The following is a 288,358-nucleotide window of genomic DNA, read 5'->3' as shown; positions in this document are numbered from 1 at the left end:
AGGAGCAACATAACAAAATGTGCAAAAAGTGAAAGGGTCTTAAGATTTTCCAAATGTACTGTACCCCATAAAGCTCTTGGGCATACAAATGCCAGGCTTTTCTATTTACCTCTCCGCCTCGATGTGACACGAGAATAAATTACAGTAATTTCTTCAGAAAATAAGTGTGACCAATAGATTACACCGCCACGTCGCTGACAGGCACAGGAGATGGGCGTTGATTGAGCTGCAGGTCTGAGCAGGTGGCTGGCTACGAATGTAATATAAAGAGACATTCAACTTGTGAGAGAGTGGGGACATTTGCTGAGAGGCCTGGCATCAGATATTATAAATCTGCATGAATAGACAAGGACAATGCAATATGTATTTATAGCCTATATATAGAAGGGAACATCGCCCAAGGGAAATCCAAATGTCCTCCTGATGTATCAGGTTACCAGACTGGATGCTCGATACTCACTGCGCCCCAGATTAGGGACGCGGGATTAACACCTGAAGGGGAAATCATCCTCCTCGGATTTCATGTTTATGTAACAAGGCTTATTTGCTTTTTGTCTCTTTTATTATGTAATCGGCCATTTCCAACTTGAGGTAATTGAAACGGATGTGGTGGCTTTAAAGGCGAAAACTGAAAAAAGTAGATGACATAAGGTTTAAAGGTAACCAAACACAACTAACCCTGGACCGTGCATTCATAAAACTATGGCAATAGGTGCAATGGCACCCACTGGAATAGCCCATGGACTCCCAATCCCACCAGAGTGCCGCTTCCATTGACTGACTTGGAAAGATCACTTGACCAACCTGTTTTACAACACTGGGGGACCATTACAGGGGGTGCTATTGTATCCACATGCATAGGATGGGGCTTAGCGACAGGTTGTCTTCAAGGTCTACTCTAATAGAAGTAAGGTTTAGGCTCTGTTCACATCTACTTTATGGCCGTGGCGCAGTGCCAGATCCATTGCATGATGGATCCAACTGGCTACCCTTGGACCCCCATGACTTCCATTGGGGTTATATCAAGGGTTTTAATGACACGCGACACTATTCTTGACATCTAAATTGACAAAACTGTCAAAAGATGCCCCAACAATCCCATTAAAAGTCAATGGGATCCAGGAGTTGCCATTTGGGACATGTTATGACAGATTCAGCAACATTTGTGGCTTCTTAGGCACTACCAGAGGTGGGATCATCTCCTTAATCATGTTCACCTTTGCTGTTCTATAACCTCACAAGCAGCACCCCTTCACTGATGAGCCTCCACAATTCAATGGATTGAAACTCATGAGAAAGAAAAAAATTGGGGGCTCTTTTTGTTAGGCATAAGCAGGAACAGTTTTGTAACGTTACGGCGTGTCTTCAGTGCAGTCCTCGTGATTTTGGGTTAGACCAAGAATATCAGTGCAGATTAAAGTGTTGTGATACTAGTTGTGGTTCCTGTTGACTTGTTGTGAAACACATGCAAGTTACAGTGGTGGAAGTCACACCCGGGTCATTCCTATAAATATGTGTGGTTGTTTACTGAATTGTTCCGATGACTATCTGAGGAAACTAGTGTGAGCCATCACAAGATAACAGACCATGCTACGTTTTTACTTTATTTGAGCAGAGACTGGTCTCTGTACCCAGTGGCGGATTACAATAGGGACGTTCGGGTCGGCAGCCCCGGGCCCAGCACCGCTGGGGGGCCCAATGCTGACCCGAACGCCCAGATACTGCAGCGGGGCACGGGAGCGCATAGCTCCCTGTCCTGTCCGCGATCACCGCCATAGGCTTCAGGCCTTAAAGGCCTGAGGCCTATGCGGTAGAGAAATCCCGGCGCAGGCGTGCGTGATGACGTCATCGCGCGCCTGTGCCGGGACGCAGCACTGTGAAGCGCCTGACTCTGCGAGCAAGCGCCTGGCCCTGGACATACAGTAGGTGAGTATTTATCTTTTCATTTTTTTGTTCATTTTTTATTTCTTTTATTTCAAGTGCCTACTTTGGGGGGGGGGGGGGCACACAGGAGGACATATTAGGGAAGTTAAATCGAGTACATTGGGGGGGAATGTAGGGGCTGTATGGGGCCAAATTATTATGGGAGGGAATACTATGTGGGGGCTAATTACTATGTGGGGGCAGTGTGGGGGAAAATTGCAATGTGAGGGCAGTGTGGGGGAAAATTGCAATGTGAGGGCAGTGTGGGGGCAAATTGCTATGTGGGGGCTGTGTGGGGGCTAATTACTATGTGGGGGCAGTGTGGGGGCAAATTGCAATGTGAGGGCAGTGTGGGGGCAAATTGCTATGTGGAGGCTGTGTGGGGGCAAATTGCTATGTGGGGGCAGTGTGGGGGCAAATTTCTATGTGGGGGCAGTGTGGGGGCAAATTGCTGTGTGGGGCAAATTGCTATGAGGGCAGTGTGGGGGCAAATTGCTATGTGAGGGCAGTGTGGGGGCAAATTGCTATGTGGGGGCTGTGTGGGGGCAAATTGCTATGTGGGGGCAGTGTGGGGGCAAATTGCTATGTGGGGGCGGTGTGGGGGCAAATTTCTATATGGGGCAGTGTGGGGGAAACTATTGTGTGTGGGGAAATTGCTATGTGGGGACAAATTACTATATGGGGCAGTGTGGGGGCAAATTACTATGTGGGGGCAGTGTGGGGACAAATTACTATATGGGGCAGTGTGGGGGAAAATTACTATGTGGGGGCAGTGTGGGGGAAATTGCCATGTGGGGACAGTGTGGGGTAATTTCTATGTGGGGGCAAATTACTATGAGGGGAAAACTATTGTGTGGGGGCAGTGTGGGCAAATTACTATGTGGGGGCAGTGTGGTGGAAATTACTATGTGGGGGCAGTGTAGAGCAAATTACTGTGTGGGGGGCAAACTACTATATGGGGGCAGTTTGGGGGAAATTACTGTGTGGGGGCAAGTTACTATGGGGGGATCACTATGTGGGGGCAGTGTGGTGGAAATTACTATATGGGGGTGTTGCTGTTGGGTAGGCACTGTAGGGGCAATTCTATTATTTCTGGGGACACTATACAGGGATTATTGCCTGGAGCACAATATAGGGTGGTATTATTACTCGGGGAACTCTAGATGACACTGTGGGGACACCAGGATGGGGAGGTTGATGGAAAAATTGAGAAATCTAACATGTCTGTGTTACAAACTGTAGAGACGAGATGTGGCTGAAAGAATTTGCCATGGTGGTCTGGATCAAACGGAAGAGAAGAGGAAAGAGAAGGTCTACATGACAGGAGATGTCACTGGATGTAAGAGGTATGTGGTGCTGTATTCTCCTCCATGTTTTTTTTTATTACAATTATATGTATTTTAAATTTGGTGACTAAATTTTTCAGTTTAGGACCCAATTTGGGGTATTTTTTTTTAGTCTGAAGATGTCATATGGCCTAAGAAGAGACTGTGGCGCCCATGAAGCACCGCAGCCTCTTCATACAAAAAAAAAATGGAGGAGGAGGGGGGGGGGGGGCCAAGTTTGGTAGACAGCCCCGGGTCTATCATGCACTTAATCCGCCCCTGTCTGTACCAGCTATGTGACCAGCCTTCTCTTCCCCTCTCTCAGTGGGAAATCCCAGCCTCATCTCCAGCAGCTAGATACCAAAACCCTTGTCTTTCCCTGTCCATGAAGCCAAAGAAATCCCTGAGGGCTCATCACTGTCTTCTCTACATATGGAGTCCAGTGGAACCGCAAACTGAATCTTTCTCCGGAAGTGAGGTGATGCCTACCTATGACCTGGCCCACTCCAGCAGAGGGGGAAATCCGTGCAAACAAAGACAGAGGTGACCAGGAGCTTCAACTAGAACATTGGACTGGCCACCAGATTTCTTTGGGACGTGTACATGTACTATAGAAGGAGGGTGGACACTAGGATCATCTCTGGTGGGGCCGAGGAGCTTGAGCAAATGTCCCAAATGTACAAAGGTTAGAAACGGATTTTGTTTTGTACAACATGTTACATCATACAACAAATGACAGCACCGCGTGTGAAGCACATTTCAGTGCTGCAGCTTCGCGCATGTGCAGTACAGTAGCAGAATGGCGCATGAACAGTAAACTCCAAGTTTTCACCTTGATTTAATCAGTGATGATGGACAACAAAGGAACCATCAATCAAGGCAGAGTGGGAGGCACAGGTCAGGTATTATGGCTGACAGCCTGAGCACTCGCCATGATGGGGACAGCCAACTGGGCACTTGTGGCCTCATTTGCTTATTGGTTAAACTTTAATTTATGCCTAATTAGACTACAATGCACTTCAATCAAGGAATGTCCTTCACACCCTTACCGGGCACTGTGTAATTAGCTGTATGGGGTACATGCCTCTGACAGTCTCCCTTTAAAGGGAACCTGTCACCATGAAAATACAGTGCAATCTGCAGGCAGCGTGTTATAGAGCGGGAGGAGCTGAGCAGATTGAGGTATAGTTTTATGGGAAAAGATTCATCAAAACTTGTATTTTATTCATTTAAGTTCCTGATCATTCTGGGCTTTGAAGTCCAGGAGGCGGTCCTATCAGTGATTGGCAGCTACCTCTGTATACACAGTCATAGGGGGGGAGGCTGTCAATCACAGATAGGACCGCCCCCTGGACTTCAAAGCCCAGAATGAGCAGAGATATAAATGAATAAAATACAAGTTTTAGTAAATCTTCTCCCACAAAACTATATCTCGATCTGCTCAGCTCCTCCTGCTCTATCACATGCCGATTTCATCTCAGACACCATGTTCAACGTGACAGGTTCCTTTTAAAGGGGTATTCCGATCTTCACATTTTCTGCCACATCCACAGCATATCAATATTAGTATGTCTCACTTCCCTGCGCTGGAGGTGGCTTGTGATGAAGAATCCAGTCTGTGGGGATGTCAATCATGCCCGGCCTTGGTCAATATTTGTAAGCCAGAAGAAGAAGTGAGTCAAGTGCATGTAAGTGGTGAGTACGATTATAGCGATACCAAATACATATAGTTTTTTTTCAAGTTTTACTACTTTTGCGCAATAAAAACCCTTTTAAAAAAAAAAAGAAAATGTTTTTGTATCATTGCATCCCAAGAGCCATAACTTTTTTATTTTCCTTTTTACGGAGCTGTGTGAGGGCTTGATTTTAGCAGGACGACTTGTACCTTTCATTGGTATCATTTGGGTTTTTTTTAAAACGTTATCATTGCTTTTTATTCAGATTTTTGGTGGCAAATAAGCAAAAAACAGCAATTCTGGTAATTTTTTTTTTTTTTTACAGCATTCCCCATGCAGGATACATGACATGATAATTGTATAGTGCAGGTCGTTACAGACATGGTGATAGCAAACGTGGAGGGGATTTTATTTTTGCAGGGTTTTTCAATTGCTTTTTTAACTTGGAGATTTATTTTTATTTAATAAAAGTTTATTTAACTTGTTTTTAACTACTTATTTGTCCCACAAGGGGACACTGATAGGTGATTTTCTAAACACTACTATAATACACTGTACTGCTCATGAAGTGTAGTGTATTAAACTGTCAATAAAATACTGACAGGCGCTATTAGGCAATCACTGAGGGCATGCCTCGGGGCCTTCATTAGGCCTCCAGCTGCTATTCTTGGGGACACTAATGAGTGCCAATACCTAAAATAGAGAGCTCCCTCCTTCTAAACCTCTTAGATGCCACGGTCGCTATTGACCACGGTATTCAAGGGATTAAATGTCCTGAATCGGAGCTTCAGGCTGTCAGGCTGGGAGAGTCTGGAGTCCAGGCTGTTTAGCTCACAGAGCATTGTCTACACTGGATACAACTGTGCTAGTTTGTTACAATGTATCAGTCTGGAGTCCGGGCTGTTTAGCTCACAGAGCATTGTCTAGACTGGATACAACTGTGCTAGTTTGTTACAGTGTATCAGTCTGGAGTCCGGGCTGTTTAGCTCACAGAGCATTGTCTAGACTGGATACAACTGTACTAGTTTGTTACAATGTATCAGTCTGGAGTCTGGGCTGTTTAGCTCACAGAGCATTGTCTAGACTGGATACAACACTGCTAGTTTGTTACAATGTATCAGTCTGGAGTCCGGGCTGTTTAGCTCACAGAGCATTGTCTAGACTGGATACAACTGTACTAGTTTGTTACAATGTATCAGTCTGGAGTCTGGGCTGTTTAGCTCACAGAGCATTGTCTAGACTGGATACAACACTGCTAGTTTGTTACAATGTATCAGTCTGGAGTCCGGGCTGTTTAGCTCACAGAGCATTGTCTAGACTGGATACAACTGTGCTAGTTTGTTACAATGTATCAGTCTGGAGTCCGGGCTGTTTAGCTCACAGAGCATTGTCTAGACTGGATACAACTGTGCTAGTTTGTTACAGTGTATCAGTCTGGAGTCCGGGCTGTTTAGCTCACAGAGCATTGTCTAGACTGGATACAACTGTACTAGTTTGTTACAATGTATCAGTCTGGAGTCTGGGCTGTTTAGCTCACAGAGCATTGTCTAGACTGGATACAACTGTGCTAGTTTGTTACAATGTATCAGTCCGGAGTCTGGGCTGTTTAGCTTACAGAGCATTGTCTAGACTGGATACAACTGTACTAGTTTGTTACAATGTATCAGTCTGGAGTCCAGGCTGTTTAGCTCACAGAGCATTGTCTAGACTGGATACAACTGTACTAGTTTGTTACAATGTATCAGTCTGGAGTCTGGGCTGTTTAGCTCACAGAGCATTGTCTAGACTGGATACAACTGTACTAGTTTGTTACAATGTATCAGTCTGGAGTCCAGGCTGTTTAGCTCACAGAGCATTGTCTAGACTGGATACAACTGTACTAGTTTGTTACAATGTATCAGTCCGGAGTCCAGGCTGTTTAGCTCACAGAGCATTGTCTAGACTGGATACAACTCTGCTAGTTTGTTACAATGTATCAGTCTGGAGTCCGGGCTGTTTAGCTCACAGAGCATTGTCTAGACTGGATACAACTGTGCTAGTTTGTTACAATGTATCAGTCTGGAGTCCGGGCTGTTTAGCTCACAGAGCATTGTCCAGACTGGATACAACTCTGCTAGTTTGTTACAATGTATCAGTCTGGAGTCCGGGCTGTTTAGCTCACAGAGCATTGTCTAGACAAGAGACAATTGTCTCCACTTCTCAGATGAGAGCAGGACCAGCTATGGACAGGATTACTGTCTCTGAATGGAAAAATTAGTGTTCCCACTTATCTTGGAAATGGGGAAGAACTTCTATTTTCGGATGTTTTTTTTTTTTTTTTCCTGATGACAAATGGGTAAAATGTCTGATGCATCTAAAACAAAACAAAACAAAAAAATAAATACAAATAAAGCAACTTTGCAAGCATTACAAATCTGCTAAAGTTTTCTGTCTACAGTTCCTATGCAGACCTGTGTGTCTCCATGGTAACAGACAACAAACAAACCTTGTGTAGTCTGATCTTGCAGTCCATCAGTCTTCTTGTTACTAATTTACCCTATGTATGTTATTATGAAGTAGGGGACAGATTGAAAAGAGCATGACTGCAAGATCAGACGACACAAGGTGTGTTTGTTGGGTGTTACGTGGAGAGACATAGGCCTGCTTAGGAGCTGTGGACACAAAATGGTAGAGGATTATTAATGAAGATAATTGGCAAAGTGGCTTCATTTTAGATGCACTGCAAACATGAAAATACTTCCGAAGGAGGACAGAGGACCGAAACAAGGAGTTCCTGTCTTCTTGGTATATTTCACGCGTATCCACGACTTTCATAGAGTATCATCGAGTTCACAGAGTAATATTTCATCCTAGAACACAGAGGCAGAACAGTGAATAGACTGTCGCTGCATTCATCACATGGCTGTGCCATGTCTCCCCTCCTACCCAAAAACTGCCATGTATTCTCCTCAGAGGGTCACATTTACCAGCATGGCTCGTAATGTGTGCGGTAAATTGTGTCAAAGCTGCTCCTACAGCAATGTTAACTACACTGCCATGTCCTTACTATGCCAACATACTGCTTCTAAAGGTCTCCTGTAGGGGGCGCCATGCAGCTTGTATGGTTATCAGGTCTGCAGTTCAACTCAGATCATGATCCCCTGGCAGAAAATTTTCTGCAAAGTGTCACCGGATGATTCACAAAAGAAAGATATTACATCTGCAGTAAAGTACCCGGCAGAATGAAATGATGGCCCTGCCGGCCTGATGGCGGTGCATGACCTAGGGACGTGTTGTGTGGTAGACTGCTAATACAGACCCCACAACAGAAGTACTGTATGCACAGTATGTAGTAATCTCCTGAGCTCCCTCTAGTGGTGGCTGTATATATCTGTATGCAGTAATCTCCTGAGCTCCCTCTAGTGGTGACTGTATATTTCTGTATGTAGTAATCTCCAGAGCTCCGTCTAGTGGTGTCTGTATATATCTGTATGTAGTAATCTCCTGAGCTCCCTCTAGTGGTGGCTGTATATATCTGTATGCAGTAATCTCCTGAGCTCCCTCCAGTGGTGGCTGTATATATCTGTATGCAGTAATCTCTTGAGCTCCTTCTAGTGGTGGCTGTATATATCTGTATGCAGTAATCTCCTGAGCTCCCCCTAGTGGTGGCTGTATATATCTGTATGCAGTTATCTCTTGAGCTCCCTCTAGTGGTGGCTGTATATATCTGTATGCAGTAATCTCCTGAGCTCCCCCAAGTGGTGGCTGTATATATCTGTATGCAGTAATCTCCTGAGCTCCCTCTAGTGGTGGCTGTATATATCTGTATGCAGTAATCTCCTGAGCTCCCTCTAGTGGTGGCTGTATATATCTGTATGTAGTAATCTCCTGAGCTCCCCCAAGTGGTGGCTGTATATATCTGTATGCAGTAATCTCCTGAGCTCCCCCTAGTGGTGGCTGTATATATCTGTATGCAGTTATCTCTTGAGCTCCCTCTAGTGGTGGCTGTATATATCTGTATGCAGTAATCTCCTGAGCTCCCCCAAGTGGTGGCTGTATATATCTGTATGTAGTGATCTCCTGAGCTCCCTCTAGTGGTGGCTGTATATATCTGTATGTAGTAATCTCCTGAGCTCCCTCTACTGGTGACTGTACATATCTGTATGCAGTAATCTCCTGAGCTCCCTCTAGTGGTGGCTGTATATATCTGTATGCAGTAATCTCCTGAGCTTCCTCTAGTGGTGACTGTATATATCTGTATGTTGTAATCTCCTGAGCTCCCTCTAGTGGTGGCTGTATATATCTGTATGCAGTTATCTCTTGAGCTCCCTCTAGTGGTGGCTGTATATATCTGTATGCAGTAATCTCCTGAGCTCCCCCAAGTGGTGGCTGTATATATCTGTATGCAGTAATCTCCTGAGCTCCCTCTAGTGGTGACTATATATCTGTATGCAGTAATCTCCTGAGCTCCGTCTAGTGGTGGCTGTATATATCTGTATGCAGTAATCTCCTGAGCTCCCTCTAGTGGTGGCTATATATATCTGTATGCAGTAATCCCTAGAGCTCCCTCTTGTAGTGGCTGTATATATCTGTATGTAAAATTGTAGGTTATAGTAGCTCACCCCACTTATCACTGTGGTAATGGTGCCCTGCTGTAAGTGATTCACCTCCTCTCTTAGTTTAAACAAATATAAATTAATCAGCAGGCACTCACCATCGGAATTTCACATATATAACACATTTATTGATTAGATAAAATTTGTTGATTTGATAAAATATACTATAATCAATACTATAAAATATACCTTAAAACTAATCTATACATATAACATCTAAAATTGTGACTATATAACCAATTACAAATGGATAAGAATATCAAGAATAGAATATTTTAAAATCGAATAAAAATCGAATATTTATCACATAAGATTATTTTGATGTGACTTTTTTCGGATGTAATTCGAACAAAATTTCAAACATCCATTAATCTTCCAAAGTATGTTCGTCTATATATCTTTGTTGAGGATTTTAAATAAGTCAATGTAAAGTTCCTTACAGAATATACACTCACCTAAAGAATTATTAGGACCACCATACTAATACGGTGTTGGACCCCCTTTTGCCTTCAGAACTGCCTTAATTCTACATGGCATTGATTCCACAAGGTGCTGATAGCATTCTTTAGAAATGTTGGCCCATATTGATAGGATAGCATCTTGCAGTTGATGGAGATTTGAGGGATGCACATCCAGGGCACGAAGCTCCCGTTCCACCACATCCCAAAGATGCTCTATTGGGTTGAGATCTGGTGACTGTGGGGCCATTTTAGTACAATGAACTCATTGTCATGTTCAAGAAACCAATTTGAAATGATTCGAGCTTTGTGACATGGTGCATTATCCTGCTGGAAGTAGCCATCAGAGGATGGGTACATGTTCTCATTCTGTTTACGCCAAATTCGGACTCTACCATTTGAATGTCTCAACAGAAATCGAGACTCATCAGACCAGGCAACATTTTTCCAGTCTTCAACAGTCCAATTTTGGTGAGCTTGTGCAAATTGTAGCCTCTTTTTCCTATTTGTAGTGGAGATGAGTGGTACCCGGTGGGGTCTTCTGCTGTTGTAGCCCATCCTCCTCAAGGTTGTGCGTGTTGTGGCTTCACAAATGCTTTGCTGCATACCTCGGTTGTAACGAGTGGTTATTTCAGTCAACGTTGCTCTTCTATCAGCTTGAATCAGTCGGCCCATTCTCCTCTGACCTCTAGCATCCACAAGGCATTTTTGCCCACAGGACTGCCGCATACTGGATGTTTTTCCCTTTTCAGACCATTCTTTGTAAACCCTAGTAATGGTTGTGCATGAAAATCCCAGTAACTGAGCAGATTGTGAAATACTCAGACCGGCCTGTCTGGCACCAACAACCATGCCACACTCAAAATTGCTTAAATCACCTTTCTTTCCCATTCTGACATTCAGTTTGGAGTTCAGGAGATTGTCTTGACCAGGACAACACCCCTAAATGCATTGAAGCAACTGCCATGTGATTGGTTGACTAGATAATTGCATTAATGGGAAATAGAACAGGTGTTCCTAATAATTCTTTAGGTGAGTGCATATAATTGCAATGAACAAAGATCGGATCAGTCTTTGATATCTTTAGTTATTGCACTGCAGTGTCTGGTGTTTTAAGTTGGGACACTAAGGCTGTGCAGTTGTAATTGATGAGTAACTTTCGAATTAATACGATTTATCTTGCATAATATAGTCAATTGTTCGTATAAAATTAGATTATGCTTACTGTAGAGGCGTCCCTCTCTCACAGTGCTGGTTACTCACCCAAACCCAGAACTGTTGTCTTTACTTTTCATATGGCGTAGTTATAGCGCTCAGCTGTCGGCGTTCCACGTGTTGGTGTGTAGAAACGTGGTATTCCTCTATGGGTATACAGCTTGAAGAAAAGACGAAGTTATAGGGTTTGTTTTAAATAATTCCAGCTTTTTCAAATATTTCTTGATCCTGCAGGATATATGAATTTAGTAGCTTGGTTCCTTTAGTCCGCCAGACGCGTTTCGAGGTGACCTCACCTCTTCCTCAGTGGCTTAGATGTTATATGTATAGATTAGTTTTAAGGTATATTTTATAGTATTAATTATAGTATATTTTATCAAATCAACTAATTTTATCTAATCAATAAATGTGTTATATATCTGAAACTGTATATATCTGTATGCAGTAATCTCCTGAGCTTCCTCTAGTGGTGACTGTATATATCTGTATGCAGTAATCTCCTGAGCTCCCACTAGTGGTGGCTGTATATATCTGTATGTAGTAATCTCCTGAGCTCCCTCTAGTGGTGGCTGTATATATCTGTATGTAATAATCTCCTGAGCTCCCACTAGTGGTGACTGTATATATCTGTATGCAGTAATCTCTTGAGCTCCCTCTAGTGGTGGCTGTATATATCTCTATTAGTAATCTCCTGAGCTCCCTCTAGTGGTGACTGTATATATCTGTATGCAGAAATCCCCTGAGCTACCTCTAGTGGTGGCTGTATATATCTGTATGTAGTAATCTCCTGAGCTCCCTCTAGTGGTAGCTGTATATATCTGTATTAGTAATCTCCTGAGCTCTCTCTAGTGGTGGTTATATATATCTGTATGTAGTAATCTCCTGAGCTCCCCTAGTTGTGGCTGTATATATCTGTACACAGAAATCTCCTGAGCTCCCTCTAGCGGTAGCTGTATAAATCTGTATTAGTAATCTCCTGAGCTCCCTCTAGTGGTGGCTGTATATATTTGTATGCAGTTATCTCTTGAGCTCCCTCTAGTGGTGGCTGTATATATCTGTATGCAGTAATCTCCTGAGCTCCCCCAAGTGGTGGCTGTATATATCTGTATGCAGTAATCTCCTGAGCTCCCTCTAGTGGTGGCTGTATATATCTGTATGCAGTAATCTCCTGAGCTCCTTCTAGTGGCGGCTGTATATATCTGTATGTACTAATCTCCTGAGCTCCCACTAGTGGTGGCTGTATATATCTGCATGCAGCAATCTCCTGAGATCCCCCTAATGGCGGCTGTATATATCTGTATGCAGTAATCTCCTGAGCTCCCTCTAATGGTGACTGTATATATCTGTATGCAGTAATCTCCTGAGCTCCCTCTAGTGGTGGCTGTATATATCTGTATGCAGTGATCTCCTGAGCTCCCTCTAGTGGTGGTTATATATAACTGCATGTAGTAATCTCCTAAACTCCCCTAGTGGTGGCTGTATATATCTGTACGCAGTAATCTCCTGTGCTCCCTCTACTGGTGGCTGTATATATATCTGCATGCAGTAATCTCCTGAGCTCCCTCTAGTGGTGGCTGTATATATCTGTATGCAATAATCTCCTGTGCTCCCTCTACTGGTGGCTGTGTATATCTGTATGCAGTAATCTCCTGAGCTCCCCCTAGTGGTGGCTGTATATATCTGTATGCAGTAATCTCCTGAGCTCACTCTAGTGTAGGCTGTATATATCTGTATGCAATAATCTCCTGAGCTCCCTTTAGTGGTGGCTGTATATATTTGCATGCAGTAATCTCCTGAGCTCCCTCTAGTGGTGGCTGTATATATCTGTATGCAGTAATCTCCTGAGCTCACTCTAGTGTAGGCTGTATATATCTGTATGCAATAATCTCCTGAGCTCCCTTTAGTGGTGGCTGTATATATTTGCATGCAGTAATCTCCTGAGCTCCCCTAGTGGTGGCTTTGTATATATCTGTATGTAGTAATCTCCTGAGCTCACTCTAGTGGTGGCTGTATATATCTGTATGCAATAATCTCCTGAGCTCCCTCTAGTAGTGTCTGTATATATCTGTATGCAGTAATCTCCTGAGCTCCCTCTAGTGGTGGCTATGTATATATCTGTATGTAGTAATCTCCTGAGCTCCCTCTAGTAGTGTCTGTATATATCTGTATGCAATAATCTCCTGAGCTCCCTCTAGTAGTGTCTGTATATATCTGTATGCAGTAATCTCCTGAGCTCCCTCTAGTGGTAGCTATGCATATATCTGTATGTAGTAATCTCCAGATCTCACTCTACCTGCTGGACATATCTGTATTCAGAAATCTCCTGAGCTCCCTCTAGTGGTGGCTGTATTTATCTGTATGCAGTACTCTCTACAGCTCCCTCTAGTGGTGACTGTGTATATATCTGTGTGCAATAAGTCCCTGAGCTCCCCCTAGTGGTGGCTGTATATATCTGTATGCAGTAATCTTCTGACCTCCCTCTAATCATGGCTGTATATATGTGTATGTAGTAATTTCTTGAGCTCCTTCTAGTAATGACGGTATATATCTGTATGCAGTAAGCTTTTGAGCTCCCTCTAGTGGTGGCTGTATATATCTGTATGCAGTAATCTCCTGAGCTCCCCTTAGTGGTGGCTGAATATATCTGTATGCAGTAATCTCCTCAGCGCCCCCTCTAGTGGTGGCTGTATATATCTGTATGTAGCAATCTCCTGAGCTCCTTCTAGGGATGGCTGTATATATCTGTATGTAGTAATATCCTGAGCTCCCTCTAGTGGTGACAGTATATATCTGTATGCAGTAAGCTTTTGAGCTCCCTCTAGTGGTGGCTTTATAAATCTGTACGCAGTAATCTCCTGTGCTCCCTCTACTGGTGGCTGTATATATATCTGTATGCAGTAATCTCCTGAGCTCCCTCTAGTGGAGGCTGTATATATCTGTATGCAATAATCTCCTGTGCTCCCTCTACTGGTGGCTGTATATATCTGTATGCAGTAATCTCCTGTGCTCCCTCTACTGGTGGCTGTATATATATATGTATGCAGTAATCTCATGTGCTCCCTCTACTGGTGGCTGTATATATATCTGTATGCAGTAATCTCATGAGCTCCCTCTAGTGGTGGCTGTATATATCTGTATGCAATAATCTCTTGAGCTTCCTCTAGTAGTGTCTGTATATATCTGTATGCAGTAATCTCCTGAGCTCCCTCTAGTGGTGGTTTTATATATATATATATATATATATACACACACTCACCTAAAGAATTATTAGGAACACCTGTTCTATTTCTCATTAATGCAATTATCTAGTCAACCAATCACATGGCAGTTGCTTCAATGCATTTAGGGGGGTGGTCCTGGTCAAGACAATCTCCTGAACTCCAAACTGAATGTCAGAATGGGAAAGAAAGGTGATTTAAGCAATTTTGAGCGTGGCATGGTTGTTGGTGCCAGACGGGGCCGGTCTGAGTATTTCACAATCTGCTCAGTTACTGGGATTTTCACGCACAACCATTTCTAGGGTTTACAAAGAATGGTGTGAAAAGGGAAAAACATCCAGTATGCGGCAGTCCTGTGGGCAAAAATGCCTTGTGGATGCTAGAGGTCAGAGGAGAATGGGCCGACTGATTCAAGCTGATAGAAGAGCAACGTTGACTGAAATAACCACTCGTTACAACCGAGGTATGCAGCAAAGCATTTGTGAAGCCACAACACGCACAACCTTGAGGCGGATGGGCTACAACAGCAGAAGACCCCACCGGGTACCACTCATCTCCACTACAAATATGAAAAAGAGGCTACAATTTGCACGAGCTCACCAAAATTGGATTGTTGAAGAATGGAAAAATCTTGCCTGGTCTGATGAGTCTCGATATCTGTTGAGACATTCAAATGGTAGAGTCCGAATTTGGCGTAAACAGAATGAGAACATGTACCCATCCTCTGATGGCTACTTCCAGTAGGATAATGCACCATGTCACAAAGCTCGAATCATTTCAAATTGGTTTCTTGAACAGGACAATGAGTTCACTGTACTAAAATGGCCCCACAGTCACCAGATCTCAACCCAATAGAGCATCTTTGGGATGTGGTGGAACGGGAGCTTCGTGCCCTGGATGTGCATCCCTCAAATCTCCATCAACTGCAAGATGCTATCCTATCAATATGGGCCAACATTTCTAAAGAATGCTATCAGCACCTTGTTGAATCAATGCCACGTAGAATTAAGGCAGTTCTGAAGGCATATTAGTATGGTGTTCCTAATAATTCTTTAGGTGAGTGTATATATATATATATATACAGTAATCTCCAGAGCTCACTCTACCTGCTGGACATATCTGTATTCAGTAATCTCCTGAGCTCCCTCTAGTGGTGGCTGTATTTATCTGTATGCAGTACTCTCTACAGCTCCCTCTAGTGGTGACTGTGTATATATCTGTGTGCAGTAACTCCCTGAGCTCCCCCTAGTGGTGGCTGTATATATATGTATGTATGCAGTAATCTTCTGACCTCCCTCTAATCATGGCTGTATATATGTGTATGTAGTAATTTCCTGAGCTCCCTCTAGTGGTGACAGTATATATCTGTATGCAGTAAGCTTTTGAGCTCCCTCTAGTGATGGCTGTATATATCTGTATGTAGTAATCTTCTGAGCTCCTTCTAGGGATGGCTGTATATATCTGTATGTAGTAATATCCTAAGCTCCCTCTAGTGGTGACAGTATATATCTGTTTGCAGTAAGCTTTTGAGCTCCCTCTAGTGGTGGCTGTATATATCTGTATGTAGTAATCTCCTGAGCTCCCCCTAGTGGTGGCTGTATATATCTGTATGCAGTAATCTCCTGAGCGCCCTCTAGTGGTGGCTGTATATATCTGTATGTAGTAATCTCATGAGCTCCTTCTAGGGATGGCTGTATATATCTGTATGTAGTAATATCCTAAGCTCCCTCTAGTGGTGACAGTATATATCTGTATGCAGTAAGCTTTTGAGCTCCCTATAGTGGTGGCTGTATATATCTGTATGCAGTAATCTCCTGAGCTCCCCTTAGTGGTGGCTGTATATATCTGTATGCAGTAATCTCCTGAGCTCCCTCTACTGGCTGTATATATCTGTATGCAGTAATCTCTTGAGCGCCCTGTAGTGGTGGCTGTATATATCTGTATGTAGTAATCTCCTGAGCTCCCTCTAGTGGTGGCTGTATATATCTGTATGCAGTAATCTCCTGAGCTCCCCTTAGTGGTGGCTGTATATACCTGTATGTAGTAATCTCCTGAGCTCCCTCTAGTAGTGTCTGTATATATCTGTATGCAGTAAGCTCCTGAGCTCCCTCTAGTGGTGGTTTTATATATATATATATATATATATATATATATATATATATATATATATAGTAATCTCCAGAGCTCCCTCTAGTGGTGGCTGTATATATCTGTATGCAGTAATCTCCCGAGCTCCCTCTAGCAGTGATTGCAGGTATCAGATGTTATTATATAACTATATCTGTGCAAATAAAGCTCCAATCGCTATAAAGATATAGTAATAGATGAATCAGCACAGAAATGTGGACTTTAAACTGACAGGAAGCTTCGCTTTATGTTTCCTCTATATAACCGCTGATGTAGGCATGCCAAGTGAGGGTGCCACATAAGCTTCACCCCACACTTTTCATATATCTTGCTTTTTTTGCACAAATCTAGATTCATAAAGGAAGGAAACATAGTTTCCTGCTGCACATCTGCATCTGCCCTTCATGCCAGACGTCCATGATGATAAACAAACATACTCCATAGATTGAACTACTACCACCAACATCAATCAAGCCTAATGACCAGAAACAGCGCCCACTCGTCTCCGTGGTTATTTCTGGTATTGCACCTCATTTTCATTGATGAATTCATCTGAGCCACCATACCTGACAACCCTGGAGGCTGAAATAACGGTCCTGCCAGTTGTCACCCAGCTTTTGCAGAGAAGGATAAAGCTAGAAACTGGTTGAATACATTTTTTTAAAAAGGTAAATTCAAGGATTTTCCTGGGCTTTTCAGATTTCCTGGAGGGAATATCCTGCCTCCTCATCTCATTAGGGATGTGATATGATATATCCTACCTCCGCTGCACACAGTATATAAACCCTGGAGCCTCCTAAAGCTAATCCCGTACATCCCAGTGATTTATGTCATGTCTACTGGTTTCCAACCCCGTGCGCTCTGACGGTGAACATGACACACACGGTGGCGTCACGTCGCTCTCGCCTGTGTCAACGGAGGCCGGCCTCAGGGAAGTCTATTAGTTTGGTGCCTATCAAACCCTAGAAATGACACCCCTGGGTGCCTCCGTCACACAATGCTTCAGCCCTACCCTTGGCAGATGAAACTTCCTGCTGATGCAGCAGTGCTGAGTTTGTCAATTTTGCAAGGACTGCAGATTTTTAGGGAACATGCAGTTTAATTCTTCGGGTATTTATGCCTTCTGCATTTCCTTAAAGGGGTTATATCATCGCTGACAACCCCTTTAATGCGAGAGCCGCTGGTTTTCAGGACCCCTGTCGTACAATGACTTTGCCAGGGGATGATTTCCTTAGGGCTCATTCAGACGGCCGTATATGCTGTCTGCAAAAATGCGGATGCGGACAGTTCAGCATGTACGCAAAAAAAAAACGGATTGCATTCCGTTCTTTTGCTGATCCATAGACTTCAATAGGGCCATGCTCTGATTTTCACTGACAAGTATAGGACATGTTTAATTTTTTGGCTGAGCCGTGCAATGGAAGAAAATGGTCCCACAGAAGTGAATAGGACAGCATCTAATCCGCAAAAAAACGGATCCGCATTTTTGCGGACAGCATACGGCCGTCTGAATGAGCCCTTACGGTATTGCATCCTTGTAATTAGGGATGAGCGAATCGACTTCGGATGAAACATCTCGCTCTGTACAGTATTGAAAGTAAGTTTTATGAGAATCGACTACTTAATACATGGACAACCTGGGTCCACCGGAGCAAGACGGTGCCGATACTATTCCATACAGGGCGGCCATATTGGTTGTCACTATTGCACGAGGCTTAGATGTTCTTCGTGTGTCACCTCCCACACACTAAGCTCACGAGGAGATAAGCTGGCTTTCTATGGCACTGGCTGCAGAGATAAGGTAATTAGATTGTGAGGCCCCAGGGGTACAGGGACCAATGTGCAAGCTATCTGCAGAATGGGTTAACCTGCAGCTTCCATCTGCCTGCATGCTGGGAGTTGTAGTCTTGCAACAGCTGGAACACTGTGCTAATTTGTAAGCGTTCATGCATAAAGCTGATAATACATTTCCTGTGCCGATGTAGCAGAGCCGAGTCTGTTTATGCTTTTTTTTGCGCAGTCTATAGATAGCACATGACACATTGGCCTCATGACAAACCCAGCTCTGCTACATCTGCATCTCAGTGTCATATATATCTGCTGCTCGGACAATGACACAATCACTTTCATCCCAGATTTGTGGTCAGATTTCTTCTGCTTTTTCTACTTCCCTGCACTTGTTCACACAAGAATCAGCAGAGTGGGTTATGTCACCCCCGGCCCCCGAACTAATGAGGGGTCACATGATTCCTGCCCGACCCCTAAATCAAAGAATCATCTGGTTCTGGAAAAGCTGGGTGACAACCCTTACAGAAGTGACCACCCAGCTTTCCTACATTCCTGATAACCCACAGTGAACTGGGAGAAACAACACATCTAAACTAGACAGATAGACCTTCCAGGAGCCTGGAAAAGCTGGGTGACAACCAAGACAGAGGTGACCACCCAGCTTTCCTAGACTCCTGACAACCCACAGTGAAATGAGAAAACAACACATCTAAATTAGACAGATAGACCTTCCAGGAGCCTGGAAAAGCTGGGTGACAACCCTTACAGAAGTGACCACCCAGCTTCACTTGATTTCTGATCATGGTGCACTGTTAGAAGCAACACAACTAGAAGAAACTCTCAGGAACCTGGAAGAGCTGGGTGATTGCACCCAGAGAATAGCAGAGCTCAGGTGGTCATGAGGAGACCCTGGTGACCACCAGATCATCACTGAAGGAGATAAAAGGGGAGAGGTCATGTCTGCAGCAGTTCACATTACAAGTGACAGCAGCAGCACCCGCCTGCTCCCAACTACTCCCCCCATCATCAGTGCTACCAATCAGACAAGGCAGGGGAGGAGAGCACAGACCTCACCCCTCTTGAGTAACTTCACCAGAGGAAACTTAGAGCAGAGGCTCAGAAGTGTGCGCTCCATGAGGAGAGAGCATGCCAGGCTGACACCCTGCTGGATACAATGCCACCCACCAGAGCTGGACTACCAGGCTGAGAAGCCACCCCCAGCACCTCACCCCCTGGCACTGACTTCTCCTTTACTCACAACTATTGCATTATTGGAATAAGACCCGCTGGCACCTGTCCTGTGCCCCCTGAAGACCCTTTGGAGCTGTCTTGATGATGCCCCTCTGCTGGATCTAACCTTACAAAGTGACACCATGTACACAGAGGAGAACATAACCATAGATGCTCCAAATGCCACTGTGCTGGGTACCTCGGGCAGCCCCACTGGCAGCATACCCCCCCACCATCCCAGCGGTCATGTTCATATTTGGGGTGGTGGGGAACCTGATTGCCATCATTGTCCTGTGCAAATCCCGCAAGGAGCAGAAGGAGACCACTTTCTATACCCTGGTCTGTGGACTGGCACTGACTGATCTGCTTGGCACCTGCTTGGTGAGCCCAGTGACCATTATTACCTATATACAGAACCGGTGGCCCGGCGGCGAAGCCCTGTGTGAGTATGGCTCCTTCATCCTGCTCTTCTTTGGACTATCAGGTCTCAGCATCATCTGTGCCATGTCCATTGAGAGGTATCTTGCCATCAACCATTGCCTACTTCTACAACCATTATGTGGACAAGAAGCTGGCGGGACTCACCCTGTGTGCCATCTATGTATCCAATGTCATCTCTGCGCCCTGCCCAGCATGGGACTGGGGGAAGTCCACCTTCCAGTACCCCAACACCTGGTGCTTCATAGACTGGAGGACCAACGTGGCCACCCATTGCTGCCTACTCGTGACATGTACGCCGGTTTCAGCTCCTTCTTGATCATGGTCACCGTGCTGTGCAATGTGCTGGTGTGCGTGGCGCTCATCCGCATGCACCGGCAGTTCGTGCGCAGGACTTCCCTGGGGACCGATAACCGGATCACAGATATCAGGAGACGGAGGAGCTTCAGGAGAATGGCCGGGGCTGAGATCCAGATGGTTATCATTCTCATAGGAACCTCAGTGGTGGTTCTCATCTGCTCCATCCCTCTTGTGGTGAGTGCCAGCCCCATGTGCCCCCAGCAGTAGTTACCTTCTACTTTATCCCTTATTCTGTATCATGGCGACACGCCGATTCTCTCACATTCTTCTGTTCTTCTTTCCTCACATTGTATCTGCAGGTCTTCTCCTCTTACTTTACATTGTGGGGGGGGATTATCATTGTAGGTGTGTTTGAGGCTATTATTTAGACTGGAGCTGCTTTGCGCACCTACGCCAAATTTCTGAGGATGGCGCTCGGTTTTATTAAATTTGGTGCAGGTGTGGTGTGGTTTCCCCGCTGTCACTGAAAGTCCGCCCTGGGGTTGCACATCATAAATAAGACATAAAAGTGTTGTAATCTGTAATCCCGACCAACAGTTCTCTCCAGTTTTGAAAGTGATGAAGTTCATCAAGAGTCGCAAAATTTCACAAAAATTTGCAAAACAAATCACAAAATGTCGCATGCGGGCATCACTTCCAACATTTTTGTGCCACAAAACTAGCGTAGCAGATTGATAAATGTCCCCTTCCCTTTTCTCTGCTTCTTCCCTCTCATTGTATCTTTCTTCTCTTCTTCTTCTCTTTCACTGTATTCTTCTCTTCTTCTTCTTCCCTCTCACTTTATCTTTCTCTTCTTCTTCTCTCTCACTGTATTCTTTTCTTCTTCTTCCCTCTCACTCTATCTTTCTCTTCTTCTTCTTCCCTCTCATTGTATCTTTCTCTTCTTCTTCTCTCTCACTGTATTCTTCTCTTCTTCCCTTTCATTCTATCTTTCTTCTCTTCTTCTTCCCTCTCACTGTATTCTTCTCTCTCATTGTATCTTTCTTCTCTTCTTCTTCCCTCTCACTGTATTCTTCTCTTCTTCTCTCTCATTGTATCTTTCTTCTCTTCTTCTTCTCTCTCACTCTATTCTTCTCTTCTTCCCTCTCATTCTGTCTCTTCTTCTTCTTCTCTCTCATTGTATCTTTCTCTTCTTCTTCTTCCCTCTCTCTCTTTCTCTTCTTCTTTCCTCTCACTGTATCCTTCTCTTCTTCTTCCCTCTCACTGTATCTTTCTCTTCTTCTTCCCTCTCTCTCTTTCTCTTCTTCTCCCCTCTCACTGTATCCTTCTCTTCTTCTTCTCTCTCATTGTATCTTTCTCTTCTTCTTCCCTCTCACTGTATCCTTCTCTCTCTCTTTGCATCGCCATGTGTTTCTGTCTCCGTCCCTCCTTTCTGCACCTGATGCATTCGCTGTTTTGCTCTCGCTCTTCCAGCGCAGCCTCTCAGACATGTCACCCCCGGCTCTTAGAAACATAGAATGTGTCGGCAGATAAGAACCATTTGGCCCATCTAGTCTGCCCAATATACTGAATACTATGGATAGCCCCTGGCCCTATCTTATATGAAGGATGGCCTTATGCCTATCCATGCATGCTTAAACTCCTTCACTGTATTTGCAGCTACCACTTCTGCAGGAAGGCTATTCCATGCATCCACTACTCTCTCAGTAAAGTAATACTTCCTGATATTACTTTTACACCTTTGCCCCTCTAATTTAAAACTGTGTCCTCTTGTGGTAGTTTTTCTTCTTTTAAATGTCTTGTCGCACACATTGCAGCCCCTGCGGTTTCCACAGGCTTCTATGGGGCAGCCTGATTCCTGCATACATGTTGCAGGGCTGTGCTCCTCTGTAGTGTCAGACATGTCTGATCATGTGGCCATACATTTGCACAGTGTACATTTGGATCCATCCCATCGGGGTGCAGATGTGGTGTCCACCCAGCCTTGGTGCCTACACCTTTTGAGGGATGATTTAACCCCTCCACTGCCGAGACCCTTTACATAAAATGTTGCCTACAGATCCCGAGGATCCAGCGTCAGGGACTCCTATTGTCCTCCTGGACTCTGCCACTGACCCATCATGATGTCCTGACATATATTGTGACCTGAGGCTGCAGAGAAGAAAACGCATAGTACTACAAGTTCCAGCATGCTCCAAGCATTACATAAGAAGGCAGATTTGCCAAAGCTGGGTGACAGTCCAGACTTTTGCTGCCGAACTCCTGTGGACTGCGGATATGTGAGGCTCGGAGATTCTGAGAACCGGACAAACTGCGTCGATTTTCACCTAGGCTCAAATTCACACCAAATCCCTACAAACGTCACAGGAAGTGTCAGCTCCGTGTCATCGTCACCCCGGAGAGATGAACGAGCCGCCAGCCAGGTCCGAGGAGCCTGCTGCATCGGACACTACTGGTGGTCAGACGATAGTGTGGTGAATCCTAAGGGGAGAAACAGCGCCCCCCTTGTCCATAGACCGTGTCTAGTAATGCAGCTCTGCCCCATCTAAGTGATCACCGAGATGTGGACAGAAATCGGAAGATAAATGTATTTAAGTGCAACCTCAGCTCTGCTACATCTGTGCGTAGTTGGCTAATTATAGCTAGCGATATCATAAAAATGCAGGGGTGGCGGTCACACTGTCACTGATGAACTGACGCTGATGGCGACTTATGAGAGCACGCCCAGGACTTAGACCGTGGGGGTCCATGTGTGGTCCTAGCATGAAGTGAGATTTATGGATGATGAGGGTTATCCAGGAGTAAAGTCATTCTGGCTGCTCCTGTTCTGAACCGATTTCCTCGTCCTGCCGGTTCACCAACCTTAACTTGTCGTTCCACCCCAGACAGGTGACAGGAGGGGGGCAGGGATTCTGGGATACGGCCAAGAGGAAGCAAAGGCAACTGTATGGGCATGATCCTCCATTACAGGTCTAGTAAAGTAACCCAAAATCTAAAGGGTGACTACCACTGGTGGCCACTTTGAGCTACCCCTACTTATTAGAAGGGACTCGTAACAAATAATAAGCTAATCAAAAACTGTCCCCCCTGCTGGGATCCGAAATAATCAGCTGGGATCTGTGAGGAAACCCAGCAGTAAGCATTAAATTTCCCTGCAGCGCCCCCACAGGAAAAATGAAGCATTACACAGTGTCCATTCACACCAATTGGTTTTCTGTGGAATGCAGGACAGGACCTCCCAAGATGCTCTTTGTAGCAGTTCTCCATCTGGTCAAGAGAAGACAATCCGGGACTGAGGACCCCCATCTATTGCCTAATGGGGTGTATAAAACTGGTCAATCCCTTTAGGTTGAATACGGCAAAACACCAGTGCTTCTGCTGAACTGAACTTAGACCAGCATAGGGTTCTAACAGTTTCCTCATAAAGAATTCCAAATCCCCTACAAAGATATAACTGAAAAAAATTATGTCTTCTTGCAGCAAACAGTAGGGGGAGATCAGAAGCTTTCTGTATACTGGTTTACTATAGAGTATAATGTATGCAGTAATCTCCTGAGCTCCCTCTAGTGGTGGCTGTATATATCTGTATGCAGTTATCTCTTGAGCTCCCTCTAGTGGTGGCTGTATATATCTGTATGCAGTAATATCCTGAGCTCTCTCTAGTGGTGGCTGTATATATCTGTATGCAGTAATCTCCTGAGCTCCCTCTAGTGGTGGCTGTATATATCTGTATGCAGTAATCTCCTGAGCTCCCTCTAGTGGTGGCTGTATATATCTGTATGTAGTAATCTCCTGAGCTCCCTCTAGTGGTGACTGTATATATCAGTATGCAGTAATCTCCTGAGCTCCCCCTAGTGGTGGCTGTATATATCTGTATGTAGTAATCTCCTGAGCTCCCTCTAGTGGTGGCTGTATATATCTGTATGCAGAAATCTCCTGAGCTCTCTCTAGTGGTGGCTGTATATATCTGTATGCAGTAATCTCCTGAGCTCCCTCTAGTGGTGGCTGTATATATCTGTATGCAGTAATCTCCTGAGCTCCCCCTAGTGGTGGCTGTATATATCTGTATGTAGTAATCTCCTGAGCTCCCTCTAGAGGTGGCTGTAAATATCTGTATGTAGTAATCTCCTGAGCGCCCTCTAGTGGTGGCTGTATATATCTGTATGCAGTAATCTCCTGAGCTCCCTCTAGTGGTGGCTATATATATCTGTATACAGTAATCTCCTGAGCTCCCTCTAGTGGTGACTGTATATATCTGTATACAGTAATCTCCTGAGCTCCCTCTAGTGGTGACTGTATATATCTGTATACAGTAATCTCCTGAGCTCCCTCTAGTGGTGGCTGTATATATCTGTATGTAGTAATCTCCTGAGCTCCCTCTAGTGGTGGCTGTATACATCTATATGCAGTAATCTCCTGAGCTCCCTCTAGTGGTGGCTGTATATAGCTGTATGTAGTAATCTCCTGAGCTCCCTCTAGTGGTGGCTGTATATATCTGTATGCTGTAATCTCCTCAGCTCCCTCTAGTGATGGCTGTAGATATCTGTATGTAGTAATCTCCTGAGCTCCCTCTAGTGGTGGCTGTATATATCTGTATGCAGTTATCTCCTGAGCTCCCTCTAATGGTGACTGTATATACCTGTATGCAGTAATCTAATGAGCTCTTTCTAGTGGTCGCTGTATATATCTGTATACAGTAATCTCCTGAGCTCCCTCTAGTGGTGGCTGTATATATCTGTATGCAGTAATCTCCTGAGCTCCCTCTAGTGGTGACTGTATATATCTGTATGCTGTAATCTCCTGAGATTCCTCTAGTGGTGGCTGTATACATCTGTATGCTGTAATCTCCTCTGCTCCCTCTAGTGGTGGCTGTATATATCTGTATGCAGTAATCTCCTGAGCTCCCCCTAGTGGTGTCTCTATGTATCTGTATGTAGTAATCTCCTGAGCTCAGACAAATGGAGCTCTGACCACTATAAAGATACATTAAGAAATAAAACAGATCTCAATATTGAAAGAAATATTATTCAAAAGTTACGTTAAAAAAAAAATTGAATCTTTCTACGGTGCACAGTAAGTAGTCACTTGATCCTCTCATTCTCTATTACTAATTTCTAGTGCAGATATTAATAGACCTGATTCTAAATGGCCATGAAAGGTGGGGGTGGGGGGGGGGGGAGCTGTAAACCTAAAAACTCTTCAAAAATTTCCTTAAGAATTTCAGTGTAATTTCATCCAGGCCGCACAGTGCTGTCATTCATTCTGCATACCGTGTGTATCCCATTGTTACCTCCTATACCTGGGACATTCTATGTGAAAATCTTTCTATTTCCCAGGACTGGTGCCAGGCCCGTCCCCATACAACACGCCTGGGATGTAGACCGGTGACGTCATTACAGTAGAGTGTGTGGGGAGAGGGGGGTCTGGTCCAAAAAACAGAAAGGTCAAGACTACAATAAAATTGGCATTGGGGGAACTAATTGGAAAAAGTCATTAGGCTTATTTAGCAGGGAGTATGGGCAGGACCCGAAGGTTGAGTCACATCAACATTTTTTGCTGTTGAGTCTTCACCAGTTGAGAAAATAAACCTGCAAAAATATTTAAGTACCATGACAACACTAGATGCAGAAATGTCCGCGCCCTGAGGATGTGCTCCTCAGCCCCCGGCATTACTGCCGCAATGGTCAATAATTAGCTCTAAAGCTATTAATTCCGACTCTGTTTTCAGGTGCGTGTGACAACCTGACACCAAATCTAGAGAGCGTCCACGTCCTTCTCCGATAGTGTGCAGGCACTGACCAGAGAGTCGGGTTTTATCACCTTGGGGTTGTCTCTATTAGGGCATATGGACATCCTAGAGATGGGGTCTCCTGCTCCGGCAGACCCAGCATGTCATATATGTGAATGGCCGTCATGTAGAAGAATGCCTGCCCAGAGGAGGACTACCCTGCCAAGGGATGGCAGGAGATGGGACCCAGGCGATCAGCCAGCTTCATGTCAAGGGCTTGAATTCGTGACTGAAATGTTGTGTTCTCCATAGGCAGCTCCCCCCAAGTAGATTTGTGGGTTCTCGGTACTGCATGAGGGGTGCACAGTATCCCCATAGGAAACACTGCATGCTCAGCTCAACCGAGTGGTGCATGTGTAGGGGGCGGTGAGGCCATCTCTAGAGTGTTCTCCCCGGGTCTATCAGACTGTCTTATGATTAATACAGATGCAGCCGAGCTAAACTTGATGGTTACTCTTGCGTTAAAGGGCCTGTCTCATCATAGACAATGGGGGCATATCCTAGCAATATGCCCCCATTGTCTTACAGGTGCGGGGACCCGCACCTATATCGAGAACGGAGCCCCGCATGTGAAGGAGGGCGCACTGCGCATGTGCAGCCACCCTCCATTCATTTTCTATGGGGCCGGCAAAAATTGCCGAGTGCTGGCTCGGCTATTTCCCTCGGCCCATAGAAATGAATGGGAGCGGGGGGCAGCGCATGCGCGGTACGCTCCCATTTACTTCTATGGGGAGCCGGCTTGGTGGTAGCCGGACCGGAGTCCTCCAGCCACCACCTTGCGGGGCTCCTATATGACAATTGGGGCATAGCCTAGCGATATGCCCCCATTGTCTATGATGAGACAGCCCCTTTAAGTAAAAAATGGCAAGAAAAAGATAACTAACTTTTCACTGGATTTCAACAGCTTCTGTCACAAGATAACCGAGATAACTGTGCCATGTGTTATCAGAGACAAGTTTAGCTCTGCTACATCTGTGTATGATCATTGTTTATGTAAATATTTGTAACGTTGTAAACAAATCTGATAAACATAAACACTGCCCCCCCTGATAAAGTGCACACAGAGGTCTTGCCCCCCCCCGTTATGTGTATACAGCAGCCCCCCCCCGCGTTATGTGTATACAGCAGCCCCCCCCCCCGCGTTATGTGTATACAGCAGTCTCCCCCCCCTCGTTATGTGTATACAGCAGTCTCCCCCCCCTCGTTATGTGTATACAGCAGTCGACCTCCCCCCCCCCCGTTATGTGTATACAGCAGTCTCCCCCCCCCCCTCGTTATGTGTATACAGCAGTCTCCCTCCCCCCCTCGTTATGTGTATACAGCAGTCTCCCCCCCCTCGTTATGTGTATACAGCAGTCTCCCCCCCCCCTCGTTATGTGTATACAGCAGTCCCCCCCCTCGTTATGTGTATACAGCAGTCTCCCCCCCCCTCGTTATGTGTATACAGCAGTCTCCCTCCCCCCCCCGTTATGTGTATACAGCAGTCTCCCCCCCTCGTTATGTGTATACAGCAGTCTCCCCCCCTCGTTATGTGTATACAGCAGTCTCCCTCCCCCCCCCGTTATGTGTATACAGCAGTCTCCCCCCCCCTCGTTATGTGTATACAGCAGTCTCTCCCTCCCCCCCCCGTTATGTGTATACAGCAGTGTCCCCCCCCCACGTTATGTGTATACAGCAGTCTCCCCCCCTCGTTATGTGTATACAGCAGTGTCCCCCCCCCACGTTATGTGTATACAGCGCACCCCCCCCCCGCGTTATGTGTATACAGCAGTCTCCCCCCCCCGCCAGTTGTCCCGTTCCCCCCCCCCCCGTTATGTGTATACAGCAGCTCCCCCCCCCCGTTATGTGTATAGACAGCAGTCTCCCCCCCCCGTTATGTGTATACCCGTCTCCCCCCGTTATGTGTATACAGCAGTCTCCCCCCCCCCCCTCGTTATGTGTATACAGCAGTCTCCCCCCTCGTTATGTGTATACAGCAGTCCCCCCCCCCCCCCGTTATGTGTATACAGCAGCCCCCCCCCCCCCCGCGTTATGTGTATACAGCAGTCTCCCCCCCCCCCCCGTTATGTGTATACAGCAGTCTCCCTCCCCCCCTCGTTATGTGTATACAGCAGTCTCCCCCCCTCGTTATGTGTATACAGCAGTCTCCCCCCCCTCGTTATGTGTATACAGCAGTCTCCCCCCCCTCGTTATGTGTATACAGCAGTCTCCCCCCCTCGTTATGTGTATACAGCAGTCTCCCCCCCTCGTTATGTGTATACAGCAGTGCTGAAACAATACCATCATACAGTGCAGAAATAATACCACTAAACTGTGTTTAATAACACCGCTATACAGTGCTGAACCAATACAATACAGTGCTCAATAATACTGCTGTACAATCCTGAAATAATACCACCATACAGTGCTAAAAATAAAAAAAAACTATACAATGTCTAACCAATACTGCTAAATAATTTATATTAATAGGTGTGGTGGTCCCAAGCCCCAGGTATTGGGGGCACCTTGCGCAGACCCAGGTGGTACACCGTAAGGCCGACCACTGTAGTGGGATCAGCTGTATTTTTCGGTTACTGACCCCAGCTCCTCTATGGAGACCCCCCCCCCCCGCCCACTTGCCATGACCACCCTGTCACAGCGGGGCGTGAGTTTATTATCTACCGCCACGTATGTTTTTGTACATTTTTACACGCCCCCTGCGCCCCCTCTGCCTACTATTTAAACTAAGAAGAAATCCCCCCGTAAAGAGTGACAAGTTCAGGGCAATTCACTCAGCAGACGCTGTTTGCACCGACCAATCAACGATTTCACTGCGCAGGCAAATATTAACTCAGGCCAGAGATAAGCGTGGCCTCCGGTGATAAGCGTCATGTTGTGGTGTGATCACTGGACGCAGCGCGGAGCAGCTGTGTCAATTTGGTTTTAAAATCGCTACATGTGATCTCGTTAGTGATACACTGTGCCACGTTCAGTGCAGAGGTTAAGGGGGCGGAGCATGACACAGGGATTCGCAGAACAGTAGAGACTTCCTGTGTCATCCCCCCCCCCCCATCAGTTTTGCACAGAGCAGGTCCTGGGGCCCCTCTACCATGTGCCGTCTATAATACAGACCCCGGGGCTCTGCTACCCCGTCCCCCCTTCCCGATAAGAGTGCTCCTTTAAATCATACACCCACTACATACACATAGTTTTATCAGTATGACATATGTTTGCGAAATCCATGTTTTCCTCTCCCCCTCCCCCGTCACATGTTCTACAAGGCGTGTGACCACCAGTTCCCTACATGTCACTATGTCTCCAGTGGTCACCGGCAATTCTATGTGCAGTAGAAGAGATTAGGACAGGGGGGCAGGCGGAGGACCCTGTAGGGGTGCAGGGGTTGTACCGCTGCTACTCTTGGGCCCCAGTATTATAAATGGCACATGGAAGTGGGGGCCTGGCTACAGATTTTGCATTGTGGCCCTTTGAAGTCACCTGAGATCCTAATGTTTACGTCTCCTCTGAGTCACACACACAGCGACGCGCAGTGACTTGCCCCGGACTGCAGGGGTATTATTACCAGGATTTACTGCGGGTCCCAGGATTGTGCCCCGGGGCCACACTGCTGGGGGCTGTAACAGAGAACAACAGCAACACACAGGGTTTGGGATGTCATTAGTTACAGGAGAAGGACATAGGTGACAACTTTACATGACCATTCAATTGTCGGTCAGATATAGCAGAGCTGAATGTGTCAGTGTCACAGGAAATAACGTATACTGTAAAGAATACACAGCAGGCTATAGATATAGCAGAGCTGAATGTGTCATAGTGTCAAGAAATGACATATACTGTGCAGGAATACGCAGCAGGCTATAGATATAGCAGAGCTGAATGTGTTATAGTGTCAGGAAATCACGTATACTGTGCAGGAATACACAGGAGGCTATAGATATAGCAGTGCTAAATATGTCATAGTGTCAAGAAATGACATATACTGTGCAGGAATACAAGCAGGCTGTAGATATAGCAGAGCTGAATGTGTTATAGTGTCAGGAAATCACGTATACTGTGCAGGAATATACAAAGGATTATGATATAGCAGAGCTGAATGTGTCACAGTGTCAGGAAATCACATATACTGTGCAGGAATATACAAAGGATTATGATATAGCAGAGCTGAATGTGTCATAGTGTCAAGAAATTACATATACTGTGCAGGAATATACAATGGACTATAGATATAGCAGAGCTGAATGTGTTATGGTGTCAGGAAATCACGTATACCGTGCAGGAATATACAATGGACTATAGATATAGCAGAGCTGAATGTGTCACAGTGTCAGGAAATCACATATACTGCAAAGAATACACAATGGACTATAGATATAGCAGAGCTAAATGTGTCATAGTGTCAAGAAATCACATATATTCCCGTGCAGGAATATACAGCGGACTATAGATACAGCAGAGCTCAATATGTCTTAAGAGTCAGAAAATCACATATACTTCACAGGAATACGCAGCGGACTATAGAAATAGCAGAGCTGAATGTCATAGTGTCACATATACTGTGCAGGAATACGCAGGAAATCATATACATCATATACCACAGGAATACAAATATAGCAGAGCTGAACATGTCATCTTGTTACAGCATATACTACAGATATAGCAGAACTAAATATGTCTAGTACTTTGTGGCAGCGGTTCTATGTAAACTCACATTGCAATATTACAATCAGAGGTGCCAAATGACAACCTCAACACTGCTACATCTGGTAAACCTGCCAGATATATATTAGCATGCAAGGGGGGGGGGGGGGTCTTGAGTGTATTTAATGACAGACAGAAAACCGGATTGGGATTCTGTGCTTCCTGCGTTTACAGTGGCTTCTGGAAATGAGCCCCAGGCATCTGGGGGGTAATTGGATTTGTGTGAGATGTGGCTGCCCCGTAACGTCTTTATCTCTTTTTTTTATATGTTTCACTAGAAGATACTTTGTATTGAAGGTTCATTGTCTGGTGACATGAGAATACGCGGAGCCGCAGGACGCCGAGCATTAATTATTTCTCAACCTTGCTCATCAATTGAACAGATGTAGCAGAGCTGAATGTCATTTTATCCACCGCGAGCATTTCCTAATGACCCTCAAGTTATTGTTTTAGGTTTAGCTGCAGCCGAAACTAATATTGCTAGAAGTTGTGCCGTATGACAAACTTATCTCACCTACACCTATACGTAAGAAATTCTTATTTTTGAATATTTTTGCTCGCTTTGTTTCTTATTTTGAGGATGTAGACTTCAGTCTGAGGGTCTTTCTCTCTCTCTGGGGACTCCAGGCCCTGGTTCTGCCATCCTTTTAGCAGGAAATGCCCATATCAGGGGTCTGCGGGGGTCAGCGGGGTCGTGAAGCCTTTTGATGTAAATTCTTGAACTGTGATCCACTGATTTTGCAGGAATTTCGGCGCTGTCTGCCCTTTCACACCTCCAGGAGCCTCCTGCTGCTGTATAGCTGCCAGGCACCGGCTGCACACAGGACGATGAGACTATCCCTTTAAGGGCTCATGCACACAAATGTATTTTTCTTCTGTTTCTGTTCCGTTTTTTTTTTGTTTTTTTATGGTCCATATATGGAACCATTCATTTCAATGGGGCTTGAAAAAAAAAAATACGGAAATGACTTTGTGTCCGTATGCCCCCATGTCTATTCCGCAGAAAAAATAAAACATGTCCTATTCTTGTCCATTTTGCGTTGTTACAATGGATCCGCAAAAAAAAAAAAAAAGAAAAACTGATGCAACACGGATGCGGACTGCAAAATACATACAGATGATATAATAATGCGGACTGCAAAGCTACAGGGCACAGATGATATAATAATCAAGGGCTGTGCCAGATTACAAACCCAGCTCTGCTTTATCGGCATTACTTGCAACAGCTATTTTCCAGCCTGCATCGGATGACATTACATAATACCGCTCTGCCTCCACATATACACTGCAGGTAATGGAGATTGCGGTGATATCAGTTACAATAATGAATTGGGCGTTGGACGATTAGACATTTCTGTTCTGTTTGTCAAAGGCATCAGATTGTGAGCGGCGTCACTTAGATTGTGAGCTCCAGTGGAGAGAGCGAGCGATGATAATGTCCGTAGACCTCTGCGCAATATGTCAGCGCTATATAAGTGAATTAAAATAAACCGCGCGGCCGGCTCAGACACTACACCCCCTGGAATATAATGACGCACATACTGTCCACTGCACAGCTGCCACCTGTTGGTCAATGTGGAGCATGACATCCATCGCTGCTGCACAACAGGCCTCGCTAACCTCCAACTGTTGTAAAAATACAACTCTCAGCATGGCCTGAGCTGCTTTCTCCACTCTCCCCATTGAAAGCACACACGGCTGAGCCAAAAGTGAGGGATCTGTCAGTATATCGAGTGTTTGTGCCGACACCTGCCTTTAGAGGCCGCCGAGGCGGTCCAGCGCTGCCGGTCAGTTCCTTGTCTTACCATGAGGGTCATTTATCCGGTACACAGAAGACAGAGAAGAGTCCGGCCAAACATTTCTGCCAGATCAAAGGGTGAACAAGCCTCTGAACTGCAGAGATGAAAGAGTTAATTTGGTCACCTACTAGAACTTTACGACCTGTAGGGCTGGATATAAGGAGGGCCACATGCCCTGGGGTTTCGCCACTGCTTCCATAACCCACCTTTCCTATAGGTCAGGCATGGCCAACCTGCGGCTCTCCAGCTGTTGCAAAACTACAACTCCCAACATGCCCAGACTGCCTACAGCTATTAGCCTACAGCAGGGCATGGTGGGAATTGTAGTTTTACAACAGCTGGAGAGCCACAGGTTGGCCATGCCTGCTATAGATGAATGTAGGAAGTTAGGTGGGGTCCGACTCCCACAGCTGAAGAGCCCCACCTAATTTTTTGCCCAGGGGCTTCCACCCATCTTCATTCAGCCCTGTCTGTAATGGCTGATAAAAGAGAGGATAGCTGCTAGGAATAAAGCATCTTGTAGGGGTATAGAATAGGAGTACAGTCCGGGGGACCCACACATCCATACATTAGATGGACAGTCCATTGAAGTCACTGAGAACTGTGCAATGCTTCACTTCACCACCGGTAGCGCTGCAGGGAAATGGAATACTTATTGCTGGGTTCCTCTACAGACTGCATCTGATCGCTGAAGATCAAGCTGTGGAACACCATGTGGTTAGTTGGCCCCTTCAAAGGGGTTCTCCAGGAATTTGACACTGATGGCCTATCCTCAGGGATAGATCAGCAGTATCATATTGGTGGAGGTCCGACTCCCAGGACCCCTGGCAATCAAAGAGGCCGTGAGCGGTTAGGCCTCTTCCTAGGCCGGTGACGTCACGTTCATCGGTCACGTGGCCTAGGCGCAGCTCAGTCCGGTAAGGGCAGCATCTTCAAACAGGCTCGCCCCCCACCGATCTGATATTGATGACCTATCCCCAATATCAAATTCCTGGAGAACCCCTTCAAGTTTCTAGACTCTTTGATACCTGGAATGGAATAAGATGGAATAATTCTGCTAATTTCTGGTGACCTCTGGGGTCATCCAGTGATTGGCAGCAGGATTAAATTCTAGACACAAGCTCTATGTGAACGGCTCTCTAGTGCAGCAGGTTCTCTGGTCCTCCTGATGTTGCAGGAGAAGCGTCTCAAGCATATATATATATATACTCATTGTTAGACCTCTCTTCAAAAGATAAATGTCCCCATAACCATTGTCTACCTTGTAGATTCAATGAATTTTTCACAAAACCTTGTTGGCCCATAACCTAAAGCAATTAGAGAAGAGTCTCATAAAACTGTTCACTGCTGATCACTATCGTCTCCTAAAATTCAAAGCAATGTAGATACTTGGCCCGAAGTCATTCACTAGTCCCCACCGTATCTTACTTAGCATAAAACCATCTTTGGTCCACAAAGGGACTTAATGATAGTTGAGTATCTCACCATGAGGTCCATCCGAATTCAACCAGGAGAAAGAAAAACCTAAGGGAACCCTAGTCAGCACATTGACTTTAGATGTGGATGATACTGCCCTGTTGGAACAGGTGTTAGTGTTGGTTCTTCCTAAATAGATGATACAATCAACTGATCTTGTGAAATGTAAATATAATAAAAGTGTTGTCAAGGTCAGTCAGCGGCTGATAAATAACAAGCACCTCCTAAATCAATATGAGCTTCTTACATGATCAATGAGACCCACTAATGTCCATGAGCTGTAACTAGTAGTGCAGTCCGGCCCATGCACTTCATTCATGATAACCTGCAATACCAGACATGACCAATGGAAAACAGTGGCGCAGTTTCTGGGGGGAAAAAAAAATCAGACCCTATTTTCCATTTTCGGATAACTGCTTAAAGTTCTTAGATCCTTGTGAAGTATTGAGTTCTCCTCAAGTGAGCCTTGAGAGGTACATAGTTCTACTTGACTTCTAGATCCCACCACAAATGTAATTTACAGGCTGATTGGTCTATAAATCTTTGTCTGGTATTTGTTAGCCTCCGGCCCATTCCATTCATCTGTACTTAGAATTCAGACATAATTTCCACTTGGTTAAGAAGGTGATATTGTTCCAGCTCCGACGACTCAATGGTATGTTTTGTCTATGGCAAATACGCTCAGCCAAGCAGATGGTCATGCATCGTGCCAGTCAATATTCTAGAAGAAGCCACATAAAATCGTCAGGCTGTAGACATGTTGTACGTTGAGACTTTGCGGTCTTACGTATGTGACGGTACAATTGTTGGTAATCTGAAGATACAGTGGTTTCATACCTCACGGGCAAATATAAAAGCATCTAACATGTTCCTTCAAATTCTGTTCCTTTTCCATATGATCTCAATAATCTAGTTCTGGAAACTTTCTACCTGGCTTTATTTTCAGCAGAAAAAACTAATTTTATGTCTTTCATCTACCTCATGCAGGTTCGGGTTTTCGTCAACCAGCTCTATCGACCTCCAGTAGAGACGGACATTGCAAGCAACCTAGATCTGAGGGCCATCAGAATTGCGTCAGTGAATCCCATCTTGGATCCATGGATTTATATCCTCCTCAGGAAGACTGTACTTAGCAAAGTCATTGAAAAGATCAAGTGTCTCTTCTGCAGGATCGGCAGTGGCAGGAGGCCACATTCTGCATCAAGCTTCAACTGCACCGAGGGCAGAAGAGCCTCCTCGGTTATGTCAAGTCATTCCCCTTCGTTTGTGTCGAGAGAGCTCAGAGAAGTTAGTTCTACGTCGCAGACTTTACTCTACCCTCTTGAACTGAGCGATGGGAGCTTCAGGAGTAGCACAGTTTTACCAGGGGCTATGACAGCTATAAATCTCCCAGGAGCTCCAGACAGGACGTTACGTGGTTCTGACCAGTCAGTTTCTTCTCAGGGTCCAGATTCTGAGCAAGTACTTCTAGTAAACGAGACTCAGCCACCACAAGTCACTCAGAATGGCAATTCATCCAAGGGAAACCCACTTCACGTCACTTTTCCAGATGATGCATTGAATGTATCCGAGAAATGTATATAGGAACTTCAGGTTGCCCGCCTTGCACATTTAGATCTAGATAACAGCGTTGAGGCCAAAACGCAATGGTCCAGTTATGTCTAAGACAGGGTTTCATCAGAAATCTGATAGTTCTTGAGAATGTGGCGGTCTTCACCAACGTTGTCGCGATGTGCTGGGTTGTCTGGCACCATTGACTTTTCCATTGGCACTTTTTGATGATCAGCTCCACCAGTGGTGGCTGCTTTAGAGGAGATAAGACGATCAATTGTAAGACTCCTGACACTTTCTCTGACAAATCAAATTTGTCTTCTAGATGATGAATGTCTATGTGTCTAGCAAAGCTTTAACAAATGTGAATTTTCATTGATGTATGTATATGGGATTTTAAATGTATTTATTGTCTTCTCCGTGAGAAGGTTTTTAGATTCAAACGTCTAGATAAAAGAATTAAAGGGCAATGTCCTCCTTTTTCAAGAATATTGCTCAAGAGCTTTTATTAACGTCCTAAAAAATAAAGTTTTGCACTAAATTGTGACACTTTTTTTGGCAACATTGATAACCTAGGCCAGTGGTGGACTTTGTGCACGTCCACCACCGTGTGGGAATGGACGTATGATCTTTCGAACATAATGCAGTCCATAGAACGGACGACTCAACTTGATAATTTTGTCAGATATTAGATGGGCTTGTAGCTAGTTGAGGCCCTTCTACCATGACTTCTGCTATCACTTCTCAGGTGGCCCCAAGCCGTAGTAGGGGCCTAGATTCAACCACTAAATATTTAGTTGGGGAGAACAATCATTTCTTGGTTTACTTAGATTATAACTTTCTCATTAAGATAAAGATAACCAGTTTGTAGAACGTTTTCCTGCCTTTAAAAAGGGTCCTTCTACCTTTACCCTCTTAGGGTACATTTATATAGGGGGGCATCCTCTTATCAGGACTGGTATCTACAGTTGAGACCACTAGAAGTTATGTCACTTAAGCTCTCTAAGACCATCAAAATCCATTGGAAACAATAGCAGACAGCCATTGATTTCAATGATTCCATGAGATACAATACTTCTCAGTAGTGTTGCCCTTCTGATCAGCTGGTGCCAAAGGAGCCAGGTAGAACATATTCCCATAAAAAATCCATATAACGATTTAGCACAGATGAATTTGTCAAGTCTGGTTAGAAATATCCAGTCCAATCTTTTTATTATCTATGAAAAAAAATCAGGGAAGGACATTCCACCAGTGACTTATGTTGTGCACAATGCATGTGAACATTGAGCCTGCGTACACAAAAATTTCTCGATGTGATACTGATGGGTATATTACTTATAATTATGTCATTGCAATGTTATGTGCAGTCTGGAGATGCTGTGTTCATGTCCAGAAGTGGTCACATCAGGTTCTATCTGCTATACATCAGGCTGCCTCTCCATGCTGCACAGACTTGTTTAGGTTCTTCACCCTTAGGCAACAGGACGCACAAGAATGAGAATCAATCATGTAAATCAAGAGGAAAATTTGCAGAAAGGAGAGAGAACCTTCATTAGCCGAGTCATGACCCCGTCGGCTGACCACAACCCTTCTTCAGAGAACATTCCACCATTTGCACAGTACATTCTCTGCGCTGTTCCGTCCATTCCATATAACCCTCTTTTATCCATTGACTATTGTGCATTTTGAGCCCCCAATGAATTTGTACAACCGTGCCTAATGCCAAGTCCGGCCCCAACCTTCATAGATTGTTCAACCAAATGGAGCACTTACCAAGTTAGGGTTGGTTTCTCCTTTTCTGAAGGAACATTATCATGGAGCATGTTCTGTTGCTTTCCGCGGCCATGTGAATTGTTTTATTGTAATTGCATTCTGAATCTGTATTCGTCAAACCGTTTGATTGACCAATAGTTTGTGTTTGGGGGGAATCACAATAAAATTATTATGTTGTTGAACTCATCACGTTTTGTGCAATGACTCATTTTTCCTGACAATAGGGCAGGTTATGACAATAAAGGAGTAAACGGGGTGCACCATCCATGAGGCGAGCTGAGAACTCCAACTTTCCTAACTGCAAAAGGTCACTGTGTCCCGGGCACTGAAAAAGTTAAATTTAGAAGCACACCTGGGTAGAAGATACAACCTATAGACTAGGAGTGGCTCAGAATTCAAAAAGTTGCAGTATGGAGATTGTAAAATTTCTAAAATTTCCACTTTCTATACAGGGGTGTAACTACCATAGCGGCAGACCATGCGACTGCTATGGGGCCCAGGGCAAGAGAGGGCCCAGACTTAGTTGGGATTATCTCCTCTTCTACTGGAGGTGAAAACCTGGTCAGGACTCTACCCTCTAAAGCAGGGATGGCCTACCTCCGGCTCTCCAGCTGTTGCAAAACTACAACTCCTAGCATGCCCAGACTGCCTACAGCTAGGCATGGTGGCAATTGTAGTTGGACAGCTAAAGAGCCGCAGGTCGGCCATCCCTGCTCTAAAGGAACAACTTTTAGCAAACAAAGCAGTGTAAAAATAGCCCAAGGGTCATTGAAAAGGGTTTAGGCAGAAACCCTTCTGTCCTGTATGGGGAGCCTGGTTTGATCCTTGCTATGGGGCCCTCACTTTTTTATGTACGCCACTAATTCTATATTAAAGAAAGTGAAAGTTGCAAGAGTGAAAACTTATAAAAGTCCCTTCATGTGACTCACATCACACATGGTTCTTGTGGCACGTGTCATCATGAGTAGATGTAGAGCCTTGAGCTAGAAGCAGTCGTGTTATGGTCACATTTCCGTGGACCCCTGGTAGTCAAGAAAACCAAGCTTAGATCGCTAGAGGGTTCTATACAGGCTGCATACCATCATCCGAAACCAGATGTAAAGATTATTTCCCCATAGCTTCTTAGGAAAAGAAGTAACTGGAAGTAAAAAGTGGAACAAAACTGTTCTCAGCAACTTTAGAGCATGTGATGTAATAGCCATGATTGTAAAAGTAAGAAGACGCAAACTGTTCAGGGGGTACAGAAGTAGCAGCTGCAACTTGGTCCTAGTACCTGATGGGGTTCAAAGGTCCTTCATGTACACGAAAGGCACCAGTATTGGTATGTAGAATAAATACCAGAAAGCTGAAATTCACTCCAGTTGACAAGTATATGACATTAAAGGGGTTAGATCCCCCAGCCACTCCCAAAAAGTACCCCTATACTAACCAGAAATAAAAGAAGTGGTCTACACAGGGGACTCATAGTAAAGATCACACTGGTGCCATTCATTATGCTGTGAAATACCGGCCTCCAAGACAGAAGAGCCTAGCGTTGAATTCTCCTTCCACCCCACTTCCATGATCAACTCTCCAGCCTCGTTTGGTAACAATACAACTCATCTGGAAAGGGGTATCTTGCACATTTTCTAGCCACCTAGGGGCAAGGACTAACCAAGACTGGACCCCTTCTCTCCAAGAACCCTGGATCAGTCGTATGGTCTTCTTCTAAGATGCATGTGCCTTCGAAAGATGGACACCAGTTGGCATTAATGGACACCATGCAATTCTTCATGAGATGATCAGCACAACCTGTGTGAACAGCTGAGGGCGTTCTCCACTCTGGATAACCCACATACTAGCTTTCTCACTTAGATTCTGTTCACACTAGCACCATGGCTTCCCTTTATAACAAAAGCTGTGACACTATGCCAGATCCAAATGACTTATAAATCCAAATTATTTACAATGGAGTCCATTGATGGTTCCATCAAGGTTTCTGGTATTTCCACGACAAGCATAGTTCTGCTTGCTGCTCCTTTCTGTCTATCGATATGGAGACTCCTGACGCCTATGTGAACGAGGCCTTAGGATCCCATACACTTGGCAGTACTCTGCGGTATGATGCTGCACAGCCTCTGTCTGCTGCTGTAGAGCCCCATCAAGTACTTATACCTCCTTCTTATACCTCCACATGCTCGGCATATGAACATTAAAGGGGTTAGACCTGCAAGGGGAGGCATACTTCAAACAGATCAAGCTCTTCGAGAAAAGGAACTGCTCACTGTGACCTATATGGATCTGCACACCATATACTTTCTGATATCAGTGGATATACAGTATTTGCGCCTTCATGCGACTTGCTCTAAGAGTAATTGATTTTTCTGTATCTTGTCCATCAAGGATTGGAGCTCCGATGGATACGAGGCATGGGTCTTGTATGTAAATGGTATGGCCCATGTAGTTCTTTACAAAGTGAATGACCTCTTTCCAGCAGATGGAAAAAAGCAGCTTGTTGCGGAGGATGGGTGCGATGGTTCCTCCGCGTCTGTCAATGGTCTGTCCATGGCAGATAAAAGAAACGTTCCGTGTACAAACACACACAAACTCCATGGCGACACGAGATCCCGTACAATAGTCCTTCCCGTCCTCTTGCCTTCATTAAGGTTATTTTTTCTGTCTGTTTGAGCTTTTGCTTAATAAATTAGATTGACATATAAAAGACTTGTTCAAATAACTAGCAGGGAGCATTGAACGGGCCATCTGCTTCTCCCTGACAGATTTTCAATGAGTTATGCTCATTGATCTGACATAACGCGTCTCATTTGTTTTCCATTTGTCTTGAAAACTCTTTACTGGAGCATTGGACAGAAGACATCTCAGCGCATGCAATATCACCATCACGTATGGGACTGTCTGGGAGATGTACAGATACCCACAATATAACTACTGTTCACACCATTCATGCCAAAGATTATTGGCAATGCCTGCCTGCAATTCACAAGAATGGTCGTTATAAATATATCCCATTATAAAGATAAAGTGGGCAGGTGCGGCCAACCCATTGGTCATCACCGGTGCACTGATTATTATAGGTAGGAGGAATGGAGAAGTTGCCACTAAAGTGTTAGTGATGGACATGCTTTTGTTCCCTAGTAACAACGGTTGTGAAATTACAAATCCATGGTTGCCTTCTTCCAGAAACAGCACCATTTTTAGTCCACGGACAAGAAAGGTCTTCTTTCTAGAAGAACTAGCAAAAACTCTTGTCCATTATCTACACGCCTGGTATTGCAGCTTCTCCTCATTCTCAGCCTGTTGGAACGTCAGCTGCTCGTCTGCCTATTTCTAACTCTGTACAAGCTGGAATGCACCAGGAACAGGATCTCCCCCAGCACAGAAATTACTCAACTTTCCCCACTCCAGTCTTTCTCTCCTTTCCATGTCTACAAGCCACATTGGGTCTCCTTGAAGGCCAACCTGGTCTGATAATGTCAGGTGAAGATAAGGTGCATTCTGAGCTAGTTTACCAGTGTTTCGATCCTGGCTACGACCTCGACCTTAGCCTTGCATCTGGATTTAGCCATCTTCTGGCTCCTTTGGATTTGCAGCCTGGTACATGTAGTTTATATACCTAGTTATGACCTTGGTTACATCTTTGTCTCTTTCTCTGGTCACTCGGATTGATCCCTGATAATGACTCAGAGATTTACTTTGATTTCGATTCTGCACCAGACATTTTGACAGTGCACCTAGAGTTGGTGACTACTCTGAGGATCCTGACCTGGAACGGGAAAGACTCTCCCTCCTTACAGGGTTTCTAGGGAAAAGAACAGTGACGTTATTGAGACTTCGTACTTTATTTTAGTTAAAGCCGGGTAAAAGGGTCTTTTCCGAGTATTTAATACTGATAACCTCTCCTCAGGATAGGTCATCAGTATCTAATCAGTGAGGGTCCAACATCCTTTGAGCACCGCTGCCTTCTCACAGCTTTTCCTAGGCCAGTGACGACACGTTCATCGGTCATGTGGCCTAGGCACAGCTCGGTCAAATTCAAGTGAATGGGGCTGAGCTGCAATACCAAGCACAGCCACCACAGAATGTACAGCGCTGTGCTTGGTGAGCACGGGGTAAGGCTGCGGCGCTCACAGAAGAAACAGTGCCTTCTCAAACAGCTGATTGGTTGGGGTCCTGGGTGTCGGACCCCCCGCAGATCAGATTCTGATGACCTATCCAGAGGAAAGGTCATCTGTATAAAAATCCTGGAAAAACCTTTTAAGGATCCGTCCTCCATTATACACGTTATTTGGCTCACTAGGTTTGAGAAGGGCGAAAGTGTTTCCAATAGGTGAATGAAGAGGGATAAAATTCCTGCAAGTCGTTAAATAGCCACTCATGCTGCAGTATGATTGGTCGATGTCAAGGACGTAGGAGGAGCCTGTGCCAGGAAAGGGAAAATACAGCGCTCCTCGGGGGTGGAGCATAACCACATACACCAGGAGAAGAGCTGGGAGAAAAGTTCAATACCACAGATCTGTCTTATCTTGGTCAACCCCAAAATAAGCAACTTGCTGGGTAGCGTCGTGAGCAGCTCCCATATGAAGTAGGATCCCTTTAAATGGACTAACAAAAGCTCCAGCTTCCATATCTATTGGCACAGTCATTCGTGTAATATTTATAGCTGTATCGATCTTAAGGGAGACAGGAGGAAATGCTGAGCAAGTCATTTGCGCAATTCTATCTCTTGAGCAAACATAATATGCCATTAAAGAAGATGGCGCTCCTCCCGTTTTCCCGGATCAATCTGGTGTCTATGAGAGAGGTAATCCAGAATGTCAATGTAAATATTAACCTTACAGAATTTCCTTGAGTCAGCAAGATATCTATGGAGTCACCTCCACAATGTATACACAAGAGGAGAGTGTTTGTCTTAGAACGCAATTATGTATGCCACAGAAGTAGCAGTGCTAAAGTGGTCTTTTAAAGAGATTCTCTAAAATTTTGATATTCATGGTCTAACCTTAAAATAGGACATCAATATTAGATCGGTGGAGGCATGACACTCCGCAATGACCAGCTGTTCAGAAGTAACTGCGGCACTGGAACTACACAGCATAATCCATTGTGTGGTGGACATGGACCGATCTGCTTACTGCAGGGAAGCTCCTTCTGAAGTGAATGTGGACAGCGCTGCATTAACCAATTCCATCCATTGCATAGTGGATGGAGCTGTGTAGTTCCGGCTCTTTTTCCAGAGCAGCTGAATGGCAAGGCCGTGGGATAATAGACCCTTGCCAATCCTGAGGATAGACTATCAATATAAAAATCCCAGACAACCCTTTTATGTTTGGGGCAGAATTGTTCCTGCGCCTTATGATGATGGTCACTATGAGCTGTGCAATAGACAAACTCATCTTTGTTACATCTGTACGACATAGGACTATGGCTTCATAAAAACAGGTTGTGGAAGGCACTAAACTCACCATTTGCCATTCCAGGAGGTCCCCACAAGGAGAGAACCTACAGTAGATCCAGTAGTCACAATATTACGGGTACTGGACTACCTGACAATAGAGAGAACCATGGGTGTGGTACACATATTGTGAGGAAGGTCACCATTGCACACCAGATATTTAAGCCCTAGACCGCCAAGTATTCTACAATTAAGTCTAGGACTACACAAGGCACTCAGGAAATTATGCACCCCATCACTGCCCTAGACCACAAGAGAGTCACTATTTTCCCCTCCACTGCCCTAGACCACAAGGGATTCACTATTTCCCCCTTCACTGCCCTAGACCACAAGGGATTCTCTATTTCCCCCTTCACTGCCCTAGACCACAAGGGATTCACTATTTCCCCCTTCACTGCCCTAGACCACAAGGGATTCTCTATTTCCCCCTTCACTGCCCTAGACCACAAGGGATTCACTATTTCCCCCTTCACTGCCCTAGACCACAAGGGATTCTCTATTTCCCCCTTCACTGCCCTAGACCACAAGGGATTCTCTATTTCCCCCTTCACTGCCCTAGACCACAAGGGATTCTCTTTTTCCCCCTTTACTGCCCTAGACCACAAGGGATTCTCTATTTTGCCCATCACTGCCCTACACCACAAGGGATTCACTATTTTCCCCTTCATTGCCCTAGACCAATGTTTCTCAAGGACCCTAATCCAAATTCCTCTATGCAAATTGCACCAAACTACCATGGTTTTGCACTGTTTATCCCCACAGCCTGTACAGATGGAGAACCCAGTTTTATTGGATCAGCCTCCCTTTTTTCTTGGCCACGTGGCACACTACTACAGTGTGTACAATTAAGCCCATGACTGAACCCCACAATGACCAAACGAATCCAACATGTCAGATCCAATCTTCTATAATGTTCTTTTGGTCGTAGTTTCTATCATGTCAGGAAGAAGCTTAGACAGTTGGCAGCAAATGAACTGCAACGCCCTTTGCAGCATTTCTAGTGTAGGTGAACCTGTACAAACTGCACCAAAAACAGGACAAATCGTCCTAGGCTAATTTCATTCACGACCATCTTTACACGATTTTGTTCTAGCCAAGTTCTCCACACTCCATTGTGAGATCTACTTTGTAGGTTTCTACTGTTTTTTTTGCATTTATCAAATGCCAAAAAGGAAGCCCTGGCGCATCAATGAGATCCCGATTCCGTCACTAGAAATATCCAAATTATAGTAATAGTGACTTTAAACGTTTACGATCGAGAACCATCAGTGTTTTATGTCAGTGAAGGTACTCTTCAAGAAGAAGCTGATGGCATCTCCTGACTATATGAACAGAAACAACAGAAGATTTATTGCAATTGCCTATAGCTATACGAGTCAGAGAGGTCCATGCAAGGAGAAGCTCAAGTGTTGTCACTGGGCTGGGAGGACTACAGTAACCACCGGATTTCAATATTAATGGACTATCTTCAGGATAAGCCTTCAACATCTGATCGTCAGGTGTCCGGCAACCTGCAGCCCTTTCGATCAGCTCTTTCAGAGTAGCTTTAATGCCATAACCACACAGCTTCTTCCATTGCGTAGTGGACGGAACCGTTTACCGCAACGCTGTTCCAATCTGGACCACAGTGCTTCGTTAACTGCATTATTAGGTGCCACGGTATGGGGGGGGGGGGGGGGGGGAAGAGGGGTCACACTCATCCTCCGGGAGTTAAAAAGACACAATGAACTATGAACAATGTCAAGACTCTAGAAATAGGAATTGTTCTTTTTGGCTTCTTCTCTAGTGTACTCCTGGGCGATACGGACAGGGAAATATGGAGCAACGGCTGCTTTCACATCCTCTTTAGTCTGAAAGTCACGCCGGTTCCTCTCTGCAGGGATATGAAGATTCATCACTTCTTTTTAGCTCTTTCAAGATTTAAAGAAATACGAGGTGACAGATCCACTAAGAGCTGAAGTGTTTATTGGATGAAAAAGCCATTTGTCTACTATTTTTCTGCTGCTGCTGCTGGAAACACTTTTATTGTTCCGGATGATCCCTAGCAGCTGGCGGGCTACAGGGAGTGGTTTTTTACTGTCACAGGGGGAATCCTCAATGTTCATCTGTCTGTGATTGTAAAATCCTCCCGGCCTGACACAGGCAGCTCTCCAGCTCTTGTGAAGGGACAGTCCCAGCAGCCACCAGCTGCCGAGCACCGGCATAGACCATTTGGTTTCCACACATTGAACACCCTATGAGCTGGAGCCTCCTGTAGTTCTAAGGCCTCTTTCAGACAAGCGTCCTGGGTGCACTGCGGGAAACCTGCGCGAGTGCGCACACAATTTCTGTCATTTTTTACTGCGATTGCGCTGTATTGTTCAGTTTTTTCCGATAAAAAACTGAATGTGGTACCCAGACCCAAACCCGGACTTCTTCACTGAAGTTCGGGTCTGGGTTCGGTGTTCTGTAGAATTTATTAGTTTCCTTTATAACATGGTTATAAGGGAAAATAATAGCATTCTTAATACAGAATGCTTAGTAAAATGTTGCTTGAGGGGTTAAAAAATAAAAAAAATTAACTCACCTCATCTACTAGATCGCGCAGCCGGCATCGTCTTCTCTCTTCTTCTTTCAGGACCTGCAAAAGGACCTTTGATGACGTAATCGCGCTCACCACGTGGTGACGTCGGCACAGGTCCTGCTGAAAGAAGACAGAAGATCCTTCGCTCACCACGTGGTGAGCGCGATTACGTCATAAAAGTTCCTTTTCCAGGTCCTGAAAGAAGACGATGCCGGCTGCGTGATCAAGTGTTTGAGGGGAGTTCATTTTTTTAACCCCTCCAGCCCTATTGTACTAAGCATTCTGTATTAAGAATGCCATTATTTTCCCTTATAACCATGTTATAAGAGAAAATAATACAGTGAATTTACTTTAATGGGGTCCGGGGTTGCTCGTCACTATCATCACTTAGCAACCATACGTGAAAATCGCACCGCATCCGCACTTGCTTGCGATTTTCACGCAGATCCATTCATTTCTATGGGGCCTGCGTTGCGTGAAAAACGCAGAATAAGGAACATGCTGCGATTTTCACGCAATGCACAAGTGATGCGTGAAAATCACCGCTCATCTGCACAGCCCTATTGAAGTGAATGGGTCCGGATTCAGTGCGGGTGCAATGTGTTCACCTCACACATTGCACCCGCCCGTGTGAAAGGTGTCTAAGAAGGCAAAAGGAGGGAAGCGATTAATAATATACGGCGTATTTACCCACCGAGCCTAATCAATGAAGTCACATGCAATACCGCATTCTTTCTTCTCCGTGTATTGTCAGACGTTTTCTCTTCAAGGAGCTCTTCGTCTTAATACTAAAATTCCCTGCAAAGGCTGCACTGGATATAATCATCTTTGAAGGAACCTTTAAAGGGGCTGTCAGAGATTTTTTTTATTTTCCTAAAGTGCCAGAGGTAAAATAATTTGAAAAAAAACTAAACTTCCCTTCCTGCACCTGCTCTGATCAAACGCCACTGCTCGGTCCTCTTTCTGAGCGGCAGTCGGTGACGTATTGTCTGGCTCCGTATACCGCAGCAGCCAATCACTGGCCTCAGCAGTGTACGGCGTGAGACTTCTAAGCACAGAGATTGGCTGCAGCAGTATGTAGGAAGGATGGATCGGAGCAGGCTTAGGCTTATATTGAGGCTTAGTGTGCCTGCGTACAACCTCCTTGCAAAAGTCTCTGCTATGTGCATGAGGTCTTACTATTTTTTGCTTGTCATTCAGAGGTGTATAGGATTCCCATGGGTGGGAATGTTGGGGTCGGGGCTCCGTTTGGTGTAGACATTGCTCCACTTTTGCACCAGTCTACTCAATGAAGTCAATGGTGGTTATGTGAGAACGTACATGGCTGGGACACCTTATTTCAGGACATGAGACAATCTTACCACCCAGTATCCCACCGATGTGACTGTCTAAAGTGTATGAATGACCAGTAAGAAAAAACCTTAAATGTGAAAAACCTTTGAAAAGGTATTATTATTATCATCCTGGGAAGACATCTTTACAACTACCCCCACCATAAACACAACAAAGGGCAAAGCTGACAGTTGCATACGGATCGATAAAATCTGGGTATAGATATATCTTTATAGTCCCTTTTCCTTCTACAGCCGCGTCCTGGAGGACACTCAGCGCCACAGATGAAAAAACTTCCAATCATCGAGCTTTGATAAACAACTTCTGGTCATCACCGGAGGTCGAGGCCTTGTCTCTCGTTGGCTCCTGATTCGCCACCTCTCCTGATGAAGAAACAAGAATAGTTTTGCCGCTGGCAGCCGCCACCTTCTCGGTCCGCGAGATGGCATCACAGGCCGCCACCACCTCGTCACCCTCAAAGTCATAGTCTGGGATTAAGGCCTGTTCAATACTGAAATCTGCCCGCTTCCTCTCCAGAGCTTCTGCGGCGTCCACTTGTCCCTTCTCTTGGAGAAGCTTGCAAGCCCAGTTCAGATCTTCCTCCCATAACTCCATGTTAGAAGGGCAGATGTGGATCCCAATCTGGAAGCTCCGAATGGCCTGTAGATGACATCAAACATACTTTTACTATCAAAGACTTTTCTTTTCAGTCATAAAAGGACTACATTTCTTTCAAAAACAGCGCCACAACTGTTTTCACAGGTTGTGTGTGGTATTGCAGCTTCATCCCATTCAGTTCAACCGAGCTGAGCCCCAATACCAGACACAGGCCATGGACAGGGGTGGTGCGGTTTCCAAAAGAATGCAGTCATGGGTTTCTAACCCTGGACAACCCCTTTAAAGTCTATGCATACTTGTTTAGCGCACTTTCCCTGCCATATTTAGGTCGGCAGGAGACAGAGAGACTGGAGTAACACATGCCTGAATGATCAGGATACCCATGGCAGAGAAAATGATGAATGATACGGGCCGTGCTTGCTCTCTAGACAGACCCAGCAGCAGTCTTCTAGTATCGGCATCCCAGCAGTCATGTGACCAGTCACATGACCAGTGGGACCAATAGAGACAATGGAAACCCCGCTATCTATATTCTATACACAGCGCTAATAGAGGAGAGAATATAGAAGACAGAAGCCGTGGAAATAGCTTCCGTCTTCTCTCCACAAACCCCAGCCCTCTCTCACAGCCGAGGACCTGGTCACTTAGAGTGGAAAGGAAACCCCTTTAATGCAATTCAGGTAGGTTTTAAAGGGGTTTTCTGGGAGAAGAATATTAATGACCTACCCTCAGGACAGTTCACCATTATGAGATCAGTGGGAGTCTGACTCTCGGGACCCCCATCAATCAGCTGTTTGAAAGGGACAAGTGCTGCGGACTCTTCACAGCGCCATACACTGTATAGTGGCTGTGCTTGGTATTGCAGCCCAGGCCCATTCACTTGAATGGGACTAAGCTGCACATAGGCCAAGTGACCAATAACCGTGATGTCCCTGGTCTAGGAAGAGGAAGTAGCACTCACAGGCTTCTTCAAACAACTGGTCGCCGGGAGTGCCGAGAGTCGGACCCCCACTGATCAGATATTGATGACCTATCCTAAGGATAGGTTGTCAATATTCTACTCCTGGAAAATCCCTTTAAAGGGGCTGTCCCATCTTGGAAATTGGGCACATATCTGATGCCTATCCTTGGAACGCAGCCAGCGGGTGCGACGCGCATGGCTCGGCTATTTCCATAACCCCCGTAGAAGTGAATGGAGCGGCGGCCGCGCTTGTGCGGTGTGCTTCCTATTCATTTCAATGGGACTGCTGAAAAAATAGCCGAGCGCACTGCTCTGCTATTTTAGAAATTAATGGAGGGCAGCCGTGCATGCACAGTGCCCCCTTCGTCACTTTGTGGGCTCCGTTCTAAGGCGCGGATCCCATCCTAGTAATATTCCCCTAAAGTCCAAGATGCGACAACCCCTTTAATATTAATATGAGCACTTTAGGAACAAAAGAAAACAAAACATGCCCCCAGCAAGCGGACATGTCAGCGTCTTTCTTTTGTCTGTCGATAAGAGCCGGTCTGTAAATCAATCACGACTCTGGCAGTGGCCTGCAGCAATGCTGGGCTTCTACAAGCCGGCAATAAAAGTGCCCATTATATTCCCAGCGAGGTGACATCTACAGAACAATGCTTGGCGGCAGGGCTTCACTGTCGACAAGGAGACATCTCGTATTTCTGACAAGTCCTAAAATGACTAAGTAAACACCTAATAAACCAGTGTTTGCCGTCAGCTCAGTGCACGCAGCATGTGGTTAACGCAGGTCAATCTGAATTAAGGGAGACATGCAAACATGACGGCCCGGAAATAGCCAAACAGCACCGGAGATAGCAGCGTCCTGCCCGGGATACAGGTTCTATAGGTGCACACGTGACAGGGGCAATTTCAAGATCAGTAATCTGGACGGGTGATAATTTGTAATATACACCCGCCCCAACTGCTGTACACGCTAACATCCTATGCTCCGGACTACGCAACGGAAACATAACATGAAGCCCCAAATATTATGTACTGTTTAGAACAACTGTTGCAAAACTACACCTCCCAGCATGCCCTACTAGTTGTAGGCTGTCCGAGCATGATGGAAGTTGTAGTTTTGCAACAGCTGGAGGGTCACGAATTTGACATCCCTGGCTGAGATTATTGGTGTCATATGTGGCAGATGGGCCCCTGAGGCACCAGGGTCTGGGTGCTACTACTTTCTCATACACACTTGCCGCACGTGGTAAAGAAGACCTGCAGTCCCATTTTCCTCAGCGTATGTTCAGCAGTTATCTGAGAATAACTAATTCATTGATAGGTATGGTTCTGGTGTTGAGCTCCTGCTTATATCTAGAAGCCAATCCAAAAAAACAGAGCTGCAGTGTAAATTACAGAGCAGCATTCTGAGCATGAGAAGACAGGAGGTGGAGATCAGACGACATCACAATCTCTGAAGACACTGTGAGACACATCACATCACAGCTTTGCCAGAATTGGAGCTCAGCGCAAAAGAAGACAAATGGACGGAACAGAAGAACGGAAAATAGTAGATAAGAATGAACCAGAGGGGTTGTCACATTACAAAGACATAGCCCCTATCCACAGGATAGGTTAAAAGTGTCTGATCGGCAGGGGTGCAGCAGCTGGGGCCCCGTCGATCATGAGAATGGGGCTCAGTGTTCCCCACCTGACTGGAGCAACGGTCACACATTCGCACTGCAATTCCATTCAACTATAAAGGCCTGCTGGAGACTGCAGAGTAGAAGCGTTCGGCCGGCACATAGAGTTGAGTGGAGCAGCAGCACGCATGTGTGATCGCCATCCACTCAAACATGGGAACACAAGTACCCTGTTCTTGTGGTCTGCGCGGGTCCCAGAGGTGAGACCCCCTGCTGATCAAACACGGAAAACCCTATCCTGTGCATAGGAGATACCATAAGTCTGTGTCATGGAACAAACCCTTTAGTGCAGGGGTGCACAACCTGCACCATTCTGTGCGGCCCCCAACCATCTGGTAACAGACATGTATGCCTATGTCTTGTGGCTGCTCACATGTATTTTTCATGTATTTCTCCCATTAGATGGAGTCCTGGAAGTGTAACTAGACATTAATGGTATATAATGTGTGTTCAATATGCCATAAGTACAATATTTCAGTTGTTAATACACCTTTAAATTTTTATTTCGGCCCTCGTCATTGGTTCAGTCTGGCAATGTGGCCCCCAACCAGGAAACGTTGTGCACAGCTCTTCCATATCCCTTTCCCTTTAGGATCAGTTCTTTCACCTTCCCACCCCCTTACTCAACCTCCATTAAAGGGGTTCTCCGGGAATTAAGAAAATTAAAATACGTAAATATTACTTGATTATAGATAGATTTCCAAATACCCTTTATTAGCTATCATGGCTCGTTTTGTCTAGGGAGCAATCATCAGGGGAAGCAAAATGGCCGCCGTCCTATTAGTACACAAAAAACCTGTCCTAATCACACAGGAGGATAAGTTACTTCACAACACTGAGGTAAAGAGCTGCCTCCTCCTCCTCTCTGCTCTGCTTGTCAGGGATTATGATCCTGAATACAGTTTATTATGATATTTAACTGAATCTCTGTAGGAATGGAGTCCATGAGGAGACACGAAGTACAGAGAGGACATACTGTGGTAATGGAGACTGCATACAAGAGCTGCTTTTTTAGCCACATCTGATAATGAATTGAATTCCAACAGAGATTCAGCTAAAAATCTTATCTGTATTCAGGATCATAATCCATGACAAGCAGAGCAGAGAGGAGGATGAGGCAGTTTTTTTACCTCAGTGTTGTGAAGTAACTTTTCCTGTTGTGTGATTAGGACAGGTTTTGTGTGTAATAATAGGACAGCGGCCATTTTGTTTCTCCTAATCATTGCTCCCCAGACAAAACGAGTCATTTTAACTAATAAAAGGTATTTGGAAATATATTTATAATGAAGTAATATATAAGTATTTTAATTTTAATTCCCAGAGAACCCCTTTAAGATCAATTTCATAAGCTTTTTCGCCTCACTTTCCGATAAGCTAAATTTTGTTGGCTTTTCCACTTCTCCTCTAGTAGGATCAATCTCATCACCTTCTCCATATTCAATACACCTCTGGTAGGGCTAGTTCCGTGAGCTTCTCCACACCCCCTTCCTCTCCAGTAGAATCAGTTCCATTAGCTGAAAGGAACAGTGCCTTCAGCTTCTCCATAAGGCCTCTTTCACAAAACCCACTTTTTCGCACGGGTGCAATGCGTGACGTGAACACATAGAACCCGCACTTAATCCTGACCCATTCATTTCAATGGGTCTGTGTAGATGAGCAAATTTTTTCACGGATCAGTTGTGCGTTACGTGAAAAACGCAGCATGTTCTAGAAGTGAATGGGGCTTGTGTGAAAAACGCATCAAAACGCATTGCACCCGCACGGAAAAGACTGAACGCAATCAGAGACAAAACTGACTGAACTTGCTTGCAAAATGGTGCGAGTTTCACTGAACGCATCCTGAACGCAACTTGAGCCAACCCGTCACGCTTGTGTGAAAGGGGCCTAACCCTTCCTCACCCTTTAGGGTCAGTTCCATCAGTCTCTCCACAGAACCCTTTCTCTCCAGTAGGATCAATACCATCACCACTTTTACACCCCCCTCCTACCCCATTAGGGTCAGTTCCATGAGCTTCTTCACATCCAGTTTTCCTCTGGTAGGAACAGTTTCATCAACTAATCCATGTCCCCTTCCCTGTGAAAGAGTCAGTTCTATCAGCTTCTCCACACAATTTTTCCTCTCTTGTAGGCCCAGTTTCTTCAGCTTCTACACACGCTCTTCCCCTAAAGTACAGTCAGCAGTTCCATCTTCTCCCTACCCCCTTCCCTTGTGGTTGGGACACTTCTATCAAGTTCTATATACATTGTTCACTCATGTAGGGATAGCTCCACCAACTTTTCCATAACATCTTTGCCTCCGATAGGATCACTTCCATGAGGTCCTCCATAACCCTTGCTCACACTCTCTTTCTGTTCAGCTTTTTCACAACCCCTTCTCCTCCACTGAGGTCAGTTCCATTCACACCCCTTCCCCTTCATTAGGGTTAGTTCCATCATCATCTTCACAACCCCTTCTCCTCCATTAGGGTTAGTTCCATCATCATCTTCACAACCCCTTCTCCTCCATTAGGGTCAGTTCCATCATCATCTTCACAACCCCTTCTCCTCCACTGAGGTCAGTTCCATTCACACCCCTTCCCCTCCATTAGGGTTAGTTCCATCATCATCTTCACAACCCCTTCTCCTCCATTAGGGTCAGTTCCATCATCTTCTGCACACCACCTTGCCCTCCTGGAGAATCAGTTCCATCTAAATAAAGAAGTATCATGAGGCTACATAACTCAACGAGTAGCTCATCATAAAAACCAGAAGCAAAAATGATTTGACAAAAGTAAGAATGACAGATGATTATACTTGGTGCCGAGCCAGAATCTCGACGGTGACATAACCTTGACCTGTACAACTGGTCAGAACAACAAACAGCTGCAAAAACAGTCCCGCCGAAAATGAAGGTTAGTCAAACAGGAAGACCTCCTACTGTAGGCTACGTTACAGTGTGCAAATAATCTCCGAAAAGGAAAACACACAGGGCCGGTAGCGCTAGGCAACTAAAAGCCACAAATGAGGATTCATGAACTTCTGAGCAGATGAATCATGTTCACGCTGTCATTAGAAAACCATCTACAGATCATCAGTATCAGAGAATGTATGTAGAACCGCTGCTCTCACTCCAGAGAACACGGCTCTGATGCTTCACAGTTTGATTAAGTCCTACGAATATGTCCGTAATAATTTCTTCCCTGAGCAGGACAGATAATCTCATGTTTTCTTGGAAGTGAAAGAATTACACATCTGCTCTTCTTACAAAGAATATCCTATGCTTATATCTGGGAAATGTAAGTGCATTATTTTACTGAAAATTTCAGGGAATATTGCGAAAATCATATCATGCAGTGTAAAGACTCACATTATTTATTTTTACCATCTGGATTTCTGGAATTCCACAGGTTCCACAAACTTAACATTTGTGCATTCTGATCATAAACTTCCGCTAACTGCTTATATCTTTATAGGGGGTCAAAGCTCCATTTTCCTCATACACAGCAACAAATCCCCTGCATTGACATAGAGTTCCATGATATACAGGGAGTGCAGAATTATTAGGCAAGTTGTATTTTTGAGGATTAATTTTATTATTGAACAACAACCATGTTCTCAATGAACCCAAAAAACTCATTAATATCAAAGCTGAATATTTTTGGAAGTAGTTTTTAGTTTGTTTTTAGTTTTAGCTATTTTAGGGGGATATCTGTGTGTGCAGGTGACTATTACTGTGCATAATTATTAGGCAACTTAACAAAAAACTAATATATACCCATTTCAATTATTTATTTTTACCAGTGAAACCAATATAACATCTCAACATTCACAAATATACATTTCTGACATTCAAAAACAAAACAAAAACAAATCAGTGACCAATATAGCCACCTTTCTTTGCAAGGACACTCAAAAGCCTGCCATCCATGGATTCTGTCAGTGTTTTGATCTGTTCACCATCAACATTGCGTGCAGCAGCAACCACAGCCTCCCAGACACTGTTCAGAGAGGTGTACTGTTTTCCCTCCTTGTAAATCTCACATTTGATGATGGACCACAGGTTCTCAATGGGGTTCAGATCAGGTGAACAAGGAGGCCATGTCATTAGATTTTCTTCTTTTATACCTTTTCTTGCCAGCCACGCTGTGGAGTACTTGGATGCGTGTGATGGAGCATTGTCCTGCATGAAAATCATGTTTTTCTTGAAGGATGCAGACTTCTTCCTGTACCACTGCTTGAAGAAGGTGTCTTCCAGAAACTGGCAGTAGGACTGGGAGTTGAGCTTGACTCCATCCTCAACCCGAAAAGGCCCCACAAGCTCATCTTTGATGATACCAGCCCAAACCAGTACTCCACCTCCACCTTGCTGGCGTCTGAGTCGGACTGGAGCTCTCTGCCCTTTACCAATCCAGCCACGGGCCCATCCATCTGGCCCATCAAGACTCACTCTCATTTCATCAGTCCATAAAACCTTAGAAAAATCAGTCTTGAGATATTTCTTGGCCCAGTCTTGACGTTTCAGCTTGTGTGTCTTGTTCAGTGGTGGTCGTCTTTCAGCCTTTCTTACCTTGGCCATGTCTCTGAGTATTGCACACCTTGTGCTTTTGGGCACTCCAGTGATGTTGCAGCTCTGAAATATGGCCAAACTGGTGGCAAGTGGCATCTTGGCAGCTGCACGCTTGACTTTTCTCAGTTCATGGGCAGTTATTTTGCGCCTTGGTTTTTCCACACGCTTCTTGCGACCCTGTTGACTATTTTGAATGAAACGCTTGATTGTTCGATGATCACGCTTCAGAAGCTTTGCAATTTTAAGAGTGCTGCATCCCTCTGCAAGATATCTCACTATTTTTGACTTTTCTGAGCCTGTCAAGTCCTTCTTTTGACCCATTTTGCCAAAGGAAAGGAAGTTGCCTAATAATTATGCACACCTAATATAGGGTGTTGATGTCATTAGACCACACCCCTTCTCATTACAGAGATGCACATCACCTAATATGCTTAATTGGTAGTAGGCTTTCGAGCCTATACAGCTTGGAGTAAGACAACATGCATAAAGAGGATGATGTGGTCAAAATACTCATTTGCCTAATAATTCTGCACGCAGTGTAATTCTGTCTACCTGCAGCCAACAGTAAAGGCAAATCAGAACCTTACTGTATAATTAGAGAGTATAATGTGAAAATGGGATGCAGCAAGCGGTAACTGCATATATCTGTATGCAGTAATCTCCTGAGCTCCCTCTAGTGGTGGCTGTATATATCTGTATGCAGTAATCTCCTGACCTCCCTCTAGTGGTGGCTGTATATATCTGTATGCAGTAATCTCCTGTTCTCCTCCTAGCGTTGGCTGTATATACCTATAATCAGTTACCTCCTGAGTTGCCTCTAGTGGTGGCTGTATATATCTATATGCAGTTATCTCCTGAGCTTCCTCTAGTTATGGCTGGATAAATCTGTATGCAGTAATCTCCTCCTAGTGTTAGCTGTATATATCTGTATGCAGTGATCTCCTGAGTTCCCACTAGTGGTGGCTGTATATATCTGTATGTAGTAATCTCCGGAGCTCCCTCTAGTGGTGGCTGTATATATCTGTATGCAGTAATCTCCTGAGCTCCCTCTAATAGGGGTTGTATATATCTGTATGTAGTAATCTCCGGCGCTCCCTCTAGTGGTGGCTGTATATATCTGTATGCAGTAATCTCCTGAGCTTCCTCTAGTTGTGTCTGTATATATCTGTATGTAGTAATCTCCTGAGCTCCCTCTAGTGGTGGCTGTATATATCTGTATGCAGTAATCTCCGGAGCTCCCTCTAGTGGTGGCTGTATATATCTGTATGCAGTAATCTCCTGAGCTTCCTCTAGTTGTGTCTGTATATACCTATATGCAGTGATCTCCTGAGTTCCCTTTAGAGTTGGCTGTATATATCTGCATGTAGCAATGTTAAAGATGCCCTTAATCTGGGCTAATCACGTTTGCGCTACTGCTCCAAATTAATAGTAACCCAAGGGTTTTACGTGCACCGAAGAAAATAACTGTGACACACACTGGGGTCAAAGCAAATTCTTGTTTATTACAGGAAGTACAGCAGTTTATATAGATATCAGAGAGGCATTCCCCCTTGAGGCTCGTGGCATTGTTACTTTGACTGAAATATGAAAATAAGAAAAGAGATAACACTTGGCATCTGCGCAGTGTGCATCGTTTTACTAACTCTGGTATGTGAACTATGTAAATATCTAACTATAGGGGCCATCTTGTAATGGAGTCTTCACTAACAGCAGAAAAGCATATAAGACATAGTAAGGAGGCGTGTCATCTTTGGTAGGATGAAACCTTCGTGCTTTGGAGAGGATAAGGTGTTGTCTGAGAGCTGAAGTATATGGGAGCTTTCTTTGCTGATTCAAAGAATGATGGCCACATCGCTATCAGTCCCCCCTTGGACCTCATTCTGTCCCTACTGAAAGCCTAGCACATCTGCCCCAGTGCTCCGACATCCTCTTGACCAGCCTCCATGACAACCTACCCTAGTGTACAGCCTCCTATGACACTGGACTTGAGCAAGGGGAAGTCAGATGTCTGTCCCTATGGTTGATGATCTCCAGGTGGTGTCGTAAGCAAGGGGGGGAGGGGGACCAACCGAACGAAGTGGACCTTGTCTCCCATCCTCACGGAGGTCTCCCATGAGCATCTCCGGGGTAGCCTCAGCTACAACTTTGAACAAAAACCTCCTAATGCAGGGGGTGACACAACAATCAATTAAAGCAAATAGCAGAATTAAAGATAAAATTCAGGAATAGGAAGTAAGCCCTTTTAGGGCATTCATGACCTGGTCATTGATTAGTGTGAACATAAGAACTATTAATACTGGGAGTCTTTGGGCTATACTATTAATAAGTCACTGGGCTAGAAGTATCGGACTGTAACAGCTTTGTTCTTCCTTTTGCACAACTCTTCCCCAGCTCAGAAACCTATTTTTACTATCTCAATAAGAATCCATATTCTGTTAGTCAGGATCAGCAGTCACACAAGGGGGAACAAGAAACATCCTTTCAAGTCTCCCGACTCAACACTTTCTTGAAATGACTCGAATTAGGCTTTCCTTCAAGCTTCACTGATGTGCTTGTGGTCAACAACACTTGGAATGGACCATCAAACCAGGATTTGAGGACAGGACTTTCCTAACATGTCTTTTTACCACCACCGAATCTCCAGACACAAGTTGGTTGGTTCCTGGTGCTTTATCAATATTTGGAAGTGAAGCAAAAACTCGAGAATGTATTTTAGTCAAATGCTTGTGCAAACTGATGACATAATCTGTCAGACAACCATGTTGCATCTGGAGCTGCTGTGGGAAATACAATCCTGTCCTAGGGCCTTACCCACAAAGGACCTTATAGTGACCAAGGCCTGTCTCACGGTTAGGGGTATACCTTACTGAAAAGACAGCTACCAGCAGGCACTCTGTTCATGGCTTACCAGTCTCTGCCATGGCTTTTTTAATCTTTACCTTTAGTGTCCCGTTCAGTTCCTTTTTTCCCTACTCTACCGCTGCTTTGTGGATGGTAGGAAGCATGTAAGGCCTGATCTATACCCAAAGCTTTCATTATCTCCTGCATCACTTCACCTGTGTCACTTTCAATGGTCTCAGGTATCCCATAACTGCATACAACTTTGGCCATAATATTCTTTGCTGTGGTCTTAGCTACCGGGTATGCTTCTGGCCATCCTGAAAACAAGTCATCGCACACCAATACATACTCATACATGACCACCTTGGGTAGTTGAAGGTAGTCTGCAAGCGTTGAAACAGATACAAAGGGCAAGACGTGTGTTTCTGGGGTACCTTAACCACCTTGTCTCACGTTGTTCTGGGCAAAAAATCCTACATCCTTGAGTATATCTAACTGCTACAGTGCTAAACCCTGGGGCGTACCATGCGCTACGTACTAAATCACACACAGCAGTTTCTGACTGGTGCGTCACCCCATGGGTGGTCTGTGCCATCGTGGATTAGAGGGACCTGGGAAGGCAGAGTTTCCCTTGGTACTGTGTTAGGCCTTCCTCATTTGTAGTCCCCCCTTTTCATCCACCAGTCCATTTCCTCCTTCCCCATGTGGTTCTGTAAGGTCTTAAGAACTTCCAGCGAGACAGGAGTTATTTCAGGGACCTGAGTTGTGTCCACTAAGGCAGGGGTCTGCCTAGGCAATTTGGCAGCCATTTTTGCCGCCTGAACTGCCTTGGCTTTTCCCTTTGCCTCCTCTGAGTCTGTTTTACAGTGACCTTTGTTTTATCACCGCCACTCACGTTGGCGACATGAGGGCTTCTATAAGAGACTTCATTGCTTCCCCATTTTGATGGGTTTACATGAAGCGGCCATGAAGTCTCTGGCTTTCCAAATGGACCCATAGTCATGGGCTGTACCTGGCATCAGCGTAAATGTTGTCTGCTTTTCCATCTGCATATCTGCAAGCCATCTCCAGAGCCCTCAGCTCTGCTTCTTGGGCAGACGTGTGTGGTGGTAAGGACTCTGCTTTTTAGTGTCATGTTTAATCACCACTGCCCAACCTGTGTAGTACCTGCCATCCTGGCCATACCTCGATCCATCCACAAATAGCACATGATCTGGATTATCTAATAGCTGATTTACCAAATCCTGCTGTCCCTTGTGAAATTTATCTGCAATTAGTCATGAGCCTCTTCTTCCGAATCTGGAAGTCTGGAAGCAAAGTTTAAGAGCCCTAACTCTTCCCTCCCCCCATGCTCCAGAGGCAACAGGGTGGCCAGATCAAAAATATTACATCTTTAGACATTTCAGGCGTCATATGAATACCGTTTGTCAAAGAAAACACATTACATTAATCAAATAAAGTGGATGATCAAACATCAACATAATAATATCCCTGATACAATATTTTGATGAATGGATTGATGGAAAAAGTTACAATAGCTGGAATTCTATAAACATAATATTATCTAGAATGGTCCCATATATTAGTAATTAGGACAAATAATCAACACGATGAATCCATGATGGTACATAAAACACTTGATCTCTAAGCTTCAGGAAATAAGTTTGTGATACGTCATGATCGTCTGTAACAGTGTCAATTGTGATAAGCCAAAAAAGGTAATACAATCTAGAATGAAAGTCCATGACATGATCCTATGTGTTAGTAGTAGGTTAAAAAACCTTCTGAGCTCCTCCTAGTGGTGGCTGTATATATCTGTATGCAGTAATCTCCTGAGCTCCCTCTAGTGGTGGCTGTATATATCAGTATGTAGTAATCTCCTGAGCTCCGTCTGGCGGTGACTGTATATATCTGTATTCAGTAATCTCCTGAGCTCCCTCTAGTGGTGACTGTATATATCTGTATGCAGTAATCTCCTGAGCTTCCACTAGTGGTGGCTGTATATATCTGTATGCAGTAATTTCCTGAGCTCCCTCTAGCGGTGGCTATATATCTGTATGTAGTAATCTCCTGAGCTCCCTCTAGTGGTGGCTGTATATATCTGTATGCAGTAATCTCCTGAGCACCCTCTAGTGGTGGCTGTATATATCTGTATGCAGTAATTTCCTGAGCTCCCTCTAGCGGTGGCTATATATCTGTATGTAGTAATCTCCTGAGCTCCCTCTAGTGGTGGCTGTATATATCTGTATGCAGTAATCTCCTGAGCACCCTCTAGTGGGGGCTGTATATATCTGTATGCAGTAATCTCCTGAGCTCCCTCTAGTGGTGGCTGTATATATCTGTATGTAATAATCTCCTGAGCTCCCTCTAGTGGAGGCTGTATATATCTGTATGCAGTAATCTCCTGAGCACCCTCTAGTGGGGGCTGTATATATCTGTATGCAGTAATCTCCTGAGCTCCCTCTAGTGGTGGCTGTATATTTATTGTATGCAGTAATCTCCTGAGCTCCCTCTAGTGGTGGCTGTATATATCTGTATGTAGTAATCTCCTGAGCTCCCTCTAGTGGTGGCTGTATATATCTGTATGCAGTAATCTCCTGAGCTCCCTCTAATGGTGGCTGTATATATCTGTATGCAGTAATCTCCTGAGCACCCTCTAGTGGTGGCTGTATATATCTGTATGCAGTAATCTCCCGAGCTCCCTCTAGTGGTGGCTGTATATATCTGTATGCAGTAATCTCCTGAGCGCCGTCTAGTGGTGGCTGTAAATATCTGTATGCAGTAAGCTCCTGAGCTCCCTCTAGTGGTGGCTGTATTGTAACAGAACTATGCCGCATGTCTGGACTGTTAATAGGACCGAACGCGGTTGGAATTTGTGACAGACCCATCCATATGGACTAAAAATGGTACCCAGATAGCTAATTTTATTGTATTTGTGTACTCTGAGCGGCAGTCACCTAATGATATGCACTCAGACTTGAGCTATCTGGGAATATGTTAAATGTCTGTGTTTGCTGTGAGGGTGTGACATTGTGTGTTTGGGTGGTGATTCCTGTCCTGTTGTTCCCACATGTGGATTGGTGATTTCCCTTTGTCCTGAGAGATAATTGAATTGCTCTTCAGGTGTCTCCAGGGCAGAGAGGAGGAAACCATGATGCATTGTGGGGATGTGTTGTGTCTGTGTATCCTAAGTGCTACGTATCTGTCCTGTGTCAGTCTTTCTTCTGGTCCCCTAGGGGCGTGTACACCAGATGGGGACCTGCATAAATACGGGCGTGTAGCCCTCAATAAAGTGTTCATGTTTTTCTAACCCTTCAAAACGGAGCCTCGTCTGAACCTGACTCTGCCTCTGGAACACGTGGATGGGGTTATACCAGCTTCCCTCGTACTCAGCAGCTTGCCAAGAAAAGGACGTCCCCAGCGGCTGATATCCTCTCACTATCTGGGTAGCCGTTACATGTATATATCTAAACACAGTAATCTAATGAGCTACTACTAGTGTTGGCTGTATATACCTGAGCTCCCTCTAGTGGTGGTTGTCTAGATCTGTATGCCGTGGCTCACATCAAGCCACATTAGAACGCCTACTCTCACACTAGAGAAGTGCGGCTTAGGCAGGGCTCTTCTGTTTCTACTGGTGCGCGTACCAGGCGCACAGAAACCCGTCGAGCTGTCCAGTACTAGTACTCCTTGCTAGCTGTGGCTGATAGTTGGCTGTATATGAGCCATATCAGCTGGTACATCTGGTAGCGGAGGTATAGCACCATTGTTTCATCCCCGGTGGATGGCATATCTCCTGGGTGACGCCTATATCCCAGTGGCGAGAGCGGTGCGGTTACCGTGCCCAGCACTGGGTTTCTTGCCTATATGTAGAGGCCGGAGGTCTTTATCCCTAGGGCGCAACAGTTATTGCACGTTATATGGCCCAAATTGATCCCTATATCATGTGGATAATAACCTCGTGACACAGAGGTTTTTTGTTTCAAAAAATATATCTATCCACATGTTGGGCAGGCACGTCTAATGTGACAACTAAAATACCACATAGTTCATTCAGCCCTGGTGAATTACACCGGAGAGGTGTGCCATTGTGGCATTACACACTAGATGCCACAGATCACCCTAGGGGCTCTTTTAATGCTATATCACGTTTAGAGGTTACACACCCCTTTGAATTTTTTAATACTGAATATCATTAAACTTTTTTTGTTTTTTGAGTTTCAACTTCCATGAATATTTATATTTGCTTGAATAATCAATCTGGACGTATACCTTTTTTCACCATATTAATTGTCTATAGTGTTTATTTATTGAGCAAAATTATCCAATATCACATGGCTGCGAATGGTAAAAGTATGTGAACCTTTGCTTCCCGTATCTGTTGAGACCGCCTGGAGGAATTTTAGCCAATTTCGCTGTACAAAACAGCTTCAACTCTGCTATGTTGATGGTTTCTTCCCGTGAACTGCTCACTTCAGGTCCTTCAACAACATTCCTAATGGATTATGGTCTGGACTTTGACTTGGCCACTCCAAAACCTTATCTTTATTCTTCTTTAACGAGTATTTGGTAAAAACGACTTGTGTGCTTAGGGTCATTGTCTTGTCCAGTGACTCATGTTTTCCTGAGATTCAGCTCACAGACAGATGTCCCGAAGTTTTTCTTTAAAATTTGCCGGTATAAAATCACAATTCACTGTTCATCGATGAAGAGAAGCCTTCCCGATGCAATAAAACAGGCCCAAACCATGATAGTACCACCACCGTGATTCACAGATACACTTTTTTTATGCTGGAATGCAGGGTTTTTATTTTCTCCATTCTCACTTACACCAAAAAGTTCTATTTTGGTCTCACCTATCCACAAAACATTGTCCTAGTAGCCTTCTGACTTGTCCAGTTGATCTTTAGCAAAATGCAGATGGGCAGCAATGTTTTTTTTGAAGAGCAGTGGCTTTCTCCTTGCAATCCTGCCATGCACACTATAGTTGTTCAGTGTCCTCCTGATGGTGGTCTAACAGACATTAATATTAGCTAATGAAAAAGGTCTCTAGTTGCTTAGAGGTTACCTTGGGTTCCTTTGTGGCCTCGCGGACTGTTACACGCCTTGTTCTTGGCGTGACCTTTGTTGGTCGACCACTCCTGGGGAAGGTAAGGATGTCCATGGAAAAAATATCCCTGTGCAAGGAACGAGCCAAGCAAATCTCTCAGATATAAGATAGGAAAAAACTGTTCCAGCACCAATGATGAAACTTCGCTGCACTTCATTTGTTCTTGTAGCAAATAACACACACAGACACAATCCTCCACCCCAGCACAGTTGACGCGTTTTGAACACAGGTGTGTTCTTCGTCGTAACCAAATGAGGCTTTAAATACATATCCCACCTCCAATCAAATTGGGGGTGGAAATACATAAAGCCAGCACTGGGAAAAACTCATTAACTTGCCACATAGAACACATAAAATCCACATATAAAATGCGTCTTTTCATGTTTTGAATTAGCAATCAATATATAGTCCAGACCTCAAATGAAGTCTACAAACATAAAAAAACGCAAAATGTGAACAGAATAAAAAAAAAAAAAAGAGGAAAAAAAAAGGAAAAACAACCATTCTGTTAATCTCCTGAAATCACATTGTAAGGACATTATCATAAATTATATCAATAACCTTTCGACAATATATAATGGAGCTTGTTGTTTGTGCATGGGAAATATAAGGAAGGAGAAAAAATATATATATTATTGATAATAAATATCAACAGAATTCAATATTCAATAATAATACATTAACTCCTTTCTCATATTTAGTCCCATGGGAGACCTGGTATTTAGCTGGAAGATCCAGAATGCCTCTCTTTGTAAAAAAAAATTTTTTAATATCTCCGCCTCTAGGGGGGACCACAACTTTTTCTATTGCAAAAGTTTGAAAACCTCTTCAACTGCGATCGTGAGAAGATATGAAGTGTTTTGCTGCATTTGAGGCAGGATGGATTTGTTTTATAATTGATATATTCTATCTATATTCTAGTCTTGATTCGAATCATAATTTGAGATTTCCAATAAAAAGTTACATTAACTGTAATACAGTTGGTATAGTGTATATTATACAGTGCACTGACTGCGGTTTGATGTACGTAGGCAGTTCTTCTAGAAAATTCAAGACTAGATCCTGAGTTACATCCTGTATTATACTCCAGAGCTGCACTCACTATTCTGCTGGTGCAGTCACTGTGTACATACATTACATTACTTATCCTGTACTGATCCTGAGTTACATCCTGTATTATACTCCAGAGCTGCACTCACTATTCTGCTGGAGGAGTCACTGTGTATAAACATTACATTACTTATCCTGTACTGATCCTGAGTTACATCCTGTATTATACTCCAGAGCTGCACTTACTATTCTGCTGGTGGAGTCACTGTGTTCAGTCGTGGCCAAAAGTTTTGAGAATGACACAAATATTAGTTTTCACAAAGTTTGCTGCTAAACTGCTTTTAGATCTTTGTTTCAGTTGTTTCTGTGATGTAGTGAAATATAATTACACGCACTTTATACGTTTCAAAGGCTTTTATCGACAATTACATGACATTTATGCAAAGAGTCAGTATTTTCAGTGTCGGCCCTTCTTTTTCAGGACCTCTGCAATTCGACTGGGCATGCTCTCAATCAACTTCTGGGCCAATTCCTGACTGATAGCAACCCATTCTTTCATAATCGCTTCTTGGAGTTTGTCAGAATTAGTGGGTTTTTGTTTGTCCACCCGCCTCTTGAGGATTGACCACAAGTTCTCAATGGGATTAAGATCTGGGGAGTTTCCAGGCCATGGACCCAAAATGTCAACGTTTTGGTCCCCGAGCCACTTAGTTATCACTTTTGCCTTATGGCACGGTGCTCCATCGTGCTGGAAAATGCATTGTTCTTCACCAAACTGTTGTTGGATTGTTGGAAGAAGTTGCTGTTGGAGGGTGTTTTGGTACCATTCTTTATTCATGGCTGTGTTTTTGGGCAAAATTGTGAGTGAGCCCACTCCCTTGGATGAGAAGCAACCCCACACATGAATGGTCTCAGGATGCTTTACTGTTAGCATGACACAGGACTGATGGTAGCGCTCACCTTTTCTTCTCCGGACAAGCCTTTTTCCAGATGCCCCAAACCATCGGAAAGAGGCTTCATCGGAGAATATGACTTTGCCCCAGTCCTCAGCAGTCCATTGACCATACTTTCTGCAGAAGATCAATCTGTCCCTGGTGTTTTTTTTGGAGAGAAGTGGCTTCTTTGCTGCCCTTCTTGACACCAGGCCATCTTCCAAAAGTCTTCGCCTCACTGTGCGTGCAGATGCGCTCACACCTGCCTGCTGCCATTCCTGAGCAAGCTCTGCACTGGTGGCACTCCGAGGAGACGATCCTGGCGCTTGCTGGACTTTCTTGGATGCCCTGAAGCCTTCTTAACAAGAATTGAACCTCTTTCCTTGAAGTTCTTGATGATCCTATAAATTGTTGATTGAGGTGCAATCTTAGTAGCCACAATATCCTTGCCTGTGAAGCCATTTTTATGCAACGCAATGATGGCTGCATGCGTTTCTTTGCAGGTCACCATGGTTAACAATGGAAGAACAATGATTTCAGCATCACCCTCCTTTTAACATGTGAAGTCTGCCATTTTAACCCAATCAGCCTGACATAATGATCTCCAGCCTTGTGCTCGTCAACATTCTCACCTGAGTTAACAAGACGATTACTGAAATGATCTCAGCAGGTCCTTTAATAACTGCAATGAAATGCAGTGGAAATTTTTTTGGGGGATTAAGTTAATTTTCATGGCAAAGAAGGACTATGCAATTCATCTGATCACTCTTCATAACATTCTGGAGTATATGCAAATTGCTATTATAAAAACTTAAGCAGCAACTTTTCCAATTTCCAATATTTATGTAATTCTCAAAACTTTTGGCCACGACTGTATATACATGACATTACTTATTCTGAGTTATGTCTTGTAGTATTCTCCCAGAGCTGCGCTCACTGTTCTGCAGGCCATCTCTTGTATAATACATTTATTATTATCCTCCTTTATATATAATTGATAGTAAATCTGCAGCATTTTCACTGTTAAATTTTGCATCTCTTCCCATTGTGGTCGCATCATTTCAAACTTCCTGGAAGAGCGAGCGACTGTTCAATGTAAGAAACCTCAAATGCTTCTGGGAAGCTAAAAGCCTGAAGATGGTGACTGCGCCATCCTGCTGAGTGCGAGACCATCTACACTAAGTGATCCCACCGGGAGAACCGCCAAAAGGCATTAACAGGTCAAACAATACAGTTTGTAAATGTACCAGGACTTGGCGTCTACGGCTTCTACTTTTGTTTCCGAAACAAAGCAAAATGTTCTCATATTAAATATAGATGAGATGATAAAAGAGCGCGGTAACCCTTTACACACCGGAGCAGGTCTTTACACACCGGAGCAGGGTACTTTCACACTTGCGGCAGAGTCATCCGGCAAGCAGTTCCGTCGCTGCCTGCTGGATCCGCCACAACGTAGGCCAACTGATGGTATTTGTAAGACTGATCAGGATCCTGTTCCGTCTTACAAATGCATTGAAATACCGGATCAATCTTTCCGGTGTCATCCGGAAAAAAGGATCTGGCATTTATTTTTTTAACATTTTTTTCGGTCTGAGCATGAAGGACGGATACGGCACTAATACATTCCGGCAAGTGTTCAATTTTTTGGGCCGGAGATAAAACCGTAGCATGCTGCGGTATTATCTCCGTCCTGAAAAGTCAGAAAGACTGAGCTGAAGACATCCTGATGCATCCTGAACGGATTACTCTCCATTCAGAATGCATGGGGATAATCCTGATCAGGATTCTTCCGGCATAGAGCCCCGACGACGGAACTCTATGCCGGAACAGAACAACGCTAGTGTGAAAGTATCCTAATATGTAACTTTCTCTAGAATGTCTACGAATGATGTGTAATTAGCCAAACAATACTCTGGGAGCTAAAACTATCAGCAGCAGATGCAGAAACCTCTATTTGTTACAATGTATCAGTCTGGAGTCCGGGCTGTTTAGCTCACAGAGCATTGTCTAGACTGGATACAACTGTGCTAGTTTGTTACAATGTATCAGTCTGGAGTCCAGGCTGTTTAGCTCACAGAGCATTGTCTAGACTGGATACAACTGTACTAGTTTGTTACAATGTATCAGTCTGGAGTCCGGGCTGTTTAGCTCACAGAGCATTGTCTAGACTGGATACAACTGTGCTAGTTTGTTACAATGTATCAGTCTGGAGTCCAGGCTGTTTAGCTCACAGAGCATTGTCTAGACTGGATACAACTGTGCTAGTTTGTTACAATGTATCAGTCTGGAGTCCGGGCTGTTTAGCTCACAGAGCATTGTCTAGACTGGATACAACTCTGCTAGTTTGTTACAATGTATCAGTCTGGAGTCCGGGCTGTTTAGCTCACAGAGCATTGTCTAGACTGGATACAACTGTGCTAGTTTGTTACAATGTATCAGTCTGGGGTCCGGGCTGTTTAGGCTCACAGAGCATTGTCTAGACTGGATGGATACAACTGTACTAGTTTGTTACAATGTATCAGTCTGGAGTCCGGGCTGTTTAGCTCACAGAGCATTGTCTAGGCTGGATACAACTCTGCTAGTTTGTTACAATGTATCAGTCTGGAGTCCGGGCTGTTTAGGTCACAGAGCATTGTCTAGACTGGATACAACTGTGCTAGTTTGTTACAATGTATCAGTCTGGGGTCCGGGCTGTTTAGGCTCACAGAGCATTGTCTAGACTGGATACAACTGTACTAGTTTGTTACAATGTATCAGTCTGGAGTCCGGGCTGTTTAGCTCACAGAACATTGTCTAGGCTGGATACAACTCTGCTAGTTTGTTACAATGTATCAGTCTGGAGTCCGGGCTGTTTAGCTCACAGAGCATTGTCTAGACTGGATACAACTGTGCTAGTTTGTTACAATGTATCAGTCTGGAGTCCGGGCTGTTTAGCTCACAGAGCATTGTCTAGACTGGATACAATTGTACTGGTTTGTTACAATGTATCAGTCTGGAGTCCGGGCTGTTTAGCTCACAGAGCATTGTCTAGACTGGATACAACTCTGCTAGTTTGTTACAATGTATCAGTCCTGAGTCCAGGCTGTTTAGCTCACAGAGCATTGTCTAGACTGGATACAACTCTGCTAGTTTGTTACAATGTATCAGTCCGGAGTCCAGGCTGTTTAGCTCACAGAGCATTGTCTAGACTGGATACAACTCTGCTAGTTTGTTACAATGTATCAGTCTGGAGTCCGGGCTGTTTAGCTCACAGAGCATTGTCTAGACTGGATACAACTGTGCTAGTTTGTTACAATGTATCAGTCTGGAGTCCGGGCTGTTTAGCTCACAGAGCATTGTCTAGACTGGATACAACTGTGCTAGTTTGTTACAATGTATCAGTCTGGAGTCCGGGCTGTTTAGCTCACAGAGCATTGTCTACACTGGATACAACTGTGCTAGTTTGTTACAATGTATCAGTCTGGAGTCCGGGCTGTTTAGCTTACAGAGCATTGTCTAGACTGGATACAATTGTACTAGTTTGTTACAATGTATCAGTCTGGAGTCCGGGCTGTTTAGCTTACAGAGCATTGTCTAGGCTGGATACAACTGTGCTAGTTTGTTACAATGTATCAGTCTGGAGTCCGGGCTGTTTAGCTCAAAGAGCATTGTCTAGACTGGATACAACTGTACTAGTTTGTTACAATGTATCAGTCTGGAGTCCGGGCTGTTTAGCTCACAGAGCATTGTCTAGACTGGATACAACTGTACTAGTTTGTTACAATGTATCAGTCTGGAGTCTGGGCTGTTTAGCTCACAGAGCATTGTCTAGACTGGATACAACTCTGCTGGTTTGTTACAATGTATCAGCCTGGTGTCCAGGCTGTTTAGCTCACAGAGCATTGTCTAGACTGGATACAACAGTACTAGTTTGTTACAATGTATCAGCCTGGTGTCCAGGCTGTTTAGCTCACAGAGCATTGTCTAGACTGGATACAACTGTGCTAGTTTGTTACAATGTATCAGTCTGGAGTCCGGGCTGTTTAGCTCACAGAGCATTGTCTAGACTGGATACAATTGTACTGGTTTGTTACAATGTATCAGTCTGGAGTCCGGGCTGTTTAGCTCACAGAGCATTGTCTAGACTGGATACAACTCTGCTAGTTTGTTACAATGTATCAGTCCTGAGTCCAGGCTGTTTAGCTCACAGAGCATTGTCTAGACTGGATACAACTCTGCTAGTTTGTTACAATGTATCAGTCCGGAGTCCAGGCTGTTTAGCTCACAGAGCATTGTCTAGACTGGATACAACTCTGCTAGTTTGTTACAATGTATCAGTCTGGAGTCCGGGCTGTTTAGCTCACAGAGCATTGTCTAGACTGGATACAACTGTGCTAGTTTGTTACAATGTATCAGTCTGGAGTCCGGGCTGTTTAGCTCACAGAGCATTGTCTACACTGGATACAACTGTGCTAGTTTGTTACAATGTATCAGTCTGGAGTCCGGGCTGTTTAGCTTACAGAGCATTGTCTAGACTGGATACAATTGTACTAGTTTGTTACAATGTATCAGTCTGGAGTCCGGGCTGTTTAGCTTACAGAGCATTGTCTAGGCTGGATACAACTGTGCTAGTTTGTTACAATGTATCAGTCTGGAGTCCGGGCTGTTTAGCTCAAAGAGCATTGTCTAGACTGGATACAACAGTACTAGTTTGTTACAATGTATCAGTCTGGAGTCCGGGCTGTTTAGCTCACAGAGCATTGTCTAGACTGGATACAACAGTACTAGTTTGTTACAATGTATCAGTCTGGAGTCCGGGCTGGTTAGCTCACAGAGCATTGTCTAGACTGGATACAACTGTACTAGTTTGTTACAATGTATCAGTCTGGAGTCCAGGCTGTTTAGCTCACAGAGCATTGTCCAGACTGGATACAACTGTGCTAGTTTGTTACAATGTATCAGTCTGGAGTCCGGGCTGTTTAGCTCACAGAGCATTGTCTAGACTGGATACAACTGTGCTAGTTTGTTACAATGTATCAGTCTGGAGTCCGGGCTGTTTAGCTCACAGAGCATTGTCCAGACTGGATACAACTGTGCTAGTTTGTTACAATGTATCAGTCTGGAGTCCGGGCTGTTTAGCTCACAGAGCATTGTCTAGACTGGATACAACTGTGCTAGTTTGTTACAATGTATCAGTCTGGAGTCCAGGCTGTTTAGCTCACAGAGCATTGTCTAGACTGGATACAACTGTACTAGTTTGTTACAATGTATCAGTCTGGAGTCCGGGCTGTTTGGCTCACAGAGCATTGTCCAGACTGTATGCACTTCTTAGTTGAGAGCAGGACTAGTTATGGACAGGATTACTGCCTCTGAATGGAAGTAACAGTGTCCACTGAAGGGAGGCAGAGATGCTGAAGATGGTGAAGAAGCGAAACAGAGGAAACAACGGGTAAAGTAGAGGTTGGCACTGGTATCGGGGAGCGAGCAAGAGGCAAAGTCACTGACAGATGCTTTTTCACTTTGCCTGATGATTAGAGCTGATGGGCGCTTGTTTAAGGACCTCCATATGGGCTGATAATTGCCCGAACAGCTGTATGAACAATCAGATCATTCGTGGGGCCCGTGGTCTATACAACTGCAGCACATCCCTGTTTACACGGGGAGCAGCTCTGCTGAGAAAAGACCATTTTTAAGTTGGCATAAGATCTGATCAGCCAACAAATGAGTGCACATTTTGGACCGATGTGGGGGAGGGGGCATTGACATGGAATGATAAAGGTGTTGTCCAGGATTTCAATATCAATGACCTATATTCTAGGGTCTGACACCCTGGACCGTTCCCGAGCAGCTCCAGTGCCGGATCTATACAGTTGTGTAGTGGACCGAGCTGGTTACCAGTCAATGGGAGTCAATGCCTAAATGGGAGCGGCGCTGCAGTATCCACCTCCGGAGCCAAGTGGTTCTGGAGCTACTCTGAAACAGCTGATGGACCTCCACCGATAAGATACTGATGGCCCTCCACCTGCTATCATGCCAATGTGGAGAACAGGGCAGAGCTGGGGGAGCTAGGTGACAGCACAGTGTTTGGCACACATTTACTAAGGCCCTTCTGCAGTCTGCAAGAGAACTCAGCCTTAGGGCTCGTGCACGCGACCGTTCTTGTTTTGCGGTACGTTTTTCACGGATCCGTTGTTCCGCATCCGAGTTTTTTTTCCCCCTATGATTTAAGTCCTCTTCCATTCCGTTATATATCCGTATGGTTTCCGTATTTGATCAGTTTTTTTGCTGGATCGGAAACGGAAACAGTAACCTAGTCACCAAACACATGAGCAATATGGGCTGGGCATAGCATTTAAAATACGGATGTGTTCTGTGTGCGTTCCGTATTTTTTGCGGATCCATTGACTTGAATGGGGCCTCGGACCGTGATTTGCGGACAATAATAGGACATGCGCTACTTTTTTGCGGGACGGCCATGCGGACAAACGGAAATGGAATGCACACGGAGTAACTTCCGTATTTTCTACAAGCCCCATTGAAGTGAATGGTTCCGCATACGGGCTGCACAAAAAAACGGAACGGAAAAGGAAAGAAAATAAGTTCGTGTGCATGAGCCCTTAGAGGAGAATTTACACACAACGGCCTACGCTTCTTTCTAAAAATCCCACAGGCTGTTTCGGCAGAGGAACAGCTTGCCAGAGGTCTTCAGATCTGGCCAAGACAGACAGTGTTGAGTGCCCACCGAACCCCATAGACTAGAATGGGATCCAGAAGGATCCAGTGGGATCTAGATTCCTCTGCCATCTGTGTGAAACTACAGGTCATTGAGTGCAGATATCCCTCTACGTCTCCGTTCTCCTGCAGACTCACCGGCAGCAGTTGTATGCGCTGTAATCTCAGAGTGGTCTTAGGCCTCTGGTGGTCTTCTGGCAAATAATCGCCATTCAACCTGGCTATTCCAGTGAAGATTTAGGGGCAGGAGAGAGGGGATGTGAATAATAAGAATATCAGATCTAAAGCAAACACAACGGGCTGGGAGTATTTTTTTTTTACAACCCCGTTACATGTCTGAACCATGAACCTCATTATTAACATGCATCCGGTGGTAGCCGATTTGTGGTTCGCAACGCTCGTGGTAGAAGTCCTGCTCTTCCTTCTTCTTGACTACTGTGCAAATAGTAATAGTTCTCAATTACAAATATTTGCTGCATGGACAGGCGCCAATCTGCAGGCTACGTCTCTTCAGGAGCAAATGAGGTCAGGAGGAATACACATGCCCGGTATTTGCCATCTTGTGGGACAGCAGGAGCATCACAGGTACTCTTCAGAGTCTTCACATTGGCATTTTTAGATTCTTCGATAGGTTCTGGTCAAAAGGCTGACAAACACCATTCAATGAGACTGGCCCCATCGGAATTTATAAGGGTGAAATGCTGACTTAGGCTGAGTTCACACGGGCGTTGCGGGAAAAGATGCGGGTGCGTTGCGGGAACATGCGCGATTTTTCCGCGCGAGTGCAAAACATTGTAATGCGTTTTGCACGCGTGTGAGAAAAATCGGCATGTTTGGTACCAGAAGTTCGGGCTTGGGATCGGTGTTCTGTAGATTGTATTATTTTCCCTTATAACATGGTTATAAGGGAAAATAATAGCATTCTGAATACAGAATGCATAGTACAATAGCGCTGGAGGGGTTAAAAAATAATAATATTTTTTTTAACTCGCCTTAATCCACTTGCTAGCGCAGCCTGGCTTCTCTTCTGTCTTCATCTTAGCTGTGTGCAGGAAAAGGACCTGTGGTGACGTCACTCTGGTCATCACATGGTCCGTCACATGATCTTTTACCATGGTGATGGATCATGTGATGGACCATGTGATGACCGGAGTGACATCACCACAGGTCCTTTTCCTGCACACAGCTAAGATGAAGACAGAAGAGAAGCCAGGCTGCGCTAGCAAGTGGATTAAGGGGAGTTAAAAATGTATTTTATTTTTTTAACCCCTCCAGCGCTATTGTACTATGCATTCTGTATTCAGAATGCTATTATTTTCCCTTATAACCATGTTATAAGGGAAAATAATAATGATCGGGTCTCCATCCCGATCGTCTCCTAGCAACCGTGCGTGAAAATCGCACCGCATCCGCACTTGCTTGCGGATGCTTGCGATTTTCACGCAGCCCCATTCACTTCTATGGGGCCTGTGTTGCATGGAAAACACACAATATATAGAGCATGCTGCGATTTTCACGCAACGCATAAGTGATGTGTGAAAATCACTGCTCATGTTCATGAATGGGTCCAGATTCAGTGCGGGTGCAATGCGTTCACCACCCGCGCGGAATACTCGCCCGTGTTAGCTACCTCCAGTAGGTGGCACTAAAGAGGTTAGGGAGCATTGCCTGGCCTATAAGCCTCCGTACGCCAACTGGTGGTCTCCACAAGACGAAACGCTACTCTGATAGACCCTTAGGATCCGACTGAAAGTTCAGTCTGTTCAAATGGCGCAATTATGCCGGGGAATACAGCTCATAAAGCCTGAGGCACCCAGCAATACTTTATAATGATGTACAAGTAAAGCTAACAGAGGACAAGGCTAGGAAATGGCTGAGAAGACTCTTGCACACGCATCCCTCAATTTTAGGTTATGAGACATATGTAAGACTGATTACAGAGACCCTCTGTAGACAACCATAGTTTCCCATATGAACTCTCACCCTGGACTGGAGTTTGATCACTGCCTGTGAAGTGCATGCTGCTGCTCAGGCGCAGTCTCAGGCCTCTCCTGTGCCTTTTCCTGAATCATAGACCTGCACCTCCAGCAGCCTGTTCCCTATTCGAAATAATGTATATTACTATCAAGTCTCAGAGATCCGTGGAAGCTGGTTTTTAATTTTTAGGTTCCGCAGCAGCGGACTCACCTCCCCCTCTTCCCACGAGGAAGAAGTTCAATGTTTTTTTTTCACCAAAGACACTCATGGTATATGCACACCTCGCATTAGTCAGTGTGAAGATTATTTTCTGCAGAAAGCGTAATGAAGCAAATAGTCATCTATCAATATAGAAAGCGAGAAGAGATCTAATCCCCAGGACGGCGTGCGCGAAGATGCATTCTGCTAATAGCCGGTGGTGGAAGCGCTTATTAATGTGAGATGAATAGACGCACGTTCCGCTCTTCGGCACTCAGTAATATTTAGCAGAGAGATAATGCGGTTACAAGTTTAGTAATGTACAGGTGCCTTATAGTACACGGTATGTTATAGTCCTGCACAATCAGACCCTCCATATGTAATGTAGATGAAATCATACAAAGCAGTGCACATCCATCAGAAACAATCTCTGAAAATGTGCTCATTTGGTACTTTTTTTTAAATTCAGCTCCATTTCCATGAACTGGAGTTTTTTTCCTACCTCGAGGCTTGAAGAGAGGTGGAGGGGTGCGACATCTATTGTCTGCCACTTACAATGCTGTTCTAACACCACTCCCGAGGTAGTTTAATCACACCTGATAGCTTCAGTCATGCAAATGCAATTAACATCTTATCTCAATGAGACCCTTGATTAAAATAAACATATTACGCTGACTGAAGCATGAGTCACCAGTATTTAATTAGACCTACAACACCCCACAATTGCAACACATCAATCCTCAGAAAAGAACAACATAAAGCAAACACCAAAAAAACGAGGATACGGTTTATATAAAAATGTATAATTTTATAAAATTACATCAGACAATAAATATCACTTGTAGTCAAAAGGGATGGGATATAGAGAAAGGGGCCTCTCAAAAAATGGGCTCAACAATGCGGAGAATCGCATCGGAGGAAAATCGCACCTTGATGCAGCCACGGTTCACAAAAGACTGAAGAGTCGGGTGACAATCAAGTTTATAATAGATGACGATAATGGCAAAATATCACATCAGACCCCTAACATGATTATCCAAAGAAATCCTTTCACCCTCCTCAATCTAGAAATCAAGTTGAATATCAGACTACGGCGTTATCTTATTATATAACTGGTGAACAAGGAGGTACGAAGCCTACGTGGCGAAACACGTGGCGAGGTTGAGGCATCTGGGGACCAATTGCCACCGCGAGCAGCAGCAATATGGGTATGTAATATGGAGACATAGTTGATGTCTAGACTGGCGGCTTTACCTAGTAGTTATCAAGATTACAGGCCTTGTTCACCAGTTATATAATAAGATAACGCCGTAGTCTGATATTCAACTTAATTTCTAGATTGAGGAGGGTGAAAGGATTTTTGGGATAATCATGTTAGGGGTCTGATGTGATATTTTGCCATTATCGTCATCTATTATAAACTTGATTGTCATACCGACTCTTCATCATTTTGTGAACCGCGGCTGCATCAAGGTGCGATTTTCCTCCGATGCGATTCTCCGCATTGTTGAGCCCATTTTTTGAGAGGCTCCTTTCTCTATATCCCATCCCTTTTGACTACAAGTGATATTTATTGTGTGATGTAATTTAATAAAAATTATAAATTTTTATATAAACAGTATCCTCGTTTTTTGGTGTTCACCAGTATTTAATGCCAGAGATTCCTTGAACAAGTAATTCCAATTGAGAAAGTCAGTCGGATGACTAGGCAAACGTTGCTCTGACATATTTCTACTGATATACCATGATGAATGAGAACCTTCACAACTACCTCGAGAGGTTGGAAACCTGCCCTGATCAAGCCCAACTGATATAAGTGCATGGCTTGTTACAGTGTGTCAGAGATCCGGTTTTGTTACAATTTGTCTTCAATTAGGAAACCCCCAGCACGGAAAACCAATGGCCGTTTTTGGGTGTTGGACAGCACACTAAGGGATATTCATCGAAAAATACAAGCCTCACCTAAATTCACAAGAGAAGCCAAGTTTTCGGTGCAGGAGGATTGTTATTCAATTGGGGCAAACCTCCATATTTCATAAAAGACGGTGGCTATTGTCTTTAAAAATGTCACAGATGGTGTTGCAGAAAACTAGAAGTCACAAATAAAGATCCAACTGACTTGATCCCAAACTAAGGAACAAATGGGTGAGCCCTAAAAAAGCCCTAGAGCTCTCTCTGACTGCTCAGCCCATGCAAAGATCTTAATGATAGAAACGTTGCATGCCCCCGTACCTAGACTGAGTAACACCTGAAAACCCTATAATAGTGAGGGGACACGACCACCGGCTCCCTGCACTCAATACGGAGGGAGTCAGGGTCACCTAGAATCAAGCCAACAGGAAAACACAAATAAAGGAATAGACTTATCTGAGGAACCAGCAGTTGCAACCTCTAGCAGTGAGCACAATCCAGGAAGTGGTATAAACCGCAAAGTGAAGCAGTATGGGAGGGGATATAAAGGGAGGCGATCACTGCTAATAGATGACAGCTGGGAGAGGGAGGAGAGATGACAAAACAAAACCAAAACAAAAGAACATCATGCAAGAGGTACTGAAGAACGTCTGTCAGAACTTCTCAGAGATCTGGCGGTGACAAAACTAGAGCAAATGCTCATTGGGACCAGTCTCCTTTTTACATTTTCAGGGAGTAACTGGAAAAATTACTTTTGTAATTTCTGCCCCAGTTTATGTCTGCATTCGTTTTGACCTATGGCTCTGCTATAGCCTCAAGGGTCTTTTGTAGATGGGCCCAGTAATATTGGGTGCAGCTGTCAAAGGCTGATTATACAACATCCGTACATGTTTAGAAGATGGTTCAGATGTCTTTTATTGGTCCCTGATGTTAACATCACAAATCTATAAAACGATGAATTCCCAAAAAAATTCAAAAATTGGCTGCAGAAAGTAACACAATGGGAATGAACCCAAAGAAGGAAATGTGTTTTCTGTTTTTGTGTGGTTTCTTCCAAAATGTACAACTATTGGCAGCGCCCTAGAATTGGGAAATATCTCTCCATCATTATATTTTATGTGAATATTTATTGTAATTTCGTGCATGTAGAAAACAATACTGAAAGACGCCCATGGACATTGGTTCTCTTGGCCTCCAGGAATTACTAACGCTTGACTTGAGCTGCATAACTAAGTGAAACCACTAAGTTATTCCAGTGGTGCAGCTATGGGGGGTTTAATTGGCTGCAGTTGCTATCAGGCCCTAACCTAGGGGGTCTTACAGTCCTCGTTGCCACAGCTATGCACTTTCAAAATTCAAGGCGATCATCTTCCTGCCGTACACTCCCAAGCTGTTAAGTGTTGTCTCCTTCCAGCAGTCTTTACAACCTTGTCCTGGACTGAGGAGGACGGGGGTCAACTTGTCTGGATAGGGGAAGGCTGTGAGAACTCAACAAGCTGCTGAACAAGCCCTCTGAGCACATCAAAGAGGTGTCGAGGAGGAAAAGGACAGACTTTGGGCACAGAGAAAGTCAACCATGGTATGCCAATTATCTAGTGTAATTTCAAGCAGAGGTTCCTTACATGGTGCCAAATACCACATCCTGTGTGTACCGATTGGTGTCCCTGCTGCTGCTTTTTTAATTGGGCTCCATTGGCAGTCACTGAATGGAAACATTTTTGTCTAACTCATGGAGAAACCAAGCTTGCATAGAGGTGGAGGGGTGAGACATCTATTGCTTGCCACTTACAATGCTGTTCTAACATCTCTCTCGAGGCAGGTTAATCGAACCTGACAGCTTCAGTCATGTAAATGCAATCAACATCCTACCTCAATGAGGTCCTTGACTTTGTGTTGATTATAATAAACAGATTATGCTGACTGAAGCATGAGTCACCAGTATTTAATGCCAGCGATTCCATGTACAAGTCTTTCTTATTAAGAGAATCAGTTGGATGACTCGCGAAAAGTCTTCAAGAAAAAAAAAAAAAATACAACAAGTCCAGTTGCTCTGACTTATCTCAACTCAATATACCATGACCTGGATGAATGAGAACCCTACCTCAACTGTGGGCACATGGAAAAGGTGTCTGCCAATTATCTAGTCAAATTTCAAGCAGAAATCGAACAAGGTGGAGATCCCTTACGTGGTGTGTATTACCGCATCCTGTGTGTACCTACATGTAGAGCTGGCACCAGTACAGTAGAATTTCAACTGGTACCAAACATGCTCTATTATATGGTCTACATACTCTAAGGAGGTCTATGGATATATGTTACTCATATAATAAGGAAAGTATACACTGGTATCTTAAAGATATATCTTCTCGGCTCAACTACAGGCACTGGGTAATGGTGGGCAACTTATGTGAATTCGTTAGTAGGTAAGATTTTAGGTTTAATGTAGGGGTGAGTGTTGTACTCTTGCACCAGGCTGCACTCTTGCTCTGTGTAGCCCTATGCACTACAGAATCTCATATAGACACATATATATTCACCCACACGTTATTTTCAATGGGAGGAACATGGCTGTTGGTTGGTGGGGGCATTTTTGCTGCTAATACGGTGCACGTCAACTAGTTGTATATGACTTTCATTCTAAGGCTACTTTCACACTGGCGTTTTGGCTTTCCGTTTGTGAGATCCGTTCAGGGCTCTCACAAGCGGTCTAAAACGGATCAGTTATGCATTCTGAATGGAAAAGGATCCGCTCAGTTTGCCTCCGTTCCGTCTCCATTCCGCTTTGGAGACGGACACCAAAACGCTGCTTGCAGCGTTTTGGTGGTCGTCTGAAAAAACTGAGCCAAACGGATCCGTCCTGACACACAATGTAAGTCAATGGGGACGGATCCGTTTTCTATGACACAATCTGGCACAATAGAAAACGGATCCGTCCCCCCATTGACTTTCAATGGTGTTCAAGACGGATCCGTCTTGGCTATGTTAAAGATAATACAAACGGATCCGTTCTTAATGGATGCAGACGGTTGTATTATCTGAACGGATCCGTCTGTGCAGATCCATGACGGATCCGCACCAAACGCGAGTGTGAAAGTAGCCTTACCAATAAAAATTCTACCAAAAAATAAAAATAATTTTGTAGAATTTTCCCCAGACGTAACTTCTATGGCGACATATCCCAGACTGCACCTGCTCACCGTGTAAGAAATGATGCAGTGCTGCTGTAGGGGCCCCAGAAATAAACACCCTCATTCCGGCCTTTTATCTCGGTGATGCTACGCAGAGGATCCGGACACATAAATCGTCAGTGGACCTGGATTTAGTCGAAGTAAAGGGGCCCCCGCGTCAGTGGTGTCTGGTGGGAATGTTGTTACCAGGCAGCCAAGCGTAAGCTTATCAACAAAGACATTACAGGTGTGATCCGATTATTTATGGTGGTGACTGAGAACGATATATATTCTCCCAGGAGAATTCATGGCCATACGTAGGACGTACACAGAGTCCGGCTGTTATTCCGGTAACCATAGTCATCTTACAAGGGAAGTGAAGAATTCTACATGAAGGTGCTCTTCAGAGGTCACAGGGGTGTCAGTGGTGAGGATGACCATATGGAACTGCACCATACCGATGATTTTAAATGGGTATTCTGGATATGTAAAGTTATCTCCTATACCAGAATGAGAACGGGGGGGCCCATATCCCGTTGAGCCCCCCAAAATGAACAGAGTGGCCAGTTGGACATGCTCCTTGATGTTCCATCCATTTCTATGGGAGTTGTGGAGATGGTATGAGTACACTGCTTGGCTATCTCTGGAATTCCCATAGAAAGAAATGGAGTGGCCCGACCGGCCGTTTTGTTATTTTTTTGGGGGCTCCATGGGACTTTATAGTAATCTGTCGGCTGGCGTCCTACTCCCTATATCCGCTCTCCTGCAGCATTGCACCACCTGGTCTGTGGGTGGTAGGCATGTCTTTGGCTTTTCACCTCTAAAGGTTTTGCCAATCAGCCCCCTAAGGAACCATCCACCCATCCTCTTGGTTCTTGCATTTGCAAAGATGAAGTTGTTCCTGTTTGATTTGATAATGACCACATTATCCCCAGACATTGGCCTATGGCTCCGAACTGTGCCTCTCATGTACCATCTGACACTGATTCCTGCCCGCTGCCTGGGTACTGCAACCTGCTGACTTCTGCTTAACTACGCACCAACCTTTGCAAGCAGAAACTATTCAGGTGGTAGTAGCCTGGGGATCTGAGGACAGACCATACTCCCTTGCATCTCTTAGACTCCTCTCCCTGGAGCTAAGCCAAATCCGCAGACGTACCGAGACATACGGACGTCCCTGCGATGTGAGTGGCAGGAGATCTGCGCGACTGGCAACACGTGGTTTGATCTGACAGGTTTTCCTTGTGGGTCAATAGGCATCTGTGTTGTTTCTGGTAATAGCCACACACCTTCCCTCCAGGTGTTGCTTATGTGGTCATTTAACCTTCCTTATTTATAGTTGCTTCTCCCACTATGCTGTGCGGTTTATAGCTTCTGTGCCCGTGGACTGTTTGTGGTTGGATCTCGGCGGAGTTCCTGGTGCTTCCATAGCCTCTTTGAAGTTAAGTCTTTCCTTTCCCTTTTGTATTTTGTTTGGGTTCTGTGTGTTGCATTTCCCTATTGTTTGTATTAGGCTTGAAGTAGACTCCTGTTCGTCGTTCCTTTTGGAGGAACAGGTAGTCTTGTCCCTGCCATTAGTGCCAGGGTCCTATAGGGCTAGATAGGACTCTAGGTATTCCTGCATTTGAACTCGCCTACCTTTGGGGTCTGTTCATACTGGTAGTCAGTCAGGATTTTGGTTAGGGTTTTCAATAGGAGGTGTCCATCTTCCCTAGTTCTCAGGCCTGATTCCCTGTTCCCCCCTTCCGTCCTATGCTCGGTGTGGTGTTTCCCTCCCACACTGAAGCGTGACAGCGTCCAAGTGGGTCCACATATCCTATCGGCCTTGTGGAATAGCAATCATACAGGGATTATCGGGAGGGAAGTGTTCCCTCCTGTCAATCGCCTGCTCGCTAGCGGAGGAGACCAGTGCTATTACATGCAGCGATTTCCTCCACAGCGATCGTTATGCCATCACTCGTCCCTATGCTGTCTAGTTGTTTGCCGGCAGCAGATCGTGTTTAAATCTTTAGCATGCTGTGTTTGCTCGTTCATAGGGTAATCTGCAACAGTATCACACTGCCAGATGATCGCTAATGAGCTTTACTACGAACGCTCATTGGCGATTATCTGGAAGAAAACCTGCCAGTGTAATACAGCCTTTAGATCAGGGGATGTGATAGGCTAACCTAAAAAGATGCGTTTTTAGGGAGAACCTAAAACTATGGATGTTCTGAATTAACCTAATGGCTTGGGGTAGGGCATTCCAGAGAACTGGTGCAGCTCAGGAGAAGTCTTGGAGACGGGTGTGAGAGGTTTGGATTAGGGTGGATGAAAGAAGAGCATGGGTAGGATGGTAGACAGAGATGAGGGAGGAGATGTAGGGGGTGCAGCACTGTGGAGATCTTTGTGGGTGAGAATGAGAACTTCAAATTGAATCCTGTACTGTATGGGCAACCAGTGCAATGACTGGCACAAGGCGGAGGCATCTGAGTAGTGATTGGCACGGGGTACAGTTATTGGAATAGTGACTGGCACAGGGCAGAGGCATGGGAGTAGCGGCTAGACAGATAGATGAGCCTGGCTGCCATGTTCCGGATAGATCGGAGAGGAAAGAGTCTGGTAAGTGGGAGGCCAATTAGTAATGAGTTACAGTAATCCAGACAGGAATGGATCAGGACAACAATCAGAGTTTTTGTTGTTTCCAAAGTAAGAAAGGGTCAGATTCTAAAGATGTTTTTGAGGTGCAGGTGGCATGAGTGGGCAAGAGATGGAAAAGGGGGAGGTAAAGGAAAGATCAGTGTCAAACAAAACACCGAGACAGCGGGCGTGCTACCTAGGCACCATGATAGTGCCACACACTGAAAAATGGGGTTTAGGTAGGTTAGTAGATGGAGAGAACACCAGTAGTTTTTGAGAGTTTCAGCTTCAGATACAGAGAGAACATGATGTCAGAGACAGCGGACAGACAGTCACTGGTGTTCTGTAGTACAGCAGGGGTGATATCACGGGACGAAGTATATAGTTGGGTGTCATCAGCATAGAGATGGTACTGGAAACCAAATCTGTCCGACAGGGGTTGTGTAGAGAAAAAAAGAGGAGAGGACCTAGGACTGAACCGTGAGGAACCCCAACAGCAAGATGGAGAGGAGAAGTGGAGGCAGCGAACGATACACTGAAGGAGTGGTCAGTCATCAGATAAGACGCTTGTGAGTGTCCGGCCTCTTCTGTAAAGAAATCTTGTCATTAAGGGACAGAATCTGTGCTGCAGATTTAATGGAGTAGAGCTATTGATCTTTACAGCCTTATGTTCTAGATTAGATAAAAAACGTACTCTTTACGTCTGGGTTATATCATGATAATAACCTGGACCTTCTGTCTTACAAATGCTATAAACTCGTGGGTTTCACAATGAGCGTTTTCCAACAGCATGACCTTATAGATCACATTTCACCATCCAGAGGTGAACTACATCTTCAGTTGAGTAACTTTTTGGAGTGTGACCATTGCTCTAGTGGCCAAAAATTCTAAAAAAGGTCCCACAAACGGCAACCTAGGGTTCACCGTTTTGGACATTCCCTACTTGTTAGAAGGTTCCCGTGACAATAAACTAATGACAAAGAGTCCTCATGCCTGGAACCCCAGTGATCAGCTTTAATATGTGGGGAACCTGGCAGTTAGTATTCAATTTTTCTGCAGCACCCTTACAGGAAAAATGCAGCATTGCAGTGTCTCCAGAAGCTCTAGGAGCAACAAAACAGCTTGTAACCTCTCGCTCTATGGAGCTATGAGAAGTATTCCAAGGAACAGCACGTGTTGCAATTTCATAATATACCATCCCATGTACCTCCAGATTGTCCAGACTAAAGCTAGGAGTTCCCACTGATTGGGGCAACTACCACGATCAAGTGACAGCAGCACTACGAAGGCTCCATGCTCCTTTGTTCCAGGAATTGGCAGGGGTTCGCATTTGGACCTTTGAAATCAGTTATTGTGGTGGTTTCCCAATTGTCTCTGCCATGTATGAGGACAGCGTGGCTATACAAGCCATATGAACTGTGAGTTATATTGCACCAGCGTCCAGGAGCTTCAAGTTACACTTCTGAGATGGACAATTTTGGATGACTTTGGGTTGGTACCCACAAACCATGAGACACGAGAATAAATTTTATAATGGGACACTCAAAGATTCTAATCACTTTTCTAGTGACAGCTTCCATGGCCTGGACCTAAATTGGTAGATGTTGCCTGGAACTTGGTCTGTCCACCTGATGACCAGCTATAGTCTAGTGACTACTTCCCGCACTACTTCCATGAACCCAAGTAGTCTAAGCCATACGGTCAGCTATATGTGGTTCCTGATCATTTTGGCCTGGCCTGCTGACAATCTTAAGTCTATGGGAAAAGCCCAAGATTTGGCGAACATCTTACCCTTAGCGTAGTAACCTAAACAACACTTCTGCTTTTAAGAGGCTAAATCAACAGCAGCTGTGGTTTTCTGAGATGATATGAGAGTTTAATCACACAGCTTTTACTTACTTCATTATTTCTTCTGTTCCCTGTAAAATGAATCCCGTCATCGATTGATGATTCCTCACACACAAGGAAGACGCTTATCTCCGAGGAGGAGGCCTATAGCACTGGGGCGTTTATCCATGGCAAGGAAAATGACTCCTTATGGACACTGAGCATGTAGCGTAGACGCTCTATGGGTGGATGGGCACTAGATGGGATGAGTGTGCTCCTCAGCGGCAGCTATGTGCATTTCATCAATCATTTGTGTTCTTGCTGATTTTTCAAGTAAAATGAGCACCAGATGCAACCTTGCGAGGCTAACGGGCTGTCGACTATTTGAGCCATGTATATTACGACTTTTCTAGGAGATGTGAATGTCGTGTGAAATCCTGAAGACCCATCTATGGAGAATCTTGGTGTCGTACAATGAAGCTTAAATGGGTTGTCTAGCTTGGCAACATTTTTAGTAAAGTGCTCAAAATGGTGTAAAGAAGGCTAAGAATCTATACTATATTCTCATTGATCTCCCACTGTTGCCGTTCCGATGCTCTAAACTTCACACTAGCATTAAAGTGTTCCAGCAGGCTGTTCAGGCAGAGGAACAGCCCTGCCATAGTTCACCGTATCCGGGATAGCTGGATACTACCATTTCCCACAGGAGCCCATTGATTATAATGGGCCTCGGCAGGGATTTGGCCTGTTTCTGATATTTGTGCCGGGATTCAACAGGAGAAAAAATGCTGCTTGTTGAACAGAATCTCGGCACTAAAGCCAGAAACAAGCTAGATCCGATTATGGTCAACGAGGATTGGCGGTGCTCCAGCAGTTTACAGCTACTGTATGCCAGATGCAATGAACTCTGGCAGGCTGTTCCTATGCTGAACAGCCTTCCGGAACATTTTGGTGCTAGTGGTTGTCCACAGAGGTCACTGGAAAGATGACTTACCTACTTCCCGGCTCCCTGCTCCTTCGCCTCCAAGCCTGGGATGCTCTGCTGGGCTTCCTCCACATCAACATATGGTTTGACATCACCAAAGCCAATCACTGGCCATGGCGGAGATCGGATCCCCTTGCTTCATGTGACAATTTGTGACAGTGATTGGCTGCAGCGATGTCAAACTGGATGTTGACATCGAGGGAGCCAAGTAGAGCACTGCGGGCAACGAGGAGAAGGAGCCAGCACCAGGAAGTAGGTAAGTATTTTTTTTTTAAAAACAGGTCTGAACAAGAGGGAGGGTTTGCCCCCCCCCAAAATAAACATTCTTTCACAACCCCGTTAAGCATGTGAGTTTCTCAACAGCTGATGTGCTGGAGTCTGCTGGAGTACTGGCACCAGGTATGACACAGCCTCCTGCATTGAATGGAGTGCAATGCTTACTTTCTAGAAATGTGTAACGCCGCATACATATACAAATGCCCCTCCACCACGAAGGAAAACCCCACGACATGGAAGGTGGGGGCTGTTACAGATTTTGCTTTGGGCCTAGAGAGTTACTCCTCTGGCAGGAGAAGAAATAGATGAAAGGCCATTACATATCTTGTAATAAATGAGAAAGTGATGACTTTTTATCAGGCAGAGGGTATTTTCCGAATTGTTCGGGGATCTCCATAGCGCTCAGTCAACAAACACAGGTCGACAGTGACCAGCTCCACTCATGTTCTGCACATATTTGCACGTAGGATATGAGCAGACCTCGATAGCGCTCGACATGAGTTCATGAACCCAAGTTAATCAATAGCTGAAGTCTATGGACGTCGTGGAGCAGATGTCAGGATCGGAGGACTATAAATACAAGGTGGAGCACAAGCAAATATAACCCCGCAGTTAATGCACTCGCTCGTCTGCTACCACAATAGGGCAAAAATAGAATATCACTTGTCTAAAGGGACGTTCACCTGAAAATAAAAAAACTCAACAGGAAGCAGAAGTCAGTCAAGGAAAACTCCAGTCACGATTCTGGACATGTTCCTTGCAGAGGCTTGGTGCTCAGAGCTTTGCCTGGTACCGTATGGTTCCTACATTGTAGCAAGTGGTGGCTGTTACCTTCAGGACATGTTTGTCCCACGTTTTCTAGGGAATGTGTCGGCGGTATGTTAGCTACCGTTCCCTATGGCAGCATATAAGATATGGTGGTTAGGCTATGCTCACACTTGTACTATACTGGATTGAGTTGGACCAAAAGGTACCCCTAATGCCCACCAGACTCCACTTCCTTACAATGGTGTCCATCGCTTTAATGGGAAGAATAATGAAGCAAAGCCTCCAATGTAAATGCGACCAGAGCGTACAAGGGGCATTTCCATCTTATAAAGCGGTGGTATATCGCTCACTTTATGGTCTGACCAATGATGCCCACTGAGGTGGTAGTGCTGGTCCCCACTAGACTCCACCACCATTTCAATCTCAGGATAGGGTTGGATCTCCACTGACCGAAAAGTGACAGCATTAACCTAATGTACTTGTTTCCATGGTCTACAAAGGACTACGACCTTGAGATCAGTGTATGGTGGTATCAAACAATACTTCACCAAAGTACCTGCTTAATTTAAGCCCTTTACTGTATTTTCATGAGCATGACCACAAATATGACTGACTGGTGGATCACCCCATGCTGCTAGTGCCTCCTACTCTGCCTCAGACCCTATAGCCTTGACACTATTTTAAAGGGATGAGGACTACATCCCTGGCTGACATCTGTATGGTAGCATGCCATTTTTATAAGATGGGAAACACCCCTTTAATTGTCTTCACTCTGAGGAACTTGCTGACAGAACTGCAGGTCCAGAGCAGAACGTCCCCCCGGCTGCCCGGCTCATCGCTATATAGGTATATGCCATGAAACATCCTGATGATACAAGCATCAGTTCAACTCACTGTTTGTGATTTTTTTTTTTTGGAGCCTGCACTAAACATATAATTTAAATATACTACTACACCCATCATCCACAGACTAAAAGCCAAAAGAAGAAACAAACCTCGCACACATGTCTCAGCTATTGGGGAAAACCCGGCTTGACTTCCTCTTTGCTTGTTCTCGAGTGACCACAGGGAAACTTCAGATATACAGCAAACCGCATGAAGTCCCGTATGTACAGGTAGCAGAATGGGGAACGGAAATTCACGCTATTAGTAAGGGGGAAATGATTCTGGGCCTTAAGAACAGGCTGATTGTACAGATAGCCCAGGGATGTCTCCGATGACATCATCAGAAAACTTTAATCCACTGATTAAAGGTTGGAGACCACTGCTAACCACAGTTCAGCTCCATCATTCTGTCGGACGTGGCTTGCCAAGGTTTGGAAATAGGCTGCAGGAGAATTTTTCTTTACATAAACCATGCCCCTTTATATAGGCCTGTGAACCTTTAGTAGAACACATGAACATGCCCCAGATCCCTCACAAAACCTGCCCAGACCCCAAACTCCCCAACAAACTTTGTGCAGACCCTAAATTCAAAACCTAAACACTGAAGAGAGCCCCATTAAGTTTTTTCAGACCCTTGACCCCCATAATGTTTCAGCCAGACCTGAGATCAGAACTACAGTGCCTGGCCGTACGTGACAGACCCTCCACCGCTAGAGAGAATGTCCCACCATGGAGGCTACTGTATGTAGTCTACTGCGGCATGAGTCTGAAGATGCAGCATCTAGAGAAGGTTTGTGAAGGGCTCCCTTCTGGGACATTTTGGCGGTACATGGGAGATTTCACAACCTTTCCAGAAGTCCGGGAGCCATCTGCTGTTTCCAGGAGCCTCACAGATGTTTGAAGAGATATGGAAACTATGGCTACCACCTAACAGTAGTGCTAAGCAGTGATGGCCAGTTCGCAGTGTTCGCCAGCGAACACATGCGGGCTGCCATCTTGACTCACAAGTCCGGTGATGCACAGGTAAGCCCTTACCTGTGCCGGGAGCCGGTGTGAAACAAATGCGGTCACCGGGAGCAGGCAGTTCCGAAAACAGCCCGATGAAGGCCCCCGGCGGCTGTTCTCGGAACTGCATGCTCCCGGTGAACGCATTTGATTTCAGACCGGCTCGCGGCACAGGCAAAGGTAAGGGCTCAGCTGTGCATCGCCGGACTTGTGAGTCAAGATGGCAGCCCGCATGTGTTTGCTGGCGAACAATGCGAACTGACCATCACTGGTGCTAAGTGTGTCCTCTGAGCTCCCGCAATACATTGCTCTCTGAAAACAGGAGTCCAGAAGAATTCTGAATTTACCTTTTAGTATGAAAAGCTAATAAAACATCATGTAATAAAAAAAGAGGAAGAAGAGAAACAAAGCAATTTACTAAATGACTCAACTTTTTTATGCAGAAACTAAAATATTGTAAAATGTCATTGAAGAGTGGAGTAATCATTTAAAGGGGTTGTGCCCCAAAAAATATTCAACTTTTTTGAAACTAGCCTCTGGATTTGAATACTTTTGTAACTGCATGTACCGTAATTAAAAATTCGGTATAGCCACTGATATATTCAACAAAATGTATCTGTATAGCGCCACCTGCTGTTTGCTCTTTTCCTTAGTTCTTGTCCACCTTACTAAGGTGGTCGCACATGCCCAGGTTAAATCTTCAACTGCCACCAGCCATATCTTCTGTTAGAAGCTGTGGCAGTTACAGGGAGAGAGCTGCAGCAGAAAGGACACACTCCCTGAGAAAGGACACACTCCCTGAGAAAGGACTCGCCCCCTGAGTTGGCAGCCTGAAATAAATCGAGCAGAACAATTGCAGCAATAAATGGGGAGATCTCTGGCTCCATGTCAGGTACAGGACTGGTTCTAGCTTTATTTGAAGGAGATTCTCATGTACTATATAATTTCCATTTTTCACAACATTCAGGGCATAACCCCTTTAAGGGGTTCTCCGCTTTGGAAAATCACTTTTTATTAGGAGGAATAACGATCACACTATGTCCCACTGCAGGGATCCCCAGTGATTAGCTGTGATTATGGGAAAACCAGGTAACAAGAGTTCAGTTTCCCTGCAGCGCCACCACAGGAGGTATGCAGCATTACACACGTTGTATATGTAATGCCCTAATATAGCAGGTCCTCCAGAGCAAGAGACGCTCTTTGTAGCCATAGGTTACTCTGCTCCTGAATAGAGGACTCTTAACTAAGAGCACATCATTACCCCCAGATTGCCCCTCCAGAGTGCCAGACACAGATGCCCACTGACAGTGTCACCCAGCCCCAGAACATGCACCTACTTTCTGCACTACATCTGATGCAATGACCAATCACCACACGTCATATGATGATGATGATGACGTCATCACCTACTAAGCTGTAGAGGGTCTTGTGCAGCTGCATTATATGCCCCATGGATACGGCAGACCTGATAGAGATGTTATACCTGCATGGGCTAGCTATGAAAGGGTTAAGGACTTGCTTCTGTCTTGCAGTCATGTTCTTCCACAAAACTTTCTACAAATTGCTAAATATACAAAGGTCGTGAAGACAATTACTTGCTTGGTGAAAGCTAATGCGAGATAGTCAACTTAGCAGAAGATGGGGCTGGCATTACGTATACATTAAGCTGTTCTACCGAGCCATTAAAGGCTTGGAAACCCGGCCAGGCTTTATTCTACAGCAGCATTACCATCTACAACAGCAGCAAATCCACCTTGCGATAAATGCATCATAAGACTCCGAGCTCTAGACATGGGTGCGGAGCGGCGCGGGTGCAGGATCTCACCCTAGCGGAGCAGAAGTGACCAGAAGTGGAGCGTCTACCACCTCCAGCCAGGTCCACTGATTTAGATGCAGCACACAACAACATCTATTAAATCATCCTCTCTTACTGAAGAGGAATATATGTAACAATCGTTTTATTGCAGGACATTACAGTCTACGGCATTGGACAAAGTCTTTCCATCTCTTCTCCATTAAGGGCACCTCCAGTGATTCACTTAAATACCTCTTAATACCTTAAAATATAGACAATGACAATGTCCTGTTCGGGTGTGGGAGGGAGGGAAACACCACACCAAACATAGGAGGGAAAGGGGTGAGGGAAGAAGGCTTGGAAACTAGGGAAAGGAGATGGACACCTCCTAGTAAAACCCTGTTCAAAGTCCTGACTAACTACCAGTATGAACAGACCCCAGAGGTTGGCAAGTTCATACAGTGGATACCTAGTGTCCTAACTCACCCTATAGGACCCTGGTACTAATGTCAGGACTGAGACAACCTGTTCCTCCAAAAGGAAGGACGAACAGGAGTCTACCTCAGGCCTTAATACAAATGACAGGGAAATGCAACACACAAAATAACCCAAACAAAATACAAAAGGGAAAGAAAACACTTAACTTCAAAAGGCTATGGCAGCACCAGGAACTCAGTTGAGATCCACACACCAGCTATCCACAACTCAAACTGAAGCTATAAACCGCATAGCATGGTGGGAGAAACAACAATAAATAGAAAAGGTTAAATGACCCAAATAGCCACACCTGGGGAAAGAAGGTGCGGCAAGCACCAGAAAGATGTCATTTGATCCAAACGGAAAACATGTCAGATCAAACACTATGTTGCCAGTCTCACCGATCTCCTGCCACCTGTTGCGGGAACGTCCGTGACAGACAAGCTGTGTGTGAGTGTACAGAGGGCCTCGCTAGATAACAAAGTCCTGTGATTACTGCAGCCTCTGCGCCGATTTCAGCAGGCAGTCTCTGTTCAATTTTCTCATTTTTTTATTTTTTTACTGTACTAGAGGAGCATGACCATATGAGTCTACTAAACAGAGGGGAAACTAACAGGCTAGTAGACAAAGTGTCCGGGACTGGGCTGCAGGAAAATCTCATTCTCTGGCAGTATTTATGTGTTAAACTTCCTAATAAACATATTATTTTAAAAGATCTAATTTTAAGTAGATGACAAGGCCCCCCCACAATCACATTAATAGGGGCCCTGTGCCCCCCCTTCCCTCCCATATCTCAGAAGTCATAGAAAAAGAGAGCAGATTGGACAGCTCCGGCAGATAGCACTCTCCATTAGAGTGTCCTCTACTTGGATGGGAGTAACAGTTGAGTGCACTCGCTCCACTGTCTCTATGAATCCCAGTACATGTTTATGATAAGTGTCTCTCTGCTTCTCCTTCCATTTTCCTAATGGTGGACACACGACTCCAATGGTGGACACACGACTCCAATGGTGAACACACGACTCCAGTTCTGGTGTTCTGACCAGTCGTCCACTAATAAGTCCAAACAAGTCAGTGCAACATGGAGAGAAAGTGTCTTGTACAGCAGAAAAAGCTCTCTGTGATCTATGGAGCTACATATACTGAATGGTAATCACCGAGAAACACAGACGCGTTCTGGAACATGAAGGACCACAGGCTGCAGAATACATTGAAAAGTCACAACAAGAGGAACATAGAGAGGCGATGTAATGTAAAGCAATGACATCTACACAGTTACCGCAGTGAATTTAGATAAAATAAATGTAACCGCCTCGTTGTTCATCTTTTCACTCACCATCGCTATTTCTCCTATACCCAGCTGTGCCCGTCCCAGAGTCTGCCAGCCTTCCACAAACTTTGGGTTCCTGCTGACTGCGGTTTCTGCTGCTTGTACGGCTGGAAACATCTCCTGAAGACACAGAAGAGACTGAAAAAGAAAATAGAAAAACAGATGTAAAAGGGGCCACAGTAATCACAAGTCCATCATATCTGTGCAGAACAAGACGGCCACTAGAGGGAGCAAACTGCAGATTTACTTCAACAGGAGTTGTACCTGTCGGCCTCCAGCTTGCTCCCCCTAGTGGTGGTCTTGTGCTGTGGAAATTCCTGCATTTACATCTGTTCACCTATAGCATAACGATGTGACATCTTTTTCGAGGTGAGAACCCTGCGGCATTTCTAAACTGATGCGTAGGAAGTGGATGATATGACATGGGACATTACAGTTGGCACACAAGTTACATTACTGATCATCTGGGAATTTCCTAGAACAGTAAATTACTCGAATCACGTGTGCTGGGCACACACTCTGCTTGCTGTGAACCATCCATTTATAACAGATTGCAGAATGATATTTGGTGAAGCTTACAAACAAGTGATTTAATGCGGGGAGGCTGAACAGTGATGTCAAAACCACAGAGAAGAACTTCAGAGGCCTGATAATAACTCTGGGAACCTGCCAGAAACAAACAGAAAACTTCCCTTTCCTCCCCTCTGCCTAAAATATCACTTAAAGGGGATTTCCAGTTTTATATAAATGGAGCTCAATCTTTGTATAAATGAAAAGCCTGGACTCCAGACTGATACATTGTAACAAACTAGCAGAGTTGTATCCAGTCTAGACAATGCTCTGTGAGCTAAACAGCCCGGACTCCAGACTGATACATTGTAACAAACCAGCAGAGTTGTATCCAGTCTAGACAATGCTCTGTGAGCTAAACAGCCCGGACTCCAGACTGATACATTGTAACAAACTAGCAGAGTTGTATCCAGTCTAGACAATGCTCTGTGAGCTAAACAGCCCGGACTCCAGACTGATACATTGTAACAAACCAGTACAGTTGTATCCAGTGTAGACAATGCTCTGTGAGCTAAACAGCCCGGACTCCAGACTGATACATTGTAACAAACTAGCACAGTTGTATCCAGTCTAGACAATGCTCTGTGAGCTAAACAGCCCGGACTCCAGACTGATACATTGTAACAAACTAGTACAGTTGTATCCAGTCTAGACAATGCTCTGTGAGCTAAACAGCCCGGACTACAGACTGATACATTGTAACAAACTAGTACAGTTGTATCCAGTCTAGACAATGCTCTGTGAGCTAAACAGCCCGGACTCCAGACTGATACATTGTAACAAACTAGTACAGTTGTATCCAGTCTAGACAATGCTCTGTGAGCTAAACAGCCCGGATTCCAGACTGATACATTGTAACAAACTAGCACAGTTGTATCCGGTCTAGACAATGCTCTGTGAGCTAACAGCCCGGACTCCAGACTGATACATTGTAACAAACTAGCAGAGTTGTATCCAGTCTAGACAATGCTCTGTGAGCTAAACAGCCCGGACTCCAGACTGATACATTGTAACAAACTAGCAGAGTTGTATCCAGTCTAGACAATGCTCTGTGAGCTAAACAGCCCGGACTCCAGACTGATACATTGTAACAAACTAGCAGAGTTGTATCCAGTAGTAGAGAACTACTGCAAAGAGCTTCAGATTTAAAATCCACTCTGCAGGTTAATGTACGGTGCAGCTTTTAAAATAAAAATAAAAATCTAAAAATCTAATCCCTTTTGCTGGCACTGTAAAACGCTGCAGATCTGCCGCATGCAAATCCACGGTCGCCAATCCACAGCATATCCGTCCCATGTTAAAGAACCCTTAGGGTATGTTCACACTGCTGTATTGGCCCACTTCAAAATTAGGAGCAGAATCTGCATCAAAATTCAGTAAAAAAAAACAACTAAAATTTAAAAAACTCTTCGTCCATTCGTCACACAAAAATAAAATGCAACAACACTATGAAGATAATTTGTATCGCCGCGTCCAAGAATGTCAGGTCTACTAAAAATAAAATTTTACTTATTTCACCCAAAACAACAACAACAGTGAAATTGCAATTTTGCTTTTTATTTCAACCCACTAATTATTTTACAGTTTTCCCAATACATTTTATATGGAGCATTAACTGGTGCCCTTAAAAATTACAACTCGACCATAAAAACAAGACCTCATATGGTTATGTCATCGGAAATATAACAGTTATGGCTTTTGGAAGGCAGGGGGAAAAAAAACAAATGTTTTTTTTAAAAAACCTATCGTTTTGGGTCTACAGCTCCTATGCAAACAGGCTGTATCCTGCTGTTACACTCCTTTCCACCTACTGCACTGAATGCATGTTAGCAAAACAAGTAAAGGTTAGACGGCAGAATCAGACTACACAGGGTTTGTTTGTAGTCTGTTACCATGGAGACACATAAATCATAGGATTATTTTTTACTAAGTCTATTTGCAAAGAGGCTTTACATTGTACTTTAGACACATAGGAGCATCCAGGTTCATCTCCTTGTTTGTCCCTATGGAAATACTGTTCCTAATTTTGTATTTTTTAAGCAAACACTACACAATCGAAATCGCAATTTTATTAAGGTCAAATATGGCTTATTAAGTATTACTGTCCTCATTAGTTCCACATTCCCAAACGTGCTAGCAATCAGCTACAATCCAGTCGCGTCTCTGCCCATATGGAAATGATCTGTTGTAGGGTCTTCCTCCCACACAAGTTCTCTGCTCATCCAGTTTACATAATGTCTCATTGATTGAGCCCACTCCGCGCCCGTCACTTCACACACAGCAGGATCCGGAGTCTTCAACATTCCTCTTAAATTTGATTTTTTAAAATTATGTTGGAATTAAATGCAGAACGTAAAAGAAACAAAAATTCACTAAGAGCGACAGAAAAAATGAGGCTGAAATAGGATGAGGCGCTGACATGTCTTATTATTTCACTGCCGGATGGGGAGGGGGAGGGGGATAATCCATTATACGGAACGTACTGCAGGGGCATCACAGACACAACATATGTGGATATGGGTAGAACTTAAAAGAACCCAGTGTTTAGTCTAGAAACTTAATGGGAATGCAAATTAAACATTAAACAAAACATTAAAATTAATTAATTGGTTTTACATTTTTCGAGTGGAGAAGTTATAAAAATATTTATATAACAAAACATATTAAATATTTATAAAATATGCAGAATCCCAGTTTTCACACTAAAAGCACACAATAGGCTGTCATTTCCTATATTCAACTTTGCAGTGTAGACTGAGGCAGAATGAGCAGAGTCATCTTATTAGCATTAGATGGTGGAGGGTAATGACAGCTCTATTGTACTGCTCGAGGCCTAGATAAGGCAGAATACCAACATAATGTGCTCCATGAAGTGCTCCGTCACTTCATGGAGACGGTAATGATCTATAATGCTTTTCTGCCTAAATAACTACAGTTGCCACAAACTCCACGCTCCCTGCTGCACTGTCTGTACAGAAAATACAAGAAGGAAGTGCTTGTCTCCAATATGACCACCTTAGGATTTAATTAAAAAATAATAATTATCTAGAACACCTTAAAAAAAAACAAAAAAAAAAAACATGGAGTAAAATTCTGCCTTCCCCTAGGGTGAGCTCAAGAGCTCACTACATACAGATATATACAGCCACCACTAGGGGGAGCACAGAAGCTTACTGCATACATATATATACAAACACCACTAGAGGGAGCTCAGGAGATTACTACATATGGATATATACAGCCACCACTAGAGGGAGCTCAGGAGAATTACTGCATACAGATATATACAGCCACCACTAGAGGGAGATTAGAGCTTACTCCATACAGATATATACAGTCACCACTAGAGGGAGCACAGGAGATTACTACATACAGATATATACTGTCACCACTAGAGGGAGCTCAGGAGATTACTACATACAGATATATACAGCCACCAATAGAGGGAGCTCAGGAGATTACTGCATACAGATATATACAGCCACCAGTATAGGGAGCACAGGAGATTACTACATACAGATATATACAGCCACCACTAGAGGGAGCTCAGGAGATTACTACATACAGATATATACAGCCACCGCTAGAAGGAGATTAGAGCTTACTGCATACAGATATATACAGCCACCACTAGAGGGAGATCAGGAGATTACTGCATACAGATATATACAGCCACCACTAGAGGGAGCTCAGGAGATTACTACATACAGATATATACAGTCACCACTAGGGGGAGCTCAGGAGATTACTACATACAGATATATACAGCCACCACTAGAGGGAGCTCAGGAGATTACTACATACAGATATATACAGCCACCACTAGAGGGAGCTCAGGAGATTACTACATATGGATATATACAGCCACCACTAGAGGGAGCTCAGGAGAATTACTGCATACAGATATATACAGCCACCACTAGAGGGAGATTAGAGCTTACTCCATACAGATATATACAGTCACCACTAGAGGGAGCACAGGAGATTACTACATACAGATATATACAGCCACCACTAGAGGGAGACCAGGAGATTACTACATACAGATAAATACAGCCAACACTAGAGGGAGCACAGGAGATTACTACATACAGATATATACTGTCACCACTAGAGGGAGCTCAGGAGATTACTACATACAGATATATACAGCCACCAATAGAGGGAGCTCAGGAGATTACTGCATACAGATATATACAGCCACCAGTATAGGGAGCACAGGAGATTACGGCATACAGATATATACAGCCACCGCTAGAAGGAGATTAGAGCTTACTGCATACAGATATATATAGCCACCACTAGAGGGAGCTCAGGAGATTACTGCATACAGATATATACAGCCACCACTAGAGGGAGCTCAGGAGATTACTACATACAGATGTATACAGCCACCACTAGAGAGAGCTCAGGAGATTACTACATACAGATATATACAACCACCACTAGAGGGAGCTCAGGAGATTACTACATACAGATATATACAGCTACCACTAGAGGGAGATCAGGAGATTACTGCATACAGATATATACAGTCACCACTAGGGGGAGCTCAGGAGATTACTGCATACAGATATATACAGCCACCACTAGAGGGAGCTCAGGAGATTACTGCATACAGATATATACAGCCACCACTAGAAGGAGATTAGAGCTTACTGCATACTATGCTATTATGGAGTTCAATGTGGTGGCTATTATGCCCATACTATTAGATCAGACAAGCTAATCCAGCACCATTGTAAGCAGCTGCCCGCATGTACCGAAACCCCATTATCCCTAAACTTTACGACTGCTGCAATTATATATTCTGAAATTTATGAGCACCGAATTTTGGACCTTTTGAGATTAAAAAAAATAATTACAACATAAAACCAAAATGGTGTTTAGAAGTCATTCACACTTGCACCCATGTGTCTAAACTGCAGAAAAATCTACATCATGACACAAAGTGATGACGGCGGTCCTGTACTTGGTGCACGCTGCCTGGTGGAATAAGCGCCACAGGTGATGAACGATACAACACAGGGCAGCACGAAGAACACGCTGATGACAAAAAATAAAAATAACTGCATTAAAGAAAAGTGATTTGGAACCAGAAGGCGACGAAGCCGAGAAAACAACAGCCGCATAAAACCAACATCCGCGCTGGATTATGAGATCTGTAAATTTGGAGAGGCGAGAGCGGTCATCTCCGCCATAACACGACAAATGGCATCCGCTAAAGTCTACGACTTAACAAAATAATAAATCAGATCATACGCCCTTATAACAGGTCGATGGGCGGCCTCCAAACACACATTAACAGCTGATGGCCGTGTACTTACTGCCGGGTAATGCAGAATGTGATTATATCCTTATAATGCTGAGGGGGGGGGGATATTGTCTCAATATTAGTGAGATGGGAGATGCCTTATATATCCTAAATTATTATTATTGCTGATGTGTCCCAGGATGTACAGGACATTGAAATTAATGTGTGCCCCTTTGGTGCCCTTAAAATTTCATAAACTGTCTCCTGAAAAGGTCTGACAACGGATACCATTTCCTAACCCGTGCCTGAGGAACCGCAGCTCTGGAGGAATGACAGCTGCTCAACAGAAAACAGGAAAAGTTCATCAGCCTATGATGAACTATTGTAACTATCCAAGTCTGGCCTTCATGCCATTATCCATCAATTAATCTAGACTTGTGAGGATCCAGAGAAAATCCAGAGTCTCGGGAAGCATCAGAGGCGGTCAGGTCAGACTGTCTGGAGGGGTTGAGGTTACACTCTGGGTTTCTACAAGTATTTTCTAATGTTTGGACACTACTGTCTCATTCTGTATATATTATGGACATTCCCTGTTCATAGGTCTCATGAGGCATAGAGGAGGGGGTCCCTACCTGGGGACAGTCCACTGATGGACATCATGTAGTACTTCAAGGCTATGGACATGTCCGGGGCAATTTTTTTTTTAATGCATTTTACTCTTTTTGGGCTGAAAAATCATATTTTTTTTTTCAATTAAAATGTTCAGCCATTTGCAAGTTACAAGGGTTAAAAATCAGTCTGCTTGCAAGGTGTCACAGTGTGTTTTCTTTGAACCCCGTCATCAGACATCTCATGTGTAGCTCTTATCTCATGACCTAAAAAAAAAGAAAAACACCCAAGATAGCGGAGTTCTTATCAAACTGATAAGAATATGGCTTAAATAAGTGTTTATCAAGTCAGGAAATCAGCGATAAGAGCTACACATGAGCGGTCAGATGACAGGATTCAAAGAAAATAGACTGCGACAGCTTGCAAACAGACTGATTTTTAACCCTTGTCACTCAGAAACGACTGAACATTTTTAAAACAGACCAATTAAAAACATACAGTAAGGTAATATGGGCTCCAGAACGGATCCTAAAAAGTAAACAGCGTGTGGGGGAGGTTTTCTGATGATTTAATGCCAGATGGAGAATTCATTGCTGAGGTCAAGGAGCGCCAGGACTTACAATTAAGCCATGGACAATATATCACATCCAGAGGTGAACAACAGACCACCGAATATTTCCTAGGAACAGTACAGGCACAAAATAACAGAAAACCCCTTTTCCACGCCCTATTAGTGAATTTTTTGTAAATAAAGGGGTTCCACCTTAGAGAAGTATCCCAGCTTTCTGATACTGATGAGGTATCTTTCAGTCAGGTCATCAACATCAGATCACCCAGCACCTTCACGATCAGGTCCTTTTTCGGACCTCCATCTGGGCGGCGACTAAATAGTGGATGGAGCCAGCAGCAGAAGGCCCTGTCCACTGTGTATGGGCTATGCCAGTGTACTGCAGCTCAGCTCCCATTCAAGGTCACTGACAGTGGATGGAGATTTCTGCTGCCAGCTCTGTCCACAGTTTCCGGCACCAGTGGCCGCCCAAAACAGCTGATCAACGGGGGTGCCTTGTGTCGAACCCTCACTATCCAGAAGATATGTCATCAATATCAAAACATTGGAATAACCCTTTTAAGGAGCATCATCTATTAAATTAAATTAATTCAATTAAAAGGGTGTCTCCTTTCTGGAGGACCCAGTGTGTCCAGGCATTATACAGTATTTCAATGGACACAGTGTAATACTTCATTTCTCCAGTGGGGACGCAGTACAGCTGACCTCCTAGAGGTCCCAGCAGGAGGACACCCTGTGATTAGCTTAACAACATGGGTTCTTCCAACAATCAGACATCCCCTTTAAAGTAACAAAGTGAAAATCCACCCTCAACCATCTCATTAAAAGAGAAGATAAATGTGTGCAGCACCCCCGCTGGAGAAATAAGGCATTGCACAAGGTCTATTCATATCGGTGGGCAGTCTGTGTAATGCAGTTACAGGACAGGTCATCCAGAACGAGAGACGCACTACGAAACCGATCACCGCTGGTGCCAAGAGATGAGACCTAATGGGGTTTATGAATTTTTTTAAAAAAAAATTTGTAAGGCTCTGTTCACATATCGTTTCTAAACTTCATTTGGCATCTCCACAGGGTCCCATTTCCCAGTATACAGGGTGTCCTCTAGCATCCTCCAGGCCGGTATACCTATAGACTACACTATTCCTATATACAGAAGCATACAGTAAAATCTAGCATAGCACGTGGCATATATTGTTCTTACAATGGAAGCCTATTTGCAAGGTCTACCGCTCTATACCTACCCGACAACATATGTGACAACCCCTTTAAGGAACTCCATTGCTCAGTCTACAAAGTCCAAGGAAGCTAAGCCTCTTCCCCTACAAATATCTCTAGGAAGGGGGACAAAAGGACATAGTCACCAGATTTCTGCAAGGCTTTTTGTTTCTTTTATGCATTTTACGCTTCTGTTTTGTTTTCTGATATCAGTGATATAAACCTGGTAAAACAGCAATTTCTGTGATCTGCTGAGTACAACCTCCTCCCCCTCCCTGCTGCTCTCTTTACCACTGAGAGAAGGGAGGGGGAGAGCAGAGAGCCATCAAACACAGGAGCAGGTGGCCGTAGGCTTTAAAGTTGATGTTGTTACAGTAACGTGCATCATATGTTCTTATCCTAAATATATGATGGAGCCGATATACTAAAATTCCTGCATATATTTATTTATATGTCCAAATGGCACCTGCTCAGAGGAAGATGTCCAAAGCTATAAAACAAAAAAAAAATACTCGCATGAGTGCAGATAACCTGAAAAACCGTCCACGTAAGACTGGCACTAGAAAAAACATGTGACATGGAAAAACAAAGATGTGTCTCATCCTGGCTGGGTCCTTAAAGTGTAACTGCCGTTCTATTTTTATTTGTGCAATGTGTAGGGGCAGTGATACCGACCATTTTTGTAATATACTTTAATTACTGAAATTGTACATTTTTATTAGAAAAATAGCTCTAAAGTGACCCATTTTGAGCCTTGGTGACGCCCCCTCTATCCTCTGTTTACATAACACAGTCAGTGTTAGCAAGTCTCCACTGTTATGTAAACAGAAGACAGAGGAGCGTCGCTAAGGCTCAAAATGGGCCACTTTAGAGCTATTTTTCTAATAGAAATGTACGATTTCAGTAATTAAAGTATATTTTAAAAATGGTCGGTATCACTGCCCCTACACATTACACAAATAAAAATAGAATGATAGTTACACTTTAAGGAGGTAATCTCTGAAGGGGTCGAGAAGCTGAGATATGTGGAGCTATCTGGCAAACAAGCGCAGTTAATGGATATTTTTTTAACCTGTTTAACATAGAAACTCAAAGAGAGATTTTTTATAGGGAAGGAAAAATCCTTGGTGACCATGTGGCCAGCAGCTGCAGCTCTCCCGTGCGTGAACCCCACCAAACACCCCATATATCTATATATTAGCCTAGGGGAGGTACTGGCTCTCTTTATGGAAAATCTATGAAAATGCTCCATGGCAAAGTAACATGCAAAGAGGTATCTTCTCCCAGGGAAAGAGAACCGTCTTGCTAGTGCCTCTATTTGGAAGTGGCTCGCTATGAGTCAAAGTCTGACAAGTCTTGGAATATGACAAGGGAAAAATAACTAAGCCAAATATCCATCTGCAGACAGCTGTTTTGGGGTGTGTGCCCCTGATCAGTAAGGTAAAGGACTCTGGCCAGTTCTTGAATGTAGCTTGCGGGGTACTGCCTCTTTTTAACCACTTCCCTACCGCCGTATGACTATATACGTTGGTCATTAAACATGGCGCCCGCTTCGGAGAAAAGTGGGCACCATAACCACCAGGTTTCTACTGTACGTTGGTCTTTAAACATGGCGCCCGCTTCGGAGACAAGTAGGCACCATAACCACCAGGTTTCTACTGTACGTTGGTCTTTAAACATGGCGCCCACTTCAGAGAAGAGTGGGCACCATAACCACCAGGTTTCTACTGTTTCACACAGCAGACATTCAGAGGAAATGTCTACGATAACGCCAAACCCAGACATTTAACCCCTCAGATGCCATGGTCAATTGAGACCAAGGCATCTGAAGCGGCTTCCCTGGAAGTGCTGAGCTCCGCGTGGAGATCAGGGGAGCCGTTTGTTCGCTGTGCTAGCCTCGGTTCCTCTAAAGAATGAGAGGCTATCACAGCAGTAGTTTCTATGGAGGCCTGCAGGTGGCAGGGGTCCACAGGAACATAGTGTTATTTAATTGCAGCCAATGGGACAAGCGATCTAATAATCGCTTGTTAAAGTCCCCTAAGGGGACTTAAAAAAGGTATAAAAAAAGGGAAATGCTTTTAGAAATATAAAAAAAATATAAAAATTTAAATCACTCTTTTCCCATATTAAAAATAAATAGAAATATAATGACCATAGGCACCGCCGCATCCCAAAATACCTATACTATTAAAAATATAAACATATTTATCCTGTATGATTAACGATGTAATGGGGGGGGGGGGAAATAGCTAATTCAGTATATTTTTGTTGCTTCACCCGCACGAAAAAAAATTCTATAAGAAGTAATACAAAATTCATACACACTCCAAAATGGAATCAAGAAAAACTACAGCTCAACCCACAAAAAATGACCCCCGCACAGCACCATAGATGGATGGACAAAAATTTCAATTTTATTTCATGTATTAAAACACAAGAACAAGTATATAAATGTGGTATTGCCGCACAGGGAATGCTGTGAAAACTAAACCTGTGGCAGAATAGCGTTTTTTTTTTTGTTTTTTTTATTCCACGCCATTTGGAATTTTCATCGTATGCAATACTAAATGGTGCCTTTACAAAATACAACTTATCCCTGAAAAAACAAGCCCTCATATGGCTATGTGAACCAAAACATTTTAAAAAGTTATGGCTTTGGGAAGGCGGGGAATGAAAAATGAAAATGCAAAAACTGAAGATCGCCCTGTAATGAAGGGGTTAAGGAGACCAGCTGTGAATGGAGACTTAGTGGTAGCGCGCCAGGGGAAAGTAATATGCAGAGGTATCTCCCAGAAAACAGATGTCTGCAGATGGAGATTGGCTCTTTTCCAACGTCGTGTTCAAACGCTTCTTACAGGCAACTCAAAACAGTAGCATTTCAGTCCACAAAAAAACTGACTTTCCGTTTTTTCGCAGGACCGAGGCGGCAATCGCATTTGGGAAACATCCCCATTTTGAGAGTGTAACAGTTTTGGATTGTCTCCATTTAAAGCTTCATTTCTGCTTTTGGAGTTAAAGGGCATCTGTCAGCAGTTTTGTACCTATGACACTGGCTGACCTGTTACATGTGCACTTGGCAGCTGAAGGTATCTGTGTTGGTCCCATGTTCACATGTGTCCCCATTACTGAGAAAAATCATGTTTAAATATATGCAAATGAGCCTCTAGGAGCAACGGGGGCGTTGCTGTTACACCTAGAGACTCTGCTCTCTCTGCAACTGCTGCGCCGAGAGCGGAGCGGGGAAATAAATGGAGGGCGCATTGCGCATGCGCAGCCGACCTCCATTCATTTCAATGGGGCCGCCGAAAATAGCTGAGTGCTGGCTCGGCTATTTCCGTCTGTCCCATAGACATGAATGGGAGCAGGGGCCCAGAGGTGGGACTCGCAGGGGCCCAGAGGTGGGACTCGCAGGGGCCCAGAGGTGGGACTCACACCTATCAGACAATGGGGGCATATCCTAGCCATATGTCCCCATTGTATGTGATGGGAATAACCCTTTAACGATATCCTGTGATTACAGCAGCCTCTGCAATGTTTTAAAGAGGACCTTTCAAACATTGTAAGATAACTATCAGGCTGTGTAGAGCGGCGCCCCGGGATCTCACTGCATTCCTTCTCCCTGGCTGTGAGCTCTGCGCTGCGATTAGACAGCGCTACAGCCTGGGAGAAGGAACGCCCAGGGAGAAACAGGGCGGACTCCTCCCAGTATAACCAAATCAGCGAAAATACCGGGGGACATAGCGGGACAATGGAACGGCGCCCCCGAATAATAGTAAGTGCAGTGAGATCCCGGGGCGCCGCTCTACACAGCCTGATAGTTATCTTACAATGTTTGGACCGATGAAAGGTCCTCTTTAAGCAGTGTGTGCCCTATGGGAGGGCTGAAGAGTGGAGCGGCAATATCAGCTATCAGGTCTGTAGAATAAGTGACTGAGACCAGGCCGCAGCTCCTCGGTATGTGCAACACGTCCAACAAATTTTAAAAATGTCAAAGCACTGAACTGAAAGGGTTCTTAAATGTGGTGTAGATGACGATCTAACAGCATTGAGGAGTTTATATTTTTTACTGGAGGTACAACTTAAATGCTCAAGCTCTAAACAGCAGTTAAAAGTAATATACAGAGTCAGGATAAAAAATGAAGGCTGCGATCACTGTGATATAACCTTCAGATGCTATTATTTACAGTCGCCCCAGTCATCCCCTTAGTCTGTGAAGCAATAAAGGTCAGAATCTGCTTTCTAAATCTTACCCATTGGTTTTAATAAGGTCACTTGGGTACATTCATAAATTTCCTGCAAGGCTGATGAGATGTAAACTCTCATTACCGCCTTCCAAGAGGCTCCTAATAATTTCACTCGATTTCCAGGTGTTCATATTAATTTGTAAGAAGTGAGACGCACTCAAAGGTCCTTTTCTCATCCTTGGGTCAAGCCAATCATTTACACTGTTTATGTAGGAAAAGCGACCAAGCTGTAATTAATGGAGAAGGGAAACGTATGCAAATAGTAACAGGAAGGCATGGCGACGCAATGAGAATGTAAAAGAGGAAATTATGATCTGCCATAAAAAGATTGTCAGTGTCAGGACATTAGGAGCTTCCAGGTCATGAATCAAATATGGAATAAAGACTCTAGACTTGTTTTCTTCATCAATGAATCATAAAAGTTAAAAGGAGACTATTGCCGGATCCTCGGGGGCGGGGTCTAACATTTATCTTTGGTGCAGTGTCATGCTCCTCCCACTCAGATTCTACACAAGACATAACACAATGGGAGACTACTGCCGGATCCTCAGGGGTCAGATCTGACATTTATCTTTACTGTTGTGTCATGCTCCTCCCACTCAAGCCTCTGCACTAGACATAACACAATGGCGCCGATTTACTAATACTGTCCAATAGTAATAGAGCGTGAATATAGATTAGACGGTCACGCCAGATTTTTTACAATGGGTTATAAAGAATAATAAATCTAGCGCACCATTACACAGTCTAGCTAATGATACACCACCTATTTGCTGGCTTAGTTTACTCCAAATATTGTGCAAAATGTTGGCGCATTTTTGGCAAACAGTGGCAACTTTAAGCCACACCCCTTTCCCATTAAGCCACAACCTTTATCCAGACAAGGCACAAAAAGTGTCTAAAATGGTTAATAAATAGGGTGCATGGCATGCACATAATTATTTTTGCCACAAATCAAGTCATAATCAATAGTAAATCTGCCCCAGTGCGCCAGTCTTTCCTTTCATTCCTCAGAAATGATGTGGTAGGACCTAAAGTAGGGTCTTCATGTAAGAAGACATCAGCATCCACAAGTGGAAGACGTTCTCTAAGGACAAAATTACATTAATACCATCAGTGTTTCTCCAAGTGTGTTCCAAGGAGCCTCAGATATGAGCATTTGGAGGAGGTCTCCATAAAGGGGAGCTCTGGTATAGAAATACCCTAGCTCTGATTTAAAGGGGTTGTCTAATGAAAAACATAACTCCTGTCTATATGCCCTTTTAAAATCAATGGACATCACAGAGCAGGAACCTGCATTCTTCACCTCCTCCATGAGCCAAAATGGAGAACTCTTCTGCAGGACTCAAGCTGTCCTTGTATTACATGGATGTCCATTCTTTTGAATGTAATATTACACTTCTCTACAGTGGCCATTACAAGGGTGGCAACCTCCACCAGTTTCCTTGGAGCGGGACCTAGGGAAATCAGTTGATCGCCACGACAGCTTCATTTTGTAAGGGTCTGTGTCTGATGAGACAACACTAATAATAGAGGGGGTGCAGCTTGTTCGGGACCTTCACTTATTAAAGGGGTTGTGGTCAATTTTTTAATTATCCCTTATCCGCAAGTATCTGATTGGTTGGGGTCTGACAATTCTGTGGATAGGGGGCAAGTTAAAATCTTGGCACAAACCTTTTAACCAGAGCAGCATTTGTTTCTCTGGAGGCCTGAGCACATCCACAGACACCATGTAATGCTTTCTTTCTCCTGCGGAGGTGCTGCAGGGGAAATGAACACTTTGTTTTTGGTGCTGTGACCTTTCTATCCAAAGAGATTGCCCAACCTCATGAAACCATGGCACGAGTTACAGTAAAACCTTGGTTGGTTCTGCACCATGACCTGAAGTTCCTATGTTTTATCATTTTTTTTACTGTTTTTTTAATTGTTTTATCTGTGCTAGAGTGGTTTTATGAAGACATGCAGATACTAGACACCAGCTGGAGAATAGAGAGAATGTTTTACGTGAAAAATATCTATAAACGCAGCACTCAGCGTTGTCACGTATCACCCTCATTCCACTCATTTTTCTATCTGTTTTATGTATAAAGTGTCTTGGTGACAAGGGTTTATAATAGGAGTCAAGGCAAGTGTGGCCCCGGAGCCTCGGGGAGACCTCCCTGTGTAAATTTATTGTACACTCATTAAACTAATGTCATAAACACTAATAATTTTATCACAGTAATTGCTGGTGTCTGACATTCGGAAGCAGATGGAGTTATGTAAAAGTCAGACCCTCGGCCTTGTCTTCCTTGATCTAGATCGTTAGTCAGACTGATTGTTGGTGGGGTGGCTTTGGTGTGTCAGGATATGTCCTTGTGGTGATTAGCGGTTCCTTTAAAAGGGTTTTCCGAGATTTTTATACTTTTCTTACTAAGCACAGAGCCGTACATTGTATAGCGGCTGCGCTTGGTATCGAGCTGTGTCTAGACCACGTGATCCATTAACATGTCGTCACTGGCCTAGGAAAAGCTGTGAGAAAGCTGCGGCACCCACAGCAGCATCAGTGCCTTCTCAAGCAGCTGATCGGCGGGGTGCCTGGGTGTAGGAACCGATCAGATACTGATGAACTTTCCAGAAGATAGATCATCAATATAAAAATCTCAGAAAACCCCTTTTTTTTAAATCACCCCATAAGACGCACTTTCCCCCCCCTCAAAATGTGAGGAAAATGTCAGTGCGTCTTATGGGGCGAATACTAATGAGCACTTCCATTATAGAAGCGCTCATTAATACCGAAGGATCGGGAAGCGGTGAATGTAGCACTCCCCGGGCTCTGTACTCACCGATTCATGGTCCTCGGCCGCTCGCTGTGCTGTGACTGCGCACAGTGCAAGGATGTTGGCGCTCTGTGACCTCACGCTGTGTGCGTCGGGTCACAGCAGGGCGAGCTGCAAGAAGAATAGAGCTGGATCCTAGGAACGGAAAAGGCAGCGTCCGGCGCAAGAGATATTATTATTATTATTTTTTTATTATTGATCTGAGCAAGGGGGTTTATACTGAGGTCTGGGGGTCATTCACATTGGGGGGGGTCTGATCTGAGCACTGAATGGGGCTGTTATCTGAGGTCATTCACATTGGGGGTCTGATCTGAGCTCTGAATGGGGCTGTTATCTGAGGTCATTCACATTTGGGGTCTGATCTGAGGTCTGAATATGGGGGCATCTTATTCATATTAGGCTCTGATCTGAGGTCTGGGGGGTCATTCACATTGGGGCTGTGATCTGAGGTCTGATTGAAGGTCATTCACATTGGGGCTGTGATCTGAGGTCTGATTGGGGGTTTGATCTGAAGTGTTATTGGGGTCTTATTAACATTGGGGTCTGAGTTGAGGTCTGTTTGAGGGTCTTATTAAAATTGGGGGTCAGATTGAGGCTCTAAGCTAAGGTCTAATAAAATTTTTTTTTTTTTTGTCTCCTCATCTAAAACCTAGATGCGTCTTATGGGCAGGTGCGTCTACTAGGGCCAACATACAATATTATTCTGCAATATATTGGACTACAGCACCTTATCAGGGCAAAAACAAATCAGTAAGAGACCGGAGGACCTTCTGCTACTCTGGTGGGCCTCCACAACCCTGGAGTTTTCAGTGTGGAGTCCTTAGGGTATATGAAAATGGGTTTTCTAAACAATTTTGGACCTTTAACAAAAGGAGTCCAAAACCGAGCCCTCTTTAACCTCCTAAGAACCCAGCGATTCTCGTTTTTGTTTTTCGTTTCTTACTCCCTGTCTGCCTGGAGCCATAACTTTTTTATTTTTATTTTTAAATAGCCATAGGAGGATAGGAAAAGTTGTACTTTATGGGTTTTGTTTTACAGAGTTCCTTATGCGGGAAAAAACTGACCTGTGCCCTTCATTCTCTGGTTCAGTACAATTACAGTCATACCACATTTTTATAAATTTTTCTTCTGTTTTAATACTTAAAAAAAAGAATAATAATATGTATGTATCCTTATATTCTGACCCCGATAACTTTTTTTATATTTGTATCTATGGAGCTCGGTAAGCGCTTATTTTTGTGAAGTGATTTGTAGTTTTTATTGTTACCATTCTGGAGTGTGTATGATTTAATGATCACTTTTTATTCATTTTTTTTGGTAGGTGAAGCGACCATAAAACAGCAAGCCTGACATTTCCCACCCCCCCATTACGCCATTCACTGTACGGGATAAATATTTTAATAGTTTGGGCATTTTGGGATGTAATGATGCTAATGATCTTTATTTTGTGTATTATTTATTTTCAACATGGGAAAAGAGGTTGATTTGAATTTTTAGGTTTTTATTTTTTTTTACTTTTTTTTTACACTTATTTTGAGTCCTCCAAGTCGCTTTAAAGTCCATCTGTCAGCAGTTTTGTCCCTCTGACACCGGCTGACCTGTTACATGTGCGCTTGGCAGCTGACATCTGTGTTGGTCCCATGTTCATATGTGCCCGCATTGCTGAGAATTTTATTTTTATATATGCAAATGAGCCTCTGGGAGCAAAGGGGGCGTTACCATTACACCTAGAGGCTCAGTTCTCTCTGCAATTGTTTTATTTAAAGTTTATTTCTATTTAGATTTTGGGGAAAAGGGTGGGATTTGAACTTTTTTTTATATTTTTAAAAACTTTTTTTTTTTTAAAGTTATCCTAGGTGACTATAACTATCAATCATTAGATTGTCAATTGTGTTCTGTGATGGGTATATATTTATCACAGAACACACCATTCATTGTATCCCAATACGTTGCTGCCACCTGCTGGCCTGTCTTGGAATATTCCAGTGATGGGTTACAGAGCCGGATTGAGGCTCCGAGCCATCACCGGAGTACTACAGCTTCCCCGATCTAGTAACATAGTAAATAAGGCCGAAAAAAGACATTTGTCCATCCGGTTTGGCCTGTCATCCTGCAAGTCCATCCAGTTCGGCCTGTCATCAGCCGGGGAATGCTGTTACGGGCGCCTGGGAGTGCTTGGTTCCCGCGCCTGCACAGCTCAGATGTGTTGTCACATTTAACCATGGCATCTGAGGGGTTGTGGGCAAACAGCCTTATGGCCGATTGCATACATTTGCCGGGGCATCTGCTGTTTGAAACAGCAGAAACCCGATGGCTACGGCGCCGGCTGCACACGTAGGGGGTCAACTACAAAACTCTCTGGGTACATTCCTCCTCCTCGTCCTTGCTGTTTTCTCGCTCAGTCTCTTGGGAGCGTTTCTATTTCTTAACCATGTTCGATGTTCTTCCCCATGTTGGAGTCTGCTGGCATCTGGCCCCTTCTACACGATTTCTCAAGGGTCTTTCAGTCAAAGCTTCAGCACTTTCCTCCATCAAACCTTTCATCACTCCTGATGGCTGAGCTGGTGCTGGGACACACTGCGCAGAATGTTTCCAGACATCTGTCACAATTTTCCCACATCCGGCCTTCTGTTCCTAACACTGTGCTTTGTGCGCGACAAAATATATGAGCGCATCACAAGTGCAACATCCGAAACAAAGAATCGAAATCTGCTCCAAATTCCTGATACAGAATATCTTAAAGGGAAGTTCCAAAAGTCATTGTAAAAAAGGGGTGCATGGCACGTCTCCAGCTTGGTGCTCTCTGGATCTATAAATGATCACAGAGCATTGCCTAGACTGGATACAACTGTGCTGGTTTGTTACAATGTATCAGTCTGGAGTCCGGGCTGTTTAGCTCACAGAGCATTGTCTAGACTGGATACAACTCTGCTAGTTTGTTACAATGTATCAGTCTGGAGTCCGGGCTGTTTAGCTCACAGAGCATTGTCTAGACTGGATACAACTATACTAGTTTGTTACAATGTATCAGTCTGGAGTCCAGGCTGTTTAGCTCACAGAGCATTGTCTAGACTGGATACAATTGTGCTAGTTTGTTAAAATGTATCAGTCTGTAGTCCGGGCTGTTTAGCTCACAGAGCATTGTCTAGACTGGATACAACTGTACTAGTTTGTTACAATGTATCAGTCTGGAGTCCAGGCTGTTTAGCTCACAGAGTATTGTCTAGACTGGATACAACTGTGCTAGTTTGTTACAATGTATCAGTCTGGAGTCCGGGCTGTTTAGCTCACAGAGCATTGTCTAGACTGGATACAACTCTGCTAGTTTGTTACAATGTATCAGTCTTGAGTCCGGGCTGTTTATCTCACAGAGCATTGTCTAGACTGGATACAACTGTACTAGTTTGTTACAATGTATCAGTCTGGAGTCCGGGCTGTTTAGCTCACAGAGCATTGTCTAGACTGGATACAACTGTACTAGTTTGTTACAATGTATCAGTCTGGAGTCCAGGCTGTTTAGCTCACAGAGTATTGTCTAGACTGGATACAACTGTGCTAGTTTGTTACAATGTATCAGTCTGGAGTCCGGGCTGTTTAGCTCACAGAGCATTGTCTAGACTGGATACAATTGTGCTAGTTTGTTAAAATGTATCAGTCTGTAGTCCGGGCTGTTTAGCTCACAGAGCATTGTCTAGACTGGATACAACTGTACTAGTTTGTTACAATGTATCAGTCTGGAGTCCAGGCTGTTTAGCTCACAGAGTATTGTCTAGACTGGATACAACTGTGCTAGTTTGTTACAATGTATCAGTCTGGAGTCCGGGCTGTTTAGCTCACAGAGCATTGTCTAGACTGGATACAACTCTGCTAGTTTGTTACAATGTATCAGTCTTGAGTCCGGGCTGTTTATCTCACAGAGCATTGTCTAGACTGGATACAACTGTACTAGTTTGTTACAATGTATCAGTCTGGAGTCCGGGCTGTTTAGCTCACAGAGCATTGTCTAGACTGGATACAACTGTACTAGTTTGTTACAATGTATCAGTCTGGAGTCCAGGCTGTTTAGCTCACAGAGTATTGTCTAGACTGGATACAACTGTGCTAGTTTGTTACAATGTATCAGTCTGGAGTCCGGGCTGTTTAGCTCACAGAGCATTGTCTAGACTGGATACAACTCTGCTAGTTTGTTACAATGTATCAGTCTTGAGTCCGGGCTGTTTATCTCACAGAGCATTGTCTAGACTGGCTACAACTGTGCTAGTTTGTTACAATGTATCAGTCTGGAGTCCGGGCTGTTTAGCTCACAGAGCATTGTCTAGACTGGATACAACTCTGCTAGTTTGTTACAATGTATCAGTCTGGAGTCCGGGCTGTTTAGCTCACAGAGCATTGTCTAGACTGGATACAACTCTGCTAGTTTGTTACAATGTATCAGTCTGGAGTCCGGGCTGTTTAGCTCACAGAGCATTGTCTAGACTGGATACAACTGTGCTAGTTTGTTACAGTGTATCAGTCTGTAGTCCAGGCTGTTTAGCTCACAGAGCATTGTCCAGACTGGATACAACTGTGCTAGTTTGTTACAATGTATCAGTCTGGAGTCCAGGCTGTTTAGCTCACAGAGCATTGTCTAGACTGGATACAACTCTGCTAGTTTGTTACAATGTATCAGTCTGGAGTCCGGGCTGTTTAGCTCACAGAGCATTGTCTAGACTGGATACAACTGTGCTAGTTTGTTACAATGTATCAGTCTGGAGTCCGGGCTGTTTAGCTCACAGAGCATTGTCTAGACTGGATACAACTGTACTAGTTTGTTACAATGTATCAGTCTGGAGTGCGGGCTGTTTAGCTCACAGAGCATTGTCTAGACTGGATACAACTGTACTAGTTTGTTACAATGTATCAGTATGGAGTCTGGGCTGTGTAGCTCACAGAGCATTGTCTAGACTGGATACAACTGTGCTAGTTTGTTACAATGTATCAGTCTGGAGTCCGGGCTGTTTAGCTCACAGAGCATTGTCTAGACTGGATACAACTGTACTAGTTTGTTACAATGTATCAGTCTGGAGTGCGGGCTGTTTAGCTCACAGAGCATTGTCTAGACTGGATACAACTGTACTAGTTTGTTACAATGTATCAGTCTGGAGTCTGGGCTGTTTAGCTTACAGAGCATTGTCTAGACTGGATACAACTGTGCTAGTTTGTTACAATGTATCAGTCTGGAGTCCGGGCTGTTTAGCTCACAGAGCATTGTCTAGACTGGATACAACTGTGCTAGTTTGTTACAATGTATCAGTCTGGAGTCCGGGCTGTTTAGCTCACAGAGCATTGTCTAGACTGGATACAACTGTCTCCACTTCTCAGCTGAGAGCAGGATGAGCTATGGACAGGGTTTACTGCCTCTGAATGGAAACAACAGCATTCTCATTCACTGACTGCAAGCAAATATCTTGAAAATGGTAAAGAATTGAATCACAAAGTCCATTAGAAAGTTGTAGATCTTTTCATGTATACAGAGATTAGGATTTTTTCATATAGATCCAGTAAGTAAACCCCTTTAATAGCCGTTGCTATGTCGTTAGGAACTTCTCTGCGCTCCTGAAGCTGCTGCGCTCCACCACCACTATGCTGATAACCATTGGCGACCCCAGCTGTCCAGTTACCATGGTAACTAGCATGTTCTGACCACATTTATGCGTATTTTACGTCCTGTCCTTGCCCTTTCAAATTCACAGAGGGTACCCTGCTGCTGTACCCCGTTTATTGACCTCAGTTCAGCTCTCTACTACTAATCCATGTCCTTCTGCTCAACCTCTTCCTGGAATTGACCACTGACTCTCCAGGCTTAGGCCTCATGCACACAAACGCGTTTTCTTTCCCTGTCCATTCCATTTTTTTTGTGGACCGTATACGGAACCATTCATTTCAATGGGTCTGCAAAAAAAGGGAAGGTACTCAGTGTGCATTCCATTTCCGTATGTCAGTATTTTCGTTCCGCAAATAAAATAGAACATGTCCTATTATTGTCTGCATTACGGACAAGGATAGGACTGTTCTATGAGGGGCCAGCTGTTCTGTTTCGCAAAATACGGAATGCAAACGGACGTCATCCGTATTTTTTGCGGATCTGTTTTTTGCACAAAATACAGTTGCAAGAAAAAGTATGTGAACCCTTTGGAATGATATGGATTTCTGCACAAATTGGTCATAAAATGTGATCTGATCTTCATCTAAGTCACAACAATAGTCAATCACAGTCTGCTTAAACTAATAACACACAAATAATTAAATGTCACCATGTTTTTATTGAACACACCATGTAAACATTCACAGTGCAGGCGGAAAAAGTATGTGAACCCCTAGACTAATGACATCTCCAAGAGCTAATTGGAGTGAGGTGTCAGCCAACTGGAGTCCAATCAATGAGATGAGATTGGAGGTGCTGGTTACAGCTGCCCTGCCCTATAAAAAACACACACCAGTTCTGGGTTTGCTTTTCACAAGAAGCATTGCCTGATGTGAATGATGCCTCGCACAAAAGAGCTCTCAGAAGACCTACGATTAAGAATTGTTGACTTGCATAAAGCTGGAAAGGGTTATAAAAGTATCTCTAAAAGCCTTGCTGTTCATCAGTCCACGGTAAGACAAATTGTCTATAAATGGAGAAAGTTCAGCACTGCTGCTAGTCTCCCTAGGAGTGGCCGTCCTCTGGAAAGATGACTGCAAGAGCACAGTGCAGACTGCTCAATGAGGTGAAGAAGAATCCTAGAGTGTCAGCTAAAGACTTACAAAAGTCTCTGGCATATGCTAACATCCCTGTTAGTGAATCTACGATACGTAAAACACTAAACAAGAATGGATTTCATGGGAGGATACCACAGAGGAAGCCACTGCTGTCCAAAAAAAACATTGCTGCACGTTTACAGTTTGCACAAGAGCACCTGGATGTTCCACAGCAGTACTGGCAAAATATTCTGTGGACAGATGAAACCAAAGTTGAGTTGTTTGGAAGAAACACACAACACTATGTGTGGAGAAAAAGAGGCCCAGCACACCAACATCAAAACCTCATCCCGACTGTGAAGTATGGTGGTGGGGGCATCATGGTTTGGGGCTGCTTTGCTGCGTCAGGGCCTGGACGGATTGCTATCATCGAAGGAAAAATTAATTCCCAAGTTTATCAAGACATTTTGCAGGAGAACTTAAGGCCATCTGTCCACCAGCTGAAGCTCAACAGAAGATGGGTGTTGCAACAGGACAACGACCCAAAGCATAGAAGTAAATCAACAACAGAATGGCTTAACCAGAAGAAAATACGGCTTCTGGAGTGGCCCAGTCAGAGTCCTGACCTCAACCCGATTGAAATGCTGTGGCATGACCTCAAGAAAGCGATTCACACCAGACATCCCAAGAATATTGCTGAACTGAAACAGGCTGATTTTTAATTAGCATGAGTACATAGTCTGCTCAGCATGCATGCTGGTATTTGTAGTTCCTGGATTCAATGAAGGCCATTTTGGTACCACACAGATATAAACCAAAAGGGGCCCAGCATGCATGTGGGACCTGCACTTCCTGGATTTCATGGTCGCTGTCATGGCACCCAACAGGTGAGCTTTAGTGTTAGGACCCGTCTTATAGAGATCGCCTTGGCGTGCGGCAGACGGGCTCAAATAATTTTGTACTCTATTTGGTTTGTAGAGTGCTGTTGCACTATGTGTTTTTCAGATATATATTTGCAGCCACAAGCAACGTGCACCTGCGCATTGGGATGTGCTGACCCCTCCCCCCCGTTTGTGTTTGCAATAAAAACATGGTAACATTTAATTCTTTGTGTGTTATTAGTGTAAGCAGACTGTGATTGTCTATTGTTGTGACTTAGATGAAGATCAGATCACATTTTATGATCAATTTGTACAGAAATCCACATCATTCCAAAGGGTTCACATACCTTTTCTTGCAACTGTACATACAGTCGTGTGCATGAAGCCTCAGGCTACTTTCACACTAGCGTTTTTGCTGGATCCGGCAGGGCTCAGCAAAAACGCTTCCGTTACTGATAATACAACCGTCTGCATCTGTTATGAACAGATCCGATTATATTATCTGTAACATAGGCAAGACGGATCCGTCATGAACTCCACTGAAAGTCAATGGGGGACGGATCCGTTTTCTATTGTGTCAGATTGTGTTAGAGAAATCCCAGGACGGAAAGCAAACCGCAGCATGCTGCTGCTCTCCGGTATGAGAACGGAACGGGATGGATTTTGGAGCATTCCGTTCTGTTCAGTTACGTTTTGTCCCCATTGACAATGAATGGGGACAAAACAGAAGCGTTTTCTTTCCGGTATTGAGACCCTATGACGGATCTCAATACCGGAAAATATTCACGCTGGTGTGAAAGTAGCCTTAGTCATCTGCACCCTACTTCACATCTCTGCTTGACATTTTTGGAGTGCACCTGCCGCCATGTGATGACTACTCGGGGGAGAAATGACTGGGTAACAACCAAGAAAGCCAACATCTCCTTGATGGGGCTCAGAGTGAAGATCAGAAGGTTCCTAAGACTTTGTGCCCTTGATGTATCACCACTACAGATGGGGCGTCCTGAGGCAAACGCACCCCATTCTAGTCGTGGCATAGACGTTCCTTGGTCCTGGTGAGTCCCATAACACATGCGGGTTGGCGACCGTCCCTGCGGTTGCTGAATCACCTGTGCTCTATCCTCACATGTACAAATAGTCATTTACATACATGGTGAAATACATATACGTCTACTGGGGTGAGGTGATATCACCCAGTTCATCCTATATGTGGATCCAGGCCGTAATAATATATACTACTATAGTCGCAGTGATCAGTAATGTTCATTCAGTTCTGTTACTTTCTCACTTATGTGCTCCTTACTGACCAGGGGTTACTTCCGGTAAGAAGAACACCGAGACCTCTGTGGTCTGCCATATTATGTATATACTTCTCACGGCTGATCTCTGCTCAGCTTCAGACGTCAGAAGAACAACTGAAAAACAACCTGTTTATGTGCAGAGGAGGCCTCTGGCTCTTTAGGTGAGGCCTACTACACAAAGGTCATCTCCTGCATCCAGCCGCACCGATCAAAGCCGTTCAAAGGCACGTTCACACCTGACATTAGCATTGTGCAGCACCAGGAAAGTAGATGAGATTTTGAGAAATCTTATCTACAGGCTGCAAAAAACAAACAAAAACAGCAGTATAAACTGACCTGCGGTACGGATTTGCGGTGCACCTTCCTGGCATCATGTTGACATAATATACTGCCTTCCTTCTCATACTCCGTGAGGGAGGAGATCCTGCTCGCGTTCTATCACAGCTTACAAAGGGTTAGAAACAGGCAGATTTGCGAGCTGACCTTCCACAGGTAGAGAAAAGCAGCTGCAGCTTCCATCATGGATCTGCCTGAAATTTGCGCACATTTTGCTGTGGGTTTCAGTCTGGAAATGCTGTGGACCTGCTGCACATTTTACCCTCTGCAATGCAGAAAGTGAAATCCGCAGCCGTTTCTGCAGCAAGATCATCCTGTGGTTCATACGGCTTCTGCTGCATTTTATGTCCTGTGTGGACATATCCTAAGGGCTGCTGATTTCGCACCAGGAGCCGCGGGAGTGTTTTCTGACAATATCCGCAGCATGCCACTTGATGCTGCAGATTTTACCCTTTGCAGCAAATCCACGGTAAAACCGACACAAAATCTGCACATTTCAGCCCGATACAAGTTGCCGCTTTTCTCTACCTGTGGAGGGTCAGCTCGCAAATCTGCTGTAGAAACTGTAACAGAACGTGAATAGGATCTCTTCACTTACGGGCTGTGCTGAGCTTTAGAAGGAAGATAATGTATTCTCTCTAGACATCGGAAAATCCCCAGGTGCAGATTTTTACAATAGTGCGGATTTTTATGCACGGATGAGGGATCATGAACACGACCGTGTGCTGGCCTGGCCCGTACTGCGGACCGCAAACTGCACGGGCACCGACTGTGGGGCTGCCGCATGCGGATCCAGAACCCATTCACTTGAATGGTGTCCGCACCGCAAAAAAGTAGTGCATGCACTACTTTTTTGCGGTGCGGAGGCAGGGACAGAAAACCCACGGAAACACTCCGTAGTGAATCCGTGAGCTTCCGATCCGTGCCTCCGTTCCGTACCGCATCTCCCGGAATGTGGACCCATTCAAGTGAATATGAATATGAAGTCTTGTGCAGACCTGTAAAGGGAAGCTTACTTACCTGCCTCCCGCTCCTTCTCATCCAGGCCTGCAACGCTCCTCCGGTCTCCCTGCCTAAAAACATCCTGTTTGACGCTAACTGCTGCCAACCACTGGCCGCAGCATGACAAATGGTCACATGACGCAAAGGGATCCGGTCTCCACCGCGACCAGTGATTGACTGCAGGTATGTCCCAGCGAGGGAGCCCAGCTGTGGGAGGTGAAGAAGCGGGGTGCAGGCGCCGGGAAGCAGGTGGGTAAGCTTCACTTTACAGGTCCGGCCAACATGTGGGGATGGGGGGGGTGCCAAAATCTCGCCCCATTCTTGCACAACCCCTTTAAAGACATTCAAGAACTGAGCACCGGCCGCCATTCTTTCTCACTCCCTTTGTACAAATGCATGCTCAGCTGGGCGCGCACTGGGTGAAGAGGAAGCTCCCTTCTATCCGGGGAGGTATAACTTGGCAACCGAAAAGGGTGGAAAATTTTAAACTTTGCTCCGGGATCCTCTCAATACACTACTGTTTATCCAGCATTCTTACTCATACGTCAGAGCAGTACGGTCTATAGTATACAGTATACGATAGTAGTAGCAGCCTGACACTTAGGATACTCCCACCATCATCTCTGGAAAATTACTACTACTTTCCTGTAATCCAGTGTCTTAGATAATTATCAGGTTCACTGCTGTCACTTGCTAATTACCTTCAACTCATCCTTTGTAAGCCCATGCTTTCATAAGTTTGCTTCTTTCTTCGTCATGACAATTATCTATTGTGATAAGTTGTTTGCAGCGGACATCTCTAGTACATATACCAGGCCCCGGTATGCGGTACATCGCTCTCCTGCGATATTCAGGATGTCACATGTTGCTCTCTGCTGAACGCTCTTTAGTGACCAGCACCGAGGCTGACATCTTCGTGGTTTACCCTACGAAGCTGTCTGTGGCTTGTAGTTGTCAGTGATTCCGCATCGTTATCACCTGCTGATCACTTGTCTCATTCTGTCATATATTCACTAAAGTGCCGGGATCATGGAGATTCTGGAGCGCGGCCATAGGACGGTATCGAGCAGTGACTCGGCCCGAGATGACGTGTACTGTGTGACATAGTGAGAAAACCTGCTGGATGTAGATGGGTCGACTGCGACCACAGAGCAGAGGGCAGCAGGACCCAACGCAACCTGCATTCATCAAAGGGAATGTGTCATGGCTGAAATATTAGTCGTTCATTATAATCACTTCTTTAATATTGTTTATAACGTGTTTATTCTTTTATTAAATGCTTTTAATGCTGTTTTATTCTTAAAATTTTCCCTGCAGACACACACTTCCTTCCTGTATTGTCTGTATAGGGGCGGCCATATTGGAGACACACACTTCCTTCCTGTATTGTCTGTATAGGGGCGGCCATATTGGAGACACTCACTTCCTTCCTGTATTGTCTGTATAGGGGCGGCCATATTGGAGACACACACTTCCTTCCTGTATTGTCTGTATAGGGGTGGCCATATTGGAGACACACACTTCCTTCCTGTATTGTCTGTATAGGAACGGCCATATTGGAGACACACACTTCCTTCCTGTATTGTCTGTATAGGAACGGCCATATTGGAGACACACACTTCCTTCCTGTATTGTCTGTATAGGGGCGGCCATATTGGAGACATAGACTTCTAAGTGGCACCCCTGGTCTTCACCCTTTAACATCTCTATACAGAGATCTGGACTCCGCTGCAGGGGAAACACCAGGCTGCTATATCTTGAAATAATCTCTGGGAAGTAAAATCTAACCCAGGCAGGTAAAGAGACTTCGGTTCATGGTACCAAGGGGACAGGTAGTATCGAGGTCAGTGGACAAGCCAAGGTTAAGGCAGGCAGCATACATTCAATCGATTTAAAAGTCCAAAGGTCGAGACCTGGAGAAAAGCGTCAAAATGAGGTCTAGGGACGGCAACAAGAAACACAGAGATATGGGAGAAAGACAAGTACGGTAAATCAGTGAAGGTGAACACATTAACAGGACTCTAGCAAGCTAGGGAACCTTGTTGCTCAGGCACCCTCCCACAGGGGAAGACACATCAAATAACCACAGAAGGTCATCTATAGGCTGGAGACAAATTAGAGTATGTGTTGGCCATTTAAAAGCTGAAGAACCCACATGCCCTAAGAAAGAGACTCCAGGCAGGATGTGAATAGGTCACAGAGGCCTAGCACAGAGGGGACAGAGAATCAGTACTCAGGCGGCCGTGCCTGCCAGGAAGTAGGAAAATGGTGACAGTGTGGGTCGCTGGAGCAGGCCCAGCACATGGGTGCCCCAGTCTAGTACAAAGCTGAAAGGTGAGCTTCAGAAAACGTCAGCCTACTGTTTTCCCTAGTGGCCAGTGTGAGAACTGCAATATTTCAAGATGTTTTTAAGTAGATGGTCACATAAAAACATTAACAAACAACTTACATACTACAGCAATAAATTCATTTCTCTTTCAATTATCTTTTACGTTCTGTGTCACAGGGTCATCCTGTCTAGATGGAGACTACGTGACTCAGGAGAAGATACTGATTATGTACGTGCACTTGCTGTCTTGTGTTGATCATGATTTCTGTAGAACACGTACATGCACACAACACGTGGGGCTGAGGACAACATTTACAGTCATGGCTGCTGTCACGATGGGGAGTGGGGGAAACCCCCCACCGTGCGGTGTCAAAGGGTAAAAAGGGGATCAGCCTGGCCAAAAGGAGTAATAAGGGAGCAGGTCATCTCCTACAGCGTCCCTAATCCTCTCACTGACTCCTCACCGTATGAGCGGACCCCGATGGTAGGACGACTCATACTCTGGATTCCTACAGACCCTAAGTCGCCCTGGTAATCCCTCACCAAGGAGCCGGGAAGAGACAGGCCGCGGGCAACAGCAAGTGTGGCAACAGTGTCACAGCGTACACTCTCACCCCTAAAAGTTTTTCCCAACAAAAAAAGGGGAACTAAACAGAAAACCCCAAAAAACAACAGGGGGGGGAAGTAGCAGGATCAGTGTCAGTGCAAGGAAGTCTCTAAAAGACTGCTGCCAGCCCCCGGAACCACCTAGAAACCAGGCAGCCAGCCACCATACAGCTCAGAGAGACCGCACAGAACACTGAGTCCACCTCAGACCCAGTTCACACAAGGTCGCTGCCAGCAAGCATTCCCAACCAGCACACAACAAGAATGCAGCCAGCACACAACACAAATGACAAAACCATTGAGACATGGACAAGGGGAAGTAAGAAGATTCAGCGTCAGAGCAAGGATGTCTCTCTAAGACTGCCGCCGGCCCCTGGAGCAACACACAGGAACCAGGGCACCAGCCACCAAACAGCCCAGAGAAATCGCACTGAGCGCTGCGTCCACCTCAGACACGGTTCACAGCAGGTCGCTGCCGGCATGCATCCCCAACCAGCACACAGCCAGTACACCAAGGAATGCATCCAGCACACAACACACGCACCTGAACCTCTGAGGAATGGACGAGGAGAAACGCAAACACCAGTGACGGTTTACACCAACTGTCACAGGGAACCGCACTGTTAACTGCGTCTCACCTTTCACCCTCTCTCCGGAGGATAAGCATGTGCGCCAGAAAATGGCAGGCGACACATGCTGGGCCCTCTTCCGAAGGCGCCAAGCAAGGGGCCTCTGTGGTCATACTGTCCTTGCAGCCTGGCCTCAGATAGAGACTCCTGTTCCTCCATGACTGGGATGAACAGGTCGTCTCTTCCCGGCTCCTTGGTGAGGGTTAGGGTTTCTAGGAATCCTGAGTCTGAGTCGTCCTACCATCGGGGTCCGCTCATTCGGTGAGGAGTCAGGGACGCTGTAGGAGGTGACCTGCTCCCTTATTTCTCCTTTTGGCCAGGCTGATCCGCTTTTACCCTTTGACACCGCACGGTGGGGGGGTTTCCCCCACTCCCCACCGTGACAGCTGCCTCCTCACCCTAAGGGCTCAGTTGGCTGTTTTACGTTCTGCAAATTGTGGATCTACAAAACACGGATACCGTGTGCATTCCGCATTTTGCAGAACGGAAATGCTAGCCCCTAAAATAACATAATGCAGACAAGAATAGGACATGTTCTATAATTTTGGGGACGGCATAGAATGTACGTGCGGATAGGACGCAGAGTGCTGTCCGCATCTTTTGCGGCCCTATTGAAGTGAAGGGGGCTGAGCTGCACAACCGCTATACAATGTACGGCACTATGCTTGGTAAGCTGAGAGAAGGCCGCAGTGCTCACAGGAGCGCCAGTGCCTTCTCAAAGAGCCGATTGGTGGAGGTCCCGGGTGTCTGACCCCCACCAAGCAGATAGGGGTGACCTATCCTAAGGATAGGTCATCAGTATCAAAATCTCAGAGAACTCCTTTAAGGCCCCATTACATGGGAAGGAAGCGTTCCATTCTGACACTCGACTGCTCGTCAGTGGAGAAGACTGATCCATACAGAATCATTGTTTGCCCGCAGCAGAGTGCCGCTCAGACCACCCAATCTGCTGGTGACTGATCTATTACCCGATCGAGCGTTTCGCCGGCACCTTTACACCGGCAGGTTACTGGTACCGAGAGTCCATACACTCGAACACTGGGCAATGTAAAGGGCTCTTTAATAACTCATCTCCCTCCTGCACCTTATATCAGTGATCAGCAACCTTCTGCACTCCAGCAGCCGTGAAACTACGACTCCCAGCATGCTGGATGTTCCTGTAACTCCCATGGAAGTGAAAGGAGGATTCTGGGAGTTGTAGTTTCAGAACAGCTGGAGTGCCGGAGGTTGCTGATCCCTGGTTTATATCCTGCAGCTGCACAGTATTATTTAGCTTCATAATGTTCTGAGTGAAAACCTGTTTATCATGTAGAGCAGGGCTGGCCAACCTGCGGCTCTCCAGCTGTTGTCAAACTACAACTCCCACCATTCCCTGCTGTAGGCTAATAGCTGTAGGCAGACTGGGCATGCTGGGAGTTGTAGTTTTGCAACAGCTGGAGAGCCGCAGGTTGGCCAGCCCTGATGTAGAGGGAGTCTCTTCTGCAACCACTCAGTACATGTAGCTGCATAAAGGTGGTCACCCAGACAGGAACCCAAATAGTTACTGGGAAACAGAAAGTACCACAACCTTCACAAGGTGCCACAGGAATGTTTATTTCAATGGGATGAAAGGAGAACAGTTGCAACACCTCTCTGTTCTCTTTAGACCCCTTTGTTCTCTCCAAAACTTTCTGTCCTTTTCTAGAACCCTCTGGCCCTTCCAGGCTCACTTTCCAGGCACCTTTGCCCCTGCTTTACACTTCTCTGTCTATCGGACTCCTCTATTCTGTCCAGACCCCTCTGTCCCTCTCCAGGCACCTCTGTGCCCCTCCAGACTTCCTCTGTCTCTCTCCGGGCACCTCGGCCCCCTCCAACCACCTCTGTGCCCATTCAGACTCCTCTTTCTCCTCTTTAAATCTCATCTGTCCACCTCCATACCCCTCTGTCCACCTCCATATCCCTCTGTCCACCTCCATATCCCTCTGTCCACCTCCATATCCCTCTGTCCACCTCCAGACCCCTCTGTCCACCTCCAGACCCCTCTGTCCACCTCCAGACCCCTCTGTCCACCTCCAGACCCCTCTGTCCACCTCCATATCCCTCTGTCCACCTCCATATCCCTCTGTCCACCTCCATATCCCTCTGTCCACCTCCAGACCCCTCTGTCCACCTCCAGACCCCTCTGTCCACCTCCAGACCCCTCTGTCCACCTCCAGACCCCTCTGTCCACCTCCAGACCCCTCTGTCCACCTCCAGACTTCCTCTGTCCTTCTCCGGGCCCTCAGCCCCCTTCAACTACCTCTGTGCCTATTCAGACTCCTCTTTCCCCACTTTAAATCCAATCTGTCCACCTCCAGACCCCTCTGTCCACCTCCATACCCCTCCAGACCTCTCTGTCCACCTCCAGACCCCCCTGTCCACCTCCAGACCCCCCTGTCCACCTCCAGACCCCTCTGTCCCTCTCAAGGCACCTCTGTGCTCCTCCAGACTTCTTCTGTCCCTCTCCGGGCCCTCAGCCCCTCCAACTACCTCTATGCCTATTCAGACTCCGCTTTCCCCTCTTTAAATCCCATCTGTCCACCTCCATACCCCTCTGTCCACCTCCATAACCCTCTGTCCACCTCCATAACCCTCTGTCCACCTCCATAACCCTCTGTCCACCTCCATAACCCTCTGTCCACCTCCATAACCCTCTGTCCACCTCCATAACCCTCTGTCCACCTCCATAACCCTCTGTCCACCTCCATAACCCTCTGTCCACCTCCATACCACTCTGTCCACCTCCATACCCCTCTGTCCATCTCCATAACCCTCTGTCCACCCCCAGACCCCTCTGTCCACCCCCAGACCCCTCTGTCCAACCCCAGACCCCTCTGTCCACCCCCAGACCCCTCTGTCCACCTCCATAACCCTCTGTCCACCTCCATAACCCTCTGTCCACCCCCAGACCCCTCTGTCCACCCCCAGACCCCTCTGTCCACCTCCATAACCCTCTGTCCACCTCCATAACCCTCTGTCCACCTCCATAACCCTCTGTCCACCTCCAGACCCCTCTGTCCACCTCCAGACCCCTCTGTGGCAGCTTACCGATTACAGGAACAAAGGATCTCGCTTGCTGAAATCCAGAGATCTGGGACTACAATACACATAGTAACATAGTAACATAGTTCATAAGGCCGAAAAAAGACATTTGTCCATCCAGTTCGGCCTGTTATCCTGCAAGTTGATCCAGAGGAAGGCAAAAAACCCTGTGAGGTAGAAGCCAATTTTCTCCACTTTAGGGGAATAAAAAATTTCTTCCCGACTCCAATCAGAATAACTCCCTGGATCAACGACCCCTCTCTAGTAGCTATAGCCTGTAATATTATTACGCTCTAGAAACACATCCAGGCCCCTCTTGAATTCCTTTATTGCACTCACCATCACCACCTCCTCAGGCAGAGAGCTCCATAGTCTCACTGCTCTTACCGTAAAGAATCCTCTTCTATGTTTGTGTACAAACCTTCTTTCCTCCAGACGCAGAGGATGTCCCCTCGTCACAGTCACAGTCCTGGGGATAAATAGATGATGGGATAGATCTCTGTACTGACCCCTGATATATTTATACATATTAATTAGATCTCCCCTCAGTCGTCTTTCTTCTAAAGTGAATAACCCTAATTTTGATAATCTTTCAGGGTACTGTAGTTGCCCCATTCCAGTTATTACTTTAGTTGCCCTCCTCTGAACCCTCTCTAGCTCTGCTATGTCTGCCTTGTTTACAGGAGCCCAGAACTGTACACAGTACTCCATGTGTGGTCTGACTAGCGATTTGTAAAGTGGTAGGACTATGTTCATATCACGGGAATCTATGCCCCTTTTGATGCAACCCATTATCTTATTGGCCTTGGCAGCCGCTGCCTGACACTGGTTTTTGCTGTTTAGTTTGCTGTTTATTAAAATTCCTAGATCCTTTTCCATGTCAGTGTTACCGAGTGTTTTACCATTTAGTATGTACGGGTGACTTGCATTTTTCCTTCCCATGTGCATAACCTTACATTTATCAGTGTTAAACCTCATCTGCCACTTATCTGCCCAAGCCTCCAATCTATCCAGATCCCTCTGTAGTAGTATACTGTCCTCTTCAGTGTAAATTACTTTACACAGTTTAGTGTCATCTGCGAAAATTGATACTTTACTATGCAAGCCTTCTACAAGATCATTAATAAATATATTGAAGAGAATAGGGCCCAATAGTCACAATCACCATAGGATTGTGACTAAAGCCTGGATTACACAGGCTCAATCAGAGCAAGCAATTGTCGGGAGGAAAGTGCTCTCTCTCGGCAATCACTGGCTATTACATGCAGCCATCTCCTCCGCAGCATGGGGAGGAATGATCGCTATGCTATTGCTCGTCCCCATGCTGTCTAGTGGTTAGCCGGCGGCAGATCGCTATTAAACAGCAGTATCTGTCGCCTGCAAACGATGATTTTTAAGCATGCTTAAAAATCACAATTACCTGGTGAACGTTCACCAGGCAATCGGTGGCAGTATTACACTGCCAGATGATCACTAACGAACGTTCACACGAACACTTGTTATCGATCATCTGCCGAAAAATTGGCAGGTGTGATACAGGCTTAATTCTCATAAATTGGTGGATTTACTCAAGTTCCACGTTTATGGCCCCTGTGTACAGAACAGTGACACCCTCCAGCTCATCCTCTGTATCTGCTGGAACCTGGGATAACGTAAACTGTTTTTATGTATACAGCGCACACACTGAAACATGATAACCTCCTCGGGCCGTAACCCGCCCAACACAGCTGGAGAAAATTCACAAGGTCTCTGCAGTCTTCTTGCTATCGATCTCCTGTCTCCCAAGACTCAACTTGGCACTAAGTGTACAGCGGTATTATGTAGACCTTGTACAGCGGGGACATTAGATGGATTTATGTACGGAGCTGTTACCTGGTGACTGTATGTTGGTATTATTCAAGCACTGTATGACGATAAAGATATTGCGCAACGTTTTTAATTAGGTATAGCAGTGGATGGTGGTGGTGTATAGCATCTTTTTTTTAGGTTATTTGAGTACTGCACTGTATGGCATGGTCAAATAGGCATTGTATGTTACGGCTATTTGTATGGCAGTGTACAATGTAAGGTCTTGTGAGTGCCTCCAAGATGACGGTCACCTCTGTGTGACCCTGCGCCCTTCTCCGTGCCGCCGTCAACATAATGAACCTTAATATGTTCCTCAGACTGAAGAAGAGAAATAAAGCTATGTCTTAAATACGAGCTGAATACAATTTACCCGATAGCCATACCTCACTCTTATGGAAATTCTAGAAGATTAGATCAAAATCTAGAATTAGGATCGATGCTCCTCGTCTCTCCGAATAGCGCGCCCCTTGCTACTCAGCTCACAATATCATGAATGCCTGCCAATACGGCTTACTCATAAGAGCCTTGTGTTCCTTCCCAAACCTCGAGCCTGCAACGGGGCAGAAGCCAAAAAAATATATGATTTTATGACCCTCTACCCAACCAGTCACGACCGCAAATTCTTACTGTGTGGTGTGGAATATTCCCAAGAGTTTCGGACTGCAATATCCGAAAAAGTTTTTGCAATGAATAAGTTCCTACCGTGGTCCGAACAGAAGACAATGGTAGTTGTCCCGGGTACGGACTTTCTGGCACAAGGGGGGGTATGAGCTACTCACCACTTACCGGAATTGACTCACGTTGTCATTTACTGTACCAGGCAGACATTATTATATGTTTTCAAAAATAATAGGGAAATTCTCGAAGGACGTCTCTCCTCCTTTGGGGGGGGATAATTGTTCTCAAAATATTATCGAAGGAATGCTTTTAACCGGCACATCGGGTGATGTACAGCAGCTCCGCTCTCTGTATACAAAGCCCTCTGCTGTCCACATGACGTGTAAATGAACTGCCATATATCACTCCAGACAATGAGGTATAACAGCCCCGCAGGTAATCATGGCAACCGCGGACAGTGTTTAGATCAGGAGGTAGAACGTGGCATCATCTACCGAACGCCCGGCCAATTAACCCCGACCAGAAGTTATCAATACATGAGGAAAAACGCTTAAGAAAGTATATACCGTATTCTCCGCTTTATAAGACCCAAAAAGTTGGAAGTGGAAGTGTTTACTAGTATGCAGGAGACGCATACTAACTGAGGTCTAAAATGAGGGTCTGATCTGAGGTCTGAAATGGGGGTCTGATCTAAGTTCTGACATGGGGGATCTGGTCTTATGTGGGGGCCTGATCTGAGGTTTGATATGGGGGTCTGCTCTGAGGTCTTAAATGGGGGTCTGCTCTGAGGTCTTAAATGGGGGTCTGATCAAAATCCCAAAAGTGGGAGAAAATGGTGGTGCGTCTTATGAAGTGAATACCAATGAGTGCTTCCTTTACAGAAGTGCTCATTAATTCACAGTAGGATCAGGGAGCAGCGAGCGTAGTGGACCTGGTGCTGGCTGTAGGCTCCACTCCCTGGTCTTCATCTGGGCACCTGCTGTGCTGTGTCCTGATTGCGTACAGCGTCAGGACGTAGTGGGACATAAGGTCACAGTGCAGCAAGGCATCGGTAGAAGACCAGGGAGCAATAAGTGCTGGAAGAGCACGTCGGATCTTATGAGTGGCAGCACAGTCTAGAGGAGAAGAGGTAAGTTCTTTTATTTATATTATGTCTCATCCGAGGTCTGATGAAAATTGGAGGTCTGGTGTGAGGTTTGAGGGTCTGATAAAGATTAGGGGTCTGATCTGATGCCTAATGAAGACTGGAGGTCTGATCTAAGGTCTGATGATGATTGGGGGTCTGACCTGAGGTCGGAGTGTCTAATAAAGATTGGGGGTCTGACCTGAGTTCTGAGGGTCTGATAAAGATTGGGGGTCTGATCTGAGGTCTGATGAAGATTTTTTTTTTATTATTCTTTTCCTCCTCCAAAACCTTGGTGTGTCTTATGGTTTGGTGCATCTTATAAAGTGAAAAATACAGTAATCACATAAGATTGCATCACATAAGATTCTTTTAGCCAGTGTACACAAATTATTATTATTTTTTTTTGTTTTCACATTTCTGTCTTTATATGTATGCAAATATCTGGCTTTTTTTAATGTTGTATTCACATGGATGTGATCTTATGTGATTATATTGCCTCACCCTGTTTTACAGCTGCTGGTAATTGTAATTACATGTGGTATTTAAAAGCATTGTCCAAGATTTTTTCAACTGATGACCTATCCTCACTACTGCGAGCGCTGGTGTCTTCTTAACCAGCTGATTGGCAGGGGGTCCTGGGTGTCAGAACCCCGACCCCCAGTCAGCTATTGATGACCTATCTAGAGTATAGGTCATCAGTAAAGAGATCTCGGAAAACCTCTTTAAATACGATGTGTATTATTATATGCCCACTGTGACATGACAGTATTATACGGCCATTGTGACAAGGCACTATTGTACAGTCACAGAGACACAATGGTGTTGGTTTCATCACCAGGTCCAGATGGAAAGGGTATTAACAGTTCCAGAGAAGACTGGTTGGTTGGCACTGTGGGCATGTGACTGGCACCACCAAACGGTCAAAGCTGAAGGTGGTTTTAGGCACTGTTCTGGATTACAGGTCCTTCTCAAAAAATTAGCATATTGTGATAAAGTTCATTATTTTCTGTAATGTACTGATAAACATTAGACTTTCATATATTTTAGATTCATTACACACAACTGAAGTAGTTCAAGCCTTTTCTTGTTTTAATATTGATGATTTTGGCATACAGCTCATGAAAACCCAAAATTCCTATCTCCAAAAATTAGCATATAGAAACATAGAAACATAGAATGTGTCGGCAGATAAGAACCATTTGGCCCATCTAGTCTGCCCAATATATCTGAATCCTATGAATAGTCCCTGGCCCTATCTTATATGAAGGATAGCCTTATGCCTATCCCATGCATGCTTAAACCCCTTCACTGTATTTGCAGCTACCACTTCTGCAGGAAGGCTATTCCATGCATCCACTACTCTCTCAGTAAAGTAATACTTCCTTATATTACTTTTAAACCTTTGCCCCTCTAATTTAAAACTGTGTCCTCTTGTGGTAGTTTTTCTTCTTATAAATATACTCTCCTCCTTTACCGAGTTGATTCCCTTTATGTATTTAAAAGTTTCTATCATATCCCCTCTGTCTCTTCTTTCTTCCAAGCTATACATATTAAGGTCCTTTAACCTTTCCTGGTAAGTTTTATCCTGCAATCCATGTACTAGTTTAGTAGCTCTTCTCTGAACTCTCTCTAGAGTATCTATATCCTTCTGGAGATATGGCCTCCAGTACTGAGCACAATACTCCAAGTGAGGTCTCACCAGTGTTCTGTACAGCGGCATAAGCACTTCACTCTTTCTACTGCTTATACCTCTCCCTATACATCCAAGCATTCTGCTGGCATTTCGTGCTGCTCTATTACATTGTCTTCCCACCTTTAAGTCTTCTGAAATAATTACTCCTAAATCCCTTTCTTTAGATACTGAGGTCAGGACTGTGTCAAATATTTTATATTCTGCCCTTGGGTTTTTACGCCCCAGGTGCATTATCTTGCACTTATCCACATTAAATTTCAGTTGCCAGAGTTCTGACCATTCTTCTAGTTTTCCTAAATCCTTTTCCATTTGGTGTTTCCCTCCAGGAACATCAACCCTGCTACCTATCTTTGTGTCATCAGCAAAAAGACAAACCTTACCATCGAGGCCTTTTGCAATATCACTTATGAAGATATTAAACATATCATGAAAAGGTTCTCTAAACGAGCTATTAACCTAATCATCTGAATCAACTAATTAACTCTAAACACCTGCAAAAGATTCCTGAGGCTTTTAAAAACTCCCAGCCTGGTTCATTACTCAAAACCACAATCATGAGTAAGACTGCCGACCTGACTGCTGTCCAGAAGGCCATCATTGACACCCTCAAGCAAGAGGGTAAGACACAGAAAGAAATTTCTGAACGAATAGGCTGTTCCCAGAGTGCTGTATCAAGGCACCTCAGTGGGAAGTCTGTGGGAAGGAAAAAGTGTGGCAGAAAACGCTGCACAACGAGAAGAGGTGACCGGACCCTGAGGAAGATTGTGGAGAAGGACCGATTCCAGACCTTGGGGGACCTGCGGAAGCAGTGGATTGAGTCTGGAGGAAGACTGGGGAGAGGGAAATGCCAAAATGCCTGAAGTCCAGTGTCAAGTACCCACAGTCAGTGATGGTCTGGGGTGCCATGTCAGCTGCTGGTGTTGGTCCACTGTGTTTTATCAAGGGCAGGGTCAATGCAGCTAGCTATCAGGAGATTTTGGAGCACTTCATGCTTCCATCTGCTAAAAAGCTTTATGGAGATGAAGATTTCATTTTTCAGCACGACCTGGCACCTGCTCACAGTGCCAAAACCACTGGTAAATGGTTTACTGACCATGGTATTACTGTGCTCAATTGGCCTGCCAACTCTCCTGACCTGAACCCCATAGAGAATCTGTGGATATTGGGAATTGAAAGTTGAGAGACGCAAGACCCAACACTCTGGATGAGCTGAAGGCCGCTATCGAAGCGTCCTGGGCCTCCATAACACCTCAGCAGTGCCACAGGCTGATTGCCTCCATGCCACGCCGCATTGAAGCAGTCATTTCTGCAAAAGGATTCCCGACCAAGTATTGAGTGCATAACTGAACTTAATTATTTGAAGGTTGACTTTTTTTGCATTAAAAACACTTTTTTTTTTATTGGTCGGATGAAATATGCTATTTTTTGGAGATAGGAATTTTGGGTTTTCATGAGCTGTATGCCAAAATCATCAATATTAAAACAAGAAAAGGCTTGAACTACTTCAGTTGTGTGTAATGAATCTAAAATATATGAAAGTCTAATGTTTATCAGTACATTACAGAAAATAATGAACTTTATCACAATATGCTAATTTTTTTAGAAGGACCTGTACTTATGGGACTAATGTATCCCTGGTACTGTGAGAACCGCACAGTAATTCTCATCACGGGAGAAGAGTTTCATGTAAATGTTGTTTTGAGAGGATTCCAGCTCTGGCAGCGGCGCGATCCTTCCAGGAAGGCTCTGGACTCGCAGAAATGAGGGAATTAGACTTAACGGGCTGACAATAAATCACCGACTTGTCCTTGAACGCGGCTGTAACATGATCCCACCGCTATAAGCCTCCAGAGATCTATGGATATCAGATGATCCCAGGATTCCACAATTAATAGGTCATGTTATTGGATCTGCTGATAGTGGATGATTCTATTAAAGGGGGAAGGAAGAGCGACATGGACGTCATCCTACAGAGGGTAGCAACGCTGAATTTGTCATTTTACCTTTAGCCCTATTCTAAACCACAAGTAATACATTCTGATGCCACAAAGGGCAAACTCCGCTCAGATATACCGTAGATCTGTAGGTTACAAAACCATAATTATTCACTTTTTTTTTTTTAAATGTCCCAATTTCAACAAATCAATGTTACTTTTTGGATAATGAAGTGATATAATGTTTCAATATAGGACCCTGTTGACACCTCTAACCTGGATACAAGATGAGATATGGCCTCCAGCCTGGATACAGGATGAGATACACCTCTAACCTGGATACAAGATGAGATACGGCCTCTAGCCTGGATACAGGATGAGATACAGCCTCCAGCCTGGATACAAGATGAGATACGGCTTCTAGCCTGGATACAAGATGAGATACGGCCTCTAGCCTGGATACAAGATGAGATACAGCCTCTAGTATGAATACAAGATGAGATACGGCCTCTAGTCGGGATACAAGATGAGATACGGCCTCTAGCATGAATACAAGATGAGATACGGCCTCTAGTATGAATACAAGATGAGATACGGCCTCTAGTCGGGATACAAGATGAGATACGGCCTCTAGCCTGGATACAAGATGAGATACAGCCTCTAGTCGGGATACAAGATGAGATACAGCCTCTAGCCTGGATACAAGATGAGATACGGCCTCTAGCCTGGATACAAGATGAGATACAGCCTCTAGTCGGGATACAAGATGAGATACAGCCTCTAGCCTGGATACAAGATGAGATACGGCCTCTAGCCTGGATACAAGATGAGATACAGCCTCTAGCCTGGATACAGCATGAGATACAGCCTCTGGCCTGGATACAAGATGAGATACGGCCTCCAGTCTGGCAGGATGTCCTGCACATATCACTGAGCTGTTAGTGTCCCTGGTATCACTACTAGGGGTGACCGATTGTCGTATGCGATGGCTCCGCAGATCATCACACCAGCAGTTGGGGCAGACCATCATGGGGCCCCGCATTCCTAGAACTCCAAGAGGAGTGCACACGTAGCAGCCACAACACATCCAAGGACGCCGCTGAAAACTGCACCAACCTGCGTTTTTTCTTGGAGCAGTTTTGCAGGTAAGCAGCATATTTACCCACAATACCGTGCACACTGACAGGGGAGGGACAGGACAGGACAGCCGCAGCCTGAAAAACTTAAAGCATTTACAATTGGCAGAAATTATAGCCCAAATCTACCCCGGCTCATAAGCTAGCATACATCTGATTATCCGGCGCAGGGATTGCCAGAAGATCAAATTTAGAAAGAAATGTGATCAGACTTAGGGTCCATTCACTTTCAATGGGGCTGGAACGGATGCAAATCCACATTTCCTGGATCTGCATCAGTTTTTTCGGGATCCACATCAGTTTTTTCGGGATCCGTTTTTTCGGGATCCACAATTTAGTTCCTGGAAAAAATAGAACATGTCCTATTCTTGTCCAGAAAAGGCATTTTCTATTATAGTGTCTGTGATGTGCGGATCCGCAAATTGCGGATCGCACATTGCAGGTGTCCGTGTTTTGCGGATCCGCAATTTGCGGATCCGCAAAACACTTACAGACGTGTGAATGGACCCTTAGGGTACTTTCACACTAGCGTTAGTGTGATCCAGGCAGGCAGTTCCGTCGTCGGAGCTGCCTGCTGGAAAAGGCGATCAGTGTGACAACTGACAGCATTTGTAGACGAATCCGGGTGCGGATCCGTCTACAAATGCATTGCAAGAACGGATCCGTCTCTCCGCTTGTCATGCGGATGGACGGATCCGTCTTGCAGTCTTTTTCATGCATGCGCAGACCGGAAGGACGTATCTGTCCTTCAGTTGTTTTGCAATGCCGGATCCGGCACTAATGAAAGTCAATGGGAATTAATGCCGGATCCGGCATTCCTGCAACTGATCAGGCATTTTGGATGGACATAATACCGCAACATTCTGCGGTATTATGTCCGGCCAAAACGCCTGACAGTGACTGAACGGAAGGCATACTGATGCAAACTGAACAGATTTCTATCCATTCAGAATGCATGGGGATATGCCTGATCAGATCTTTTCCGGCACAGAGCCCTTTTGACGGAACTCTATGCCGGAAAAGAATAACGCTAGTGTGAAAGTACCCTAAGACTAGAAACGTCCGTGTTAGTAAATCATCCATACTGGCCACCAAATAACTACAGTACATCTCACATCATCTGACCCCAAAATGTACTGTACCTGAGCCTTCATCTCATACAGAGCAGCGTCTTCTGGGGTTAAATTGATCCCCTCATCCCATTTCTTTATAGCCTCCCAGTGGCTAAAAAAAAGCAAAAACAGCAATCAATACAGGAAAAAAACACATAAAACAGATACAAGACCATAATAATACTAATGAGAGGACATGGGGGAGAACTCATCACCTGAGTCACTAGGGGAACTCATAGTAAAGGGGCGGGGGGGGGGGATCAGAGCAAAGTGCAAACCTAAAGCTTCATTCTGAATCCCCCTTAAATGTTATAATGTTATCCAAAAATATACATATAAATAATAGAAAAAATAATTGCTTAAAATATTTAATTTCTTACATACATGCCAACACTTACACCATGACCACCAGTCCCTCAAGGAGCATGAATCGGTCAGGGAAGCAGATGGGCTGCAGACACACCGAAGTCCCTAAAGTCTGACTACTCTATTACTGAACTGCCCCAATCAACATTAAGTCCGTTATAAATCAGTGATGTCTTTACCAGAAGTTTATCTGATGGGAGTTACCATCACTCCAGGTCCCCGTTAAGCATGCGGGGTTCTTCTTTGGAATAGACTGAGCCGATGTTTATACAGAGAACATGGAGAACATTCGAAGCTACATTCATCTCCACTATAAACATGGCTGACACACTCCACACACATTGCTGAGACGTGCAAACCTCCAGATCGTGAAGACTATGCCCTCCAGAACCTTCTAGAGTCTAGACTATTATCCTCCTCCAGACTCCTCTGTGCCCACCAGACTGATCTGTCCCAACCTGAATTCTGTCCCCTTAAGACCCGCTTTTTCCCCTCCAGAACGCTCTAGCCCATTATCCTAATCCAGACTCCTTTGTGCCAGACAGACGCCATGATCCTCCTCCAAACTCCTCTGTCCTCCTCCAGAATCCTCACTCCCCTCCAGACTTCTGTCTCCTTCAGACACTTCCACCATATTGTCATCCTTGAGACTTTTCTGTCCCCTCCTAACCCCTTGGTCCTCTACCAGAATCCTCTGTCCATCTAGAGTCATCAGTTCCCTCCAGCCCTCATGGTCCTCCAAAAAGCTGTTCTATCCCTCCAGAATCCTAATTCCCCTCCAGACCATTCAGTCATCAAACTCCTCTCCCCTTAAGACTTCTCTACAATATGGTCTGCCTCCAGAATCATCTGTCCTCTCCAAACCCCATGGTCCTCCACCAGACTCCTCCATCCCTCCAGAACCATCTGTCCCCTCCAAACCCCATGGTCCTCCACCAGACTCATCCATCCCTCCAGAATCATCTGCCCCCTCCAAATCCAATGGTCCACCACCAGACTCCTGTCACCTCCAATATCATCTGTCTCCTCCAGACCCCCATGTCTCCTCCTGACTTCTCTGTCCTCCAGACCCCTATGTCCTCTCACTGGGAAGGTTTCTACAACATCAAGATGCCTCCACAGTGGTCTGATTGCAATAGAGAGCAGAGAAGTAATTTCCTAGCTGAAGATGGAAGTGGCCAGGGGTGAGGGGACGCTTGGCAGAATCATTTATACGTTATGTTGATCCTGGGTAAGATCATGTGTATCAAACCATAGGAAGCACACTGTAATATGCTGATGAGTTGTGCAGAATGACAAAGTGAGCTCTGCTGCATCTGTAACTCTCAATGGTGAGAAACCTTCCTATAACTCCTTCCTTGAGGAGATATTATAGTGTCGGGGCCTCTCGCACAACCTTCTCATAGCTCATCACCGAGCACATGGTGGTCAAACCCACACACAAGACGCTCTACACTGAGGCCCAGCAAATGTCGGATGTGTCAGTCTCAAGCCCGCTCCCCTCAGTTCTACAAGAGTATAAGGTTTCTGGAGATGGACGCGTGGAGCTGAGTGTATTCCCTGGTGAGGCCGGCGCACATTCCACATCTATGCCATAATCTGTTTCCCAAGTCAGCTATTATCAGAGCTCACTGCCTCATCCACAGCACTACCAGATTACACATAGGAAAGAGTGCTATGGGAGCTACCAGAAGATCCCCAGACATCTGCCACCAAGAAAACAAGGCCCCCACAGGTTGGACTTTTACCTGCCCGATCCTTTGATTCCCTCATGACCCCACCTGGCCACCCAGGGTTGAAATATCAGCTTATGCCAATCTGCATGTTATGTTAATGGAGGGGTCAGATAGCTGTCAGCTGGGTGGTTGTTCAGTAAACCGTATCTCAATGGTCCTCCTACATACTGATCAGATCCTTACAGAGATTTACTCATATACTTTCTACGTCCCTGATTCTAAAAAATACTGACTTGACCATCGTGTAAACCCCCCAGGATCGGCACCACCGCCCGTCACCGCCAAAGTCAACATGCAATCACCAAACGCAGGAAGTCAGAAACCAAAATTGACTTTAATTTCTCCAAATGCAAAGTATTTTCCCCCGAGGACACAATTCCCGTTCTTGTTTTGTCTACTGAATGATTTTCGAGCATCCAAACATTACAAAAATTCCAGAAAATAATAACATTTGTGCAAAGTCTAAAAGTACATTGACTGGTGTAGAAAAGGAAAGGGGGGGTCCCCAATTTACGAATATCAGCCAGCTATGAAGATCTCTCTCTGGAGGACCCGATACATCTCAGAATCGCATGAAAAGCCCATTGGCCTCATTAAGAACTGTGTAATACCACAATTCTCCTGTGGTGGCGCTGCAGGGAAATGGAACAACTTTAGGACAAAATGAAGCAGCTGATCGCTGGAGGTCACAATTCCAATACATCATATGATCAAATTTAGATCTTCAGGGGTCCCTTCTAACAAAAAGCAATCGTTAAAAGGGGACACCCCATTAATAAATGTGTCCTGCCCCTAATATTAAAAATCATTTTCTTTTGTCAAATATTTGCTTAGATTTTTTTTTTTCTTGGTTCTGTTTCTGGATTGTCACCAAACATTCCCGGGCCCCTGAACATCAAACATGCTTTATCCCTTACATCGGTCATGGCTAATCTCCGTCACTCCAGCAGTGCTAAAACTACAACTCCCAAGATGTACACTTGCTTGGCTGTTCTCAGAACTCCATAGAAATGAATGGAGCATGCTGGGAGTTGTGGTTTCACCACAGCTGGAGTGTCGGAGGTTAGCCATCACTGCTCTAGACCCTTATGAATGCATTACTAGTAAATATTCCTTTCAGGGCTGTGGGAAAAGCTGGGTGACAACCAATGGGTGAGCAGTAGTCGAGGTCATATAAGGTTGTCATCTAGATTTTTATCGAAAAATATGACCATTTGCTATTTTAGAGGCAAAGTGAGAGCTGGAGTATATGGGAGACATCTTAGCTGATTAAGGCCTCTTTCACACGACTGTATGGCCTTTTCAGTGTTTTGCGGGCCGTTTTTACAGTATCCGTTTTTACGTTTTTTGTTTCCGTTGTGTTTCTGTTTCGATTCTGTTTTTCCGTATGCCATATAAAGTATACAGTAATTACATAGAAAAAATTGGGCTGGGCATAACATTTTCAATAGATGGTTCCGCAAAAAAACGGAACGGATACGGAAGACATACGGATGCATTTCCGTATGCGTTCCGTTTTTTTTGAGGACCCATTGACTTGAATGGAGCCACGGATCGTGATTTGCGGGCAATAATAGGACATGTTCTTTTAGGGTCCATTCACACGTACGTAAGTGTTTTGCGGATCCGCAAAACATGGACACTGGCAATGTGCATTCCGCAATTTGCGGACCGAACATCGCCGGCACTATAATAGAAAATGCCTAATCTTGTCCGCAACTGCGGACAAGAATAGGACATGTTCTATTTTTTTTTTTCGGAAACGGAAGCATGGATGCGGAAGTGCGGACCTGCAAATGCAGATGCGGACAGCACATTCCGGCCCCATTGAAAATGAATAAGTCTGCACCCGTTCCGCAAAATTGCGGAACGGATGCGGACCCATTTTGTGGACGTGTGAATGGACCCTTAACGGAACAGAAAAACGGAAATACGGAAACGAAATGCATACGGAGTACATTCATTTTTTTTTTTTTTTTCGGAACCATTGAAATGAATGGTTCCCTATACGGACCGTATACGGAACGCAAAAAAATGGCCCCTTATATGGAAAAAAAAAAACGGTCGAATGTGTGCGCCCCGTGGTCGTGCTGCAGCCCGCAAAATGCGGGCCGCAATGCAGGAACATCGCCCGTGGGGCAGCCGCAGCGGACCCATTCACTTTAATGGGTCCGTGATCCGGGCGTTCCGCAAAAAGATAGGACATGTTCTATTTTTTTGCGTAACGGAAGTACGGGACGAAACCCCACGGAAGCACTCCGTAGTGCTCCCGTGGGGTTCCGTTCCGCATCTTCGGATTTGCGGACCCATTGAAGTAAATGGATCCGCATCTGTGATGCGGAATGGCAACGGAACGACGCCCGTGTAATGCGGATCCGCAAATTCGGTCCGCAATACGGCGACATGAAGCACATGTTTGTGTGCAGGAGGCCTAAGAATGATATCCACATCTTCATCAATGGAAACCTGCGGTCCTCTTGAGATTGCAAATCAACAACTCTGAGTACGCTGGGAGTAGTAGTTCCGCAACAGCTTGAGAATCCCAGACTATACAAGAATACGGAGCGCCGGTTGATCACGTCCATAGCTCTCCGCAGCAGACACATACCACCATCATCTCCCGTAAATCTGGACATCACATGATATATCGCCATAGACGGTGACGGTTTCCTATGTCTGTATTTTACATACTCCGCCTGAGATGTTTTTAAGGAGAGGGGCTTAGTGTATATTTCAGGGTCATGCTTGACGTAAGTCGTGGGGGCTCAGAGACCCTCTGTCTGCATCGTTAATCAAACGGGGGCTACACTGAAGAGCTGAAACCCCCGGCCGGCCGGGAAAAATGCAAGTTTGTCTTTTGCAAATTTCATTCTCTTTATCATCCCATTTTCGAGAGTATCAATCACGGACAGGAGGGTCTGGGTAATGTATGTAGCCGTCTGTGGCGCTGTCAGGCGGTATGTAAGGTGCCCGAAATATTAATGAACATGCCAGTAGTGAATATAACTGTACAGGCTAAACCGAATACATAATATTCAAGTTACAGATGTAGGAAACGTTAACCTGACACTTACGGCGATAAGGAGAGACTGTTGAAGCAAACTGACACAACTAAAGCCATGAAAAAAGTCAATTTAAATTTTGCTGCAACTGTGCATTTAATGGGTTAAAGAGGTTGTCCCATGAAAAATGTTCTAGTTTTCAAACCAGCCCCTGGATCTGAACACTTTTGTAATTACATGTCATTAAAAATTTAGTATAGCCACTGAGTTATTCAATGAAATCTCTCTGTATAGCGCCACCTGCTGTTTGCTCTTTTTGTAATTTCTCTGTCCGTCTCACTGAGTTGGACGCACATGCCCAATTTCATCCTCTAACTGCCACCAGCTCCAGCAGACAGAGCAATCCCCCCTGAAAAAGGAGACATCCCCTGAGCTGACGGCTTAAAATACATCTAGCAGAGCAAATGGAGCCATGAATGGGGAGATCTCTGGATCCATGCGAGGTACAGGGCTGGTTCTAGCTTCGCTAGAAAGAAATTGTCATGTACTATATGTGTAACGTCAGGTAGGGAAGAGTGTAGCCCTGAGCTCAACCCACACCACTTTTCCTACCTATTGGGACAATCCACGCTAAATAGTGGCCCCCAACTGGGCGATAGTCCCTAGCCTGAAGCTAAAGGGAAGGGCAAGTCAGAAACAGAGGGTAAAGTCAGAACCAGGAGAGACAAACGCAGAGTTCAATTCCAAACAGAGTCAAATATCAAGCAGTGTCCAATACAAAATAGGGTCAGATACCAGGAGGTCACGTTGGAGGCAAAAATCGGAAGTCAAAGATAATGTCAGAAAACAAGCAGAGCGTTGACGATCGGGATAATACACAAAACTTAGCAAGTAAGGCAGTAATACCAGTCACGGGTGACTGTGACCTGCTGCCTAAATAACCCGCTGACAGGAAGCACGGGATGCCGATCGTTATTAGACTGGCGTCCCTGCTCTCTGGTAGGCTGACCGGCTCCACTGTCAGTATGGCTGTTCATCACAGCAATGGTAAGACGTCAGCGTGCAGCAGCAGAGAGGCCGGGAGCGCTGACACGTAAGTACATGACAATATGATGACCGATTTCCAGTTTTTACATTAATCATGGAATAACCCCTTTAAGAGTCAAGATAAAGGCTGCTACATCTGTACTGTAAAGAATATGCAGTAACTCTTTGGGCAGGAGCTAAGGTGCTATAAAAGGTGCAGGGCTCCATCTGCAGCAAAGACCAAGAAGCAAATACCCTACCCCCCACTTTTAAAGCTAATCACCTTTTATGGTTGGCATCTATGTGGAGAGACCCTTAAAGGGAATCTGTCAGCAGTTTTGTACCTATGACACTGGCTGACCTGTTGAATGTGTGCTTGGCGGCTAAAGACATCTGTGTTGGTCCCATGTTGATATGTGCCCGCGTGGCTGAGAAAAATGTTTTAATATATGCAAATGAGCCTTAACGGAGGCGTTGCCGTTACACCTAGAGGCTCTGCTCTCTCTGCACTATGATTGACAGGACCAGGGGTGATGTCTATATACGTAACAGGGCATATGGACGAGGGCTGTTGCAGCCTCGGTTTTAATTATTCATTAAGGAGATATTGTTTATGCACTTATATTACACGTGCGAGGTTATTTCTGTTGCTGTCTAGCAGATGGCCCTGAATGGAGAAGCTGACTGCGCTCATCTCCTTCCCATGATCGGCCATTATCTGCAGAGCAGTCGTGATCAATACAAGTCTAGTTCTAGAGTCACGGCCAGGAGTATCATCAGCTAATAAACTAGTACCTCTACCCACAGCGTGTATACACCCTGAAGACTCTGCACGTATGTACACACCCTGAAGACTCTGCACGTATGTACACACCCTGAAGACTCTGCACGTATGTACACACCCTGAAGACTCTGCACGTATGTATACACCCTGAAGACTCTGCACGTATGTACACACCCTGAAGACTCTGCACGTATGTACACACCCTGAAGACTCTGCACGTATGTACACACCCTGAAGACTCTGCACGTATGTATACACCCTGAAGACTCTGCGCGTATGTATACACCCTGAAGACTCTGCACGTATGTATACACCCTGAAGACTCTGCACGTATGTACACACCCTGAAGACTCTGCACGTATGTACACACCCTGAAGACTCTGCACGTATGTATACACCCTGAAGACTCTGCGCGTATGTATACACCCTGAAGACTCTGCACGTATGTACACACCCTGAAGACTCTGCACGTATGTACACACCCTGAAGACTCTGCGCGTATGTATACACCCTGAAGACTCTGCACGTATGTATACACCCTGAAGACTCTGCACGTATGTATACACCCTGAAGACTCTGCACGTATGTACACACCCTGAAGACTCTGCACGTATGTACACACCCTGAAGACTCTGCACGTATGTATACACCCTGAAGACTCTGCACGTATGTACACACCCTGAAGACTCTGCACGTATGTACACACCCTGAAGACTCTGCACGTATGTACACACCCTGAAGACTCTGCACGTATGTATACACCCTGAAGACTCTGCGCGTATGTATACACCCTGAAGACTCTGCACGTATGTACACACCCTGAAGACTCTGCACGTATGTACACACCCTGAAGACTCTGCACGTATGTACACACCCTGAAGACTCTGCGCGTATGTATACACCCTGAAGACTCTGCGCGTATGTATACACCCTGAAGACTCTGCACGTATGTACACACCCTGAAGACTCTGCACGTATGTACACACCCTGAAGACTCTGCGCGTATGTATACACCCTGAAGACTCTGCACGTATGTATACACCCTGAAGACTCTGCACGTATGTATACACCCTGAAGACTCTGCACGTATGTACACACCCTGAAGACTCTGCACGTATGTACACACCCTGAAGACTCTGCACGTATGTATACACCCTGAAGACTCTGCACGCATGTACACACCCTGAAGACTCTGCACGCATGTACACACCCTGAAGACTCTGCACGCATGTACACACCCTGAAGACTCTGCACGTATGTACACACCCTGAAGACTCTGCACGTATGTACACACCCTGAAGACTCTGCACGTATGTACACACCCTGAAGACTCTGCACGTATGTATACACCCTGAAGACTCTGCACGTATGTATACACCCTGAAGACTCTGCACGTATGTATACACCCTGAAGACTCTGCACGTATGTATACACCCTGAAGACTCTGCACGTATGTATACACCCTGAAGACTCTGCACGTAAGTATACACCCTGAAGACTCTACTGCCCTGGTTGTTACTCTCCATTCCTCGTAGGTCGCACCATTACGGACCCTCTCTCCTGATATTTACCTGTAATTAGGGATGAGCGAATCGACTTTGGATGAAACATCCGAAGTCGATTTGCATAAAACTTCGTTAGAATACTGGACAAAGCGAGCGCTCTCTCCGTACAGCATTCTAACGAAGTTTTATGCGAATCGACTTCGGATGTTTCATCCAAAGTCGATTCGCTCATCCCTACCTGTAATCTATTGTACAGCGACACGGGAAATGTTGGCGCTTTAAATAAAATGATTTTTTATTAGATTTTCACAATAACTCCTGCCCTGTCACCAGCTCCCACAGCAAACATCAGCAGACGTGACCGTGCTGCAGGACGCAGGGGCGTCATTTCCCTGCATTATACGTCCAGATGACTCGCTCTGCACATAAAACGCTCCATATGGAAGGATAAATAGGAAACCTCGCGGTGCTGTAAGTGCTTCACATCTGTTTGTGACAAGCACCGGACAATGACCACTAAGCGTAACCAAACATTAGCGCGGGCGCTTCCTGTCCTTAATGGAATGCTATCATCCAATGCACTGGTTGTCCCTCTGTGGGATGCACATGAGATGGAAGCGGGTGATAAGACCGACCTTGTAATACTGTAAACCTGATGAAAACAGGCCGGGGGCTCTATACTGACGCAAATCAGTGCCCTGACCAAGCGCCGACCGACCGCAGGGGCAGAGTCACTACACAACAAGTACTCACGCCTGGAATGCAAACACCGGTGGCGGACCACAGATGCTGGATAAGTCATGTTTTATAACACTATACCATACCGCTGCTAGGATTATCACTTTTATATTCTTGGAGTTTTTCTACTTTTATGTAATGAAAGGTTAATTACCCTAAAAATGAATAGTTTTATAAATTTCCAGTAGACTTTGTTTTTCATTCCTCATCAATTTCAAGATTTCTGCTTGTTGTAAGGAAATGGGAACACTCATTGGATTCAATTGTATCGGACTCTAGACAATGCTCTGTGAGCTAAACAGCCCGGACTCCGGACTGATACATTGTAACAAACTAGCACAGTTGTATCCAGTCTAGACAATGCTCTGTGAGCTAAACAGCCCGGACTCCGGACTGATACATTGTAACAAACTAGCACAGTTGTATCCAGTCTAGACAATGCTCTGTGAGCTAAACAGCCCGGACTCCGGACTGATACATTGTAACAAACTAGTACAGTTGTATCCAGTCTAGACAATGCTCTGTGAGCTAAACAGCCCGGACTCCGGACTGATACATTGTAACAAACTAGCACAGTTGTATCCAGTCTAGACAATGCTCTGTGAGCTAAACAGCCCGGACTCCGGACTGATACATTGTAACAAACTAGTACAGTTGTATCCAGTCTAGACAATGCTCTGTGAGCTAAACAGCCCGGACTCCGGACTGATACATTGTAACAAACTAGCACAGTTGTATCCAGTCTAGACAATGCTCTGTGAGCTAAACAGCCCGGACTCCAGACTGATACATTGTAACAAACTAGTACAGTTGTATCCAGTCTAGACAATGCTCTGTGAGCTAAACAGCCCGGACTCCAGACTGATACATTGTAACAAACTAGTACAGTTGTATCCAGTCTAGACAATGCTCTGTGAGCTAAACAGCCCGGACTCCAGACTGATACATTGTAACAAACTAGTACAGTTGTATCCAGTCTAGACAATGCTCTGTGAGCTAAACAGCCCGGACTCCAGACTGATACATTGTAACAAACTAGCACAGTTGTATCCAGTCTAGACAATGCTCTGTGAGCTAAACAGCCCGGACTCCAGACTGATACATTGTAACAAACTAGTACAGTTGTATCCAGTCTAGACAATGCTCGGTGAGCTAAACAGCCAGGACTCCAGACTGATACATTGTAACAAACTAGCACAGTTGTATCCAGTCTAGACAATGCTCTGTGAGCTAAACAGCCCGGACTCCAGACTGATACATTGTAACAAACCAGCACAGTTGTATCCAGTCTAGACAATGCTCTGTGAGCTAAACAGCCAGGACTCCAGACTGATACATTGTAACAAACTAGTACAGTTGTATCCAGTCTAGACAATGCTCTGTGAGCTAAACAGCCTGGACTCCAGACTGATACATTGTAACAAACTAGCACAGTTGTATCCAGTCTAGACAATGCTCTGTGAGCTAAACAGCCCGGACTCCAGACTGATACATTGTAACAAACTAGCACAGTTGTATCCAGTCTAGACAATGCTCTGTGAGCAAAACAGCCCGGACTCCAGACTGATACATTGTAACAAACTAGCACAGTTGTATCCAGTCTAGACAATGCTCTGTGAGCTAAACAGCCCGGACTCCAGACTGATACATTGTAACAAACTAGCACAGTTGTATCCAGACTAGACAATGCTCTGCTAGTTTGTTACAATGTATCAGTCTGGAGTCCGGGCTGTTTAGCTCACAGAGCATTGTCTAGACTGGATACAACTGTACTAGTTTGTTACAATGTATCAGTCTGGAGTCCGGGCGGTTTAACTTTGGACAGGACTACTGCCTCTGAAGGGAAACAACAGTGTTCTCATTCACTGACAACTAGCAGAATTGGAACACACAAGAACTGCTGCTCCATTAATCTCTATGGGAGATCTGAAAATAGCCGAGCGTTGTACTCTGCCGTTTCCAGAATTACCCTAGAGATAAATGCAGCACCAGGGGCCGCAGACTGTATCTGTGGATAGGGGAAAACGTCCAACAACTGGAATACCCTTTTAAGCTTAATTTACATGAAACTGAGAAAATCCCTTTATATCAAGCATAAAGGCTTTAAATAAAAACCCCATGCCAACGAAGAGGCTTCAAGGGAACCTGTCATCACCTTTGTGCTGCCCATACTAACGGCCGTATAAAGTAGAGACAGGTGAGTTGATTTCAGCGGTCTGTCATTTATAAGTTACAAGTAAGTGGTTGCCGAGAACCAACATCACAATCCTTGCAGACTGGGCCTGGAGAAGAGTCCCGGCCACCTGAGAAGAGTCCTGGTTATTCATGAATTCCTGCTCTCCTGCCCATCTTCTGATGGCTGACAGTCTTCTACCTAGTTTTCTCTCTTTCTCTCTAGGAGAGAACTGCAGATGGGTGACAGTGCAGGAGATTATGAATGACCAGGACTCTTCTCAGGTAGATGTGACTCTTTTCAAGGCCTGGGCTGCAATGATTATGATGCTGGTTCTCAGCAACCACATACTTTTAGCTCATGAGTGACATACCGCTGAGATCAGCATTTCTGTCACTATTTTATGCTGCCCTCAGTGAGACAGGTTCCCTTTAAAGTGGTTGTGCCATCTGGGCATATCCCTGAGGGGGTGACTCCCCCCACCCCACAACGCCGAGCTGCAAGATGCTGTAGAGTGGTGCCCACCAGGGATCATGGGATGGAGAAGCTGGACCTGAACACCCGCTGTATCAGTGGGTCCAGCTCAGCTTTGTCCACCATGGGGGTAGTGAACCTGTTCCAGTTCCTCTTCTCTGAAGGCATCTGGAGGTTTAGTCTTGGGTTGAATCTGATCATCCATGACACTTCCATTCCTCTAACATTCACTACAGGGTAGTCAGCTACATAAAAAATCTCCACGCAGGACACAGCTGTGAACATGGGAGGGAGCCAGACTGACATCTTTCCAGGCTTCTTCGAGGACCAGACCATGAAACATGATGGCATCCAACAGAAGAGCAAAACTGACGTCTGCTGAACGACGTCAATACAACTCCGGGTCGGTACTAATAAGAGAGAAGTGGTGTCTGGAGAAGCAGGATGACATCAACGGAAGAGATATCTATAGACAGCAGTTATCATACGCGGGGGCTCGGAGGACATCAGGCAGCAATCCAAGAAATGCCGACATTAACCTGCAGTCATAGGGAGAATACAGGAGCATGGCGCTGAATCACTGATACTCATCCTCTACTACCGGGCCAGAGTTCCTTCCTCGCCGAGGTGTCGTCATGACCCTAGGCCCATGAGAAGAAGACAATGGACATATATTTCCTCTTCATCCACCTCATCTGTTTCTGTAAGAATGGGCGATAAGGGCATATTCACACTGAGCTGAAAGTGCTATGTTGGTGTGCTGTGTAGCTTCAATGTATGTCACTCTTAAAGGGGTATTCCCATCCTAGCGATATATATGCCATCAATGCCAGAACATGTAAAAAACAAATAAAAGCGGCCAAACTAGAGACCGAGAGATTAATTGCCAAAGAGAGTAAAACCAACCCTAAAATGTTCTTCAATTATATAAATGTTAAAAAGTATAAAGCTGAAGGTGTCGGCCCTTTAAAGAGTAATGAGGGGGGATTCGCAGAGAGCGACGAGGAGAAAGCAAAGCTGTTAAATATTTTTTTCTCCAATGTATTCACTGAGGAAAATAAATTGTCAGATGACATGCAGAATGCAAAAATAAATTCCCCATTAAAAGTGTCCTGTCTGACCCAGGAAGAAGTACAACAGCGACTTAAAAAGATTAAAATAGACAAATCGCCAGGACCGGATGGCATACACCCCCGTATCCTAAAGGAATTAAGTAATGTCATAGCCAGACCCTTATTTCTGATATTTGCGGACTCTATACTGACAGGGAATGTCCCACAGGATTGGCGCGTGGCATATGTGGTGCCAATATTCAAAAAGGGTCCAAAAACAGAGCCTGGAAACTATAGGCCGGTAAGTTTAACATCTGTTGTGGGTAAACTGTTTGAAGGTTTTCTGAGAGATGCTATATTAGAGCATCTCAACGGAAATAAGCAAATAACGCCATATCAGCATGGCTTCGTGAGGAATCGGTCATGCCATACTAATTTAATCAGTTTCTATGAGGAGGTAAGTTCTAGACTTGACAGCGGCGAATCAATGGATGTCGTATATCTGGACTTCTCCAAAGCATTTGACACTGTACCGCATAAAAGGTTGGTATATAAAATGAGAATGCTCGGACTGGGAGAAAACATCTGTATGTGGGTAAGTAACTGGCTCAGTGATAGAAAACAGAGGGTGGTTATTAACGGTACACACTCAGATTGGGTCACTGTCACTAGTGGGGTACCTCAGGGGTCAGTATTGGGCCCTATTCTCTTCAATATATTTATTAATGATCTTGTAGAAGGCTTGCACAGTAAAGTATCAATTTTCGCAGATGACACTAAACTGTGTAAAGTAATTTACACTGAAGAGGACAGTATACTGCTACAGAGGGATCTGGATAGATTGGAGACTTGGGCAGATAAGTGGCAGATGAGGTTTAACACTGATAAATGTAAAGTTATGCACATGGGAAGGAAAAATGCAAGTCACCCGTACATACTAAATGGTAAAACACTCGGTAACACTGACATGGAAAAGGATCTAGGAATTTTAATAAACAGCAAACTAAACAGCAAAAACCAGTGTCAGGCAGCTGCTGCCAAGGCCAATAAGATAATGGGTTGCATCAAAAGGGGCATAGATGCCCGTGATATGAACATAGTCCTACCACTTTACAAATCACTGGTCAGACCACACATGGAGGACTGTGTACAGTTCTGGGCTCCTGTAAACAAGGCAGACATAGCAGAGCTAGAGAGGGTTCAGAGGAGGGCAACTAAAGTAATAACTGGAATGGGGCAACTACAGTACCCTGAAAGATTATCAAAATTAGGGTTATTCACGTTAGAAAAAAGACGACTGAGGGGAGATCTAATTACTATGTATAAATATATCAGGGGTCAGTACAGAGATCACTCCCATCATCTATTTATCCCCAGGACTGTGACTGTGACGAGGGGACATCCTCTGCGTCTGGAGGAAAGAAGGTTTGTACACAAACATAGAAAAGGATTCTTTACGGTAAGAGCAGTGAGACTATGGAGCTCTCTGCCTGAGGAGGTGGTGATGGTGAGAGTGTAATAATATTACAGGCTATAGCTACTAGAGAGGGGTCGTTGATCCAGGGAGTTATTCTGATTGGAGTCGGGAAGAAATTTTTTATTCCCCTAAAGTGGAGAAAATTGGCTTCTACCTCACAGGGTTTTTTGCCTTCCTCTGGATCAACTTGCAGGATAACAGGCCGAACTGGATGGACAAATGTCTTTTTTCGGCCTTATGTACTATGTTACTATGTTAATGTCAGATAGGTGCGGGTCCCACCTCTGGGACCTCTCCTATGTCCAGAACTGGACCCCGAATTGAGCAGAGAGCAGGTGCGCATGTGCAGCCGCCCTCCGTTCACAGCTATGGGAGTTCTGAAAATTATATTGCGCAGTGAGCTCTCCGTCCACCGCTTCCGAAAAGCGAAGTGCAAATGCTACTCCCATAGCAATGAACGGAGAGCATGCAGCGCAGTGCATGGCGTGTTCTTTAGAGAGGACCTGACATCGATGGTGGATCCTAGCGATAGGTCATCAATGCCCCAGATGGGCCAGCCTCTTTGACATGCCTCACCCACCGACCCATAAAGCTGTCCCGGCATATATGCAAATATACCCTCACAAGGAAGAGTTTCCATTCGGGAGTCTTGGAAAGCAGGCCACAATCCAAACTGGAGCTCTGATGGAAGCCATATTGGCTGACACCCAAGCATAACAAAAAAAATGAGCTGAACAGAACTTATACCAAGAAATACTTTTCTACGGTAAAATTCTTTAAAAGGGACTGTCCACTTCAGAAATCCCTTTAAGTTAACAGGATCATCCAACAATAAGATGTTGAGTTTCCCTGCAGCTCCCCCACAGGGGAAATGAAGCATTACACAGTATCCAGGAAACAGCCTTGGTGGTCGTTACTGTCCATTGGGACTTTTCTTCTCTTACACAACGACTGGAGGTCTTGAGGAATAAAGTTTCTCCTTGTGGTGAACAACAATTTGGTGTAGGGAGTCTTATAGGCTTTGCAATGCTCCCTGGGGGAAAAAAAAGGCATGCAACGTGGTTCCTCCAGAGGCAAGAAAACTAGCTCTCTGGTGCCACCTTTTGGGGGCAGCTGCCTTATAAGTCAGTGTCAGGCCCTTTATAATGTGCTTTTAACATGAGTTGGCATAAAAAACAAACCAGAATCTTCTCCATATGGAAGAGACTCATGGACAGACTCAGGTACTGGTTTGGTTGGGTATACGTTGGCTGGACAGGGAAAGCTCCTAGATGGTAGGCCCACCGAAGACGTGAAGTGAACCATAGACTGGACTGGGATTTACTGTGGACCCAGGAAAGAGATGTCTTATATTTGGAAGGTAGACCAGATATCAGCACTGTGCCCCTGATAAGGAAGGGAGGAGGCTCGTTATGACACATGTAGGTCTGAATCTATGGGATTGGCGGTCTCACAATGCATTGATTTTCTCAAAATCTTATTATGCTACATGGATCCCATTACCATGAGAATGGGGGCAACGTTCTGTATGAATGGAGCGGCAGTCGAGTATCAACCTACATGGGACTGCTGGAGATAGCCAAGTGCAGTCCCATAGAGAATGAGTGGAGCGGCCACACTTGTTTCTGTATGCCAGTAACCAGTCAGTGTGTGCAAATGATCTACGTGCTCTGTCTAAGTGGGGGAAAGGGCCGATCACATGATCGCAACAGTACAGCTCGTGTTCCGCTCACCTGACCATCGGCCAGAAGGGGGTCACAGCCAAATTGTGCACTTGGCAAGTTTCGTGTATAATGCAGACAAATGTATTACTTTATACTCTTAGGTTACTTTCACACCAGCGTTAATATTTTCCAGTATTGAGATTCGTCATAGGGTCTCAATAACGAAAAAAACGCTTGCATTTTGTCCCCGTTCATTGTCAATGGGGACAAAACGTAACTGAACAAAACGGAGCGCTCCAAAATGCATTCTGTTCCGTTCTCATACCGGAGAGCAGCAGCACGCTGCGGTTTGCTTTCCGTCCTGGGATGCGGAGCAAGACAGATCCGTCATGACCCACAATGCAAGTCAATGGGGACGGATCCGTCATGACCCACAATGCAAGTCAATGGGGACGGATCCGTCATGACCCACAATGCAAGTCAATGGGGACGGATCCGTTTTCTCTTACACAATAGAAAACTGATCCATCCCCTATTGACTTTCAATGGAGTTCATGACGGATCCGCCTTGGCAATGTTAAAGATAATACAACCGGATCCGTTCATAACGGATGCAGACGGTTGTATTATCAGTAACGGAAGCGTTTTTGCTGAACCCTGCCGGATCCAGCAGAAACGCTGGTGTGAAAGTAGCCTTAGCTGAGCAGACAGCCCCTTTAAGTTGCATGGTATGAGGGTCATGGAAGCAGAAAAGTAGCTTCAGGATCCTCCTGTCTTACTAATGGATTATGTCTCGTCTTGAAGGGTCCACTGCTCATGATTTGCATCCAAAGAAAACATGGAGGGGGCATAAATAAGAACGGGGAACATAATAATAAATTCTTGTTTCACAGATTCTCCCACGAGTCTGTAGATGAGTCTATATGGTCACTATAGGCTGATACGGAAAAATCGTGACAACCGCTCCAGCATGTACAGGATATTAGAAGGTATCTTCATTTCTACTTTCACATTCCCACTTAGTAAATTCTGTACACTAAAGAACATGTGATTGCCTAAAAATCACCTACCATATTCTTTGCCCTATAAAAAGCACCCCCCCCCCCCCCAAACCGGGAGGAAAATGTCAGTGCAGCATCTTATTGGGCGAGAACTGATAATACTTCTATCATGGAGGCGCTCATTATTACAGGAGGACCGGGGTATGGAGGCGCTCATTATTACAGGAGGACCAGGGTATGGAGGCGCTCATTATTACAGGAGGACCGGGGTATGGAGGCGCTCATTATTACAGGAGGACCGGGGTATGGAGGCGCTCATTACTACAGGAGGACCGGGGTATGGAGGCGCTCATTATTACAGGAGGACCGGGGTATGGAGGCGCTCATTATTACAGGAGGACCGGGGTATGGAGGCGCTCATTATTACAGGAGGACCGGGGTATGGAGGCGCTCATTATTACAGGAGGACCGGGGTATGGAGGCTCTCATTATTACAGGAGGACCGGGGTATGGAGGCGCTCATTATTACAGGAGGACCGGGGTATGGAGGCGCTCATTATTACAGGAGGACCGGGGTATGGAGGCGCTCATTATTACAGGAGGACCGGGGTATGGAGGCGCTCATTATTACAGGAGGACCGGGGTATGGAGGCGCTCATTATTACAGGAGGACCGGGGTATGGAGGCGCTCATTATTACAGGAGGACCGGGGTATGGAGGCGCTCATTATTACAGGAGGACCGGGGTATGGAGGCGCTCATTATTACAGGAGGACCGGGGTATGGAGGCGCTCATTATTACAGGAGGACCGGGGTATGGAGGCGCTCATTATTACAGGAGGACCAGGGTATAGGGGCGCTCATTATTACAGGAGGACCGGGGTATGGAGGCGCTCATTATTACAGGAGGACCAGGGTATGGAGGCGCTCATTATTACAGGAGGACCGGGGTATGGAGGCGCTCATTATTACAGGAGGACCAGGGTATAGGGGCGCTCATTATTACAGGAGGACCGGGGTATGGAGGCGCTCATTATTACAGGAGGACCGGGGTATGGAGGCGCTCATTATTACAGGAGGACCGGGGTATGGAGGCGCTCATTATTACAGGAGGACCGGGGTATGGAGGCGCTCATTATTACAGGAGGACCGGGGTATGGAGGCGCTCATTATTACAGGAGGACCGGGGTATGGAGGCGCTCATTATTACAGGAGGACCGGGGTATGGAGGCGCTCATTATTACAGGAGGACCGGGGTATGGAGGCGCTCATTATTACAGGAGGACCGGGGTATGGAGGCGCTCATTATTACAGGAGGACCGGGGAGCGGTGAATACAGCACTCCCTGGGCTCTGTACTCACCGCTTCCTCGCCTTCTCCTGCAGGCTCTATGACACCGGCGTGCTCTATAACCTCTTTCCGTGCAACGTCGGGTCACATCACAGCGTTCGTGGTCCGGGAACAGGAGAGGCGAGTTGATTATTTCTTTTTTTCTGATCTAAGGTTTGTGTAACATGGGGGTCTTACCAACGTTGGGGTCTGGTCTGAGGTCTGAATGAGGTCTTATTAACATTGGAGGTCTGATCTGAGGTCTGATTGGGGGTCTTATTAACACTGGGCGCCTGAGCCGAGGTCCAAATGGGGTTCTTATTAAAAGGGATTCTGTCACCAGATTTAACCCTATTAAGCTAGCTGACATTAGCGAGAAATCAAACTTTTAGCCAGAAATCTCGCGCCGTTCAGCATTCGGCGCAGGCGCGGTGACGGAAAGACGCTCGCAGGCTGCCAGCTTCCTCACCGCGCCTGCGCCGAATGGTGCGAGATATCACCAGAGCTAGGGCTGGCAGACGGTTGCGAGCGCTGCCTGGCCCCGTCAATCAGGACTTGGAGGGAGGAGACAAAAGGTGGGAGAACGGAGCCTCTAGGAGAAGGAACAACGCCCCTTATCGCTAATGTCAGCTAGCTTAATAGGGTTAAATCTGGTGACAGAAACCCTTTAACATTGAAGGTCTGATTTGAGGTCTGATTAACATGGGGGGGGGGGGGGGGGGGGGGTCCTGAGCTGAGGTCTCATGAAAAAACTATTTTTCTTATTTTATTTTCCACCTCTAAAACCTCCCATGGCAAAATCATGGGCAATGCCAGGAGTTGGACCTGTAGTAATTAGTCCATTGCCACAGCACCTATAATCTAAAAGTGGTCACCTACGAGAGCTACATCAATCAAACTGAGGGAAATTAGGAGGAAATGAAGATGGAGATTTGCATTAAGAGGCGCTGTCCCATTAAATAAAAGTCCACATTTTTAAACCAGTCCCTGCATCTGAATCCTTTTGTAATTGCATGTAATTAAAAATTTATCATAGCCACCGAGTTATTCAAAATATTTTGTAGCTGTATAGCGCCACCTGCTGTTTGTTCTTTTCCTTATTTCTCTGTCCCCCATGTTGAGGTAGATGCACAGTTCTGCCCTTCAACTGCCATCGACCAGACTGTTACAAGCTGTGACAGTCCAAGGGGGAGAGCAGCAGCAGAAAGGACACACCCTCTGAGCTGTGATAGGGAGAGTGCTGTAGCAGAAATGACACTTCTACTGAACGGTGATAGGGAGAGCTCTGCAGCAGGAAGGACACACACCCTGAGCTGTGATAGGGAGGGCTCTGCAGCAGGAAGGACACACACCCTGAGCTGTGATAGGGAGGGCTCTGCAGCAGGAAGGACACACACACCCTGAGCTGTGATAGGGAGAGCTCTGCAGCAGGAAGGACACATACCCTGAGCTGTGATAGGGAGGGCTCTGCAGCAGGAAGGACACACACCCTGAGCTGTGATAGGGAGGGCTCTGCAGCAGGAAGGACACACTCCCTGAGCTGTGATAGGGAGGGCTCTGCAGCAGGAAGGACACACACCCTGAGCTGTGATAGGGAGGGCTCTGCAGCAGGAAGGACACACACCCTGAGCTGTGATAGGGAGGGCTCTGCAGCAGGAAGGACACATACCCTGAGCTGTGATAGGGAGGGCTCTGCAGCAGGAAGGACACACACCCTGAGCTGTGATAGGGAGGGCTCTGCAGCAGGAAGGACACACTCCCTGAGCTGTGATAGGGAGGGCTCTGCAGCAGGAAGGACACACACCCTGAGCTGTGATAGGGAGGGCTCTGCAGCAGGAAGGACACACACCCTGAGCTGTGATAGGGAGGGCTCTGCAGCAGGAAGGACACACTCCCTGAGCTGTGATAGGGAGGGCTCTGCAGCAGGAAGGACACACACCCTGAGCTGTGATAGGGGGGGCTCTGCAGCAGGAAGGACACACACCCTGAGCTGTGATAGGGAGAGTGCTGCAGCAGGAAGGACACACACCCTGAGCTGTGATAGGGAGAGTGCTGCAGCAGGAAGGACACACACCCTGAGCTGTGATAGGGAGACAGCTACAGCAGAAAGGACATAACCACTGAGCTGTGAAAGGGAGAGGGATGAAGCAGAAAGGACACACTTACTGAGCTGTCATCATGAAATAAATCTAGCAGAGCAATGACATTGTCATGTAGTATGTGATGTCGGATTTTCATTTTGTCCACATTAATCATGGAATAACCCCTTTAATAAAGGGGCCTCCTATTATACAAAGTGACAGGTCAATGAGAGATTAATGACATTATGAAAAGTCAAGAACTGAAGCCTTAATCGAGGAAAATCCGTTACTGGCCGCCTGGAGGAAGAAGACTGAAGAAGGACTCTGCACATTATGCAAACATGACTTCTGAGAAAGTAGCGAGGGGTCAGGGGTCGGGTACATGTAAAGGGACACAGCGGGGAATATTTATTGGTGTTTTCTGCACAAAATGTGATGAACTGTAGAGGAGTATGTCAGGGAATACGGAAACGTGCGTCATATGTATCACCGGACCTCTCTCCCATAAACTATGACATTTACTGCTCCAGTACATGGTAATAAAAAATAAAGCTGCACTACCGTTTTGTGTTTGCAGCTCTCGTGCACACTTATGTGTCTCAGTGGATACAGAAAGCTCAACCTTCCTTCTGCCCCTTTTCCCACTGCCTGAAGGTGAGCAAGAGTCCACTTGTGATTGAATACTTTTTACGATTACGGAGGCGATCACCTTGTCTGAGTAGATGAAACAGGTCCAGAGATTTGTTTTTACAACAGGCTCCAGGACATCAAAAATGGCTTCTATGGGACAGTGGTGTGGGCATGCTCTGTGTCATGTGCAGGGAGGGGAAGGAAGAGCTATCCTCAGTGCCTTATTGGAAATACTGTGTCATCATGTAAGGGCTGCCGACGAGGATACCAAGGAAAGGGGATAGCTGAAGATGAGGATACTCATGAAAAAGCAAAGGGATAGCTGCACAGGAGGATACCCAGGAAAGAGCGAGGGGATGGATACACAGGAGGATACCCAGGAAAGGGCAAGGGGATGGATACACAGGAGGATACCCAGGAAAGAGCGAGGGGATGGAAACACAGGAGGATACCCAGGAAAGAGCGAGGGGATGGCTACACAGGAGGATACCCAGAAAAGGGCAAGGGCATGGATGCACAGGATACTCACTAAAGGGCAAGGGGACGGATGCACAGGAGGATACCCAGGAAAGAGCATGGGGATGGCTACACAGGAGGATACCAAGGAAAGGGCAAGGGGATGGCTGCACAGGAGGATACAGAGGAAAGGGCAAATGTATAGCAGATGTGGATAACCAGGAATGGGCAAAGGGTTAGCAGAAGCAGACGATAACAAGGATGGGGCAAGGAAATAGCAGGATAATGGGCAAAGGGATAGATGCACAGGAGGATACCCATGAAAGAGGAGAGGGGATGTGCCTGCAGAGATACCTAGGAAAGGGCAAATGGATAGCAGCAGATGAGGATACCCATGTAAGAGCAATGGATGGCTGCAGAGGAGGATATCCAGGAAAGGAACAAGGGGAAGGCTGCCGACACAGGACATGCAGAGTGTCTGTAACACAAATATTCTAAATCCATACAGATCTGTAGATGTGATCTACTACCAGGTACCAAATCTGGGAACGAGGCTGCAAAAAATACCTCAAGTGTACAAAATAACATCCTGGCCCGAAAAAAAACCCTTACAGGAATTATCAGCCCATTTGAGTAGACTGACTTCTCAGGTCCTACTAAATCCTCAGTCCCACAATATAAAGGTCCCTCCTCCGCTCAGTCCCATCTCTACACTTCTAATTGTAACTTGCTGGAGCCTTCAGCCATGATTCCTGCGTCCTCTTCATGTTTCCCGCAGTGGAGAACGTTGCAGGAGGCTGCTGCTTTACTAGAGAAATGTCCACATCAGTAGCTGAGGCAGATCAATCCCAGAAGTCAGCGTAACCAGCGTCAAGTGTTCAGACTGATGAATAAAAGGCGATCTGGACAACGATGATACATCGGGAACAAGACATAACGAGTTTACCATCTCTAAAAGAAAGCTCTTCTAGGGCCTTGAGGACTGCAAAGTGTCTCAGGAGCAGCTTAACCTAATCATCAGCCGATGTGCCAGACAAAAAAAATGGTATATGTTCAAAAGGAGACAAATACGAGAAGGAACATTCATCTTCATCTTATCTTCTATAGTAGGTGATGGCATTCTGCAATCCATGTGGGGCTGACGGAGAGGACCACCGCTCCCCACAATGCAGATGCACAAAATCAGGTAGCCGTTGCAACTCCTTTATGGCCTTCTTCTGGACAGCAGAGCACCTGGACCCCTGCTGGGCAAAGGTGGTTGACTGGGTACCTCACGATGAGGCCTAAACGTCATGGTGACCTCTGTTCCTCCATTCTCCGGGACAACGGGAATCCTAGATGTCCGTCCGCCACTGATAAGCCATAACATTAAATAACTTCAAAAGTAATTTGTCAGCCAGCTCCTGAAAATCATGGCTGACCAGTGTGGGTTATCTTCCCTTGAAAAATGCAGGAGGTGCTGTTCCAGTGCTTTTGCAACGTAACGGGGGTGACTGCTGCAAGCATGGAGATCCAGAGTTGTTGCCGGCTGGCCGCAGTTCTCCAGCAGTCACTGGCTACACAGCAAAGGGCCATTATGGAATTTAATTGGTTTCAAAATGAGCGTACCGTCACGTAGGGTGGATGACCCAAAACATGACCATACCTTTCCTGTGAAAATTCAGCCCTCCAATACCTATGCAAATAAAGTGCTTGGTGCACTGTAGGTGGCTTTCCATTTGGTGTCCCACAGACCCAGTAGTGATGACAAAGGTGAAGCCAAGTGCACTGAATGCAACAGCCCTGCCCAGGGTGCACCGAAAACCTTTTTTGCATAAGAATAAAAAGAAGCATTTCTCAGGATTAGAGGACTGGATATTCACAAGCGAGATACAGTGATGTTTCGGGGCACCTACCCTACATGGCAGCATGCATACTTGGAAACTGATTTTGGAGGTGACTCTAATGATGAACACTAATGAGAACCTATTTTTCTTTTTTCGCTGGAGTACCCCTTAAAGTAACTGTAGTATCCGTCATACCGCACAGTCTGCGCGCGGATCCCTGTTCAAGCCTTCAGCTTCATTTCCCTTTAACAAGCGTGTATACAGCGGGTTCCAGTAAATGTGTAATGCGGTCGCACTAACTCCTGCAGATCTTACAGCCACAATATTAAATATTCAGCACTAAACACATTTCTGTGTAATCTCACGCCAAGATGATGGGATTTTTATCCAGAAGATGGAAATGGAGAAGTCAAGAGGAGGCGATTATATCAGTGTTAGGAGCAGGACCGCACTGAGAGCTAACACCGGCCTGCAGGACATTAAAGACCACACTAAGGCCGGGTGTAAAGCACTAAGTGATGTGACCCACCAGGACGCCTGAACACTCCGATACCGCGAAACTCTGATCCTGAAAGGGCAGAGGCAGCAGGTGCACCCAGACCCTGGTGCCTGAGGAGATCACTCCCCCCTGCTACATAAGAAGACCCCAATATTATAAATGGCACAAGGTAGGTGGGGCCCAGGAAATTAGGTAGGTGGTAGGTGGGGCCCAGGTAGGTGGGGCCCAGGTTTTCCAGGATTACTATGGTTTCTCAGCAGATATGCTCATGTAGTCTCTTCCTTCATGTACATCTTCCCTATGCTTTTTCTTCTTCAGTTTGGACTCTTCTGACCCGTTTTCTCCATGTAAACCAATCCCTCTGGTTTGTTTCCATCTTGTTTGTAGCACTTCCTGTTTCTGTATCCAACCAAACCCATGATGCACTTCTCCTTCCTCTGCCACAGCTCCAGCACCGCCCCCAAACAACGGCCAACTAGTTTATAGCTCCTCCCACCCAGCTAGTTATATAGACACTCCCTATCACTGCTCCTAAAACCCAGCTATTGTATAGCTCTTCCCACCCAACTAATGACATAGGCACTCCCCTATTGTATAGCTCCTCCCACCCAACTAATGACATAGGCACTCCCCTATTGTATAGCTCCTCCCACCCAACTAATGACATAGGCACTCCCCTATTGTATAGCTCCTCAGGAAACCTTAGGCCTCTTTCACACGGGCGTTGCGGGAAAATGCGCGATTTTTCCGCGCGAGTGCAAAACATTGTAATGCGTTTTGCACGCGCGTGAGAAAAATCTGCATGTTTGGTACCCAAACCCGAACTTCTTCACAGAAGTTCAGGTTTGGGTTAGGTGTTCTGTAGACATGGTTATAAGGGAAAATAATAGCATTCTTAATACAGAATGCATAGTACAATAGGGCTGGAGGGGTTAAAAAAATAATAATAATTTAACTCACCTTAATCCACTTGATCGCGCAGCCCGGCTTCTCTTCTGTCTTCTTCTTTGCTGTGCACAGGAATAGGACCTTTGATGACGTCCCTGTGCTCATCACATGGTCCAATCACATGGTTCATCACCATGATGAGGGACCATGTGATTGGACCATGTGATGTGACGTCACCACAGGTCCTTAGCCGGCAGCTCAACATTACAGAAGAAGACAGAGATCCGCAACTACGCGATCAAGTGGACTCGGTGAGTTTTTTTTTGTTTTTTTTTAACCCCTCCATCACTATTTTTACTTTGCATTCGGTATTCAGAATGCTATTATTTTCCCCCCTCAGACCACGCACTAAGTATGAAACTCACTGCCTGGTGTTTTCCTTTAAATCTGAAAGAAGTTATGTTATCTGTCAAAGATGATTCAGTAAAAAAAAGTACACAGGTTTTCCAGAACTATAATACATACGGCCTATCCTTATCGGATCGGCAGGTTTCTAGTACCGCCCCTGATCAGTTGAAGAAGGGTCAGCAGGTCACCTCAAACAGTGCCAGACATTTCATAGTGGCTGTTCCTGGTACTGCAGCTCAGTCCTGTAATGCCAGACATGGCCACTACCCAGTGTATGGCGCTGTCCCAGGTAAATAAAGACAGGGACGTTGAGCCCCTTCGTTCACCCTATCGGTGGTGTTAAGAGTCCCCCCCCCCCCCCCCCTCCAAGGATCATATAAGGACAGGACATCAACATCATAGACCTGGAAAAGATAAAATGATCATGAAAATTGTGAATGAAGAACATCACAGGAGGTGTAAAGGAGCAGAGACGGGAACTCGTCCCGAAGTCACACCGATATGGTCCTACGACTATTACGCCGGCTCTATTTTCCCATTCGGAAGGAGTTTATAAGGATTTACATTGGTCACGCAATAAACAGCAGTGACTAAAACCAAATCCCCGCCTGGCGGGTCTTCTAATGGACTGCTGTTTACATGTCTATTGTGGAAAAGCTACTTACTTCTGTAAACTAAACCCCCCGAATATTGGAAGACCAGAGGGTAAGCAACAGATGCGGACTCTCCTGGGCGACAGCTCATTGCTTTAACTGGAAAGCGGTTCAAAGTGAGGTCAGCACATGGTGACCACCCCAGTGAAAGGTCTACTCACTCAATATGGTGTATACAGGCTGCCAAAAACCGCAACCGATTTTCACTCTTCTACGCAGGCAGAGGCATAGCATTAGGCTCCTGCACCACAGTAAAAAATCTATAACAGACCTCCACCAATCTTCAGGCACCAGGAACTGAATGCAACTGCTACCTACAGTATGTACGCCCTACAGCTATACCTCTGCATGCCGACTTACAGGACCCTAATAATTATCACAAATAGGGAATTCGTATCACGAATAATGCACTGTTAAGTGAAGACTAGTCTCTATTTGGTGGTATTTTTTACTTTCTTGTTACTGTCCACATGACCACACAATATACTGCAGTTTACTTGCTCAGCTTGGCTGTATAGACTGGGACAGAATGAGCAGAGTCATCTCATTACCATTGGAGAGTGGAGAAGTTTATAACAACTCCATTCTACTGCTGGAGGCCTGGATATGGTGGGACAGGATCGCTATACAAACAGATAAAGGTCTATATGCAGCCCCCTGTCACTCTTTGGCCTCTAGTGGAGGGGCTTCACTTCCAGGAGACTGTTAAAAATCTACAGAGACTTTTCTGTCTATTAATGAAATAGTCAGACTCATATGTGTTGGTGACACCAATATTATGACACGTGACCGATGGGCCATTGACTGGCTGCACTGGTCACGTGCTAGAAGCTTGTAAACAAGACCATGGAGGATCAATGGAGAGTCTGCGTTGGTTTAGCGGGTATAAAGCCAAGTACTTTTTTTGTTATTTTAAAGCATTCCTTTGTATTCATAAAGTTGGAAACCCCGTTAACAACGCTAAAATCACACACAAAAGACATTCCCTTTTAGTATAAATTTTTCAGGTTGTCAAGAAACTACCGATCTTTTAGCTTTGAAGACCACACTGCAGGTCTTTGCATCTTGAGGAGACGATAACATAGAGATACTGAGTGGTATTGGGTGGGGGAGAGTTTTGTCCTTAGATGACCATCTTCTGACAAAATTGCTCTTCTTACATTTGGATTATGCTCTCTATAGGGTTTGTGCGCTGGACTTACGGCAAAGATTTCACCTCATTAGCTAAAATTAGACTCGTAAAAAGATTAGCAGGCGATGAACACTGGGGATTAAGTAGCTGATGTAAAAGGTGACATGGACGGCCTAGATCTTCTCATTCCAGGAGCAATTATCAGTTTGTGCTTCTTGAGCAAATTGTGTAAAGGACCCTTAGGGCGTAAGACTAATCCAACATAATCCTTTATGTGTGACCTTTTTTGTAAAGAGAATGCGTCCACAATGGTGTTCACACAAATCTGGTTGCCCTAAATTATGATCTAATGACTCTTAGATGGACTTCATGTGGTATCCAAAACAAGGTTGCATCCAGTAACCGCTTCTTGTATTGTCCACCATTGTACAATGACCTTCACAGAATGCTCCTCATATGAGGGTCATAATGGAGAAGATACAGTATCTTAAAGTTATCACCACCAGTCAGCCAAGTATGGATTCCCTTATATGTTCTAACTCTGTGGTCTCCAACTTTAAAGCCACTGTTCAGAAACTGGATCATATAAAGGGTTGTAATATCAGAAAGGCAAAAGGGATAAATCTACATAGACATCCACACCCATGGAGCCTCCACCACACTGATCCTTCCAGCTCTTCCCAAACACGTTAGATTGTGTTGAATGATGATAATACTGGGATGGGACCCCACTATATTATTTGCCCAGTGGGCACCACCAACCCTGGGGGCTGCGTAGCTGTAAACCAGACATAGTGGCCATGCTGTCCACCACCAAAAGTGAGCACATGAGCATCAGAGCTGGACCATGGAGCAATGGAAGAAAGCAGCCTTTCTGATGAATCACGTTACATCATGTGAACGGCCAGGTACGTGTGAGACACTTACCTGGAGAAGGTATGGCATCAGGTGCACCTCATTGCTCTTGTGGAGCTCATGCCAGTGCTATAATGGTGGCACAAGGGGGAAACTACACAATATTAGACAGGTGGTTTTAATGTTATGGCTGCGGGGTGTAAATGTAAGCACATCATGGCTCAGTTTCCAAGTTCTCCAGGACTCCGGGATGAAGAGCTGTAACTTTATAGCTGGAATTAGAGACAAACTAAGTGATTAAGTGCCGGTTGTTACTGGAAATCACCAGGCTCCTCTCAGAATCGTCTCCATTACTCCCTCGGGATTTGGAGAGTGAACACAAGCCAACACAAGGTTTTATTTTTTTGGGGAGCCGCGAACCGCGAGTACGGAGCCGCGGACCAGAAATGCAGACAGCACAATGTGTGCTGTCCGCATCCTTTCTGTCCCCTTGAGAATGAATGGGTCCGCACCCCGCAGAATTGCGGAACGGATGCGGACCCATTCTACGGACGTGTGAATAGACCCTAACGGAGTGAAAAGCAGAAAATCACTGAAGACGAGTGAACAAGCCTCACTATTGAGATTAGTGCTGAGCAAAGCGAGCTTTGGATGCTTCATCCGAAGTAGCTTCGTTCAAAACTTCGGAAAAATACAGTACGGAGATTCGTCTCAGTACATTATTAGAATGTATGGGCTCCGATGAGCCGAAGTTAGTTATTCGCGAAGTCGCGCGTGACTTTTTGAATAATTTCGGTAGTTGATTTTTAAAAGGGGAAAACTTTATAACTTGAAACCGACTAGTACCTCTGAACCGAAGCAGTGAGGTATGTCCTATAATTCTGGTGCAGCCTACGGGGCGCAAGGTGTACTCTATTCACACATAGTATACATACATATATATATATTTCATGCAGCCTACAGGTCACTACAAAAAAAATAAAAATCTGCCGAACAGTTAACCCCTTAATGACTGCCAAAACATCTTTCAGTGGTCATTCACTCCGTTGTCAGAACCAATGAAAGTCTATGGGTCTATTCACATGGCTGTTTTTTTTAACGGCTAGTGAATGGTGGCCGTCAAAAAGTAGGATAAGTCCTATTTTTGCCCGTTTTCACAGCCAGACTCCATTAAGTGCACCCGTCTAACGGCCATTAGAAATGGCTACACTATGTGAAAAAAAAAATGGCCTCTACTTGCACGCAAAGAAACACTTGAGGTTGTGGAACCTGACAGTCCCAGCAGTTACATCACCACAAACAGCGGGAGGAGGGCCGGACCAGAGAATGATTTCAGTATTTGTAAGCCAAAACCAGGAGTGGAGCCTACCAAGAAAGGGTATAACAGAAATATTTGTGCCTCTTTTGTGTTTTGGGCCCACTCCTAGTTTTGGCTTACAAATATTGATTCAAAAATACTGACCATGTGAAAAAGGCCTAGGGATCGGTCACTAAAAGGGTTTTCCATCTTTAGCGCCACACCTCCCCATGGTTATTGCAGGTTGGTTCCATGGAACCGAATAGAGTCGAGCTGCAATACCACACACAACCAACCAGTGGACAGGTGTAGTGCTATTTCTAGAGGGGAAAAAAAGGAGCCTTTTTAAAAAAATCTTGGACCCATTAAAGAAGTTAAAGGGGTTGTCCAACCCCCTAAAAGTAGTGAGTGTGTAAAACAAAGACAAACACTCCCCTTATGAAAGCCCCTCTGTACCAGCGGACTCTCTGCTGCCTGTAGTCTCTGGAAGTGATGACTAGTGTTGAGAGAATTGAAGTATCTGAAGTGGACTTCGATCCGGATTTCAGGAAAAATCTGATTCGCCAAGAAGCCAAATTTTCTTGCGCTTCATGGTAACTAAATAAATTTCTCCTAAAATGGTGGCTGAAAATTTAAAAAAATTATACTCCCCTCATCCACTTGTTCGTGGAGAGGCCATCCGCTCCTGTCCTCATTGAAGAAAACCCGCCAAAGGACCTGCAGCGAGCATGAGGATATCTCAGGTGGGGACCTCATCACGCTCGTCACAGGTCCTTTGGTGGGTTTTCTTCAATGAAGACAGGAGCGGACGGCCTCTCCGCGAGCAAGTAGATGAGGCAAGTATAATTTTTTTTAAACGTTTTAACCCCTGAGCAGCTGAATGCGAGTTGCAGATGCCGCGATAAGCGTTGAATGCGGCATCTGCGGGGTTAAATGACAGTGGTTGGCGCAATTGCTGGACCCCATCATTGCTCTGTACAACAGAAAGCAATTTGTCATTAAATAATTTGAATTGACTCTCTTGTCAAAATTCGGCAAAGCTGCCGGATCAAATTTTTCAAAACTTGGCTCATCTCTAGTGATGACGTCACATTCACCGCATTCAGTGTTGTGTCCCCGAGCAGCACATGATGGCAGATCCGCTCGGGGATGTATCTGTCTGCATCAGTCACTGGGACCACGGACGGGACGTCATTCTTGAGTGGGCACAGGTAGGGCGAGTCAGTTTATTGCCCATGTCATCGATTTGCACAATAATTGGGTTTATATTTCGCAACCAAATACGACTTATCTAGAATCGGCGGAAACGGCTGTCAAGGTGAGTTATGTTTACAGCCCATCACTGTCCGTGTCATCAGGTATATGACCGGGGCACAGCGCGGCACTAACTAAACCTGAAGAGGCTCATTCACCCAGACTCTACGACACCTGCAGGGCCGATAAAGAACAAACTTCTTGGGGACTACTGTAAAAGTCTGTTCCATCAGGCATAAAAAAAAAAAAAGTCCCCTAAAAAACATGAAGCCCCCCCTTCCCCTACTAATTATTAAGGTATTCACATCGCTAAGTTGATACAAACTCTATCTGACAATTTCTGGGAGGGACAACCAGTATGGTCACTATTAGTTATGTGCTAGGTGCAGGTCCCGGCTAGTACCTCGGAACCGAAGCGGAGTTCGGTTTCAAGTTTTAAAAGTGGTTTTCCACTTTAAAAATCAACTACCGAAGTTAATTAACAAAGTCACGCGCAACTTACTTCAGCTCATCAGAGCCCATACATTCTAACACAGTACGGAGACGGATCTCGGTACAGTATTATCCCAAAGCTTTGAACGAAGCGACTTCGGATGAAGCATCTGAAGCTCGTATTGCTCAACACTAGTGGTCAGCCCTATTTAAATAAATAATAATAATTAAAAAGCGAACGGGCTGCTCTATACTCACTATACTCAGGTGGGACAAGGTTGGAGACAACTTTCTTGAGAGGGGAATGCCCATTTAATAGGGTTGAGCTGCGATCCCAGACACGAACCATGGACGGGTGTGGAGTCCTTTTGGAAGAAAGCGGCCATGTATTTCTTTCCTATACTAGACCTCTAAAATACAGTCCATACTCCACCTGCATCAAGAGGAACCTAGGACGAAGGTCCATCCAAACACCATCAAGGCCACCTCTTTGAACTACAAGCTCACCACTTCTTAGCAAGTGTATTTGTACTACGGGAGACAAGTGCTATTATTCCTGTAGGGTTTCCAGTAGACGTGGACCCAATGGTCCTATAAAGTCCCTACGACTGTTTGACTACAAGTTACTGCAAGTGTCTCTGTAGACCATAAAAGTTACCCAAGCCCATAAAACTTCAGCACACATCCATCTCCATCTTCTGCGACAATCATAAATAGCTGGACATAAATCAAGCTGCATTTTACTGTCTTCTGTGGTTCCCTGGGGAGAACTTGCCAAAAACATGAGCGATCTGTTTAATATCTGTCACGTTTCCCATAGACGGAATCACTCTTAATCCGCTGTAATTTGTGAGGCCACCGCAAACACAAACAGTCCACCAATTAGGAACAGAGAACTGATATTTCCAACGTGTGCAAATGGAGATCATTGGAAGCTGTCGCAGGCTTTCCAAGAGCAGTAAATTACAAGTGCAGCTCATGGGTTAAAAATCCACTTCTGACCTTTCCGAAGTATCATAAACGGTAAAATATATTGGTCTCATAAAGCATGGGAACCGGCGAGTACAGGACACACAACTTGATATTTAACATCAGTGCCGCCGAGCTCTCCGGGCTTTACAGCAACGTCATACCAAATGCCAAGACTTCGGAAGGCGGGTGCGGAATGAAATTACTGAATCATGGTTGTCCTTCTGTATCATTTTCGGATTCTACAAGTAAAGTTCTTTCAAATATTTGCCAAAAAGTCAACTGGTCAGTGATTTTCATCAGTGGTTACGAGACAAAACCAGGTGCGGCTCTAAACACAGGTGCCGTTCTTTCCCTTAGACCTCTGTGTAGCTTCCACTCCGTATTCTTTGCAGATCTTTATTTGGGGACCGCGAAATACATACAGTCGTGTGCATGAGCCCTTACTCTGTGTGCATTTCGTTTCCGTTTGTCCGTTCCGCCAAAAAAATAGAACATGTCCTATTATTGTTCGAATTACGGACAAGGATAGGACTGTTCTATTAGGGGCCAGCTGTTCCGTTACGCAAAATACAGAATGCACACAGACGACATCCGTATTTTTTGCGGATCCGTTTTTTTGTGGACCGCAAAATACATACGGTCGTGTGCATGAGGCCTAAGGGCACTGGCCGTGAGCACACCATATCACGGATGTGGAATACACAATCCGGAAGGAGCAGTGCAGAATGGTGGCACTGCGGAGTGCTTCTGCTGGGTTTCTCTCCGTGCCTTCGCAACACAAAAAGAATAGAACAAATTTTTTTGCAGTGTGGACGGATCATGGACCCATTCAAGTTGAATGGGTCTGCATCCGTCTGATGATCACCGTGCATTGGGAACCACAATTTTTAGCCCCCAATACACGGAATGGCCGACACACATTTGTGTGCATGAGCCCTAAAAGAGTAACTGAGTTCAATGTAAATTAGGAAACTAGGAGAGAATGGGAAATCAGTAAAATTTCATCTTTTTCACACACACCACTTTGAAATGCTTGAAAAAGACGCCAGGACTCCACAAGACCACTGAGGAGTCCTGTGGTATCAGATCCTGTAAGTCACTTGGTGCAACCTCCATAGATTGGACAATTGGATTGAGAGCTGGGAATTTGGGAATAAGACATCACCTTGATCTTTGTCAAGTTGCTCATTCCTTGGCAGTTTTTACAGTGAGCCCAGGGCATTATGTTGCTGAAAGAAGTAGGGAGTGCTACTGCCATGAAGGGGGTAGGTCTTTGTACAATGGTTAGGTAGGTGGTGGTACGTGTCACAGAACAATCTCCAGGGCATCACTCTGCCTCCACCAGTTTGTCCTCTTCCCATAGTGTACCTGGTGCCATCTCTTCCCACACATGATGTAACTTGATTCCTCAGACCAGGCCGCCTTCTTCCCATAGCGCATCTGGTGCCAGATCTCCCCCAGGTAAGTGACGCACACACTCGGCTGTACGCATGATGTAATGTTTGCTCCAGTTCTGATGCTCACGTGCCCATTGTAGACACTTTCTGTAGTGCACAGGCGCTCAGTCCCATACACAGCAAGATTTGAAGCCCTGCTTGACCTGACACCTTTCTATCATCGCCAGCAAGAAAGTTGTCAGTAATTTTCTCTACAGTAGCTCTTCTGTGACATCAGACCTGACGGGCTAGTCTTCACCCCCAACACACACATCAATGAACGTTCAGAGCCCACCATGAGTCTGTTGCCAGTTCATCAGTTGTCCTTCCTTGGACCACTTTTGGTAGGTACTAAGCACTGCATACCAGGAACATCCCACTAGACCACCCACGCTGGAGGTGCTCTGTCCCTGTGGTCTAGATATCACAATTTGGTCCTTAAAGTCATTGACCATTTTCCTGTTTCTAAGAACTGACTGGTCACTTGCTGCCTGATATATTTCCCTCCGACAGGAGTCATGGTCACCAGATAATCCGTTATCACTGCGACTGTCTGAAACAGACTACAGTGACTTATGGCTAGTTTTTGGCACTGAAGAGGCTGTCTCATGATGACCCCCGCACTCTATGAGACTGAGAGCTGATTTGTATAATAGGATGCAAAAATGAATCTAGCCACCAAAGGAAGCAATATGTACAATCACAATACATTAGTAAAAATGTGGGGAATGAGTCAGCACAACCTGTATGTAGGTGCACATCACTATGGCGAAATACATATACAAACGGAAAATACAAATGTGATAGCACACTACATCCAGCACTCTGCCCTGCCTCCATGCTGGATGAGACATTGGTGTACATTTTGGCCAAAGCGTAATAAGCCACTCACCACGTCAAGGTCGCCTCTATGAGTGGTCCCTAACACTAGTTCCTAGCTGTTTATGGGCCATGACAGCCACACAAAAGTCCAGGGAGCGCAGGTACAGCATGCACGCCAGGCACACTCTGCTTTTAACCCCGTCCGGTGCCATTACAGCTTTCATCGGATCCAGGGATGCAAGTACCAACATGCATGCTGAACCCACCATATACTTCTCCTGGAGCCAAATGGCTACTGGTAGGTTCTATATAAGCAGACTCAGTTTTATACTGACTTTAAAACCAGCCTCCAGGACAGATTGACTGGTCAGGTGTGCATGACTCCAAGGAGATCGCCACGCCTCCAATATATACTACAAAGAAAAAATGTGGGGGATTGAGTCCGCACAACCTGTATGTAGGTGCACATCACTATGGCGAAATACATATACAAACGGAAAATACAAATGTGATAGCACTCTGCATCCAGCATTCTGCCCTGCCTCCATGCTGGATGAGGCATTGGTGTACATTTTGGCCAAAGCATAATAAGCCACTCACCACGTCAAGGTCGCCTCTATTGAGTGGTCCCTAACACTAGTTCCTACCTGGAAGAAAAGGTTTACATTTTCGCGTCAGTATCAGAATTGGACCTCCGCTGATTGATAAAGGGTTGCCATCTCCGATGAGTCACATTTCTGCTTCATGGAACGATTGGACGTTGGCGTGTCAGGAGAGAAACATCAGAGAACAAACACCCTGCAACCATTGCTAGAAGAACACAAGCTGGTGGGGGCAGCGTTATGGTCTGGGGATGGTTTTCCTGGCATTCCCTGGGCCACTCTTCCATGTGGAAGGCACTCTCAACCGAACCAGGTATGAATCCATCCTTGCAGATCATGTACACTCCATGTGTGAGTGGTGAATAACTAGGCGCAGGGCTTAGAGAAAGCATGAGGCTTTCTCTTCTACTGCAGACCAATGTCTTACGTCCAGACACAGGACAGTGAGGAAGAGGAGGAGGGGGGGGGGGCATGGCTGATCTTACGAGATACACAGAGACTCTATCCATCCTTGCAGATCATGTACACTCCATGTGTGAGTGGTGAATAACTAGGCGCAGGGCTTAGAGAAAGCATGAGGCTTTCTCTTCTACTGCAGACCAATGTCTTACGTCCAGACACAGGACAGTGAGGAAAAGGAGGGGGGGGGGGGGCATGGCTGATCTTACGAGATACACAGAGACTCTATCCATCCTTGCAGATTATGTACACTCCATATGTGAGTGGTAAATAACTAGGCGCAGGGCTTAGAGAAGGCATGAGGCTTTCTCTTCTACTGCAGACCTATGTCTTACATCCAGACACAGGACAGTGAGGAGGAGGAGGAGGAGGGGGGGACATGGCTGATCTTACGAGATACATGAGCTCTGCTACATCCCTAGTTCAGAACAAGGGATGTAGCAGAGCTCATAGTGTTCTGACCCAGGGATGTAGTAGGGGTGATATTGTTCTGACCCAGGGATGTAGCAGAGCTCATAGTGTTCTGAACAAGGCATGTAGCTAATATTAAAGACCCACCAATGTCATTTGCTATGCGATTTATTACACGATCTGTAACATCTGAAATTGAAGAGAAAAATTAGCATAAATTCTTCAGCAACAATGTGTCCATATTACAGTGCATTGAAAAAGTATTCATATCCCTTGAACTTTTCCACTTTATTTTTAACCTTGCACCCGCAAACTTAGTGTAACTGCCAATCTATTATTTTATTTTGCAATGTGTAGGGGCAGTGATACTGATCATTTTTGTAATATACTTTAATTACTGAAATCGTACATTTCTATTAGAAAAATAGCTCTAAAAAGGCCCATTTTGTGCCCCTTCTGTCTTCTGTTTACATAACAGTGGAGACTTGCTAACACTGACTGTTATGTAAACAGAAGATAGAGGGGGGGGGGGGGGGTTTCCAAGGCTCAAAATGGGTCACTTTAGAGCTATTTTTCTCATAGAAATGTGCGATTTCAGTAATTAAAGTATATTCCAAAAATTATTGCTTTCACTGCCCCTACACATTACAAAAAAAAAAATATAGAATGACAGTTACACTTTAAATGTATTTTATTGGGATTTTATGTGAAGTGAGAAGACAATGATACATGGTTTTCAAGTTTTTTAATAAATAAAAATTGGCAAAGTGTGGTGTGCACTTGTATTCAGCCCCCGGAATCAATACTGTGTAGGACCACCTGTTGGCGTCTGTCTCCACCAGCTTTGCACATCTAGAGGATGAAATCTGCCCATTCGTCTCTGCAGAAGAGCTCGCGCTCAGTCAGAATGGATGGAGAGCGTCTGCAAACAGCAGTTCTCAGGTCTGGACTGTGACTGGGCCATTCTAACACAGGAATATGCTTTGGTCTAAACCAGGGATTCCCAACCTGTGGCCCTCCAGCTATTGCAAAACTACAACTCCCAGCATGCCCGGACAGCGTACAGCTATTAGGGTATACTGGGATTTGTTGGGAATCCCTGATCTAAACCTTTCTTTTGTAGCTCTGGCTGGATGTTGAGGGTCGTTGTCCTGCTGGAAGGTGAATCCCCTTCCCCAGTCTGAAGTCTTTTGCAGCCTCTACCAGGTTTTCCTCCAGGATTGCCCTGTATTTAACTCCATCCATCTTCCCATCAGCTCTGACCAGCTTCCCTGTCCCTGCTGAAGAGAAGCCTCCCCGCATCATGATGCTGCCACCTCCATGTGTCATGGTGGAATGGTGTGTTCAGGGTTAGTTTTCAGCCACACATAGGGGGGCATTGTCTAAATCTATGCCAGCTCCCTTGGCGTAGATTGAGACCCTTTTCTACACCTAAAACAGGCGTAAAAATCATAACTGTGTGACCGGCCCATTTTTTTTTCTCCGCCCATGCCCCGCCCCCTTTTTTTTAGACCTGGTGTGAGCGACAGGAAAGGGGAAAAAGTCTCCGATTGCGCTGCAATCTGTGACAGATATACGCCAAAAACTGTTCTATATCTCAGTGCTCCAGACTAAACAAAATACCTAGTAGCCATTGGCTCCTGAACTGAAAAATTTAGAGGCAAAATAAAAATTTTAGTCGCCAAATCGAAACCGAATCAAAATTTTGGTATCGTGACAACGCTACGCCGATCAGATCAAATTTTGATTCGCTTTCGTCACCATAAAAAAGTATTGCGATACTCAATACTATGCAAAAAAAAAAAAACACAAAAAAAAGCCGCGTGCATTCCGCATCTTATGAAACTTTCGGCCCATAATAGAACAGTCCTATCCTATTTTTTTTGGGGTGACAAGGTGACTAAAAAAAGGCGAATCGCATGGTATTAATTTATTACGGCGCTCACCGCATAGGGGAGATTTTTTATTAATTTGATAGTTTGGACTTTTCGGACGCAGCGCTATGTAATATGTTTATTTATTGTTTATATATTTTATATGTAAAATTAGGAAGGGGGGGATTTAAACTTAATATTTTAGTGTTTGTGTTTTGTTTTTTTTTTACTTACGATTAGCCCCCTTAGGGACTAGAACCCTTGTCCTATTCACCCTGATAGATCTCTATCAGGATGAATAGGACCTCACAGTGTCCCTGCTGCCCTGTGCTATCCTGTGCTCTGTGCACACGGCAGCAGGGAGCTTACTATAGCAGCAGGGGCTTCAGTAGCGTCCTGGCTGCCATGGTAACCGATCGGACCCCCGCGATTACACTGCTGGGGCTTCGATCGGAACTGGCCACTGAACCACCAATGACTTTAATGCTGAGGTGTTGGGGGGGGGGGGGTGTTTCCACTGCGCTGCTGAGAAGAACATCAGCAGCGGGGCAGAGAACTATCATCTCCTGTACCCCGCCGCTGTATTCAACGGCAGAGCTGCGGCGGCGGGTCTAATCGCAAATGGCCATTTGTAAATTCTAAGTCGCATTGGCGACTATTTTGGTCGCCATCTGGACCCTGTATCTGTTCTTAAATAACCCCCATAGCGTTTTGCATTTAAGTAAAAAAGCCAAAAAGTTCAGCTTTAGGCCTCATGCACACAACCGTATTTTTTCACAGTCCGCAAAACGGGGTTCCGTTGGTCCGTGACCGTTTTTTCGTCCGTGGGTCTGTCTGGATTTTTGGAGGATCCACGGAAATGAAAAAACAGTCGTTTTGGTGTCCGCCTGGCCGTGCGGAGCCAAACGGATCCGTCCTGAATTACAATGCAAGTCAATGGGGACGGATCCGTTTGACGTTGACACAATATGGTGCAATTTCAAACGGATCCGCCCCCCATTGACTTTCAATGTAAAGTCAGGAGTTAATATACCATAGGATCTGAGTTTTCTCCAATCCGATGGTATATTTTAACTTGAAGCGTCCCCATCACCATGGGAACGCCTCTATGTTAGAATATACCATCGGATTTGAGTTAGATCGTGAAACTCAGATCCGACAGTATATTCTAACACAGAGGCGTTCCCATGGTGATGGGGACGCTTCAAGTTAGAATATACTGAGAACTGTGTACATGACTGCCCCCTGCTGCCTGGCAGCACCCGATCTCTTACAGGGGGCTGTGATCCGCACAATTAACCCCTCAGGTGCTGCACCTGAAGGGGTTAATTGTGCATATCATAGCCCCCTATAAGAGATCAGGGGCAGACCCCCCTCCCTCCCCAGTTTTAATTTCATTGGTGGCCAGTGCGGCCCCCCCGCCCCCCCTCTATTGTATTATTTCCATTGGTGGCACAGTGTGCGGCCCCCCCGCCCCCCTCCCTCTATTGTATTATTTTCATTTGTGGCACAGTGTGCGGGCCCCCCCCCTCCCTCTATTGTATTATCATTGGTGGCCAGTGTGCGCCCCCCGGCCCCCCCTTAATTGTATTAATATCATTGGTGGGAGGTGTGCGGCCTCCCCTCTCTCCCCCCCCCCCGATCATTGGTGGCAGCGGAGAGTTAGAAGCATCATACTTACCTGCTGCGCTGTCTGTGTCCGGCCGGGAGCTCCTCCTACTGGTAAGTGACAGATCATTAAGCAATGCGCCGCACAGACCTGTCACTTACCAGTAGGTGGAGCTCCCGGCCGGTCACAGACAGCGCAGCAGGTAAGTATGATAATTCTAACTCTCCGCTGCCACCAATGATTGGGGGGAAGGGGGGGGGGGGGGGCCGCACACTGGCCACCAATGATATTAATACAATAGAGAAGGGGCCGGGGCGCACACTGGCCACCAATGATACCACAATAGAGGGAGGGAGGGGGGGGGCCGCACACTGTGCCACCAATGAAAATAATACAATAGAGGGAGGGGGGCGGGGGGGCCGCACACTGTGCCACCAATGAAAATAATACAATAGAGGGAAGGAGGGGGGGCGGGGGGGGCCACACTGGCCACCAATGAAATTAAAACTGGGGAAGGAGGGGGGTCTGCCCCCTCCTGCCTGGCAGCCCCTGATCTCTTATAGGGGGCTATGATATGCACAATTAACCCCTTCAGGTGCAGGTATTGTATTATTTTCATTGGTGGCACAGTGTGCGGCCCCCCCCTCCCTCCCTCTATTGTGGTATCATTGGTGGCCAGTGTGCGCCCCGGCCCCTTCTCTATTGTATTAATATCATTGGTGGCCAGTGTGCGGCCTCCCCCCCCCCCCCAATCATTGGTGGCAGCGGAGAGTTAGAATTATCATACTTACCTGCTGCGCTGTCTGTGACCGGCCGGGAGCTCCACCTACTGGTAAGTGACAGGTCTTTGCGGCGCATTGCTTAATGATCTGTCACTTACCAGTAGGAGGAGCTCCCGGCCGGTCACAGACAGCACAGCAGGTAAGTATGATGCTTCTAACTCTCCGCTGCCACCAATGATCGGGGGGGGGGAGAGAGGGGAGGCCGCACACTGGCCACCAATGATATTAATACAATTAAGGGGGGGCCCGGGGGCGCACACTGGCCACCAATGATAATACAATAGAGGGAGGGAGGGGGGGGCCCGCACACTGTGCCACAAATGAAAATAATACAATAGAGGGAGGGGGGGCGGGGGGGCCGCACACTGTGCCACCAATGGAAATAATACAATAGAGGGGGGGCGGGGGGGGCCGCACTGGCCACCAATGAAATTAAAACTGGGGAGGGAGGGGGGTCTGCCCCTGATCTCTTATAGGGGGCTATGATATGCACAATTAACCCCTTCAGGTGCAGCACCTGAGGGGTTAATTGTGCGGATCATAGCCCCCTGTAAGAGATCGGGTGCTGCCAGGCAGCAGGGGGCAGTCATGTACACAGTTCTCAGTATATTCTAACTAGATGCGTCCCCATCACTATGGGAACGCCTCTGTGTTAGAATATACTGTCGGATTTGAGTTTTCACGAAGTGAAAACTCAGCTCTGAAAAAGCTTTCATACAGACGGAGCTTCGAATCCGTCTGTATGAAAGTAACCTACGGCCACGGATCAAGGACGCGGATGCCAATCTTGTGTGCATCCGTGTTCTTTCACGGACCCATTGACTTGAATGGGTCTGTGAATCGTTGTCCGTCAAAAAAATAGGACAGGTCATATTTTTTTGACGGACAGGAAACACAGGTCACGGATGCGGCTGCAAAACGGTGCATTTTCCGATTTTTTCACGGACCCATTGAAAGTCAATGGGTCAGCAGAAAAAAAAACGGAAAACGGCACAACGGCCACGGATGCACACAACGGTCGTGTGCATGAGGCCTTAGTCTCATCTGACCAGAACACCTTCTTCCACATGTTTGCTGTGTCCCCTACATGGCTTGTAGAAAACCGCAGGCCGGATGATGGCTTTCTTCTTGCTGCTCTTCCATAAAGACCAGATTTGTGGAGTACAGGACTAATAGTTGTCCTGTGGACAGATTCTCCCACCTGAGCTGTGGATCTCTGCAGCTCCTCCAGAGTGACCATGGACCTCTTGGCTGCTTCTGTAATTAGTTTGGGTGGGCGGCCATGTCTTGGTAGCTTTGCAGTTGTGCCATACTGTGGCAAACATCGCCACTTACAGAATGTCTTTCTTGTCTGTACCTCTTCCCCTCCCCCTTTTCCTGTCCCATTGTTTCCCCAGCAGGGTGTTGTCTCAGGGACACTGGGAGACCAGCTTAAACCAGCTGCAGTGTCCCCCCTCAACCTCCCATCAGCCCTTGCTATTGTCTGACCCCACTTCTCCTTGTACCATAGTCATCTATGTATTGTATGTAAATGAGGCTGTTGGCGGTTTGAAACCAGGTGCGCCATGCCGAGTAAAGTCAGTTGACTCCCAAACTGTGTGTCGTCCAGTCACTGGGGAAATTGTCTCTTGGTTATTGACCTGCTTCTTCAGCTACAAGGGGATTTAAATGAAGATATTGAGGGTATACCGTGAAGCTCCGCAACAATTGGTGGCAGCGGCGGGATACAAGCCTTGCAGCACAGCAAAGCAGCAGTTTGTTGAAACAGCCATTCGGATATACCGGAGTTCGAGAATATGTGCAGTCATACGAACGAACGGCGAATGGAGACGAATTATGCAACATTGAAACGAACTACGTTAAAGGAATTATTGGAAGCAAGGGGAAGAAAAGCCAGCAACAAAACCAAAGCTACTCTTGTGGCCGAACTCATGGAGGGGGACAGAGCGACCACTGCGGCAACTCCACAGGAGACGGAGCCAACAGAATTTACAAGAGAGCTCAATAGCAGGTTAGCTTTTTACCCAAACACCCCCTCCGTGGAGACACTAGAAAGACTGATAGCAGATGTACACGAGTACATTGTAGCGAAGCAAAACACTATTCAGCGAGTCGGGGAAGGAGCCCCAGCGCCCACCAGCACTACCCAGGGAAAAGCTAAGATTCCCTACCAAGCTTTTAAAAATTACACAGAAGGAGAAAGTGATATTGACGAATACCTACAGGATTTCGAAAGGTTGTGCCAGCTACACGACATCAGCCCAGCCGACCAAGTACCCCTGCTGGCAGGTAGATTGTCAGGCCGTTCTCAGCAGCGCAGTGGAGGAGCCTCTCCCTCCCCCCTGTGCTGCCTCCGCCAATAAGAAGTGACGGGAGGAGGAGGGGAGGTGCTGCGGCCAATGTGCGACCAATAAAGAAAACTGACCTGTAATACAAATACAGGAGGCGGGTGCCGAAATCAGGGAGCTGCGATCAGCGGCAGTTGAGTTAACCCTTCAGGTGCGGTACCTGAGGGGTTAACTGCCGCTGATCGCAGCTCCCTGTCACAAAGGTCGGGTGTCGGCTATTTGATTTCGGCACCCGCCTCCTGTATTTGTATAAGAAACATTGGTGGCGCAGTGGGAAGTGCCAATGAGGGTTAAAAATAATTTAAAAAAATTAACTCACCTCCTCCAGTTGATTGCGGCTGCCGGTCTCCTGTTCTTTCTTCAGGACCTGTGGTGACGTCACTGAGCTCATCACATGGTCCATTACCATGGTGATGGATCATGTGATGTATCATGGGATGAGCACAGTGATGTCACCACAGGTCCTTTGACAGGTCCTGAAGAAAGAACAGGAGACAATCAATTGGAGGTGAGTTAATTATTTTTTTATTTTTTAACCCTCATTGGCACTGCCCACTGCGCCACCAATGTTTATTATATTGAGGGGGGGCGCACTGCGTCACCAATTTTTATTATACTGGGGTGTTGGGGGGGCGCACTGCACCACCAATGTTTATTATATTGAGGGGGGGCGCACTGCACCACCAATGTTTATTATATTGAGGGGGGGCGCACTGCACCACCAATGTTTATTATATTGAGGGGGGGGCGCACTGCGCCACCAATTTTTATTATACTGGGGTGTTGGGGGGGCGCACTGCACCACCAATGTTTATTATATTGAGGGGGGGCGCACTGCACCACCAATGTTTATTATATTGAGGGGGGGCGCACTGCACCACCAATGTTTATTATATTGAGGGGGGCGCACTGCGCCACTAATTTTTATTATACTGGGGTGCTGGGGGGGGGGGGGCACTGCGCCACCAATGTTTATTATATTGAGGGGGGCGCACTGCGCCACCAATGTTTATTATACTGGGGTGTTGGGGGGGCGCACTGCGCCACCAATGTTTATTATATTGACCTTCTACTATGCATTCTGTACTAAGAATGCTATTATTTTCCCTTATAACCATGTTATAAGGGAAAATAATACAGTGAATAGACTTTCATCCTAGCAACCATGCGTGAAAATCGCACCGCATCCGCACTTGCTTGCGATTTTCACGCAGCCCCATTAACTTCTATAGGCCTGCGTTGCGTGAAAAACGCACAACATACAGCATGCTGCGATTTTCACGCAACGCACAAGTGATGTGTGAAAATCACCGCTCATGTGCACAGCCCCATAGAAATGAATGGGTCAGGATTCAGTGCGGGTGCATTCCGGTATTCTGAATGCCGGATCCGGCACTAATACATTCCTATGGGGAAAAATGCTGGATCCGGCATTCAGGCAAATCTTCAGTTTTTTTCGCCAGAGATAAAACCGTAGCATGCTGCGGTTTTCTCTTTTGCCTGATCAGTCAAAATGACTGAACTAAAGACATCCTGATGCATCCTGAATGGATTACTCTCCATTCAGAATGCATGGGGATATACCTGATCAGTTCTTTTCCGGTATAGAGCCCCTGTGACGGAACTCTATGCCAGAAAAGAAAAACGCTAGTGTGAAAGTACCCTAAAATATTAAGTTTAAATCCCCCCCCTTTCCCAATTTTACATATAAAATATATAAACAATAAATAAATAAACATATTACACAGCGCTGTCCAAACTATTAAATTATTAAAAAATATCTCCTATGCGGTGAGCATTCGCCATTTTTTAGTCACCTTGTCACCCCAAAAAAATAGGATAGGACTGTTCTATTATGGCCCGAATGTTTCATAAAATGCGAAATGCACGCGGCTTTTTTTGGTGTTTTTTTTTTTTTGCGCGGTATTGAGTATCGCAATACTTTTTTATGGTGATGAAAGCGAATAAAAATTTTGGTTTCAAAACAACCCTACGCCGATCTGATCGGCGTAGCGTTGTCACGATACCAAAATTTTGATTCGGTTTCGATTTGGCGACTAAAAATTTGATTTGGCTCCTAAATTTTTCAGTTCAGGAGCCAATGGCTACTAGGTATTTTTTTTTTTGTCTGGAGCACTGCAGAGACTATTTATTTAAATATTTCTCAGTTTTAACTGTAAAATGAAATAGGAACAAAGAATCCTCCCTTACTGCAAAAATATACTAAGAGGTTTCTGTGGAATTAGATTATGAGCCCTAATGGGGACAGGGACCAATGTGAGTTTTGACAACCTCTGTACAGCGCTGCAGAGCATGTTGGAACTATAAATTAAGAAAATAATAATAGGGGAAGACGAAAGTGAAGGGAATCCGCAGGAGCTGGAAACGAAACTGACAGGGAGCGGTCGTGTGGATCCAGCCGCCCTCAGCCGGGCAGGTCAGGTGGCCGCCGTTACTGAGGCAGACCGGGGCCGTTACAGCATCACTGACCACCGCAAAAATGCTGGAGCCTGAGAAAGAGCTTGTTTCAAAGATGCTGCGGGCGGTGTTGCAGTCCAACAAAAATGGCGTAGCTCTGCATCGCGTGCAACATGAATACAAAGCACTTACTGGTGATTGGATTCCTTTCAAGGAAATGGGTTTTCACACACTTGATGCCTTCCTGAAAGCTATCCCAACAGTTGTAAGGATGGATATCTGCCGGACTGGTGAGGTAATAGGTCATGCTGTGGTCTGCAAAGAAACTGCCCAGATTGCAGAGCTTGTGGCTTGCCAAAGAAGCTCAAAGAAGAAATCTGGTGGTCAAGTAAACTGCCACATGAGATTGAAGTACTCCACCCCGATAACACATATTGGAAAACCTAAAGCAGTTCTTAGAAAACCAGGTTTTTCACCACAGCAAGACAGAATAAGAAAACCTGTACCTTTGGTTACAAGAGGAAAGGGTAATGTTTGGAGCAGCCGGCCATCAATAGACCCTACTCCTGTTCATGTAGCACCTGTTTATGCATGTGGACTTGTTCGGGAGGTTCAGATGCAGAGACCACCAACCATTACCAGCCGGCCTGAAAAGAGTTAATCTTCCACCCCGATTCCAGAAAGAAGTCAACCCATATACAGTACCTCACCCTGTCACAGACTCTAATGCAAATGAAACAACGCATTCTGGCAAAGCTCCTCTGCTGGGCAATTTCCATCCCAACCTGCCCATAATTCAAAGCAACCGGCGTGATCTGTTCAGCAAACACAGCAACGGTATTTTTTTTATCCAAGCTGCCATATGTATACAGGGAGACCTTCAACTATGATCTGGGTGATGAAGTCTTGAGACAAGTTGTGAATTGGAGCCACATATGCATGGCACAGACGCTCATAAGCAATGGCCATACTGAAGTCATTCTATGTTCCCCCACTAAAAAGCCACAGATGCCTCAAAAGACTACCCAGCAACGAAACAGCGATCAGGTTAAACCAAATCCTTCCCTTGGCCAGACGAAGCCTGCGTCACCCCAGAAACAAACTGCAAATCCTGTACCTCATTCTGAACTTAAGCAAAAGGTTTCTGAACTCTTGACCCACTACTGCAGTGGTCTCTGGTTACATGCACTCCCCAAAGTCTTTGAGGACACTTTCAAAATGAAATTTCCCTCTGGCGCTTTTGATATAAATGCACTTTCTGAAATATCAAGTGTGGATGTTATTTCGGAAGATCCATACAAAGCAACCCTGTACCCAAAGAGCACACAAAGCGAAGGGCAAAATCGGAACCTTGCGGTCACGAAAGGAAGACAGAAACGTGATGATGAACCATGTCCAATGGAACAGTCAGAAGAAGAAATTGATACAGATATGGCTCCTCCACCACTGGTTATACCATCAGAAGCCTCCCCCTCCGTTCTGGTTGTTGAATTAAATAACACAGAGGAGGTTGTAATACGGTATGTTGGCAAGGACTACTCTGCTGCACAAGAACACATGGAAGATGAGATGAAGGAGTTCTACAACACAAACGCGTCACCTGTCAGACCGAGCTCCTTAAAAGTGAGACAACTTGTGGCAGTTAAGGCAGATGAGGAGGCATGGCTGCGCGCTCAGATACTGTCTGTAGAACAAAACAAAATTAAGATTTTGTATGTGGACTATGGATTCAATTAAGTTGTGGATTGCACTAAAGTTTGTCGGCTGAGCAAACAATTTTACTCTCTCCCAATCCAGGCTGCAAAATGCAGACTAGCAGGTTTGGAAGCTTTCTGTGGTGACCTAGTTCTTGTGAAGGCCGTGGAGGTGAAAGCCTGTGGTAAAATTCTTGCTGTTGAGATTCTTCAGAAAGCAGAGAAGCCACTAGTGATACTCTATGACACATCGGGGATCACAATATAAACATAAATGCCACCTGTCTTCGGGAGCTGTCTGATCATTCTTTGAGTCTACAGTTGAAGGTGAATGCTTCCTACACAAATGTGAATGTGACCAACGTTTGTTCTGATGGGACGTTATTTTGTCAGGTCCCGTCAAAAGGTCTGACGAAACTTAGTGAGACACTGCATAAAGTTGAAGCTGAATTTAATTCAAAGACTGTTACTTCTGATTTATTTGTATCCCTTCCATTCTGTGGGAAAATATGCTTGTTCTACAGCAAGGGGAAATGGGCACGTGTGGAGATAACAAGTGTCCACAGCAGTCGAGCTCTAGATGTTCAGTTTCTAGAACAATTGCTTCGGTGAGGGTGTCCGAACTGCGAGAAATTCCATCTTCCTTTCTACGAGAGATAATCTCCATACCACCTCAGGCCACAAGATGCTGTCTTGCTGATCTTCCTCTTAACATTGGTATGTGGACACCAGATGCAGTTTTGTGGCTCCGAAACACTGTTTTAAATTGTTCCGAATGTAGCATCAAGGTAGTGAAAATAGACAAAGCAAAAAGCATGGTGTATGTTTATCTCTTCACATCGAGGCTTTCTCTTGATGCTGAACGCAGCATTAATCGGCAGATCACCAATGAAGAGTTGTGGAAGCAGCAGAAGAACGTATTGCCCAGTACTGTATCAACTTTGGCAAAAGGTGGAGGAGATGCTGGAACACAAGCTGTGGTGTCCCGGAAAGATCAAAGCAGCATAACAAAGAAACCTGCCGTAGAGCAAGTCACCACCGGCACTACCTTAAATTTGCCTCCACCTCTACCTCTGCCTAAGTCTGGTGAGCACATTGACATCTTTGTGTCCGTGGCTTGCCATCCTGGCCATTTCGTCTTCCAGCCTTGGAAGGAGCTGCACAAGTTAGAAGTACTTATGGAGGAAATGCTATTACACTACAGCACTACTGAAGAGAAGCGGATAGACATGGAGAAAAATAAATTGTATGCTGCAAAGGTGGATAACAAGTAAGTCTTTGTGAATGCATATAATAAAAATGAACAGCAGCCTTGTATAAAAAAAAAATAATAATAATAATAGAGTCTCAGTTTTTCATGTGACCCTCCCAAAAACCAAACCACAGAAGGTAAGTTCAATTAAAAGGGGAGTTTCTGGTCAGGTTCCCTGTGTTCCTCACCAGACCTGGGTGAGGGTATAATGTGTCATGATTTGGGACTGAGATGTTAGAGGTACATTTGGCAGCACGTTCATTCAAGCATCAAGAGGACAGGTCCTCTTTCTACAGAAAGGAAGAAGGTAAGAAGCCTTTAGGAATCTAAACTGGCAGATGTTCTTCAGAAATATGGCATAAACACATTGATAAATCTGCCCCACTGTCTACAGGAGGGACCTCGGGGGCAGAGTCTAACACAGGGATTGCCTGTGTTGTTTTCTCATGCTCCGCCCCCGCACTAAGTATAATGCAATGTATCAGCTTATCTTGGAATGTTTATTTAACTTTCTACACTTTCTGGAGCAGAATTTCTAGAGGGATCTTTATCACTTTGATGCCCAATCTTCAGGCGGTATGCAGCTTACATACTTCTCAGTTGCTCAAGTGACTGTTTATAACGAAAGGGTTTAAAATTTCCTGAAAGCTAGAAAAAGATTAAGATGGTGTGAACGGCAGACATGGCATAACAACTAACGAGACCTAAAATATGATGCATGAGAGGGGAGGAGAACACCCAGTGCTGGGAGACAAGAGAGAACGAACTGGACGCAATACGGTAAGAAGGTCTGGACTTTCCACTGGACATGCATGACTATGAAAGCACCACGTCCTTCTGCGTGTTACATCCATCATAGAACCGGACTGTCCGCTTCTTCCACACCCTTCTTTCTTGCAAAGTCATACTCTATGTCTTAGTTTTTGTTATGCATGTCTTCTTCGAGAGAGAGTGCCACACCCATCCACAGATTGTGCGTGGTACTGCAGCCCAGCTCCATTCACCTCAATGCGAAGATGCAATAGCAGGCACAACCCATAGGCTGGTGTGGTGCTGTTTTTGGAAGGAAGACGCCATACACCCACCTTGTCTAGACCTCGGGAGTGACCCCATGAGGCCAAATTGTTCTGCACACATACTAAGGGTCCGGACAGTTAGCCCCATCCCTTTAACTTCTAGGTAGCAAGAAGCTGTATTGGAAGTGAGTGGGAGCTGAGCTGCAGTGACTTATCATGGCCACTATGCCGTGTATGGCGCTGTAGGCTTCTGGTTCCTGCTAGCAGTTGATCGAAAGGGGGTGCCAAAAGTAAGACACCCACCTATCTGATATTATTAACCTATCCTAAGGATAGGTCACCAATATCGAAATCCTAGAAAAGTCCTTTAAGGGAATTCTCTTAAAAGGGGCCGATTGTGGCATATTGTGGTGTGTCTAATATGTTTGGAGGGGGGGCAGTGACTGTCTCTATAACGTCGCTTCTTCTACAGTGCATGGTGCTTTTAGTAGGTGCCGCTGTGTCCTCCATGATAGAGATATTGGAGTCTCAGAAGATTACACAAAAAAGGATCATTCAGACTCCAGGCAACATTTAAAGGGATTCTACACAAACATTTTTCAGACATGTCAATTAGCTCCCCATAACCAATCGTTACCATCGCAAACACTGGTATCAGCCATTTATCAGCAAAGATTAGAGGCTTCTGAGTCTTCTCACCGTAAGCCTTAATAAATTATGTTTTCTGTCTTTTAGGTATATTGCAGCAAGGGATGTAATGCACATAACCACCATAGTACCACATGTAAAAGCTGTGACCGCTGCTGGATGCCCTTTGCTGCATTTTTCCACACTGAAGGGTGCACGCTTTGGAAAAACTGCCCCTCAACCAAATCAAAAAGTATAGATTAACACGGGGCCTGTTTCTCCTCTATGGTCATGGAGTGAGGTCTGACAATTTTGACTACATGAACAAAGGCGTACCTGGCCCCTTACAGCCTCCGATGGAGCAGGACAGGACTTTTTGTGCACAGAATTAGACTGAATAAACTCTGTACACTGCTGAATGAACTGTGAGGCGAAACGAGGAGCAGTAGAGGGCTCAAGGGTGCTTTTAAGTTTCCAAAATGGAGACAAAATACAGCCATGTAACACCAAATAAATCTTGCAGCGGTGCCCACACGTAGCCTCCCTCAGTGGTAGGAGGGGACAGAGGGGTCTGGCGGGAACTGGAGAGGACAGTAGGGAGCAGAGGGGACCAGAGAGGACAGAGGGGAGCAGAGGGGACCAGAGAGGACAGTCGGGAGCAGAGAGAAGCAGAGAGGACAGTCGGGAGCAGAGAGGACAGTCGGGAGCAGAGGGGACAAGAGAGGACAGTAGGGAGCAGAGGGGACCAGAGGGGACAAGAGAGGACAGTAGGGAGCAGAGGGGACCAGAGAGGACAGAGGGGAGCAGAGGGGACAGTCAGGAGCAGAGAGGACAGTCGGGAGCAGAGAGGACAGTAGGGAGCAGAGGGGACAGTAGGGAGCAGAGAGGACCAGAGAGGACAGTAGGGAGCAGAAGGGACAAGAGAGGACAGTATGGAGCATAAGTGACAAGAGAGGACAGTAGGGAGCAGAGGGGACAAGAGAGGACAGTAGGGAGCAAAGGGGACAGTCGGGAGCAGAGAGGACAGTCGGGAGCAGAGAGGACAGTAGGGAGCAGAGAGGACAGTAGGGAGCAGAGAGGACAGTAGGGAGCAGAGAGGACAGTAGGGAGCAGAGAGGACAGTAGAGAGCAGAGAAGACAGTAGGGAGCAGAGGGGAACAGAGGGGACCACAGAGAACAGAGGGAAGCAGAGGGGACCAGAGAGGACAGTAAGGAGCAGAGGGGACCAGAGAGGACAGTAAGGAGCAGAGGGGACCAGAGAGGACAGTAGGGAGCAGAGAGGACAGCAGGGAGCAGAGAGGACAGTAGGGAGCAGAGAGGACAGAGGGGACCAGAGAGGACAGTAGGGAGTAGAGGGGACAAGAGAGGACAGTAGGGAGCAGAGGGGAGCTGCCATATGTATACAAGGAGACCTTCAAGCATGATCTGGGTGATGAAGTCTTGAGACAAGTTGTGAATTGGAGCCACATATGCATGGCACAGACGCTCATAAGCAATGGCCATACTGAAGTCATTCTATGTTCCCCCACTAAAAAGCCACAGATGCCTCAAAAGACTACCCAGCAACGAAACAGCGATCAGGTTAAACCAAATCCTACCCTTGGCCAGACTAAGCCTGCGTCACCCCAGAAACAAACTGCAAATCCTGTCCAATGGAACAGTCAGAAGAAGAAATTGATACAGATATGGCTCCTCCACTGGTTATACCGTCAGAAGCCTCCCCCTCCAGTCTGGTTGTTGAATTAAATAACACAGAGGAGGTTGTAATACGGTATGTTGGCAAGGACTACTCTGCTGCACAAGAACACATGGAAGATGAGATGAAGGAGTTCTACAACACAAACGCGTCACCTGTCAGACCGAGCTCCTTAAAAGTGGGACAACTTGTGGCAGTTAAGGCAGATGAGGAGGCATGGCTGCGCGCTCAGATACTGTCTGTAGAACAAAACAAAATTAAGATTTTGTATGTGGACTATGGATTCAATGAAGTTGTGGATTGCACTAAAGTTTGTCGGCTGAGCAAACAATTTTACTCTCTCCCATTCCAGGCTGCAAAATGCAGACTAGCAGGTTTGGAAGCTTTCTGTGGTGACCTAGTTCTTGTGAAGGCCGTGGAGGTGAAAGCCTGTGGTAAAATTCTTGCTGTTGAGATTCTTCAGAAAGCAGAGAAGCCACTAGTGATACTCTACGACACATCGGGGGATGACGATATAAACATAAATGCCATCTGTCTTCGGGAGCTGTCTGATCATTCTTTGAGTCTACAGTTGAAGGTGAATGCTTCCTACACAAATGTGAATGTGACCAACGTTTGTTCTGATGGGACATTGTTTTGTCAGGTCCCGTCAAAAGGTCTGACGAAACTTAGCGAGACACTGCATAAAGTTGAAGCTGAATTTAATTCAAAGACTGTTACTTCTGATTTATTTGTATCCCTTCCATTCTGTGGGAAAATATGTTTGTTCTACAGCAAGGGGAAATGGGCACGTGTGGAGATAACAAGTGTCCACAGGAGTCGAGCTCTAGATGTTCAGTTTCTAGATTCTAGAACAATTGCTTCGGTGAAGGTGTCCGAACTGCGAGAAATTCCATCTTCCTTTCTACGAGAGATAATCTCCATACCACCTCAGGCCACAAGATGCTGTCTTGCTGATCTTCCTCTTAACATTGGTATGTGAACACCAGATGCAGTTTTGTGGCTCCGAAACACTGTTTTAAATTGTTCCGAATGTAGCATCAAGGTAGTGAAAATAGACGAAGCAAAAAGCATGGTGTATGTTTATCTCTTCACATCGAGGCTTTCTCTTGATGCTGAACGCAGCATTAAATCGGCAGATCACCAATGAAGAGTTGTGGAAGTTTGTCGGCTGAGCAAACAATTTTACTCTCTCCCATTCCAGGCTGCAAAATGCAGACCAGCAGGTTTGGAAGCTTTCTGTGGTGACCTAGTTCTTGTGAAGGCCGTGGAGGTGAAAGCCTGTGGTAAAATTCTTGCTGTTGAGATTCTTCAGAAAGCAGAGAAGCCACTAGTGATACTCTATGACACATCGGGGGATGACGATATATACATAAATGCCACCTGTCTTCGGGAGCTGTCTGATCATTCTTTGAGTCTACAGTTGAAGGTGAATGCTTCCTACACAAATGTGAATGTGACCAACGTTTGTTCTGATGGGACGTTGTTTTGTCAGGTCCCGTCAAAAGGTCTGACGAAACTTAGGCTACTTTCACACTTGCGTTCGGGGTTCCGCTTGTGAGCTCCGTTTGAAGGGTCTCACAAGCGGACCCGAACGCATCCGTACGGCCCCAATGCATTCTGAGTGGATGCGGATCCGCTCAGAATGTATCAGTCTGGCAGCGTTCAGCCTCCGCTCCGCAGGCGGACACCCGAACGCATCTTGCAGCGTTTTCGTGTCCGCCTGGCCGTGCGGAGCCAAACGGATCCGTCCAGACTTACAATGAAAGTCAATGGGGACGGATCGGTTTGTCTTGGCTCCGCTTTGACACGGATCCGTTAGAAACCGTTCACGTCTCTGCGCATGCCCAGTAACTTCCTGTCCCTCCCCTCATCGTCGGCCATTTTGGATTGTCGACTTGGTGAGACTGGCAAGTGAAGTTTTGTCTGTTTGTCTATCTATCTATCTATTTCTAGGAGGGGGGGCTGCTGGCACTTGGGAAGGGGTGTGTGTGTCTGGAACAGTGGGGGCTGCTGGCACTGGTGGTGGGGGCTGCCTTTATGGGGGGCTTCTGGCACTGGGGGGGCTGATGGCACTGGGGGGGGGGTGGCTGGAACTGGGGGGGTCTGCTGGCACTGCGATTATGTTTGTGGCTGGAACTGTGCGGTGCTTCTGGCACTGGCGGGGTTTATGTGGCTGGAACTGTGGTTGCTGCTGGCACTGCGGGGGTGTGTGTGGCTGGAATTGGGGGGGTCTGCTGGCACTGCAGGGGTGTTTGTGTCAGGAACTGTGCATGCAGTGCTTCTGGCACTGCAGGGGTGTTTGTGGCTGGAACTGTGCGGTGCTTCCGGCACTGGCGAGGTTTATGTGGCTGGAACTGTGCGGTGCGTCTGTCACTGGCGGGGTTTATGTGGCTGGAACTGTGGTTGCTGCTGACATTGCGGGGGTGTGTGTGGCTGGAATTGGGGGGTCTGCTGGCACTGCAGGGGTGTTTGTGGCTGGAACTGTGCGGTGCTTCCGGCACTGGCGGGGGTATGTGTAGCTGGAACTGTGGGGGCTGCTGGCATTGGGGGGCTGAGGGCACTGTGGGAAGGTTGTTTGGAACTGGGGGGCTGATGTCACTGTGGGAGGGCTGCTGGCACTATGGGGGGGGCTGCTGGCACTATTATGGCTCCTGTTGGATTAATTTTTTAAATCATTTTATTATTAGGGTCGTTCCAAAAAAAAAATTTCATTGGAAATAAGAGTTCTGCAGTGGGCAAGCACTAAACTATATTTTAAAAAGTAAGTATTATAAAAAAATTAAAAATAAATGTTGATATATGTGGAAATAGTGCTCTAAACAAGTTCCTTTAACGTTATCTGCATTTTGTCTGGTATTCTGTTGCGTACAGATGTCATCAAAGAAGTCAAAAATTAATTGGAAAAACCCACCCAGAAGGCACCGGTGTATTGAGTGGCCGGTAAGTATAAAATCAACGCTTGGAGTTTGTACTGTTTGATTCGTTGCATTAATCAGTATGTGCTCTTATTATAGATTTCTTCATCATCATCTGTGGCCGGCTCACCTGCTGCAGCTGCATCACCAGCGTCCAGGGGAGGTGGACCAAGCCCGGACCGGGGCTGTCAAGAAGTAAGTATATACACTGCTCAAAAAAATAAAGGGAACACAAAAATAACACATCCTAGATCTGAATTAATTAAATATTCTTTTGAAATACTTTGTTCTTTACATAGTTGAATGTGCTGACAACAAAATCACACAAAAATTAAAAAATGGAAATCAAATTTTTCAACCCATGGAGGTCTGGATTTGGAGTCACACTCAAAATTAAAGTGAAAAAACACACTACAGGCTGATCCAACTTTGATGTAATGTCCTTAAAACAAGACAAAATGAGGCTCAGTAGTGTGTGTGGCCTCCACGTGCCTGTATGACCTCCCTACAACGCCTGTGCATGCTCCTGATGAGGTGGCGGACGGTCTCCTGAGGGATCTCCTCCCAGACCTGGACTAAAGCATCTGCCAACTCCTGGACAGTCTGTGGTGCAACGTGACGTTGGTGGATAGAGCGAGACATGATGTCCCAGATGTGCTCAATTGGATTCAGGTCTGGGGAACGGGCGGGCCAGTCCATAGCATCAATGCCTTCGTCTTGCAGGAACTGCTGACACACTCCAGCCACATGAGGTCTAGCATTGTCTTGCATTAGGAGGAACCCAGGGCCAACCGCACCAGCATATGGTCTCACAAGGGGTCTGAGGATCTCATCTCGGTACCTAATGGCAGTCAGGCTACCTCTGGCGAGCACATGGAGGGCTGTGCGGCCCTCCAAAGAAATGCCACCCCACACCATTACTGACCCAATGCCAAACCGGTCATGCTGGAGGATGTTGCAGGCAGCAGAACGTTCTCCACGGCGTCTCAAGACTCTGTCACATGTGCTCAGTGTGAACCTGCTTTCATCTGTGAAGAGCACAGGGCGCCAGTGGCGAATTTGCCAATCTTGGTGTTCTCTGGCAAATGCCAAACGTCCTGCATGGTGTTGGGCTGTAAGCACAACCCCCACCTGTGGACGTCGGGCCCTCATATCACCCTCATGGAGTCTGTTTCTGACCGTTTGAGCAGACACATGCACATTTGTGGCCTGCTGGAGGTCATTTTGCAGGGCTCTGGCAGTGCTCCTCCTGTTCCTCCTTGCACAAAGGCGGAGGTAGCGGTCCTGCTGCTGGGTTGTTGCCCTCCTACGGCCTCCTCCACGTCTCCTGATGTACTGGCCTGTCTCCTGGTAGCGCCTCCATGCTCTGGACACTACGCTGACAGACACAGCAAACCTTCTTGACACAGCTTCTATTGATGTGCCATCCTGGATAAGCTGCACTACCTGAGCCACTTGTGTGGGTTGTAGACTCAGTCTCATGCTACCACTAGAGTGAAAGCACCGCCAGCATTCAAAAGTGACCAAAACATCAGCCAGGAAGCATAGGAACTGAGAAGTGGTCTGTTGTCACCACCTGCAGAACCACTCCTTTATTGGGGGTATCTTGCTAATTGCCTATAATTTCCAACTGTTGTCTATCCAATTTGCACAACAGCAGTGAAATTGATTGTCACTCAGTGTTGCTTCCTAAGTGGACAGTTTGATTTCACAGAAGTGTGATTGACTTGGAGTTACATTGTGTTGTTTAAGTGTTCCCTTAATTTTTTTGAGCAGTGTATATATATATAATTTTTTTTTTTAGTTAGTTAAAAATATTTCATTAAATAAAAAATAATTTTAGTTTGTTTCATCAATCTGCACCTAGAGCCGCCAGCGAGGATCCCCCAGTCGCCTCCAGAGTCCGCGGGAATGAGCGAGGCAGTCTTGAATTAAGTAGTTTTAATTTGCATTTTGTATTAGGATTTACATTTAATTTTGTATTTCCTTTTTTTCAGGGTTCTGTAGGCTCCACCAGGGAAGATGAGGAGTTCGGGGTTCCGACCATAGATAACCTGCTCCTCATCCAACTGGTGGAGGCGCGTCCAGCATTATGGGACCACTCCGACCGCCACCACGCTGATCATCATCATACCCAGCGGCTCTGGAGGGACATCTGTGCGGACGTTTTTGAGACCTGGGGGGGATCTAAATGCGGCGGCTCAGGAAAAATATGGTAAGTAAAGCAATATGTATTTTAATACATTAATATTGTTCTTTTCCTTTCATCATGCTGATTTAATTTTTTATGTTTTTTTTCTATAGTCAAACCCGGATAGATGGCCAACGCGGCCATCTATCCGGGAACGCTTCAGGAGGGATTATAACAAGGAGGTTCAGGCCCCGGGTGTCTCCGGAGGAACCTCAGGGACCCCATACATCCATACGGCGGCCCTGGGGTTCCTATAAAGGGCGATGGCACCAAGAAGGTAAATATTTTTAACAACTGTTAAACATTTTTTTGTAAAGGGGCAGTCTGAGACAGCGGAGTGTTTGGCTTCCCTGTTTTGGCCAGCCCCCTACAGTCAGAGGGACAACTGTTCTCTCCATCTGAGTGTAAGGGGCTGTCTGAGACAGCGGAGCGTTTGGCTCCCCTGTTTTGGCCAGTCCCCTATGGTATACGGTAGACATAGCATAGAACATGGATGTTTTATTTAAAGAACAATTCCTAACTTTCCTTATTTTTTTCCTACAGAACTGCCACCGTCACTCGGGAGCCTGAACAACCTCCTGAGGCGGAACCGGAACAGATCGCCAGCGCCAGCCCTCCTGTCCCTCATGTATCGGCTCAGGATAATCCGGGTCCCCTACCGAATCCCTCCGCTCATCAGAGGCTCTTAGGCTTTCGCCAAAATTTGAGAGCCCTGGTGAGCGGGCAGAGATCCGGTAGGCCAAATCGAGCTGATTATGCAAACCTTGTAGAGGTCGTTTCCGACGCTCTAGAAGGTTTTGCCCAACATCAGATGGAGTTTGGTGCTGACTTGATTCGCCGCTGGGAGGGGGCGGAGTCGGCGTTTCAACGCAGCCCAAACTACCATTATGGGCTAAGCATGATCAGTTTGATGGACTCAATGATGCCCGAGCAGTTACATAAGTTCAAGATCATGCTAGAGAACGGGTCATGGGAAATTATGCACCGCCCCCAAGCCCCACCCCCACCCCACACCTACCCCCCATCCCACTCCAGTGGCCAGTACCGCCAACCTTTCCCTTTTCCCTTCCCACCCCCCCCCGAGCATGTGTTACCTTCTCTTTCTTACTCTTCTCCTGCTCAGTATTTTCCTCCTACTTCTTTTCAAACTCCCTCCACCTCTACACATGCTCGGGTCCCCTCCTCCTCAGACCCTTCCTTTCTCCACACCCCACAATTACGCCCTGCATCCTTTCCTGTGGCCCGTAGTTTCAACTCAGTAGATCGCCAGGACAGGGGGGCTACCATCGCCAGCCCCAGACCATCAAGTCCACGACAGTCCACCTCCCGTCACCATTTTCAACAATTATAGATTTTTTGTTTATATTTATTTTAGATTTTTATTGTTAAAAAAATAAAACTTTATTTATACTTTACTATACAAACTGTGTCTGTCTTTTTATTGTCGTGTACAGGGTAACCTTGGCACTACAGCTGTGTTGAAATAAAAACTACCCTAGTCTCACTACTGTCCGTTTATTATAACACCCTTGGTAGTTTTTATATCAAAACAGCTTTAGTGCCGATGTTGTAATTAACATGACCATCAATATTGAGCTATCTTTTGGCTCTTTATTGATCGTAGACACTATGATTGGCACATGAACAAGCAAATGCTTGTTCATTGTTCAATCTTGTGCCCTTTCATATGAGCCCTTGTGGGAGTCACGGTCCATCAGCATCATCAGGAATTCATTAATAAATTGTAATTTTACTGTTTAATGATTTCCCGATGATGCTCTAATATAACTAGTGTGATTACCACAAGGGACACACAGTTTTTAAAAGGGGTATTCACATAGACAATAAGAGGATTTCGCTTGAATATGCCCCCATTGTCTGATAGGTGTGGGTAACATTGGTAGGACCCGCACCTATATCGAGAACGGAGCGGGGAGTACTGTGGCTGGACGACAACAAATTTCCTGTGGTACGTACACCACCAAGCGCTAATCCCCGCCTCTCCCATAGAAATGAATGGAGGGCGGCGGCGCAGTGCGACCTCATCCACTTTCTTGGTTCCGTTCTCAATATATGTGAGCGTACCAGCAGTGGAACCCGCACCTATAAGACAATGTAGGCATATTTTAGTGGTATGCCCCCATTGTATGAGATCAGAAAACCCCTTTAAAGCCTCTTGCACACGACTGTATGCCCCAAGAGACATACGGTCCCTGAGCGGGCCATATGTCCCGTAGTAGCATTGATCGTGCGCACAAGAGTACACAGCATCATAGTGTACAATGATTCTGTGCAAGTCGAGCTGCCCGCGGGGATATTGTCTTGCACTAATAGATCATATGAGTGCGGGACAATAGCCCAGTTTGCGGCACAACATGATCAGCATCATGATGCTCGGTACTCCCGTACGCACGATCAAGGACGATCAGGGACGATCAGGGACATATTGCCCACTAACGAACACTATACATCTTTAAGGTCATGTAGTCGTGTACAAGAGTCCGAAAGGTGTGGTCCATTATCAAAGCCGGACCAACTTTGAATTTCAACAAGATAGCCCTGGAGAAATATAGGAGTATGTCAACCCTGGGGTTCTGAATACATGAAGATGGAACCTAGAAATGCTACTTATTCCAAAACAGATCCGCTAAACGGATGGCAAAACGGAAACGAACGTGACAAACGGATCCGCAAAACAGACGGATCCGTTTGAACGGATCCGTCTGAATGGCTTCCGTTTGTCTCCGTTTAGTCAGTTTATTGACGGATCCGTTTGAAATGCATTTCAAACGGATCCGTGAAACGCTAGTGTGAAAGTAGCCTTAGCGAGACACTGCATAAAGTTGAAGCTGAATTTAATTCAAAGACTGTTACTTCTGATTTATTTGTATCCTTTCCATTCTGTGGGAAAATATGCTTGTTCTACAGCAAGGGGAAATGGGCACGTGTGGAGATAACAAGTGTCCACAGCAGTCGAGCTCTAGATGTTCAGTTTCTAGATTCTAGAACAATTGCTTCGGTGAAGGTGTCCGAACTGCGAGAAATTCCATCTTCCTTTCTACGAGAGATAATCTCCATACCACCTCAGGCCACAAGATGCTGTCTTGCTGATCTTCCTCTTAACATTGGTATGTGGACACCACATGCAGTTTTGTGGCTCCGAAACACTGTTTTAAATTGTTTTCCGAATGTAGCATCAAGGTAGTGAAAATAGACAAAGCAAAAAGCATGGTGTACGTTTATCTCTTCACATCGAGGCTTTCTCTTGATGCTGAACGCAGCATTAAATCGGCAGATCACCAATGAAGAGTTGTGGAAGCAGCAGAAGAACGTATTGCCCAGTACTGTATCAACTTTGGCAAAAGGTGGAGGAGATGCTGGAACACAAGCTGTGGTGTCCCGGAAAGAACAAAGCAGCATAACAAAGAAACCTGCCGTAGAGAAAGTCACCACCGGCACTACCTTAAATTTGCCTCCACCTCTACCTCTGCCTAAATCTGGTGAGCACATTGACATCTTTGTGTCCGTGGCTTGCCATCCTGGCCATTTCGTCTTCCAGCCTTGGAAGGAGCTGCACAAGTTAGAAGTACTTATGGAGGAAATGCTATTACACTACAGCACTACTGAAGAGAAGCGGATAGACATGGAGAAAAATAAATTGTATGCTGCAAAGGTGGATAACAAGTAAGGCTACTTTCACACTTGCGTTTTTCTTTTCCGGCATAGAGTTCCGTCACAGGGGCTCAATACCGGAAAATAACTGATCAGGCATATCCCCATGCACTCTGAATGGAGAGTAATCCGTTCAGTTTGCATCAGGATGTCTTCAGTTCAGTCGTTTTGACTGATCAGGCAAAAGAGAAAACCGTAGCATGCTACGGTTTTATCTCCGGCGAAAAAAACTGAAGACTTGCCTGAATGCCGGATCCGGCATTTTTTTCCATAGGAATGTATTAGTGCCGGATCCGGCATTCAAAATACCGGAATGCCGGATCCGTCCTTCCGGTCTGCGCATGCGCAGACCTTTAAAAATGAAAAAAAACAAAAAAACGGATCCGTTTTGCCTGATGACACCGGAAAAACGGATCCGGTATTGCAATGCATTTTTCTGACTGATCAGGCATTTTTCTGACTGATCAGGATCCTGATCAGTCTGAAAAATGCCTGATCAGTCAGAAAAAATGACATCCGTTTGCATACAGTTTGCCTGATCAGGCAGTCAGTTCAGGCAACGGAACTGCCTGCCGGAATCAAACAACGCAAGTGTGAAAGTACCCTAAGTCTTTGTGAATGCATATAATAAAAATTAACAGCAGCCTTATATAAAAAAATAAAAATAATAATAATAATAATAATAATAATAATAATAATAATAGAGTCTCAGTTTTTCATGTGACCTTCCCAAGAACCAAACCACAGAAGGTAAGTTCAATTAAAAGGGGAGTTTCTGGTCAGGTTCCCTGTGTTCCTCACCAGACCTGGGTGAGGGTATAATGTGTCATGATTTGGGACTGAGATGTTAGAGGTACATTTGGCAGCACGTTCATTCAAGCATCAAGAGGACAGGTCCTCTTTCTACAGAAAGGAAGAAGGTAAGAAGCCTTTAGGAATCTAAACTGGCAGATGTTCTTCATAAATATGGCATAAACACATTGATAAATCTGCCCCACTGTCTACAGGAGGGACCTCGGGGGCAGAGTCTAACACAGGGATTGCCCGTGTTGTTTTCTCATGCTCCGCCCCCGCACTAAGTATAATAATGTATCAGCTTATCTTGGAATGTTTCTTTAACTTTCTACACTTTCTGGAGCAGAATTTCTAGAGGGATCTTTATCACTTTGATGCCCAATCTTCAGGCGGCATGCAGCTTACATACTTCTCAGTTGCTCAAGTGACTGTTTATAACGAAAGGGTTTAAAATTTCCTGAAAGCTAGAAAAAGATTAAGAAGGTGTGATTGGCAGACATGGCATAACAACTAACGAGACCTAAAATATGAAGCATGAGAGGGGAGGAGAACACCCAGTGCTGGGAGACAAGAGAGAACGAACTGGACGCAATACGGTAAGAAGGTCTGGACTTTCCACTGGACATGCATGACTATGAAAGCACCACGTCCTTCTGCGTGTTACATCCATCATAGAACCGGACTGTCCGCTTCTTCCACACCCTTCTTTCTTGCAAAGTCATACTCTATGTCTTAGTTTTTGTTATGTATGTCTTCTTCGAGAGAGTGTGCCACACCCATCCACAGATTGTGCGTGGTACTGCAGCCAAGCTCCATTCACCTCAATGCGAAGATGCAATAGCAGACACAACCCATAGGCTGGTGTGGTGCTGTTTTTGGAAGGAAGACTCCATACACCCACCTTGTCTAGACCTCGGGAGTGACCCTATGAGGCCAAATTGTTCTGCCCACATACTAAGGGTCCGGACAGTTAGCCCCATCCCTTTCTCTCCTAGGTGGCAAGAAGCTGTATTGGAAGTGAGTGGGAGCTGAGCTGCAGTGACTTATCATGGCCACTATGCCGTGTATGGCGCTGTAGGCTTCTGGTTCCTGCTAGCAGTTGATCGAAAGGGGGTGCCAAAAGTAAGACAACCACCTATCTGATATTATTAACCTATCCTAAGGATAGGTCACCAATATCGAAATCCTAGAAAAGCCCTTTAAGGGAATTCTCTTAAAAGGGGCCGATTGTGGCATATTGTGGTGTGTCTAATATGTTTGGGGGGGGGGGGGGGGCAGTGACTGTCTCTATAACGTCGCTTCTTCTACAGTGCATGGTGCTTTTAGTAGGTGCCGCTGTGTCCTCCATGATAGAGATAATGGAGTCTCAGAAGATTACACAAAAAGGATCATTCAGACTCCAGGCAACATTTAAAGGGATTCTACACAAACATTTTTCAGACATGTCAATTAGCTCCCCATAACCCATCGTTACCATTGCAAACACTGGTATCAGCCATTTATCAGCAAAGATTACAGGCTTCTGAGTCTTCTCACCGTAAGCCATAATAAATAATGTTTTCTGTCTTTTAGGTATATGGCAGCAAGGGGTGTAACGCGCATAATAACCATAGTACCACATGTAAAAGCTGTGACCGCTGCTGGATGCCCTTTGCTGCTTTGAGATCAGAGAAGACAGTAGGGAGCAGAGGGAAACAGAGGGGACCACAGAGAACAGAGGGAAGCAGAGGGGACCAGAGAGGACAGTAAGGAGCAGAGGGGACCAGAGAGGACAGTAAGGGGCAGAGGGGACCAGAGAGGACAGTAGGGAGCAGAGAGGACAGTCGGGAGCAGAGAGGACAGTCGGGAGCAGAGAGGACAGCAGGGAGCAGAGAGGACAGCAGGGAGCAGAGAGGACAGCAGGGAGCAGAGAGGACAGTAGGGAGCAGAGGGGAACAGAGGGAACCACAGAGAACAGAGGGAAGCAGAGGGGACCAGAGAGAACAGTAAGGAGCAGAGGGGACCAGAGAGGACAGTCGGGAGCAGAGAGGACAGTCGGGAGCAGAGAGGACAGTCGGGAGCAGAGAGGACAGAGGGGACCAGAGAGGACAGTAGGGAGTAGAGGGGACCAGAGAGGACAGTAGGGAGCAGAGGGGACCAGAGAGGACAGTAGGGAGCAGAGGGGACCACAGAGAACAGAGGGGAGCAGAGAGGACAGTAAGGAGCAGAGGGGACCAGAGAGGACAGTAGGGAGCAGAGGGGACCAGAGAGGACCACAGAGGACAGAGGGATTGGAGGGGACAGTGGGGTCTGGAAAGCACAGAGGGGAGTGGAGGCGACAGTGGGGTCTGGAGAGCACAGAGGGCAACTGAGGGGAAAGACAGGAATGGAGGGGGCTGGGGGAGATAGAGGGGACCAGAGTGGACAGATGGGACACAGAGGGGACTGGATGGGACACAGTGGACTGGATTGGACACAGGGGACCAGAAGAAACAGAGAGCAGTGGAGGAGATAGAGGAGGCCCAGGGGACAGAGGAGTCCGGAGGTACTATTAATGCCTGTACAGTTTCGCAGGTTACTAATTTGATCCTGCTGCAGCATGTAAAGCTGCACAGTACTCGCCTGTTCATTGGGTAATTGGGTCTTTCATGCAGTCACCTAAATGATCATTTGCCAGCAGGAGATCGTGTCGTCTAAACAGCACTCTGCTGCTGGCAAACAATCATTCTGTGTGGGGACAGGTGAAAAAAAGAAATGGGAATGTTGAAATCCAACATGCTCAGTCTTCTTTTCCCCCATGTGCCACCGAAGGATAATCGCAAGAACCCCCTTCAGAATAGTCAACCGGCGTATTTGGCCGACATTCGCCTATTGTGCTGGGGCAGCAGAGTTCTGGAGAGAGAAGAGGCGGTCGGTGCGCAGCCGCATGGTGCTTCCATTTAGCACAGTATGATGCACGTAGTATTGATTAAAGTGATTTCCAACTAAGCAGTGAAAACAGTACACGTTCTGTAAAATAATGTCAGGCCACAAATCGGCCTACATGTAAGACTTCCCACAGAGGGCTAGAAATAGATTATATCTAGCACTTGCCAGATTATTGATCGGATTACCAGAGTCCCAAGAGATTTCTCTAGTAGATCAATTAGCAGGTATATGGAATAGACTGCATGTGAAGAATATGAGGAATAACACCCGAGCTGCAGTGATTTCCTCCACCGTCCACCACCCTGGTCTGAGGTCCAAGAAGGCTTCTGAAAGTCGGGGTGATATCGCCCCTGAGGCTATGGTGCACCGTTATTTAACATCAACTGATCACTTTATATTTTTTATTTTCTATTCTTGACTAAAAGAACATGAAAAGGAGATGAGCTCAGTTTTAGCTTCTAGTGATGATTCTTGCACTGATGACTTTCCCAGCGGGACACCGAGGATTTTCAGCAGGTGTCAGTGAGCTAAAGAATCCCGACACAATGAAATCCGGTGGGTGATGAAATATCCCGCCATCCCAGCTCACAAATGTCTCTCTTTTCAATCCATATATGACTTTTTCGTACAATGGCATTTCTTCACATTGTGTTACAAAATGAGTTTGCCTCGTCATTGTCTCACATCTAATTAACAATGAACGTCACTGAGAAGTTTTAGGTTTATAGCCGCAATTTTTGCTCTTTTTAAAGCTTTGTCTGAGCGAGGAAATCAGCCAGAACAAATTACAGAACTACAATTGTGTAATGAGGAGATGACAAGAAAGAGCTGAGAACATATAATGATGAGCATGAAGAGGAGCTGAAGAGAAAGTATGATGGTTAGGAAGCTTTCCAGGCCAAGAGAGTATACAATTACCACATTGGAGAATACATAATAATTAGAAAACAAAAAAAGCAAGGATAACACTTGCTGAGAGAGTAAAGTGAACACATAATGGATAGGCGCAAAAGCTGGATTTAGACAGGCCGACTGTCGATCTGCTGCCCCGAAGCCATGATCGATGGTGCCTGCATGAACGACAGGATCACCTGAAGAACAAGTGTTTCGCTCGTTCATCGGGTGGATCGCCGGCACAATTACGTGGCCCGATTGTCGGGAATGAGCGTTTACAGGAATGGTCGTTCCAGATAATCTGCCTGATTCTCGGGCCGTGTAAATGCACCGCAAGAGAGTAAAGTGATTAGAAAATGGTTAGAACGGTAAGAATTCTGTGAAACTGGTATTGTAAAGCTGTAGTATTAGAAAGGAGTTAAGCTGTTTATAGGAAGGTTCGGGTAAACGGCTGTTGGCAAAATGAGAGCGAAGGGCTTAATGCTTCTATTGACACTTTACAATCTTAGTATAAATCAACATAAAGTACACACAGAACGAGAAACATGAGGCCAAGCTAAAGTGAAGCTAATATGGTTAGAGTAATGAGCATATAAAGAGACGAGGGACTAATATCATCGAGACGAGAATGTGAACAGTTAAACATAGTGGTCGTAATGCTGAGAAAGTACTGGTCAGATCGTCTATGCATTTGGACCAATTATTTTGGATTGATACAATATTACATCAGGTGAAGGATATCCCCCCCCCTTCCCCTCGAGACTTTCAGTATCTTAAAATGATTGTCCGAGTTATGTAAAAAAAATTAAATAAGTACTGTAAATCTGATGGTCTGCAATATATACATAAGATAAGCAGGTTTTAGGCAAAGAAAAAAAATAGATTTACTAATTTTCCTAATTCTGTTCTGGCCCCTTTGTTGACATGCAGTTGCAGAGCTGTGGGGGGCATCTGAGGTTTTTCTTATGAATATTTGTGGATGTCAACAAAGACTGCTGCAAAGGGAGTGAATAAAAGTGCTGCCCCGTCTGCAGTCTGACTTCTGGGATACTCAAGTTGTATCTGAAGAATTACAAGTACTAGCTGTGCAGTACAATGACAATGCTAATACACACAGGATCTTCCTCCTACCTGTTCTTGTGCAATGCTCTGCAGACACTTCTTCACAGCCAGCAGAAGAGTACAGAGGAGAGAACTCCTCCAGCTCTGTATCTGCACGGAGGGAGGATCCTGCGAACAGCATTTGTCTCTTCACTGCCTGGAGAAGAGGAAACCCTGCAGCTGCTCAGTACCTGCGACAGAGCCTCCAGCCCTGAGTCTGTGCTGCTTCTGGCAGAAGGGGTTAAACTTTGCTGAAGAATCCAGTGGGAGGGGAGACACAGGGCAGACAGCCAGCAGATCGAGCAGTCCAGGGAGCGTTGCCAGCAGATCAGGCAGTGCAGGGGGCGTGGCTTATCACTCCTACCAGCACAGCCTTCAAGTGACGTTTTGTGCACAGTCAGACCTGCTCCCACATGCTTCCTCAGCTTGTGCACAGAATGTCAGAGCAGGGAAAGAGGACATCGCAGGTCATGTGACGCTCAGCTAACTAGGAGAATGGGGCCACAGGGAGAACCCCTTAGATTTGCTTAGTTAGAAACATACAAAGAATAAAAAAAAAACTTGGACAACCCCTTTAATCAAAATGGCTGCTCATATACAGTACAGACCAAAAGTTTGGACACACCTTCTCATTCAAAGAGTTTTCTTTATTTTCATGACTATGAAGGCATCAAAACTATGAATTAACACATGTGGAATTATATACATAACAAACAAGTGTGAAACAACTGAAACTATGTCATATTCTAGGTTCTTCAAAGTAGCCACCTTTTGCTTTGATTACTGCTTTGCACACTCTTGGCATTCTCTTGATGAGCTTCAAGAGGTAGTCCCCTGAAATGGTTTTCACTTCACAGGTGTGCCCTGTCAGGTTTAATAAGTGGGATTTCTTGCCTTATAAATGGGGTTGGGACCATCAGTGGCGTTGAGGAGAAGTCAGGTGGATACACAGCTGATAGTCCTACTGAATAGACTGTTAGAATTTGTATTATGGCAAGAAAAAGGTTAAGTAAAGAAAAACGAGTGGCCATCATTACTTTAAGAAATGAAGGTCAGTCAGTCAGCCAAAAAAATGGGAAAACTTTGAAAGTAAGGGCTATTTGACCATGAAGGAGAGTGATGGGGTGCTGTGCCAGATGACCTGGCCTCCACAGTCACCGGACCTGAACCCAATCAAGATGGTTTGGGGTGAGCTGGACCGCAGAGTGAAGGCAAAAGGGCCAACAAGTGCTAAGCATCTCTGGGAACTCCTTCAAGACTGTTGGAAGACCATTTCAGGGGACTACCTCTTGAAGCTCATCAAGAGAATGCCAAGAGTGTGCAAAGCAGTAATCAAAGCAAAAGGTGGCTACTTTGAAGAACCTAGAATATGACATATTTTCAGTTGTTTCACACTTGTTTGTTATGTATATAATGCCACATGTGTTAATTCATAGTTTTGATGCCTTCATAGTCATGAAAATAAAGAAAACTCTTTGAATGAGAAGGTGTGTCCAAACTTTTGGTCTGTACTGTATATTTATTTGCGTCTCATCTCCTGACCAGCCTATTTAGAATACATCGTTTAGCAGCTTTCTCTACATACTGGCAGCTGATTGGCCTTCCATACATTGCTAACCAGCTGTTCAAGCCCTTGTGGAATCATTTCGAAAAAATGTTTCAAAAAGCGTAAGGACACAAAAAAATTTTGAAAGGTGAGAATGTGCAACACAGTACTAAATAATGGACGTCCACCTGGTACTGGGAATATACCATGGTTAGTATTCGGATGCTACTGATTCCGATCAGTAAGTGACATGTGGAGAGCATAACAACTACGGTGAAGAGCTTACATTTCTGAGGGACAGTGAATGACAAATGATTATTAGCAGAATACGGTAATTGGGACAATGACAAGAACAAACAATGGTGACAGTGTCCGGGCAATAAAGAGAGATACGGGACATTCAGTACATTAGATAGAGAGCTTCACCGATAACAGAAATACCATCCAGACAGGACACAATGACTACATGATGATAAGAGGCTGAGGTAGGGTCCTCTTCCGCGCCAGATGGCGGGTAGTAAAGGAGCGCCAATCTACCATATACAGGTCGATCAACATTCATTTAAAGGGCCTTTCATACGGCCCGATGCAAAATGAAAGGGGATGAATGATCGTTAGTATAAATTGTTCATCCCCCCCATTCACTGTCAGTAGCTCTGTTTACACAGAGCCATGTCCTGCCGACACGTAACGATTATGGGTGCCACATCAAAGGAGAAGGAGGCCTGGTCTGATGAATCATGTTACATCATGTGGACGGCCAGGCGAGTGTGTGTCACATACCAGGGGTAGAGATGGCACCAGGTGCACTAAGGGAAGAAGACGGCCTAGTCTGGTGAATCAGGTTACATCATGTGGACAGCCGGGTAAGTCTGCATCACTTACCTGGGGTACAGATGGCACCAGGTACACTATGGAATGAAGAAGGCCTGGTCTGATGAATCAGGTTACATCAGGTGGACAGCAGGGTGTGTCACTAGGGAAGAGATGGCACAGAGTGCACTATGGAAGGAGGCCCGGTCCGATAAATCAGGTTGCATCATGAACAGCCGGGTAAGTCCACATCACTCACGTGGGGTAGAGATGGCACCAGGTACACTATGGCATTAAGAAGGCCTGGTCTGATGAATCAGGTTACATCAGGTGGACAGCAGGGTGTGTCACTAGGGAAGAGAAGAGATGGCACAGAGTGCACTATGGAAGGGGGCCTGGTCAGATGAATCAGGTTACATCATGTGGACAGCCTGGTAAGTCCGCATCACTTACCTGGGGTACAGATGGCACCAGGTACACTATGAAAAAAAGACAAGGTGGTGGAGGCAGAATGATGCTCCCGACAATGGTGAAAAACTTGGGTCCTGGCATCATGTGGATGTGACACGTACCACCTACCTAATCACTGTACAGAAAAGTACCCCCCTTCATGGCAGTTGTGCCCCCTAACGTCACTTCCCTCTGTCAGCAGGGTAATGCCCCGTTCACACTGCAAAACCTGTTCCAGGACTGAAGAATATGACAAAGATATCAAGGTGATGATTTCCACTCCTTGCTCTAATGGGAGATAAACCGCCAGCTTCCCTACTGAAAACACATGCACACTTGGCTGAGCTGAGCATGCAAGGGTTCGGATGGGGGGCAGGAGAAAGCTGTCGACCAAATGAGCATTCAGGTGACATTTATTTGATGTGTATGACCAGACTAAGACAAGTCAGATGGTTTTTATACATTTCTAAATTACCCTCTAACACAGCTAATTCTATAATATGGATGATATCTGGGATATACGGTATAATTAGGATTATTTGTGCTGACAGCAGGCGGGGGTATCAGCACTACCCAGCCTGGACTGGCCCAATTGTCACCCCTGGGTAAACAGTAATCCTATTTAACCTGTGAGTGAATGGTTTCTGGGACGTATCATTCGGGTCTATGAATATGCTTGCTGTCAGTGTATGACTCATAGACTGTGTTTACTACACAATTATGTGTGAATCCATTATGTTCTATACACGGGAGAGATGTTCTATCCACCTCTGCATCATATTCATTGAAACTGACACCATCATCCAAGATCTGGATGAAGAAACAAATTTGCAAATTCCCAACTGAGGTCCTATCCGAAATTGTACTGTATATGGCAGAAACAGAAACACATGAGAGAGGGAAGAAAAATCATAGGACAACTACTTAAAGGGGTTTTCCAACACTGACCTGTTTTTTAAATACCTCCCCCACCTCACGGGACCTTTGAAGGGAAGTATTCCCAACTGCATCCCGGCTCCGTGGGTCCACCACTGTCTTCACTGCTCTTCGGTCCCCGCATGTAAACTTCTTCCTTGGATGTGGTCAGGTGCGTTGCTGCAGCCAATGACTGGCCCCAGCAGTGACGTGTCCAAAACCAGCACGTGACCTTACAGTGGCATGCTGCTTGGGTAAACGTCACCGATGAGGCCACTACTGACGTGACCACATCCAAGACAGAAGTTTACATTCAAGTAGAAAGCACAGTGAGGACTACGGTGGACTCAAGGAGCCAGAACTGGGTGGTGGGAAGCAGGTTAGTCGGATGGGGTGGTATTTAAAAAAAAATGGACTATGACTTTGTGTCACGGCAAGTGGGGATAAGAGGAACACCATGTAAACAAACAACAACAGGTAAACAGACTAGGCCCCAAAGCTAGGGAGGAGGGAATGGTAACCTCCTAACAATCCCTGAGCCTCTCCCTGACTGCTGACAGTATGAGCAAGTCCTGATGGTGAACAAACTCATACGCTGGAACCTAAGCCCTGCTGACACTGAAGCAAACCCTAACTTAGCGGAGGGGGGAATGAGACAGCCGGTACCTTCCACCGTGAAAGGAACAGTGTCTCCCTGAGTCCTAGAAGCAACACAAGCAACACAAGCACAAAGGGGAGAACAGGAGGACTTCGCTTGAGACGAGCGGGAAGTAGAGGATCCACAAACAACCTGGATAGAACTCCAGAAGGAAAATATCAACCGCAAAGTCAGCAGTAAGAGGCAGACTTAAATAGAGCCTCTTAAACAGCTAACGAGCAGAACCTGTGGAGAGGTGGGATCCAGCCCACAACAATAAACAGAAGAGAAACACAGAAAGACCTGTCAGATAGACTCATGTGCTGCAAGTCTATCCGATCTTCTCAGATCTCTCACAGGGCAGGCAGTGACACTTTGAAAGGATCGTCTCATCAATAACTCCTTTCAAAAATTGACCACCAAGGTAATGAGCTGAATGCTCCAAGTCCCCCACTGATATGGGACAAACCCTTTTACAGCACTCCTTCCTTCCCTCACTGTTCTCTTCCTCTACTAGGGGGACACGGATTAAAATAATGAGTGTAGTCCATGTTGTGCAACCTAATGAGCAGTAATTATCCATATGGTACATCCACCCCTCGGACACTCCAAATATATGCTAGATTGCACTGAGAGTTTCCACAACAGAGTGACCCCTGAGAAAATCTTCAAAAATCCACTATTGCCGTGAGGGAAAGTACTGACCCTGCCCCCGAGGTTCACTCTCCGCCCACAAGAGCCCAAGTTATAGTTTATTTCCTGCAATAAATGCAACTCTTTCAGACTCTGTACAGAACCTGTAGACCCTCATGAATCCCTGGAATGCAGGAGAGCATCAAGGAAGTATTCAGCTTAGGGCCTGACCTTTGGCTATAGTAGAACTTTCGACAGCGTCACAATAAACCAAGAGAAATCGATGCATAACATTTTTTAATTTTGGAACAAATAAGCTTCCCCTCCACCTGCCCAAAAGCGTGGAGGACAAGGTGTGTCATGGAGATCAAAACCACGAGTTGCCACAATGTAGAAACCATACTGTAACACCAAATAAAGGCAGGAAAGAAGCCTGCCAAAATGAAGACTCCAGTTTTGGAGGACTCCGTGGGATCATGTTTTGCATGGCTGCCTATTCACAGTATAGACAGCCAATTTAATTGAGCGGTGGCATCACATCTCCAGGGGGTTTCAGCTGCCAGACCCTAGTGATCAGGTGATTGTCAGCAGATCATTATTCTGAATAGGTCCAGTCCATTTTTGACAACCCCTTTAAGATATCGGAGTGACTTTGGCGCCGTCTCTGTCTCCTACGAAGGCAATTACGGGAGATCTGCTCCTTCATGACCTCAATAAAAACTCAAACAGAAACAGATGGAGACTCTTCAGTATTTCAATATTTCCCCAAATATTCTTTTGATGCGGGAAAAAAAAAAAAAAAGAATAATATTTTGGAAAAAAAAAAATTTGAGGACTGGATATTCAATTAAAAAAGGTGAATGAACATCTGGATTTATGGTAAACGGGAGGCAGAAGGCCAACTGGACCACAAATTGAACAATTGCTTCACACACAGAGTGATTTCACTTTCCAGTAAAACAGGACGGCGGCACAATTAAAAGGTTAGAGGAACGCATCAGAATTTCCTTTTACCAGTATTATGAACAGTAGCAGATGAGGGATTCGGAAAAGTCCTCCTTATTTAAAGTCATAGGCATATATAATCTGATGAACAGAAAGAGATATCACAGAACCTTCTGCATGGAGCACTCTTGTAGAGCTCCAGTGCATCGGCTCCTGAAGGAGACCTCCATGGAAATGGTCATTGTATGTATCCTGAGGGCTGCGGTTCTGAGCTGTATGATGAGAGGAGTGATCGGCCATCAGTGATTGCTCCTCCTTCGAGCCATCAGTGTGATCTCAGCCATAAACATTGTAAAAATTGACCGAAGTATGGATTTGGATAAACGGGATCTTCATAATGGCAGACCCTAGTCTACCAAAAGAAATTACATGTATATTGCACAAAACTGTCCAAGTGGGGGTATCCTAATCGATGGGATATGCCATAAATGTCCGATAGGCGCAGGTCCCACCTCTGTGACCTGCTCTTATCTCAAGAATGGAGCCATCTACTCCACTGCTAAAGAACCTGTGAAAATAGCCAAGCGAATGGTGGCTGGGCTATTACTGGGAGTGCCATAGCGGTGAATGGCGGGGGTGACTGCGCAGGCGCAGCATGCTTTTTGTTCATGGCAGTGCTGCATTCTTGAAATAGGAGAAGGTAACAGAGTTGGGACATGCATCTACCAAACTTATATGGAAATCCTTTCAATATGCTATAAGTGTCCAGACGGGGCAACCCATTTAACTGTAAAGAGGCTGTCATACCAATTTGTAATATCTTATTAGGAAATTTGGAGTTAATAAAGATGGGTCCTCTATTGAAGATCCATATCTATCAGCCAGAATCTACAAACCGGATTCCAAAAAAGTTGGGACACTATACAAATCGTGAATAAAAACTGAATGCAATGATGTGGAGGTGCCAACTTCTAATATTTTATTCAGAATAGAACATAAATCACAGAACAAAAGTTTAAACTGAGAAAATGTACCATTTTAAGGGGAAAATATGTTGAATCAGAATTTCATGGTGTCAACAAATCCCCAAAAAGTTGGGACAAGGCCATTTTCACCACTGTGTGGCATCTCCCCTTCTTCTTACAACACTCAACAGACGTCTGGGGACCGAGGAGACCAGTTTCTCAAGTTTAGAAATAAGAATGCTCTCCCATTCTTGTCTAATACAGGCCTCTAACTGTTCAATCGTCTTGGGCCTTCTTTGTTGCACCTTCCTCTTTATGATGCGCCAAATGTTCTCTATAGGTGAAAGATCTGGACTGCAGACTGGCCATTTCAGTACCCGGATCCTTCTCCTACGCAGCCATGATGTTGTGATTGATGCAGAATGTGGTCTGGCATTATCTTGTTGAAAAATGCAGGGTCTTCCCTGAAAGAGATGACGTCTGGATGGGAGCATATGTTGTTCTAGAACCTGAATATATTTTTCTGCATTGATGGTGCCTTTCCAGACATGCAAGCTGCCCATGCCACACGCACTCATGCAACCCCATACCATCAGAGATGCAGGCTTCTGAACTGAGCGTTGATAACAACTTGGGTTGTCCTTGTCCTCTTTGGTCCGGATGACATGGCGTCCCAGATTTCCAAAAAGAACTTCGAATCGTGACTCGTCTGACCACAGAACAGTCTTCCATTTTGCCACACTCCATTTTAAATGATCCCTGGCCCAGTGAAAACGCCTGAGCTTGTGGATCTTGCTTAGAAATGGCTTCTTCTTTGCACTGTAGAGTTTCAGCTGGCAACGGCGGATGGCACGGTGGATTGTGTTCACCGACAATGGTTTCTGGAAGTATTCCTGAGCCCATTCTGTGATTTCCTTTACAGTAGCATTCCTGTTTGTGGTGCAGTGTCGTTTAAGGGCCCGGAGATCACGGGCATCCAGTATGGTTTTACGGCCTTGACCCTTACGCACAGAGATTGTTCCAGATACTCTGAATCTTCGGATGATGTTATGCACAGTTGATGATGATAGATGCAAAGTCTTTGCAATTTTTCGCTGGGTAACACCTTTCTGATATTGCTCCACTATCTTTCTGTGCAACATTGTGGGAATTGGTGATCCTCTACCCATCTTGGCTTCTGAGAGACACTGCCACTCTGAGAAGCTCTTTTTTTACCCAATCATGTTGCCAATTGACCTAATTAGTGTTAATTGGTCTTCCAGCTCTTCGTTATGCTCATATTTACTTTTTCCAGCCTCTTATTGCTACTTGTCCCAACTTTTTTGGGATTTGTTGACACCGTGAACATTGGAATCAACGTATTTTTCCTTTAAAATGATACATTTACTCGGATTAAACGTTTGATCTGTCATCTACGTTCTATTACAAATAAAATATTGACATTTGCCATCTCCACATCATTGCATTCAGTTTTTATTCACAATTTGTTTAGTGTCCCAACTTTTTTTGAATCCGGTTTGAACAAAGAGGGTCTCGCTCTCTGGTGGACCCAACACATCTGTACAGATAGACCACAGAGTTCAATATTAACAGTGTAATGCTTAAGTTCGCCTCTGGGGGTGCTGCAGGGAATCTGAATCAGTTGATCTCTAGAAAGCCAGCAGTGGGTGACCAGGTGGTCAGGTCATCATCAAGGGACCAGTCTAACAAAAAGGTACTGAGTAAAGTGGACAACTCTTTTTGTAAATGCAGACCCGCTGCTATATCTGGGGGAAGCTACACATTTGATCTATAGTGGCCACTGCAGGAGAAATGTGGTATTACATGGCATCAATGAAAATAAAAGGGCAACCATATAATACATAATCTCATTACTCTTTGCAGCAGCTGTTTGCTCTTGCTAATAACTTATATGCCATATATCATATTTCCTATGTGATTATTCTGATGGGGCCACCCCTTTAAGTCATAAATCACAAATCATTCAGGAGAAGTAAAGGTTAAATGGGGATAATGTACTCATGTATAATCTGAGACTTCTAAATGTGCTGACAAGGTATCAGCTGAATGCAAAAAAAATATATGCATATTGTAAATGGTCGCTGTACTGTCAAGAAACTGAACAAATGAATAGCACAGGCGAGTATAAGAAACTTTGTAATATATCTTATCAGAGAAAAATCTCTCTTTCTCCCTCTAGCAGCTCACTCCTTCCTCCCTTCTGCCCACTTCTATAAGAAGAATGAAATCTGATCCACCAGTGAGCTGATTAAAGTAAGAAATTCCATTTCTGGGCAGATGTACAAAGCTTTACAGTCCTCAAATTGTATTTACCAAATGCAATTTGGGAGATTTTCCTGACCTTTTTCTAGGCTGGGCTTCTATTTATGTACAGCCAATCTGAAGAGGCCAAGCTGCATCGGGAGCAAGAACGCCTGAGCCAATCATGAGAGAGGGGTGTGTCTCAGACAACCTCAGACTTCCTGTAGGCACTGAAACCAAACTGCAGTCACAGATTACAGTCTGATGGACCCGAGCTAAAATGCAGCAAGTACCAAGTCAATGAAGCAGCAAATAAGTATCACCTACAGGCCCTGACTTACCTACATGAGCTGGTTATCTGTTTTAAGTTTATAAAGGAGTCTAGTTAGTGAAATCGGTAAACCTCTCTGACTTTGAGGTGACAATCTTGTCTTCTCTAGCATCCTTTGGCCATTAGTAGGACAATACTCAGCCATATCTACTGTCCAGCAGCTATGACATCACCGTTTACTGCCCCCCCCCCCCCCCCGTAAGTAACCCCGACCCCATTGTAAAAACTATAAATCATTCATTAAAAAAATATCCTGAAAAGATAAGGCCGAAACCCCAGATTGTAAAGAACGAGTTCCCAGTCCACTGACTGAAGTCAGAACATCACAAAAGCGAAGTGCTGCTCTGAAGCTGGTGAATGCGCCATGCAATGATCCACTCCAACATTGTTTCTTATGTCTCTATTCGGAAAAATTCAACATTATACTCAATTTTACTGTAAAAATCCACGTCCCTGTTGGGGCAGGTGGACATCATCCATCCATGTGTATTATAGGACGCGATTGCGATAAATCAGTACCTGCCGTCAGTTAAATAGTGAGTGATTATGCCCAATCCCCTCAGAGTGGAGATCTAGAGGGGTCATCTGCTGCCACCAGTTAGTAAATAGCACAACCATGACTTGCAGCAATCTTCTACAAGGAGGTCTGAAGGACTTGCACAGTGCTCCACAAGAAATGGACCTGGACCTGAATATGGACTTTGGGACTTCTGCTCAATCAGGTTGGGGACTTCTGGTCTATGATCTGCAAGATCGTAACGCAACTCTACTGGTAGTGGATATCAGGTTTATGAATTTCAGGCTGGTGGGGCACTATAGGGCGATCCAAAAATAACGTGCCATGTCATTGGCACCACTCCAAGTGGTCATGGCTGAGGATTTACCATGCCAACGTCCAGGATCCTGGGAAATGTATTCCTATAGACTAATGGGAAGTTACACCAGACGTTACATGTGATGTAGTAAATATCTAAGTCACATTTCATCGTAATCTAGGAGAGATGACAAGAGGCAGCGGTTTTAATGCTAAACAGACTATTTCTGAAGGATCCCATGTTCTCTCTGCCAGGAATTCTCCCCGGTACCCACAATGCCATGCAGACATCATTCCAGCCAAATAGTCCTGACACTATCCAAAACTTCAGCAAGAATAAAATCCTGGGGGAATCAATTAAAATTTACCAAAAAGTCAGCATTAGGCTACATGCACACGACCGTATGTGTTTTGCGGTCCACAAATTGCAGATCTGCAAAAAAAATCCATATGCCATCCGTTTTTTTTTTTTTTACGGATTCATTGTAACAATGCCTAAAACGGACAAGAATCAAGAATAGGACCTGTTCTACTTTTGTTGCGGGGCTACAGAACGGACATACTGATGCATTGAAATGAATGGGTCTGCATCCTATCCGCAAAAAAAAATGAACGGACACGGAAACGGAAATACGTTCTCGAGCATGTAGCCTTAAGGTCAGCTTTCCAGTTTTGTTTTGTTTTATTCCTTCCTTCCCAGAGCCATAACTTCTATTCACAAAGCAGCATGAGGGCTTGTTTTTTGTGGGAAAGAGTTGTACTTTCTAACGGCACCATTTTATGTGATGTAATGGGAAGATGGATAAAAAATTCTAAATGGGGTGGAATTGAAAAAAAATAATAATAATATTCCGTCAGTTTTATAGGTTTTGTTTTTACAGCATTCCCTATGGGGTTAAGCTGACCTGTTGCCTTCATTCTCCGGGTCAGTACGATTACAGCGATGCCTTGTTTATACAGTTTTTCTTGTGTTTTAAATAAAAAAAATTATTTGCATCTTTAGATTTTGACCATCATGACATGTTTATGACATTCTGACATCTGTCTACAGAGCTGTGTCAGGGCTCATTTTCAGCAGAACGATCTGTAGGGTTTTTTTTTTTTTGGGGGGGGGGGGGGGAGGTAAAAAAAAAAACTGCGTATCAGCCATATTTATGTATTCAAAAGCTCTGGCTTCCTAGCTGGCTTAAATTTAGACCATTTTCTATGCCTAAAACAGGCGTAGAAAATGATAAAGGAGACGGGCCTACCGGCCCACGCCATGCCTTCTTTTTTAGACCTCTCGTGAGCAGGGAAAAGTAGCAGATTGCAGTGCAAATAACCTTTGAACCGCAATCTGTGACAGATTTGTGCCAGAAAACTGGTGTATATCTAATAGTAAATGACCCCCTAAATGCCCATGATCGGTATTATCGCCAATCACTGACAATGCATCCAGGTGTCAGCTGTGTAAAACAACAGCCACCTGGTGGCTAAGGCACCCTTATGGGCTGGCGCCAAGTTTAAAGACCAGACTTCCGCCGGACATTTACAGGGGAGGTCCAGAAGGAGTTAAAAGGGTTTCTGGGACTTGGATATTGATAGTCTATCCACAAGAAAGGTCATCAATATCAGACTGGTTGAGGTCTGACACCCTGTACACCCACCGATCAGCTGTTTTGGCAGCCAGCGCTACTGGAAACTATACAGTAGAGAGAGTTGAAAGCACAAGGTTCCATCCACGGTGTAGTGGCCGTGTCGGGAGCTTCCAAAATAGCTGATCATTGGTGGTGTCGGGTGTCCGAGCTCTACCAAACCTGAGGATAACAATTGTGCTTGAGGTTCTCCTCGCAGTCTCTGAAAACCAAGACATAAGCCATCATAAGTCAGTGGGTTCAGTCAGGCTCTGTTGACGGATCACCATCTTGTCTTCCGTTATGAACAGAGCTTTATGTTGACCTTGGTTTTTTATCACTGTGACCTCATGGGCCATACAACGTATCTTCAGTACGGCACGTACAATGAGTAGATCAGATATGCAAATCCTGCTTCCAGCGTCCCATATAAGACAAGTTCACGCATTCTTAATCTCTTCCTTGGCGCACCAAATAGACTTTGAGTTCAGTGGACTTCTCCCATAGAGTTTCCATATGATAACACCTATCATTTTCCAGTTATATGCACTACATAAAAGAGGATGATGGGAAGGTGCGAGGTTATACATTTTGAGACAAAAAATAAACATGCCACCTATACCCCGAACGGATCAGGATTAGGAGAGTCTACATGAAAAAGGATTGGGGTGAAATTGTTGATAATAAACTAAATTATAGCACTCAATGCCAATCTGCTGCATCGAAAGCCAACAAAATATTGTCCTTTATTAGGAAAGGAATGGCTTATAGAGAGGAGAGTAGTATTTTAAACCTTTATCATCAAGCACGGGTACGACCACATACAGTCCATTTTGGGCACCAATCCATAAAAAACATAATCAGAGTGCAAACAAGGGCCACCAAATTAATATGGAGCATAAGACACCTCAGTTGTAATGAAAGATTACCAAAAATGTATTTAGAGAAGAAAAGGCCATATACAGTGCCATGCAAAAGTATTCCCCCCCTTGACTTTTTTCGTATTTTGTTACATTACAGTCTTAAAGTCAATGTTTTGTTAATCTGAATTTTATGTGATGGATCAGAACCCAATGGTCTAAGTTGGTGAAGTGAAATGAGAAAAATATATAAATAAAACTATTGTTTAGAAATAGAAAACAGAAAATTGTCATGTGCGTATTCACCCCTTTGGTAGGAAGCCCATAAAAAGCTCTGGTGCAGCCAATTACCTTCAGAAGTCACATAATTAGTGACATGATGTCCACCTGTGTGCAATCTAGGTGTCACATGATCTGTCATTATATATACACACCTTTTTTGAAAGGCCTCAGAGGCTGCAACACCTAAGCAAGAGGCATCACTAACCAAACACTGCCATGGAGACCAAGGAACTCTCCAAACAAGTAAGGGACAATGTTGTTGAGAAGTACAAGTCAGGGTTAAGTTATAAAAAAGTATCCAAATCCTTGATGTTCGCCAGGAGCACCATCAAATCTATCATAACCAAATGGCAAGAACATGGCACAACAGCAAACCTGCCAAGAGACGGCCGCCCACCAAAACTCACGGAACGGGCAAGGAGGGCATTAATCCTAGAGGCAGCACAGAGACCTAAGGTAACCGTGGAGGAGCTGCAGAGTTCCGCAGCAGAGACTGGAGGATCTGTACATAGGACGACAATAAGCCGTACGCTCCATAGAGTTGGGCTTTATGGCAGAGTGGCCAGAAGAAAGCCATTACTTTCAGCTAAAAACAATAAGGCACGTTGTGAGTTTGCAAAAAGGCCTGTGGGAGACTCCCAAAATGTATGGAGGAAGGTGCACTGGTCTGATGAGACTAAAATTGAACTTTTCGGCCAAAGAAAACGCTATGTTTGGCGCAAACCCAACACATCACATCACTCAAAGAACACCATCCTCACAGTGAGACATGGTGGTGGCAACATCATACTGGGGGGATGGGACTGGGAAACTGGTCAGAGTGGAGGGAAAGATGGATGGTGCTAAATACAGGGATATTCTTGAGCAAAACCTGTCCCACTCTGTGCGTGATCTGAGGCTCGGACGGAGGTTCACCTTCCAGCAGGACAATGACCCCAAACACACGGCTAAAGCAACACTTGAGCGGTTTAAGGGGAAACATGTAAATGTGTTGGAATGGCCGAGTCACAGCCCAGATCTCAATCCAATAGAACATCTGTGGTCAGACTTAAAGATTGCTGTTCACAAGCGCAAACATCCAACCTGAAGGATCTGGAGCAGTTTTGCAAGGAGGAATGGGCAAAAATCCCAGTGGTAAGATGTGGCAACTGCTCATAGAGACTTATCCAAAGCGACTTGGAGGTGGCTCTACAAAGTATTGACTTTAGGGGGGTGACTTTTCCTGTTATTTTGTCCCATTTGTTGTTTTCTTCACAATAAAAAAAACAAAAACATCTTCAAAGTTGTGGGCATGTTCTGTAAATTACATGATGCAAATCCTTAACCCCTTCAAGACCAAGCTAGTTTTGACCAGAAGGACCAAGCAACATTTTGCAAATCTGACATGTTTCACTTTATGTGGTAATAACTTTGGAACGCTTTTACTTATATAAGCGATCCTGAGACTGTTTTCTAGTGACATATTGTACTTCATGTTAGTGGTAAACATGAGTCAATATGCTTGACCTTTATTTATAAAAAATTACAAAATTTACAGAAAATTTGGAAAAATTCGCAATTTTCTAAATTTGAATTTCTCTGGTTCTCTGACAGACAGTGGTAACTTACAAAATAGTTATTACTTTACTTTTACCATATGTCTACTTCATGTTTGCATCATTTTGTAAATGTTATTTTATTTTTTTGGGACGTTAGAAGGCTTAGAAGTTTAGAAGCAAAATTTAAAAATTTTCAGAACATTTCCAAAACCCACTTTTTAAGGACCAGTTCATGTCTGAAGTAGCTTTGTGAGGCTTATATAATAGAAACCACCCAAAAATGACCCCATTTTAGAAACTACACCCCTCAAGGTATTCAAAACTAATTTTACAAACGTTGTTAACCCTTTAAGTGTTCCACCAGAATTAATGGAAAATGGAGGTGAATTTTTAATATTTCACTTTTTTTGCAGATTTTTCCATTTAGATCCATTTCTCCGTCAATTCAGCATGGGGCACAGTGGGGCTCAGAATGGGAGGAACACTGTGTGGCTTTTGGAAGGCAGATTTTGCTGGAATAATTTTCAAGCACCATGTCGCATTTGAAGACACCCTGAGGCACCCCAACAGTGAAAAAAAAACAAAAGTGACCCCATTATGGAAAATACACCCCCCAAGGAATTTTTAAAGGGGTGCACTGAGCACTTTGGCCCAATAGCCGTTTCATGGAATTTAGAAAGACTTGGCAGTGAAAATGAAAAATTTCATATTTTACAAGAATATCTCGCTTTAGGCCCAAATTTGTCATTTTAACAAGGGGTATCAGGAGAAAATGCACCCCATAATCTGTTACCCATTTTCTCCTGAATACGCCAACACCCCATATGTGGTTGTAAAGTGCTGTATGAGCACACAGCGGGGCTCAGAATGGGAGGAACACCGTGTGGCTTTAGGAAGGCAGATTTTGCTGGAATAATTTTCAGGCACCATGTCGCATTTGAAGACACCCTGACGCACCCCAACAATGAAAGAACCCCCAAAGTGACCCCATGTCGCATTTGAAGGCACTCACCCCAACAGTGAAAACCGCAAAATCGAGGCTCTAGGGGTGCCAGAACATAAAAGGAAATTGAAGAATTGCCTCATTTAATAAAATGACACCTTTCAATGTATTCATCTAGGGGTATAATGGGAATTTTTAAGTTTTTTTTATTTTATTTTTTTTTTATTATTTTTTATTTTTTGGGGGGAGCTATTATTGGATTGCCAAATGGAAAAATGCTCAACTGAAAATGTCTTGCCATGGATTAATTAAGAAATTAGTGAAATGGACTTAATAGATATCAGTTGAGGTTTGATAAACTTGAAAGCACTCTCCAATGCAAAGGCCCGGTTTAGAGGGGCAGGTCTGATAGTAGTGAGTGGTGTCTTTCCTAATCCCTTTAACCGAGCAAACTCGATACCTTTTTTGGGGTCGCCTTTTTTTTTTCTGTGGGGGGGGGGGGGAAGTACTCCAGGGAAATGCTGCCCACGTATTATTCTTGATACCCCAGAAGCACTGCTGGATGAAAAACTGCCCGCTCCTTCCTGAACGCCAAAAATCAATTTTTTTATAATTTTTTCCTGAAATTCCAAGAAGGTCCCCCCATGACCAGCTGTTCTGTGGATGACAAAGGCATTATATAGTGACACTTGGGTTAGGTACACAGCTAATTTTTTGTACCACACCTTAGATTTTCTTAAGGCACTGTAGGGCTGTAGTACCTGGTCTGAAAGATCTACTCCACCCATGAACTTGTTGTAATCCTGGATACACACAGGCTTGATGTTCTGCTCTGTGGTTCCTCGGACTGGGACTGGGGTGGACTGATCTGCATGGAGGGTAGTCAGCACAAGAACATCCCGTTTGTCCTTGTTTTTTAGCAGCATCAAATTTTCTGAGCAAAGAGCCCTGCTTTCCCCATGACGCACTGTCTGATCTATAAAGGATTTAGGGAGCCCTTTTTGATTTCTTCTAATTGTGCCACATGTGCCTATGCCTCTGGCAGCAAGGCACTTACGGAGAGGGACACTTTTGTAAAAGTTGTCCAAATACAGATGGCATCCGTGGTCCAGCAGGGGGTGGACTAAATCCCATACTATCTTCCCACTTATACCCAGAACCGGGGGACAATCGGGTGGCTCAATTTTGGAATCTTTTCCCTCGTAAATACGAAAGCGCAGTGTATACCCGGATACACTTTCACAGGCCTTATACAACTTCACACCATACCTAGCCCTTTTATTGGGCAGGTACTGGCGGAAATGTAATCGGCCTTTGAAGTGGACCAATGAGACATTTTTGGGGGGTATATACTTGACCAAATTTGGAATTGTAGTGGTCAACCACTGGCCTAATTTTAAAGAGTCTGTCATAACTGGGGTCGCTTGGGGGTGGGCATTCATTATTATTGCTGAAGTGTAGGAATCTTAGAAGAGCTTCGAAACGGGCCCGGGGCATGGCAAGACAGTGAAGAGGGGTGCGATATAAAATATCTTTGTTCCAATACAAACGTATTGTTTTTTTTTTTATAATGCCCATGCTTAGGAGAAGTCCCCAAAACCTTTGCATTTCAGTCGTGTTAGTAGGGGTCCATTTGCGGGGCCTTGAGAGATAACTGTCTGGATGGGAGGCAATAAATTGCTCTGCATATATATTTGTTTGTTCCACAATCAAGTTAATTAGGTCATCAGTGAAGAATAATTGGAAAAAATTAATTTCACTGAAACCTGTTGTATCTACATTGATGCCTGGAGTGGCTGTAAATTCAGGCACCTGGGGCACATAGGATCCATGAAGAGTCCCTTGTACGGGGCTGCGACTGCGCACTAACCCTAGGACGCCTACGAGGGGGTTCATCATTAGATGAATCATCTGAGGAAGATGAAACTAAAAATGTCACTTCATCTCCGCCGTTGGTGTCAGTGTCCTCAAAAAGTACGGCATATGCCTCTTCGGCAGTGAAAAGCCGTTTAGTCATTTTAAACTGTAAACTAACGTAGATTTTTTTTGTCTTTTTATATATATATAAAAAATAAAAAAATATAGAACAGCAGACTAAAATACTGTATATCCTTTAGGATAGGATAAAAACTCCCTGAGTCACTTGGAAATTATTGACAGGTGTCACAGGTAGCACAGATGGCTGGCGATGAGCCAGGGGTCTAGTATGGGGCACAGAGTAGTGCCAATATCCTTACTGGGGCAGAAAAGGGGTTAATTAATGTATTATTTTACAGTATTAGGTGGCACAAAGCCACATGGGGCATAAGAGACTTATATTTTACAGAATGGTGCCACTCAAGCACAGGACACAAGTATATACACACAGGAGGATGGCACACCTATTGACGGTTATTTTTTTTTTTTAATTTATGTAACTTCGGAGTGTGTGACAGGTGACTTGACGGACAGACAGGCTAGTGTGACAGGTGTCTTTATTGAACGGACAAACTGGAGTCACAGGTGTCTTGATGGACGGACAGACTGGACTTGATGGGCGGACAGGCTGGAGTGACAGGTGTCTTTATTGAACGGACAGACTGGACTGACAGGTGTCTTGATGGACGGACAAACTTTAGTGACAGGTGTCTTGATTGATGGACAAACTGGAGTCACAGGTGTCTTGACGGGCAGACCGTTATCTTAAAGGACGGACAGGCTGGAGTGACAGGTGTCTTGACGGGCAGACAGGCTGGAGTGACAGGTGTCTTGACGGTGAGACAGTTATCTTAACGGACGAACAGGCTGGAGTGACAGGTGTCATGACGGGCAGACAGTTGTCTTAACGGACAGACAGGCTGGAGTGACAGGTGTCATGACGGGCAGACAGTTGTCTTAACGGACGGACAGTAGTGACAGGTGTCTGGATGAGGTGATGAGAGGACTGGACATGACTAATCTCACTGACTGGGGCAAATCAGGCACAGAAGAGAGGTAAATCGGTACTGAAGGGGTTAATTAGGGGTTAATTATGTACTAAGCAGGGGATGAGGCACAAAACTGACTACAGATGACAGATGACAGGCTGTTGATGAGGCACAGAACTGATCTGTGTCACTGACTGGGGCACAGAAGCAGCTTTTCGGCACAAAAGGGGTTAATTCGATCTGGTAGGTATCTATAGCAGCTTTTCACACTCTCTCCTTCTCTGACAGTAATTGGGACGATCAGAGAAGGAGAAGCACATAGTCCCTCCCTAACCCCCACCCTTACCTGCCCCGATGCGCTGCGATTGGTCCCTCTGCAGTATTGGACCAATCACAGCGATCGCTGGCGGGTCAGAGCTCCGATGCAGTTCCCGCCAGAGTCTCTGGTTGCCTAGCAACCCCAGCACGCCGGCTTCACTGAACCTTCAGCGCTTCTTTCCCTGCACTGACAGAGAAAGCCGATCACGTACATGCACGTGGGGATGCGGTGAGGCACCACATTCCCCCACGTACATGTACGTGATGTTGCGTGAAGGGGTTAAACAATCCATGCTAATTCCAGGTTGTGCGACACCAAAATACGAAAAAAGTCAATTATTTTACACAGTTTAGGCTACTTTCACACTTGCGGCAGAGTGATCCGGCAAGCAGTTCGGTCGCCGGAACTGCCTGCCGGATACGGCAAAATGTATGCCAACTGATGGCATTTGTAAGACTGATCAGGATCCTGCTCAGTCTTAAAAATGCCTGAACAGTCACAAAAATGAATTGAAATGCCGGATCAGTCTTTCTGGTGTTATCCGGCAAAACGGAGTCGGCATTTATTTTTTTCACCGGCATTCCGGTATTTTGAATGCCGGATCCGGCACCAATACATTGCTATGGGGGGAAAAATGCCGGATCCGGCATTCAAGCAAGTCTTCAGTTTTTTTGGCCGGCGATAAAACCGTAGCATGCTGCGGTTTTATCTTTTGCCTGATAGTCAGAAAGACTGAACTGACAGACATCCTGAACGGATAGAATGCATGGAGATAAAACTAATCAGTTCTTTTAAGGTATAGAGCCCCTAGGACGGAACTCTATGCCGGAAAAGAAAAACGCAAGTGTGAAAGTAGCCTTAGTGTCATCTGCAAAAATGTATACTTTACTGTGCAATCCTTCTACAAGATCATTAATAAATATATTGAAGAGAATAGGGCCCAATACTGACCCCTGAGGTACTCCACTAGTGACAGTGACCCAATCTGAGTGTGTACCATTAATAACCACCCTCTGTTTTCTATCCCTCAAACAGTTACTTACCCACATACAGATGTTTTCTCCCAGTCCGAGCATTCTCATTTTATATACCAACCTTTCATGCGGTACAGTGTCAAATGCTTTGGAGAAGTCCAGATATACGACATCCATTGATTCGCCGCTGTCAAGTCTAGTACTTACCTCCTCATAGAAACTGATTAAATTAGTTTGACATGACCGATCCCTCATGAAGCCATGCTGATATGGCGTTATTTGCTTATTTTCATTGAGGTACTCCAAGATAGCATCTCTTAGAAAACCTTCAAACAGTTTACCCGCTACAGATGTTAAACTTACCGGCCTATAGTTTACGGGCTTTGTTTTTGGACCCTTTTTGAATATTGGCACCACATTTGCTATGCGCCAGTCCTGTGGAACATTCCCTGTCAGTATAGAGTCCTTAAATATCAAAAATAAGGGTCTGGCTATGACATTACTTAATTCCCTTAGGATACGGGGGTGAATGCCATCTGGTCCTGGCGATTTGTCTATTTTAATCTTTTTAAGACGCTGCTGTACTTCTTCCTGGGTCAGACAGGACACTTTTAAATGGGGAATTTACTTTTACATTCTGCATTTCATCTGACAGTTTATTTTCCTCAGTGAATACAGTGGAGATAAAAAATATTTAATATCTTTGCTTTCTCCTCATCGCTCTCTCTAACTCCTCCCTTATTACTCTGTAGAGGGCCGACACCTTCAGATTTATACTTTTTACCATTTATATAATTAAAGAACATTTTAGGGTTAGTTTTGCTCTTTGGCAATTCATCTCTCGGTCACTAGTTTGGCCGCTTTTATTTGTTTTTTACATATTCAATTTTTTTACTTATAGTTTTTCAGTACTTCCTCACTACCCTCCTGTTTTAGTGATTGAAATGCTTTCTTTGTCATTTATTGCTTTCTTTACAGTTCTATTTATCCACATAGTTTTTATTTCTTGTTCCTTAACCTTTTATTCCCATAAAAGGTATGTACCTCTCACAATTAGATTTTGGGATGCTTTTTAAAAAATACAATTTTGTGGCTGTATTTCTATTTTTGAAGACTTTGCCCAGTTAGTTAGACCTATGGCCTCTCTTAGTTGGCTAAATTTTCCTTTTATGAAGTTTGGTATTTTTGTTCCTCCCTAAAGAAAGTTATTTCTTTATGGTCACTATTTCCCAGGTGTCCCCCGACCTGCACGTCTGTTGTTCTGTCAGGTCTATTGGTTAATACTAAGTCCAGTATGGCTGTCTTTCTAGTCGGTCCTGAACCAGTTGGGAAAGGTAATTGTTTTTGGTTATTGCCAAGAACCTGTTTCCTTTATGAGATATACAAGTTTTAGTTTCCCAGTCTATATCTGGGCAGTTGAAGTCCCCCATAATAACCACCTCATTATGATCTGCCGCCTCCCCTATCTCGTTTAGTAGCAGATTTTCTGTGGACTCTGGTATATTAGGTGGTTCATAATAAACTACTATTAGTATTTTATTATTGTTTTTGCCTCCATGTATTTCTACCCACAGTGACTCCACATGTTCATGTCCCTCACTTATATCTTGTCGGACTGTGGGCTTTAGACAGGACTTTATATAAAGGCAGACCCCCCCTCCGGTTTTCACTATCCTTTCTAAACAGACTGTAACCCTGTACATTAACTGCCCAGTCGTAGCTATCATCCAGCCATGTCTCAGTTATTCCCACTATGTCATAGTCCTCCTCACACATCACTAATTCCAGTTTTTACCCTACACCTTTCCTTCTGAACTGTTCTAGTCCCTCCTTCCATTCCTCCCCCAGTCCCATTACCTTGCCCCCGGTCTCTATCTGCACTATCTTCCTATCCTATAACGCAAGTACCCTCCCACCAGTCCCTAGTTTAAACACTCCTCCAACCTTCTAGCCATCTTCTCCCCCAAAACAGCTGCCCCTTCCCCATTGAGGTGCAGCCCATCCCTACGATAGAGCCTGTAGCCAACAGAGAAGTCGGCCCAGTTCTCCAGGAACCCAAAGCCCTTCTTCCTACACCAGTTCTTGAGCCACTTGTTAACCTCCCTAATCTCCCGCTGCCTTTCTTGTGTGGCTCGTGGTACAGGTAGTATTTCGGAAAACACTACCTTTGGAGGTCCTTGCCCTAAGCTTGTGACCTAAATCCCAAAAATCATTTTTAAGGAAGCTCCACCTACCTCTTACTTTGTCATTGGTTCCGATATGGACCATGACTGCTGGATCTTCTCCAGCCCCTCACAGTAATCTGTCAACCCGATCTGCGATGTGCCGAACTTGAGCGCCAAGAAGACAACACACCGTTACCATTTGTCACATGACACAAGATGAGCAGGTCACTGCTTTGGCCAGCAACTGTCTGCAGTAGTGTCAAATAGAAAGTATACATCCAGGGAGTCCAGCAGATGTTATGGACCAAAGGAGACAGAAAGCCGAAAAGTATGCTTCTCTTCGAAGGTCTTGACAACCCCCTTCCCACACAGGTGCCCAACCCCTTTAAGAAGGGGTTATATTGTAAGACAAAACAATATATACAGAGTTCCTAGTATTGATAGAGAATGTGGATCCAGGGATCTGTCCTATTGCCAGAAGAGGTTAGGAAGGATTTTTTTTTCCACTTCATGACAAATTGGGTCTCTGCCATTTAGAGTGTTTTGTTTTATTTTCTCTGGCTCAACTAGCACTTAAGTATTAAACAGCTAAACTTGACGCACTTAGGTCTTTATTCAAGCAACTTTGTAACTACATAAATGGCCTGTACTTACTGAGGTGCTCACCAGGAAATAGAGGGAACATGAATTAATGAGGTATAATTGGGAAACATCTAAGATATTAAAAGTTTTTCTGAGCAAAAACAAAAAATGGTTCATCTTTGGGAAAGTCCATCATTTTTGGATTTGTAAAGGTCTTTCCTTTGTATTGTCTATCAGTGTTATATTAGTAAAAGTCTACCAGTGTTGGATTGGTGGAAGTCTATCCTTGGGATTGTCTATCAACGTTAGACTAGTAAATGCCTATCCTTGGGATTGTCCATCAATGTTGGATTAGTGAAGGTCTATCCTTGGTATAGTCCATCAATCTTGGATTAGTGGGAGTCTATCCTTGGGATACTTTATCAATGTTGGATTGGTGGAAGTCTTCCCTTAGGAAAATCAATAATGTTGGAATGGTGGAGGTCCATCCTTGGGATAGTCCATCAATGTTTGACTGGTGGAGGTCTATTCTTAGGATACTCCATCAATGTTGGAATGGCAGAGGTTTTTCCTTGGGATAGTCCATAAATGTTGAATTGGTGGAGGCCTTTCCTTGGGATAGTCAATTGATCCTAAGGACAGTCCATCAATGTGTGAATAGTTAAGGTACGACTCCTTGGAGCCGCTACAATAATCAATATGTAGGTGCCTGAATATCCAAGTACAGCACTTGCATTTACAATTGTGCCCCACATTCTAGAAAGACTCTTCATGATCATATATTACAATATTGGCCATTCATTTGGATGGGCGACATGTAGTACCACAGTTCTCCTGCAGAGGATGCTGCAGCAGAGATGTGTGAACACCTATATCCCTCCTCCAACAATAACAGCAGATCACAGAGGCTTTTGGCTTCTTTAAAGGATATTTCCAGCCTCTTGATAACCTAACCTCCAGATAGGTCATCAATATCAGATCAGTGGGGGTCCAACACCCAGCATCCTCACTGATCAGCTGTTGTCAGCAGTCCTATTTTTAGGAGAGGCACGGAAGGAAGGTAACACTATCTCATGGGAACGGTGATACTTGTAGGAGACCTTTGGTAAAAAAAAAATATATATATATCAGGAGTAATCACCACCTGATCCTCCAAGATTACCAAGTGGGAGGGTCAACGAAGGGCGCAGCCATCTCACTCACCCTCCTAGCAGAGGTAATGGCCAGAAGGAACGCAATTTTAAGGGAGAGCATTTTTGAGGAGATCTTATCAATAGGCTCAAAAGGATCAGAAGTGAGAGTTGAGAGGACCACATTTAAATGCCAGGGAGGAACCCTACTTTTACAGACCGGGGACAACTTGGACACTGCTGTCACAAACCAGTTAACCCAAGGATGTTCGGCTAACTTAAACTCAAATAAAGCGCTTAATGCTGAAATCTGAACCTTTAAAAGTACTAGGCCTAAGCTTTTTCTTCCATCCCTCTTGCAAAAAAATCGAATACAAGTGGGATGTTAGGAACATCTAGAACATTCACAGGTGTATTGGCGAATCTGTAAAAGGCCTTCCAAACTCTCAGATAGATATCAGAAGTGACCTTCTTACGACTGGCCAACAGTGTTAACCACATCCTCAGAGACCCCTTTTGTTTAAAATCTCCCTTTCAACAACCAGGCAGTCAGGTGCAGATTCTTCACCTCTGGGTGAAAGATAGGACTCTGAGACAGAAGCTCCTAAAACTCTGTAAGCACCCAGGAGGTTGCTATCGACATCCTGCGGAGTCAGAAAAAGCAAGCCCTTCTCGGCCAAAAAGGAGCTATAACTATCACTGTGGCTCTCTCCTCTCTGATCTTCCTGAGAACCCTTGGTAACAACTTTAAGGGGGGGGGAGGCATAAAGAAGGCCCTGATCCCATGATGGTAGGGCCAATGCGTCCACTGCTTTCAGATGTTCTGCTGGAGACAGGGGAAAAAAAGACCTGTACCTTTTTGTTTGACCTGGTGGCAAAAAGATCTCTCTGGAATCTCTCATAATGCTGTAATTTGATTGAATAAACCCTGGTCTAGGGACCACTCTCCCTGGTTTAGATGATGGCTGAGGAAGTTTGCTTTTACATTGTCTGTACCTCTTAGATGTACTGCAGAAAGAGATAATAGAGAAGCTCCTGCTAGACTGAAAATCTGATGAGTGAGAGACATGAGGCCCTGAGCCCTTGTACCGCCCTGCCGATTGATATAGGCCACTGCTGTAGTGTTGTCCGAGTAGACTCTCACATTCCTGCCTTTGATAACCGGGAGACTCTGTACTAAGGCTATCCTGATTGCATTCAATTCCTTGAAATTGTGCGACTGGGACAGAGAATCGCTGTCCCAGCTCCCTTGCAACAGAAGAGACCCCACTTTGGGCTCCCCATCCATATGGGCTGGCATCCGTGGTGAAGGGGATAACCGCCTCCCTGAGCCAAGGAACCCCTCTCTGTAGATTCCGCGGATCCATCCACCACCCCAAGAAAATCAGAGTCTGGGGTGATAGATAGATCCCCGCGTCCAGAGAGAGAAGGCCTCTGTCTTAATCTTGCAGAATCTGAAGCTGGAGAAGCCTTGAATGATACTGGGCCCAATCTACTCCTGGAATAGCGGCTGTCATGAAACCCAACACAGACATGGCCTCCCTCAAGGTGACTAACCGATGCGAGCGCAGGAGCTGAACCATTGATTTTATAAGGATAGCTATTTGAAGGGGTAACAGGCACCTCCGGGCACTGGAGTCCAGGATCATTCCTAAGAAGCTGCATGTCTGGCTTGGGCATAAACTGGACTTCTCTAGGTTTATCTCTCATCCCATTTTCTCCAGAACCTCTCTCAACCAGGCAATCTGTCCCTGAAGAATCTGACCTGACCGGGCAACTAGAAGAAAATCGTCCAGGTAGGGTACAATGACGATCTCCTTCTCCCTCACGTGGGCCATCATCTCTGATATAATCTTTATGAAGACCCTCGGAGCTTGAGAGAGCCCAAAGTGTAAGGCCTGGAACTGAAGATGCAGAATTTCCCCTTCTAGCTGGACTGCTACCCTCAGAAACCTCTGGTGGCTGGGATGGATAGGGACACGATAGTATGCATCCCTCAGGTCTATTGTGGCCATAAAGCAGTCTGGGAAGAGATTGTTCACAGCCAACCTGATGGATTCCATTTGAAATCTCTCGTACAGCAGATACCGGTTCAAACACTTTAAATTTATTATAGTTCGAAACGAGCAGTTAGGTTTTCTGACAAGAAAAAGGGTCGAGTAGAACTCCTTTGTCACTTTCCGCTCTGGAACCTTTACCAACACCTTTTTCTCGAATAGGGAAAAAACCTCTGAAATGATGGCCGACTGCTTTGTGGGATCTGAACGGTAATCTGTCATCACAAATCTCTCTCCTGGAATACATTGAACCCTCCCTTATCACAGAATTTAACCAAGGGCTGTTGGAGATCTTCTGCCACTGATGAGAAGAGAGAGACAGGCGACCTCCAACTGGGGGCCTGGTGTCACTGGGACTGCTTTTTTGAGGCATCGGACCCAGAAAAAGAAACCCCTTAGACTTCCTAGCAGCTCCTGTAAACTGCCTTGCTCTCTCCTTCTCTTTAAAGCTCTCTCTATTAAATCTGGGACGGAAAGACCCCCTAGGGCAGTGATGGCGAACCTTTTAAAGGCCGAGTGCCCAAACTGGAACCCAAAACCCACTTATTTATTGCAAAGTGCCAACAAAGCAATTTAACCTGAATACTATAGTCCAATATAGTATATCCTCTATGTACTTTATTATTTAGCTATAATAGCCAGCCTACATTCAGTGCGCTGCCTGTGCTGTTCATAGTGCGCCCTGCGCTGATGAATGGCAGGAAAAGTCTAAGGCATATTGTACACCATAGACTTTTTCCAGAGTGCGGGTGCCCACAGAGAGGGCTCCGAGTGCCGCCTCTGGCACTCGTGCCATAGGTTCGCCATCACTGCCCTAGGGGGCTGACTAACGGAGGCAAAGCATTTTTTCTTGTCTGAGGATTGGTCTAGTAAATCGTCAAGGACCGGCCCAAATAAAAAATCACCTTGACAAGGAATAGCACAAAGCTTTGCCTTGGAACTAGTATCCCCATTCCAGCCCTTTAACCAAATTGCCCTACGGGCAGAGTTAGATATGGCGGAAGCCCTAGCGGAAAACCTTAAAGAGTCCGCAGAAGCTTCGGCTAAAATATCTAAAGCATTATTTGCAGTAGGGAAAGAAGAAAGTAACTGCTCCCTAGGTGTACCCCCCTTAATGTGAGCCTCTAACTCCCCCATCCACACTTTTAGGGACCTAGCAACAGAAGTAGCGGGAATAGCGGGTTTAAAAGCCGCCGTAGAGGCTTCCCAATTCTTTTTTAAATAAATCTCTGCTCTTTTGTCCATCGGATCCTTAAGCGAACCCATATCTTCAAAAGGAAGTGCTGTCTTTCTGGACATCTTTGCCACAGGAGCATCAAGCTTTGGGGCCCTATCCCAAGGAGCGGAGATCTCTTCATCAAAAGGATATTTCCGCTTCACAGAAGAAGGAACAATAAGCTTCCTATCAGGTTTCTTCCACTCTCTGGCAACAACCGCTTAAATGTTTTTATGCACGTCAAACACCTTTCTTTCTTCTGGGACCTAAACCTTCAAACAGAGTCCTAGACTGACTGCGGTGGCTTCTGATCATCCAACCCCATGATAGCTCTAACCGCCTTGACTAGGGAGCTAGTGTTCTCAACATGAAACAGTGGCTTCCCTGAGGAATCTTCTTTCAAACCAGAAAGTATATCACTGCCACTGGAGGGGGAATCTTTAGCTGCAGCCGCTGAAGTATTGGGGTGGCTTTTAATTAAACCGCTAACCGACTCTCTGACTTCTTCAGGGATCATCTGTTTAATTCTTTCCATCAGGGACGGGGCTTCCTCCTCCATTAATTTGCTTATACACAGTTGGCATAGGGGTTTTGCCCAGGCAGAAGGTAGCTTCTTTTTACACACCGCACATCCCATTTCTTTTGCTCTGGAGGTCTTCCTAGAAGACTCCTTAGACACCTAAGCGCAAAACATGAGCCTATGAGTATATACTATAAAAATATGCAGGGTTACAACCCCTCTTACCCCACCGTGGTACCGGTGTATCATTGGTGGTTTCAGCGCGCTGAGCCTGCTCCATGTTCCTAAAGCCAAACCAGCCAGAATGGAGGAACTGCCAACTTCTCCCACTCGGCATGGCAGTGAGCTGGCTGGGCTTTTCTCCTCGGCGTGAACATGCCGGCTCCCCCACCTTTCCGGTCTGCAGCGTCGGCTTCCTCCCAGCGCCGCAACCCAGAAGTCAAGGATTCCAGAACGCGGGCTGGCTGCCGAACATGCGAACACGGCCGCAAAGGTTCGCAGAAGACCAGGAAGGCCGAAACCCCCCAAGGCCCCGGGAAGGAGAACGGAAAGGGGTAGGAGAGAGAAGGGAGCTCAGTCTTCCGCAGCAGCTCCTAAAGGAGTCCTTTGCTGCACGGGGAAACCTATTACATAGCCGGGGCCCCCGCAGCTCCATGTTACTTTTAACCAGCGGATCCGATTCCCACCTGTCCCTTAGGACAGGAAACAAAACTGGATGTAAAGTGGATGGTCCTTCCTTTAAAAGGCGGTCCTGATTCTGGTTTCCTGTCCTGAAGAGGTGGAGGCGGTTTCTCCAGGGGTGCCTTCATAGGAGAAAGGGAAAACCACCTTTAAAGGGGTTCTGCACTTTGTTTTAACCGATCTATCCTCTGGATAGATTATCAGCATCGGATCGGCGGGGTCCGAAGCCCGGCCCAGGCAAGTTGATACTAGTCGTGACGTCCCTGGGTCGGCGGTAAAAAGTAAGAAGGCCGCGCCGCTCCTGGAGCGCCGCTGCCTTCTCAAACAGCTGATCCCGGGTGTCGGACCCCCGTCGATCAGATGCTGATGATCTATCCAGAGGATAGATCATCAGTTGAAATAAATTATTTCAATTGATAAATTTTCTAATGTTGTAACCCTTTAACTGAGCCCATATAGGTAGCATTTTTTTATCACGTGTCTAGCATTTTTCCGCATGGAAAAAAGTTCACAATATAAAGCAGCTGGTGTTGCCCCACGGTGCCTACTGAATGAGTTTGACTCGTTGCTACTCTTGAGGGTATTGTCAAGGTGACATCAGGTTTTCCCCCTTACATCCCCGTAGAGGATCTGGACTTTGCTGACGGCACCACCAGGCTGCTACCTCATGGAGTAGACTCCGTTCAGAAACTGCTGACCCAAATGTATGAAGACACATTGGTGATTGGCACCAAAGGGACAGGCAAGAGAGTAGTCAGTGCACAAGCTGAGGTCAGGACAGGCAGAGTTCTTACAGTACAGTAGTTAGGCAATAGGTCAGGACAAGCAGCACAGGGTCAATCCACTAAACAGGCAGAGGTCAGGACAAGCAGCACATTGCAACTGGCAGGTACCTGTTATCCTAACTGCCGGGCCTGAAGCCGATAACAGTAGTTTTCAAGGAATATGTTGTTCTCGCTAGTTGCTTTACCTCACAAGGCGCTTCCTTCCACCGACTGCTCACATGGGAACTGGCCCCACCATAGTTTTAATTAAGAAAATGATGGCTGTTTTATGAATATTATTGCACTATTGAGATGTGATTGCCTCAGATTCAGCAGCCTCGCTCATGGTCCTGTTTACTTCCACTCTGGTTTTCCATTCTTTGATTCCATTTTAAAGCCCAGTGTATAAAGTGAGATTAAGGAGAAATGGAAACGGGTATATGAGTAACGTCGTGATCTGACGCACTTGAACTTCATTTACTGCTGTTATCCAGAGTTAAGAAGCGGCCTTGGAAATTGATTTTCTCATAAACAGTACTTTAGCCCGCTGTCACTATCAGTACACTGCGAGGAGAGGACACGTTACTTAAAGGGAAAATCTCTGCTAGATTATAAAGTTATTTGAATTGTAAAAGGATAAAATGATAAACATTGCAGATCATCTGCTTTACTTTGAATTTTTATATTACCTTACTTACCTTATATTGATCCTGAGTTAAAATCCTCTATTAAACTCCAGAGCTGCACTCACTATTCTGCTGGTGCAGTCACTGTGTACATATATTACTTATCCTGTACTGATCCTGAGTTACATCCTGTATTATACTCCAGAGCTGCACTCACTATTCTGCTGGTGCAGTCACTGTGTACATATATTACTTATCCTACTGATCCGGAGTTACATCCTGTATTATACTCCAGAGCTGAACTCACTATTCTGCTGGTGGAGTTACTGTGTACATACATTACTTATCCTGTACTGATCTTGATTACATCCTGCATTATACTCCAGAGCTGCACTCACTATGCTGCTGGTGGAGTCACTGTGTACATATATTACTTATCCTACTGATCCGGAGTTACATCCTGTATTATACTCCAGAGCTGAACTCACTATTCTGCTGGTGGAGTTACTGTGTACATACATTACTTATCCTGTACTGATCTTGATTACATCCTGCATTATACTCCAGAGCTGCACTCACTATTCTGCTGGTGGAGTCACTGTGTACATACATTACTTATCCTGTACTGATCTTGATTACATCCTGCATTATACTCCAGAGCTGCACTCACTATTCTGCTGGTGCAGTCACTGTGTACATACATTACTTATCCTGTACTGATCTTGATTACATCCTGCATTATACTCCAGAGCTGCACTCACTATTCTGCTGGTGGAGTCACTGTGTACATACATTACTTATCCTGTACTGATCTTGATTACATCCTGTATTATACTCCAGAGCTGCACTCACTATTCTGCTGGTGAAGTGTGTTTGTGGTGCAGGTTCCCAAGTAATTTTTCTGCCTCTTCACAGGGGCCGGTAATAGCCGTCTCTTACTGATTGGTTTACTTGGCGCCTTCTCACTTTAAACACCCTTGTCTCGCTCATTTCACTTTGTTTAGAGATCTCATCTTGTCACACTGATGGATTAGTCTGAACCACTCCGTCCTAACATTGTGATGTGGGCACAGAGAGAGCCTGGGGCAGCCAGCTTCCAAAGTAAACAGCTCTGCAAAGGGCACCGAGCACCGTCTCGAGAAGAAGACTCCAGCATCTCTGCCGCCTATCCTCAAGAATCTGAAAGTCGCCAGCTTCATAAGACCATTTCCTATATGTCACTGCAGGATGCGTGTACTTTTTTGTCTGCACTCCCCTTTAATGCGATCATACACATTCAATAGCTGCTGACCAAACATTTGGCCGACAGCTATCTCTCCCATACGCACACATTTACTGTTTGGTTGAAGGTGTATGTGTATTCCATGAGGAGAGGGAAGAAAGATGCTGCCAGGCTACTCAGACGGCAACATATCTCCCAGGACAACAAAAGTTTTGGGCAAAAAAAAATCACTTCTCCCGATCCTTCTCTTGGTGCAGGGTTGGATTTTTTTGCTACTCTGGTGTCGTGGCAACTTTCCAGTTGAGCTGCGACCGCATTCATTTCTATGGCTGCACTGCAACACAGAGATCCTTGGTAGCACGACTACTTTTGGGTCAAGATCACCATGTAGCCCCAGCATAATTAGGCCTTAAAGAGCATCTGTCAGCATGATCAACCCTATTAAACCAGGCATATTGCCAGGTAGGGCTGTTCATGCTGGTTAAAACTATACCTTAGTTATGTTTGTAGCTTGCAGCGTTCCCAAGATATCAGAATTTGTATTATTATGCAAATTAGCTCTTGCGAGTACCAAGGGGCAGGCAGAAAGCTTGGAGCACCACTGTTGTAACGCCCATCAATGATGTGCACTCCCCCCTCCCCTGTGATTGACAAGGCCAGAGATCTTGTCCTCATCAGCCCCTCAGTAAAAAAAAATTATAATAAAAAAAAAGATGCAGCCATATGTCCAGAAAACACTTGCTCACGTTGGTGACAGAGTGGTCACACTATAATGTAATATACAGTCATTGGTGGTCCAGCGGTGTGGAACCACTAATAATGCCTGCGCTGTGAAAAATCATCAAAAAGCAGGTTCTGAGAGAGGAGACCGGGAGACCAGACTGCAGCCCTGTGGAAAATCATGCAGGATCTATGAAAGGAGACAAGTCAGCAGTCCTAGGAGAAATCATGCATGTTCTGAGAGAGGAGACCCGGAGACCAGACTGCAGCCCTGTGGAAAATCATGCAGGATCTATGAAAGGAGACAAGTCAGCAGTCCTAGGAGAAATCATGTATGTTCTGAGAGAGGAGACCGGGAGACCAGACTGCAGTCCTAGGAGAAATCATGCAGGTTCTAAGAGAGGAGACCGGGAGACCAGACTGCAACCCTGTGGGAAATCATGTATGTTCTGGGAGAGGAGACCAGGAGATCAGACTGCAGTCCTATGAGAAATCATGTATGTTCTGGGAGAGGAGACCGGGAGACCAGACTGCAGTCCTAGGAGAAATCATGTATGTTCTGAGAGAGGAGACCGGGAGACCAAACTGCAGTCCTATGAGAAATCATGTATGTTCTGGGAGAGGAGACCGGGAGACCAAACTGCAGTCCTAGGAGAAATCATGTATGTTCTGAGAGAGGAGACCGGGAGACCAAACTGCAGTCCTATGGGAAATCATGTATGTTCTGGGAGAGGAGACCGGGAAATCAGACTGCAGTCCTAGGAGAAATCATGTATGTTCTGAGAGAGGAGACCGGGAGATCAGACTGCAGTCCTATGGGAAATCATGTATGTTCTGGGAGAGGAGACCGGGAGACCAGACTGCAGTCCTATGGGAAATCATGTATGTTCTGGGAGAGGAGACCGGGAGACCAGACTGCAGTCCTAGGAGAAATCATGCAGGTTCTGGGAGAGGAGACCGGGAGACCAGACTGCAGTCCTAGGAGAAATCATGTATGTTCTGGGGAAGGAGACCGGGAGATCAGACTGCAGTCCTAGGAGAAATCATGTATGTTCTGAGAGAGGAGACCGGGAGACCAAACTGCAGTCCTATGAGAAATCATGTATGTTCTGGGAGAGGAGACCGGGAGACCAGACTGCAGTCCTATGGGAAATCATGTATGTTCTGAGAGAGGAGACCGGGAGATCAGACTGCAGTCCTATGGGAAATCATGTATGTTCTGAGAGAGGAGACCGGGAGATCAGACTGCAGTCCTATGAGAAATCATGTATGTTCTGGGAGAGGAGACCGGGAGACCAGACTGCAGTCCTATGGGAAATCATGTATGTTCTGGGAGAGGAGACCGGGAGACCAGACTGCAGTCCTATGAGAAATCATGTATGTTCTGAGAGAGGTGACGGGGAGATCAGACTGCAGCCCTATGGGAAATCATGCAGGTTCTAAGAGAGGAGACCGGGAGACTAGACTGCAGTCCTATGAGAAATCATGCATGTTCTGAGGGAGGAGACCGGGAGACTAGACTGCAGTCCTAGGAGAAATCATGTATGTTCTGGGAGAGGAGACCGGGAGACCAGACTGCAGTCCTATGGGAAATCATGTATGTTCTGAGAGAGGAGACCGGGAGACCAAACTGCAGTCCTATGAGAAATCATGTATGTTCTGGGAGAGGAGACCGGGAGACCAGACTGCAGTCCTATGAGAAATCATGTATGTTCTGAGAGAGGTGACGGGGAGATCAGACTGCAGTCCTATGAGAAATCATGCAGGTTCTAAGAGAGGAGACCGGGAGACCAGACTGCAGTCCTATGAGAAATCATGCATGTTCTGAGGGAGGAGACCGGGAGACTAGACTGCAGTCCTAGGAGAAATCATGTATGTTCTGGGAGAGGAGACAAGTCAGCAGCCCAATGAGAAATCATGTATGTTCTAAGAGAGGAGACCGAGAGATCAGAATGGAGTCCTAGGAGAAATCATGTATGTTCTGGGAGAGGAGACCAGGAGATCAGACTGCAGTCCTAGGAGAGGAGACCGGGAGATCAGACTGCAGTCCTATGAGAAATCATGTATGTTCTGGGAGAGGAGACCGGGAGATCAGACTGCAGTCCTAGGAGAAATCATGCAGGTTCTAAGAGAGGAGACCGGGAGATCAGACTGCAACCCTAGGAGAAATCATGTATGTTCTAAGAGAGGAGACCGGGAGATCAGACTGCAACCCTAGAAGAAATAATGTATGTTCTGAGAGAGGAGACAAGTCAGCAGCCCTGGGATAAATCAAGCAGGTTCTGAGAGGTGACCGGGAGACCAAAGTCTAGCTCTATGAGAAATCATGCAGGAGACCAGACTGCAGCCCTACGAGAAAACACGTATGTTCTTAGGGAGGAGACCAGAGTGCAGCCCTATGGGAAACCATGCAGGTTCTGGGAGAGGAGACCGGGAGACCAGACCGTAGCCCCAGGAGAAATCCAAGTGTGACACCCACTTCCTGCTGATGAATAGCTACCCAGAGACCCACATGCCCATAGACAAGAGCGCAGCTGGAGGAAAGCCGCCATGTTTTTCCCCAATCTCGTACAACCCCTTTAAGCTTCTTTTCTATTAAAGCTAAACTTCCCTTTCGGCCCCGATCTCTCCATCCTCGGACGCAGCAGCTGCCTACAGTAATTAATGATTGGTAATATCTCACACAGACGGCTGTGGCCGGGTCGGGAAATTAAAGTCTAATGCAATCACAGCGGTCGTGCGCAGGAGAGCGAGAATTGCTCCAAAAGAGCACGAGGGGCTTTAATTCGCTGAATGTAATTGTTTTAGCAATTACATTCAGCGAATTAAAGCCCCGGTTATTTTTCATGGAGCCGTAGATCAGACATCTTTCTGGGGATCGCTGGGAGACGAGGCAGATCATAAGTGATCGTTCACACAGGTCCTCATTATGTTACCGGACTTGGTTTTCCAAAACAACAAAAATGCGTCAGCTTGCGCTGCAGCTTACTGACATATATTGCCCTTAACCGTCACTATCTAGGCGCTGCTCTCTGTTGAGCCTTCAGTGCTGTGTGCGGCCCAGCGCTGGTTTTAGGGGGTGGCAAACTTGGCAGGGCCCCCATTTTTTGGGAGGGGGCGACCTAAGAGCGGAGCAGGAAAAAAACAACAACAACCAATCCAAATCCCATGTTCCCTTCACTGTCCTAGACCACCAGAGACTTTATCAACATCCCCATCACTATTTAACATGGTATGGCGGTATTATTTGGATATGAATGGCAGTTTTATTTCCACATGCAGTGTTATACAGGCACTCCGGGGCAATATTCCTTGGATACTGTGTGGAGGAATTATTTAAGCGCTGTATGGCGGTATTATTTAAACGCGAAGGATGTAAGGAAAAACTGTAAGGCTCCTCACTAACGGGCACAGAAATGACATTTTCAGAATTCACGTTGCAAAGCTAATTACACTGCCCGCATCGTCACCACATGTGGGCAATGAATGGTTAAGATGTAGCAGAGCCAAAGAGACATCACGAAAAACGAAATCATCTAAGTTTATTTTTTTTTCCTGACCCCGCTTGGGAGCGTCCAAAATCTTCGCCGAGGGACGATGAGCGACGCAGAAAAAACAGGTTTCCCAACACAAGATGTGGTTCGAGCCATTAACTCTATAGTTGCTGTGAAACTACAACACCCAGCATGCCGACTGCTAGGGGTGGACAGGGCATGCCGAGATATTCGGTCCCACATCACACGCATAGATACATTTAAATCGCCGTGATTGCCAATCTCACTCCTGGGTTGAAATCTGTGTGCTGTTCCTCTGTTACTCCTCTGAAAATTTAGGAATACATTCCCAGCTGGGTGTCCCTCCACAGTGTAAAAGGGTGAATGGAGGAGACCTGTACTGGGAGAATGGCGGCATCCGATTGCCAAGTAAATGACAACATGTTCAGGAGGAATAACAGAGGAAAGGCACAAAGGTATGTTCTCCTTATAGCAAGATGTCCAACCAATTGTTACGCTGTTCCTCTGTTGTTCCTCCTGGATATTTAGGGCTGAATTGGTAACTGGGTGCTGCCACTCTTCTTCCTGATACTTAATGGAGGGATTGTGTGGGCGCTATAGTAAAGTATGGTGCTATTGTAATACGGTATTCGGGCATGATATCTTCATTCTGTATTTACGATATCTAATATCTATCTATTATCTATCGCTTATATTTATGTAATATCTATTGTGACACAGTGAGAGGTTTTGTCTGGGAAACAGGTATTTTCCTCCCAACATGTGCTGCTGGGCTGATTTACAGCTAGGTGAGGTCAAATATCGGACTTTAAGTGCCGATCCGGGTTTTGGCAGCACCTGGCTGTCCTTAAATAGGCAGCTGGGCTCAGAGGCCGTGTCTCTTTGTTGGGATCTGGGAGCCTTGTGTCTGGATGAAGGCTTGCTACCTGTTTGGTGTGACAACAGGTTGGTGCTGCTATCAGCAAGGACTCATTGAGGAAGAATTGCCGCATGGTGTGAATTACCACAGACTTTTAGTTTTTATTATGACCGCTTGTTTCGTCACTTGCCTAAAGTGTGAATAAAACACTGAACCGTTTGATCCAAAGAACTTGTTGTTGCCTCTATACTGCGTCCGCTAATCCTGTCTACCAGAGCGAGTCCCCGCACTATCTGTCTAATAGAAAACTGTGTGAGCAGCGCAGCGCTCCAACAGTGACGGTGTGCCTGCGGCTGTAGAAGCGATCCACCATCCGAAAAGATAAACAATGAAAAAATTCCACTTCGCTCCCAGAAAAAGTAAAAAAAAAAAAAAGTAAATGAAAAGCAGTGTTCTCCGATCACCAGACAGCGACGTTGAGAACAGTCCCAGCGAGAGGACTGATCGGAGAACGCTACTGTTAATTTACTTTTTTTGGGAGTGAAGTGGAATTTTTTCAATGTTTATCTATTGAATTCATCATAAAACACGTCCTCGCCGTCTGCAATACCGGCCCTACCGCATCGCTATTTTTGCTGCTGAACGGAACGCGGCTGGAGCCATTAGGTGACCAATAGGATCTGTTAGGACGAATCCTCCGAGCCCTGACCGCAGGTGAAGCTTCTTCACAGGATTCGCCACGTAGCGCACTGCGAAGAAGCATCACCTGCGGTTCTTCATCGTGTTCCTGGCGTTTCTGGATCCGCTTCAGGGCTCTCACAAACGGAACAGTTCAGCCCCAATGCAGTCTGAATGGATAAGGATCAGTTTGGCTCCGTTCCGCTCTGGAGGCGGACGCCAAAACGCTGCAGAGCCAAAACGGATCCGTCCTGACTTACAATGAGCCCGTCCCACTGGAAAAACCTGAGCTGAACTCAATATGGCGGATTTCAAAATGGCGGCCAAAAACTTGTGCTCCACCACATAACGCAGCAGACTGTCACATACGGAGTCACCAGCTATAAGGGGGCGTCCGGACCTCTGCCTCGTAATGTACGAAGAAATTACTTTTAACCAGTTTTTGATAATCCAGCGGATTAGGAAATTCAGTCCCATATATCCGATAATCTGGCGTCTCTTCGGTTCCACTATAGCCGGACTATAGAAAGTCCTGTGAGCGGTAAGACGCGGCGACCTCTCCACGTACAATGTAAACAGCGCTATTCAAATACACGCCAATAACTACTACTCATATCATTACGAGTCTGAGCAGGACAACTCCCATCTATGAAACAGCTGGACCTCCCGCTACATACGACCTGCGCCATAAATCCTACAATCTAAGGTATGGGGCCATAAAAACTGTGATAAACAGGGAGCGGCGCTAAGAAAATGATTATGGAGCGTAACGCTGTGCATACGGAAAAGCAGTTGTATATAATATTACTCAGGTGCGTGACAACCGCTGATAATTCCCTGATATAGTCAGAGGCCTCAAAAATACAGATACCGGAAATGACAAATGTGCAGCTGACTGTCCATCGCTCCAACGCATCAGAACTGAGGCGACCGCGCAATTCATCTTTACTAGAAATCTCCACATCCATAGTGCGGGGTGCACGCTGTTTGCAGGCCGCAATATGGGCCGGACAGCAGCCCTGTGCGTGAGCCCTTACTAAGGACTATTAACTTGGCGGTCGATATGTCTCACTTTCTCATCTCTGCTTGTCGTCAGTGAATGAGACCACTCTAGTTTCTATTCAGAGGCAGTAATTCTGTCCATAGCTCTCAACGGAGAATTGTATCCAGTCTAGACAATGCTCTGTGAGCTAAACAGCCCGGACTCCAGACTGATACATTGTAACAAACTAGCACAGCTGTATCCAGTCTAGACAATGCTCTGTGAGCTGAACAGCCCGGACTCCAGACTGATACATTGTAACAAACTAGCACAGCTGTATCCAGTCTAGACAATGCTCTGTGAGCTGAACAGCCCGGACTCCAGACTGATACATTGTAACAAACTAGCACAGCTGTATCCAGTCTAGACAATGCTCTGTGAGCTGAACAGCCCGGACTCCAGACTGATACATTGTAACAAACTAGCACAGCTGTATCCAGTCTAGACAATGCTCTGTGAGCTAAACAGCCTGGACTCCAGACTGATACATTGTAACAAACTAGTACAGTTGTATCCAGTCTAGACAATGCTCTGTGAGCTGAAGAGCCCGGACTCCAGACTGATACATTGTAACAAACTAGTACAGTTGTATCCAGTCTAGACAATGCTCTGTGAGCTAAACAGCCCGGACTCCAGACTGATACATTGTAACAAACTAGTACAGTTGTATTCAGTCTAGACAATGCTCTGTGAGCTAAACAGCCTGGACTCCAGACTGATACATTGTAACAAACTAGTACAGTTGTATCCAGTCTAGACAATGCTCTGTGAGCTGAAGAGCCCGGACTCCAGACTGATACATTGTAACAAACTAGTACAGTTGTATCCAGTCTAGACAATGCTCTGTGAGCTAAACAGCCCGGACTCCAGACTGATACATTGTAACAAACTAGTACAGTTGTATTCAGTCTAGACAATGCTCTGTGAGCTAAACAGCCCGGACTCCAGACTGATACATTGTAACAAACTAGTACAGTTGTATCCAGTCTAGACCATGCTCTGTGAGCTGAAGAGCCAGGACTCCAGACTGATACATTGTAACAAACTAGCACAGCTGTATCCAGTCTAGACAATGCTCTGTGAGCTAAACAGCCCGGACTCCAGACTGATACATTGTAACAAACTAGTACAGTTGTATCCAGTCCAGACAATGCTCTGTGAGCTAAACAGCCTGGACTCCAGACTGATACATTGTAACAAACTAGCAGAGTTGTATCCAGTCTAGACAATGCTCTGTGAGCTAAACAGCCCGGACTCCAGACTGATACATTGTAACAAACTAGTACAGTTGTATCCAGTCTAGACAATGCTCTGTGAGCTAAACAGCCTGGACTCCAGACTGATACATTGTAACAAACTAGCAGAGTTGTATCCAGTCTAGACAATGCTCTGTGAGATAAACAGCCCGCACAGGGCACAATGTGACACCAGTACAGCCCAGTAGAGGCAGTCACCCAGCTTTCCCAGACCCCTAATACAGTACAGGAGGGAATATTGGATTGCGTGATGTTGTGTTCCAGATGAAGCAATCTGTAGTTTACCTTGTGTGTCCTTTCATCGTGATTCACACAGATAAGGCAGAGTGACCTCACAGGTGACAAGACTCGGCTCTGCTATATCTGATGTGATTTCCTGTTGGATGAGTCCTGATAAAAAGGAGAAGTCCACTAATATACTCCAGAGCAGCGCTCACACATCCCGAGTTCATTTCGTTCCGTTGAGTATTCGGTAATTTCACCAATTAGCACCCTGGGCCGTGACGTGGAGGATGTGTGGAAAAACTGCAAAGCGCCTGATTTACAGGGAGGCGCAAAGAAGGCACAGACATGACAGACTGAGATTTCACGTTGGCAAAGCTAATTACTCTGCCCGCATCGGTACCACATCTGGGCGATGAATCATCGCAAGAGGGACGAAATAATATGGGCACGATGTAGCAGAGCCAAAGACCTAAGTTATTTTTTACTGACCCCGGTCGTGAGCATCCAAAATCTGCACCGAGGGACGACGAGTGACACAGAAAAACGTTTCCCAACACGTGACACTGTCCAAGCCACTGACTCCCCAGCTACTGTGGAACTACAACTCCCAGCCTGCCGACTGCTAGAGGGTATGCTGCTGGGATTTGTAGCTTCACATAGATCCATTTGTTGCCGCGTTTGCTCCTTTCTCTCCTTGGTTGAAATCTGTGTGCTGTTCCTCTGTTACTCCTCCAGTAAACGTCTTAATAAATTCAGAGCCATTCCCCGTGTTAAAGGGGCGCGTCCCTCCACAGCCTGACACTACCCAATCAGGACGTGTACAGACACCCCTACTGACGAGGAGAATGGTAACATCCAATGCTCAAGTTATTCATACGTTTTCAGGAGGAATAACAGAAGAAAGGCAAAATGTTAGATCGCTACGTTTTCAAAAATAATTGGATTTGTCACAGAGACATAGCAAAAGTTCAGCTCGGTGGCTGAGACCCCCACTGATCTGTAGAACGAGAGGAGGACAGAACTGCGCGAGTGTCAGGCGCTCTCTCCTCGCTGCGTGAGACGGCTCCATAGTAATCTATGGGCCCATCTGCAGCGAGGAGAGAGGGGGCAATACGCGGCAGGAGATCGGCGGGGGTCTCAGCGTTCAGACCCCCACCGATCTCGCTCTATGACACATCAAATGTTTTTTTGGAAAGTTCCTGACCCTTGAAAAAAAAAGATCTCCACCCAACTGTTTTGTCGTTCCTCTGTTGCTCCTCCTGGATATTTAGGACTAAAACTGACAACTAGGTGCAGCTCAGCCCTATGGACTTGAAAGGGGCTGAGCTGCAACTATTCCATGTCACCGATGTACGGAGACGTCGCGGCGCTCGCCTCTCCTGACAGCTGATCGATGGGGGTGCCGAGAGTTGGAACCCCGCCGATCAATGTTAATTCCCAGATAACCCCTGTAATCCCCCTTTAGCACGGATGTCCAAAACTACAGCTCCCAGCATGCTCTGAAGGCACACAGCTGTATAGGCATTATGGGAGTTGTAGATTCACATCATCTGGCGACGCCTGCCCTATGGCTGGGCTACGGAAGCAGGATCCAACCCCTATAGAGTGTGTATGCAGGGGCTCCTTTATAGCGAATTGGGTGGGGGGGATCCGGCGATATTGCAGTCAAACCCCCTTTACGTAGCATTTGGCCTCCCAAAATGGAGAGATACGTGCCATGTCCTTTAAAGGGATATTCCAAAAGGTAGAGGTCACAGATGACGGTCCCACCTATGTGAAGAATGGGGGTCCCCAACCCGCCTAGTGAGGCACATAGAGGCAGAGAATGAAGCCGCGCTCTGCGTTTTCCGTAAATCCCACACAAGTGAATGGACAGAGCCGGACGCTCGCCCTGGCAGCCCCTGCAGGATGTGGCAGCCCCCCGTCCTCCATACTGGTGCATTGATCCTGTGTCCGAGTCAGGAACATCCCTTTAATCATGTCTGTCACTAGGAAAGCTGGGTGATCACCTATAAGGCCTCTTTCACACAAGCGTGACGGATTGGCTCCGGATGCGTTCAGTGAAACTCGCACCATTTTGCAAGCAAGTTCAGTCAGTTTTGTCTGCGATTGCGTTCAGTCTTTTCCGCGCGGGTGCAACGCGTTTTGATGCGTTTTTCACGCGCGTGATAAAAAAAACGGAAGGTTTACAAACAACATCTCCTAGCAACCATCAGTGAAAAACGCATCGCATCCGCACTTGCTTGCGGACGCAATGAGATTTTCACTGAAGCCCCATTCACTTCTATGGGGCCAGAGCTGCGCAAAAAAACGCAGAATATAGAACGTGCTGCACAAGTGATGCGTGTAAAAAAAAAAACACAGCCCTATTGAAATGAATGGGTCAGGATTCAGTGCGGGTGCTATGCGTTCACGTCACGCATTGCACTCGCTCGTGTGGAAGGGGCCCGAGGCTGCCCCTACAGCCCTGACACCTGCCCGTCCACATTCCCAAATTGCTAATCTGCAGCGATGAAAGCCTGCTTCAGTTCTGCACTGAACTAGGGAGATTAGCCGTTCAGGAATCTGGGACAGCCGGGTGACAACCTGCACGGCAGATACAAAGGTGGCCATACAGGTTGTCGCCACAACGACACTCAGACTCCTATTCATTGGGGATTATGGGGTGAAAAGCTCAGTAAATGCCTCCGGATTGCCCTCATTATAAACATAGATTTACCGACTGCCACCAGCAGCACCAAGGAGCAGCAGTGACACCTTCAGGTCATGAGGAGAACTGCACCAGTGGAGCTGACTGTGCCCTCACATCCAGAGTATGTGCAATTACTGATCATATATTGAAAAGCACTGCTCTATGACAGTGGTCTCCAACCTGTGGCCCTCCATCTGTTGTACAACTACAACTCCTAGCAGGCATAGTATGCATAGGAGCTGCAGACACAATGAGAGCACATTTTAAATTAAGAGCTATAAAAAAAAAGTTGCTTCATTTTTCATTTCAGATTTACTCGGGAAAGTAAAAGAATCGGCTATGAGTGTGAACAAAGCCTTTACATATTATTGTGGCTACTAGACTGTGGGCAGCGTACATGGCATACTATCCTCCGCAAATATATAAAAAAAACAGAGGTAGATAAAAGGAACTGAAACGGTCTTCCAATTCATGTCTTAACGTGACTTTAAAGCGGTACAGTGTCAGTTTCCTAATACACAGCTCCAAATCCCCTGCTGTTGTGCCTTTTCATAGGTATATAACATTTATAGCAAAATATCCTAATTACAGTGGACTTGATATATAATAGGCTACGTTGTGTTATGTTCACCATTGTGTATGTATTTTAAAGAAGGCCGAAAGAGGTTCATGGAAAGGACACAGTTCATATAATGTTTTCTGTAGATGTACAAGTCTGAGAAGAGTCATTCTTGTCTCCTTGTGGATTTATGACTGAGATAAGGATATTTTCTAGATGCATTTGGTGCTAATTATCCCTATGGTTTAATGTCTATTGATGAAGCAGATAATCTGTGATGTATATGTGTGTGTGTATATATATATATATATATATATATATATATATATATATATAATGAACATCAAGTTTTTAGTACAAAATAATCAAGAGGACATATGTATCGTTTTATATTGTTGAAGGACATCAATGCGTCTATTATCTTATATATGTCTCACTAGGAACGCATACACTCCTAAAGCGTGGAGGAGAAGAATTTAAAGTGTAGACTGTGTTAATGAGTCCTGGTTCAGGAGGGAGGGACAGAGGAGACACACATATCTGTGAGAGTACAAGGTCCATTGTATTATTATCGGTACCATAAATTTGGTATCTTGGGAAAGTGTCTCGAATGGTACCCAAACGTCTGTGTTTTAATTGGTTTTTGTGTCAAAATTAATCCCTTAGCTCTGATTTAGGATTCCATATATTATGTATATAGAATGTAAAAAATAAAATAAAATCAGACCTGGATAGTTAACCCTTAATAGTGATGATGCTAGTAGCTTATGCAATAGTGCCACTTAGGAATGAACAGGTAACATTGCACCAACAGCTGAAATGCATTCTGGGTGACATAGTGACATCACAGTCATTATCATATGTACACGCCTGACCGACAATGATTGGAAAATTCCAAGTTAGGAAGGTGTGTCTAACCGATAAAGTTTGTGATCATAAACCACACACACATGAAGGGAAAGGAACAACAACAGGAAGCAACACAGAGAAACAAGGAAAGAAATTAGAGACCCCAGGAGAAAAATCCCAATGATCAGAACGTACTTCAGAGCTGACTTCCCTTAGACTCTGCATATCAACTGCACTCTCGGGTAACGTATAACTTTATTATGTTTAGTATTGATTGAGTTAATTGCCTTGATATTTAGGAAAATCCCCGCTTTATTGCAGCTGTGTAATGTTAGATGTACTACATCAATATTATCGCTATTCAGTAAAGATGCATATTACTGAATAAAAGATCTAATATTGATATCAGAGGGAATCTCTGATTGGAATATTCATTTCATAGTCATATCAGGCTTGGTAATTTATAACTTATGTAGCAATACTACCCAATATCCGAGATTGGTCATAGTTTGAGCAGAGCAAGGGTTCGTATCTGTTCTTAACCATATAGATACTTTTTTCAAAATTTACTTTGTTATGGCCAGCTTTCTGTCTGGAACTCTCTTTACAGAGGCTCTAATCAAAGAGGCAAAAGATATTTTTTCCGATAGGGAGATTCCAGGTCTGACTTCATCTGCGTCATGCAAAGTAGCATTCAGAGATCTCTACACTGCTTATAAAGAAAATATAAAATCATGGTGGGAGACGAGATCTCTGGAGAGCTACATTGAATATAAAATTGTGCCTAAAGGTTTAAGGAATCCAATTAGACCTGCAGCCCGCATTCAATCTTCCCAACTTCAAACAAAGTGGGAACAAGAACTTACACAGAGTTCACTAAATTTGATGTGATTACTGCTAGAGGAGGAAAAAAAAGAGTGTTTGAGCAGACCTCTGTCAAGCTCAGAGAGACAATAGACAGTGTTCTCAAACTAAAATCTGATCCTGAGTTTGACAGAAGAGAGTCCTCATTACAGACCTCGGTTGAGCGACTACAGAACCTTCTCAAAGAGAGAAAACATAGGCAGTTCATCAGAGACCTTACAGATTTCAGGGACAACAAAGTATACACTCTGGAAAGAAAAACAGTTGTTCCCTCTGACTCTGAGGTATCTTCCTCTGAGCCGGAATTATCAGAGTCAGAGCATTCCCAGAAATGGGGAAGACAACGAGGGGGTGCGGTTCGAGGAGGTGGGGGGGCCTTCATCCTTTCCCCCCTCCCGCCACTTCCTCCTCCTCGTCTTATCCTCCACTACCATACCAACTTTATCGGAAAACCCCAGCCTTACCATTTGAGAGATCGAACAAAGGGTGGCGACAACCAACATTAAATGATAACCTCCAAATCATCAATCTGTCTAATCGTGTATTGACAGATAAGGAACTGAGTGTATTACAGAGAGGTCTATCATTCATACCTACCACCAAGTTTGATACTTTCAAATGGGTTAAGGACCTAAACCTTTTCTGTAGAATATTAAATTGGCACAAATTCTACCAGAACACAAATAAATAAAAACTGTAGTGATCTAGGAATCAATCCTGAAGACTTTCCGGATCTTCAGACTCTGATGGACCTGTGGGATGAAGGGTCAAAAATACTTGGTGAGGGTCCATTCACTAACCTTCGCCCGGTTAGCTCAAAATTGCCACCTCCAGTAAACGCTGAACATCTTCCTACGGTTAGTAATCTCGGATCTTGAACAACTTGACTCAAGCCAACAATTTTACTATAATCTGTCAGGATGTGAGTTTCGAGCACTTCGAGATCTGGAGACAGATAGGAAGATTGTCCTAAAGCCGTCTGACAAAGGGGGCAATCTGGTGATACTCGACCATTTAAAATATCCAAAAATGTGTCTAGACTTACTAAATGACAAAAAAAAAGCTACAGGGTTTTACCAGGTGACCCTTCACCAATATTTTTCTCACAAGTAAAATCCCTTCTCCAACAGGGTCTTGAGCAAAAGGAAATCAGTAAATCTGAATATTCAGTTTTACTCCCAAATACCCCTCAATTGGAGACCTTTTATGGACTACCAAAAGGTCCACAAGGGACTAAATCCCCTAAAAGGCCGTCCAATTGTCTCCGGAATAGGCTTCCTTACTCACCATTGTGGAGTATACCTGGACAAGCTATTACGGGACTTTGTGTCGTGTTTACCTTCGTTCACCAGAGACACAATGGATTTTTTGCGCAAAATCGAGACCATTCCGATTGATCAGGATGTCTTATTGGCAACTATCGACGTAGAATCGTATTCTACACGTCGATACCACATGACAAGGGACTGGCAGCAACCATGCATTTTCTCTCATCCAGGGGAATACAATTTCAAAATCATAACCAATTCATCATAGGTTTACTGGAGTTTACACTAACACACAACTTCTTTTTATCACCAGCTCAGGGGGACAGCGATGGGGAGCCCCTGTGCCCCGACATATGCAAATCTCCTCCTGGGCTGGTGGGAAGATACGTTTGTCTTCCCGGACCATGAGATGTGGTGGAACAACAATATCGTGTTTTGGACCAGATATATTGACAATATATTCCTGATATGGAACGGCAGTAGAGAGGAGTTCAGTAAGTTCATTGACATTCTCAACCACAATGATGTGGGGCTTGGGTTTACCTATGACCTACAATCAGTTTCCACTACATTTCTAGATTTGGAAGTGAAAAAGCAAGGTGGAAATCTTACCACAACGGTCTTTAGAAAACCTACGGCAACAAACAATATCCTCCACTGGAAGAGCCATCACCTCCCGGCCGTAAAAAGAGGGATCCCAAAGGGTCAATACCTGCGCATGCGCAGGAATTGCTCTAATAACGAGTCATTCCATCACGAATCCAAAAAGCTCCAGAATAGGCTCCTACAAAGGGGCTATCCCTCAACCTATCTTGAGAGACGCTTTTAAAGTAGCTGCACAGAGAGACAGAAGCGAATTTCTGGTACCCAGACAAAAAGAGTCAAATGACAACCTTATCCGGATCATTTCGACCTATGATGCCGCAAACAAAGATGTTAGGGCTATTCTTAAGACTCATTGGCCTATCCTTACGATGGATACTGATCTTTCCAAGGCGATATCTCCCTATCCACTTATTACATATAGGAGAGGGAGAAGCCTTAAGGATAGACTAGTACATAGCCACTACACCGGGCCTTCAAAAGAAGCCACTTGGCTCGAAAGAAAAACGATGGGTGTTTACCGGTAAAGTGCAGTACCTGTAAGGCCTGTAACTATATCCGTACCACCAAGAAGGTGACCTGCTCCGCAACCAAACATATCCACACAGTAAAGGATTTTATCAATTGTAAAACCAAAAGGTGTAATCCAGTGTTTCCCAACCAGTGTGCCTCCAGCTGTTGCAAAACTACAACTCCCAGCATGCCCGCACAGCCAAAGGCTGTCCGGGCATGCTGGGAGTTGTAGTTTTGCAACAGCTGGAGGCACACCGGTTGGGAAACACTGGTGTGATCTATATAGGACAATGTTCTTGTCCGAAGGATTACATTGGTAAAAACTTTAGAGAAATGAGACGGCGCGTCTGTGAACACATTAACGATATAGCAAAGCACAAGGACACACCCATCGCTAACCAAATTAATGAGCATCATAACGGCGACGCAAAGTCCATCGTTTTCTCTGCACTTGACACTGTTCCTCTACCTTTGAGGAAAGGCGACTGGGACCGAAAAATCTTGCAAAAAGAAACGGAATGGATATATATCGTTTTCGGTCCCAGTCGCCAATGGGTCTCAATGAGAGACTAACCTACACCTGTTTTCTATGACCTGTTCTTTCTCCCTACGGTTTTTATTCCCGCCTCTACCTCTAGTATTAATCTGAGCTCTAAGCTGTGAGGACTGGCACGTGAAGTGCCGCCTTTCCTGCAATGACATACATCTAGTCATCATGTATCGCTCTCTTTGTTGGGATCCGATCTGGTCAATCACTATAATGTGGGTGACCCGTTCCTCTCCCACTGTCACTGTTTATATATAACAGCATTTATTGTTTTTCTTCCATCTATTTACACAAAAACATACAAAAAAATATATATTTGGCTGTTATTTATTATATCCTAAACGATGGCTGCGCCCCAGTAACAAATGTATAAATCATTCTAGATCTACATAGATAATGTATAGACCTGTAGTTACCAGTACTCGCATATAGCGACATATGCGTTTCAAATGAAGGACGTGACGTCACTATGCGTCCCAAATCACCGGAAGTGACTTTATTCCCGTGCGTCTCAAGTCCCGGATGGGACGTCCTTCTGTGCGTTCCAAACTCCGGATGTGGCGTCTATCTGACTGTCACAGGACCGGAAATGACATTTAAGGCGCCAGGCTTTAAATGATCAGCGCACCCATACAATATTAAGCCGTGTTAGCTCCTCTATCGGACGGCGTAAGCTCGGTCAGAGTCCCCATCAGTAAGTGATCACATGTATATGATCGATATATTTAATCTTGATAAGTATACTATGAGTAATCCCCATTTCATACTGTGACCTTTCAGGCATACATCACTCTGATGTGGACACTTGCAACTGACCATAACCTCATGGGAGCTAAGTATCGTTTTTCTTTTTTTCTTATCTTCATCTATGATCTATACTACACATCTTGATCATTACCCCCTGATGAGCCGTTGTTGCGGCAGAAACGCGTTGGGATGTGTGTATTTTTTATACATTTATTCAGTATCCTGTATAGGTATATTTTGAGACTAACAACAAATAGTCCAGCCCACAATATGGGATATAGGGTCGTTCTAGGGTGGATAATAGGTCTAGGCACGAGGACAGGGCACCCCCACCATAAGGAGGCGTCCCTGGGCTGAGTTAGCCATAGGGTTGTAATTAGGGACATAGTCATCCCTTTGACATCAGTAACCCACATACTTGTACCAGTGTTACCTATACCTTCTCCCTTGTAATCCGACCTGTGATAAAGAAGAAAATAAATAAATAAAAATCTCATTTTTTGTTTTTGTTTTTTTCTGAGAATTGACACGGTATTAGTCTGTGTAAACAAGTTTCACCAGGGCCACTTTAGGCTACTAGCCATTTATTAAAGGTATTTTTAGCAGAGCACGTCAAACTTTGATAATCAAATAGAGTACACGTAAGGCTACTTTCACACTGGCGTTCGGGGCTCCGCTTGTGAGTTCCGTTTGAAGGCTCTCACAAGCGGCCCCGAACGGATCCGTCCAGTTCTAATGCATTCTGAGTGGATGCGGATCCGCTCAGAATGCATCAGTCTGGCAGCGTTTGTCCTCCGCTCCGCTCAGCAGGCGGACACCTGAACGCAGCTTGCAGCGTTCGGGTGTCCGCCTGGCCGTGCGGAGGCAAACGGATCCGTCCAGACTTACAATGTAAGTCAATGGGGACGGATCCGTTTGAAGTTGACACAGTATGGCTCTATTTTCAAACGGATCCGTCCCCCATTGACTTTCAATGTAAAGTCAAAACGAATCCGTTTGCATTATCATGAACAAAAAAAAAAAACTATTAAAGTCCTGGTTGCCATAGTAGGAGCGGGGAGCGGGGGAGCGGTATACTTACAGTCCGTGCGGCTCCCCGGGCGCTCCAGAATGACGTCAGAGCGCCCCATGCGCATGGATGACGTGTCCAATGCGATCACAAGATCCATGCGCTTGGGGCGCCCTGACGTCACTCTGGAGCGCCCCGGGAGCCGCACGGACGGTAAGTATACTGCTCCCCCGCTCCCCACTACACTTTACCATGGCTGCCAGGACTTTAGCGTCCTGGCAGCCATGGTAACCATTCTGAAAAAGCTAAATGTCGGCTCCGGCAATGCGCAGAAACGACGTTTAGCTTAAGGCCGGATCCGGATCAATGCCTTTCAATGGGCATTAATTCCGGATCCGGCCTTGCGGCAAGTGTTCCGGATTTTTGGCCGGAGCAAAAAGCGCAGCATGCTGTGGTATTTTCTCCGGCCAAAAAACGTTCCGTTCCGGAACTGAAGACATCCTGATGCATCCTGAACGGATTTCTCTCCATTCAGAATGCATGGGGATAATCCTGATCAGGATTCTTCCGGCATAGAGCCCCGACGACGGAACTCTATGCCGGAAGAAAAGAACGCAAGTGTGAAAGAGCCCTTACGCAGGTGTGAAAGTAGCCTAAGTAATTGAGTATCATATGATATAATTTTTGATACTTTTTTCTTATCACTATTGATTGTATATCTCATAACTGTCGTCGGGACGCTTGTATTACATTTTTATGTTTGAGAGGTGATATGGAACACTGGTAGTCGTATTAGTGGAGAATTTTGGGTACTGCATAATCACTGTGTGTCATTGCATATTATTGAGTTTCACATTCATTAAGCTTTGATTGCATTTTAAATAATTGTATAATAAATAATTTATATTTTTGCATAGACGCTTGTACCTTATTTTACTGATTGCACAACATAATTAAATTAACAACAATCTCTTTTTGAGGTGTTTTATATGTCCACCTCTAGGCTCAACTCCCTTTGAAATTTTTCCTTTGATCCTATCTTTTATATAAAGCATTTGCTTTATACCCCCGACACTGCATATACATAGAGATATGAAAAAAATCTGCTAAATGCAGTCACCACTAGGGGGAGCTCAGGAGGTTACTGCATACTGATATACACAGCCACCACTAGAAGGAGCTCAGGAGATTACTGCATACAGATATATACAGCCACCACTAGAGGGAGCTCAGGAGATTACTGCATACAGATATATACAGCCACCACTAGAGGGAGCTCAGGAGATTACTGCACACAGATATATGGAAGCCACCACTAGAGGGAGCTCAGGAGATTACTACATACAGGTATATACAGCCACCACTAGGGGGAGCTCAGGAGATTACTACATACTGATATGTACAGCCACCACTAGAGGGAGCTCAGGAGATTACTGCACACAGATATATACAGCCACCACTAGAGGGAGCTCAGGAGATTACAGCATACAGATATATACAGCCACCACTAGAGGGAGCTCAGGGGATTACTGCATACAGATATATACAGCCACCACTAGAGGGAACTCAGGAGATTACTGCATACAGCTATATACAGCCACCACTAGAGGGAGCTCAGGAGATTACTGCATACAGATATATAGTCACCACTAGAGGGAGCTCAGGAGATTACTGCATACAGATATATAGTCACCACTAGAGGGAGCTCAGGAGATTACTGCATACAGATATATACAGCCACCGCTAGAGGGAGCTCAGGAGATTACTGCATACAGATATATATACAGCCACCACTAGGGGGAGCTCAGGAGATTATTGCATACAGATATATACAGCCACCACTAGGGGGAGCTCAGGAGATTACTGCATACAGATATATACAGCCACCACTAGGGGGAGCACAGGAGATTACTACATACAGATATATACAGCCACCACTAGAGGGAGATCAGGAGATTACTGCATACAGATATATACAGCCACCACTAGAAGGAGCTCAGGAGATTACTGCATACAGATATATATACAGCCACCACTAGAGGGAGCTCAGGAGATTACTGCATACAGATATATACAGCCACCACTAGAGGGAGCTCAGGAGATTACTGCATACAGATATATACAGCCACCACTAGGGGGAGCACAGGAGATTACTACATACAGCCACCACTAGAGGGAGCTCAGGAGATTACTGTATACAGATATATACAGCCACCACTAGAGGGAGCTCAGGAGATTACTACATACAGATATATACAGCTACCACTAGAGGGAGCTCAGGAGATTACTGTATACAGATATATACAGTCACCACTAGAGGGATCTCAATAGATTACTGCATACAGATATATACAGCCACCACTAGAGGGAGCTCAGGGGATTACTACATACAGATATATACAGCCACCACTAGAGGGAGCTCAGGAGATTACTGCATACAGATAAATACAGCCACCACTAGAGGGAACTCAGGAGATTACTGCATACACCTATATACAGCTACCACTAGAGGGAGCTCAGGAGATTACAGCATACAGATATATACAGCCACCACTAGAGGGAGTTCAGGAGATTACTACATACAGATATATACAGCCACCACTAGAGGGAGCTCAGGAGATTACTACATACAGATATATACAGCCACCACTAGAGGGAGCTCAGGAGATTACTACATACAGATATATACAGCCACCACTAGAGGGAGCTCAGGAGATTACTGTATACAGATATATACAGCCACCACTAGAGGGAGCTCAGGAGATTACTACATACAGATATATACAGCTACCACTAGAGGGAGCTCAGGAGATTACTGCATACAGATATATACAGCCACCACTAGAGGGAGTTCAGGAGATTACTGCATACTTTGTTGTTATCTCTAAGTTCTATGTGTAAACAGTCTGCTTCATAAAAACAGTGCTCTAACTAATATAAAAATATGGGAAATTCAGTGATCAATCTACCGTATCGTGGGGCCCCATACATGACACTTGACACCTTTAAAGTGCCATACACCCTATTCCCCAAGGGTCAAGACAAGGTAAGTGAAGAAGCACATAATCGCGCCCTTCTCTGTACGATGACCTTCCCAACCCGGAAAAAAAACATCTGACGAAGCCATGAGAATGTAATGAGCAGAGCATAAACTGGACGGCGACGCTGAGAACCGACGATGGGAGCCAGGAGGACTCAGGATTGTAAACCGCAGCACAAATGCTTCTTCAGAGTTTTAAGGGTCCTGGAAATCTCTTTGGCAGAAAATAACTTGAGAGTTGTCCCAGAACGCTTCCTACACGGTGGAGCGGCCAGCAGCAGTGATTTATGAGCTGCAGATCTCACACCGCCGACTCAAGAGTTCCTACGGACCCGTGGCACTCGAGAGATGCTCATTCTCATTGAGAATACTGATGAGCTCCAGGAGAAGAGTCAGCGAGGACCCAGTTATCGGGGCCAATGGGGTTGGGGGGGGGGGGGGGGTGAATCCTAAATATCATCAATTCCAAAAGTTACCCACCAGAATGTCGCAGTTGCTATTGAGCGCAGCTTCTAAGGGGTTTGACGTCAGAATGAGAGGATTCGCAGCGGTCACTCACCGCCATCCGACCACACTGATCACATAGGCACAGCATGGTATCAATAAACCTCCTTCCATGGTCACAATAAAAAAGGTCCAATTCCTTGGCACAAGGTGTACCACTCTCACAAGCATTAGTAATCAGATTTTTTTTCTTTTCTTTTTTATGTGTCAGTTTACAAGTTTATTAACTGAGGATTTTGTGGTTTGTACGATGACGAAGCAAATCTTCTCTGAGAGTAGGAAAACTCTTTGTATCCGAGAAGCCAGGACAAAAAACGAAACGTTTTGCCAGATGAATACCGGAGTGGCCGCTGACACTCCCTTTAATATTCATGTACTATCCTTAAAGGGGTATTCCCATCACATACAATGGGGGCATATCGCAAGGATATGCCCCCATTGTCTGATAGGTGCGGGTCCCACCGCTGGGACCTACAACGAGAACGAAGCGGGGAGCGCTGTGGCTTGGGGACCCCGGATTTCCCGGGGTCCGTCCACCACCAAGCGCTGCTCCCATAGAAGTGAATGTGAGCGCACCGCGCATGCGCATGCTCCCATTCATTTCTATGGAGCAGACGGCAATAGTCGAGCCAGCGTACGGCTATTTTCAGCGGATCCATAGAAATGAATGGGGGGGGGCTGCGCATGCGCAGTGCGCCCTCCGTTCGTTTCCCGGCTCCGTCCCAGCGGTGGGACCCGCACCTATCAGACAATGGGGGCATATCCTAGAGATATGCCCCCATTGTCTGAGATGGGAAAACCCCTTTAAAGGGGATTTCCTATTTCTCTATACTGATGACCTATCCTCTGAATAAGTCATCAGTCTCTGATCAGTCTGACACCCGGGGCCCCCGCCAATCATCTGTTGAAGGCCACGGCGCTCTTGCTTCTTGCAGCTTACCCTCGGCCATGTGATGTCACGTTCATCGATCACGTGACCAAGGCACAGCCCAGCACCATTAACTTGAGCTGCGATACCAAGCACAGCCACTATACAACCAAAGCGCATTGGTCTCCTCAAACAGCTGATCAGTGGGGGTCCCAGGTCTCGGACCCCTACTAATCAGAGACTGAGGACCTATCCAGGGGACAGACCACCAGTATAAAAAAATCAAAGAACCCTCTAAAATAGGTCATCCATATTCCATAAGCGGGGGGTTAACCCCTGCCGATCAGCAGAATGAAGGGGCAGCTTCCCCTTCATAGTTTATTAGGCGCGCTGGCGTTGTGTCCCCTTTATTCTGCCGATCAGTGAGTTCGTAGGTTTTGAACCCCCCACTGATAAAATAATGATGGCGTGTACTTAGTAAAACCCAGAAAACTACATGAACCGTCTTGCTCCAGAAACTTTCTTTCTGGTTCCTACCTGAATATCAGACCCCGACCCGACGCGCACTTTATTCCATCATTTGGTGCAATTTGCGCCCTAAAAATGTCTTAAAAATATAATTTGTGGATAAATATTCAGATTAAAAACGATTCTGGCGACTGGCGTACAGATGGATCACACAACGGACCATAAGTGTCTTTTCAAAAAGTCGGATGAGATGCAGGTGTCTGTTATCACATGTCACGGACATGCAGGTCTATGAGACTCCCCCGTCCCGCTGAGAGTGCGACCACAACTGACAAAGGAATGACTTTCACCAACTTTCTAAAAACCAAGCAGGAAATTCCTATAGAAAACAGAACAGCTTCCATTCCACCTCCCAAAAATCCCATCTCGAAGGCTTCCACTGCCCCCATGTGGCCAAATAAGTAAACAACATCCTCCTGGTGAACGGCCCATAGACAGGTATTGTGGAGTCCACTTACCCCAACTCGTGGTCTCCTCCAAGGTTTTCTAAAAATGTCATATAGCTATGGACATCAAAAAGCGTGGTCATCACGAATACTAACGCCGCTAAGTGACCGTAACGCGGACGTTTTTAGAACCAAAGTCTATGGGGTTACTCACATGGCAGTTTTTTTTAACCGCCCGTGAACAGCAGCCGTCAAAAGATATCCTTTCACGACCAGACGGACCTCAATGAAATCAATGGGCCTGTTTTTAAAGGGGTCGTCCAAGAATATGCATTCAGCCTTTGGATGAAAACAATGTTCACATTCACTGACCGCAAGCAGAAATTGAAAATGGGCAAGGCGTTAATTCTCAAAAGCATGGTAAAAGGTAGCATTTATATTGATGACCTATAGTCAGGATAAGTCATCAATATCAGATCGGCTGTTTGACGAGAAGGCGCGCGCCGTGCCAGCGCGCGCCGTGCCAGCGCTGCCTCCTCTTTATTGTTTACCTGCTCGCCGTCACATCCGCAGGTGAGCAGTGTAGTTACACCTAAGCCATTCACTTCTATGGGGCGGCTCTTTCCTATTCACAGCAAGCAGGTACACGGCGCGTCTTCTCATCACACCGCTGATGGGTGGGGGTGCCGGGTATCGGACCCCCGCCGATCTGATATTGATGACCTATCCTGAGGACTTGTCATCAATAGTAATAACTTAGACAACCCCTTTAACAGCCGTATAGACAGGAGTGCACCCATCTAACGGACATTAAGTGTAAAGTCTCTTTCAGGGCCTTATATACACTGGGGCTACTATGGGGGTCATTATAGACACTGGGGGCACTACAGAAGGGTCAATATAGATAATGGGGGCACTACAGAAGGGTCAATATAGACACTGGGGGCACTACAGAAGGGTCAATATAGATAATGGGGGTACTACAGAAGGGTCAATACAGAAGGGTCATTATAGATAATGGGGGCACTACAGAAGGGTCATTATAGATAATGGGGGCACTACAGAAGGGTCATTATAGATAATGGGGGCACTACAGAAGGGTCATTATAGATAATGGGGCACTACAGAAGGGTCAATATAGATAATGGGGGCACTACAGAAGGGTCATTATAGATAATGGGGGCACTACAGAAGGGTCAATATAGATAATGGGGGCACTACAGAAGGGTCAATATAGATAATGGGGGTACTACAGAAGGGTCAATATAGATAATGGGGGCACTACAGAAGGGTCAATATAGATAATGGGGGCACTACAGAAGGGTCAATATAGATAATGGGGGCACTACAGAAGGGTCAATATAGATAATGGGGGGCACTACAGAAGGGTCAATATAGATAATGGGGGCACTACAGAAGGGTCATTATAGATAATGGGGGGCACTACAGAAGGGTCATTATAGATAATGGGGGCACTACAGAAGGGTCATTATAGACACTGGGGGCACTACAGAAGGGTCAATATAGATAATGGGGGCACTACAGAAGGGTCATTATAGATAATAGGGGCACTACAGAAGGGTCAATATAGATAATGGGGGCACTACAGAAGGGTCATTATAGATAATGGGGGCACTACAGAAGGGTCATTATAGACACTGGGGGCACTACAGAAGGGTCATTATAGATAATGGGGGCACTACAGAAGGGTCATTATAGACACTGGGGGCACTACAGAAGGGTCATTATAGACACTGGGGGCACTACAGAAGGGTCATTATAGATAATGGGGGCACTACAGAAGGGTCATTATAGATAATGGGGGCACTACAGAAGGGTCATTATAGACACTGGGGGCACTACAGAAGGGTCAATATATATAATGGGGGCACTACAGAAGGGTCAATATAGATAATGGGGGCACTACAGAAGGGTCAATATAGATAATGGGGGCACTACAGAAGGGTCAATATAGATAATGGGGGCACTACAGAAGGGTCAATATAGATAATGGGGGCACTACAGAAGGGTCAATATAGATAATGGGGGGCACTACAGAAGGGTCATTATAGATAATGGGGGCACTACAGAAGGGTCAATATAGATAATGGGGGCACTACAGAAGGGTCATTATAGATAATGGGGGCACTACAGAAGGGTCATTATAGATAATGGGGGCACTACAGAAGGGTCATTATAGACACTGGGGGCACTACAGAAGGGTCATTATAGATAATGGGGGCACTACAGAAGGGTCATTATAGACACTGGGGGCACTACAGAAGGGTCATTATAGACACTGGGGGCACTACAGAAGGGTCATTATAGATAATGGGGGCACTACAGAAGGGTCATTATAGATAATGGGGGCACTACAGAAGGGTCATTATAGATAATGGGGGTACTACAGAAGGGTCAATATAGATAATGGGGGTACTACAGAAGGGTCAATATAGACACTGGGGGCACTACAGAAGGGTCATTATAGATAATGGGGGCACTACAGAAGGGTCAATATATATAATGGGGGCACTACAGAAGGGTCAATATATATAATGGGGGCACTACAGAAGGGTCATTATAGATAATGGGGGCACTACAGAAGGGTCAATATATATAATGGGGGCACTACAGAAGGGTCAATATAGATAATGGGGGCACTACAGAAGGGTCATTATAGATAATGGGGGCACTACAGAAGGGTCATTATAGATAATGGGGGCACTACAGAAGGGTCATTATAGATAATGGGGGCACTACAGAAGGGTCAATATAGATAATGGGGGCACTACAGAAGGGTCATTATAGATAATGGGGGCACTAGAGGAGGGTCATTATAGATAATGGGGGCACTACAGAAGGGTCAATATAGACACTGGGGGCACTACAGAAGGGTCATTATAGATAATGGGGGCACTACAGAAGGGTCATTATAGATAATGGGGGCACTACAGAAGGGTCATTATAGATAATGGGGGCACTACAGAAGGGTCATTAAAGATAATGGGGGCACTACAGAAGGGTCAATATAGATAATGGGGGCACTACAGAAGGGTCATTATAGATAATGGGGGCACTACAGAAGGGTCATTATAGATAATGGGGACACTACAGAAGGGTCATTATAGATAATGGGGGCACTACAGAAGGGTCATTATAGATAATGGGGGCACTACAGAAGGGTCATTATAGATAATGGGGGCACTAGAGGAGGGTCATTATAGATAAAGGGGGCACTACAGAAGGGTCATTATAGATAATGGGGGCACTACAGAAGGGTCATTATAGATAATGGGGGCACTACAGAAGGGTCATTATAGATAATGGGGGCACTACAGAAGGGTCATTATAGATAATGGGGGCACTACAGAAGGGTCATTATAGATAATGGGGGCACTACAGAAGGGTCATTATAGATAATGGGGGCACTACAGAAGGGTCATTATAGATAATGGGGGCACTACAGAAGGGTCATTATAGATAATGGGGGCACTACAGAAGGGTCAATATAGATAACGGGGGCACTACAGAAGGGTCATTATAGATAACGGGGGCACTACAGAAGGGTCATTATAGATAATGGGGGCACTACAGAAGGGTCATTATAGACACTGGGGGCACTACAGAAGGGTCATTATAGACACTGGGGGCACTACAGAAGGGTCATTATAGATAATGGGGGCACTACAGAAGGGTGATTATAGATAACGAGGACACTCCTAAACAGAGATGTGAAGCTAGCCTCAGGTACCGGGCTGCAGCAGGAGCCTCTCCCCTCTGTTCTAACTCCGCCCAATAACCAAGCTCCACCCCTTCTACCATCTCCCCTTCTGTAGTACAAAGCAAATATTAAGAAGAACATTTCTCCCGTTCCCTTATTTCAAGGCTTCATCTCCCTTTGAAGAGGCTCTGGCACCTGGATCAACCCTATCGGGGTCTGTCGATGGTATCATTGCAGAGAAAAATGCAGTTTGAGCACCGCCCCAGGTGCCCCATAATGACACCCCTCTGCTTTTCATCACGGCCCCCCTGCATTTAGATTGACAGATCTATAGACCGCACTCCAGAACAGCGCGTTCTGGACACGAGTGAGGTCTAGCCTTGTCAATCTAAAAGCGGGGGGGCGTGATTATGGAGCACCAGGGGCGTGACTGCTGCGGTGCTCCAGCCACATAAGCCCGCCTCCTGGTACGCGAACGGTTAGTTTGCATAATTGTACCACCCACAGACATAAGACGGGTATCGTTTTAATCAGCATCATCAACCCCACCAGGCGGCTATATGCCTGGTAGGGTAGGGTTGATCCGGGTGACAGAGCCGCTTTAAGTCACAAGCCGGGGTCTTCATCTAATATGTAATTCATTCCATCCATTCCTGAGGACACAAGACAAGGGATAAGTGTGACGGTCATTGCTCGTACCTTCCGTCGAGGGCCAGTAAGGCTCCTTCGTCCTTCAGCCGTTTACTTTTAGCGATATTGTCCTCCAGAAGAATTCCCTTCTTGCGCTTAATGGAGTGCAGCCAGTCCACGTCATCGCTCTCCGCGTCAGCGGACTCATCGGCGGACTCCTTTTCAAAGTTCTGAGAAGTCACCTTAGATACTCGCTCACCAATCTTCCTCTTCCATCCAAAGGAGGCCATGGCGGACTGTAAGAGACAGCAGACAAGGCCAATCAAACCTACCGTCAATCCAGGTCGGATGCATCTGGTGTGTTTTATGTACATGACAGTTTCCTCTCTGCTAGCGCCCCCTGCTGGTTCTCCTTCTCCTACATTCCGTAGCTTCCCCGCTCCCCTCAGCGCTCGCACACCTTTCACTCATTCATCCGCACTTTTAAATTCGTAGATGTATATAGATCTCTCTCTCTCTAGGCTGTGGAGGAGGACATTGTGGGGGCACTACATCCTATAAGCATCTCTGGGGCTCTAGACTATGCATGGGAGGAAGGCATTAATAATGCAGATACTTAAAGGGCTTCTACCATCAGAATTACTGTGATGTAGCTGACTGATATAGCGATGCGCTAATGTCCGCACTACATAACAGTTTGTTACATTTCTCCCTGCAGCACTTTTGTAATAGGCTAATGAGCCTCTAGGTGCTATGTGGGCGTAGAATCAGCACCTAGAGGCTCCGTCCACTCACCCTTTATCCCGCCCAGGTCCTCCGTTCTGCCCGCCCCGCTCCTCTTGATTGCTGCGAACCGTGGCATCATCGCTTACGAAATCCCGCGCCTGCGCCGTTCATTTCTGTATTCGGCGCAGGGAGTGAATGATGCGCTCCTGGTGCCGGATTCCTCACTGCGTCTGTGCCGACTACGTCACAGTGAGGTAGCCGGCATCAGGAGAGCGGCCTTCACTCACTGCGCCTGCGCCCAATACTGAACGCAGGAGATTTCCCCAGCGCACAGGGCTGGCAGTTGGAGGTGAAGGCTGCCTGGCCCTGTCAATATAGTGTAGAAGGGCGTGGCAAGGAGGTGGGAGAATGGAGCCTCTAGGAGCAGGGGCAACGCCCCCCCCCCCCCTGCACCTAGAGGTTAATTAGCATATTATAAAAGTTATATTTCTGGAGTAACGGGGGCATAGATAAAAGTAGGAATAGGCTAGTTAGGTTCAGCAGACATTAGCACATCGCTAATTAATGTCAGCTAGTTTAATAGGGTTAATTCTGGTGACAGAAACCCTTTAAAGGGAATCTGTCAGCAGTTTTGACCATGCACTAGGTAGGCTGGAGAGAGCAAGACAAGCATACCTTTTGTGAGTTGTTTTTTAATTTTTTATCAGGAGTAGTGTGAATATGAAGTTCAATTATACCAGGTTCTGCTCCTGCAAATGCCCAGGAGGCGGGGCTTCACTGTGTGCTGAGAGGCAGCTCAATGCAAAGAGCACTTCACAATTTAGCTCCTCCTCCTGGGCACTTGAAGGGGCAGTACCTGGCAGACTAAAACCTCATATCCACACTGCTCCTGATGATGAATGCAGGAGTCAGATTGCAGCAAAACTGGCACAGCTCTGTAGACTGGTTAGTGGCTGTAAAATGTACTGCAAGTTCATTCAAATGGAAATGAGCTGTAATTCCCGGCACAGCCACTAGGAAATGTATGGCGCTGCGCCTGGTAAACAATGATTATTATTATTTATTTGAAAGCGCCATTAATCCATTAAGGACCCTGCCATTTTTCAGGATATGTAGCGTGGCACCCAGGGATCTCAATGCACTTACTATTATTACTGGGTGCCGCTCCGTTCGCCTGCTGTGACCCCCGGCGTCACAGCCAGGGAGAAGGTGAGGGTTTTTTTCTCCCTGGATGTGACGCTCTGCGCTTTGACTGGACAGCGCTACAGCCAGGGAGAAGGAACGCCCATTGAGAAAAAGGGCAGTCTCCTCCCCATTGCTCCGATGCTAGCAATTAGCATACAGAGCGGGAGAATATACCGGGGGCCACAGCGGGCGAACGGAGCGGCGCCCAGCAATAATAGTAAGTGCAGTGAGATCCCTGGGCGCTGCGCTACATATCTTGATAGTTAGTTTACAATGTTTGGACCCATGAAAGGTCCTCTTTAAGGACCAGGCCATTTTTTTTAGCAAATCTGACCAGTGTCACTTTATGTGGTAATAACTTTAAAACGCTTTTACTTATCCAGGCCATTCTGAGAATGTTTTCTCGTCACATATTCCTTCATGACATTGATAAAATTGAGTCAAAATATTTAATTTTTATTTATAATAAAAAAAATACCAAATTTAGCAAAAATTTTGAAAAATTAGCTAATTTCCAAATTTCAATTTCTCTACTTTTATAATAGATAGTAGTAATACCTCCAAAAATAGTTATTACTTTACATTCCCCATATGTCTACTTCATGTTTGGATCATTTTGAAAATGACATTTTATTTTTTGGGGACGTTAGAAGGCTTAGAAGTTTAGAAGCAAATCTTAAAATTTTAAAGAAAAATTTCCAAAACCCAATTTTTTCCGGACCAGTTCAGTTATGAAGTCACTTTCTGGGGCTTACATATTAGAAGTCACACATAAATCACCCCATTTAAGAAACTACACCTCTTAAGCTATTCAAAACTGATTTTACAAATGTTGTTAACCCTTTAGGTGCCCCACGAGAATTAAAAGGAAAATGGGAATTTCACTTTTCTTTTTAGCAGATTTTAAATTTTAATCAATTTTTTCTGCAACACATCAAGGGTTAACAGCCGAACAAAACTCAAAATCTATTACCCCGAATCTGGAGTTTACAGAAACAGCCCAGGTGTGCTAAAAAACTGATGTATGGGCGCACAGCAGGCTTCAGAGAGGAAGGAGCACCATGTGGGTTTTGGAGAGCGGATTTAGTTGGAATGGTAATTGGGAGCTATGTCGCATGTCAAGACACCCTGAGGTGGCCCTAGAGTGAAAACCCCCAAAAAGTGACCCCATTCCTCAAGGAATATTTCAAGGTGTGTAGTGAGCACTTTGACCCATCAGGCAAATAACAGAATTAGGAAACGCTTGGCTGTGAAAAGGACAAATTACATTTTTTTCCAGAAAAAGTTGCTTTACACCTACATTTTTCACTTTCACAAGGGGTAATAGGACAAAATACACCCCACATTTTGTTAACCATTTCCCCCGAATACGGCAACACCCCATATGTGCTCAAAAAATTATGTATGGGTGCATGGCAGGGCTCTAGAGGCAAAATGCAAAATATGGTTTTTGCTGACCTGAATTGGCAGACATGGATTTTAGGTGTCATATCGCATTTAAAAGATTCCTGAGGTCCCCAGAAATTAAAAACCCACAAGGCTTTACTCTGGGGGGCTGCCTCCGCTGCTACCCTGGGGCGCCTTCTAGAGGGTCCCTCATCAGCAGATGGTGAGGGGGTAGAGGAAAGTGGCATCCTATTCTCCCTCACTGGCACTCAGTATCGGAGGCAAGCATGGCGTATGCCTCTTCAGCTGAGTATAGTCGTTGGGATGGACGGGCCATTTGTATTTTATTGGGGAGTGAAGTGTGAAATGTGGAAACCTTTAATTATTGAGAGGGGTGTATGTAGTGTTTTCACACGTGAAGGGGCTTGTAATACATTTGTAATTAAATTTAGCAGAAAAATTTTGTAAAAAATAAAAAAAAACTCGAAAAAAAACGCGATCAGTAATGGACACTAATGATTGGTGATCAGTGGTTGCAAAATACACGTACGCAGATGGTGCGTTTGTGCAAAATTCTAAACTGACACTTTCTGAAATTATATATATATATATATATATATATATATTTATTTATATTATATTTAAAACTACCACTAACTGCAGATGTTGGTTCACAAAAAAAAATGTAAAAAAATTAAATAAAAAAATTATGTGGAGATGCAAATGAGCACACTACTGATTGGTGCTCTGCAGCACGCACGCACACAGATCGTGCATGCATGCAAAAACTGTGGTATAAAAATTCATTACAGTGTTAAAAAAGTGAACACTGACAAAAAATTTAACTTCTATCTATATACACTCAGCTAAAGAATTATTAGGAACACCTGTTCTATTTCTCATTAATGCAATTATCTAGTCAACCAATCACATGGCAGTTGCTTCAATGCATTTAGGGGGGTGGTCCTGGTCAAGACAATCTCCTGAACTCCAAACTGAATGTCAGAATGGGAAAGAAAGGTGATTTAAGCAATTTTGAGCGTGGCATGGTTGTTGGTGCCAGACGGGCCGGTCTGAGTATTTCACAATCTGCTCAGTTACTGGCATTTTCACGCACAACCATTTCTAGGGTTTACAAAGAATGGTGTGAAAAGGGAAAAACATCCAGTATGCGGCAGTCCTGTGGGCAAAAATGCCTTGTGGATGCTAGAGGTCAGAGGAGAATGGGCCGACTGATTCAAGCTGATAGAAGAGCAACGTTGACTGAAATAACCACTCGTTACAACCGAGGTATGCAGCAAAGCATTTGTGAAGCCACAACACGCACAACCTTGAGGAGGATGGGCTACAACAGCAGAAGACCCCACCGGGTACCACTCATCTCCACTACAAATAGGAAAAAGAGGCTACAATTTGCACAAGCTCACCAAAATTGGACTGTTGAAGACTGGAAAAATGTTGCCTGGTCTGATGAGTCTCGATTTCTGTTGAGACATTCAAATGGTAGAATCCGAATTTGGCGTAAACAGAATGAGAACATGTATACATCCTCTGATGGCTACTTCCAGCAGGATAATGCACCATGTCACAAAGCTCGAATCATTTCAAATTGGTTTCTTGAACATGCAATGAGTTCACTGTACTAAAATGGCCCCACAGTCACCAGATCTCAACCCAATAGAGCATCTTTGGGATGTGGTGGAACGGGAGCTTTGTGCCCTGGATGTGCATCCCTCAAATCTCCATCAACTGCAAGATGCTATCCTATCAATATGGGCCAACATTTCTAAAGAATGCTATCAGCACCTTGTGGAATCAATGCCACGTAGAATTAAGGCAGTCCTGTGGGCAAAAATGCCTTGTGGATGCTAGAGGTCAGAGGAGAATGGGCCGACTGATTCAAGCTGATAGAAGAGCAACGTTGACTGAAATAACCACTCGTTACAACCGAGGTATGTAGCAAAGCATTTGTGAAGCCACAACACGCACAACCTTGAGGCGGATGGGCTACAACAGCAGAAGACCCCACCGGGTACCACTCATCTCCACTACAAATAGGAAAAAGAGGCTACAATTTGCACGAGCTCACCAAAATTGGACTGTTGAAGACTGGAAAAATGTTGCCTGGTCTGATGAGTCTCGATTTCTGTTGAGACATTCAAATGGTAGAGTCCGAATTTGGCGTAAACAGAATGAGAACATGTATCCATCCTCTGATGGCTACTTCCAGCAGGATAATGCACCATGTCACAAAGCTCGAATCATTTCAAATTGGTTTCTTGAACATGACAATGAGTTCACTGTACTAAAATGGCCCCCACAGTCCCCAGATCTCAACCCTATAGAGCATCTTTGGGATGTGGTGGAACGGGAGCTTCGTGCCCTGGATGTGCATCCCTCAAATCTCCATCAACTGCAAGATGCTATCCTATCAAGATGGGCCAACATTTCTAAAGAATGCTATCAGCACCTTGTGGAATCAATGCCACGTAGAATTAAGGCAGTTCTGAAGGCAAAAGGGGATCCAACACCGTATTAGTATGGGGGCACTAATAATTCTTTAGGTGAGTGTATATATACTGCTCAAAAAAATAAAGGGAACACTTAAACAACACAATGTAACCCCAAGTCAATCACACTTCTGTGAAATCAAACTGTCCACTTAGGAAGCAACACTGAGTGACAATCAATTTCACATGCTGTTGTGCAAATGGGATAAACAACAGGTGGAAATTATAGGCAATTAGCAAGACACCCCCAATAAAGGAGTGGTTCTGCAGGTGGTGACCACAGACCACTTCTCAGTTCCTATGCTTCCTGGCTGATGTTTTGGTCACTTTTGAATGCTGGCGGTGCTTTCACTCTAGTGGTAGCATGAGACGGAGTCTACAACCCACACAAGTGGCTCAGGTAGTGCAGCTTATCCAGGATGGCACATCAATACGAGCTGTGGCAAGAAGGTTTGCTGTGTCTGTCAGCGTAGTGTCCAGAGCATGGAGGCGCTACCAGGAGACAGGCCAGTACATCAGGAGACGTGGAGGAGGCCGTAGGAGGGCAACAACCCAGCAGCAGGACCGCTACCTCCGCCTTTGTGCAAGGAGGAACAGGAGGAGCACTGCCAGAGCCCTGCAAAATGACCTCCAGCAGGCCACAAATGTGCATGTGTCTGCTCAAATGGTCAGAAACAGACTCCATGAGGGTGATATGAGGGCCCGACGTCCACAGGTGGGGGTTGTGCTTACAGCCCAACACCGTGCAGGACGTTTGGCATTTGCCAGAGAACACCAAGATTGGCAAATTCGCCACTGGTGCCCTGTGCTCTTCACAGATGAAAGCAGGTTCACACTGAGCACATGTTACAGACGTGACAGAGTCTGGAGACGCCGTGGAGAACGTTCTGCTGCCTGCAACATCCTCCAGCATGACCGGTTTGACATTGGGTCAGTAATGGTGTGGGGTGGCATTTCTTTGGAGGGCCGCACAGCCCTCCATGTGCTCGCCAGAGGTAGCCTGACTGCCATTAGGTACCGAGATGAGATGCTTAGACCCCTTGTGAGACCATATGCTGGTGCGGTTGGCCCTGGGTTCCTCCTAATGCAAGACAATGCTAGACCTCATGTGGCTGGAGTGTGTCAGCAGTTCCTGCAAGACGAAGGCATTGATGCTATGGACCGGCCCGCCCGTTCCCCAGACCTGAATCCAATTGAGCACATCTGGGACATCATGTCTCGCTCTATCCACCACAGACTGTCCAGGAGTTGGCAGATGCTTTAGTCCAGGTCTGGGAGGAGATCCCTCAGGAGACCGTCCGCCACCTCATCAGGAGAATGCACAGGCATTGTAGGGAGGTCATACAGGCACGTGGAGGCCACACACACTACTGAGCCTCATTGTTTTAACCACCTCCGGACCGCTGTACGCACAGACGCGTCCTGGAGGTGGTTGTTTCATTCCGAGTGGACGCGCCGGCGCGTCCTCTCGCGAGACGCGAGATTTCGGTCACAGCCGGCCCGCGCATGCGCATCGCGGGCCGGCAAAAGTTCGAGGACAATTGCATCAGCAACCTGCCAGCCAATGATCGTCGCTGGCAGGTTGCTGATTTTTAAAAAAATCGAATCACAAGCCATATAACAGATCATATTAGTAAATATGATCTGTTATATGGCTTCTCTGCTCCTCTGCTGGTCCTTTTCGTCGGTTGGATCCAGCAGAGGAGCAGACTGAACTGTGAGTACACCAAACACTACACCTTAGCCCCAGATCACCCCCCTGCACCCCAATTAACCCTTTGATCACCCCTGTCAATCACTAGTGAAAGACAAAAAGTGATCAGTGTAAACTGTCACTTTTTTTTTTTCACTAGTATTGACTGTTAGGTTTTAGGGATAGTCTAGGCCCCTTGGTTAGGTAGTTAGCGTCAGTTAGCGCCCACCCCACCGCAGTCACTTTTATTCGCTGATTAGCGTATCGCTAATCAGCATTTGTACTTTTAGGGTATCTGTAAGTGATCAAAACTGATCACGGTCAGATCTATAATTGTATTAGTGTCACCTTAGCTCGCCCTCCACCCAAAACGCAGTGTTTGCCCGATCAGGCCTGATCGGTCGCCCACACGTGCGTTCACCCACGCCCGCCCCACCGCAGTGACAAAAAATTATTATTTTTTGATCACTGCACATTCACTTTACACGCACTGCGGCGATAAAAAAATCAGTTTTGATATTTTTTATCAACCGCAGCGGCCTCCGGTACTTCGCTAGCCTCCCCTTTGTAAGACAGGTTTGCTTTTTTTCTTGGGTAGTCTCAGGGAATACCCCTAAATTTAGTAGTCCAAAATGTCAAACAGGGGGTATTCTTCTGAAGAGGCCTACAGGATTCTGACCCAGTCGGATGAGGAATGGGAACCCTCATCTGACGAATCTAGCGGGTCAGAATATGAACCTGTGGAAAGCAGTGGCGGTCTGACCCAAAGTTCGGACGAGGAGGTCCCTGGCAGCACCAGGCGTACCCGGCCCCATGTCGCTAGACCACAGGTTACGCAGGATCCGCTTCAAGAGCAGCAGAGTGGGGCTGGCGCTGTCGGATTACGCGGTGAGGCATACACCAGCAGCGCAGCCCTTCCTGGACCTAGTACCAGCACTGCAGTACAACATGGTGAAGTAGCGAGCACCAGAAGGGCAGTTGAAGCTGGTACGGTGGCACGTGCAGTAGTTACCCCGTCGCAGCCACCGCGCAGACAGGCCCGTAGAGCCCCTAGAATCCCTGAGGTGCTGGCAAACCCTGATTGGCAGTCACCAACTTCAGCCGCACCTGTAGTTCCCCCTTTCACCGCCCAGTCTGGAGTTCGGGTTGAGACGGCTCAAATCGGTTCGGCCCTGGGATTTTTTGAGCTGTTCTTGACTGCGGAGCTCTTGGACTTAGTCGTGGCAGAGACAAACCGGTATGCCACACAATTTATAACCGCAAACCCGGGAAGCTATTATGCCCAGCCTTTCCGGTGGAAACCAGTCCAAGTTTCCGAACTTAAAATTTTTATGGGCCTTCTCCTCAACATGGGCCTGACAAAAAAGCATGAATTGCGGTCATATTGGTCCACGAACCCAATTCATCACATGCCCATGTTCTCTGCTGCTATGTCCAGGACACGATTTGAGGCCATCCTGCGTTTTCTGCATTTTAGCGACAACACCACCTCCCGTCCCCGAGGCCACCCAGCTTTTGACCGGCTCCACCAAATTCGGCCCCTCATAGACCATTTCAACCAGAAATTTGCAGATTTGTATACTCCTGAGCAAAACATCTGCGTAGACGAGTCCCTAATACATTTTACCGGGCGCCTTGGCTTCAAACAATACATCCCAAGCAAGGGTGCCCGGTATGGGGTCAAATTGTATAAGCTCTGTGAAAGGGCCACAGGCTATACCCACAAATTTCGGATCTATGAGGGAAAAGATCAGACCCTGGAGCCGGTCGGTTGCCCTGACTACCTGGGGAGCAGTGGGAAGACAGTCTGGGACTTGGTGTCACCCTTATTCGGCAAGGGGTACCATCTTTATGTGGACAATTTTTACACAAGTGTGGCCCTCTTTAGGCATTTGTTTCTAGAACGGATTTGCGCCTGTGGCACCGCGCGAACTAGTCGCGTGGGCTTCCCCCAACGGCTTGTAACCACCCGTCTTGCAAGGGGGGAGAGGGCTGCCTTGTGTAATGAAGAACTGCTCGCGGTGAAATGGAGAGACAAGCGTGACGTTTACATGCTCTCCTCCATTCACGCAGACACGACAATCCAAATTGAAAGGGCAACCTGTGTCATTGAAAAGCCCCTCTCAGTCCACGACTATAATGCGCTCATGGGAGGGGTGGACTTCAATGACCAGATGTTGGCTCCGTATTTAGTTTCCCGCAGAACCAGACGCTGGTATAAGAAGGTGTCTGTATATTTAATTCAATTGGCGCTGTATAATAGTTTTGTTCTCTACAGTAAGGCTGGGAGAACACGATCCTTCCTCAAATTTCAGGAAGAGATCATCGAGAACCTCCTGTATCCAGAAGGTTCCGTGGCCCCATCCACCAGTGTAGTTAGCCGTCTACACGAGCGACATTTCCCCAGTGTCGTTGCTGGTACCTCAACCCAACCGCCACCCCGAAAAAAATGTTGTGTCTGTAGCAGGAGTGGAATAAGGCGTGACACCCGCTATTTCTGTCCTGACTGCCCTGACCTATGCTTAGGAGAGTGTTTCCGGAAGTACCACAGACAGGTACACCTAGCATAGGGATTGCATCTCACAGGACAGGCACACAGGCCTTTAGGGCCCTTTTACTCACAGCTGCTGCAAACCTCTCCTTTCACCTGGGATAAAGTGCATAACGTACTTCGCCACATCTTTGGGCGATTTACGCTTTGCACATTGTCCCATGGGGAAGGAGAGGTTTGTTCTATAAAGGTAAAAAAAACGAAACAAAAAAAAAATTACCGGTAAGTAAAAAAGTTAAAAAAAAGTTAATATGTTCTGTTCTGAAGTTAATAAATTTATTGCGTTGCGGCCTGGTTTTTTCTTTTTTGTTTTGTTTTTTTTACCTTCCAGGTGGACCAACCGATCGACCAGCTGCAGCACTGATGTGCATTCGGACAGAAGCATTGCGCTGCTGTCAGATTACACGCAAGTCGGTGTATGCGGCGCTGCAAGACGAGATTTCTCCTCTGCAGTAAAAGATACGTTTGCCGAGGCATATGAGCTGAGGAGGCGGCGGTGTTCATATACTTTGGCAAACACTTTGTATATATATAAAAAAAAAAATCCCGGCAATGATTTATTCATCCACATCGATTGATGTGAATGGAGAAATCTGGTTTGCCAGGGCATACGAGCTAAGTGGGTATGGATGTTGGGCGGAGCTCCTATGTCCTGGCAGACGCCTTTCCCCTCCTTTTTCTTTTTTTGGCAGAGATTTTTTCATCCACATTGATCGATGCGAATGAAGAAATCTGTGCCGTTCATTTTTTTCTTTCAGCCCAGAGGCTGAACGGAAAAAAAAAATCTTATTACCCGTATGCTCAATATAAGGAGAATAGCAGAAACTCCTAATGCTGGGCATACATGTAATGATTGCGGAGACCCTCAAATGCCAGGGCAGTACAAACACCCCACAAATAACACCATTTTGGAAAGAAGACACCCCAAGGTATTCGCTGAGGGGCATATTGAGTCCTTGAAAGATTGAAATTTTTGTCCCAAGTTAGCGGAAAGGGAGACTTTGAGAAAAATAAATAAAAAATCAATTTCCGCTAACTTGTGCCAAAAATTTTTTTTTTTCTATGAACTCGCCATGCCCCTCATTGAATACCTTGGGGTGTCTTCTTTCCAAAATGGGGTCACTTGTGGGGTATTTATACTGCCCTGGCATTTTAGGGGCCCCAAAGCGTGAGAAGAAGTCTGGTATCCAAATGTCTAAAAATGCCCTCCTAAAAGGAATTTGGGCCCCTTTGCCCACCTAGGCTGCAAAAAAATGTCACACATGTGGTATCTCCGTATTCAGGAGAAGTTGGGGAATGTGTTTTGGGGTGTCATTTTACATATACCAATGCTGGGCGAGATAAATATCTTGGTCAAATGCCAACTTTGTATAAAAAAAAAAAATGGGAAAAGTTGTCTTTTGCCAAGATATTTCTCTCACCCAGCATGGGTATATGTAAAATGACACCCCAAAACACATTCCCCAACTTTTCCTGAATACGGAGATACCAGATGTGTGACACTTTTTTGCAGCCTAGGTGGGCAAAGGGGCCCACATTCCAAAGAGCACCTTTTCGGATTTCACTGGTTATTTTTTTTTTACAGAATTTGATTTCAAACTCCTTACCACACATTTGGGCCCCTAGAATGCCAGGGCAGTATAACTACCCCACAAGTGACCCCATTTTGGAAAGAAGACACCCCAAGGTATTCGCTGATGGGCATAGTGAGTTCATGGAAGTTTTTATTTTTTGTCACAAGTTAGTGGAATATGAGACTTTGTAAGAAAAAAAAAAAAATCATCATTTTCCACTAACTTGTGACAAAAAATAAAAAGTTCTATGAACTCACTATGCCCATCAGCGAATACCTTAGGGTGTGTACTTTCCGAAATGGGGTCATTTGTGGGGTGTTTGTACTGTCTGGGCATTGTAGAACCTCAGGAAACATGACAGGTGCTCAGAAAGTCAGAGCTGCTTCAAAAAGCGGAAATTCACATTTTTGTACCATAGTTTGTAAACGCTATAACTTTTACCCAAACCATTTTTTTTTTTACCCAAACATTTTTTTTTTTATCAAAGACATGTAGAACAATAAATTTAGAGCAAAATTTATATATGGATCTCGTTTTTTTTGCAAAATTTTACAACTGAAAGTGAAAAATGTCATTTTTTTGCAAAAAAATCGTTAAATTTCGATTAATAACAAAAAAAGTAAAAATGTCAGCAGCAATGAAATACCACCAAATGAAAGCTCTATTAGTGAGAAGAAAAGGAGGTAAAATTCATTTGGGTGGTAAGTTGCATGACCGAGCAATAAACGGTGAAAGTAGTGTAGGTCAGAAGTGTAAAAAGTGGCCTGGTCTTTCAGGGTGTTTAAGCTAGGGGGGCTGAGGTGGTTAAGGACATTACATCAAAGTTGGATCAGCCTGTAGTGTGTTTTTCCACTTTGTTTTTGAGTGTGACTCCAAATCCAGACCTCCATGGGTTAAAAAATTTGATTTCCATTTTTTTATTTTTGTGTGATTTTGTTGTCAGCACATTCAACTATGTAAAGTATTTCAGACAAGTATTTAATTAATTCAGATCTAGGATGTGTTATTTTTGTGTTCCCTTTATTTTTTTGAGCAGTGTATATATCTCTGTATGGTATATTTAGTTTACAACATTTTTTAACCAATAATCCGTATGTGTTATCTATGTGTAACAATGTATCAATTTATATATATATGTTATACTATGTATATATCATTTAGAATATATTGAAGAAGGTACAGAAACATTGAAGTAAGTTTATGTTAATTGGATTTCTGAGAAGAGTAAATGTTATTTCAAAACAATAGTTATTCATGGATGTAGATAAGTGAAATGTACAAGTTCCGATGCCAAGCATCAAAGCTGTTATATAAATTTTTTATCAAGTTAACACATATTTCAAAAAGATAGAAGACAGCCAACTCCAACAAGTCCAGGATATAGGTAATCAAAAGTGTCAGGAAAAGACCTTCTTCAATGATGTATATTAAAAAGGTCAAGAAGGTCATGTGAACGTATTATTAGATATTTAGTGTTAAATGCTTAGAAGTTGTGATGTTCATCTGCAGCACCACAGTGCCATCTGGAGGCAAATGGACAATATTATATTATTTAATTATTTGTTCTATGCCATATTAGGAGTTAATATGACATCATGATGTTATTAGCATGCGAATACACCCACCTTACCTGATTGGAAATCCCTAATCTAAAGGAGATGGATTCTTAGATAAGGGGGGGGGGAATAATTACTCGTGTGCGGAGCAGCAAGGGAGATCCATAGATCCATTGATCCATCCAATCAAGACAAAAAGAAAACTTCATCAGAAGAAACTTGGATTCTTTTTTGGATTACTAGGAAAGTTCTTGAGAACTGGTCCCATCTGAACCCTACCTTTGACCTGGTAACGTATATTTGGGTTTACTGCTCATGATATTAATAAGATATTTCTCTCGGTATATAGCCAAAAGTCCCCATGCTGTGGGAATATATACTGTTAGGCGCCTCCATAATGCTGAATATTCTCTTAATGTTATTGTTAATGGAAGATCTGACATTATTTGAAAAGAGGACTAAACCCTTGGAAAGTTATTTTCCATAGTCTGATTGCCGAGCTGAATATTTTATCATATTAATATCATATATTTTTGATTGGTCATAGGAAAACAGAGTCAAGGGATAACATTTATTTTCCTGTATAATCCGTGTTTTATTATTATAGCCTGTTTGATAAAGAGAAGATCCTAAGTTTCCCTTGGTATACGAGTCTGTTTGTTAAAAGTATGACACTGGTTGTCATAAATCACTTAGTCACACTGTGCTGATCAGATAGGGGTGTGTTAGCACCACCGTGTGGTACATTTTGGGTATTATTTTGTAACTTCATCATTTGTTTTGCAATTGTATTGATTTTATATTCTTTGTTTTATAATAAACTATATATATATATTTTTGCATATACAATTGTCCCTTTGTTTCACTGCTTGCAAAAATCAAATTAATATACTTGATAAAAAGAACTTAGAGGCGATTATGTCCGCCTGAAGGATAATATGATTTTTATGTTTTTTTTTATCCTCTCTTTTATATGAAGATTCTTTTCATATAGAAGATACATGACAGTGCGGGTAATCTGCTGCGTGAAAGAGAGCCAAGCCCCGCTCTGGACAGCAGAGACACGGAGCAGTAACATAATTGATGATGCTCTTTGCCTCTCTGTGACCTTTTTACTACAAAATCACGGTGACAACTTTATCTCACTGTGATTTTGTAGTAAAAAGGTCACAGAGAGGCACGGAGCATCATCAATCATGGTACTGCTCCGTGTCTCTGCTGTCCGGAACGGGGCTTGGCTCTCTTTCACCCATTGGATTACCCGCACGGCATCCGCTCGTGTGAAACAGCCCTAAAGTTTATACAAAATATCCCAGGCTCTGAACATCTCACGGAGCAATGTTCAATCCCTCATCCGAAAAGAGGAGGAGTATGTGTTGCGGAGATTCGAGGTATACCCTCAATATCTTCATTTAAATCCCCTTTAGTAGCTGAAGAAGCAGGTCAATACCCAAGAGACAATTTCCCCAGTGACTGGACGACACACAGTTTGGGAGTCAACTGACTTTACTCGGCATGTGCACCTGGTTTCAAACCGCCAACAGCCTCATTTACATACAATACATAGATGACTATGGTACAAGGAGAAGTGGGGTCAGACAATAGCAAGGGCTGATGGGAGGTCGAGGGAGGACACTGCAGCTGGTTTAAACTGGTCTCCCAGTGTCCCTGAGACAACACCCTGCTGGGGAAACAATGGGACAGGAAAAGGGGGGAGGGGAAGAGGTACAGACAAGAAAGACATTCTATAAGTGGCGATGTTTGCCACAATGCTCCCCCAGATCCAAGCCGGCATACACAGTCTGATCCCAACGGATCGGCTTGGGGATGTCCGGAGGAGCGCTCACAGATCACTTTTCAAGTTCAGTTTGTCTGGATAACCCGTCGGCGTTGCCATTTTGCTTCCCAGGGCGGTAATGGATGGTAAAGTCAAAAGGCTGCAGCGCCAAACTCCAGCGCAGCAGCCGGGCATTGTCTCCTGACACCCTGTTCAGCCACACCAACGGGTTGTGATCCGTGAGTAAGGAAAAGGGTTGTCCATACAAATAGGGCTGCAGCTTTTTAAGGGCCCACACCACGGCCAGGCATTCTTTTTCTATGGCGGCATAGCTTACTTCCCGGGGTAAAAAGTGTTCTGCTTAAGTAAGCCACTGGATGCTCGCCGCCATCTTCTCCGACTTGGCTCAGTACTGCCCCCAATCCAAACATAGAAGCGTCTGTGTGGACGAGAAAGTGTTTAGTTGGATCAGGGGCGGCAAGTACAGGGGAATTCACAAGAGCCGTTTTTAGTTGCTGGAATGCCTGCTCACACTCTGAGGTCCAGACTACTATCTTAGGAAAATTCTTGCGGGTCAAATCGGTGAGGGGTTTGGCCAGGGTACTGTAGTTGGGTACAAATTTACGGTAGTATCCTGCGGTCCCTAGGAATGCCAGTACTTGAGTTTTGGTACGAGGGGTTGGCCATTTGGCTACAGCCTCTACCTTAGCCGGTTCGGGTTTTTGTTTGCCGCTCCCTACCCAGTGTCCTAGGTATGTGGGTCAGGTGTTCAGTCCAGGAGTGGCTGAAGATCGCTATATCATCTAGATAGGCGCAAGCGTACTCCTGGAACCCATCCAATAGCCGATCCACCATCCTCTGAAAAGTAGCCGGAGCGTTTTTCATCCCGAATGGCATGACCTTAAACTGGTACAGGCCAAACGGGGTGACAAACGCCTACTTAGGGATGGCGTGTTCGGCTAGGGGAATCTGCCAATACCCCTTACAAAGATCTATTGTGGTGAGGTATTGGCCCCTGGCCATTTTGTCCAGGAGCTCGTCTATCCGGGGCATAGGGTAAGCATCGGATACGGTCTTATCATTAGGCCTCCGGTAGTCTACGCAGAAGTGGGTAGTCCCATCCCGTTTCGGCACCAGAACTACTGGGGAGGCCCAAGGGCTTTCAGAGTGCTCTATGACTCCTAGTTGTAGCATTTCTTCAATTTCCTTGCGCATATTATCCTTTACGGATTCAGGTATGCGGTAAGGAGGTTGGCGGAGAGGGGTCTGCCCTGGTGTTTCTACTCTGTGGGTGGCTAACGGGGTGTACCCGGGGAGATTATAAAAAGTGGTTCCTTTTTCCCTTATTAAACTATGAGCCTGCGCCCTTTCCTGGGGACTCAGCCGTTCACATAACTGAACCTCTTCCAGGTCCTCTTTCTGGCCCTCTTTCTCTAGGAGGTCTGGGAGAGGTAAATTGTCAAAGTCCTCTGCGGCAGAGGCGCAAATAGCGGTCACCTCTTCTATGCGCTCATAGTAGGGCTTCAGCATGTTCACATGGAGCATGCGTCTGCCCCCTGCTCCAGCGCACGGGCCGATCACATAGATGGTATCGCAGATTTGCTCCACCACCTTGTATGGGCCCTGCCAGGAGGCCTGCAGCTTGTCATTAGGGACTGGCCGTAGGATTAACACCTTCTGCCCGACCTGAAAGCTGCGGTCCCTGGCCCCCTTATCGTACCATCTGCGCTGTCGTTGTTGGGCCGCTTGGAGGTTAGTACGTACCGTCTGGGTCAGAGCCTCCAAGCGTTCCCTAAACTCTAGCACGTATGGGACAATAGGGGTACCATTCGAAGTTACCCCTCCCTCCCAGTGTTCTCTGATAAGGTCTAAGGGACCCCTCACTCTCCTCCCGAACAATAATTCAAAAGGGGAGAATCCCTGCATAATTCCCACCTCCATGTTTCCATGTCCTGCCCCCCAATTCAAATGCACCTTGGCAGTGGGAACTTTGTAAATTGCTCCCCCTGCCACCCGTACAGCTACACAGTCTCCGGTGAGGGTGTGCTTAGGCACCAAATGATTTCGGACCAGGGTTAACGTGGCCCCAGAGTCACGTAACCCTTGTATACTCTTCCCCTCCATGTGTACCACCTGGCGGTGCCCCTGGCGGTTGTCTGAGGCGGCTTGTATGGGGTTTACCTCGTGTAGGATCCCCAGAGGCTCTTCTATTGAGGTGACTGTGGATGTTGGGAGCACAGATTCTCTTTGGCAGCAGTGTACTGCAGCCCGATTGGGGGGAGGAGGACACTGGTGGTTCCAGTTCTGGCGAGGTCGGTTACGTGGGCAGTCTCTCTGGATGTGCCCCTGTTAGTTGCAGGTGTGGCAGCGGATCGGTGGTCGGGTATTGTACCTAGCAGGGTACTGGTTGTGGCTCGCGGCTGGTCGTGGGTGAGCCAAGGTAGTCACTGCTGGCAGAGGGGTGGTAGATCCATACGTGGTCCGGTGTGGTGTGCGTTGATCTCGCCTAGTGTCTTGGAACTCGTCAGCTAGCTTGGCTGCCTCTGGTAGGGTACGGGGTTTGCGATCTCGTACCCAATTTTGCAGTTCTGTGGTTAGTCCATTAAAAAACTGCTCCATTACTATTACCTGGAACATCTCTTCCATAGTGGTGAACCGTGTCGCTTCCATCCACCCCTTAGCGGCTCGTTGTAGTCGGTGTGCCCATTCAGTGTGTGAGTCTTTTGTTTGTTTCTTGATGTCCCGGAATTTGAGTCGGTATGCCTCCGAGGTAATGGCATACCGTGCTAGGATGGCTTGTTTGACTTTGGGATAATTCCTGATGTCTTCGTCTGGGACGGTTCGGTATGCCTCTGCGGCGCGGCCTGACAATCTACCTGCCAGCAGGGGTACTTGGTCGGCTGGGCTGATGTCGTGTAGCTGGCACAACCTTTCGAAATCCTGTAGGTATTCGTCAATATCACTTTCTCCTTCTGTGTAATTTTTAAAAGCTTGGTAGGGAATCTTAGCTTTTCCCTGGGTAGTGCTGGTGGGCGCTGGGGCTCCTTCCCCGACTCGCTGAATAGCGTTTTGCTTCGCTACAATGTACTCGTGTACATCTGCTATCAGTCTTTCCAGTGTCTCCACGGAGGGGGTGTTTGGGTAAAAAGCTAACCTGCTATTGAACTCTCTTGTAAATTCTGTTGGCTCCGTCTCCTGTGGAGTTGCCGCAGTGGTCGCTCTGTCCCCCTCCATGAGTTCGGCCACAAGAGTAGCTTTGGTTATGTTGCTGGCTTTTCTTCCCCTTGCTTCCAATAATTCCTTTAACGTAGTTCGTTTCAATGTTGCATAATTAGTCTCCATTCGCCGTTCGTTCGTATGACTGCACATATTCTCTTACTCCAGTATATCCGAATGGCTGTTTCAACAAACTGCTGCTTTGCTGTGCTGCAAGGCTTGTATCCCGCCGCTGCCACCAATTGTTGCGGAGATTCAAGGTATACCCTCAATATCTTCACTTAAATCCCCTTGTAGCTGAAGAAGCAGGTCAATATCCAAGAGACCATTTCCCCAGTGACTGGACGACACACAGTTTGGGAGTCAACTGACTTTACTCGGCATGCGCACCTGGTTTCAAACCGCCAACAGCCTCATTTACATACAATACATAGATGACTATGGTACAAGGAGAAGTGGGATCAGACAATAGCAAGGGCTGATGGGAGGTCGAGGGAGGACACTGCAGCTGGTTTAAACTGGTCTCCCAGTGTCCCTGAGACAACACCCTGCTGGGGAAACAATGGGACAGGAAAAGGGGGGAGGGGAAGAGGTACAGACAAGAAAGACATTCTGTAAGTGGCGATGTTTGCCACAGTATGGCACAACTGCAAAGCTAACAAGACCCGGCCGCCCACCCAAACTAATTACAGAAGCAGCCAAGAGGTCCATGGTCACTCTGGAGGAGCTGCAGAGATCCACAGCTCAGGTGGGAGAATCTGTCCACAGGACAACTATTAGTCCTGTACTCCACAAATCTGGTCTTTATGGAAGAGCAGCAAGAAGAAAGCCATCATCCGGTCTGCGGTTTTCTACAAGCCATGTAGGGGACACAGCAAACATGTGGAAGAAGGTGTTCTGGTCAGATGAGACTAAGGCCTCATGCACACGACCGTTGTGTGCATCCGTGACCGTTGTGCCGTTTTTTTTCGCTGACCCATTGACTTTCAATGGGTCCGTGGAAAAATCGGAAAATGCACCGTTTTGCAGCCGCATCTGTGATCCGTGTTTCCTGTGGCCGTCAAAAAAAAAAATAGACCTATCCTATTTTCATGACCTGTCCTATTTTTTTGACGGACAACGGTTCACAGACCCATTCAAGTCAATGGGTCCGTGAAAGAACACGGATGCACACAAGATTGGCATCCGCGTCCTTGATCCGTGGCCGTAGGTTACTTTCATACAGACAGATCCGAAGATCCGTCTGTATGAAAGCTTTTTCAGAGCTGAGTTTTCACTTCGTGAAAACTCAAATCCGACAGTATATTCTAACACAGAGGCGTTCCCATAGTGATGGGGACGCTTCTAGTTAGAATATACTGAGAACTGTGTACATGACTGCCCCCTGCTGCCTGGCAGCACCCGATCTCTTACAGGGGTGCTGCACCTGAAGGGGTTAATTGTGCATATCATAGCCCCCTATAAGAGATCAGGGGCAGACCCCCCTCCCTCCCCAGTTTTAATTTCATTGGTGGCCAGTGCGGCCCCCTCCCCTCTATTGTATTATTTTCATTGGTGGCTGTCTGTGACCGGCCGGGAGCTCCTCCTACTGGTAAGTGACAGATCATTAAGCAATGCGCCGCACAGACCTGTCACTTACCAGTAGGTGGAGCTCCCGGCTGGTCACAGACAGCGCAGCAGGTAAGTATGATGCTTCTAAAGGCTCTTTCACACTTGCGTTCTTGTCTTCCGGCATAGAGTTCCGTCGTCTGGGCTCTATGCCGGAAGAATCCTGATCAGGATTATCCCTATGCATTCTGAATTGAGAGAAATCCTTTCAGGATGCATCAGGATGTCTTCAGTTCCGGAACGGAACGTTTTTTGGCCGGAGAGAATACTGCAGCATGCTGCGCTTTTTGCTGCGGCCAAAAATCCTGAACACTTGCTGCAAGGCCGGATCCAGAATTAATGCCCATTGAAAGGCATTAATCCGGATCCGGCCTTAAGCTAAACGTCGTTTCGGCGCATTGCCGGACCCGACGTTTAGCTTTTTCTGAATGGTTACCATGGCTACCGGGACGCTAAAGTCCTGGCAGTCATGGTAAAGTGCAGTGGGGAGCGGGGGAGCAGCATACTTACCGTCCGTGCGGCTCCCGGGGCGCTCCAGAGTGACGTCAGGGCGCCCCAAGCGCATGGATCACGTGATCGCATGGCACGTCATCCATGCGCATGGGGCGCTCTGACGTCACTCTGGAGCGCCCCGGGGAGCCGCACGGACTGTAAGTATACCGCTCCCCTGCTCCCCACTACTACTAAGGCAACCAGGACTTTAATAGCGTCCTGGCTGCCATAGTAACACTGAACGCATTTTTAAGACGGCTCCGTCTTCAAATGCTTTCAGTACACTTGCGTTTTTCCGGATCCGGCGTGTAATTCCGGCAAGTGGAGTACACGCCGGATCCGGACAACGCAAGTGTGAAAGAGGCCTAACTCTCCGCTACCACCAATGAAAATAATACAATAGAGGGAGGGGGGGGCGGGGGGTGCCGCACACTGTGCCACCAATGAAAATAATACAATAGAGGGAAAAAGGGGGGGCGGGGGGGGGGGGGCGCACTGGCCACCAATGAAATTAAAACTAGGGAGGGAGGGGGGTCTGCCCCCTCCTGCCTGGCAGCCCCTAATCTCTTATAGGGGGCCATGATATGCACAATTAACCCCTTCAGGTGCAGCACCTGAGGGGTTAATTGTGCGGATCACAGCCCCCTGTAAGAGATCGGGTGCTGCCAGGCAGCAGGGGGCAGTCATGTACACAGTTCTCAGTATATTCTAACTTGAAGCAGCCCCATCACCATGGGAACGCCTCTGTGTTAGAATATACTGTCGGATCTGAGTTTCACGATCTAACTCAAATCCGATGGTATATTCTAACATAGAGGCGTTCCCATGGTGATGGGGACGCTTCAAGTTAAAATATACTATCGGATTGGAGAAAACTCAGATCCTATGGTATATTAACTCCTGACTTTACATTGAAAGTCAATGGGGGACGGATCCGTTTGAAATTGCACTATATTGTGTCAACGTCAAACGGATCCGTCCCCATTGACTTGCATTGTAATTCAGGACGGATCCGTTTGGCTCCGCACGGCCAGGCGGACACCAAAACAACTGTTTTTTCGTGTCCGTTGATCCTCCAAAAATCAAGGAAGACCCACGGACGAAAAAACGGTCACGGATCACGGACCAACGAAACCCCGTTTTGCGGACCGTGAAAAAATACGGTCGTGTGCATGAGGCCTAAAGCTGAACTTTTTGTTTTTTTTACTTAAATGCAAAACGCTATGGGGGTTATTTAGGAACAGATACAGGGTCCAGATGGCGACCAAAATGGTCGCCAATGCGACTTAGAATTTACAAATGGCCATTTGCGATTAGACCCGCCGCCGCAGCTCTGCCGTTGAATACAGCAGCGGGGCACAGGAGATGATAGTTCTCTGCCCCGCTGCTGATGTTCTTCTCAGCAGCGCAGTGGAGACACCTCCCCCCCCCCCCCCCCCAACACCTAAGCATTAAAGTCATTGGTGATTCAGTGGCCAGTTCCGATCGAAGCCCCAGCAGTGAAATCGCGGGGGTCCGATCGGTTACCATGGCAGCCAGGACGCTACTGAAGCCCCTGCTGCTATAGTAAGCTCCCTGCTGCCATGTGCACAAAGCACAGGGCAGCAGGGACAGTGTGAGGTCCTATTCATCCTGATAGAGATCTATCAGGGTGAATAGGACAAGGGTTCTAGTCCCTAAGGGGGCTAAAAGTTAGTAAAAAAACAAAAAAAACAAAACACAAACACTAAAATATTAAGTTTAAATCCCCCCCTTCCCAATTTTACATATAAAATATATAAACAATAAATAAACATATTACATAGCGCTGCGTCCGAAAAGTCCAAACTATCAAATTAATAAAAAATCTCCCCTATGCGGTGAGCGCCGTAACAGAGTATCGCAATACTTTTTTATGGTGACGAAAGCGAATCAAAATTTGGGTATCGAAACAACCCTACGCCGATCTGATCGGCGTAGCGTTGTCACGATACCAAAATTTTGATTCGGTTTCGATTTGGCGACTAAAAATTTTTCAGTTCAGGAGCCAATGGCTACTAGGTATTTTTTTTAGTCTGGAGCACTGAGATATAGAACAGTTTTTGGCGTATATCTGTCACAGATTGCAGCGCAATCGGAGACTTTTTCCCCTTTCCTGTCGCTCACGCCAGGTCTAAAAAAAAAGGGGGGGGCGGGGCATGGGCGGAGAAAAAAAAAATGGGCCGGTCACACAGTTATGATTTTTTACGCCTGTTTTAGGTGTAGAAAAGGGTCTCAATCTACGCCAAGGGAGCTGGCATAGATTTAGACAATGCCCCCCTATGTGTGGCTGAAAACTAACCCTGAACACACCATTCCACCATGACACATGGAGGTGGCAGCATCATGATGCGGGGAGGCTTTTCTTCAGCAGGGACAGGGAAGCTGGTCAGAGCTGATGGGAAGATGGATGGAGTTAAATACAGGACAATCCTGGAGGAAAACCTGGTAGAGGCTGCAAAAGACTTCAGACTGGGGAAGGGGATTCACCTTCCAGCAGGACAACGACCCTCAACATCCAGCAAGAGCTACAAAAGAAAGGTTTAGATCAGGGATTCCCAACAAATCCCAGTATACCCTAATAGCTGTACGCTGTCCGGGCATGCTGGGAGTTGTAGTTTTGCAATAGCTGGAGGGCCACAGGTTGGGAATCCCTGGTTTAGACCAAAGCATATTCCTGTGTTAGAATGGCCCAGTCACAGTCCAGACCTGAGACCTGCTGTTTGCAGACGCTCTCCATCCATTCTGACTGAGCGCGAGCTCTTCTGCAAAGACGAATGGGCAGATTTCATCCTCTAGATGTGCAAAGCTGGTGGAGACAGACCCCAACAGGTGGTCCTACACAGTATTGATTCCGGGGGCTGAATACAAGTGCACACCACACTTTGCCAATTTTTATTTATTAAAAAACTTGAAAACCATGTATCATTGTCTTCTCACTTCACATAAAATCCCAATAAAATACATTTAAAGTGTAACGGTCATTCTATTTTTTTTTTTTTTGTAATGTGTAGGGGCAGTGAAAGCAATCATTTTTGGAATATACTTTAATTACTGAAACAGTATCTTCTGTTTACATAACAGTCAGTGTTAGCAAGTCTCCACTGTTATGTAAACAGAAGGGGCACAAAATGGGCCTTTTTAGAGCTATTTTTCTAATAGAAATGTACGATTTCAGTAATTAAAGTATATTACAAAAATGATTAGTATCACTGCCCCTACACATTACAAAATAAAATAATAGAATGGCAGTTACACTAAGTTTGCGGGTGCAAGGTTAAAAATAAAGTGGAAAAGTTCAAGGGATATGAATACTTTTTCAAGGCACTGTAATATGGGCACATTGTTGCTGAAGAATTTATGCTAATTTTTCTCTTCAATTTCAGATGTTACAGATCGTGTAATAAATCGCATAGCAAATGACATTGGTGGGTCTTTACTATTAGCTACATGCCTTGTTCAGAACACTATGAGCTCTGCTACATCCCTGGGTCAGAACAATATCGCCCCTACTACATCCCTGGGTCAGAACACTATGAGCTCTGCTACATCCCTTGTTCAGAACACTATGAGCTCTGCTACATCCCTTGTTCAGAACACTATGAGCTCAGCTACATCCCTTGTTCAGAACACTATGAGCTCTGCTACATCCCTTGTTCAGAACACTATGAGCTCTGCTACATCCCTTGTTCAGAACACTATGAGCTCTGCTACATCTCTTGTTCAGAACACTATGAGCTCTGCTACATCCCATGTTCAGAACACTATGAGCTCTGCTACATCCCATGTTCAGAACACTATGAGCTCTGCTACATCCCATGTTCAGAACACTATGAGCTCTGCTACATCCCTTGTTCAGAACACTATGAGCTCTGCTACATCCCATGTTCAGAACACTATGAGCTCTGCTACATCCCATGTTCAGAACACTATGAGCTCTGCTACATCCCATGTTCAGAACACTATGAGCTCTGCTACATCCCATGTTCAGAACACTATGAGCTCTGCTACATCCCTTGTTCAGGACATTACAATCTTTGCTATACCAGCAACCCAGCATCATTGTCAGCTCCGCTGCACCATCAACTCTGCAATACCTTCAGCTCAGCTGCACCAAATGACGGGTTTGCATCAATTTGACTTCAGTTTCGCCTCAACTTATCGCCATGACAGACGGGTCATTACCGGCGACAAATCTGATGTCTGAAGCCAGCGGCGGTCTGAATCTCACAGAGGTATTTTGTGGAATTGTTTCCAGCACTTCTGCGTTTTGTGGCCCAGACAGGCGGTAAAGCAGGATCCCAGCGGCCTCCATACAGCCGGACACCGGGCCTTTAGTCACAACTATACTTGGTCTTATTTCTGGATGTAAGGCGGCAGCGCAATCCTGGTCTGGTTTTAAGGCTTAGACCGTTTCACATCTCTAGCTGCTATCCAGCCTGAGACAAAACCCGGTAATGCAGCCAGCCTCCCAGCATGGAGGAGCGGGGGGGGCATGTTATGACGGAACCCATAATACGAGTTGCCCCCAACATAAGCTGTCCACTACGATGGAGACGGTATACATCTGACCGCACAGTCACGTCCCAAAGGACTCGACACCACCTGATGAGCGAGCGGGCGCAGGATCCGAGGGCGCGACCCATCAGAGAGCAATAATAGACCATATCGCATTATGTGATGACCGCAGGTTCAAGCCCCCTGGTGGGACTAAAAATATCATTACTGAATGCTTAAAGGGAACCTGTCACCGGGATTTTGTGTATAGAGCTGAGGACATGGGCTGCTATATGGCCGCTAGCACATCCACAATACCCAGTCCCTATAGCTCTGTGTGCTTTTATTGTGTAAAAAAAACTATTTGATATATATGCAAATTACCCTGAGATGAGTCCTGTCCCTGACTCGTCTCACCTACAGGACTCATCTCAGGTTCATTTGCATATGTATCAAATCGGTTTTTTTACACAATAAAAGCTTTATTTACATAAAAATGGACAATCCCTTTAAATTGACTCCACAGTCACCATGACGACCCCGCAGTATACAGGCGCGCACGGCCCTGTCTGTACACCCGCCCATAACCCTCAGGCAGCTCTCAGCCTCAAGCTCACACTCCCGCGTTTACCTTCAGGAGCTACTTATAGCCTCTTCCTCCTCCGTGCACAGCGGTGGTGAGCTCGCTGCGTCGTGCGGACAAACATAAACATTCACAGGAAACCAGAAGCAAACGTTGAAGATGAACGTCTGGTGGAGTAATTTCCCTGGGTTGGCTTATATTCGGCCTACAGTGTGTTTATTTACGGCAGTCGTCAGCCTTGTCAGGTGTGACGTAAAAGCTGCGCGCCACAGAGTGCGGACATGTGACTATTTTCGGCCAATTATGGTCTAAGCCCGGTTTGTTGCGGTTGCCTATGGTTACGTGTGCGCGCTATGGCGGGTTTTACAGACTGTATGTGCAGAGTAATGTAGTGGCGCTGACCACATCAACCAATCAGATGGTTGCTTGCAATTTAGAGTGACTCTGATTGGTCGCTATGGCAGGTTTACAGACTGCATGAGCAGAGCAATCAAGTAGCACTGCCCACATCAACCAATCAGACTGTTGCTTGCATTTTAGCTTGAATCTAATTGGTTGCTATTAGTAACCGCTGCAGACTGGGAGATACCATTGTTTTCCGCTGGACCAGTTGTAATTTTCCATTATTGAGGCGCCATGTTTTGAAAGGAAGGAATGTTCTATTTTTTATAGATGGAGGAGGCCTGATTTTTGGGGTAAATGCGCCTTTACATTTTTAACCCATTAACAACTGGGCCTGTTTGAATTTTTGCGTTTTCAATTTTTCCTCCCTGCCTTCCAGGACTCTTATATTTTTAAATTTTCCGTTCCCGTAGCCATAAGAGGATGTATTTTTTTGTGGGAATAAGTTTTTTTTTATTTACCATATCTTGTATTGGGAAACAGGAAAAAAAAAATATTTGTGAGGTAAAATTGAAAAAAACCGCAGTTTACGCCAAGGTTTTTGGGGTTTTGTTTGTCCCAGGTCGGGACTATTACGGCAATACCAAATTTATATACATTTTATTTTAGTAATTTGAAAAAAAAAAAAAAAAACTTTTAAAAATAATCTACTTTGCATTGCCATATTCTGATGCTTAACTTTTATATTTCTGTATACAGCCGTGTGAGAGCCTGTTTTCTTTTTTGGGGCGCGCTGTAGTGTTTATTAGTACCATTTTGGGGTACATACAGCATTTTGATCGCGTTTTATTCAATTCGTTTTTTTTTTTTTTCGGATGCAGCAATACTAATTATGGTTATTTTTCAAGGTAAAATTAGGAAAAGCAGGTGATTTGAGTTTTTGATATTTTTTTAGATCTTTAAAAACTTTTTAAAAAAAATTCACTGTAATTTCTAGTCCCCTTAGGGAACTTGGACATGTGATCTCCTGATCACTTTTCCCATAGACTGCAATAGAATACTATTGCGGTCTATGGGATTTTTTACAGGCTGCCTGTCAGGCTCTGCCTTAGGGATACAAACGTATTTTCTTTCTGTGTCCGTTCCGTTTTTTGTTTTTTTTCTGCGGACCGTATACCGAACCATTCACTTCAATGGGTCTGCAAAAAAAAAACGGAAGTAACTCCGTGTGCATTCCGTTTCGTATATCCATTCCGCCAAAAATTAGAACATGCCCTATTATTGGTCACTCATATGACGCGCGGCGTTTCAGCACTCACAGGTGCCTTTTTCAAACAAGAAGTGAGCAGCAGTACTCATACTGCTGCTCACTTCTTGTTTGAAAAAGGCACCTGTGAGTGCCGAAACGCCGCGCGTCATATGAGTGACCAATAAATCTATCACCAGCAAAGATTTTTGGGAGTGCCGGTTTTCTTTCATTCTTCTGATTTTGGGATTACCTCCACACAAACCGAGCACCCCTCAACCAGTACGCTGTGCCGCCTGACTTCATTACACAACATGCCCTATTATTGTCCGCATTACGGACAAGGATAGTACTTTTCTATGAAGGGCCAGCTGTTCCATTCCGCAAAATACGGAATGCACACGGATGTTATCCGTATTTTTTGCGGACCGCAAAATACATTCGGTCGTGTGGATGAGCCCTTAGATGTGGCTAGTCAGGCAGCTAACTATGACAGGCCTGGTAGCCTTCACAACGCCCCAGGCTGCCATATCAGTCAATCGGAGCACCGCAATTTTGCCATCGGGGGCTCTGATCGGAGCCCCCTCCCTATGTCTAACCGCTCAGATGCCACAGTCACTATTGACAGCTGCATCTGAAGGGTTAAATGACCAGGGTCAGAGTCATCCTCCATCCCACACATTGTGGCCGGGGTGCTGGCTGTGTGCATTGGGTGGGCTTAGCATATGCGCCAGCTTCATACATAGCCCACACACATGTGATGGATATATCAGTCAGGCATTGATAGGAGGAAAACTTTATTTTTCTTTTCTTCCTATAGTAGTCCTACTGAAGGACCTAACTAGGAGTCCACTCGCCCGTATTAAACACTGCAGTTGGCAGGACAGGGGACACCCCGTTCACAACGTAGGTGCAGATCCCGGATGTGGAACCCTTAGGGCTCATGCACACGACCGTATGTATTTTGCAGTCCGCAAAACACGGATCCGCAAAAAATACGTATGACGTCCGTGTGCATTCCGTATTTTGGAGAACGGAACAGCTGGCCCCTAATAGAACAGTCCTATCCTTGTCCGTAATGTGGATAATAATAGGACATGTTCTGTTTTTTTGAGGAACGGAAATACGGAAACGGAATGCACACGGAGTATTCCTCAGGGAGTCTCCTCATACAGCTGATCGACGGGGGTGCCGGGTGTCGGACAACTGCCGATCTGATATTGATGACCTATCCTAAGAATAGGTCATCAATAGTAAAAGCCTGGAGAACCTCTTTTAATAATAAATATTCCTAGAAGCTTCACAAATCACACATATTACAGGTCCTGTAGAGACCTATGTGTCTCCATAGTAACAGACTACAAAGCAGCCTCTGCAGTCGTACTCCCTACTTCTTACTGATTTACATTTGGCAGACGAGCAAGAAGAACAGGACAGATGAAGATCAATATGACTGCAGGATCAGACTACACAGGGATTGTTTGTAGTCTGTTACCATGGAGACACCTAGGCCTGTACAGCAGCTGTAGACACAAAATAGTAGATTTTTAATTAAAAGCATTTGCAAAGTTGCTTCATTCATTTTTAGTATAATGATAAAATGAAAAATATAAATAAATAAACCTCGTTCTTGGAGCCAGTGGAGGAGATTTGCCATCTGAATGATCGTGTCAAAAAATGCCGATATTTGCACAAGCTCCGTTTGGTGCAAAAATCTGTGCGACTTTTTGCCTCTTTTATTAACTGTGGATGGAAGGCTAAGCGACCGAATACATTTACCAACAGTAATGCCTGAAACCTACGCCGGATCCTAGTTGGCATAGAATTCAGATTATGATGCACGACATGCCGAGATGCGCGAAAACCAAGTGCACTTCTTAATAATTTTGGTGCATCTCACGCAGTCTTGATAAATCTCCCCCATAGAGTTCTCATGGCCTGCAGCTTCTCCTCCTCCTCCCCTCTCACAGCATGAGCTTCACAGACACTGAAGAAGATAAATTATTCTGCAGCTAGGGCTGAAACGATTACTCGAATTAATTGAGTAACTCGACACAAAAAAATCTTCGATGCAAATTTTTGGGATCGAGGATTCATTTGTACCATGTGACGACGGAGCACGAGTGAAATGCCTGCTATTATTCACCGCTCCGTGGTCACCCGCACTGCACTGTATCCTGACGTACACACATCGTCAGGACACAGCGCACATAAGCACGCACTATGACCTGATGCTGTGTAACTGTCACAGACGTTCCCGCGACAGGCGGCAGGAGATCTGGCAACACGTGGTTTGATCTGACAGGTTTTCCTTGTGGATCAATAGGCGTCTGTGTTGTTTCTGGTAATGGCGACACCCCTTGCCTCAGGTGTTGCTAATGTGGTCATTTAACCTTCCTTATTTATAGTTGCTTCTCCCACAATGCTGTGCGGTTTGTAGTTTCAGTTGTGGACAGCTGGTGTGTGGATCTCGGCGGAGTTCCTGGTGCTTCCATAGCCTCTTTGAAGTTGAGTCTTTCCTTTCCCTTTTTGTATTTGGTTTGGGTTCTGTGTGTTGCATTTCCCTATTGTTTGCATTAGGTCTGAAGGAGACTCCTGTTCGTCCTTCCTTTTGGAGGACCAGTTAGTCTCGTCCCTGCCATTAGTACCAGGGTCCTATAGGGCTAGATAGGACTCTAGGTATTCCTGTGTATGAACACACCCAATTTCTCCTGGCTGCTGAGGTGGCGCTAGAGTCAAAAACTGTAGGGATTGAGGTGTTTATCGACAGCGGGGCCAGGGTGAACCTGATTGGTGCTCAGTTCGTCCGTATGCACGGGTTGTCACCGAGTGCATTAGAAAAAAACATTTCCGTTTTTGCGATTGATTCTGTACCTCTAGCTCAGAAGTGTTTATCTCAAGTGGTGCATGATATCAGATTAAGGGCCCTTTCACACTTGCGTTCTTTTCTTCCGGCATAGAGTTCCGTCGTCGGGGCTCTATGCCGGAAGAATCCTGATCAGGATTATCCCCATGCATTCTGAATGGAGTGAAATCCGTTCAGGATGCATCAGGATGTCTTCAGTTCCGGAACGGAACGTTTTTTGGCCGGAGAAAATACTGCAGCATGCTGCGCTTTTTGCTCCGGCCAAAAATCCGGAACACTTGCCGCAAGGCCGGATCCGGAATTAATGCCCATTGAAAGGCATTGATCCGGATCCGGCCTTAAGCTAAACGTCGTTTCGGCGCATTGCCGGATCCGACGTTTAGCTTTTTCAGAATGGTTACCATGGCTGCCGGGACGCTAAAGTCCTGGCAGCCATGGTAAAGTGTAGTGGGGAGCGGGGGAGCAGTATACTTACCGTCCGTGCGGCTCCCGGGGCGCTCCAGAGTGACGTCAGGGCGCCCCAAGCGCATGGATGACTTGATCGCATGGATCCGTCATCCATGCGCATTGGGTGCTCTGACGTCATTCTGGAGCGCCCCGGGAGCCGCACGGACTGTAAGTATACCGCTCCCCCGCTCCCCACTACTACTATGGCAACCAGGACTTTAATAGCGTCCTGGGTGCCATAGTAACACTGAACGTCTTCAAATGCTTTCAGTTCACTTGCGTTTTTCCGGATCCGGCGTGTAATTCCGGCAAATGGAGTACACGCCGGATCCGGACAACGCAAGTGTGAAAGAGGCCTAAGAGTGGGTGACTTTCACCAAGAATTTATCTCCTGTTTTGTATTGGAAGGTCTCCCTCCTCCGGTGGTTCTGGGTTTACCGTGGTTAAGCAAGCACAATCCAACCCATCGATTGGCAAGCTAGACAGATTCTAAATTGGGGTGATTATTGCATTGACAATTGTCTGAATACATCTTTTTCTGTTTTAACTACTAAGACATTACTCTCTTTTATATATGATTTTGCCGACATGTTTTCTTAGAGTGGATGTCAGTCAGTCAATCTACCGCCGTATCAGGAATATGATTGTCCTATCAATCTTATTCCCGGAGCTAAGTTGCCAAAATCTAGGTTGTATAACCTTTCTGAACCCGAAAGACTGGCCATGAGAGAGTATATCGACGAGAGTTTGGCCAAAGGGCACATAAGACCTTCCAAATCTCCAGTGGCAGCAGGGTTCTTTTCTGTTAAAAAAAAAAAAGGACGGAGGTCTTCGGCCATGTCCGGATTTCCGTGAACTCAATCGGATTATTGTAAAAGATAAATTAAAAACGGCTCTACTGCTAAATTAAATGATCGAGGTGCTGAACTGCTAATTTGGCTCACCCAGTCAAAGAAAAAGTATAAAAAGGAAAAAATAGCAGGCACTTTCTTAGATGGGATTAAATGAAATATTTTTATTTTTAAATACCTGTTTAAAATTTGTATATTTGTTAGACAATAGGTATTGAGTAAGGCTTTGGTGAAAAAATTTGTAAATCATGTCCATAAAATAGATGATTGAAGTAAAAAATGATAAAAGGTGGTAAAAAGTTGGTGAACTGGCTGAGTCGTAAAACTTTTAGTCCTGTTGAATGATATACAGTATAGTACTTTTCAATAGAATATGGTTGAGTAATCTCACTTCCCAATGGCTGGTAATGATGGGATATTCCTTTTATTTTAAAGGATAGTTGCGCTGCAAGGTAGTGTGTATATACACATAAAGTCACATGCAATAAAATCTTTGCGGGGCAAAGAAGAATGCTGTGGGGGGAATTGGTGTTCTGAACCTAAGTGCGGCGTCCCTTACCCACCACGTAGGGGTATCCTCCGTCAGTGTTGCGGGCAGATGCTTCTCTCGATTCAGCTCCCTGGTTTACGGCGTCCCTCGTGGTGTCCAAGCGCGTCTCGCGTGTCAATTGTGTGACGTAGTATATACACGTGACCGCGGGGTGGTCATGTGATCGGGATCCGCCGGGCTGTTTGGGTGAAGCAATCAAAATAGATGGAGAGCTCCTAAAAATAAAGTTCCTAGATGAAAGTTCTTGGTTGTGGAATATTGCTTGTATGTTCGCTGTAATCCTCCACACTCTTAAACGCGTTTCGGAACTCCGCTTGGTCCCTTCATCAGTAAGTGGAGGACTTTCGTTGTCTGCATGATATTTATTGAGTAGACAATCAGAAGTTCAATCAATCAATTAGAGTTGATTAGGGGATTGAATTGGTCTGTGATTTGTTAAGGAAAACAGAAGTAAAAGTAGAAACCAGATCCTGGGATCTTGGAAGATAAAAATATAAAGATATAGACAGAGTTTATTTATTCCTGTGTGACAGATAATGTGTATATGGGGGAGAGGAGGAGCTAAAATAAGTGCTTGAACTATATAGGTGTATCAAGGAAAAAATAATAATAATTACATAAAGGAGTAAATGGATATGTAGGTATGCATATTGTAGTCATTCTGTAGAGGGGGGTGCCGATGTCATGGAGATTATTGATCCTATATCCATGTTGGTTTGTTAGATATCAACACTGGTCCGTATATCGATAGACCCAGTGGTGATAAACAAACCATATTGTCTGTAGACTAAAATACACTCACCTAAAGAATTATTAGGAACACCTGTTGTATTTCTCATTAATGCAATTATCTAGTCAACCAATCACATGGCAGTTGCTTCAATGCATTTAGGGGTCTGGTCCTGGTCAAGACAATCTGCTGAACTCCAAACTGAATGTCAGAATGGGAAAGAAAGGTGATTTAAGAAATTTTGAGCGTGGCATGGTTGTTGGTGCCAGACGGGCTGGTCTGAGTATTTCATAATCTGCTCAGTTACTGGGATTTTCACGCACAACCATTTCTAGGGTTTACAAAGAATGGTGTGAAAAGGGAAAAACATCCAGTATGCG

At 45.4% G+C, this 288,358-nt stretch overlaps 2 protein-coding genes, 1 long non-coding RNA gene and 1 pseudogene across 3 annotated transcripts; 3 read left to right on the top strand and 1 right to left on the bottom strand.

Annotated features, from left to right (window-relative positions):
* The first annotated feature begins 19,369 nt into the window (after nucleotides 1-19,369).
* PTGER4 (prostaglandin E receptor 4) lies at nucleotides 19,370-37,562 on the top strand. Its single transcript, XM_040420935.1, is given in 5 exon segments — nucleotides 19,370-19,779; nucleotides 19,781-20,092; nucleotides 20,094-20,282; nucleotides 20,285-20,527; nucleotides 35,039-37,562. Coding segments are annotated over 5 exon segments (1,422 nt in total). The 5' UTR covers nucleotides 19,370-19,698; the 3' UTR covers nucleotides 35,636-37,562.
* Nucleotides 31,918-34,421, top strand: LOC120992160. The gene is made up of 2 exons (XR_005776932.1): nucleotides 31,918-32,792; nucleotides 32,948-34,421. It is a non-coding gene; the product is annotated as an uncharacterized LOC120992160 (long non-coding RNA).
* Nucleotides 37,563-46,269: 8,707 nt separating the features above from the next.
* On the bottom strand, nucleotides 46,270-281,165 carry TTC33 (tetratricopeptide repeat domain 33). Its single transcript, XM_040420934.1, has 5 exons — nucleotides 280,995-281,165; nucleotides 255,644-255,870; nucleotides 132,040-132,121; nucleotides 90,403-90,534; nucleotides 46,270-47,382 (listed from the first exon to the last, which is right to left on the bottom strand). The coding sequence occupies exons 2-5, from the start codon at nucleotides 255,862-255,864 to the stop codon at nucleotides 47,023-47,025; spliced, it is 795 nt and encodes a 264-aa protein (XP_040276868.1). The 5' UTR covers nucleotides 255,865-255,870; nucleotides 280,995-281,165; the 3' UTR covers nucleotides 46,270-47,022.
* Nucleotides 176,415-179,447, top strand: LOC120992157 (annotated as a pseudogene).
* Nucleotides 281,166-288,358: the final 7,193 nt, after the last annotated feature.

The sequence above is a fragment of the Bufo bufo genome, chromosome 2 (genome assembly GCF_905171765.1).
Source record: "Bufo bufo chromosome 2, aBufBuf1.1, whole genome shotgun sequence".
Taxonomy (NCBI): Eukaryota; Metazoa; Chordata; class Amphibia; order Anura; family Bufonidae; genus Bufo; species Bufo bufo.
Note: the sequence above shows the minus strand (reverse complement) of the source record. Positions and strands in the feature narration are given on the sequence as shown.

Bases quoted from the DNA above. Each gene is read 5' to 3' on its own strand.
- TTC33 (XM_040420934.1), bottom strand. From the start codon at position 255,864: ATGGCCTCCTTTGGATGGAAGAGGAAGATTGGTGAGCGAGTATCTAAG. The intron at 90,535-132,039 runs GTACAGTACATT...TTTCTTTTTCAG, and splicing joins TGTATGAGATGAAGGCTCAG to TCTCTTCTGTGTCTTCAGGA. The intron at 47,383-90,402 runs GTGAGTGAAAAG...TGTCATCTACAG, and splicing joins GTATAGGAGAAATAGCGATG to GCCATTCGGAGCTTCCAGAT.